Genomic DNA, 232500 nt, shown 5'->3' with positions numbered 1-232500 from the left:
GTTGTCTCATTTTGTCCACCAAAAGTTTTATGCAGTGCGTCAATGCAGAAAGGTGAGCTTTGTTGACGCTATTGACTTGTTGGAGTGCTAATCAGGCATATTTGGTCAGGGCATGACTGCAAGCTAATCGATGCTAACATGCTATTTAGGCTAGCTGTATGTACATATTGCATCATTATGCCTCGTTTGTAGGTATATTTGAGATAATGTAATATCCTTTACTTTTATCCTCTTTGTATATACATTAGTTTTGCATGACACATTATCTGTATGTAATATTGGCTGCATTTCAGATAGTTGTTTGTGTGACATGTTGTTCCAGACCACAGCAAACATTACCTAGCTTGCCAAAGATTGTAATGAACCTATTAAAAGAAGTCAACCTGCCGTTTCAATGATAAATTATCAATTGTTAATTAAGTTGGTGCACTCTTAAGTTGAGGTATTACTGTATTTTCCCAAAAGAAAGGCCATCGTCATGGATGCGATCACGCGTGATATCAGCATTTGTTCAGCGAGCATTCTTTCTGCGTGTTGGGTTTTTTTCTGTGACTTGTTAAGGAATATCAAAAAGGAGAACAAGGGGGTGTTGAGAGACGAAAAGATGAAGAACAAACAGGAAGTTATGTGAAGTCAGAAAGCTGTTGGATGTACGTCGTCGCTCGTTGTCAAAGTTAAGGTATTGCAATTTTACAGGGGTTAGCTTCTTTTTACACTTGTGTGGTGATGCAATAAGGTTCATAACGGAAGAGGAAAAGAAGAGAAACATTCGTGTCACCACTTTTTAACAGGGTGAAGGCAAGAAATGTTTTGTTGTTTTTACAGTGCTTAACTTCTTAACTGTGCCTAACTTCATGTCAAACTTTAATAGGACTAGAAATATTTAATGTGTACTTAATCTTAGGATTTTTCTACAAACCCAAAACCAGTGAAGTTGGCACGTTGTGTAATTCGTAAATAAAAACAGAATACAATAATTAGCAAATTATTTTCAACTTATATTCAATTGAATAAACTGCAAAGACAAGATATTTAATGTTCAAACTGAGAAACATAATTTTTTTTGCAAATAATCATTAACTTAGAATTTAATGGCAGCAACATGTTGCAAAAAAGTTGGCGCAGGGGCATTTTTACGACTGTGTTACATGGCCTTTCCTTTTAACAACACTCAGTAAACGTTTGGGAACTGAGGAGACCAATTTTTGAAGCGTTTCAGGTGGAATTATTTCCCATTCTTGCTTGATGTACAGCTTAAGTTGTTCAACAGTCTGGGGTCTCCGTTGTCTTATTCTAGGCTTCATAATGCGCCACACATTTTCAATGGGAGACAGGTCTGGACTACAGGCAGGCCAGTCTAGTACCTGCACTCTTTTACTACAAAGCCACACTGTTGTAACACGTGACTTGGCATTGTCTTGCTGAAATAAGCAGGGGCGTCCATGATAACGTTGCTTGGATGGCAACATATGTTGCTCCAAAACCTGTATGTACCTTTTAGCATTAATGGTGCCTTCACAGATGTGTAAGTTACCCATGCCTTGTGCACTAATACATCCCCATACCATCACAGATGCTGGCTTTTCAACTTTGCGCCTGTAACAATCCTAATAGTTATTTTCCTCTTTGTTCCGGAGGACACGACGTCCACAGTTTCCAAAAATAATTTGAAATGTGGACTCGTCAGACCACAGAACACTTTTCCACTTTGCATCAGTCCATCTTAGATGAGCGCGGGCCCAGCGAAGCCGGCTGGCGTTTCTGGGTGTTGTTGATAAATGGCTTTTGCTTTGCGTAGTAGAGTTTTAACTTGTACTTACAGATGTAACGACCAACTGTAGTTACTGACAGTGGTTTTCTGAAGTGTTCCTGAGCCCATGTGGTGATATCCTTTACACATTAATGTCGGTTTTTGATGCAGTACCGCCTGAGGGATCGAAGGTCACGGGCTTAGCCGCTTACGTGCAGTGATTTCTCCAGATTCTCTGAACATTTTGATGACATTAAGGACCGTAGATGGTGAAATCCCTAAATTCTTTGCAATAGCTCATTGAGAAATGTTCTTAAACTGTTGGACAATTTGCTCACGCATTTGTTCACAAAGTGGTGACCCTCGCCCCACCCTTGTTTGTGAATGACTGAGCATTTCATGGAAGCTGCTTTTATACCAAATCATGGCACCCACCTGTTCCCAATTAGCCTGTTCACCAATGGGATGTTTCAAATAAGTGTTTGATGAGCATTCCTCTTTTTTTGCCACTCCGTGCCAGCTTTTTTGAAACATGTCGCAGGCATCAAATTCCAAATGAGATAATATTTGCAAAACGTTTTCCAGTTTGAACGTTAAGTATCTTGTCTTTGCAGTCTATTCAATTGAATATAAGTTGAAAAGGATTTGCAAATAATTGTATTCTGTTTTTATTTATCTTTTACACAACGTGCCAATCTTACTGGTTTTGGATTTTGTACAACTGAAGTTGATTTAATTGAATCCTATTTATTGTACGTGTGTTAAAAGTTGGATTGTTAAATTAGTTTGAATCCATTCTTTGTCCTTTTCATTTAGTCCTTGTCTTATAAAAGTACAACATTTCTATTTCCATCATTTCTCCTGGGAAAATAAATTGGGGCTCTGTAAGCATCCTAGAATAGATTGGATTTGACTGTATTTATTTGTTTTTTGGTATATTAATAACTTTTGTCCATATTTGTAATGAGTATTACTTCTGTCATTCATGAGAACAATAAGTACAAATGAGCTTGTGACTCTTTTACAGTGCGCACTTAAGCGGTCTGCCTTTCTCCTAATTAGGCCTGAGTGTTATTAGCCTCTCAACATGGCAGGAATGTTAGACAGACTTCCACTGGTATACATTCCCAGTCCACTTTGGGCTGCACTGCATCAAGCCTCACACCCCATCATCCAAACCCCCCACCCCCCTCGTTACAGGGCGCTTGAGATCCTTGGCATGCGGTGCCCAGGGAACCGAGTCTTCCTGTGGGAGCCCCGGGGAAAGGACCTGTGTGATAACGTGACATGTGAACCGGCGCTGTATGGCCACGATAAGACCCCATCAGATAGCCGAGTCTACCAAACAGACAGGGGAAGTGGTGATAAGAGGTCGGCTTTGTGTTTGATCCACTTACTGGGCCACGCTGGTCATGTGGAGGATTCTCACCATGTCATTAATCCATACAGTTTATACTCTCATACACTCAAAACTTATGTATAAAATTACCTACTCATCCTATATCATGGTTATTTTAAAATGAATGTGCAGCAAAACCACGAGATGGCGCTAATGCACAACCAGAAGGTCTTTATAGTCAACCTGAAATATTCAAGTCCCAATTTGCACTGTAGAAGGCAGGAGTAAGAGTGCACATTTAAAAGGAAACAAGCAATTTTTGGGGAATTTTGCCTTCCTTTCACAATCCTTACGTCAGACAAGCACTCATATGGTTTTTCTTTTTTTATGCATTCTAGTAAATAAATGTGAGCGAAAGTTTGCTTACAATGGAGCCTACGAGAGTCGCCTATAGAGCAATTAAAAAAAAAATACATCCAAACACTTCCACCAAGGTTTTATATACACGCTAAAAATATAGAAGTAATGTAACAACAGGCACATTTATAATACAATGTAATACACTATATTGCCAAAAGAATTGGGCCACCTGCCTTGACTCACATATGAACTTAAACGCCGACTGAAATGATTTTGTTTTATTTAAACGGGGATATCAGATCCATTCTATGTGTCATACTTGATCATTTCGCGATATTGCCATATTTTTGCTGAAAGTATTTAGTAGAGAACGACGACGATAAAGATCGCAACTTTTGGTATCTGATAAAAAAAAAGCCTTGCCCCTACCGGAAGTAGCGTGACGTAGTCAGTTGAAAGGCTCCTCACATGTTCCTATTGTTTTCAATGCAGCTAGAGCGATTCGGACCGAGAAAGCGACGATTACCCCATGAATTTGAGCGAGGATGAAAGATTTGTGGATGAGGAACGTTAGAGTGAAGGACTAGAATGCAGTGCAAGACATATCTTTTTTCGCTCAGACCGTAACTTAGGTACAAGCTGGCTCATTGGATTCCACACTCTCTCCTTTTTCTATTGTGGATCACGGATTTGTATTTTAAACCACCTCGGATACTATATCCTCTTGAAAATGAGAGTCGAGAACGCGAAATGGACATTCACAGTGACTTTTATCCCCACGACAATACATCGACGAAACACTTTAGCTACGGAGCTAACGTGATAGCATCGTGCTTAACTGCATATAGAAACAAAATAAATAAATCCCTGACTGGAAGGATAGACAGAAGATCAACAATACTATTAAACCATGGACCTATAACTACACGGTTAATGCTTTCCAGCCTGGCAAAGGTTAACAATGCTGTTGCTAACGACGCCATTGAAGCTAACTTAGCAACCGGACCTCACAGAGCTATGCTAAAAACATTAGCTATCCACCTACGCCAGCCAGCCCTCATCTGCTCATCAACACCCGTGCTCACCTGCGTTCCAGCGATCGACGGTGCGACAAAGGACTTCACCTGATCACAGATGCGGTCGGCGAGACGGAGGAAGTTAAGGTGAGTTAGGCGGCTAGCGCGTCTGCTATCCATCTCTGTCCTCCTGGCTGTGTTGCTGTAGTCCGCCGCTAATACACCGATCCCACCTACAACTTTCTTCTTTGCAGTCTCCATTGTTCATTAAACAAATTGCAAAAGATTAACCAACACAGATGTCCAGAATACTGTGGAATTTTGAAATGAAAACAGAGCTTTTTTGTATTGTATTCAATGGGGTACCAATACTTCTATCAACCGTTTAAGTCACACGCATACGTCATCATATCTAGACGTTTTCAACCGGAAGTGTGGCGGGAAATTTAAAATTGCACTTTATAAGTTAACCCGGCCGTATTGGCATGTGTTGCAATGTTAAGATTTCATCATTGATATATAAACTATCAGACTGCGTGCTCGGTAGTAGTGGGTTTCAGTAGGCCTTTAAAGTGCCATCCCATTCCTAACCCATAGGGTTCAATATGATGTCGGTCCACCTTTTGCAGCTATTTTAGCTTCAACTCTTCTGGGAAGGCTGTCCACAAGGTTGCGGAGTGTGTTCATAGGAATGTTCCACCATTCTTCCGAAAGCGCATTGGTGAGGTCACACACTGATGTTTGTCGAGAAGGTCTGGCCCTCAATCTCCTTTTTAATTCATCCCAAAGGTGTTCTATCGGGTTCAGGTCAGGACTCTGTGCAGGCCAGTCAAGTTCATCCACACCAGACTCTGTCATCCATGTCTTTATGGACCTTTCTTTGTGCACTGGTGCACAGTCATGTTGGAAGAGGAAGGGGGCCCGCACCAAACTGTTCCCACAAGTTTGGAAGTATGGATTTGTCCAAAATGTTTTGGTATCCTGGAACATTCAAAGTTCCTTTAACTGGAACTAAGAGTTCAAGCCCAACTCCTGAAAAACAACCCCACACCATAATTCCTCCTCCACCACATGTCACACTTGGCACAATGCAGTCCGAAATGTACCATTCTCCTGGCAACCTCCAAACCCAGACTCGTCCATCAGAAATTTCCCGACTGGATTTGTTGCACAGGTGGCATTCTATGACAGTTCCACACTGGAAATCCCTGAGAGCGGCCCATTCTTTCACAAATGTTTGTAGAAACAGTCTCCATGCCTAAGTGCTTGATTTTATACACCTGTGGCCGGGCCAAGTTATTTATTTATTTATTTACATTTATTGATTAGGACACCTGATTCTGATCATTTGGATGGGTGGACAAATACTTTTGGCAATATAGTGTATTTACATATTTTGCTAATTGTCCTTCAAACAACATCACTGATTACGTACTCACTGCAAACTTCATGAGCGCCAACACACATAATAAAACATCACTTACTGTACAATGTCTGCTGTCACTGGGATGTCGACTGATGGGATGTTGATATGTACCCGTTTAGATGAAGAATGACTCATAATCCATGTGGAGAAAGAAAGAAGGGTGGAACCAAGCAACTTTTTGTGTATTTCTCGCCATTTCGGGTCAAATTTTGGCTAGTGTGAACATATGTACATATAGTACAGGCCAAATGTTTGGACACACCTTCACATTCAATGAGTTTTCTTTATTTTCATGACTATTTACATTGTAGATTGTCACTGAAGGCATCAAAACTATGAATGAACACATGTGTAGTTATGTAATTAGCAAAAAAAGGTGAAATAACTTAACATGTTTTATATTCTATTCTATTCAAAATAGCCACCCTTTGCTCTGATTACTGCTTTGCACACTCTTGGCATTCTCTCGATGAGCTTCAAGCACACCCGTGAAGTGAAAACCATTTCAGGTGACTACCTCTTGAAGTTAATCGAGAGAATGCCAAGAGTGTGCGAAAAAGTAATCAGAGCAAAGGGTGGCTATTTTGAAGAAACAAGAATATAAAACATGTTTTAAGTTATTTCACCTTTTTTTTTATTAAGTGCATAACTCCACATGTGTTCATTCATAGTGTTGATGCCTTCAGTGACAATCTACAATGTAAATAGTCATGAAAATAAAGAAAACCCATTGAATGAGGAGAAGGTGTATGTAAACCGACTACGGTGAGTTCAAGGACCGCCAAAATTAGTAGGACAAAACGGCGCTGGCCAAATACTGTCATCAGTGAAGCATAAACACAAACATATTAAACAATGGGCTTTCTAGCAATAAGGAAGGTTTGTGTTATGTTTTTCCTCCTGGAGAAACATTATCAAAACATTTCTGAAAAAGCTCCAGGGAGCCACCAGGGCGGTGCTAAAGAGCCGCATTAGCTCGAGAGCCACGGGTTGCTGACCACCGGGCTAGCTCGATGCTGATTTCATTGATTGCATTGGCAATTTTACGTGGCGATTTGGATTCAGTTAAATAGACTGAATTAGGATGTACGTTCTACTTCAACGGCTGTTAAATTAAAGCATACAATACTTATATAACACTTTCTAAGGATCAACAAGAGACACGTTCAACATCTTACCGGCAGTTGACTTCTCACAAACTTAGTTGATCTTTTTCTATGACAGCAGGTTTCAGAGCATTGTCGCCACCTTCAGGAGTTTTAAAAGAGCATTAAGCAGTCCCTTCCGATAAGAAGTGCAAAATTATATTCTGTAAATCATAGACCTGCAACCCACTAATCACTACAATAGAAGATCTTTGACTAGCAATGACTTATTGCTTCACTTTTTATTATGACTTTATGACTCGATTTCGGACTACAGTATAAACAATATTTAGTTAAGTAACGCTTTTAAAAGGTATGACAGAGACACAAAATAAAAACAATGTAAAAAGAAATCTGGTAAACCCAATCCAGATATTTTAGAAAATAAGGCCCCAGAACAATTGAGTATAGCAAAGCCCTAATATATAGGGCTTGCAATGTCACCATTGGCCACTTGGATGCGCTATAAATCCTCCCTGCACAGATTTGAGGTAGCCTAGGGCATGTTACTGCTGTGAAGCATCACTAACAAGAACCATAAATGACCTCATGGAACACCGTCCATGCAGAAGAGAGTAGAAGTGTTGGGAGATGTTGTGTTCAGGATACATGTTTGACCTTTAAAATATTATCTGTACAACTCAATGAATCATTAGCAGCTCTATGCTTGTTTGGGCCCCTTATTAAGATTTTGTTGGTGGTCCCATTTCAGTCTTTAATGTTAGTATGGCTTGATTGTATACGTTGCTAATCAGATTAAATGGAAGTATGGAATTGTCACTAGTTGTTAAAAGACAAAAGTCTGAATCATCTAAATTTATTTGAACGTGTATGGTTAGGGACAAGCGGTAGAAAATGGATGGATGGATGGTTAGAGCCTTTCTAGTGGCCCGAAACAACTGTATGGAGCAGGGATGGGCAGTTATGTTGTATCAAGGGGCCACATTGGCCAGTAAAATGCATCTTCTGGGGGCCGGAGTGTGCGTGTGTTATATTCACACACATATATATATACATACACATATATACAGACATATATATATATGCATATATATTTATATATATTACATATATATATGCATATACATATTACATATATATATGCATATATATATTATATATATACATATTATATATATATATACATATATATATATATATATATATATATATATATTGCATGGCAGCTCCCGCCATCAGTGTGTGAATGTGTGTGTGAATGGGTGAATGTGGAAATACTGTCAAAGCGCTTTGAGTACCTTGAAGGTAGAAAAGCGCTATACAAGTATAACCCATTTATCATTTATATATATACACACTACAGTTCAAAAGTTTGGGGTCACCCAAACAATTTTGTGGAATAGCCTTCATTTCTAAGAACAAGAATAGACTGTTGAGTTTCAGATGAAAGTTCTCTTTTTCTGGCCATTTTGAGCGTTTAATTGACCCCACAAATGTGATGCTCCAGAAACTCAATCTGCTCAAAGGAAGGTCCGTTTTGTAGCTTCTGTAACGAGCTAAACCATTTTCAGATGTGTGAACATGATTGCAGAAGGGTTTTCTAATCATCAATTAGCCTTCTGAGCCAATGAGCAAACACATTGTACCATTAGAACACTGGAGTGATAGTTGCTGAAAATGGGCCTCTATTCACCTATGTAGATATTGCACCAAAAACCAGACATTTGCAGCTAGAATAGTCATTTACCACATTAGCAATGTATAGAGTGTATTTTTTTAAAGTTAAGACTAGTTTAAAGTTATCTTCATTGAAAAGTACAATGATTTTCCTTCAAAAATAAGGACATTTCAATGTGACCCCAAACTTTTGAACAGTAGTGTATATATATATGTGTATGTGTTACGTTCCCAGATGGCTCAGAGTCTAGGGATCGTAGGGGAATGCAACATAAAAGTGTATAAACCAAATGAGTTGTAAATTAAAGACACAGAAGCCAAGAATTTAAAACAAAAACTAGTGTATTGAAAAGTAACCAAGGGGGTGGGGAGTTACAACAAGACACAACACTAGCCTAGCTTGGGAATACAGGTGCTGTCAAAGAAATGAACAAAACATACCAAAAGACACCTCTGAAAAAGAAAGGTAATCTTACTAACCAAAGCTATTTAATTAGCATAAACCAAAAACCTACCTACCTACTCTAGTCAAAGAGGGGGTCCAAAACATACAAAGGTGACAACCACCACTAAGCCTGGTGTCTCTATACACAAACAAATCCTACGTGTGTAGTGTATAGAGGCCTCTGTCTAACCTTTCCCAAGACTAGGCTGCAGATACTTACAAAAGTCAAAAGGTCAAACAAAAAAGGAAGACAAAAAAACAGGTGGCACAAGTTTAGCAAAGAGCTTAACAAAAATGATTACAAAACAAAATAGCGTCAAAGACAAAGTAGCGTCTCCCAAAGCTCCACACCGCATGTCAGAAAAATAATCCACACGATCCAGTGGTGAGCAGGTAGTTTTAAACAGGCTGGGACAGGGGTCGGCAACCCGCGGCTCTAGAGCCGCATGCGGCTCTTTAGCGCCGCCCTAGTGGCTCTCTGGAGATTTTTCAAAAATGTATGAAGAATGGAAAAAGATGAGGGGGAAAAAAAAATCAATTTTTTTGTTTTAGTATGGTTTCTGTAGGAGGACAAACATGACACAAACCTCCCTAATTGTTATAAATCACAATGTTTATATTAAACATGCTTCACTGATTCGAGTATTTGGCGAGCGCCGTTGTGTCCTACTAATTTTGGCCGTCCTTGAACTCACCGTATAGTTTGTTTACATGTATAACTTACTCCGACTTTCTAGGACGTGTTTTATGCCACTTCTTTTTCTGTCTCATTTTGTCCACCACACTTTTAACGTTGCGCATGAGTGTACAAAGGTGAGTTTTGTTGATGTTATTGACTTGTGTTGAGTGCTAATAGGACATATTTGGTCACTGCATGACTGCAAGCTAATCGATGCTAACATGCTATTTAGGCTAGCGATATGTACATATTGCATCATTATGCCTCATTTGTAGCTATATTTGAGGTAATTTAGTTTCCTTTAAGTCCTCTTAATTAAATGTATATCTCATGACACATGTAATATGGCTTTTAATTTTTTGCGGCTCCAGACAGATTTGTTTTTGTAATTTTGGTCCAATATGGCTCTTTCAACATTTTGGGTTGCCGACCCCTGGGCTGGGAGGATGAATGGTGGACCGGGATTGGCTGGCTGATCAACAGGTGAAATGAGGAGCAGCTGGGAACAGGAACCGGTTGATTGGCAGAAGAAGCAGTGATTGAGCGTGACCTGTACAAACAAAAGAAGAAACACAAAACAAACAAACCACCACTACGTGGAACGTAACAGTATGTGTGGAAAAAAATCACAAGACTACTTCATCTATTTTTTTCCACACATGCATATATTGCGCTCTACCACGGTATCGAGCACTATTTTTTTGGATAATCTAATTAAGACATATATACTGTATATATATATATATATATATATATATATATATATATATATATATATATACATATATATATATATATATATATATATATATATATATATATATATATATATATATATATATATGTTGAATCAGGAGCCACATTGGTCAGTAGAAATGCATTTTCTGGGGGGCCGGAGTGTGTGTGTGTGTTATTATATCTCAAATGAATGTACTGTTTTAATAAATCATAACTGATGGTAATAATTATAACTACAGAAAGAAAAAAACACCAACAACTTGGTTATTGTCCGCTGCCTGCTCTGTCCTCAAGTTGCAGACATTCACTGTGTATGTTTACACTTATAAAGTGTTTCTACATCTTAAACATTTATTTATGAGTCAACATATTTAATCCTTGCACGTTAGGATCATTTGTGAACTATTGAGAGTGATCTATAGAGAAAATGTGCGGCAGAGACAACGAGAGATTATCATCACACTTCAACATCTCTTTGTGTCAGGTCAGCATTGTGAATGATAATCTGTTCTCAATTGTCTGACCTGGGTAAATAAAGGTTATTTACATATATACCATAATTTTCTGACAACAGAACACAGCAGAATATAAAGCCCACCCACTAACTTTTAGAATTTTTTTTTTTCCATATATTAGCCGCACTATAAGCCGCAAATATACAGTACACATTGGGAAATTAGTTATTTATACAGAAAGATATTGAAAATGTTTATTTACACACCTTAATTGTTGTGTTTGTATCATGGCAGTAAAACGGCTGTTCAAACAAAACAAAAATCATGGTCATGGACCCACTAGCTGTGGAAGCTAGCTCTCCAATCAGCTAAACAGACACAATAACTCTACAGTGACGTTTTGGTGACTTTACTGAGGAATTTGTGAAACTGAAACGATACAAAAAGAATGCCATTGTAAGTTAATAATACTAACGCAGACACTCGTAAACGTGTTAGCATTTTAGCTAATTCTAACGACACTCGCTTGATTACATTACGATAGCACGTACAAATATGCATGGAAAACACTCCTACAGACATCACACATGGGATGCTTTAGTAAGTATGAATAGTTTTAGTTATATTTTAAAACGTATAAACGTTGCTTGGAGTGATGCATGAAGAAGCCATATGAGTAGAAACGCTATGGACAACTAGAAGATGGAACAGCACTTATACTTCCGCTTCACACCTTTTCAGTGTCTTTGCTTGTGTTTTTTGAAAATAATTTGCATTATGGCCGTCAGCGAAGTGAAGTGAATTATATTTATGTAGCGCTTTTCTCTAGTGATTTTAAAGCGCTTTACATAGTGAAACCCATTAACTACATTTTCTAACCAGTGAGGGTGGCACTGGGAGCAAGTGGGTGAAGTGTCTTGCCCAAGGACACAACAGCTGTGACTAGGATGGCAGAAGCCTCAGGTTGCTGGCACGGCCGCTCTACCAACCGAGCTACGCTGGCCCGAAGAAAAATGTGAAAATTACCTGCACCCTTTTAAAAGCCGCAGGTTTCAAAACATAGGAAAAAAGTAGCGGCTTATATCCCGATATTTACGGTAAATACAAGTAAATGTTGTAAATGTTGGACTACATTACCCAAAAAGGCTAAGCGCTGTAGTCAGGAACCAGAAGTAGGTGTGAGGTATGCGGGAGGACAACTTTGTGCCGTTTGAACAATAAAAAGCTTCGTGTACACAAGAAACTAACTTTTAATTTTGGATTAGACAGTTGACGTGTGCACTTGAGCGCCACTGAGCGACAAATTTGATTGGCAAAACTGACGTCGATGTCACGGCTCGAGCGCAGGCCACTGCGCATTCCTCAGCGTCTCTGCTCAATCTACAATCAACACACCTGATGCTGATGAGGCTCCACTCTTCTTAAGCCTGCGTTCCAGTGCCAGAACGCAATCTCACTCTCCGTGTTTCCCCTCCTCTGTGCTCATTGTGTCTTGTCCTGTGTCGTCATCCCGCAGTCCCTCCTCGTTCCTTGGATTCGAGCTGTGTGTCTCGTCTCCCCGGATTCCCTCTGGTCTTCTAGCTACTTTCCTGGATCTCGACCTCTCGCCTGGACACGGACTCTGACGCCTCGCTCCTGCCCTTGACCTCTTGCTTGCCCACGGAACCCCGAACCTGCCTTGCCCCTTCTATACTTCCGCACCTCTCACAACACGCACCTTCAACATTGCACGGTAACACTCTCCAGCTAGACGCATCACATAGTCACACCATACGTATTTTGATTGATTACGCACATCATTTTATTACATTAATGAATATTGCCTCAGTGCCGTCTTCTTCTCCCCTGTACCATTACAGTCGATTGGCCAAAATGTGCGGGAAAGTTGCGAACATATGATGAAGTTGCATTTCCGCGCATAATTCGTGGGACGACACCACAACCAGGATCTGGTCAACAGGTTTATTTAAACCTTTGATGAGTGTGTGGGAGGTGTATGCTACTCCAAGTGTTTGGTGCAAAACGATGTGTAGAATTAACAATGTAAATGTTACCAGGGTTCTTTGTAAGTGCGTGTTGGATGAATCCTTCGTCAGTCCAGAGGGGCGAGGCAAAGAGGTAGTTCGTGGGCAAGCAAGCGGTCGGGGGCTGGAGAGAAGCAACGAGGTCCGTGTCCAAGCAGGGGTCGAGGATCGAGGGAGGCAGTCCAAAATCCAGAGAGGAGTCGAGGCACACAGCTCGATCACGGGGAACAGGAAGGACACTGTGGGGGAGCACAAAGGACATGAGACACAGGAACAAGGAAGTAACAAGGAGGGCAAGTACGCGGGAGGGAAGCCAGAGACGGGATGCTTACTACTGAGAGTGAACTACGTTCCGACGTAGGCTCCTCGGGTCCGCTGGTCTCTATACTGCTTGTCATGATTAGTCCCAGGTGCGCTGATTGTAGATTGCTTGCAGCTTTGCCAGTGCGTGGGCGTGATGCGCCCAGCATGAGCAGGGGCGTGTCCTGGCGTGCTGCCAACGGAGGTGCTGGCAGAACTTGCTGCCGATAAAAAGCGGGTTTGAGCCCGCGCCGTGACAGATTGGTTGAATTGGCGTAAATTGATGCAATCGAGACATCGCCAAATCTTGGCGGAACTGATAAGTATGCTGTCCATGAGGAGATAAGGTTGAACACCATCATTGGTCTTTAGCAAACTACAACTCATTGGAAAAATGCTGCTATTTCCCCTTGGTGCTTGCTGTATCTCATCTCCTATATTTGTTAGCACATCATCTCTCCTGTAATGGGGGGAATATGTGGGTAATGGAGGAAGGAAAATGCAATCTAGCTGCCAGACAAACACTTGATTAAACCACTTTTTCAGCGCATCGGTGCAAGTCTGCGCCGTCTTGGATTTCCCCTCAGCCCCAACGCCTCAAACGAGACCGGCCCACGAGGTATTGATTTCTCATTTTTTTCCCCTCCATATCCCCTTGCTGTTGATAAAATTTACACCGGGCCATGTTTCAAGGAGAGGCCTCCGCCCTCCCCTCCCTTTGCAGCGCTGCTTTGATTAAACACACGGAGAGTGGTCGTCTTGTGCTACAGTAGCTGTGGTGGCGAGGGACCAGACATGGATGATGATCACAGAGAGGTAAATGACAAGAGTGGCAGTTCGGAGGACAACCAGGAGAAGACGAGGTAGGTCTGATTTGCACCACTGATATACATTTCTCTGTCAAAATACTGTCACCTTTCCACCTGTTTTTACTCGTATGGAGTGGAATCAAAACTAGGGTGGAACACAACACCACGCTCTGTGTTCCAAGTTCAAAGCCATTTTTACTGTTAAAAAAAGTTTCACCACCGAAGGAATACAAAGAGAGAAGCCTGACAGATACATCATTGGGAACAGATATGTGGTTTCACCTAGTGGTGTTTTAGAGGTATTAGGGTTGTACAATATACCGGTAATAGTATAGTACCGCGATACTAATGAATCATATTCGGTACTATGCCGCTTCTGAAATGCACCCCCGTCGTCGTCACGCCGTGTCATTGCTGGTTTACGAGCAGACGAGCATGTTCGGCAGCGCACAATCACGAAGTACTTACAAACAGACACAGTGTGTAGACAGAAAAGGGAGAACAGACGCATTTTGGCTTGAAAACTAATGATAAAGGTGAAGTTATAACACTAAAACACCCTCAGGAAGAGTCGCTTTAAGACATGGCTAGCTAGCTAGCGGCTAAAGTCCAGCCGCAGTCTGCAGTGTTTTAGCTACTTCTAAATCACTAATCCTCGCCTCCATGGTGACAAATAAAGTAAGTTTCTCACAAGTATCATCCCTGCAGGACGAGGAATAGCTAAACATGCTTCACTACACACCATAGCTCACCGGCGTCAAAATGTAAACAAACGCCATTGGTGGATCTACACCTGACATCCATTGTAATAATACCAAGTACAGGAACGATACTACTATCATTATGTCGATATTTTTTGGCATCACATCTTATTTAGTTTTAAAAAAATGTAAATTATGTTTATAAACTCAGGAAATATGTCCCTGGACACATGAGGACTTTGAATATGACCAATGTATGAACCTGTAACTACTTGGTATCAGATTGATACCCAAATCTGTGGTATCATGCAAAACTAATGCAAAGTATCCAAATACCAGAAGAATAAGTAATTATTACATTTTAACAGAAGTGTAGATAGAACATGTTAAAAGAGAAAGTAAGCAGATATTAACAGTAATTGAACAAGTAGATTAATAATTCATTTTCTACCACTTGTCCTTAACAATGTTGACAAAATAATAGAATGATAAATGACACAATATGTTACTGCGTATGTCAGCAGACTAAATTAGGAGCCTTTGTTTGCTTACTTACTAATTAATTAAAAACAAGTTGTCTTGTATGTTCACTATTTTATTTAAGGACAAACTTGCAGTAAGAAACATATGTTTAATCTACCCTAAGATATTTTGTTAAAATAAAGCCAAAATTGTATTTTTTTGTGGTCCCCTTTATTTAGAAAAGTACCGAAAAGTATCGAAAAAATATTGGTATCGGCACAACACTAATAGGTACTGTATTGCTGGACTTATGTTAGTTTTATGTACATGCAACATACAATACATAAAAAGCACCTTCTTTATAAAGGTAATTTGTTTATTAATATTGAATTACTGTATGAACTCAAATATAAGATGGTCCTGTGTTTTGATGGTTAATTACTTAATGGACTGAAAATATTGTGTATTGATATTTAATTACTGTTCGGACCCAAATGTAAGTATTTAATTTAATGTAATATATAAATACAATACAAACTTGTGTATTAATATTGAATCACTGTATGGATCCAAATTTAAGACAATCTTGTGTATTGATATTTAATTACTGTATGGACCCAAAAATAAGGTAATCTTCTGTATTGATATAGTCACGAAAACGCATCGCTGCGAATGTTGCGACCTCAGGATGTAGGTGAGAGGGGCTTTTTAAAATAATCACCAATAGCAAAAGGACGTGCAGCAGGGAAGTGCACAAAAGCGTACGCAGGCTTGACATAAGCAAAGAAGGCAAATGCAAAGCAGCCTCACAAATACCTTGCCGGTTGGCAATTACAAACAAAACCGGACAGTAACCTTTGTTTTAGCTCGCATAATATGGCGCTCTGATTAACGATCAGAATCAGGTGCGTCTCCTGATCGCTAATCAGAGGCAGGTGAGGGAATCAGCGCTCAGGGAGCCAGGCAATAAGTAGGAACAGAAAGTAAGAGTGCTGGAAAGGAAACAACAGTATACTAAGGAAGAGAATGCAAAGCTAGGAAACACAAGGCAATGTCAGCCCTGCAGTGACAGGTCATGACAGATATTCAATGACTGTATAGACCCAAATATAGCACAACCCTATGTATTGATATTTAAAGGCCTACTGAAACCCACTACTACCTACCACGCAGTCTGATAGTTTATATATCAATGATGAAATCTTAACATTGCAACACATGCCAATACGGCCGGGTTAACTTATAAAGTGCAATTTTAAATTTCCCGCTAAACCTCCGGTTGAAAACGTCTATATATGATGACGTATGCGCGTGACGTCACTAGTTAAACGGAAGTATTGGTAACCCATTGAATCCAATACAAAAAAGCTCTCTTTTCATCTCAAAATTCCACAGTATTCTGGACATCTGTGTTGGTGAATCTTTTGCAATTTGTTTAATGAACAATGAAGACTGCTATGAAGAAAGTTGCAAGTGGGATCGGTGTATTAGCGTCTGGCTGTAGCAACACAACCAGGAGGACTTTGACTTTGGATAGCAGACGCGCTAGCCGACGCTAGCTACCGACCGCACGGATGATCGGGTGAAGTCCTTCGTCCTTCCGTCGATCGCTGGAACGCAGGTGAGCACGGGTGTTGATGAGCAGATGAGGGCTGGCTGGCGTAGGTGAAGCGCTAATGTTTTTAGCATAGCTCTGTCAAGGTTCCGTAGCTAAGTTAGCTTCAATGGCGTCATTAGCAACAGCATTGCTAAGCTTTGCCAAGCTGGAAAGCATTAATCGTGTAGTTACATGTCCAGAGTTTGGTAGTATTGTTGATCTTCTGTGTATCCTTCCAGTCAGGGATTTATTTATTTAGTTTCTATCTGAATTTGAGCCCGATGCTATCACGTTAGCTCAGTAGCTAAAGAGCTTCGCCGATGTATTGTCGTGGAGATAAAAGTCACTGTGAATGTCCATTTCGCGTTCTCGACTCTCATTTTCAAGGGGATATAGTATCCGAGGTGGTTTAAAATACAAATCCGTGATCCACAATAGAAAAAGGAGAAAGTGTGGAATCCAATGAACCCTTGTACCTAAGTTACGGTCAAAGCGAAAAAAGATACGTCCTGCACTGCACTGTAGTCCTTCACTCTCACTTTCCTCATCCACGAATCTTTCATCCTCGCTCAAATTAAGGGGGTAATCGTCGCTTTCTCGGTCCGAATCTCTCTCGCTGCATTGTAAACAATGGGAAAATGTGAGGAGTCCTTCCTCCGGTGACGTCACGCTACTTCCAGTATAGGCAAGGTTTTTTTTTATCAGCGACCAAAAGTTGCGACCTTTATCGTCGTTGTTCTCTACTAAATCCTTTCAGCAAAAATATGGCAATATCGCAAAATGATCAAGTATGACACATAGAATGGATCTGCTATCCCCGTTTAAATAAAAAAATGTCATTTCAGTAGGCCTTTAACTGTATGGACCCTAATATAAGACAATCTCATGCATTGGTGTATGATTACCGTATAGACCTAAATAAAAGACAAATCCAGCATATTGATATGTAATTACTGCATGGACTCAAAAATAAGACAAGGTTCTGATATTGACTTACTGTATGGACTTGAATATGAAACAATCCAGTGTTTTGATGTTTTATTTACTGCATGATAGTGTTGTCCCGATACCAATATTTTAGTACCGCACCGGTACCAAAATGTATTTCGATACATTTCTGTACTTTTCTAAATAAAGGGGACCACAAAAAATTGCAATATTGGCTTTATTTTAACAAAAAATCTTACGGTACATTAAAAATCTGTTTCTTATTGCAATCGAAGAACAATTTTCTCCTTAATTAAAATAGTGAACATACTAGATAACTTGTCTTTTATTAGTAAGTAAACAATCAAAGTCTCCTAATTTGTCTGCCGATGTATGCAGTAACATATTGTGTCATTTGATTTATCATTCAATTTTGTCAAAATTATGAGGGACAAGCTGTAAAAATGTGTTATAAAGCCACTTGTTCATTTACTGTTAATCTCTTTTAACATGTTCTATCTACACTTCTGTTAAAATGTAATAACCACTTATTCTTCTGTTGTTTGGCAACTGATTGGCTCAGCCTCAGACACCTATAACTACATTGGATTTAAAGGGATTAAAATAGTGTAAAAGTGACTATCCATCCATCCATTGATTTTCTACCGCTTGTCCCTTTCGGGGTCACGTGGGGTGCCGGAGCCTATCTCAGCTGCATTAGGGCGGAAGGCGGGGTACACCCTGGACAAGTTATTTCATGTTTAGCGGGGTCTCATAATGGTAAAATTGTATTTAGAAGGTCGTAAATAAGTTGTTTTTTGTATACTCTAGCTATGCAAATATTCAATTTATAATTACTTCCTTCTTTGCAGAAATTAATTCACCACGGTCAGGCCCGAAACCAATTAATTAACAATGATAAACAAGGGTTTACTGTATTGATATGGAATATCTATACGGAATTGAATATAAATTGACCCTGAAAATACAACGACCCCTCTGTCAATACCTGTTTAAAAACATTTTAGGATAAAATCAAGGGCAAAAAATGTATGTTTTCAATATCAGTGATATGACAACCGGTAGATTTGTCTAAGTCAGTGTTTTTCAACCACTGTGCCGCGGCGTGAGATACCGTGGGAGACAATCTAATTTCACCTGTTTGGGTTAAAGATATATTTTGCAAACCAGTAATTGTAATCTGCAAATGATGCGTTGTTGTTGAGTGTCGGTGATGTCTCGAGCTCGGCAGAGTAACCGTGTAATACTCTTCCATATCAGTAGGTGGCAGCTGGTAGAAAATTGCTTTGTAGATGTCGGAAACAGCGGGAGGCAGAGTGCAGGTAAAAAGGTATCTAATGCTTAAATCAAAAATGAACAAAAAGTGAGTGCCCCTAAGAAAAGGCATTGAAGCTTAGAGAAGGCTATGCAGAACAAAACTAAAACTGAACTGGCTACCAGTAAACAAAAACAGAATGCTGGACGACAGCAAAGACTTACTGTGGAGCAAAGATGGCGTCCACAATGTACATTCGAACACGACATGACAATCAACAATGTCCCCACAAAGAAGGATAAAAAAAACTGAAATATTTTTGATTGCTAAAACAAAGTAGATGCGGGAAATATCGATCAAAGGAAGACATGAAACTGCTACAGGAAAATACAAAAAAAAAAGGAGAAAAAGCCACCAAAATAGGAGCGCGTGACAAGAACTAAAACACTACACACAGGAAAACAGCAAAAAAATCTAAATAAGTCACGGCGTGATGTGACAGGTCGTGACAGTACGCCTACTTTGAGACAAGAGCTATAGTGATGCATGGTTGGTTATGGTTTAAAGTCATATCCAACAATTGAGACAACAACTTTTTACTGTTAACTGAGTTTCGTTTTTTTAATGACTTCCGCTGGTGGTGTGCCTCCGGATTTTTTCAATGCAAAAAATTGTGCCTTGGCTCAAAAAAGGTTGAAAAATACTGGTCTAGGTGACACTATCTTAAAATTAGCATCACAACTTTTGTTTCCTAACACCCTTCGGGGCCGGATCTCCTCAGTTCACATTTGTGTGAGTGACAGGAAGAAAAGCTCAGACTTCTTAGGGAGAAGTTGAATCTCTAAAAAAAATATATATATATTATCTATAGGAAAACTGTATTGATTATGTTGTACAGAATGCATTATGTCACAGTTGTATTTGTAGTTGAATGGATTTCGAGCACAACTGCGAAAAAAGAACATAGGTTTATACTGACCCATTTCATATTGATTGATTGGCAACCGTTTCCCCCTTCATCATAGTGTAAAATAAACCCAATTATCCTCCACATCGCCAATAATTATCCCAATCTGTGACGTTTGTGACTGTGAAGCTTGACCGACTCGCAGGGAGCTCAGCCTGAAGCTGATGGGCGCGCCAACATTGGCCCAATGACCTTCGTAAACCTTCCACGGACACATCGATTTTTGTTCTCCCACATTACAGCTAATGGCTGGATGCTGTGAATCCTATCCTCCCATGGTGGCACTGTGGGCGGGTGGGGGGGAGGGGGGGGGGGGAGGGATTGTGCAGCATGTTGATTTGAGGAATGTGATATCCTGTGCTCTCATTGACTGAAAATGACCGACTTCTGTGCACTTCCTGTGCATGGAACGAGCTTAGTTAACAGGCATGGTTTTTTATGCCTTTCGGGCTTAGTCGTTTCCTGTCTGGCACAAAGAAATATTATGATTGATGCGTTTGCGAGAGTGGCTTTTTTAAAATTAGTGCACTGTAAGATGTATTAATTGATTTCTGACTAATTCATGTTGATTAATGACCTATTTAGCATTCTTCTTTGGTTGCAAAACCAACAAAAAAAACAAGAGGATTTCAGTCCGGGAGCTGCAGCCAAACAATGTAAATCACATTACCGGAATGTCTGGAGACAGATTTAAAAAATGCGCCTCCAGCCTTAAGTGGGAGCCAAACAAAAACGCTTACTGCATTAATATGTGTTTTTCCTGCTATGCACGCAGTGACTCTCATCATTTTATGCAAATGGGTGCATCTACTTTTTGTTGCACGTCATTAAGTAATAGGGAAAATAAACACTTTTTGTTGCAGAAATATTTGCTGATAGACTTAAAAAATCAATTTGTATGCCTTTTCTCCGCTTTGTCTCTCCCACATTAGGAATTAATTGCACATTTCGTTTGTTTGCTTTAGCTGCTACGCATTGTTATGCTATAGTTCGGCACAGGGAACTTATATAGATATGTTTCCCATAGAAAATAAATAATCTGTTTCAGTGTCAAACTGTCACCATCATAAAATAAACATTTTAATATCCGGGAATCCTGAAGCTGTACAAGTACAAAAAGAAGTTAAACCATACAAAAATAAAATAAAACCATACAAAACTATAATAGAAGGGGAACTGTTGTGTACAGGGGTGTAGTATTAAGCTTTATTTATTTATTTATATGCTCTATATATACAAATAACAAATAATAATATTAAATAAACTAGAGAATGGCGTGTGACTAAATATCAAGCGTGAGATTACCAATTCGGTGTTAAAATTGGAGTAGTCCCCGGGTCCTTCAGGAGTGGAAAACTTGGGTCCTGAGGTCAAACAGATTAAGAACCCCGACTATGTACAAGGACCCTGCTGATGGAAATTAGCCTTTGGCTACAATCTGGCATATTAACATTTGATATGTTCATTAATGTTCATTAATATACTATAACAAATGGTGACTTCCTATCAGGAGTTGTAATATAGAATAGAATAGAATAGAATGGACTTTATTGTCATTATATTTGCATATAACGAGATTAAGGACTCTAATTTAAGGCGCGATAGTGGGAACAAATATGGGATTAAAATACATTACACAAGATAAAACTAAGAATTGAAATAAACAGACTACTATCCAATAAAAATAGTAAGCAATCCTGTACAATATACAAAACACTACACAAAATAGAAAATACTGTACAATATACAGAACAAGACAAGAGTACCGGAGTAATAAATAACAATCATACAATATATATGAATATACATCTAATAACAAAGTTAAGTTGGCAAAAATGTTTCTGTGTGACCCGGTAGCAAATGCGTCACGGACCGGTGCCGGTCCCCGGACCGGTGGTTGGGGACCACCGATGTAGACCACAAGGAAGTACTTTCAATTTAGAAAAACAATTATAATAATATGACTCCTTTAATGCGCCCTATATATGAAAAAAAGATCAAAAATAGACCATTCATCGGCAGTGCGCCCTATGGTCCGGAAAATACGGTAGGTGAAAAATTACTTGTTCTATGGTTATCATCACACTTTTCAAGCTTGTACATGACTTCACTGAGTTTAAGCAATCAAACTGTGGGGGTCCATTTAAAGTGAACAGCCCATTAAATCAGATAAGTCTCATAACACACTCTGGCCTATTGACCTCGTCGTAAATACACGCTGTTATGACCCCGGGAAAAACAAGCTAAATGCAGTTCTTAGTCATGTACTATTGGCACAAGGGTTAGTGCACAACCGCTGTTTTTACTCCAACTGCTGCGACCCGTGTGTCACACAAAAGCAGGCCACTGATGCAAGTGTGTTGTGGCCAAGGGGCGAGTGCTGCACCGCCACTATGATTGGATGGATTCATATGCAATGTTTTAGCCCAACAGAAAAGGCTTTACACTCATGACAATGTGCTCCTGCTCGGTTCCTGCATGTGAAAAGCAGTATCATACTCTATTCATGTCATATTATGCTCCTTCCAGCGCTGTTTTTAGTTTAGAGTTTGTATCCAATCAGAATACAGCTAGCTTATGTTAAAGGCCTACTGAAATGAATTTTTCAAAATTTAAACGGGGATAGCAGATCTATTCTATGTGTCATACTTGATCATTTCGCGATATTGCCATATTTTTGCTGAAAGGATTTAGTATAGAACAACGACGATAAAGATTGCAACTTTTGGTATCTGATAAAAAAAAGGCTTGCCCCTACCGGAAGTAGCGTGACGTAGTCAGTTGAACATATACGCAAAGTTCCCTATTGTTTACAATGATGGCCGCATGAAGTGAGAGAGATTCGGACCGAGAAAGCGACAATTTCCCCATTAATTTGAGCGAAGATGAAAGATTTGTGGATGAGTAAAGTGCAAGTGAAGGACTAGTGGGGAGTTGAAGCTATTCAGAGAGGGAAGATGCTGTGAGAGCCGGGGGTGACCTGATATTCAGCTGGGAATGACTACAACAGTAAATAAACACAAGACATATATATACTCTATTAGCCACAACACAACCAGGCTTATATTTAACATGCCACAAATTAATCCTGCATAAAAACACCTGCGTGTTTGTTATGCTAGCTCCTAGCTCCTCTGCTAGCTCCTAGCTCCATAGAACACGCCAATACAATTCAAACACCTGATCAACACACACAATCACTCAGCCCAAAAGACCGTTCACCTAACCCAAGGTTCATAAAGCTTATATATTTTTAAAAAGTTACGTACGTGACGCGCACGTACGGTACGTGTTATGCTAGCTCCTATGCTAGCTCCTAGCTCCATAGAACACGTCAATACAATTCAAACACCTGATCAACACACACAATCACTCAGCCCAAAAGACCGTTCACCTAACCCAAGGTTCATAAAGCTTATATATTTTAAAAAAGTTACGTACATACGCAAAAAAAAGTTGCGCACATACGGTCAAGCGTTCAAATGTTTAGAAGCCAAAGCTGCATACTCATAGTAGCACGTCTGCGTCTTTGTCATCCAAATCAAAGTAATCCTGGTAAGAGTCTGTGTTGTCCCAGTTCTCTACAGGCGTCTGTGTATCGAAGTCAAAAGTCCTCCTGGTTAGAGTCTCTGTTATCCGAGTTCTTCCATCTTGACTGCATCTTTCGGGAATGTAAACAAAGAAGCGCCGGCTGTGTACTGTTGTTGCTGACTACGTTCGAAAAATACGTCCATTTCGCACCGACAACTTTCTTCTTTGCTTGCTCAGCTTCCTTCTTCATAATGCAATGAACATGATTGAAACAGATTCACGAACACAGATGTCCAGAATACTGTGGAATTATGAAATGAAAACAGAGCTTTTTCGTATTGGCTTCAATGTGGAAGGCATACCCGTGTTCGCCGGTCTACGTCACGCGCATACGTCATCCTCAGAGGCGTTTCGAACCGGAAGTTTAGCGGCAAATTTAAAATGTCACTTTATAAGTTAACCCGGCCGTATTGGCATGTGTTATAATGTTAAGATTTCATCATTGATATATAAACTATCAGACTGCGTGGTCGGTAGTAGTGGGTTTCAGTAGGCCTTTATGTTGCCATGCTGTACCAAAATTGCCCGGTGCCTTCAGAATCAACAATGAAGGCGTCCGTGCACTGTAAGTGAACGGGCACATACAGTTGATAGACAGTTGTGATAGCCAATCAGATCACGAGTTGTTGTCAGTAAGGCCTTCTAGCTGGCCTAAGGTTGAACGTGACATTTACGCGTCTTTGTCATGTCTTTTGGATCATGTTTTGTTTTGTTTAGTTATGTTTTTGTTTTTGGACTCTTTGGTTTCTGTTTACGCTCCATTGTTTTTGTTTCCATGACAACCCATTAGTTTTCACCTGTCCTCATGTCACGCACCTGTCTCACGCTTTGCACTCGCGCACCTGTCACTAATCATGTCACTGTTATTTAAGCCTGTCTTTTTCTGTTGATCGTCCTGGTGACATTACCCTTACTACCTCTGCTACCTTTCATTCCAAGCCATTGTTCCCTACACGTTTTTTTCATGCCACAGTTAGTGTTGTATATTTCATGTTTATAGTTTTTGCCTTTGAGCAAGTTTTTGTTTCATTAGCCAAGTTTTTGTACTTCCGCCTTGTGCGCGCTTTTCGTTTGTTCTTTTTGTTAGTGCAAAATTAAACATGTCCTTACCTTCACGCCTTGCCCGCGCCAACTTTCCTTTGCATTCCGGGAAAACACAACACCCCATAGTCCACGCATTGACAGAACGTCACCAGCACAATCAACAGAAAAAGACAGGCTTAAATAACAGTGACATGATTAGTGACAGGTGCGCGAGTGCAAAGCGTGAGACAGGTGCGTGACATGAGGACAGGTGAAAACTAATGGGTTGTCATGGAAACAAAAACAATGGAGCGTAAACAGAAACTAAAGAGTCCAAAAACCAAACATAACTAAACAAAACAAAACATAATCCAAAAGACATGACAGTCCTGTGATTGGATACTCATCGGGACCGTTAGCGGGTCAATTTGAGAACACATACAGTTGATAGACAGTTGCGATAGCCAATTAGATCACAAGTTGTTGACAGTAGCCCATACTTGCCAAACTTGAGACCTCCGAATTTGGGAGATGGGGGGAGGGTTGTTTAGGGGTAGCGGGGGGTGTATATATTTTCAAGTATTTATTATATATATATATATATATATATATATATATATATATATATATATATATATATATATATATATATATATATATATATATATAAATAATCAGTTCATGAATGAGTATGATCTACAAAATTTGCAGGCAGCATACCCCTTCCCCGTCGAGCTGTCCTGGATGAACTGAAATTATTTTTTCCAGTCATTTTGGAACTTGCAAGCGTACTTCTTCTTCTTACTCATCGTCGCCATGTCTCTTCTTCATTCTTCTGCTTCGTCTCTGTTATGTTTTTGGACATTACTACTTGCCGTAGTTTTGAAGCAATGCATGATGGGAATCCGGATGTTGTGTGTCAGTGTATTAACGTGCCGGCTGGAATAAACACACGCTGAGAAATAGCTCTGTGCCTGCCTACTTTATTGGTTATAGATAAACCTATAGATAAGTGAGACATATATAATAGTCTCCTTTTCAGGTGAGAGAGGACGCCCCGAATATTGTTGTCCAGGTGGAGATCGGGAGAAGTTCGGGAGAATGGTTGCCCCGGGAGATTTTCGGGAGGGGCACTGAAATTCGGGAGTCTCCCGGGAAAATCGGGAGGGTTGGCAAGTATGCAGTAGCCTATCTAAGTAGCCTGATGTTAACAAGACTGTGATTGGATACTCACTTGTCAGTCCAAAGTGAGTATCCAATCACAAGTTGCAACTTAGCAGGAAGCAGGAAGTGTTTACCCACAAAGAAGGAGAACGCAACGTTGATTAGATGGCAGATATACAGTACAGTTTGCGCACACCTTCTCATTTCAATGCGTTTTAATTTTATTTTCATGACTATTTACATTGTAGATTGTCACTGAAGGCATCAAAACTATGACACCTGTGAAGTGAAATCCATTTCAGGTGACTACCTCTTGAAGCTCAATGAGAGAATGCCAAGAGTGTGCAAAACAATAATCAGAGCAAAGGGTGGCTATTTTGAAGAAACTATGATATAAAACATGTTTTCAATTATTTCACCTTTTTTTGTTAAGTACAAAACTCCACATGTGTTTGTTCATAGTTTTGATGCCTTCAGTGACAATCTACAATGTAAATCATGGGTGTCAAACTCTGGCCCGCGGGCCAAAATTGGCCCGCTGTGTAATTTCACTTGGCTCTTGAGGCGATATCAAATTAACACTAGAGCTGGCCCGCCGATTATATACAGCGGAGGTACCGCATTCACCGCTAATTCTCATACTTGCCAACCCTCCCGGGAGACTCCCAAATTTCAGTGCCCCTCCCGAAAATCGTCACGTCCGAGTACTGGCCCAGTCACAAACCCCTTTCTAAAAAAAAATCACAAAAAAAATGTTTTTAGTTATACTACTTCTTGTTTCTAAATAAGAAAACATTGTATTTTTGTAATAAAATCTGACACAGTTCAAGCAATGTTACAATTATATCCTCAGAAAATTACAACCTTTTTTTTCTCCCAAATCTAGAGTAAAACTTTTTTCAATATTCCAAACTAGTTCTTAGAAAATAATAATTGGGTATATTTGCAAAAGTATGACTATAATTTGAGAAAAGTTTTATTATTGGTACCTTTTTTCAAAAATATTTTTTTTCTTGATACGTTATACACTTTTTTTTCTAAACTGACCACTTCTGAATTTTAATATTCTGATGTAATTATTGTAATAATTTTGTCATTTGTAAAAAAAAATAACTTTTTGTCTTCTGGTGTTCTAAATTATTTGAAAACATTTTCCCGCGAAAAGTTTTTTTGACTAAATGTTTTTTTACTGTCTGACAAATATACAAATATATTCACAGAAAATGACAACATGTTTTCTCCCAAAACTAAACTACTGCTTTTTTCAACATTCCAAACTAGTTCTTAGAAAATAACAATTGTATTCTTGTAGATTATAAGCTAATTGCAAAATTATGACTATATTTTAAGAAAATTGTAATTACTATTTTTCCTTTGTTCTCGAAAATATTTTTTTCTTGATACTCTAAACACTTTTTTCTCAAAAAATTGTCACTTCTGAATGTTAATAATCTGATTTAGTTTATACAATGTAAAACTTTTTTTTTTGAAAAATTCTAACTTTTTTCTTGTTGTATTGCAAATTACTTTGGAAACATTTTCTCACCAAAAATGTTCTGAAAAAAAAAAGTGTTTTCTTTTAAAAAATATATGACATAGTTGAGTTATAATACAAATAGATACACATTTTTTCTCCCAAAACTAGAATATTATTTTTTTCAACATTCCAAACTGGTTCTTAGAAATTAAAAATGTTATTCTTGTAGATTATACAATTTGCAAAAATATCACTATATTTTGAGAACATGTACATTTGTCACAACCCCTGTGTCAGGTCTGACATGTTCTTGTGTTTCCCTATTTTCTGTATTTGTTTCCTTTCCGGTGCTTTTATTTCTGTCCACTTCCGGTGTGGTTTCACCACTCTGGCTTAAGCGCTGTTTCCCCCATCTGTCCCTGATGGGCACACCTGTTCGAGGTTGCCAATCAGGCTGCTTTATAAGCCAGCCTGCCCCACAGTCAGGGCTGGAAGATTGCCTTGGTCATGGACAATGTTACTCGTGCTGCTGCACTCCTTGTGTTAATTAAACAATTAAATACTAGCATTACCTGCACTTTGCCCTCATGTCCCCTGCATCTTAGGGGTTACAACTACCGCAGTAACGCGTGAGCTTGAAACAAATTATTGTTTTTCCAAAAAATGTTTTGTTAACAAGCTGCTTTGTCCTCAAAAATGACCACTTCTAAATCTGATGGAATTCTTGCAATATTTGTAAAAAAACAACAACTATTTTATTGTTAGTGCAAAATAGTTTAAAAAACTTTGCTCAAAAACATTTTCTTGAGATAACATTGTTTTCTTGTAAAAAAAAAATCTGACAGTTTGAGTTATGATTTAATTAAATCCCCAGAAAATTACAACTTTTTTCTGCCAAAATTACAGTATTACTTTTTTTTTAACATTCCAAAGTAAGTCCAAAATTTTCAAAATGATAGCTATATTTTAACAAAATTATTATAATTTTTGTCTCAAATATTTTTTTCCTAATTTGCTTATTTTTTCCTCATAAATAACTGCTTGTGTATCACTATTTTCTGATGTAATTCTTGCAGTATTGCAAAAATGTTTTTAATTTGTGAAAATTATTTTATTGTTATATTCCAAATGATTTTAAAGACATTTTCTCACAAAAAAAAATCTCAAAAAAACATAATACTAGAAAATATAAATTTACAACTTTGTTAAAGCAAAATTATATTTTTTTCATTTTTATATTTCGACCTGATTCTCTCAAGATCAAGACATTAATCCTGTTGTATTATCATTTCTTATCTTCTGTGAAGCCCCAATATCAATCCTTACTATACACTATATTGCCAAAAGTATTTGGCCACCTATCCAAATGATCAGAATCAGGTGTCATAATCACTTGGCCCGGCCACAGGTGTATAAAATCAAGCACTTAGGCTTGGAGACTGTTTCTACAAACATGTGTTAAAGAATGGGCCGCTCTCTGTGATTTCCAGCATGGAACTATCATAGGATGCCACCTGTGCAACAAATCCAGTGGTGAAATTTCCTCGCTCCTAAATATTCCAAAGTCAACAGACGGCTTTTTATATAAGAAAATGGAAGAGTTTGGGAACAACAGCAACTCAGCCACGAAGTAAACTGACAGAGAGGGGTCAGCGAATGCTGAAGCGCATAGTGCAAAGAGGTCGCCTACTTTCTGCACAGTCAGTTGCTACAAGACTGATAATAAGAAAATGGAAGAGTTTGGGAACAACAGCAACTCAGCCACCAAGTGGTAGGCCACGTAAACTGACAGAGAGCTGTCAGCGGATGCTGAAGCGCATAGTGCAAAGACTTTCTGCACAGTCAGTTGCTACAGAGCTCCAAACTTCATGTGACCTTCCAATTAGCCCACGTACAGTACGCAGAGAGCTTCATGGAATGGGTGTCCATTGCCGAGCAGCTGCATCTAAGCCATACATCACCAAGTCCAATGCAAAGCGTCGGATGCAGTGGTGTAGAGCAGTGGTCCCCAACCACCACGGCCCGGTACCGGTCCGTGGCCCGGTACCGGTCCGTGGACCGATTGGTAGCGGGCCGCACAGGAAATAAAAATAAATAAATAAATAAAAATAATAATAATTTTTATTTTTTATTTTTTTATTTTTTTTATTATTAAATCATGAAAAAAAAACACACACCCCTCTCCCCTTACCCCGGTCCGTGGGACACATTTTCAAGCGTTGACCGGTCCGCAGCTACAAAAAGGTTGGGGACCACTGGTGTAGAGCACGTCGCCACTGGACTCTAGAGCAGTGGGGACGTGTTCTCTGGAGTGATGAATCACGAGTCTGGGTTTGGAAGTTGCCAGGAGAACGCTACATTTTGAACTGCATTGTGCCGAGCGTGAAATTTTGCTGGATAAGGAATTATGGTGTGGGGTTGTTTTTCAGGAGTTGGGCTTGGCCCCTTAGTTCCAGTGAAAATAACTTTTGAATGCTCCAGGATACCAAAACATTTTGGACAATTCCATGCTCCCAACCTTGTGGGAACAGTTTGGAACGGGCCTCTTCCTCTTCCAACATGACTGTGCACCAGTGCACAAAGCAAGGTCCATATAGACATGGATGACAGAGTCTGGTGTGGATGAACTTGACTGGCCTGCACAGAGTCCTGGCTTGAACCCGATAGAACATATTTGGGATGAATTAGAACGGGAGACTGAAAGCCAGGCCTTCTCGACCAACATCAGTGTGTGACCTCACCAATGCGCTTTTGGAAGAATGGTCAAAAAATCCTATAAACACACTCCGCAACCTTGTGGACAGCCTTCCCAGAAGAGTTGAAGCTGTAATAGCTGCAAAAGGTGGACCGACATCATATTGAACCCTATGGGTTAGGAATGGGATGGCACTTCAAGTTCATATGCGAGTCAAGCCAGGTGGTCAAATACTTTTGGCAATATAGTGTATATTGATAATATTTCTTCGGAGCTTCAAAAAATGTGTGTCTTAGTGATCTTTGCATGGGAACTTTGAGTGCTGAAAGGCTGCTGCGTGCACAAGCACGGGCAGTGTTATGCAAGCGCCTCCATTTGCTTGCAGAGGCAAAGACACGTGCCTTCGCTCATAACTAATGGAAGACTGTGTATGCCATTCATGCATGGGCGACTCGGCGTGGCATAACACAGCGTGGAGCGTTACAGGAGAATGCCTTTTAAAATGCATAGTTATAAAGCACATCTGATCACGTCTGGCAGGGATCAGTTATTTCCCATTGCTACATTTAGGTCAAGATCTAGTGCCACGGTTTATAAAGGAATTAGGTTTGGCTCGTTTAAGGTTGACAGTTGGCAGGCAAATAAAGATAGAGTTGGATTATGTTGACAGTTTAATGTTAAGCTCTCCTGCCCGAAACACATGCCATCTTTAAAACCTTCATACCGGGGATCAGATTATTATGTCAGCCCGTGCAAATTGGCGTGCGGGAATAATGTAAATATTGCAGTCACTTCGCTGAAACGTGTTGGGCCCCCGGTGGAGCGGAGGTGAGGCGTTCATGGAGGCGGCCTCATTGATCCCTCTGTTTTCTGACGCACTGGCCCGGAATGTGATGTTATTTCATTACTGAGGCAGAAGCGACGAGCTGGTTCTCCACCCCGGAGGGCGCTGCCGACCAGTCAACTCGGACAGACAGACGGGAGACCGGAGACGGGGGTGCGCGCAGTACGTGATCGTGGCCGAGCGGGCTCAGTCTGACGGCTTCACTTGTCGACGGAAAGTCCGAATAAAAGCCAACTTTGCCGAGTCGGGGGCAAGCGGAGTGCATTTCAGTGTAAAAGGGGGGCTCTAAATGCCTTGACGGGAAACGAAGCGCCGCTCCTGAGAACCCGTCAGCCGCGATGAACCCGGACGACAACGAAGTGGGCATCTTTACTGTCATCCAGTGAGTAGCGCTCCGTGGGCTTTGTTGTTGTGCTGTGATGTAACTCAGTCAGAGATGATCACGCTCAGGCGTGACATGCTCGCTGTTGGGGATTCCAACTTTACTGCAGAAGATTTCATTGCAAGTTGATTTTTCCATAGACAAAGTTCCCTTTGATGCAAACATTGCAGGACTCGCCTCATTGGTGGTAATTATTGGCGTGGGATCGAATATTGATGCACCAGATTTAGATATCAAAACTGTTGCTGTCTGCTGTGCAATTTGGCAAAATCATGGCGTGGCGCATCCGTTAATTTTTGGAATCTCATCATCTTTTCTCGCTGAAGGTCCTGATTCGCCTCTTTCAATTCCTGCAATGTTTTTTTCCGGCCGATTAATCAGCTAATCGCAAGTAGTCGCATTTGGATTGGAGTTGACGACTGAATCAATTTTATTGTCATGTGGACAAGAGAACATTTGTGTTTGGTGGTGTAGCTCGGTTCCTGGTTCGATCCCCGCTTCAGCCATCCTAGTCACTGCCGATGTGTCCTTGGGCAAGACTCTTTATCCACCTGCTCCCAGTGCCACCCACACTTGTTTAAAGAAATTAAAAAAAATGAAGTAAAAAAAAATTTCACAATGTAAATGGTAGTGATGGGTTGATGAAGCGTCATGAAGCGTTTTGACACATTGCAAAACTGTATTGATACTGTGTCGATACTGTGTCACTAAATACTGACATCTGCTGGACATTAAAAATCCCTACAGGCAACCTATGGACCGACTCAACTGACACTGATTTTATGACCTAGTATATACAATAATATAAACCAAGTCATTGTATTTCATTTAGGATTATTTCATATCTTCATTTAAATAAAAATATATTTTAATCTTTTTTAGATACAGTCAATAAATAATGTGAACATGTATCATAACATGGAAACCTAAGAGAACGTGTTGTGAATGAGGATGCTTGTGGACTGGGAATTTTTTTTCTTTTTTTTTTTAACACATTTTTATTTTAAAAAAAAAACAGTTTTTCCAACGTATTCAATTTTAGACGATTTCTCTTCTTAGTTATTATTTCTCCGGCTGTAGAAAAGAGCCGCTCACAGGGCACAGAGGAGGCGTCAGTGCGACACAGTTTGCGTATCGGTCATGTGACCGAAACAGCTCATGATCGGTCACGTGACTTTCTAAAAGCGGTACGCGCATCGACTCAGGGTTTTGCTCTACGGGCTCGACGCATGCACCGATGCATCGGTGTTGCCGGACCCATCACTAGTAAATGGTAAATGGTAAATGGTAAATGGTTTTACTTGTATAGCGCTTTTCTACCGTTTTAAGGAACTCAAAGCGCTTTGACGCTATTTCCACATTCACCCATTCACACACACATTCACACACTGATGGCGGGAGCTGCCATGCAGGGCGCTAACCAGGACCCATCAGGAGCAAGGGTGAAGTGTCTTGCTCAAGGACACAAGGGACGTGACTCGGATGGTAGAAGGTGGGGATTGTAAAGTCACAAGTCACAGTCCAAGGCACAGGTGGCATCCTATGACAGTTCCACGCTGGAAATCACTGAGAGCGGCCCATTCTTTCACAAACGTTTGTAGAAACAGTCTCCATGCCTAAGTGCTTGATTGTATACACCTGTGGCCGGGCCAAGTGATCATTACACCTGATTCTGATCATTTGGATGGGTGGCCAAATACTTTTGGCAATATAGTGTATATTAAGGAATAATATTGCGGCTTCACCGAAGATAAGAAATGATAATACAACAGGTTTAATGTCTTGATCTTGAGAGAATTAGGTCGGGATATACAAATGTAAAAAGTAGTAATTTTGCTTTAACAAAGTTGTAAATTTATATTTTCTAGTATAATGGGGGTTTTTTTTCGATTTTTTTGGTGAGAAAATGTCTTTAAAATTATTTGGAATATAACAATAAAATAATTTTCACAAATTAAAAAAATGTTTGCAATACTGCGAGAATTACATCAGAAAATTGTGATGTACTGATGCAAAGTGGAAAAGTAAAATACGACAACGGAGACCCCGGACCGTTGAACAACTTAAAATGTACATCAAGCAAGAATGGGACAGAATTCCACCTAAAAAGCTTCAAAAATTGGACTCCTCAGTTCCCAAATGTTTACTGAGTGAAGTGAATTGAATTGAATTATATTGATATAGCGCTTTTCTCTAGTGACTCAAAGCGCTTTACATAGTGAAACCCATTATCTAAGTTGAATTTAAACCAGTGTGGATGGCACTGGGAGCAGGTGGGTGAAGTGTCTTGCCCAAGGACACGACGGCAGTGAATCGGATGGCGGGAGCGGGGATCGAACCTAGAACCCTCAAGTTGCTGGCACGGCCACTCTACCAACCGAGCTATGCCGCCCCGAGTGTTGTGTTAAAAGGAAAGGCCATGTAACACAGTGGTAAAAATACCCCTGTGCCAACTTTTTCGCTGCCATTAAATTCTAAGTTAACCTCTTAAGGCCAAAGTGTCCTGTCTGTGTGATCATGTTTTGTTTTAGTCATGTTCGGTTTTGTTTTTGGACTCTTTGGGCACTTTTGTTTGTTTTATCACCATAGCAACCCATTAGTTTTCACCTGTCATGTCACGCACCTGTTTTCACTAATCATGTCACTATTATTTCAGAATCAGAATCAGAATCAGAATAGTTTTATTGCCATTGTTTGAGAATGGGTTCACAAACTAGGAATTTTTCTTGGTGCAATCGTGCAACATAAAACACATATAACACATATTTGGTAATAAAAAGAGCTGTAACTGAGCTATCAGATCATGTTATAGACTTAGAAGGAATTCAAGGAATTCAAGGAATTCAAGGAGCTACTGTTAGCTGTTACTGTTACTGTTGTTTAAGCCCATTGTTGCCAGGAAGTCAGCCTGGCGACATCACACTCTCTACACACCCTTATGATCCATGCTGCTCTTTTTCATGCCCTTTTCTCGTCCAAGTAAGTTTTCTTTATTCACGCCATAGTTTGCAAGTTTTGTTTTTTTGTCCATAGTTCTGCCTTTGTGCGCGTTTTTGTTTTTATAGCCAAGTTTTGTACTTCCGCCCTTGTGCGCGCCTTTTGTTTATTCCTTTTTTGAGTGTTAAAATTAAATTTGTATTCACCTGCACGTCATGTCTGGTCCAAATCATTTGCACCACGGGAGAACAAACCACGCCATAGTCCAAGTCTTGACACCAAGCTGTTTGCATACATGTTTTTATTTATTTATCTTTGCTATTTGGGCTTATTGGACCCTAATTAGAACACAAACTAAGAATCATCTTTTTATATGATGTACTTTTAGTCCATAAGTAACAAACGTGTACTTCATGTTAAGTGACATGCCAATTCTTATTTTTACACTTTTTTTTCTCCAAATTCCATTGTATGTTATCCTCTTCTGACACCATTAGACGGCAGTATAAGTGTCCACATAAGGGCCATAAGACCCCAATTCAGTAGTGTACAAGATTTTGGAAATAAGAGCTAAAAGGTGCTGTCCACGCATGTGGCCAACAAAGCCTTTTTATTATTTGCAAAAACAAAACCACGTTTCTCAGTTCAAACATTGAATATCTTGTCTTTTCAGTCTGTTCAATTAAATATAAGTTGAAAAGGATTTGCAAATCATTGTATTCTGTTTTATTGATGATTTACACAAGGTGACAACTTCACTGGTTTTGTGTTTTGTATTATGTTTGACTATAGGTGCCTACAACCGACCTATAATTGGTCACTTTTGGGTCCCGATCCACCGGTTGAGTTTCTCCAGAGTGGCACCAACACACATTTTGTTGAAATTAGTGCAGCTGCAATAAAGTATGAAACATTAAGAAAATGCACGCAGTCCAAGGCTGTGGCTGTTTTCCCAACGCTGCTTTTAAGGCAACATTTATGCCTCTGTGTCGCATGCTTAGCAATTCGAGCAGAATGGCTGCACTCTACTTATTTTCTGCTTTTTAGAGGCGAGCAGCCTTCCAACGGCATGGCTTGCAAAATTTAGGCACTGCTGGGTTTTAAGTGACCATGTGTACCCAAATGAGTGGATTCAGCTGATTCAAAAGGGGCACTGAGGGGAAGGACAGCATGATTGGGTGGTGTAAAGCTTTGACCATATTCTCCTTAGTTCACGCTGCCGTCTGACCTTAATATCTGCTGCCACTCACGTTGGCTTCGGGCCCGCATGCCCGAATGGGCAAACACAACTGTCCAGAATCCGCTGAGTCTCTCAAAAGCTCTCGCCAAAGGACACTGTTGCTATATTTAAAGCAAATCAGTCGGCATCTATTCATCAGTCGGCTTCGTCCTTTTTGTCAAATCTCCTTTCTGCTCTATCAAAGACGGAGCATATTTGCCCTTTTTGTCCCTCGACAATGGTCTGGAACATCAGATAAAAAATTTAAAAAAAAAAAACAGTGGTCTTCATCTTGCTCATCATCATTGAAAAAAGACCTGCGTGTGCCTGACCCTGAGTCAGAGAGACAACATTTTTATTGCTGAGGCAGGTTGAGTCACAATGGAGGAGCTAACACGTTGTGGCGTTATAAAAGAGGATGGTTGCGTCACGACTGTGGCTGGAGCTTGAGAATTGCCCATAATATACACCCCTCACATTTCGCCAAACTATTTTTACGCCAGTATATCTTCTCAAGGGAAATACTATACCTTTAAGTAGTCAGTGTACAGCAGGCGGCCATACCATGAGACACCATACCTTGGGAGAAATGTTTTTTTTGCAGCAAATTCCTAAAAACAATAAAGTGCTGCTAGAGGAACTTGGACCACTGTTAATGCATTAGAAGATTGTTGCATTGGCATTTTAACCTTGCAAGCAAACCTAGAACACAGGGGTGCAAACGAGTGATTTACATGAGTAAGGTGTTCCTCTAGGCATCCCTTTAAGACCCCTCCTTTTTGTCAGTTACAAATGTTTTTTTCATAATGTGATTTACAGCAGGGTTCCTTAACTATTGTTGGGCTGCGAACGCCTCCTATTATTTTGACTAGGGGGGCCAAATTTAGAGAAAAAAAGGTGCCTGGGGGCCGATATATTTCGATCTATCATGTATATATATATATAGTACAGGCCAAAAGTTTGGACACACTTTCTCATTTCAATGCGTTTTCTTTATTTTCATGACTATTTACATTGTAGATTGTCACTGACGGCATCAAAACTATGACACCTGTGAAGTGAAAACCCTTTCAGGTGACTACCTCTTGAAGTTCATCGAGAGAATGCCAAGAGTGTGCAAAACAGTAATCAGAGCAAAGGGTGGCTATTTTGAAGAAACTATAATATAAAACATGTTTTCAGTTATTTCACCTTTTATTGTTAAGTACATAACTTCACATGTGTTCGTTCATAGTTATGATGCCTTCAGTGACAATCTACAATGTAAATAGTCATGAAAATAAAGAAAACACATTGAATGAGGAGAAGGTGTGTCCAAACTTTTGGCCTGTACTGTATATACATACATACATATACACACAAATGTGTATATATATATATATATATATATATATATATATATATATATATATATATATATATATATATATATATATATATATATATATATATATATACACACAGTCACACACACATACATACATGTACACACATATGTATGCACACACACACACGCTCACATCAACCACAACTGTAGTCCAAGAACCATTAAAAAGTAGCAATTAAATAAATCAGAAGTTATACTCACAAGTGACTCAAAACTTCAGTAGTTTTTTCACGGACGACTTACTTCATACTTGCCAACCTTGAGATCTCCGATTCTGGGAGGTGGGGGTGGGGCGGGGCGGGGGTGTGGTTGGGCGTGGGGGGCGTGGTTGGGGGCGTGGTTAAGAGGGGAGGAGTATATTTACAGCTAGAATTCACCAACTCGAGTATTTCATATATATACTGTATATATATATATATATATATATATATATATATATATATATATATATATATATATATATATATATATATATATATGCTGTTTATATCGTGGGAAAGCGGACGTGAAAACAGACTGTTGCCGCTGTCCCCACTCAGGTCCGCATGGAGCTGGAGGGGGCGTGGCCTCCAGCTCCGGGTGAATTCCGGGAGATTTTCGGGAGAACATTTCTTCCGGGAGGTTTTCGGGAGAGGCGCTGAATTCCGGGAGTCTCCCGGAAAATCCGGGAGGGTTGGCAAGTATGACTCTTGGTGATGTTCACGTGGGTCAAAGGACAAAAACTAAGCATCAACACTTCAATTGTGCCTTACGGGAATACAAAAATGTTATGTAAATTAAGTGCAATAACTTGATGCGAAATGCTAATAGTAGTACATACAGTATTGTATGTAATGTAGCATATTCTTTAAAAATGTTTGTACTAGCATTCTTTTGTTGTTGTAAAGTACTTTAAAGGGGAACTGCACTTCTTCTTGGAATTCTTGTTGCCTGAAATGTGAACATTTCCACTGACACAGATGACAGCACATAATATAAATGTTCTTTTTACCAGTTTGAAAGTAATTATTGATGATTTGTCACTTTTTACCATCAGTACGTTTCTATGCACTAAATGAATCTTATTTTTTTCAAATAATTCAGTTTATTCTATTTTTACATCTACATGTGACGTTCTAGTTTCCATGCCCGTATTTCTAATGTTACTGATGACTATTCGCAGTGTGCCTCTCGCGCACTAGGGGGCGATTGTGGTCATTTCAGCTTGTTTAGCTCTGTGGGAATGTAAATACAACAGAAGAGGAGGATGCTACATGCTAATAAGCTAGCGCTAGTAACTTTTAAGCTCCGGATCTAACAGATAGCTACAAATTCCACTCGGCTATTTAGTGTTTTGGTAATGATTTAATGTGTTTAAATGACACTTGTGGTGAGTAGCATCCTCAAAAACATACAAAAAGATCGTCAACTCTTTTTGGAGGTTTCTGTTCACCAATTGTCTCAAACAGCCGGGATGTGCTGGTGTCATGTCACGTAACTAACGTGTCTTCTTTTGGGAACATTCTATAAAGTCACTATTTTAGCCTCTATACAACAGTTGTTACTTGTCTACATACGGAAAAGTTTCTTTGGTAGAAGATATTAGCAATATTCATTAGCTGCTCAAAATGCACTGATGCTGTGGATAGACGATATTTGATGTTAGCGCATTTAAGCAAAGTGCTTCTTTTTCATCCCTGTTGCTTTTATCAAGAGAAGAATTATCGGCCCTGCTTGGCTCACAGACAAAGCTAATTGGCTCTTGGTGGGTTTTGACAGAGGTGTCCTTGTCCGTTGGCTTTGATTCATGAGGGCGAGGGTTTTCCTCTTTTAGATTACACAGGCACTGTGATTCTTCATCTGTCATCGAGGTGTAATGTGCTCGTTTGGTGATTGTGTCTAACAAAAAAGAATAGCATATTTTTGCCTTGAAGAAACCATAGCATCCAGATGACCACATTTTTACTAACAAGTTCTCTTTATGTATGTTTTGCCCCTGAAAATAAATCTGGCAGTCGTTCCCAAAATATCAATTATTTTTTGAGTAATGGGTAAATAACTAACTGTACCCAATATGCCGCCCCCTTTTGGTGTGACGTCTACAGAACTGGAGCCCATTTCCCAGCATAGACAGATCACTTAATTGCATGTTTTTGTCACCTTGGTCCAAGATTACTTAAAAACTGATACGGTAACATAATGAACAAAAAATAAATCTAAAAGAATCTGCATTTCCGGACTTCCCTGCTCTTCCGTGGACACCATAGCCTGTGTTTCCTCATGCTCTTTTAGCATTTCTTCATGCCCATGGTAGGGTTTCCCAAGGCAAACTGGTCCGAGGTGATGGGTCAGACTAAGAGCGGTTCAAAAGACTCTTAAGAAGAAAAGACGACCCAGGAACCGCACCTAGCCCAGGCGAGTGATACCGGGGCTCCACTCTGGAGCCAGGCCCAGAGCAGGGGCTCGCCAGCAAGCACCTGGTGGCTGGGATTTCCTTCTTTCATTTGCTATAGACAGCTCAAAAAGTTACAGGCGGATTTTCATCTAACTTTCCGAAAATGTCTAAAATGGAATAAGGAACAAGTCATTACATTTTAGGGCTGATCCCTACCTTACGTTTATGTTACGGGTTTGACCTTCAGTGTGTGTACTGTATGCTTGCGGTCCTGCCTCCACTCACATAATCAAAGGCAGTGGATGACTAACAAGAGGGTTCGCTTTATTTCTTTCATTTCGCTATATCCATCCATTTTCTACCGCTTGTTCCTTTCGGGGTCGCGGGGGGTGCTGGAGCCTATCTCAGCTGCATTCGGGCGGAAGGCGGGGTACACCCTGGGCAAGTCGCCACTTCATCACAGGGCCAACACAGATAGACAGACCTATCCCCAGGTGCATGTCTTTGGAGGTGGGAAGAAGCCGGAGTACCCTGAGGGAAACCACTCAGTCTCTGGGAGAACATGCAAACTCCACACAAAAAGATCCCGAACCCGGGGGATCGAACCCAGGACCTTCGTACTGTGAGGTAAACGCTATAGATAGCTCAAAATGTTATGGGCTCATTTTAATTAAACTTTCAGAACATTTCAGATATTAGACTAAGAAACAAGTAATTATATTTTGGGACCGATTAATATCGGGAGATAGGGCCTGGCAGCGGTCTGCGCTCTCCGCATAGGCGCCGATCCCGTGGGTGCTCCGGGGCCCGAACCCACGTGGGATAGATGGCAAATTCTTTCTCACCACCAAGCAAAAAACGCGCATGCTCAGGCCCCTTCTACACTAAGCCGGCTAAGGTTATCCAGGGTAAATACCACCTAACCTTATCCTTGTCCCTCCGTCAGCCGGCGCAACGCAACCTAATTTGCATGCGCGGAAAATGCGCACGTCATTGATTTGTGTGCAAGTTCTTAAATTTAACTTATCTAAACAATATCCGGTATTGTGGTATTTCAATTAACTGGAATCCAGTTTGCTGTGGGGCCCTATTGTAGTGAATCACACCTGAGCCATCATAAATTAATCAAATCTTAATTGGACACGTGAAAGTACACAATGTGATAAAGAACCCGGGATGTAGATATCTGGTCAGGACACTCTTTTGCCTTCACCTTCATTGTCCATTCTTTTTTGGTGACTTTATATACTCTGGACCTAGACGTTGAGTCCGCGACATACATGGCGGACAATAACTGATACAGTCTGCTTTGCCAGTTCGCCGTTTTCCGTAGTCTTCCCTCGACGGCCAGGTAATACAAAGCACACGCTACCTTTTTTATCACATCCACGGGAGCTCGCATTCTCGTTGACTCTCCTTCGACAAATGGACAAAGTTTTTCGGTAAGTAAAATCACAGCTGACCCGGACATTCGAAAGTTCTCTTGCCGTCTGAGAAGTGTTGTATCCCAAATAGCTGCAATCGCTTTCTCTTAAGGTATTCATGTGTGATTTCCACAAGCATCTGTACAGACAGAAGGAGAAACACGGGCATATCTGGATGACTTACCTCCTTATTTCCAGTGTTTACCTCCGAGTTACGAAACCATTTTATTATGAAGCTGGCTCTGGCACGTTCTTTCTGACGTCAATTCCTGTGTGGGCGCGGTCTTTCTGGCATCACTTCCTCTCCGAACTCAGTTTGTAAACGATCAATGAGTCCATACAAAGCCAAGAGCCGAAGATTCAAGAAACACATGGCGCACTTACCCGTGTAAAAAAATGTTCGAGGAGGGGGACCTTAAACGATAGTTCAGTGTGGCTGAAACGGGGCTTAGGCTAAATAATTATTCGTTTAAGGGGTTATCCGGCTTAGTGTAGACATAGCCTCAGAAAAGTAGCGTCAGGTTTACCGCCCGTCCGAGCACCCACTGGCAGAAATGTAGATCGGCGCCTATGGCTCTCCGAGTGCTTTTTTGAGTTTTAAGGTATGCAGCAAAGCTTTTTTTTATTTGTACAAAGCTGCCATGTGGGCGCATAATGTACACAGGGTGGATTCATCTACATAGGGACGGTTAGGATGAGAATTTTCCTTCATGCTGTCATGAAAACCCGAAACGTCAAAAGCAAGCGTTTGCCGTCCCTTCTCTCCAAAGTGGAGCAAACAAGATATCGGTCATAAACAGGCTCTAGAAACACATTTTATTGCTAAAACATAATTAAAAACATACATTTTGTATAATCCTGGTTTAATTTTAAACTGCTCAATGACCGGGGTAATTGGTTTCTGGTTCAACTCCGCCAGTCCGCGATAGCATCATCTCCTTTAGAAGCCGGCGACAATTGTGTTTGCTTGGGATGTATATATTTGGAGGCCTCTCGTAGTGATTGGCATCACGGAGAGGAAGCTTTTAACAGTTTCGAAAAGGTCAAAATCATAAATGCATCATTCACTTCTCAATGCGCAGCTGTGAGCTCGACCAGGGGATGAGGAGTGGTAGTGGCACATCAGGTCCTGCTCCACTCTCCACTCTGTTGCGTCCCCCCCCCCCCCCCTCCGACAATATCTTGCACAGCACGCTGCAAGCTCTCCACGGCTGCACAACCTGTCCTGCTCTCTGGCAACAACAGCTGATTGATAACACCCAAGGCGTTAGGGACTTGTAGGTACAACCAGCTGCATTCTTTAGGTGCAGTTCTTCACATTCCCACATCCTTTCCTCCCTCCCTCATATCCATCCATCCTCCTCCCGCTCTCTCTCGCTCTCTCTCTCTCTCTCTCTCTCTCTCTCTCTCCCGTTCTCTCTCTCTCTGTTACCCTGCTTCTGTCCAAAGCTGTTGTTCTTGTGCGACTCCCGCACATAATTCCGCCGCGCTGGAAATTAAATGAAGGTGGCTTAACGCAGCTAACACAGGCATGCTTTGAAGGGTGGAATCAGGCAAGGGGTGGGGGGGGGAGGCTCTTACACCACCAGATCCTTTTCCACGGGCTGTAGTGGATTTGCAAGGCGAGGACACAGCAATCACTCAGCCATGCAGAAGCCCAGACAACAGGAATAATCTCTCCCCCTGACTTGTGGGAGCTACACTTTTTTTTCCCCCGAGTTCATTCCTGAATTATTTATATAGACGGTGTCGGACAATGCAGCCGGAGTGAGACGGCAGGCGAGATTTGTTGCCTTGACTGCGACCTGCAGCGCGCATGGACGTGTTCAGCTTTGTGAAGATGCCAAAGCTGACGGGGTGAGTCCGCTTACGTGTAAAACAACCGGCGTCGGTTTTAACACGGAACGACGACAAAATGGTTGCAAGTTTATGACCTGATGCTCGAGAGTGCGGAAAAAGTGATGTGATGAACTAGGATATGTGCCGTCAGTGTGGGGCGGATGCAGGACCCGATGCAGCGCAGGTGTCTCAAATGTCGGCATGCAAGTTTTACTAAAAGACCTTCAAGGTGACCATGTAGAGTGGGGATCTTACTTCAAACTAGGGTTGTACGGTATACCGGTATTGGTATAGTACCGCGATACTAATGAATCATATTCGTTACTATACCACCTGACATCCACTGTAATTATACCAAGTACAATAGCGTATCTTGTCCATACTACTATGATTACATTGATATTTTTAAGCATCACAAAAACCTTTTTTTTTAATTTGTTGTATTTGTATTATGTTTATAAACTCAGGAAATATGTCCCTGGACACATGAGGACTTTGAATATGACCAATCATTTAACGACTTGGTATCGGATTGATACGTAAATTTGTGGTGTCATCCAAAACTAATGTAAAGCATCCGACTAACAGAATAATAAGTGATTATTACATTTTAACAGAAGTGTAGATAGAGCATGTTAAAAGAGAAAGTAAGCAGATAATATCAGTAAATGAACAAGTATATTAATAATAAATTTTCTACCACATGTCCTTAATAATATTGACAAAATAATAGAATGGAAAATGACACAATATGTTACTGCATATGTCAGCAGACTAAATTAGGAGCCTTTGTTTGTTTACTTACTACTAAAAGACAAGTTGTCTTGTATGTTCACTGTTTTATTTAAGGACATTGCAATAAGAAACATATGTTTAATGTAACCTAAGATTTTTTTGTCAAACTAAAGCCAATAATGAAATTTTTTGTGGTCCACTTTATTTAGAAAAGTACCGAAAAGTATCGAAATACATTTTGGTACCGGTGCCGGCTCCAAAATATTGTTATCGGGACAACACTACTCCAAACCAACACACACTTTCAAACCAGAGAATGCCAGTCAAATGTCAAAGGATGACATATAGGACGTTATATGTGGCACATGGGCTTTAGGTTTCCCATCCTCTGGTTTAGTTTGTGATTAGTGGTGATGGGAAGTATACTGTATGTGATTAATCACAAACAATATCATCCTTGTCATGTATAGACGCAGATTAACCACACTATTTATCCTGAGAGCACATGCTGATTTACCTTAACTGCGGATGGTTACCTGAAAGGCGGCGTGGGTTGTTTTACGGTCGGTGATCAGGTCGATGCCTACGCCAGTGTAAAGATGAGTGAGGAGCGTTTTTAGTCAGTTAATCTCGACCCTTCCTCTTGTTAAGTGCCTTGTGTTATTAGGGCCCGCACGGCCCATGTAAAAGGAATCCCAACGGGAGTCCTTTTGCATTGGGACGAAAGGACCTATTGAAATTGCAAGTTTTTTTTTTCCATTTATTATTTATTACTGTTTTTCCCTTATTGCCTATTTACTACGGTTTCTCAAAATACTCCCCGATGGGACTTTTGTTTGTTTTGTTTAGTCTTTACTTGAAGGGACAATGCACAGCAACATTAAGCTCAAAGACAGATATGTTCTGCACCAGATCATTGCTAAATAGCTAATTTCCATCTGCAGTCCCTGGCTACCTAAATTAAAAAGATACAAAAAACATGAAATACAATTATACTATAGCATGTAATCAAATTGAGAAAAGTCATAAAATGACCTTTCATTGACACATACTTATACATTACAACCACCTCTCATTTACATTATAACACATAGACAATACATGCTCTTGTTCACATCTGTCATAATTTGTAAAATCAACCATAACTTTAACAGACACACCTTACAGTTTGCAACAACATTTTTTCATGCATAAATATAATACACATTAAGTTGTTAAAGGCCTACTGAAATGAATTTTTTTTATTTAAACGGGGATAGCAGATCTATTCTATGTGTCATACTTGATCATTTCGCGATATTGCCATATTTTTGCTGAAAGGATTTAGTATAGAACAACGACGATAAAGATTGCAACTTTTGGTATCTGATAAAAAAAAGGCTTGCCCCTACCGGAAGTAGCGTGACGTAGTCAGTTGAACATATACGCAAAGTTCCCTATTGTTTACAATGATGGCCGCATGAAGTGAGAGAGATTCGGACCGAGAAAGCGACAATTTCCCCATTAATTTGAGCGAGGATGAAAGATTTGTGGATGAGTAAAGTGCAAGTGAAGGACTAGTGGGGAGTTGAAGCTATTCAGATAGGGAAGATGCTGTAAGAGCCGGGGGTGACCTGATATTCAGCTGGGAATGACTACAACAGTAAATAAACACAAGACATATATATACTCTATTAGCCACAACACAACCAGGCTTATATTTAATATGCCACAAATTAATCCTGCATAAAAACACCTGCGTGTTTGTTATGCTAGCTCCTAGCTCCTCTGCTAGCTCCTAGCTCCATAGAACACGCCAATACAATTCAAACACCTGATCAACACACACCATCACTCAGCCCAAAAGACCGTTTCCTTAACCCAAGGTTCATAAAGCTTATATATTTTTAAAAAGTTACGTACGTGACGCGCACATACGGTCAAGTTATCGAATGTTTAGCAGCCAAGGCTGCATACTCACGGTACCTGATATTCAGCTGGGAATGACTACAACAGTAAATAAACACAAGACATATATATACTCTATTAGCCACAACACAACCAGGCTTATATTTAATATGCCACAAATTAATCCTGCATAATAACACCTGCGTGTTTGTTATGCTAGCTCCTAGCTCCTCTGCTAGCTCCTAGCTCCATAGAACACGCCAATACAATTCAAACACCTGATCAACACACACAATCACTCAGCCCAAAAGACCGTTCACCTAACCCAAGGTTCATAAAGCTTATATATTTTTAAAAAGTTACGTACGTGACGCGCACGTAGGTACGGTATGTGTTATGCTAGCTCCTCTGCTAGCTCCTAGCTCCATAGAACACGCCAATACAATTCAAACACATGATCAACACACACAATCACTCAGCCCAAAAGACCGTTCACCTAATCCAAGGTTCATAAAGCTTATATATTTTTAAAAAGTTACGTACGTGACGCGCACGTAGGTACGGTACGTGTTATGCTAGCTCCTCTGCTAGCTCCTAGCTCCATAGAACACGCCAATACAATTCAAACACATGATCAACACACACAATCACTCAGCCCAAAAGACCGTTCACCTAACCCAAGGTTCATAAAGCTTATATATTTTAAAAAAGTTACGTACATACGCAAAAAAAAGCCAAAGCTGCATACTCACAGTAGCACGTCTGCGTCTTTGTCATCCAAATCAAAGTAATCCTGGTAAGAGTCTGTGTTGTCCCAGTTCTCTACAGGCGTCTGTGTATCCAAATCAAAAGTCCTCCTGGTTAGAGTCTCTGTTATCCGAGTTCTTCCATCTTGACTGCATCTTTCGGGAATGTAAACAAAGAAGCGCCGGCTGTGTACTGTTGTGGCTGACTACGTTCGAAAAATACGTCCATTTCGCACCGACAACTTTCTTCTTTGCTTGCTTGGCTTCCTTCTCCATAATGCAATGAACATGATTGAAACAGATTCACGAACACAGATGTCCAGAATACTGTGGAATTATGAAATGAAAACAGAGCTTTTTCGTATCGACTTCAATGTGGAAGGCATACCCGTGTTCGCCGGGCTACGTCACGCGCATACGTCATCCTCAGAGGCGTTTCGAACCGGAAGTTTAGCGGCAAATTTAAAATGTCACTTTATAAGTTAACCCGGCCGTATTGGCATGTGTTATAATGTTAAGATTTCATCATTGATATATAAACTATCAGACTGCGTGGTCGGTAGTAGTGGCTTTCAGTAGGCCTTTAAGTTGTCATGTCAGACATCGTGCCCACCTCAGTGACCGTGTGAGCAGCTTTGATTGCTCCAAAGCCACTGTAGAGGTTGCCCTCTAGTTTGTGGTGGTTCTCCTGACCACCACACACTGGTACGAGAGCCCGGTATTCTGGATTCAATTGTGTTTTATTAAGTCCACTCTGCGGCAAACGCACTCGACTTTTCAGCCTCAGTCTCTCTTGCTGCTCTGTTCTGCTCTCCAGCATGTGTCTCTCTCTCCAACTCCAACCACGTGTCTCGGTCCGGCTGCTGCTAATAAGGGCAACAGGTGATTGGATAGCCAGCCCAAGCTTGGCAATCTACTCACCTGCTGCTGTCTTCCAGGCCGGTCCTTACACATCCCGCTCCGCAGCAGGCCCGCAGACCACACCCCCCGTTCACAGCCACTTTTAACTTCAATTGTGAATGAAGAGTAATCTGTTAGACCTTTCAAGTTTGTTGTGAGGTCGTTCCATTCCTTTATCGCTTTATATGAAAAGGCTAATTGTGCAAAAGAGGTTTTACATCTGGGTATGCTACACTGCCCCCTGGTGGAGGCTCGTGCGTTTCTAGTTGTCACAGCAGATGTGAACAGGACAAAGTGCTTAAGTGGCGCTGGTGCAGGGTTATTTAGGATTCGATGGGCCATTCGTATTGATGCTATCTATGCTTTGAATGTTAGCAACATTTAACAATAAATATTTTTGGAGAACTAAAGAGTGATGGTGGTGTTGTGGTTTTCGGTGAAGGATTTTGAGCTATTGTTTGTGCAAGGTTTCCAATGGCCTCAGTGTCATTTTGCTTGCTCGGGACCAACACGTTGTACAGTAACAAAAACGAGACATAATCATTGCATTAAAATAAGTTTGAGCTGCCTCCAGTGTTAACGAATTCCTGATACATTTGAACATTGTTATGTTGTACTCAAGACACCGGCACATCTGTTTGATATCTTTTTTTAAAACCAAGTGTTGGGTCTAAAATGACACGCAGCTAAAATTGAAAAAAGTTTTGAACAAATAAATGTAGTGCATTTAAGTAATACGTTTAAAAACCTTTGTGGGTGGTATTCTGACAATAAAACTGCATTTGTATTAAAATATTGGTGTCGTTTTTAAAGTTATTTTCATTCATACCAGCAAGTCATTTGTTGCGATTAATCAGAATTTGAGGCATTAATCCAAACAAAAAGCAGAGGAATTCACACAGTGAAAGGGTGGATGCACTCTGTCTGCTCTGAGTGGATATTAATCCTCCTATGGGATTTATCTCCATTAGAAACCCCACTGATGTAATTTGAATGAAGTTACATACTCTGTAATATGCAAATTGAATAACAGTGCAACCTGCTGGTGACTCAATTGTGCTGAAAACGCAGTCCAGATTCTAATATGTCGCTATGTGTTACCGACAGTAAGCACAGAAAAGTACATCCAGTAGCGGCTCATCCCCCTGGACTTTATCCCATCACGCACGTCTGCGGGAGAGGCAAGTGAGCTGACCACCGAGCTAAGCCCGGGCTGGCTAACCCAGCGGCCAGAGTGAGGTTTACTAACGTGGTCCAGCCACACAGGCTGGCCTCCGTTTCATAGAAACACCTCTAATCAGTTAGTCAATAACAATTTTTCAGGGAGGACATTAACCAATTTTGTACTTTAAAACCCCTAAACCAGGCGTGTCAAACTCATTTTAGATCGGGGGCCACATGGAGAAAAATCTACTCCCAAGTAAAATTACGGCACGATAACTTAAAAATAAAGACAACTTCAGATTGTTTTCTTTGTTTAAAAATAGAACAAGCACATTCTGAAATTGTACAAATCTTAATGTTGTTGTTGTTGTTTTTTACACTTATAGTATTATAGTATTTTATCTTTATTTGTCGTTATTTATACTTTCTGAATAAATGATGTGATAATGTTCATCAGTCAACTCATTGGTGTTCATTTTCAATCTATCAAGATAACAAAATATCAAAATCAAATTACAGGATGTTATTTATGTAGTTTACTCATTTTCCTCAACTGGTGCACTAACGTGTGGTTTATTTTATTATTTTTTTTACATATGTAGCATAATCCCCAGCTGAGTGGCCTTGTGGTTAAAGTGTCCGCCCTGAGACTGGGTGGTTGTGAGTTCAAACCCCCGGCCGAGTCATACCAAAGACTACAAAAAATGGGACCGATTGCCTCCCTGCTTGGCACTCAGCATCAAGGGTTGGAATTGGGGGTTAAATCGCCAAATGATTCCCGAGCGTGACGCACGCTGCTACTCACTGCTCCCCTCACCTCCCAGGGGGTGAACATGGGGATGGGTCAAATGCAGAGGACAAATTTCACCACACCCAGTGTGTGTGTGAAAATTGTTGGGACTTTAACTTTAATCTACAAAGATACAAAGAATTGCTATTGCGACATCTAGTGGACACATTTAGAACAGCAGTTTCTTTCATTCCAAAATTTCGGCTCATTTTTTATACTTAGCAAACTCATCCCGCGGGCCGGATCAAACCAAACATTTAACACCCCTGCCCTAAACATACATTTTTTTATTGAGGTGACAAGTCGCCTAATTAATATTGAATCCATTACAGTTTCAGAATATGCCAATAAAAAAAAGCACTTTGGACTTTGGCTAGGTGTCTTTGTTGTCTCTGAACGAAGACAATTACGCGTTCAATTCTGTAGGAACAGTTCGGAAATTATAGTCCAGCTCCTTGGATGAGTGTGATGTAGAAGAATTGAGAGCCCTCATTTTGAGCCTACAATGACCAACTACCTTACAGATGTCCTTCCTCCTGACTTTCATGGCCCGTTGTCCCCATGCTTTTGTCCACCCTGTGCACCAGAAGCTGTAGCGTGCATTGCATGGCGCTTAAGAGGCAGCTCCCACTGGGCCTCTGACATCACTGCATGCTGTCAGCAGCGTTCATAAGAGCCAGGCGGACTCTCTCCCTGCTACACCGGCACATTTGTTTTTGTTTAACCCCCACCCGCTTTTGAGCTGCCAACGCCAATTGAAGTCAGCAGAAAGCGCTTTTGATCAAGTCGATGGAGCATTTTATTGGAGAAACTCTGCATTTACTTCAGACATCTACATCTAAGGAACACAGCATGTTGTTTGTTTTACATGCAATAAATCTAAATGATTCCAAATCTGTTTGTTGGTCTTTGAATGGAATAAAATATGCTCAGCTCATATTTTGTCTATGCAGAAGTGGTAAATAATGTCAGTATAACAAGCTGCAGGAGTCATGGATTTATTGCAATGTATTTTTGCAGCATGAATTCACACTAAATGGGTGCTAATGTTTCTCAGAGGAGGAAGTCGGTAAGTCAAACAATGATCATGTTAAAGAAACAGTTTCAACAACAACAAAGAAGAATCCTAATATACTGAACCGTATTAATAAACTAGATGAGGCAATCCCTGAAGGAATTGCGTGTGAATGCTCCAATGCTGAAGTTGAACGGAAGTCCTGGAATTTGTTTTGGAATTGTTGAAGTAGAGCACACAATTCCCAAACAGGCTGAAAACAGTTTAAATCGGATGAAAAATGTGGGAGTTCTGGAACTTTGAAGAATGTCCCATTGATTTCAATGGGAATTTCCCAAAAATCGGGAATTTCGGGAATAGCGGGATTTATTTTTTTTAAATGGTAAAAAACCTTGAATGGTCTGAATGCGTTGAAATGGTTGGTGTTGGAATTCTTCAAATCGGTTGAGAAATGTTGAAGTAGTAACATGTTGAATTGAGAAATGGTATTATGGAATTCCTGGTATTTCGGGAAAACTGGGAATTTTTCCAGTTCAAAAAACTATTTTGTTTTTTGTCCTAACTAAGATAAATGTTTTGACGGTGGAACGGTTGAAGTGGGTTGAAAAATGTTGGAGGAGTATTTGCCAGGAAAAAGGGTGGGAATAGGACTTTGTAAAACCAAGAATTCTGCAAAATCCTGGAATGTTTTTGAACTTGGAAAAAGAGTAGTACACATTTCGAGGACGGTAGAATGTGTTGAAGGTAAAATGGTATGAATAGGTCGAAAAATGTGGAAATGGTGAAATTTTGAAAAATGGCCAATTCATTTTAAATGGGAAAAATGTCTTGTAAAACCAGGAATTCTGGGAAATCTGGCAATTTTTTAAATTTGTCAAGGGAAAGCCCGTGATTCCGGAATAGGCTGAATAATTTGAAGTTGGAACGGTTTGAATCGGATGAAAAATGTGGAATGTAGAGCCTGCCAAAATCTGGAGAAGAAGAAGAAGAAGTTAAAGAAGAACTAGATGAAGCAATTCCTGAAGGAATTGCGTGTGAATGCTCCAATGCTGAAGTTGAACTAATTTGGGGGGGAATTGTTGAAGCAGAGCACACATTTCCCAAACAGGCTCAATAATTTGAAGTTGGAACAGTTTGAATCGGATGAAAAATGTGGGAGTTGTGGAACTTTAAAGAATGTCCCATTGATTTCAGTGGGAATTTCCCCAGAATTTGGGAATTTCGGGAAAGCAGGAATTTTTTTGAAAATGGTAAAAAACATGAATGGTCTGAATAAGTTGAAATGGTTGGTGTTGTAATTTTTCAAATCGGTCGAAGAAATGTTGAAGTAGTAACATGTTGAATTGAGAAATGGTAATATGGAATTCCTGGAATTTCGGGAAAACCGGGAATTTTTGCAGTTAAAAAAACTATTTTGTTTTTTGTCCTAATTAAGAGAAATGTTTTGACGGTGGAACGGTTGGAAAATGTTGGAGGTGTATTTGCCAGGAAAAAGGGTGGAAATAGGACTTGGTAAAACCAAGAATTCTGCAAAATCCTGGAATGTTTTTGAACTTGGAAAAAGAGTAGTACACATTTTGAGGATGGTAGAATGTGTTGAAGGTAAAATGGTATGAATAGGTTGAAAAATGTGGATATGGTTACAGTTTGAAAAATGGCTAATTCATTTTAAATAGGAAAAATGTCCGGGAAAACCGGGAATTCTGGGAAATCTGGCAATTTTGGGAATTTTTCAAGGGAAAGCCCGCGATTCCCGAATAGGCTGAACAGTGTGAAGTTGGAACGATTTCTGGAGGAGAAGAAGAATAAGCTAAGAAAAATAAATAGGTTAATTTTGGTGTAGAAAACTATATGTGTGAATGCTTTGGAGCATTCACACAATAAGGCTCTTCCTTTGGAGGTTAAAGGGTGAAGGTTTCAGGTGAGAGAGGAGCTAAAGGCAGTGCCTGTAAGGCATGCCCCCAATTTTTTTGTCCGGGTGGAAATCGGGAGAAATTCGAGAGAATGGTTGCCCCGGGAGATTTTCGGGAGGGGCACTGAAATTCGGGAGTCTCCCGGGAAAATCGGAAGGGTTGGCAAGTATGTATTAATGCGATGCAGTATCGGCACAAATTATAGTCTATACTTTTATTATTTTGTAGTGTGGAATGCTAGAAAAAAGGCTTGATCAAGTGAAATTACTCAGAACAATCGTAGGTATGGACAACAAGAACCTTATAAAAGATTTATGTATCAAGTACGGTAGAGTGAAATGTGTTTTTTTGCAACACCTAGCGGTCACAATAATTCATTGAATTAGGCTCATTACACAGTACATTGAATAGTGCAGACACGTTTGTTACTGGATATTTTCTAATACACTTCTCCCTTGGAGACTTTGCACGTGTAAGTATTATGCAACTTTAATTATATGGCACTTATTTTTATTAACAAAAGTCGTGTTTTAGACTGCAATATTGTTCAGTTATGTACAATTATTACGTATGTCTAGGTAGTGTGCTGTTGTGTGCTTAGCTGTTGTGTAGCTGCTAGCTCCCAGTAGCCTACCATGTTTACCCTTGGTAAATGACTTGACTAAAATACAAGAAAAGACAACCCTTGTGTGTTTATTGGAGACATTTAGATGTTAACTGGCTGTCCAGCTTTGCAAGAGTAAACAAGACTGCTTCTACTGGAGCTTATGACGGAGAGTTTACATGCAAGTCGATATCCTTCGATACTTGTATTTTGTTTTTGTTTTTTTTTTACTAAAAGAGGACCAATATCTGACACATCCATGAGTAAAAGTAACCTATGTGAAACAGAGAAGCGTTAGGATTAAATAGGCATTGCGTCTTCCTACTTTTTTTCGAACACATTGAAGTGTGAAAGTGTAAATATAAGTTGTACCACATTTTATCACCGTACGCACGTTTCAAAATAAAAGTCAAACATTACCAGAGTGCACACCACCTTGCAATGCATGCAAGTGTGTGTCTGCCCTGGTATAGAGGCGCTGGTCACAATAGCATAGCATGATGTGATTAAACGTGGAGGGAGGAATGGCTCATATTCGCTACGCCATATTATGCCTTTTATCACACTTATATCAGTATCATCAACTTGTCAGTCATCATTCCATACACTGTCTAATTGCTGTTATATCTGAGCATCATTATTATTGAATCCACCACAAAACACATTATGTATGTCAGCATCTCTGTTAAAGGCAGGGCAGCTGTGGCCACAAATGAATGTGGAGCAAATGAATGATGGGTTCTCCATGTAATCCATTATTATTATTATTATTATCATCATCAACACAAAAAGGCCTATTCCTACCGTCCAAATCACCAATGGAGGCGTAAAGGTTGCCACAATTACAAATACGTGCGTGATCCATTTCTTTTCAACTGTAAAAGCTGTGACGTGGACACAAGCTGATTAGCCTAAATGTTCGTCAGGACTGAACGATCGGCCTGAGCTGTACAAAGTAGAAGACCGGAGGAAGACGAGGAGATGAGAAATTGGTGCCAGCTGGCTGATGGATGAAGTCTCAGGCAACTGTTTAGCTTGTCCTGTGCGTGTGAAGAGCACAGAGATGCAGCCATAAGGAGAAAAGAAAAAATATATATAAATGCTAAGCTGTGTACCAACTTCCTCAGGGAATGGAAATTTAAAAGAAAAAAATAAGCGGGGCTCACTTTTCAGAGTTGCGATGATGCCGCCTTCTACGAGACCCTGTTTGTCGTCAGAGGTGTGTCCATGCATCGATTCATCCATGCATCGCGGTGTGACACGATCAATATCGACTAACAAATGTTCAAAAATAAAGCGACGTAACACAAACACAACCACAACACCTGGAAGTTGGCCTTAGCGGAAAAAAACGCCAGACCGTTTTAAGCAGGGATGTCACAAATTAGTTCAATCCGGCCCGCGAGATGACTTAGACTAAGATTTAGACTTAATTTTATTGTCATTCAAATTTGAACTTTACAGTACAGATAAGAACAAAATGTTGTTGCATTAGCTCGTTGTAGTGCAGGATAAAAGAGCAATAAGGTGCAGATATAATTAAATAGATTACTGTACAGATAAATATATTGCACTTTTGCATATGCATCCACGTTTGTGGATGTATGTTATATTGTCTTTATATTCCAGCGAGTTAATCCGTTTTTGGGGGGAATTGAGGGGATTATTATGATGCGTTCAAGAGTCTGATGGTCTGAGGGAAGAAGCTGTTACAGAACCTGGAGATTCTGCTACGGAGGCTGAGGAACCTCTTTATAGAGTCCAGCAGTGAAAACAGTCCTTGGTGGGGGTGGGAGGAGTCTCTGCAGATTTGAGCCCTGGTCAGGCAGCGGCTTTTTGTGATTTCCTGGATAGGAGGAAGAGGATTCCTGATGATCTTCTCCGCCGTCCTCACCACTCTCTGCAGAGACTTCCAGTCTGAGGCACTGCAGGCTCCAGTCCAGACAGAGATGCAGTTGGTCAGTAGGCTCTCTATAGTGCCTCTGTAGAATGTGGTGACAATGGGGGGAGGGAGCTGTGCTCTTTTCATCCGACGCAAAAAGTGCATGCGCTGCTGAGCTCTTTTTACAAGAGCTCCGGTGTGTAGGGACCAGGTTATATTGTCAGTTATCTGCGCCCCCAGGAACCTGGTGCTGCTTACGATCTCCACTGCTGTGCCGTTGATGAAGAGTGGAGTGTGGCTGGACTGGTCCCTCCTGAAGTCGACGATGATCTCCTTGGTGTTGTTGACGTTCAGGACCAGGTTGTTGGTTCTGCACCAGTCAACCAGATGTTTCACCTCCTCCCTGTAGTCCATGTCCTTGTTGATGATGAGTTTGCTAAGTGTAAAATTGAGCTGCATTTTTAAATTAAAGAAACTGCTGTTCTAAATATGTCCACTGGATGTCACAATAGCAGTTCTGTTAGGCAAGCAGAGAGTTTATACCGGGCCTGCGACTCCTCCTCCTTGACCCAAGGTGAAAGAAACAGGCGTAAACAATTGGTAACCCCACTTAAAATGCTGCATGAGAGACTGCACATTGCCATAGTTCTGTGAAAATGAGTGTCTTCTGTGCAAATTTAAAGAAAGTCAATGACAAATGAGGTAGTTGATTCATAGAAGAGTTTTTATTTATTCTTTATTTTGTTTTTTTGTTTAATCCTAGATGGGCTGTGACTTAAAGTTGAATTGCTTTGTACATAAACTGAAATTAAGTCTAAGTTCATTGTGTTCTTCACGGTGTTTTTGGAACTGCACCAATTTTTTCCTCAGAATTTTCAACTAACTTGAAGTGTTTTGTCAAAAAGGATTATTTGTGATATGTAAATTTTAAAAATGTGTTTTTTCTATTTTTTCTTTAACGGCCTTCTTTCATCTCCGTAATATCGCTAAAATTCGTTCCATTTTGTCCACAAGCGATGCTGAGATCATTATTCATGCGTTCGTTACATCTCGTCTCGATTACTGTAACGTTTTATTTTCGGGCCTCCCTATGTCTAGCATTAAAAGATTACAGATGGTACAAAATGCGGCTGCTAGACTTTTGACAAAAACAAGAAAGTTTGATCATATTACGCCTATACTGGCTCACTTGCACTGGCTTCCTGTGCACTTAAGATGCGACTTTAAGGTTTTACTACTTACGTATAAAATACTACACGGTCAAGCTCCAGCCTATCTTGCCGATTGTATTGTACCATATGTCCCGGCAAGAAATCTGCGTTCAAAGAACTCCGGCTTATTAGTGATTCCCAGAGCCCAAAAAAAGTCTGCGGGCTATAGAGCGTTTTCTATTCGGGCTCCAATACTATGGAATGCCCTCCCGGTAAAAGTTAGAGATGCTACCTCAGTAGAAGCATTTAAGTCTCATCTTAAAACTCATTTGTATACTCTAGCCTTTAAATAGACTCCCTTTTTAGACCAGTTGATCTGCCGTTTCTTTTCTTTTCTTTTCTACTCTGCTCCGGGGTGGACCGCTAGCCTGTCCATCAGATGGGGACATCTCTACGCTCGGGATGGTTCCCGCTGGCCCCACCATGGACTGGACTTTCGCTGATGTGTTGGACTTTCACAATGTTATGTCAGACCCACTCGACACCGAGGATGTCGTTGTGGCTTGTACAGCCCTTTGAGACACTTGTGATTTAGGGCTATATAAATAAACATTGATTGATTGATTGATTGATAATTGTATTTTTAAGTTATCAGGCCATGATTTTATCTGTCCAGCCAAAATGAGTTTGACACCCTTGGTTTTAAGGGACAGACTATTTGTTATCGTCTACCATGTCGTTAATGATGATGAGGGCGTGGAAGATCAACAGTTACTTCATTGCAAAACTGGCTATTGTCGGCGGTATTTACCCCAAAGCAACAACAGCAACAAAAACTATTTTTTCTCTGCACACTCAACCGTCCTCTTTCAATCTCGCCAACACACACACTGTGGTGGCTGAGCTACTGTTGTGTTGAAAGCCGCAGTAATAGTCAGACACTTCCAACACTACACATCCTGTAACTGAAAGGTTGCGACCTTATTAACCCTACACAGTGAAAAATACTGAGGATTTTAGGTAAAATATGTTTTTTGCAAAGGATTTTGTTAAGTCTTTACTGTTTATTTGTTATGTATTGGAGAAGCTTTTTGTCGTGGAAAATTGAATAGTGATGACAGGTTTGAACTGTATTTGTCATGATCCATTGTCCGGATCATGTTTTGTTTAGTCTTTGACTCCCTCTGTTCCAGTTTTGAGCACTCCTGGGTCTGTGTTTTGGTTGCCATAGGTGCAGATTGGTTTCACCTGCTTCTGATTTGTGTTCGGCAAGCTCACCTGCACTAATCAGAGAGCTACTTATAGGGTTGGAATTGGGGGATTAAATCACCAAAAATGATTCCCGGGCGCGGCCACTGCTGCTGCCCACTGCTCCCCTAACCTCCCAGGGGGAAACAAGGGGGGATTGGTCGAATGCAGAGGACAAATTTCACCACACTTAGTGTGTGTGTGACAGTCATTGGTACTTTAACTTTAACTTATTCCTTTTTTTCGCCACACACTGTCTGGCTTTCTTCTGTCACGGCGGGGTCGCATGGTGATGCGTGGATCGTTCTCCCAAGATGCAGACGGAACTCCGGAGGCAAAGTGCAGGTAAGGAAATTATTTGTAGTCCACAAAACGCGCAGGATACAAACAAAAGAGCACCAACGTGCCGATAGCATGGGAAGCTAACGGAATAGAGAACAAGAAACGCTTAGCATGTAAACAGGCAAACAAAAAGGCGAAGCTTAGCTCAGGAATCAAATTAGTAGCCGTCATAACTGTTGCACGGAAGCAAGTAAGAAAGCCAGACAGTGTGTGGCGAAAAACAGGAATAAGTAGCTCTCTGATTAGTGCCCGGCAGCAGGTGAGCGTGTCGAACACTAATCAGAGGCAGGTTAAACCCATCTGCACCCATGGCAACCAAAACACAAACCCAGGGGTGCTCAAAACAGGAACTGAGGGAGTCGAACACTAAACAAAACAGGATCCAGACAACAGATCATGACAGTATTTATGTTCAGTGTTTTGTATTATTTCCTATCCAGCACTCTTAATTTGTTGGCACTTCCTGCCTACATTTGCCACCACTTCTCTAGTCTGATCGCTGGCTCCCGTCCCAGATTGGCAATCAGGACACACCTGTCCCTGGTTGCCAATCTGGATGCTTCTTAAGGATCATTTAGCTTTGTATCTTTTAAGCGTTCCATCGCGTTCCCTGTTCTTCATGTGTCTGTTTTACCTTTTGTGTCCTTCCTTTCTTCACAATTTGTGTTATGTCTTCCCTAATAAAAGGGCTGTTACCTGCACAACGTTTTCAGTCTCTGCATCCTGGGGTCCAGACCAATACGAAACGTAACAAAATGTGTTGGATCGTTCTGTCTGATATTTGTTTACTATATTTAACAAAGACATCTTGTACAACAAAATCCTGTATGGGGAGATGATGATGATGATGGGAAAGACACATCCATAATCACGATAATCCTTTAGAAATCAATCGTATTTAAAGCGAATTGTGATGTTTCCAAGATTGCACTTTCATATTTATCGTGGATACCTTTGAGGTCTCAACAGTAATTTTCTGTGCCTTTTGTGCCTTCCAAACTGATGTTTACAGTGTGGAGGTGTAGATAGAATTATTGGTACATTTCAGTGATTGAAAATCCCACAATAGTCACTGAAATAACTTTGGTTTTCATTCTTTTTACATTTAAACATGCCAGCATATCAAAAAGGCAGGGCCAGCAAGGCCTTCTCTGCTGGCCTAATATAACCAGAAATCATGATCATAATTACAGATAACATTATATTTTAATTTACTTTCCCTAAATATCTAAAAGTATTCATATTCTCTTCATGTCGTATTATGCTCCTTCCAGTGCTGTTGTTTTTAGTTTTAGTTTGTATCCAATCAGAATTCAGCTAGCTTATGTTGCCATGCTGTACGAAATCTGCCCGAGGCCTTCAGAATCAACAATGCAGGCGTCCGTGCACTATAAGTGAACGGGCACATACAGTTGATAGACAGTTGCGATAGCCAATCAGATCACGAGTTGTTGTCAGTAAGGCCTTCTAGCTGGCCTTACGTTGAACGTGACATTTACTCGTCCTGTGATTGGATACTCACCAGGACCATTAGCGGATGAATTTGAGAACATACAGTTGATAGACAGTTGCGATAGCCAATCAGATCATAAATTGTTGACAGCAGCCTATCTACTGTAAGTAGCCTGATGTTAACGAGACTGTGATAGGATACTCACTTGTCATTACAAAGTGAGTATCCAATCACAAGTTTCAATTTAGCAGGAAGCGGGAAGTGTGCACTGTAGCCTAATCACAAAACGTTGATTAGGTGGCAGATATATATTTGCAAGGCCAATTTCAAGAAGGATATTTAAAGAGAAACTATATCTTGTGAGACGGTGTCGGCCAACCCCGGAAGCTAGCTCAGCTGTTCTGGCAATAAAATGGGGAAATGCCCGCCATTTCCACTCAAATAAGCCGACTACGAGGGGTACCACTGGCTTATACGGCGTCAAATAGGTCCTACAAATTGTGAGTTCAAATATGTTATTTTTTTCACTTTTAAGTTTTTTGCAATTTACATTTTGACAGTACCACATAATATATGTTTTACTTGCTCATGCGTTTAATTGATTTTTAAATGCGCCAGAAAATAAATCCTTTTTGTACACTGTTGAGGGGGTTCAATGCACAGAAGGGCGTAAATGTGTTCCTGTATAATATTTATCCAGCAATGGTCATGAGATGACATAAAAAATGGTATTTTGAGAGGTAATCATTGAATTCGGACATTACTGAAGGCCTAGGTGGGAAACGCACGGCCCGCCACTACAAAAAGGATACAAAAGACGTTGACACTTGTTTGATTACTCAATGTATTATTATAACACAGGAGAGCTACAGTATTTGCGGTACAAAGTCACAAATACAAATACAAATACTCAAGAAAATTTACTTTCAAAATACAAATACTTTCTTCACTGTCTACGGTGCCATTGCGTCGCTACCACAGGCTGCTGCAACTGTCCGACTGGTACTGGAGTCACAGGAACACCTTGTGACATCAATAGATAGCAAAATTAACCCCTAGATAAATTAATGCATGTCCTTACACATATTAATATGAATATGAAGCATTAAATTCATTGGCAAAAATTAGAATTTTGTGTCCTTGCCTCGATCTTTTTTACATTGTTTAAATAGAATGTTGGCAAAGCCTTAACGGCCGCCTCTGTGTGTCGCCAAAGTATCCACAGCCTGTGGAAATGTGCGTGCATAAAGCATGAAGTTGGCTTGAGGCACTGCACATTTCCACGTCCCGTACGCTCTTGATACATCTCACGTTTGCCGTGAAAAGAGGCGTAGGGCAGTTTTTTATGCGTGCGTGCGCAAGTTCGATACAAGGGGCCCCAGTCCTCTCATATTCAGGGTGTCCTATAGCCAGGGGTCGGCAACCCAAAACGTTGAAAGAGCCATATTGGACCAAAAATACAAAAAACTAATCTTTCTGGAGCCGCAAAAAATTAAAAGTTATATAATGAAGGCAACACATGACGTAAATGTCTATGTTAACTACAATAGCCTGCTATCAAAATGACTATGTGTCGGAGGCTGATGCAAATCTTCGTTGACAGAAATTTAAAAATGTAATATTTATTATACACATTTTTACAACATTAGAAACCATTAGTAAATCAGAGGCTACACAGAACGTGAGATAACTCCTGGAAATTACTGGCTTTTAATGGCCAAAGGTTGTGTGTGTCCAAGTTAAAGGAAACGGCAGGCTGTCTTCTTTTCATAAATTTATTACAATCTTTGGCAAGCTAGGTAATGTTTGCTGTGGTCTGGAACAACATGGCACACAAAGAACTATCTGAAATGTAGCCAATATTACATACAGATAATGTGTCATGAGACATGCACATATAAATTATATACAAAGAGGATGAAAGTAAAGTAAATTAAATGAGCTCAAATATACCTACAAATCAGGCATAATGATGCAATATGTACATACAGCTAGCCTAAATAGCATGTTAGCATGGATTAGCTTGCAGTCATGCACTGACCAAATATGCCTGATTAGAACTCCAACAAGTCAATACCATCAACAAAGCGCACCTTTGTGCATTCACGCACAGTATGAAACTTTTGGTGGACAAAATGAAACAAAGAAGGAGTGGAAGATTTTATATGTAAACAAACTGTTGCGTCACAATCCACACTATGGTGTGTTCAAGAACCGCCAAAATTAGTAGGACAAAACGATGTTCACCAAATACTCTCATCAGCGAAGCATACACACAAACATATTAAACAGTGGGCTTTCTAACAATTGGGAAGGTTTGTGTCGTGTTTGTCCTCAAACAAAAAACATACTAAAACAAAACAATTATTTTCCTCCCATCTTTTTCCATTTTCAATCCTTTTTTAAAAAATGCTTCAGGGAGCCACTAGGGCGGCACTTAAGAGCCGCATGTGGCTCGAGAGCCGCGGGTTGCTGACCCCCGTCCTATACTATTATTTTCTAATAGGAATTTACAAACGTGTTTAGTAGGAACACCTAAACCTGATGTGTCATTATTATATGACCATGCTGTAATTAATGAGGAGTACAATGTGCAATGTTTTATTCATCATCTTGACATCATCGTCTTAATTTTGAAAGTCATTTTTCTTGACATCGAATGCGTCGACGTTCATTCTCGATACTTTGAAGCGGGAGGATGTTCTCACAGTTAAACATCGTGGTGCTCATAGTGGGTAGGAAGCTTCCTAAATACAGTTTTATTCCCACACAGAGGAGATGAGCTAACAAAAACAACAAAAAAATACAACCTCTGTCTGTACAGAGAGCTGCTGAGGACATCCTGGTTGCCAATAGCAACAATACGAGCACTATTGAAGACAAACACAGAGAAACACTGACACGACTCGCACAGGGTGGGACTTATTGCGGCATGAAAGGTGTTGCTTTTGCTGTAGATAGTCGATACGACGCAGTGATGACTAAAAGAGGTGGTATCGTCACCTGTATCCATGGACTGATTCCTGGTTCAGAGATGAACGTTTCGAAGCTTCAACTGTGACATTGTGGTTGCTGCCATCGTGAAATGAGGTGATCATATTACAGGGAAGAGGGCGGCGCGGCATAGCATCGCAGAGTGACAGGTTTCTGCCATGAAGCCTTGAAGTCAATAACATAATGAATCAAGCGAGAAGACAGCTCATTTTCTCTCTGGCCAAGAATGCTGGGTTTTTTAAAAGCTGAAGCTACAAGTTTACAATGTGTTTTAGTCCCCTGACTGACTGAGTAGAGAATAAACGCAGTCTGAACAAGCCCTGATCCTGACTGAGGGATTACATCCAAGATGGGTACGATGGAAGAAACAAAAAAAAAATGTGTATGTTTTTTTTTTTGCTATTGAAAACCTAAAAGGAGTCATAGAGGAATAAAGCCTTTAATCGTCAGGGTTCCTCTCTGTCTGAGACACTTCTCCACGGGCCTTTTCACGAGAGGTGCTCTTCTTATCTGCCGTCGTCTCGAAGCTTTCACAAGCAAACGGAATCACATTAGAGTCTATTCACTATGTCACTCATACGTACACACTGTATGAAGAGAATGTATACGGAAAACACCTGGAGCCTATCCTATGGCGTCAGAACAGTGGCAACATAATAATAATAATAATAATAATAATTAGCTTTATTGTCTCAGAGGAGAAATTTGTCTTGGACATCAAGACACAGCGTTTTACATACATACATACATACATACATACAGTTCATCCGACAATACAGTGACGACAGTGAACAGTGCGCAGGTACATTAGTTAGTTATGAGATCACACATTACACTCCCCCCGTATTGCACTATCCCAATATTGCACTCCTTGTCATTACTGTAGTTTTCTGTTTTTAAGTGCTTTGATTGCCAGTGGGACAAAGGAAAATCTATACCTGTTGAGTTTGTATATTGCTGTTCTGTACCATTTACCATTTGGCATCAACACAATTTCACTATGAAGTATGTGGTGTGGGTCATGGGTGATTTTAGGACCCCTCTTCCTCACGGTCTTGTCGAATATTTCTTGAAGGGAACACGGGGGCTGCATGCCAATTATTTTAACAGCCCTCTTGATAAGGTTTTGAAGTTGGGTTTTGAGTTTGACAGACAGATTTCCAAACTATGTGGAGATGCTATAACGGATGACAGATTCAATGTTTGCCTTATATAACAGCATCATGATATTGCTTGCCACACCGTAGACCCTGAGCGTCTTTAGAAAGTGCAGGCGCTGGTTAATACGGGAGCAAACAGAGTCAACTTGGTTGGCCCAAGTTAACTAAGAATCAAAACAAATGCCCAAGTACTTATAATAATGGATTATTGTGCATAGTTGATTTATAGCTGTTCCGTGGGGGCTCACGTGTGAATTGCAATTTCCTTCCAAACCACTAAGGGGCAGTGTCTCCGGTAGGAGCGACCACAGCTCTCGTTGACTCGGTAGTTAGCTTTTTTGGGAGGAGTGGTGACAAACACAATATTGACATCTTTGTAGACCGTGGAACTAATCATTCCGAAACATTGTTTTACTTTTAATGGACGTTTTAGTCATTAACTAGAGAAAAATACATTTGTGAAGATTGACTGTGCAACTGATGAACGAGTCGCGGCATATGAAGGGCGATTTTGCAATGCTATTCTATCGTTCAAGACATGGGACAAAAAAAAAATTATGTTGTCGAAAAAAAATAAAACTGTTAAATAACTACTATAATGACATTCTGGTGTTCATGTGTATGGTCATGTATTATTGATGTTCAGAGCTCCCATGTTTGTTTAGCCATATGTATATTTATATATTAGGGTTGTACCGATACCAATATTTTGGTACCGGTAACAAAATATATTTTGATACTTTGATAGTTTTCTAAATAAAGGGTACCACAAAAAATTGCATTATTGGCTTTATTTTAACAAAAAATCTTATGGTACATTAAACATATGTTTTTTTTATTGCAAGTTTGTCCTTAAATAAAATAGTGAACATACAAGACAACTTGTCTTTTAGTTGTAAGTAAGCAAACAAAGGCTCTTAATTTATTCTGCTGACATATGCAGTAACATATTGTGTAACTCTGCACTTACCTGAACACTCACCACTTTATTACCTTGCTTAACTCTGATAGAGATATGCCTGTGCAATATGTTTTTAAAATGTATATTAAGTTTTTAAAATGTGTTATTATTGTTTGTTGTCTTAGAGTATTTTATGTAGTTTGTTTTAAAAGCACTGAGGTGGATTGCTGTTCAATTTCGTTGTTTCCATGCAATGACAATTAAGCTATTCTGATTCTGATTCTGATTCTGATTTAGTATTCTATTATTTTGTCAAAATTATTAAGGACAAGTGGTAGAAAATTAATTATTAATCTACTTGTTCATTTACTGTTAATATCTGCTTACTTTCTGTTTTAACATGTTCTATCTGCACTTCTGTTAAAATTAAAAAATCACTTATTCTTTTGTTGTTTGGATGCGTTACATTAGTTTTGGGTGATACCACAAATTTAGGTATTAATCTGATACCAAGTAGTTACAGGATCATACATTGGTCATATTCAAAGTCCTCATGTGTCCAGGGACATATTTCCTGAGTTTATAAAAATAATATAAATTTTAAAAAAAAATATATATATATATTTTGTGATGGTAAAAAATATCGATGTAATCATAGTAGTATCGACTAGATACGCTCCTGTACTTGGTATCATTACAGTGGATGTTAGGTGTAGATCCACCAATTTCAGTGCCCCTCCCGAAAATCTCCCGGGGGAACCATTCTCCCGAATTTCTCCCGATTTCCACCCGGACAACAATATTGGGGGCGTGCCTTAAAGACACTGCCTTTAACATCCTCTCTCACCTGAAACCTTCACCCCTTAACAGCCGCATGCTGTCCAGGCGTCCGCTTTTCCCCCATATAAACAGCGTACCGGCCCAGTCACTCAATAATGCAGCATTGGACGGGTTTAACAATGGTCTTTACTCGAAGATGTCAAGAAATGCTGACACGTTGTATGATCTTTTAACTGGTTTAATGATAACGCAAGGCATACTTGATCAACAGCCCTACAGGTCACACTGAGGGTGGTCGTATAAACAACTTTAACACTGTTACTAATATGTGCCACACTGTCAACCCACACCAAACAAGAATGACAAACACATTTCGAGAGAACATCTGCACCGTAACACAACATAAACACAACAGATCAAATACCCAGAATCACTTGAAGCACTAACTCTTCCGGGACGCTACAATAACATCTACGGCTTTTGGAGCTCAGTGCACAACTGCACACACAACAAGAAGGAGACGAAGCAGAAGAACGAAGAAGAGACATGGCGACGACGAGTAAGAAGAAGAAATACGCTTGCAAGTTCCAAAATGATTGGAAAAAATAATTTCATTTCATCCAGAAAAGCTCGAAGGGGAAGGGGTGTGCTGCCTGCACCTCAACGCCGCCCCTGCAACCTTTTGTGTGAATCTGGTTGAATCAACAATCGATTCTGAATCAAATTCTCGCCCCAAGAATCGGAATTCAATTGAGCCGTGAGCTGTTTGAAGAGTCACATCTTTACTATTTGCCGTATTTAGACAAATATACGATATATACATTAACTTAAGACAATGCCTCTTCTTTAACAAAAGAAATGTCTTTATTGAAAAAGTGTTTTCAATATTCCTAAAGAAAGCTGTGACCCACTCTGGTTTGTATTTATAAGTCTCCAGTTCACCATTTATAAGAATGCCCGATTTTGTTTTCGAAAGTCAAAAAATACCTTAGTCTTACGGGGGACATTAGATGCATGTTTTGGAGTAATATGAGTGTGCGGCCCGGAATCACAAACAGTAAAGATGTAATTTGCATTCTCATTCCATTAGCGCAAGTCTAAGTTAGTATCATAACTACATTTGAGTGGAGCACGAGACGCCTCCTTTTTATTTGTCTCACTTGTTTGTGATTCATATTCCCGTGTGGGTGCCAATTCAGTCTTACCTTGCATCTGACCGCTGATTGGTCAGTGGCTGCATGCTGTCGATCATTGCCACGTTGGCAGCCCCAGAAAGACAATCAATGACCTTTGTTGGCGGTCTAAAGGGACACACTTCAGCTTGAGCGGGCGTTTTCCACTTGACACTCGTGTTTGACTTGTTTCCATTGAATAGCATACCATTATGTCCGCCCTACACCCCTTAAATTACATCCATGGGTAGGGCACCATCTGCGTCTAAGAGTATTCAGTTGTTAAAACTGGAGACTCGCTTTCCTTGCTCTGTTGTGTTGAAAGCGAATGTCACATGTCTGACAAGTATTGTATGCATCCCATCACAAGCACTTCATTTTCTGATTGTTTTGCTGTGTGAAAGCACAAAGTTCAGGTTATAAAAGGCAGATTTTGCGGGGTGTCTTTCCGCGTTCTTCTCTTAACACAACCTTGCTGAGAATGGTCTGCATTTGGGAGGATAGCTCTATTATGCAAAACACAAATGTCCACTGCAGAGGACGCCGGTTCCCAGGATGATATGCTGACCACTGGTGTGATGACATACAGTACATGACAGTGGTTTGAACTGTCATGTACTGTGTGTGACTTTAGGCCTATTTCATATCTTCCATTGCCTATGACTTATTTTGAAAGACTGTAGCACAGGATCAAACACAGACTAGATTAACGCAGCCCTGGGGCTGTTTCCCAGCCTTCGTTGCAATGCATGCTGGGAAAGCCACACGAGCCAGAGGTAGAGTTCTGACACAGCACATGAAAATATGACAAAGTGGTTCCGCGCAAAAAGGAGTCACAGGGTTACACTTTAAAAACGGTTGCAAAACTAAAATGTACAATTGGGCTGCAGGTGTTTGCTTTGGTTTCATATAACTAATGGACATAATTAGCGTGAATCATTCAAGCCAGCTGGAGAGTGTGTGCGTTGGGATGTGCTTGTCATGGCTGTGGCTAGTCCATAATGCATAGTTACCCTGCACATTAACAGGATTACCACGTTTCATAACACACTGGCAAGCCTTCATCCCGACTTATTCAAAAGAGATGAAAGGGAAAGTGAACTACAGTGATAAAAGCAAGGATCACGTAGTTCATGTATTTTTGATGAACGACTGAAAAGTGATCTGTCCCCGTCTCTCACAAAGTACAATTAAAAGTAATTTCCTCCAAATTGTAGATAACTTTGGACCGGGCTTTGCAGTTTGTCATGCTTATATCTGAGATGTTGTCATTGTGATCTGACGTTCACAATTAATCTTACTTAAGTGTTGTCTTTGGAGGACATGATAGCATTTGTATTTTGTACGAGTCAGCTCTTTTAGTAAGAGTTTTTGTATGGAAAGCAGTTAGTAAAAGATGACGCACGCAGCTTAAACACGTGTTTGAAAGTGCTTATTGATCGCCTTGACGGACCTACTTTGTTTTAATTGTCCACACTGTGACTCTTGGGTAACATGTTCATGAATTGTGCAACGAGGTTTACCCACTTGGCCACTCCATTAGTTAGTCCGATGCGACTGTGCAGCCATCATTTATTGATGCGAGCTGAGGGAAGATCATTTTCACCGTCCACCGGAGGGTGAACCCTCATTTAGCGTCTCTGCAAGCCTCCGGCTCGACGCCATAGCGCTCGGGGAAGCTTGCAGAAACAAGAAATCAAAGATCAACAAATCGATGGCTCATGTGATACTTCACGAAACGAAATATGATGGATCTAAAAAGACAGTTTGTCAATTGGGAGTATAATTTTGAAGGCCGAGCTTCTGAAACTGTAAGTACAGTGTAACATACTTTTTTTTACCTCCGAGACCAGGGATTGTTTAACTAACCAAAAGTAGTCCACAGACACAATGTGAGTGGACAGCTTGTCAAAATATACAAATATTTCACATACAGCTGGTGTGGGACTTAAAATATATTTGTGGTTAGTATATCTTCTCTTATGGTATTCACTAGTTTTGTCAAATTATTATTATTTTTTTCATTCCGATTAATCACTTTTTAGTTTTTATTAATCGCGATTAATCACAGTTGTTTGCATTATTTCAATGAAAGGACCTGTGACTTAGACTTCCTTTTATTGTCATTCAAATTTGAACTTTGCAGTACAGATAAGAACAACATTTCATTGCATTAGCTCATGGTAGTGCAGAATAAAAGCAATAAGGTGCAGATATAAATAAATAGATTACTGTACAGATAAATATATTGCACTTTTTCATAAGCATCCACGTTTATGGATGGATGTTAAATTGTCTTTATATTCCAGCCAGTTAATCCATTTTTGGGGGGAATTGAGGGGATTATTATGATGCGTTCAAGAGTCTTACGGCCTGAATAAGAAGCTGTTACAGAACCTGGAGGTTCTGCTACGGAGGCTGCGGAACCTCTTTCTAGAGTCCAGCAGTGAAAACAGTCCTTGGTGGGGGTGGGCACATTTTATACATGTACTTGTGTGCGTAAAAAATATGTTTTCTGTAGGCTAATCATGAATACAAATTACTTTGATTGTTTTCACTCATACTATATGGGGAAAAGTGAGTATGAGGATCAAACAAGTTGAGAACTCCTGTCCTCCTAATTTTTTTTTTGTTTCCAATAATTGCTGCAAACAGTTTTTATTATTATTATTATATATATATATATATATATATATATATATATATATATATATATACAGTCGCGATCAAAAGTTGCATAATATCATGGCTGTCTTGAGTTTCCAATAATTTCTACAAGTCTTATTTTTTGTGATAGAGTGATTGGAGCACATACTTGTTGGTCACAAAAAACATTCATGAACTTTGGTTCTTTTATGAATTTATTATGGGTCTACTGAAAATGTGAGCAAATCTGCTGGGTCAAAAGTATACATACAGCAATGTTAATATTTGGTTACATGTCCCTTGGCAAGTTTCACTGCAATAAGGCACTTTTGGTAGCCATCCACAAGCTTCTGGCAAGCTTCTGGTTGAATTTTTGACCACTCCTCTTGACAAAATTGGTGCAGTTCAGCTAAATTTAATGGTTTTCTGACATGGACTTGTTTCTTCAGCATTGTCCACACATTGAAGTCAGGACTTTGGGAAGGCCATTCTAAAACCTTAATTTTAGCCTGATTTAGCCATTCCTTTACCACTTTTGACGTGTGTTTGGGGTCATTGTCCTGTTGGAACACCCAACTGCGCCTAAGACCCAACCTCCGGGCTGATGATTTTAGGTTGTCCTAAAGAATTTGGAGGTAATCCTCCTTTGTTCATTATCTCATTTAATCTCTGTTAAGCACCAGTTCCATTGGCAGCAAAACAGACCCAGAGCATAATACTAATAATACATAATACATAATACACCATGCTTGACGGTAGGTTGGTGTTCCTGGGATTAAAGGCCTCATCTTTTCTTCTCCAAACATATTGCCGGGTATTGTGGCCAAACAGCTCATTTTTTGTTTCATCTGACATCACATGGACAAAGATAAGACCTTCTGGAGAAAAGTTCTGTGGTCAGATATTAAAATATTAAATATACTTGTTAAATAAAACCTCTGCCTTGTTTTTAATGAATATTTGGGCCTACTACGCTACTGTATGTAAATGTTGGTCATTATGGTGTTACAAAGTTGTTTTCTGAGGTGGTACTTGGTGAAAAACGTTTGAGAACCACTGATAATAATAATGTAAACTAACTGTATTATAATGCCTTTAATGTTTTAAGATGCGACAACAATGCAACAATATGACGTCATTTTAAAGGAACAATGTTGTTTTTTTGTATGAACAAAAGATAAATAGGACAAGTTCTGTATATTTTGTTGTGTTTTGTTGTGCAATTAAAAATCACCCCCGCGACCCTGAAAGGGACAAGCGGTAGAAAAATGGATGGATGGATGGCTGATTCAAGTATAATTCACAACTAAACCTTTTTATTAGTACTACTACATTAACTCTCATTAATTCTAACGGAAAATGTCCAATTTTGAATATTCCCTGCAAAACTGTGTAAAATTACAAATATCTTGGCATAGTTTATTCATTTGACCGATGCACCTCGTTTTGTGACTCTCCCACAGTGTAAAGGCTGTGTGCTCTCGTGTCAACACACATCATATGAGCTGCAGGAAATGTGTGCTAAATATACACCGTGCAACTTTCTCCTAGCAAATGTGCTGTGTGTCAATTAAATCCACGCATCGGGAAACTCAGACACACTGTTGTTTTGGGAAAAGAAACACACAACCTCACATGTACTACATCAGTGTGCAGTGACGCAAAAAAAAAGCCCTATTTTTAACACGTCACGTATTTTGAGGCCATGCTCTCTTGCTGATGATAGGATGGTGAACTATTATTCACATGTCATGTCGCAGGCACGTGCACACATGAGAGCAGGAGGGCACGCTGGCGGGCGCGGGCCGCATTAACATACGCAGTCATGCGGACGCAGAGTGCACTGCACACAACTTATTATGGCCGCTACAATAACCAAGGAAGTATTTAGAGGGAGAGACAGGGAGGCTTTGAATAATAGATGCCAAGAGCTGGGCTAGTTAGACGGAAGACAAGTCCTTGAAGTGACATAACTTACTGCCATTGCTTTCATAGCGGTGCCCGCCTGTGCACACGCAAAGATGTGGGAAAGACAAGGAGAAAAGGTCACGTGACTGCAGTACTGACACCTCATTGGCTGGTCCTGAGACACCATCGATCGCATAAAATCTGCTTAGTGAGAAGAATGATCTTATCAGACAGAAAATAAGCAAATATCACCCTTATTCGAGATATTCAATCTTACTTAGATTTCAGGTTTTGCAGTGCAGAGACAGAGAGAGCGAGGGAGCGGAGAGACAGACAAGACACCCGGTTTGCTTGTTTTTTTAAATTGTATCAATTATCGCTTTCCGCCAGTGTTTTGTTTTGTTTACATTTGCCGGGTCAAATTTCCGTCCCAGTTTATTGCGTTTTTATTTTGATTCGCCAAAAGTTTTGTCAATGACAAATACTGCCTCAGTTTGCACTCGGACAAGTTTACCGCGAGGGGCTGTCAAAATAAAGACTTCATGGTAAATACTAAGGTGAGTGTAAAGTCAACATGTTTAACTCCAGTAACTGAGTTATTTTAGTCGTTGTGAGTCTATGGAAACTTCACTTTTATCTACCGCTTGATCCACATCGTTCGAGGATGGAAACAGGTTAGCTGTTAGCTTCAAGCTAACCAGCACCCGAGCAGACTCCTCCAACCCAAAAACATACTTTGCAATCGTTTGCCTTTTGAAGTGTTAATGTACGAGGAGTGTTCAAAAGGAGTCTCTTGGAAAAGTGGCTGACAAGTTAGCATCGCTGACAGTGACGTCATCACCGTCATTGTTTACTGAAGCAGAGATGCTGACTGTGAGTTATGATAAACGCGCATGCGTCGCCAGGCTCTGCTTTTTATCGATAGATTTATCAGATTTAATTTTTTATTATCTATAGCAGGGGTGTCAAAAGTGTGCCCCGGAGGCCATTTGTGGCCCACAGCTAATGTTTTAAAGGCCCACGACACATTCTAAAAATACTATTAAAATAAACAAAAACATAACAAAAGTGAAATAAAAAAGCTTAAAGGTGAAATGTAATTCAGAAAAAGTTGCAATGTTGATTAATAAAACAAAGCTGTTTTTTTTCTTTCAAACTGTCATTGCTCAAAACATAATATTGAATCAAAATCAATGTTCTTATGAATTATTGACCTATCCAAGGCTCCGATTACTTCACATCAAATATTCCACTTTGAAAAATATTTTTGGTGGAAGATTTTGCATATTTTGTGTGTTTTCCATTAAAAACACAGTTTTGTTTGACAAAAAAGGGTGGAAAACATCCATCCATCCATCCATCCATTTTCTACCGCTTATTCCCTTCGGGGTCGCGGGAGGCGCTGGAACCTATCTCAGCTACAATCTAGCGGAAGGCGGGGTACACCCTTGACAAGTCGCCACCTCATCACAGGGCCAACACAGATAGACAACATTCACACTCACATTCACACACTAGGGCCAATTTAGTGTTGCCAATCAACCTATCACCAGGTGCATGTTTTTGGAGGTGGGAGGAAGCCAGAGTACCTGGAGGGAACCCACGCAGTCACAGGGAGGACATGCAAACTCCACACAGAAAGATCCCGAGTGCAGGATCGAACACAGGACCTTTGTATTGTGAGGCAGACGCACTAACCCCTCTGCCACCGAAAAACAACAACAAAGAAAACTAAAACATTTTGAAATGAAGTTGATGTAGACTCCAGAGATTTAAGCGTTAAATATAAAATGTATGTATGCCCGGACACACTATTATCATAATTTCATGACCGAAGCAAAACACTTTTTACACTTTTATACTGAAATAAATACACCTACAACTTATTAAATAAAAACAGAGAAAGTTTTTGGTGCTAAAAAAGAAGGTTTAAGGTCATCCAACACCTTCAATCACTGTCCCTGAAAACCTCAAATAAAGCCAGAAATCTTGGGGTTATTTTAGATTCTGATTCGACAGTCACATCAAATCAGTAACAAAATCTGCCTACTATCACCTCAAAAATGTAACAAGACTTAGAGGGCTCATGTCAGCTCAAGACTTAGAAAAACTTGTACATGCCTTTATTACCAGTAGGCTAGACTATTGTAATGGTCTCCTTGCAGGTCTCCCCAAAAAAACTGTCAGGCAGCTACAGCTTGTTCAGAACGCTGCTGCTAGAGTTCTAACAAAGACCAAAAAATGTGAGCACATTACACCAATTCTTAAATCCTTACATTGGCTCCCTGTACATCAGAGAATTGATTTCAAAATCCCCCTGCTCACATATAAATCACTACATGGTCTAGGGCCCAAGTATATCACTGATATGCTCCCACTACTTAAGCCCTCTAGATCACTAAGATCTTCTGAGACCAATCTGTTAGCGGTTCCCGGAGTACACTCAAATCAAGGGAGAGCATCATTCAGTCACTATGCAACAAATAGCTGGAATAAACTTCCTGAAGATGTCAGACTTTCCCCAACTCTGACTACTTTTAAAACTAGACGGAAAACTTTTATGTTCACCTTAGCTTTCAGCTAAATCTTTTAATCTTTTAACTTTTAACGTCCGCACTGTTTTTATTTTTATTGTCTGCATTTAAATTTTGCTTTTATTTTCTTTCATTTCACTTTGTTGTCTGTGAAGCACTTTGAGTCTGCCATGTGTATGAAAAGTGCTATACAAATAAAGTTGCCTTGCCTTGCCTTGCCTTTATTTGTCGCCATAGAGGCGAGGATTAGTGATTTAGAAGTAGCAAAAACACTACGGAGAGAAGTTACTTGCTAGCTAGCAGCTAGCTAGCAGCTAGCTAGCAGCTAGCTATCAGCTAGCTAGCAGCGCCTCAGCGTTTATAACTCTACATTTATCATTAATGTAGTAAAGTGACTTACTCTTTATTGTTCTCAACTGGAACGTCATTGAAGCCCAGCACACAGATACATTATGCACAGCCGCTCATACTTGCCAACCTTGAGACCTCCGATACCGGGAGGTGGGGGGTTGGGGGGGCGCGGTGGGGGTGGGGGGTGGTGGGGCGCGGTCGGGATGGGGCGTGGTTGGGGGCGTGGTTAAGGGCCTGGTTAATAGGGGAGTGTATTTACAGCTAGAATTCAACAACTCAAGTATTTCATATATATATATATATATATATATATATATATATATATATATATATATATATATATATATATATATATATATATATATGTATGTATATATATATATATGTATGAAATACTTGACTTTCAGTGAATTCTAGCTATATAAATAAAATAAATACTTGAATTTCAGTGTTCCGGGGGCTATCCAGTAGATGGCAGTATTGTCCTGTTTAACTTCTCCTCTGTTCATGACTCGGCCACCGTGTTCAATGGAGAAGTCTGTTTTACAAAATGTACAGGCAACATAATTACATACCCCTTCCCCTTCGAACTGTCCTGGCTGAACTGAAATTTTTGTTTCCATTCGTTTTGGAACTTGCAAGCGTATTTCTTCATCTTGCTCGTCGACGGCGTCGCCATGTCTGTAACTTCCTCGTTCTTCTGCTTCGTCTCCTAGTTGTGTGCGCAGTTGTGCACTCTACTCTCTAAAAGCCGTAGATGTTATGATGTTATGACATCATTGGGCAGGCAAGCTGTTTATATTGTGGGAAAGCGGACGTGAGAACAGGCTTTTCCCACTCAGGTCCGCATTGAGCTGGAGGGGGCGTGGCCTCCAGCTCCGGCTGAATACCAGGAGTTTGTCGGGAGAAAATTTCTGCCGGGAGGTTATCGGGAGAGGCGCTGAATACCGGGAGTCTCCCGCTAAAAAACGGGAGGGTTGGCAAGTATGCAGCCGCTAGCTCCACTGCTCTAAACAATGCACTGGCCCAGTTGCCTAGGACCCCGCCTGAACCCCTAGTCACGGTGCTGCCTGTTCAAAAATGGCACAATATAATAACATTACAACATTGAGGCTCACAGCCAAAATACTGTATGTCCGTTCCCACTCTTCGGTCTTCACACTGTTTTTGCTGGCAAGAAGTGCTGCGTGTGTTGATGACTAACATGCGGCCGCGGCTTGTATGCCAGCACTGTCACCACCGCGCACATCATGTCCATCAAAAAAAAATAAAAGTACCGGTATTTTTCAAAAGCAGCATGACACCATTGTTAATTCATTGGTACTGCTGTACCAATGAATGTACTATACCGTACAACCCTACATTGGCCTGATCACTGACCGTAAAGCACCTTTTTACTTTCATGGTAGAGGAGCATGTGCGCAATTAATCTGCATTTATATAAGATTATTGCAATGTTTTGTGACTAATTGCATGAGTTATTGGTTGTTAAAATGTGTTGGGGGAAGCCAGAAATTCATCTTATAAGGCCTTGAATATTGCATTATTTACACAGCCAACATATCCTTCATAAACTCTTATAGGGCTTGTTGTTTTGTGGGAGATAAACTCAAGAATATTCACTTGAGCTTTGCTTTTAAGCAGTGGTGTGCCGTCAAGGCCAGCAAGGCATTCTTTGCTGGCCTACATAACCAGAAATCATGATCATAAATTAAAGATAAAAGTAGTTTTTAATTTACTTTCCCTAAATATCTAAAAGTATTCATATTCTCTTCATGTCATATTATGCTCCTTCCAGTGATGTTGTTTGTATCCAATCAGAATTTGGCTAGCTTATTTTGCCATGCTGTACCAAATCTGCCCGGTACCTTCAGAATTATCATTGCAGGTGTCTGTGCACTGTAAGTGAACGGGCACATACAGTTGATAGACAGTTGCGATAGCCAATCAGATCACGAGTTGTTGTCAGTAAGGCCTTCTACCTGACCTAAGGTTAAACGTAACATTTACGCGTCCTGTGATTGGATACTCACCGGGACCGTTAGCGGATGAATTTGAGAACACATACAGTTGATAGACAGTTGTGATAGCCAATCAGATCACAAGTTGTTGACAACAGCCTATCTATCTATCTATCTTGGTAGCCTGATGTTAACGAGACTGTGATTGGATACTCACTTGTCATTCCAAAGTGAGTATCCATTCACAAGTTTCAATTTAGCAGGAAGCCGGAAGGGTTGACCCACAAAGAAGGAGAACAAAACGTTGATTGGGTGGCAGATATATATTTGCAAGGCCATTTTCAAGAAGGATATTTAAAGAGAAACTACATCTTGTGAGACTATGTCGCAGATGAAATGGGGAAATGCCCGCCATTTCCACTCGAATCAACCGACTACGAGGGGTACCACTGGCTTATACGGCGTCGAATGGGTGCTACAAATTGTGAGTTCAAATATTAATTTTTTTCACGTTTAATATTTTTTTGGCAATTTTTATTTTGACAGTACCACATAAGATATGTTTTCATTGCTGATGGGGGCTTATTGATTTTTAAATGCGCCTGAAAATAACCCGTTTTGTACACTGTTGATGTGTTTCAATACGAGTAGGGTGTAAATGTGTTCCTGTATAGTATTTCTCCAGCAATGATCATGTGGTGACATCAATTATGGTATTTTGAGAGGTAATCATTGAAGTCAGACATCACTGAAGGCCTAGGTGGGAAACACACGGCCCACCACTGCTTTCAGGTGTGTTAAATCGAGAACAGTTTTGTCCCAGGCATCTTTCGTAAGAAATATGCTGAATTTCTAGAAATAAAACCCAATTTCATGCCTGTCCCAACTGGCGCAGTTGTGAGGCATGTGCGTGTCGCTTATGTAATTAATTGGTGTTCTTGTACTCAACTGTGTCTGGTTGATTACACTCATATCTCTTATCATTTGGTCCTCAGCTCCACAGCTCATTTATTTCCATTATGATTCAGCTATGCCAATGTGATGTTTTTTTATTTTGCATTGCCCCCAACTATTTCCATTATGTTAACTGGCTAGAAGAAATAAAAATAGCACCAGCTCTCCCTTTCAGCTCATTTCAGCTCATATCGACTTCAGGCGGATAATCGTAATGATGGCCGTTAGGTCCTCCAGGTCTAAAACATCAAGAGTCCTCCCCCAATATATTTAAAAAAAACCTCATTGTTTCAATTGAACCATTTTATTATTATGAAAGATACAAAATGTCCATTACGTGAGATAAAATACATATACCTGATAGTAGAGCAGGGGTCGGCAACCCAACATGTTGAAAGAGCCATATTGGACTAAAAATACAAAAAACAAATCTGTCTGTAGACGCAAAAAGTTCAAAGCCTTGTATAAGTGTTATAATGAAGACAACACATTAAGTAAGTGTCTCAGAGGGTTAGATAACTCCTGGAAATTACTGGCGTAAAACTGCCAAAGGTATAGATGCGTGTGCCCAAGTTAGAGGAAAGGACAGGCTGTCTTCTTCTAATGGATTTATTACAATCTTTGCAAGCTGGGTAACATTTGCTGTGGTCTGGAACAACATGGTAACGTTTGCTGTGGTCTGGAACAACATGGCACAGAAATGCAGCCAATATTACACACAGCTAACGTGTCATGAAACATGCAAATATAAATTAAATACACAGAGTACATAAGTAAAGAAAATTAAATGATCTCAAATATACCTACAAAAGAGGCAATATGATGCAATATGTACACACAGCTAGCCTAAATAGCATGTTAGCATGGATTATTAGCACTCCACGCAAGTCAATAACATCAACAAAGCTCACCTTTGTGCATTCACGCACAGCATAAAACGTTTGGTGGACAAAATGAGACAAATAAGGAGTGGCATAAAACATGTCTTTCTGTGGCAGCGACAGAGAAAGTTGTACATGTAAACAAACTACGGTGAGTTCAAGGACCGCCAAAATTAGTAGGACAAAACGGCGCTGGCCAAATACTGTCACCAGTGAAGCATGAGAACAAACATATCAAACGGTGGGATTTCTAACAATTAGGCAGATTTCTGTTATGTTTGTCCTCCTACAGAAACATTATTAAAACAAAAAATATATTTTTCCCCCATCTTTTTCCATTTTTGAAAAAGCTCCAGGGAGCCACTAGGGCGATGCTAATGAGCCGCATGCGGCTCGAGAGCCGCGGGTTGCTGACCCCCGTAAAAGACCTACTAACCAGAGAGTTACAACCCAAAAGTGCTAAAATTACCATATTGATGGGATATAAGATGGTATTTTTTTTTACAGGAAAAGACTCTAAAAAACACTACTTTTCTCTAGAGATTTTCATCCAACCATTTTCTATCGTGTATGTCCTAATTTGGGTCAATCACGGGTAAACTGGAGCCTATCCTGGTTAACTTTGTGTCAGCCATTCACACCCACATTCATACTTAAGGACAATGTGGAGTTTCAAGCTCACCCAACATGCATTTTTTGGGATGTGGGAGGAAGCTATAGGACAGGGAAAACGTGAAAACTCCTGGCTGTGAGGCTACCACGCTAACCAGCGTGCACCAGACTGGAGGGTCTAGTGAGTTATTCTGTACATGCAAAACAGCAGGTGGCACCAAATAACAGACCAGATGAGAGAAAAGTGTCTCAAATGTTGTTAGCAAGTTAGCAAACAACAAAGGAGACATTGTTTGAAAAATGTTAAGATATGTTGTAATATTTTTTTTTTCCACAGTAGTTATGTGGAATCTGAAAAGTTTTTTGTTTTTTTTATTTTTTTATTTGTAATCTAACAGTGTAAAACTAATGCATGGAAATAGGTGTTGCTGCCTTCATTAACAAACCTCATGGCATAATAAATACAAATAAGCACATTTTCTTGAAATGTAATTTATGGAAAATATGTTTAGGTTTTTGTAGTAAAAAATATATGTATAAATGCCTAATGTCCTATAAAGCAGGTGTTCTTAACCCTTTTGACCTCAGGGCCCAACTTTTCCCACTACAGAGATGCCTGGGGCCCACTCAAAAAATTAACACAGAATTAATCATCTTACTCTTGATTTTTACTACTTGCAGTTTACAACCTTTTCAAATTATTTGAAATCATGTGTTTAAATCACAACTATTATTTATTTAACACATAAACCTTAGGCTTCGGTCAGGCTGATTAAGAAAAACAAGTACTAACCAAGTACACTGCATTAGAAGGGACTCATAAATAACTGAAGAAAAATACATTTTCAAACCAATATGTTGCGCTTACATAGAGGAAATCATTTAATAATGAATATGTTTCTTACCTAACCTGTCATTAAAATTAAAGTGCAAATGAAAATACAGCTTCAACACTTTAGTCATAATTTTTGTGCTTAAGAAACTTCTCAATTACTTTAGCCTCAGACTTCTTTGTTTCCTTGTTTGTTTGATATTGTCATTGCTGCCACAAATGGTGTAAAAGTATATTACAACTGAGTACCGCTGTTGACCATACGAACACTGCTTTAAAGGATAACAATCCAACTAGAATAATACTTAATATTTGGGGTGTTTAGATCCGATATTGACATCGGATATCCTTCCGATATCAGCAAAAAAACAAGCCGGCTTACATCTAAACTTTTCGATACGAGGCTCAAATACAAGTAGCAATACTCGATGTGTCCTCCAATAAGTACACAAGGTTGAATTTTTTTTCTTGTATTTTTGTGAAGGTAACCTTAAAAATAAGGTAAAAATGTCCAGCTATTGGCTCTTAGGAACTAGCAGCTACACAACAGCTAAGCACAAAATAGCGCACACATTAGACATATGTGACATATGACACACGCACTAGGTGTGGGGAAATTTGTCCTCTGCATTTGACCCATCGGAGATGAGGGGAGCAGTGGGCAGCAGCGGTGCCGCGCCCGGGAATCATTTTGGTGATTTAACCCCCAATTCCAACCCTTAATGCTGAGTGCCAAGCAGGGAGGTAATGGGTCCCGTTTTTATAATCTTTGGTATGACTCGGCTGGGGTTTGAACTCACAACCTACCGATCTCAGGGCGGACACTCTAACCACTAGGCCACTGAGTAGGTGTGTCCGCAATTGAACAATATTGCAGTCTAAACCACCATATGTGTCAATATAAACAAATACCAAATAATTATAGTTACATATTACTTACAAAGTCCCTGAGGCAGAAGCGTATTATAAAGTATCCAGTAACAAACGTGTCTGTATCATTCAACCTACTGTGTCATTCCTTTGCCTAATGAATTATTGGTGCCACTAGGTGTCACCAAAATACTATTACCACTCCACCTTAACTGAAGATAGTTATTGTTCTCTGTTTATATAATTTCACTTGATCAAGCCTTTTCTAACATTCCACACTACAAAATATGCATAGTTAATTCTTGTATTGTATCATATTAATATGAGTATCAGCCAACACTCAAGGCTCCAACATCGCATTAAATTTATTGTCTGATTGCCAAGAATACTGATGTCACCAGACATCACACATGCTTAGACTTAGAAAACGGTATTGATCCACCAGGGAAATTGTTCAAAATGCTGGCATGGTGTATAGAAAATGTTTCTGCAAACATATTGTCGACATGCTTGTGGACAAAAAAACGGTACGGGCCATCTACTAACCCTCCCTCAGTGTCAGGAAAGACGAGCGGCAAGTTTCTGCCTTGGAAAATGTGCAATATCAGCCATTTTTACTTGAGAAAATGTCAAAAAGGATTGGAAAATACACTTGTAATACAATTTAATTGCTAAATATCGTTATTTTATGTTACCATGATAGCCTCACATTCTTTATGTCAGCCCTGTAACTGACAGGTCCAGAGCATCACCAGGCTTCATCCCATCTGACTCAGATGGGATGAGATCTGGATGGATAGAAATATCATGTGAGAAAGTCAAAGTCTGAAGGGAAAAAACGTCATTAAAACCATTACTAGTTATGCCTCAGGACTTCCCTTAAAATCTAGCAATCAATCAATCAAAGTTTATTTATATAGCCTTTAATCACAAGTGTCTCAAAGGGCTGCACAAGCCACAACGACATCCTCGGCTCAGATCCCACATCAGGGCAAGAAAAAACTCAACCCAATGGGATACAATGAGAAACCTTGGAGGGGACCGCAGATGTGGGGGACCCCCCCCACCTGGCAATGGACGTCGAGTGGATTTAGTTAATAGTGTGAGAGTTCAGTCCATATTGGGGCCAGTAGGGGATCATCTTGAGTGGAGACAAGTCAGCAGTGCAGAGACGTCCCCAACTGATGCACAGATGAGTGGTCCACCCCGGGTCCCAACTTTGAACAGCATCTGTGGTCACCTAATAACCTCTCCATGCAGAGCAGAAAAGAGACGACAGATCAACTGGTCTAAAAGGGGGATCTATTTAAAGGCTAGCGCATACAATTTTTTTTTAAGATGGGACTTAAAGGCTTCTGCTGAGGTAGCATCACTAACTGTTAATGGTAGGGCATTCCAGAGTACTGGAGCCCGAATAGAAAACGCTCTATAGCCCGCAGACTGTTTTTGGGCTCTGGGAATCAATAATAAGCCGGAGTTCTTAGAACGCAGATTTCTTGCCGGGACATATGGTACAATACAATCAGCAAGATAGGATGGAGCTAGACCCTTTAGTATACCGTAGGCGTTAGGGCTGTGAATCTTTGGGTGTCCCACGATTCGATTCAATATCGATTCTTGGGGTCACGCTTCGATTCAAAATCGATTTTTTTTTTTCAATTCAACACGATTCTCGATTCAAAAACGATTTTTTTCCCGATTCAAACCGATTCTCTATTCATTCAATACATAGGATTTCAGCAGGATCTACCCCAGTCTGCTGACATGCAAGCAGAATAGTAGATTTTTGTAAAAAGCTTTTATAATTGTAAAGTACAATGTTTTATCAACTGATTGCAATAATATAAATTTGTTTTAACTATTAAATTAACCAAAATATGACTTATTTCATCTTTGTGAAAATATTGGACACAGTGTGTTGTCAAGCTTATGAGATGCGATGCAAGTGTAAGCCACTGTGACACTATTGTTCTTTTTATTATTTTTTATAAATGTCTAATGATAATGTCAATGAGGGATTTTTAATCACTGCTATGTTGAAATTGTAACTAATATTGATACTGTTGTTGATAATAATCATTTTTGTTTTACTACTTTTGGTTTGTTCTGTGTCGTGTTTGTGTCTCCTCTCAATTGCTTTGTTTATTGCAGTTCTGAGTGTTGCTGGGTCGGGTTTCGTTTTGGAATTAGATTGCATTGTTATGGTATTGCTGTGTATTGTTTTGTTGGATTGATTAATAAAAAAATAAATTAAAAAAATAGATTTTTTAAAAATGAGAATCGATTCTGAATCGCACAACGTGAGAATCGCGATTTGAATTCGAATCGATTTTTTCCCACACCCCTAATAGGCGTAATATTATATAATGTTATATAATATAGCGTAATACCTGCTCAGTGGCCTTGTGGTTAGAGTGTCCGCCCTGAGACTGGAAGGTCGTGAGTTCAAACCCCGACCGAGTCATACCAAAGACTATAAAATGCGACCCATTACCTCCCTGCTTGGCACTCAGCATCAAGGGTTGGAATTGGGGGTTAAATCACCAAAATGATTCCCGAGCGCGGCCACCGCTGCTGCTCACTTCTCCCCTCACCTCCCAGGAGGTGAACATGGGGAGGGGTCAAATGCAGAGGATAATTTGCACCACGCCTAGTGTGTGTGTGACTATCGTTTAATATGATCAAACTTTCTTGTGACGCCCCCGGCTACTGCTCTTGTGTTGCCCGATCCCTACTTGATCCCTCTCCACCTTTTCATCCTCTGCAGCCACAGGACCAAATCCTCCGGCTGGCCGCCCCCTTCAGGGACGTGGTCCGCCTCGCAGGGAGCCCCCAATGGATGGGACACGGGCGCCAATAGAGAGGGGCGTGACTGCTACTTCAAGTGAGTGTTTAAAAGGAGCTCCGAGCCCCAGTTGTTTGGAATAAACCACTTGGCGGAGCTATGATTATTCCAGCCGAGTCACCGCCTCCACGTCGTCTCCATCTGTGCGTTCGGAATACTGATTCGCCTTTGCCTACCCTGTTGTGCACGTTCTCTCTCTCTCTCTCTCTCTCTCTCTCTCTCTTTCGCTCTCTCGTTGCCGCTTTCTCTTTTCTCTGTGCCGTGCACTCCACACTCTCGCACAAACCCACCACACTCCTCACGCAGTCCCTCGAATGCAGAAGAGGACTTTTTCCTTACCACAGTCGGGAATTAGCTTTTTGCTCATTTTTCTAAGGACGCCGGCTTAACCCTTGACCCTTTGCAACCGTCAGGTAAAGAGATGCTACGCCTGTGTGTACAGTATGTCCTCTACTGTCATGCAAGTGATGATCTCTACTCTACGGAGCACATTGAAGCTTTCTGATTTACCGCTGCACGTGCACAGTCTGGGCTATTATCGCGATGCACCAAACTGGAGGTGGTGGCTCGTGTAGACCGGCAAGTGCGTGATGTTGTGAGGTGTTACGTAAGAAGCAGCGTGAAAGTCGGGAGAGTGCATCTGCGTCGGTCTGTCAAAAACCTGTTGGAGAGTCATGAATAATCAAATGTCCGTTTGCGTGTCCGTCACTAGAGGCCGATACGACGTGGTGACATTCCTTAAAGGAAGGCGCGCCTGCGTGACAGCGCGGGCACATAAATAAACCACAGGGGGCCTTTCAATATTAACAGTGTGACACACAGCATTGACGAGACGGGATGCGGTCTGGGGAGCGATTCTGGGCGAGTGTTGAACGTCGTCAGGAAAATGGTTTGACAAAGACTCGCTTGTCAGATGGCCTTGATTAAGTACTGTCGAGTACAATGAATGCAAGGATGTCTCGGCTCAATAAGTAATTGAATAAAGATTCAATTCAGTCGGTCTGCACAGCGATATTAGTGAAGTGGCTATACAGTGACACTTAGTAATAAAAAAAAGTATATCCTTATTAATACTGTTTATTACAGGGAAGGTGCGACATTTCTACAAGAATACAGCAGAAGGAGTAGTAGTCGTTAGGAACAGTCGTGATAATTGATTAACAAATGACTCGATCCGTAAGAATGTGTTCAATTTAGGGTTGAACAGTATACCGGTACTGGTATAGTATCGCGGTTAATGTTGTCCCGGTACCAATATTTCTATACTTTTCGGTACTTTTCGATACTTTTCTAAATAAAAGGGACCACAAAAAATTGCATTATTGAATTTATTTTAACAAAAAATCTTAGGGTACTTTAAACATCCATCCATCCATCCATTTTCTACCGCTTGTCCCTTGAACATATGTTTATTATTGCAAGTTTGTCCTTAAATAAAAAAGTGAACTTACTAGACAACTTGTCTTTTATTAGTAAGTAAACAAACAAAGGCTCCTAATTAGTCTGCTGACATATGCAGTAACATATTGTGTCATTTATCATTCTATTATTTTGTCAAAATTATTAAGGACAAGTGGTAGAAAATGAATTATTAATCTACTTGTTCATTAACTGTTAATATCTGCTTAATTTCTCTTTTAACATGTTCTATATACACTTCTGTTAAAATGTAATAATCACTTATTCTTCTGTTGTTTGGATGCTTTACATTAGGTTTGGATGATACCACACATTTGGCTATCAATCCAATACCAAGTCGTTACATGATCATACATTGGTCATATTCAAAGTCCTCCTGTGTCCAGGGTTGTATTTCCTGAGTTTATAAACATAATATATATTTACAAAAAAACGAAAGGAGATGTTGTGATGCCAAAAAATCTCATCGTAATCATAGTAGTATCGACTAGATACACTCCTGCACTTGGTATCATTACAGTGGATGTTAGGCGTAGATCCACCAATGGCGTATATATTTAAATATGTGCTTGAAGCTCATTGAGAGCATGCCTAGAGTGTGCAAAACAGTAATCCGAGCCCAAATGGTGGCTATTTTGAAGAAACTAGAATATAAAACATGTTTTCAGTTTTTTCACCTTTTTTTGTTAAGTACATAACTCCACATGTGTTCATTCATAGTTTTGATGCCTTCAGTGACAATCTACAATGTAAATAGTCATGAAATTAAAGACCGATTGAATGAGAAGGCGTGTCCAAACGTTTGGCCTGTACTGTATATATATATATATATATATATATATATATATATATATATATATATATATATATATATATATATATATATATATATATATATATATATATATATATATTCAAAAGTTTGGGGTCACATTGAAATGTCCTTATTTTTTAAGGAAAAGCACTGTACTTTTCAATGAAGATAACTTTAAACTAGTCTTAACTTTAAAGAAATACACTCTATACATTGCTAATGTGGTAAATGACTATTCTAGCTGCAAATGTCTGGTTTTTGGTGCAATATCTACATAGGTGTATAGAGGCCCATTTCCAGCAACTATCACTCCAGTGTTCTAATGGTACAATGTGTTTGCTCATTGGCTCAGAAGGCTAATTGATGATTAGAACACCCTTGTGCAATCATGTTCACACATCTGAAAACAGTTTAGCTCGTTACAGAAGCTACAAAACTGACCTTCCTTTGAGCAGATTGAGTTTCTGGAGCATCACATTTGTGCGGTCAATTAAACGCTCAAAATGGCCAGAAAAAGAGAACTTTCATCTGAAACTCAACAGTCTATTCTTGTTCTTAGAAATTAAGGCTATTCCACAAAATTGTTTGGGTGACCCCAAACTTTTGAACGGTAGTGTATATATATATATGTACTGTACTGTATGTATGTATATATATATATATATATATATATATATATATATATATATATATATATATATATATATATATATATATATATATATATATATATATATATATATACACACACACACACACACACATATATATATATAACATTTATTTATATATATATATATATATATATATATATATATATATATATATATATATATATACACACACACACACACACACACACACACACACACACACATATATATATAATGTATATACTGTATATACACACACACACACACACACACACACACACATATATATATATAAAATGTATATATATATATATATATATATATATATATATATATATATATATATATATATATATATATATATATATATATATATATATATATTAATGAATTATTCAAATTATTCAATGTTACAAGTGGCCCTCTGAGGGCAGCCATAATTGCGATGTGGCCCCTTTAGAGAAAACGAGTTTGACACCCCAACACAAAGATGTCAAAAAGGAGACTGATTCTTTTGCTTTTAATAAGGCAAATGGAGCCTCAAACTTGTAAGGAAATGCAAATAGACATGACTTAATATTTGTTTACGTGGCAAAAACATTTACAAGCAGTTGTGAGATAAGACTGAAGACAGCTCACTCCTTTTCAAATTGGTAATTGTTCTTAGCCATTTAGCATTTTGTTCATCATTTTGGCATTTTGCTTTTTAGCTACCATCTATTTAAGCTTGAGATGCTCTCATGATGTATAATGCTGTTGTTAGCATACTAGCTGTTAGCATTGTAGCTATCAGCATTATTAGCTATATCTGCCTTTAAAATGCCGAAAGTTGGTCATAAACCCAGGTTTCACAACACAGGGGGTAGCGGGGGGTGTATATTGTAGCGTCCCAGAAGAGTTAGTGCTGCAAAGGGTTCTGGGTATTTGTTCTGTTGTGTTTATGTTGTGTTTCGGTGCGGATGTTCTCCCGAAATGTGTTTGTCATTCTTGTTCGGTGTGGGTTCACAGTGTGGCGCATATTTGTAACAGTGTTAAAGTAGTTTATACGGACACCCTCAGTGTGACCGTATGTCTGTTGACCAAGTATGATTTGCGTTCACTTGTGTGTGAAAAGCCGTAGATATTATGTGATTGGGCCGGCACACAAAGGCAGTGCCTTTAAGGTTTATTGACGCTCTGTACTGCTCCCTACGTCCGTGTACCACTACGTGCAGCGGCGTTTTAAAAAGTCATACATTTTACTTTTTGAAACCGATACCGATAATTTTTAAACCGATACCGATAATTTCCGATATTACATTTTAAAGCATTTATCGGCCGATAATATCGGCAGTCCGATATTATCGGACATCCCTAGTTACAACTATACGCTACCTTTGACTAAAAAAAGACGACATGTGCATGTACGAGCCAGTCTGCCCTACAACAAGAGGATAGAGAAAAATAATATGCTTATTGACTACAATGTGGACTACAATAGTGGACTCGCGCAAAGCACTTTGGGTAAATTCCTACCATATATGGACAATCTGCTGACGTCACATTTGGGGAACAATTCCATACAAAAGTTTGTTACAGTCACTAATCATTTTACAAAAAAGAGCAGTAAGGATCATTCACAAGGTCGGCTATCTGGAACACACCAATCCACTATTTCTACAGTCTAAATTATTAAAATTCACCGACATTGTCTCATATCAAACAGCAATAACTATGTACAGGGCTAGGAACCATTTGTTACCACTGAACATTCAAAACATGTTTAGTGAACGTGAGGGGGGGCATAGTTTGAGGAGAGAACTAAATTTTAAAATTCAGATGAGAAATTCCACCATGAAAAGTTCTCGCATTTCCATCACAGGTGTCAAGTTGTGGAACAATCTGAGCGAAGTACATAAGCAAAGTCCAAGCATCAATGTTTTTAAAAGAATGTACAAAAATATATTGTTCACAGGATATAGTGAACTGCACCAAGAGTCAGTAGGTTTGTATGTGTATGTATATGTATACTATGTATACACGCTGTTGTGTCACATTCATAGTTACTTGTTAAATGTATGTTGTAGATATATATATATATATATATATATATATATATATATATATATATATATATATATATATATATATGTACATACTTATATATGTATATGTATTTATATAACATAACATTTTTATATACTTATACTTATATACTGTTATTATTACTATTATTATTATTATTATTGTTTTTGTTATTCATTCATGAATGGCTTTTTTGTTGTTTTTTGCAAAAATTTTTGTTTTTGTTTTGTCTACATATTCGAAATAAACATGAAAGAAAGAAAGAAAGAAAGAATGAGAAAGTTGAGGAATGCTCATCAAACACCTATTTGGAACATCCCACAGGTGAACAGGCTAATTGGGAACAGGTGGGTGCCATGATTGGGTATAAAAGCAGCTTCCATAAAATGCTCAGTCATTCACAAACAAGGATGGGGCGAGGGTCATCACTTTGTGAACAAATGCGTGAGCAAATTGTCCAACAGTTTAAGAACATTTCTCAACCAGCTTTTGCAAGGAATTTAGGGATTTCACCATCTACGGTCCGTAATATCATCAAAAGGTTCAGAGAATCTGGAGAAATTACTGCACGTAAGCGGTTAAGCCTGTGACCTTCGATCCCTCAGGTGGTACTGCATTAAAAACCGACATCAGTGTGTATAGGATATCACCACATGGGCTCAGGAACCCTTCAGAAAACCACTGTCAGTAACTACAGTTTGTCGCTAAATCTGTAAGTGCAAGTTTAAAACTCTACTATGCAAAGCGAAAGCCATTTATCAACAACACCCACAAAAGCCGCCGGCTTCGCTGGGCCCGAGCTCATCTAAGATGGACTGATGCAAAGTGGAAAAGTGTTCTGTGGTCTGACGAGTCCACAATTCCAAATTGTTTTTGGAAACTGTGGACGTCGGAAAAGAACAATCCGGATTGTTATAGTTCAAAAGCCAGCATCTGTGATGGTATGGGGGTGTATTAGTGCCCAAGGCATAGGAAAATTACACATCTGTGAAGGGGCCAATAATGTTGAAAGGTACATACAGGTTTTGGAGCAACATATGTTGCCATCCAAGCAACGGTATCATGGACGCACCTGTTTATTTCAGCAAGACAATGCCAATCCACGTGTTACAACAGCGTGGCTTCATAGTAAAAGAGTGCGGGTACTAGACTGGCCTGCCTGTAGTCCAGACCTCTCTCCCATTGAAACTGTGTGGCGCAATATGAAGCCTAAAATACCACAACGGAGATCCCGGACTGTTGAACAACTTAAGCTGTACATCAAGAAAGAATGGGAAAGAATTCCACCTGAAAAGCTTCAAAAATTGGTCTCCTCAGTTCCCAAATGTTTACTGAGTGTTGTTAAAAGGAAAGGCCATGTAACACAGTGGTAAAAATGCCCTTGTGCCAACGTTTTTTGCAATGTGTTGCTGCCATTAAATTCTAAGTTAATGATTATTTGCAAAAAAAACCAAGTTTCTCAGTTCGAACATTAAATATCTTGTCTTTGCAGTGTATTCAATTGAATATAAGTTGAAAAGGATTTGCAAATCATTGTATTCTGTTTTTATTTATGATTTACACAACGTGCCAACTTCACTGGTTTTGGGTTTTGTAGATGCTTAAGAAAACTGCTTTTACCAGCATTTATGTCACCGTATGTCGCACATCGGTGTTATTTCGTGCATGCAGAGATTAGATGAAAATAATACTTTATCGGAGATTCTCCCCCTCTGGCTGAGAGCTTTACTTAATGTCTAAATACGTACGTCCACCTCACTCTGACGTCACGACGAAGCCAGATGTTTTATTTATTTATTTATTTTTTGTTTTTTTTTCATAAAGAAATACAATCATGTGTGCTTACAGACTGTATCCCTGCAGACTGTATTGATCTATATTGATATATAATATATATATTGTGTTTTTTATGTTGATTTAATAAAAAAATTTAAAAAAATAAAAATTTAAATCATTATTTTTTTATTTATTTCTTGTGTGGCCCGGTACCCCGGTGGTTGGGGACCACTGATGTACAAGACATATAAGAACTGAAATTACATTTTCGGCACAGTCCCACTAAGAGCAGACATCCGTTACAGGGAGACAAGAACAGGACCGCCAACGGATCAGCCACATACGGTGCTCCTTAAAAAAGGTGGGAAAAAGGTGATATTGGGAAAGGGGGGAAGAGTAAAAAATATCAGTCAAAAGCTGGACCCTCGGGAGGGGGTCCAGACTGAGTCGAAGGGAAAAAAACTAATTTGCCATAGCACACATAAACAAGGTACATATAATCACAACAACTCGCAAGAGGGGGGGGGGGGTTGGGACCCTGGAGGCCGGCCTGCTGCTATAAAGTGCTACTCAGCCGTCCATCACCGAAGGCGTTGGGTGGGGGTGGGGTGTGTGTTTGTGTATATGCCCATTGTCTTTGGGTGTAGTGGTGTTGTGTCCATAGGCCCGGGGCCGTTCTGCATGCAATGCAAGCAAAGTTCGACTTCCAGGTGTCGTTGAGGAGGGAGGGAGGTCAAAAGCGTCCATCTTTGAGAGTCCTCTGGGATGTTTACAGAACAGCCTGCTCCTGTTGTTGCAGCTTCAAGGCCATTCGAGGGAGTCAAATCGTAGATTAGGATTTTTGTTTTTCCGCGAGCAGACATTACAATGGCTTGTCTGTTCTATTCGTCCATGTTGGCTCTTATATTCAATTTTTCCCTTTCAACAAGCTTCTCCATGATGTGATCCATCTTGCGATTTAGTTCAGAAATCGCCCCAGACTGTGATCCCACAGCCCGACCCAATCCTTCCATTGCGGCAAACAGCTTTTGGGCTCCTTGAGTGGCTGCCATCGTCTTACGAATTTACAGGTGCCCCGCGATCATGGTTCCAAATAGGTAGATGTCTTCCACGTCCTCGATGGAAAGGACTGAGAGGCACATGATTCTCCATTTGTCCCAGGAATCACTCACGTACCCCGCAGCAATGGTTCCATCAAGACAGCCAGGCTCCTCCGAACCTCTTTTCCTTGTCGAAAAGATTTTGTCAATTGAGTCGAGAGTCCAGCTGATCAATTCCATGTCTGATGTTTAGATTTGGAGGACAGCGCAAAGAAAGAGGCTTTAAAAAAAGTGTCGACAAGACGAGACAAAGAGAGCAAGCAAGGAGAAGACGGGAGGAGAAAAAATGCGACCGCCCTCAACAATCTGTCCTCATGGCCACATCTTTTCATCCTAGTGTGAATCGTAGACACACGTGTCCTGTCTCAGAAAATGTCACTTTTATGGATGTCACGTGTGCCATTTTGCTTCTGTTGGCGTTCAAAGCCAAAAAAGTCAGCTAAATCTATCATTGACTCCAATGTTAACTGTCGGCTCTAAAAACCCCTAAAACACTACAATTCAAATTTTGTAACTTGAGGCGCTCACGGTGTGTTCGAAAAGTCCATATCTTGAAGCCTTTGGCCACAATCAGACTTCGTTCGGCATGACGTTTTTCAACAAATCATACAGAAAACGCTGTGCCATTGTGTAATGGCCGCTGCATTTAATTACATGAAGTTCTTTGAAGTCACGTGACAGCCCGTCCACTCAGGTGTCTGAGTCTTGTATCTCTACAGTGGCGTAACTAAAAGTTCAATGGGCAGACAACATAGACAGACAACAGGGCCACCTCCAGTAGAAAAATCATAGTTTTTTCAATATGCAGTGGTGTTAGCATACTTAGCATGCTAATGTTGTATGCGAACTGTTAAGCTAATTTTGTATGTTTAAACTTAATCAATCATGGACTTTTCTACTCGCTGCTTTTGACCAAGTGTACTCAGAGTTAACGTGCGTTAGCATGTTAACTGTTAACATAGTTCTGAGAACGCTAGCATGCTAACGTTATTTTGGTAGCTTTTGTGCTACTTTCTATGTTTACACCAACAAATATTGCATTTTGGTATTTCTTCTCACGCAGCAAGCTAACTTTTTCAGCTAATTTTACACTTTGTTCTCATTGTCATATAACTTGGTATATGACACATGCTAGCTGTTAGCATTTTAATGTTAGCATGCCAACATGCTAACGGTATCATGCTAACTTTTTCGGCAAATTTTACACATGGTAAAATTTCATTTAACATGGTATGTGACACATGCTAACTTTTTTTTAGCTGATTTTACACTTTTTTCTCTAATTCCACACCTTAGAGTCATATAACTGGGTATGTGACACATGTTAACTGTTAAAATGTTAGCCATGCTAACTAACTTTTTTAGCTAATTGTACACTTTCTTTCTCTAATTCCACTGCCATATACCTTAGAGCAGTGGTCCCCAACCACCGGGCCGCAAGAAATTTAATTTAAAAAAAATAAAATAAAAAAAAATAAAAATTAAATCAACATAAAAAACACAATATATACATTATATATCAATATAGATCAATACAGTCTGCAGGGATACAGTCCGTAAGCACACATGATTGTATTTCTTTATGAAAAAAAAAATTAAAAAATTTAAAAAAAAAAAAGGTTGGGGACCACTGTAGGGATGGGCGATACGACACTTTTAGGATTCGATACGATACCGATACTCTTTCTTGCATTTTCATCGATACCGATACCGATACCGATACCGATACCAATAATTTCTTATTGGCAATTTTTTGTCAGTCAAAAATATTATTACTATTGTTATTATTTAAGACAAATCACAAGACAAATACAGACCATTTATACCACATTTACTATGGTCAATATATAATAAAAGTAAAATTAAAATAAATAACATAAATATGAAAAATAAATTAAATATTGTATATAATAATAACTATATATTATATATAATAATAATTAAATATTAGGGCTTTCCAATTAAGAGTCAAATCCAAATTGCAAGAAGCTGCAGTTATTTTTTAAAGTTTGTGATATAATTAGCAATTAATGAAATATGAAATAGGCTAATGTTTTCGAAATGTAAGAAATCATGTAACAGATTAAAACCAAAATCACATTCAATCATATATTCAAGATTTTCTTGGAAAAAAATAAAACTGTAATGCAAAGATGAAGAATCTCCAAATTGTATCTCTTTCTTATCTTGTTTTAAATACTCAAGCAATTTTCAACTAACAGTAAATTCCCCTGTGTGGAAATTATTTGAATTTAGGATAATCATTTAAACAAAAATATTCAGTAAACATTACTAAAAAAAAAAAAACAATGCCTGTTTTAAGTCAACAATTGGACAACACTGGATATGCCTGGCTGCATCGCTGTCGGCTGGCTGTGTGTGTGTGTTGCACGTTGACGACGCTCATTCGCTGTCTCCTGTCACGTGACTGGGCCAGCTCTATACTCTGCCAGGTACAGGGGTGTCCCAGCACATAGTAAGTTAAGTAAGTAATCCAAAACATCTGAAAGTGATGCTTGCACCCCCCACACGCCGTTTTTTGGTTTATATCGATACTTTTTTCAGAAAAGTGATGCCAAATGAGTAGCGTGTGAGTATCGATATATCGATACCACAGGATCGATACGCACATCCCTAGACCACTGCCTTAGAGTCATATATCTTGGTATGTGACACATGCTAATTGTTAACATGCTAACGCTAGCATGCTAACATTCCACCAGATGCATGGGCCGTTGTCGATACATAGTATAGTGAAAGGCTGCAGAACCGAACAAGTCAATATGGAAGACACTAAACAATACGTTTGTTCTTGCGATGACAATTTTGAGTCCAAAATGATGGAACAGATGATCACTCTGCACGAAGGAGTTTTCTTTCAACTGAAACACTTCCCTTTTAGACTTAGACTTAGACTTACTTTTTATTGTCATTCAAATTTGAACTTTACAGTATAGATAAGAACAACATTTCATTGCATTAGCTGATGGTAGTGCAGGATAAAAAACAAATAGGTGCATATATAAATCAGTGGCGTGCGGTGAGGTTAATGTCTGGTGAGGCACTGCATCATCACAGTCAGATTTACAAACATATGAACCCTAAATAATATCTTATTCACCATGTGATTGGCAGCAGTTAACGGGTTATGTTTAAAAGCTCATACCAGCATTCTTTACACAACTGTAGCACACAAAAAAGCACATTTAATAAAAAAACATTATTATGGTCTTACTTCTTGCTGGACATCCACACAGCCAGCCTTTGCATGTGTACCACGCCGTTTGAAAACAACGGATCTTCTGTCCCGAAGTCAAAAGCAAACCTTTTAGCTACGGCGTTGGTCTACCTTTAATTATTACCTCCTGCTTCGATTGAAAGTCCAGTTTAGAAAACTGTTTTATTTTACATATGTAATCCTCCATGTTTTTAATAAAAGTCCAGGCGAGAGGAAATAAACAATCGCTTGCAAACTTTTTTTTTTTTTTCTTCTGCGGCCGAGGAATGATCTCTGGGATCACTACCGCCCTCTACCACCAGGAGGCCGGATTACTGCGAGCCTCAACCAGTACGTCTTTTGCAGCAGATTTATGAATGCTTAGCACAAGAAATACGTTACACACATACAGTTGTTGACAAAATACACTGTACATTATATACCTCAGCTAACTAAACTATGCCATAGTTTAGTTAGCTGATATAATTCATATAGCAATACAGTCTCACTGCACAGCAGCTCAGCAGTTAGCCAAGTCATTGTGCACAATCCATGTTGAGGCACAAATCAGTGACGTGCCTCAACTGGCTGCTGATCACCGCACCGTCTCTTCTCAGTATTTGAATGGCAAATGTGAAAATAAAAATAAAAATAATCTAAAACTGGTGAAGTTAAATGGAAAATAAATTTAGTATAATCACTAGATACATATAACAATTTAATTAATTTTTTTTTTCTTTTTACATTTTTTTTCTTTCCATGATGGCAGGTGAGGCCCCGCCTCCCCTGCCTCTAGGGACTGCACGCTACTGATATAAATAAATAAATAGGTTACTGTACAGATAAATATATTGCACTTTTTCATATGCATCCAGGTTTATGGATGTATGTTATATTGTCTTTTTTATTCCAGCGAGTTAATCCATTTTGGGGGGAGTTGAGGGGATAATTATGATGCGTTCAAGAGTCTTACAGCCTGAGGGAAGAAGCTGTTACAGAACCTGGAGGTTCTGCATCGGAGGCTGCAGAACCTCTTTCTAGAGTCCAGCAGTGAAAACAGTCCTTGGTGGGGGTGGGAGGAGTCTTTGCAGATTTTCTGAGCCCTGGTCAGGCAGTGGCTTTTTGCGATCTCCTGGATAGGAGGAAGAGGAGTCCTGATGATCTTTTCTGCCGTCCTCACCACTCTCTGCAGAGACTTCCAGTCTGAGGCACTGCAGGCTCCAGTCCAGACAGAGATGCAGTTGGTCAGTAGGTTCTCTATAGTGCCTCTGTAAAATGTGGTGAGAATGGGGGGACGGAGCTGTGCTCTTTTCATCCCACGCAAAAATAGCTATTAAGAACACAAAAGTGTGGACAAATGTTTGTTTTTAAAAATGTGTTTATTACATGACCATGGTGTTAACAATAATAAACATGTTACGTGCATGAATATTTCCTTCTTCTTTTATTGCTCATGCTAATTGAGCCATTAATATACATTAAAAATGAATGACATTTAATCACGATTTATCGGAATTAATCCAAATCATTTGACAGCACAGAAGCAATGTTCTCTAAAATGTTTTTTTTCCTCCTGGTGTGCAGCTCTAAGAACGAAATTAAGTGTTGACAGGCGCAAAGCTTTTCTGAAATCCCCCCTCTGTTTTTCGTTGGCGAGTGGCAGATTTTCCTGCGCCTTTGTGCCGTGACCGGTTAATTGTTAGTATTTAGTGTTGAACAGCACATGTGTCAAGAATAACTGTGAATTAAACACCGTCTGCCTCGACTCAGGGCTTCAATTAACCAGCATGGCGGGCACCATCTGATTGTGCACTGAAAAACTGAAAAATTACTGCCGGTTGGAACTAAATAATAAAAAGGTTTCAGTGAAGAATGCAGTGATTGTCATGGAGTGAGCAAGAACATACTGTTTTTAATAGCGAGCAAAGGATGGTGCACCACTGAAAATACAGATTCTACTTACTGAAGCTTGCAAAGTGAGAGGAAAACATTGGACACTGATTAACCACATCGCATATGTCTTTTTTTTAGCAGCACTGTGCTAGTTTCCTTAAAAACTCTACTGCCATAAAACATTTCAGTAATCAACAGTTTCTGAACATGTAATTGTAATCATTTGTATTCACTCATTTTGTACTGTTTATCCTATTCATGGTCACGTGTGAGCTCAAGACTAAATCAGCCGACTTTTGGCCAGAGACATTAAACAAAGTAATAATGGAGGAAAGACTAAAGATGTACAACAACCAAAACCAGTTAAGTTGGCCCGTTGTGTAATTCGTAAATAAAAACCGAATACAATGATTTACAAATCCTTTTCAACTAATATTCAATTGAATAGACTGCAAAGACAAGATATTTAATGTTCGATCTGAGAAACAAAATTTTTCGGGGCAAATAATCATTAACTTAGAATTTAAAGGCAGCAACACATTGCAAAAAAGTTGGCACAGGGGCATTTTTACCACTGTGTTACATGGCCTTTCCTTTTAACAACACTCTGTAAATGTTTGGGAACTGAGGAGACTAATTTTTGAAGCTTTTCAGGTGGAATTATTTCCCATTCTTGCTTGAGTTGTTCAACAGTCCGGGTTCTCCGTTGTGGTATTTTAGGCTTCATAATGCGCCACACATTTTCAGTGGAAGACAAGTCTGGACTACAGGCAGGCCAGTCTAGTACCCGCACTCTTTTACTACGAAGCCATGCTGTTGTAAAACGTAGCTTGGCATTGTCTTGCTGAAATAAGCAGGGGCGTCCATGATAACGTTGCTTGGATGGCAACATATGTTGCTCCAAAACCTGTATGTACCATTCAGCATTAATGGTGCCTTCACAGATGTGTAAGTTACCCATGCTTTGGGCACTAATACACCCCCATACCATCACAGATGCTGGCTTTTGAACTTTGCGCCTATAACAATCCGGATGGTTCTTTTCCTATTTGTACCGGAAGACACAACGTCCACAATTTCCAAAAACAATTTGAAATGTGGACTCGTCAGACCACAGAACACTTTTCCAATTTGCATCAGTCCATCTTAGATGAGCTCAGGCCCAGCGAAGCCAGCAGCGTTTCTGGGTGTTGTTGATAAATGTCTTTCGCTTTGCATAGTAGTTTTAACTTGCACTCACAGATATAGCGACAAACTGTACTTACTGACAGTGGTTTTCTGAAGTGTTCCTGAGCCCAAATGGTGATATCCTTTACACACTGAAGTCGCTTTTTGATGCAGTACCGCCTGAGGGATCGAAGGTCCGTAATATCATCGCTTACATGCAGTGATTTCTCCAGATTCTCTGAACCTTTTGATGATATTACAGACTGTAGATGGTGAAATCTCTAAATTCTTTGCAATAGCTCGTTGAGAAATGTTGTTCTTAAACTGTTGGACAATTTGCCCACGCATTTGTTCACAAAGTGGTGACCCTCGCCCCATCCTTGTTTGTGAATGACTGAGCAATTCATGGAAGCTTCTTTTATACCCAATCATGGCACCCACCTGTTCCCAATTAGCCTGTTCACCTGTGGGATGTTCCAAATAAGTGTTGGATGAGCATTCCTCAACTTTCTCAGTCTTTTTTGCCACTCGTGCCAGCTTTTTTGAAACATGTTGCAGGCATCAAATTCCAAATGAGCTAATATTTGCAAAAATGTTAAGTTTTCCAGTTCAAATGTCTTTGCCGTCTATTCAATTGAATATAGGTTGAAAAGGATTTGCATATTGTTGTGTTCTGTTTTTATTTACCATTTACACAACGTGCCAAATTCACTGGTTTTGGGTTTTGTCATTTCACATACAGACAAACTGACTTTTCATAATAGTGCAGTCGCAGTGCTGGATTTCAGAACATTTAAAAATACTTTCAGTAAACCCTTCTGGAAACACGCCATTTTGTGTGTTTGTAGCTTTAATGCTAATGAGCTGTGTTGTCACTGGCCAATTTACTGAGCTGCATAATCAGTTTGTTTACGCGTCACATTTGTAACATGCTTGTTGAACATAACAACTGCGACGGCGTGGCGAAGTTGGAGTGGCCGTGCCAGCAATCGGAGTGTTGCTGGTTACTGGGGTTCAATCCCCACCTTCTACCATCCTAGTCACGTCTGTTGTGTCCTTGGGTAAGATACTTCACCCTTGCTCCTGATGGCTGCTGGTTAGCGCCTTGCACGGCAGCTCCTGCCATCAGTGTGTGAATGTGTGTGTGAATGGGTGAATGTGGAAATACTGTCAAAGCGCTTTGAGTACCTTAAATGTAGAAAAGCGCTATACAAGTATAACCCATTTATCATTTATTTATAACTTCCTGCCCTGCTACTACAACAGTTTTACAACTCTGGGCCTGATTAACTAAGATCCAAATACCTGGGGCTAAACAGCGCGTGCAATCTATAAAATAGCATGTACTATTAGTGGGTGTGTTGCATGCAATCTACTAAGAGTGTGTGTGCTATTGAAAAGTGGTGCAGGCCGCTTAATTTAAATGAGGATTGTGCGTGTACTACACGGGGGGCATCACTATGGAGACTTTCTCATTTACTGCATATTCATTTGATCATATTCCTACCTGTGGAGCTACGTTTTCAAAAAAGCAGGAGACAGCCACCACTTTTTATGGGCATTTTAGAAGCAGTCGTGCAGTGCATCGACATTGACACCACTTGTTTGTGCGTAAACTGTTTCAGTTTTTTCAAACATGCTAAATAAATCGCAAAATAGAGCTCCCAAAGCGGTGATTAGTGTTGATAGATTACATTGGACGCATTGTACAATATATTTGCATTTTCTCCTCTCAGCATGGTGGATGTTTTGATGAACAGCATATATTCTCCATATTAACAAATACAGAGACACAAAATGGATGGCACGCCTTATTCTGCTCACTTAACAGATGCAATCCACTTTGCACACGTTTAGTAGATCAGCATTACGTGTGCTATCAAGTTTGCACACGTTTAAGTGAATGCAAACCTTTAGTAAATCCACAAACTGCTACAAAAGTACACAAAATTGCCAAAAGTATTTGGCCACCTGCCTTTACTCACATATGAACTTGAAGTGCCATCCCATAGGATTCAATATGATGTCGGTCCGCCTCTTGCAGCTATTATAGCTTCAACTCTTCTGGGAAGGCTGTCCACAAGGTTGTGGAGTGTGTTTATAGGAATTTTCGACCATTCTTCCAAAAGCGCATTGGTGAGGTCACACACTGATGTTGGTCGAGAAGGCCTGGCTCTCAGTCTCCGTTCTAATTCATCCCAAAGGTGTTCTAATCGGGTTCAGGTCAGGACTCTGTGCAGGTCAGTCAAGTTCATCCACACCAGACTTTGCCATCCATGTCTTTATGGACCTTGCTTTGTGCACTGGTGCACAGTCATGTTTGAAGACGAAGGGGCCCGCTCCAAACTGTTCCCACAAAGTTGGGAGCATGGAATTGTCCAAAATGTTTTGGTATCCTGGAGCATTCAAAGTTCCTGTCACTGGAACTAAGGGGCCAAGCCCAACTCCTGAAAAACAACCCCACATCATAATTCCTCCTCCACCAAATTTCACACTCGGCACAATGCAGCCCGAAATGTAGCGTTCTCCTGGCAATCTCCAAACCCAGACTCGTCCATCAGATTGCCAAATGGAAAAGCGTGATTCATCACTCCAGAGAAGGCGTCTCCACTGCTCTAGAGTCCAGTGGCGACATGCTTTACACCACTGCATCCAACGCTTTGCATCGGACTTGGTGATGTATGGCTTAGATGCAGCTGCTCGGCCATGGAAACCCATTCCATGAAGCTCTCTGCGTACTGTACGTGGGCTAATTGGAAGGTCACATGAAGTTTGGTGCGATGTAACAACTGACTGTGCAGGAAATCTTTGCACTATGCGCTTCAGCATCCGCTGACCCCTCTCTGTCAGTTTACGTGGCCTACCACTTCGTGGCTGAGTTGCTGTCGTTCCCAAACTCTTCCATTTTCTTATAATAACGCCGACAGTTGACTTTGGAATATTTAGGAGCGAGGAAATTTCACGACAGGATTTGTTGCACAGGTGGCATCCTATGACAGTTCCACGCTGGAAATCACTGAGAGTGGCCCATTCTTTCACAAATGTTTGTAGAAACAGTCTCCATGCTTAAGTGCTTGATTTTATACACCTGTGGCCGGGCCAAGTGATTAGGACACCTGATTCTGATCATTTGGAGAGGTGGCCAAATACTTTTGTCAATATAGTGTATGTTAGAGTGGATAGCGTTGTGGTTAGTGGCATGCTCTTGTGACGAAAAGGACATACAGTGCATCCGCACGTTACTCTAAGAAATGGCCACTCTACCATTTAGGTCTGATTGGTGGTATGAAGGTTCTCCTGAGGAATGATGTAGCTCTGAAAAAATGACCATCGGGTTCTTGGTCACCTCCCTGACTAGACTAAGATGAATGCAGCAATGTATAGAGACAATCTGGATGAAAACCAACACTTCCCATTCAACCTGATGGAGCTTGAGAGGTTCTACAAAGACGAATGGATGAAAACTGCCCAAAGATAGGTGTGCCAAGCTTGTGGCATCGTATTCAAAAAGACTTGAGGCCGAAATTGCTGCCAAAAGTGCATCAACAGAGTACTGGTATTTCACAAATGCTTATGTACACGTGATTTCTTAGTTTTAAATTTTTAATACATTTGGTAAATTTAAAAAAGAAAACTTTTCACATTGCCATTATAGGGTATTACATGTAGAATGTTAAGGACACAACTTTATTTAATCCATTTTGGAATAAGGCTTTAACACAGGGGTGTCAAACGTATGGCCTGAGGGTCGGAACAAGCCCGCGAACAGGTTTTACCGGGCCCGCGGGATGAGTTTGCTAAGTACAAAAATGTACCTGAATTTTTTGAATGAAAGAAACAGCTGTTCTAAATGTGTCCACTGGATGTCGCAATAGCAATTATTTGTATCTTTGTAGATGATGCTACATATGTACAAAATAAACCACATGATGTTAGTACATCAGTCGAGGAAAATGATCAAACTACATAAATAACAAACTGTAAATTGATTTTGATAAAACATTTGTATCCTGATAGATTGAAGATGACTACCAATGAGTTGACTGATGAACATTATCACATAATTTACTCAGAAAATATAAACAACGACAAATAAAGATAGAATACTATTAACCGCAACATGTAAACGTAAAAAAAAAAAACAACAACATTATGATTCGTACATTTTCAGAATGCTATTTTTAAACAAAGAAAACAATCTGAAGTTGTCTTTAGTTTTAAGTTATCGTGGCATGATTTTTACCAGTCCAGCTCACTCGGGAGTAGATTTTTCTCCATGTAGCCCCCGATCTAAAATGAGTTTGACACCCCTGCTTTTAACGTAACAAAATGTGGAAAAAGTGACCCGCTGTGAATACTTTTCGGATGTAGTGGAGGTTTAAGTATAGGCCATTTTTTATTGTTTTAACAGCATTTTTGTTAAAGAAAATACCTTAATTTTACCCACATTCCTGGGAGATTTCACATATTCTGAATTCCAAATGTGTGGAAATGCAAATGCATTAGTCATGCCAACGTAACGACCAATAGGTCACCCAGACTCAAAGCTAAAATGAAAAGAACAGCTTCAAATTAGACGAATTAACAAACAAAATGTACTTCATGACATCATGAAAACCTGGAAAATATAAAAAAAATCTATATAATATTAAACAGTGAAGGGGGCACATTTTAAATGTCAGCTTTTACAGACGATGTAATAAGCGTTGTTTCATTTTCTACAGCCAATTCAGTCAGAGCATCTCCCTGGAAGAGGTCCGCCTAGATGGAGACAAGTTTGTGCCGCCAGCACCCCGGAAGGTGGAGATGAGACGAGACCCAGTGCTCGGCTTTGGCTTTGTGGCGGGCAGTGAGAAACCTGTGGTGGTCCGCTCAGTCACACCAGGTAAAGTGACTCATCGGCTATTTGGCTGTTATCAGCGACGATACAGTACAGCCTAAAAGCAGGCTAATACACTGTTAGATGTTAACGAAACGGGAAATCCACTGCTATGGTTTGAACGGATGAATCATCGATTTTAACAAGACCAGATGAGTAAGCAAGCGCTCATTAAAGTTGGCACACAGGAAGTGTGTGAGGAAAAGATAGCTGCCTAGTTTGTACAATTAAATGTAGTTGGTGTGTGTGTGTGTGTGTGTGTGTGTGTGTGTGTGTGTGTGTGTGTGTGTGTGTGTGTGTGTGTGTGCGTGCGTGCGTGCGTGCGTGCGTGCCTGCGTGTGTGTGTGTGTGTGTGTGTGAAGTGAAGTGAAGTATATTTATATAGCGCTTTTCTCTAGTGACTCAAAGCGCTTTTACATAGTGAAACCCAATATCTGAGTAACATTTAAACCAGTGTGGGTGGCACTGGGAGCAGGTGGGTAAAGTGTCTTGCCCAAGGACACAACGGCAGTGACTACGATGGCGGAAGCGGGGATCGAACCTGGAACCCTCAAGTTGCTGGCACGGCCACTCTACCAACCGTGCTATACGTGTGTGTGTGTGTGTGTGTGTGTGTGTGTGTGTGTGTGTGTGTGTGTGTGTGTGTGTGTGTGTGTGTGTGTGTGTGTGTGTGTGTGTGTGTGTGTGTGTGTGTGTGTGTGTGTGTGTTCTGGCAATGCTTACTTAATGGGGACATCGCTCTGTTTACACAGTCACCTTTAGGGGACCTCTGACGGTATGGGGACAAAAAAACAGGTCCCCTAAAAGGAAAGCTTTATAAATGATAGTCAGATCCATTCTGAAGATGCCTAAGTGATTTTTAAGCTTTGGCCCATAAAACATGTTTACTGGTTAGTTTGAGTGTGCTTCAGTAATGTCACAGAAGATGCAGGATTTGCTTTAACATTTAAGTGGTGAAACTCCCTATAAGAGGACAGCTGCAGTGCTGTATTCTGAGGATCATGTCATATTTAATTTGAACTTTTTTTTTTTTTAAATGGTCCTCAGTAGTCACGTACAAATTTGTGTGAATTATGCTAAAATTATTTAAATTTGGTCGCCATGAACCATATTAACTCTTTTTCCCCAGGCTCCCCAGTAAGAATGATAAGCACAATCCAGAGATTTAAAGACGTGTATGAGCTAACTGGGAAGTGGCCATTTTACTTTTTTTTTGTATACCTCCAAAACCTGTAGAAAGAGTGGTCCCCACAAGTGATGATCAAAAACTTGGTCCCCATTCGAAATGATAACCAGTATGTGTGTGTGTGTGTGTGTGTTAACAGGGGGCCCATCAGAAGGCAAGTTAATCCCAGGGGACGAGATCATCATGATCAATGATGAGCCTGTCAGTTCTGCACCCAGGGAGAGGGTTATTGACCTCGTCAGGTATAGTAGGACTATGACATCATAAGGCCTTTTAAGGACATGTTTACTGTTCACTGTCAGTAGAAGTGTGGCATTTTTCAGTCAACCTAACAAGTAGTGATGTCAATACAACAACAACGCACGATTCGATTCCCATTCTTGGGGCGACGATTTAATTCAAAATCGATTCTCGATTTAAACCGATTTGCACAATAGTTTATTTGGTTAAAAAAAAAAAAAAGATAATAAAACCTTTTCAAAACAGGTTACAGCAGGGGTGTCAAACGTACGGCCCGGGATCAGTTTGCTAAGTAAAAAAAAGAGCAGATATTTTTGAATGAAAGAAACTGCTGTTCTAAATGTGTCCACTAGATGTCGCAATAGCAATTCTTTGTATTTTTGTAGATCAGGGGTCCCCAAACTACGGCCCGCCAGCGTCCAAAATCAGGCCCGCGGGAAGTCCCAAGTATAAAAAAAATAAATAAAAAAAATTATGTCTTTTCTTAACCACTTTGTACCGCTTGCTACTCACGGTGTCTCCTAGCCTCTCAGGCAAATCATATTGTCTAAAAATGCATTTTCTCATCGATAACGTGACATCATCGCGTGTGTGGAAAGTGCGTCATATATATCTAATATATACATGATAAATGATAAATGGGTTATACTTGTATTGCGCTTTTCTACCTTCAAGGTACTCAAAGCGCTTTGACAGTATTTCCACATTCACCCATTCACACACACATTCACACACTGATGGCGGGAGCTGCCATGCAAGGCGCTAACCAGCAGCCATCAGGAGCAAGGGTGAAGTGTCTTGCCCAAGGACACAACGGACGTGACTAGGATGGTAGAAGGTGGGGATATATGTATATATCTATATATATATCTATATATCTATATATCTATATATATATATATATATATATATATATATATATATATATATATAGATATATATTAATATAGATATATATACATATAATATATATATAGATATATATATATATTAATTAATATATATATACATTAATATAGATATATATATATATATATATATATATATATATATATATATATATATATATATATATATATATATATATATATATATATATATATATATATATATATATAGATATATATATATATATATCTAATGGCGACTTGTCCAGGGTGTACCCCGCCTTCCGCCCGATTGTAGCTGAGATAGGCTCCAGCGCCCCCCGCGACCCCGAAGGGAATAAGCAGTAGAAAATGGATGGATAATATCATTTAATATATATATATATATATATATATATATATATATATATATATATATATATATATATATATATATATATATATATATATATATATATATATATATATATATGTCTTAATTAGATTATCCAAAAAATAGTGCTCGATACCGTGGTAGAGCGTAATATGTATGTGTGGGAAAAAATCACAAGACTATTTCATCTCTACAGGCCTGTTTCATGAGGGATTTCCTCAATCCTCAGGAGATTTTAAAGATGCAACCTATGCTTAAAAGAGAAACTGTTTATCATATACCGCCCAGAGTTGTCATCCCTCAACAAGCGCAGCGAAATTGTATCAGCATGCCGTCACAGAAGGAAACACCTCCTAGGTAACACATGAGTCAATCACCACGCCCCCACGCCTGCCTGTACCCACCCGCTCTGTGCCCTATATAAACCATGGTATGTGAATGCTTCCATTAAAATCTCCTGAGGATTGAGGAAATCCCTCATGAAAGAGGCCTGTAGAGATGAAATAGTCTTGTGATTTTTTCCCACACATACATATATATATATATATATATATATATATATATATATATATATATATATATATATATATATATATATATATATATATATATATATATATATATATATATATATATATATCAAATATATATATATATCTAATATATATAGATATATATCTAATATATATATCAAATATATATCTAATATATATATATATCAAATATATATATATATACAGCCCGGCCCCCGGCCAAATTGTTTTAACCTAATGTGGCCCCCGAGTCCAAAATTTTGGGGACCCCTCTTGTAGATGATGCTACATGTGTAAAAAAAATAACCACATGATGTTAGTGCACCAGTTGAGGAAAATGAGCAAACTACATAAATAACATCCTGTAATTTGATTTTGATATTATTTTTGTATCTTGATAGATTGAAAATTAACACCAATGAGTTGACTGATGAACATTATCACATAATTTATTCAGAAAGTACAAATAACGACAAATAAAGATAGAATACTATTAACCGCAAGATGTAAGTGTAAAAAAAATCCAACAACATTATGATGTGTACATTTTCAGAATGTGCTTGTTCTATTTATAAACAAAGAAAACAATCTGAAGTTGTCTTTATTTTTCAGTTATCGTGCCGTGATTTTACCAGTCCGGCCCGCTTGGGAGTACATTTTTCTCCATGTAGCCCTCGATCTAAAATGAGTTTGACACCCCTCGGTTACAGCTTACAAAAGCTTGTCTTGGCTGCTGAGTTATACGTTCAGCAAGTAACGGTGAGATGGCCTGAAATTTTTTTTTTTTTTTTTTTCCCGCATCGATTCTTGAAAACTATAAATCGATTTAGAATCACTATAAATAAGAATCACGATTTGGATGTGAATCAATTTTTTTTAGCACCTACTAACAGTAATACCTGGGTCATCAAGAACATATTCACCAGAAGAGTACAATACTACCTTAATTTACAGGCTTAATTGGGTCTGTTTCGGAGTCTGGCCCCTTAGTTCCAGTGAAAGGAACTTTGAATGCTCCAGGATAGCAAAACATTTTGGACAATTCCATGCTCCCAACCTTGTGGGAACAGTTTGGAGCGGGCCCCTTTCTCTTCCAACATGACTGTGCACCAGTGCACAAAGCAAGGTCCATAAATGGATGAAGTTGAACCCGCACAGAGTCCTGACCTGAACACGATAGAACACCTTTGGGGTGAATTAGAACAGAGACTGAGAGCCAGGTCTTCTCGACCAACATCAGTGTGTGACCTCACCAATGCGCTTTTGGAAGAATGGTCGAAAATTCCTATGAACACACTCCGCAACCTTATGGACAGCCTTCCCAGAAGAGTTGAAGCTGTAATAGCTGCAAAAGGTGGACCGACATCATATTGAACCCTATGGGTTAGGAATGGGATGGCACTTCAAGTTCATATGTGAGTCAAGGCAGGTGGCCAAATACTTTTGGCAATATAGTGTATATTATTAGATATTACACTAATTTGCGTGATAACGTATAACACAAAGCTAAGTTGCAATATTTCATTCCGATAGATATACCTAGACACCCTTGAAGGAGGCTACAATTCCCTACAAAGTTCACACTGCACCCAAGGAGCAAACTAGGTGTTACTGGCAACACAATAGGGAGTACTGTGGTGAAGTAACAGCATACACCATGAGACATCAGCGTGCATCACTAGATGACAAATTAGAAGATCATTGGGAGATTCTGTAGTGCGAGCATGTGGTATCTGTACAACAATTCAAGGAACATTGCCCAGAATGGCTGCTCCTTCGCAGCTTCTGTTGTCTTCAATGACCACCACAGAGAACTGCCAAGAGCCTAACCGCTGCCAAAAAAAACCCACATTTGCTTGTGTTGGTCAGTCCACGTCAAGAGTATTACAATCTAATGTAGTTCTTGTGCTTGATTTTTACAGGAGCTGCAAAGAGTCCATTTTGTTGACCGTCGTTCAGCCGTACCCAGTAAGTGTCTTCCAATTCCTCACCCATATAACCAAAAGCCCTACCTCTGAAACCAAAATGTAGAATGTGTAATTAGTGCCAATGCTTGGCTGTCATGGATTGGTTCACCAAGCGTCTGCAAGTGTCAACAGTAGGGCTATCTTCAAATAGTCGGATATTCAACGATTCGATTCGGAGGAGTCTGATTCAACTATCAACCTCACAGTCAAATTTTCTGGAATTAATAGAGGGTGAGTTAATACCTTCTGGTGCTGTTCATGCAGCAAGTGTGTTGGGAGGCTAAATTGATTGCGTTCATTACTGTTACGTGCAGTGGAGAAGGAGACGGCACTAGCCTTAAGCGTGTTCATTAAAATAATAGAATGACGTGTGCAGGTAATCCAAATACGTGTGGTGTGACTACGTGAAGCGATTATATGTTGAGTCTTACCGGGAGGTGTTGAAGGGGTGTTTTGAGGTAGGTGCGGAAGTCCAGAAGGAGCAAGGCAGGTTCGGAGGTCCGTGGGTGTTGCAGGTCCCAGGTAGCCAGGACAAGCAGTCAGATAATAATGTCCTGTTAAACAGGAGGAAAAAGCACACAGAACGTTTCAGATGTTTACAGACTGGTCGCTCTCATCAGAATTTATTAACATAAATTACAAATCCACAATTTACTTCATTTCCCATATATTTTGTCACTTTGTGTTATCATGTCAATGTATTTTACTTTATCTTCACCTCTATTTTCATCAAAACACTCAATAAACTATCATTAAACCGTTACTGTATCACTGGAGTTATAATTACCATAACAATACTGTATGCCTTTGCCACATATTTTCACACAACCCACATCATCACTCCAAAACATACAATATAGTGCCCAATTAGACATTATTTCACTGTCTTGTCTTTCTCAGGAATATTCACCTTTAACTTAATGCACAATTTAGCAACATTCATTTAAATACTTTACTTTTCTCCATATTCTTCTTCTTATAATAGCAGCTTTAAGTTACTGTACTTGAAATGTTCATTGGCCATTCCTGAGAGCTTAACTTATACAACCATGTCCAAACACAATAAAATAGCATGTAAAACCTATTTCAGAACACACACATTATACAAATATACATTATAAAATCAATAAGAAAACGGGAGATCTAATTTGGGAGTCTGAATTAGGATCAGAAGTTCCTATATAAACATTGCACACTCACTTCGCCATTTTGTATTGATTACTGCAGCTGTGCACTGGATTCATTCACAAATACAAACTACAACTCACAAACACTTTAGAGTTAGGCACCACCATCAGAATGTGTACTTAAACTTATAAAGATCACATGGATATTATTCAGTGAGTTGATTCACCAAAACCAACCTGTTAAACAGGAGGAAAAAGCACACAGAACGTTTCAGATGTTTACAGACTGGTCTCTCATCAGAAGACGAGAAGCTTCCGGTCTGCAGGTGATCGCATTCAATTGGGAAGAAACGCCCTACTGCCCCCTACTGACCAATGTGAATACTGATAAATGTGGAATGACAGCTCCAAAAACGAATTCAAACCATAAAATAAAATAAATAAATCAACACAAAAATGTGACACATTATGGGTGGGTCACATGGGCAAGCAAGAGGCCAAGGGCAGGAGCGAGGCGTCAGAGTCCGTGTCTAGGCGAGAGGTCGAGATCCAGGAAGGCAGCAAGAAGACAGGAGGGAATCCGGGGAGACGAGACACACGGCTCGAATCCAGGGAACGAAGAGGAGATGCATGGTGACGACACAGGACAGGACACAATGAGCACCAAGGAGGGGAAACACAGAGAGCAAGGAAGCACGTAGGCGAGGAGAGCTAGATACGTGTAGGGCTTACTGTATGAGACAAGTAGCTGCGTTCTGGCACTGGAACGCAGGATCCGCTGGCTTTTGAAGGACGTGGAGCTCTCATCAGCGAGAAGAACGCCCGTGGGCTTGTCCAGAGGCGCGCTCAGAGGAGCGCACAGCAGGCTGTGGCGGCAGGAGTTTGAGCTGTAACAATTACGTTTTCTTTAAATATTAGTCAAATAATATTGTGTGTAGACAAATACTTTTCAGAGAGTAACTGTCATGACCTGTTGTCTGGTTGTGTCTGACTTTATGTTTAGTATTACTCCTCCTTTAATTAAGTCTAGTTTTGTTCCTAGCTCTTTTTTGTTTACATTCCAATGATAGGAGCCTTAAGCTCACACCTGTCCCTCATCCTGATTAGCCTCCCCACTTGCTGATGCCAATTATCGTTTCACTTTATATTCCGTGTCATCCAACCTACATTTGACAGGTACGTTAAGTGTCGAGCTATGCAAAGATAGCGCTCCCTTGTTTGCTTTTTAATTTGTGTCAATGGTATGTGCTACTTAGACTTAGACTTAGACAAACTTTATTGATCCACAAGGGAAATTGTTCCACACAGTAGCTCAGTTTCAAAGGATTGAAAGGGTAAGGATAATGCAGGTATTAAGTAGACTAAAAATGTACCATTGTAGCAATATGCCAAATGTGATAAACAAACCTCGAGCTTCAAGTGCTCCTTCCTAGCAGCACAACATATTTTGTATTTTTGCCTTTGTCATTGGAAATAAAACATCATTTGTAACCGCACGTTGCTTCCTGCAGTCTTTTGCATCCTAGGAGACACGACAGTCGCAACAATGCGCCCACAACGTAACAGTAAAAAATAAATCTTAGTTTGGCTATCAATTTAGCAATCCTTTAGAGAGGCAGTTGCTTCCCAGTGTAACGTCTCCGGAATCAGTTGCCGTGTTTTGGCCTCCTGCATCTGTTATTATAAAACATCTATTTGTCTGTACTAGGGTTGTACGGTACACCGGTATTAGTATAGTACCACGATACTAATGAATCATATTCGGTACTATACCGCCTCTAAAAAACACCGGTCTCCCACCCCCCGCCGTCGTCACATCGTGTCATTGCTGGTTTACGAGCAGACGAGCATGTTCGACAGCGCACAATCTCGGAGTACTTACAAACAGACAATGGGTGTAGACAGAAAATGGAGAACGGACGCATTTTGGCTTAAAAACTAACGATAAAGGTGAAGTTATAACACTGAATCGCCCACAGGAAGAGGTGCTTTAAGAAATGGCTAGCTAGCTAGTGGCTAAAGTCCATTCGGGGTCGGCAGTGTTTTAGCTACTTCTAAATCACTAATCCTCGCCTTTATGGTGACAAATAAAGTACGTTTCTTACAAGTATCATCCCTGCAGGACGAGGAATAGCTAAACATGCTTCACTACACACCGGGGCTCACCGGCGTCAAAATGTAAACAAACACCATTGGTAGATCGACACCTGACATCCACTGTAATGATACCAAGTACAGGAGCGTATCTAGTCGATACTACTATGATAACGTCAATATTTTTTGGCATCACAACATCTTCTTTCGTTTTTAAAAATGTATATCATGTTTATAAACTCAGGAAATACGACCCTTGACACATGAGGACTTTGAATATGACCAATGTATGATCCAGTAACGACTTGGTATCGGATTGATACCCAAATTTGTGGTATCATCCAAAACTAATGTAAAGTATCAAACCCCAGAAGAATAAATGATTATTTCATTTTAACAGAAGTGTAGATAGAACATGTTAAAAGAGAAAGTAACCAGATAATTACAGTAAATGAACAAGTAGATTAATAATTAATTTTCTACCACTTGTCCTTAATAATTTTGACAAAATAATAGAACGGAAAATGACACAATATGTTACTGCATACGTCAGCAGACTAAATTAGGAGCCTTTGTTTGCTTACTTACTACTAAAAGACAAGTTGTCTTGTATGTTAACTATTTTATTTAAGGACAAACTTGCAATAAGAAACATGTTCAATGTACCCTAAGATTTTTTTGTTAAAATAAAGCCATAATGCAAATTTTTGTGGTCACCTTTTTTTAGAAAAGTATCGAAATAATATTGTTATCGGGACAACAATAGTCTGTACACAAGAATATTTTACAAATAGTGTTGTGAGGATGTTTCTACATTGGGAACATGATTAAGGCTCATCAGGACGCTACGCTGTCACACATGGAGCTCGCCGCCCAATTGCGTGCCTCTGGCCGGCAGAATCCCGCAGTCGGTGCCAGAGGTGTAACTTCCCTCTCTAAAAAGATAACAATCCTTGCGGAGGTTCACATATGAAAACTTTGTTACGACTTATACTTGCTCTATTTAGTCAAGTTTGATGTCCTCTTGGCGCTGTGTGCCAGAGCAGACCAGATCTTTATTTTGTTCGCTTTAACGAAAGTCTATATTTGTTTCATAGGCAGTGTTGGGTTAGTTACTGAAAACCAGTAACTACTTACAATTACTAGTTACTTTATTTCAAAAGTAACTCAGTTACTAACTCAGTTACTTACACCAAAAAGTAATGCGTTACTGTGAAAAGTAACTATTTAGTTACTTCTTTTTTTCCCCCTTTTTTTAAGGCTCCTATTAATGCCCTTTTAGCCTTCATTTCAGTACTGTTATTGCACTGGAGAATAATACAATCTGTTGATCAACTTGACATGCATTTGCATCACTGAACTCAGAAAGCAATGTGGTCTACATACAACACACAAAGACAAAGATATGTTTCAAAGGGCCAATTTATTTCAGGCCAGAAAAAATTGACAAAACTATTTTAAATAGCTGCATTATAATGGAACTTTAACTTTAACTCTAAGTAGATAGGATCTTTGATCCAAGACACAACTTACATTTAACTAAAATGTTATTTTCTTTGTGCTCGACAAAAGAAAAGTATTGAGAATGTGTCCATGTTAAAAAACTTGACTTCTGGCTTCGCCATGATGTCTTGTTAGTTGTTATGAGAGTAGCGTATGTGTGTGTGTGTGTGTGGCCCTTTAAGATATGACAGCATGAGAGGTGAGTGACGTCAGTGAGTGAGTGGGCGAGAGAGGTGAGGGAGCGGCGACAGTGATTGCGTGTAGGTGCTCTAGCTTGGTGGATGGCTGCGGGGAGGCGTGCTTTCTGTGGGTGGGGGAAAGCACGCCTCTTCTTTTCCACCGGAGCGCTCCAATAAAACACACTCAGATCTTCAGTTTCTAGCCGATACTACATACAAATAACGTAAAATAACGCAGTAACGCATCATGCAGTAACGGTAACTGAGTTACTGTATATAAAAAAATAACGCGTTAGATTACTAGTTACCGCCGAAACTAACGGCGTTACAGTAACGCGTTACTTAGTAACGCGTTAGTCCCAACACTGTTCATAGGTACCTTTAATTATCTTTGAAAAATGTGTGTAATGTGCAGAAGCACATCCATGTAACGTTACTGAGATCTTGTGACCAGTCAGTATAAACTACTACATATAACCATCTGTTTATTTCTCTCCAAAAAAATCATAAATTCAACTGATCCTCGCCGATGGGCAAAATCTAACATATCAGATTTCCATCCATCCATCCATTTTCTAACGCTTATTCCCTTTTGGGGTCGCGGGGGGCGCTGGAGCCTATCTCAGCTACAATCGGGCGGAAGGCGGGGTACACCCTGGACAAGTCGCCACCTCATCGCAGGGCCAACACAGATAGACAGACAACATTCACACTCACATCCACACACTAGGGCCAATTTAGTGTTGCCAATCAACCTATCCCCAGGTGCATGTCTTTGGAAGTGGGAGGAAGCCGGAGTACCCGGAGGGAACCCACGCAGTCGCGGGGAGGACGTATCAGATTTGACTATGAAAATTGCTTAATCGAAGACAGCCCTAATCAACACTATCGTCTAAAACCTGGTGCTCTGTACCAAACATGCCAAATGTCAATGCATCCAAGGCATTGGGACATGATTACACAAAAATCTGTTGTGCTGGACCAGTCTTCTCATGTATTGAAACTGACCTCAGATAAACCCGCCACAAGTGAACATTTCCCAACCACTGAGCGCCAGATGGCGACCATAACTGAGCCAAGTGCATAGTCACTCGCTGTTTTTAGGTCACACGACCAGTCGATTGAATCGTGGGTTGACTTTACAATAATTACAGCACAGCCGGGCTGAAATATTGCAATACTCTCCAATCAGTTGACATTGATCAGAGGTGTGTTGTACCATGAACCATTTTGTTGGCTTTAGAAAGCAAATAAACTTGAATAAAGATTTTATTTGCAGAAAAAAATGTGTAGTGTTCATAATACTAAGAAGGACTAATCAGTTCTTCTGTAACAACGCCCATTTCCAGACTTTTCTTTTCAGTCTTACTTTAAAAAAATGTGTTTGATTGATGGACCGAAAGAACTGAATGTCCTTTAAAATGTCTCATGTCGCTTTCTTCTTCTCTCTCCCAAAGTCACCCAAGTCGGCATTCATCAGTGCAGCCAAGAAGGCCAAGTTAAAGACCAACCCTGTTAAAGTCCGCTTTGCCGAAGAGGTCATCATCAATGGCCAGCTCCCTGTAAGTCGCACCGAGCAGCGCTTTTGTCTCGTCAAAGCTGACACACTGGGGCAGTGAAGCCGATATTTCTTCCGCACGTTAACTAAGGGAGCTGATTTTTAAAAGGATAATCACAAAAGCTTGAAAGAACATATAATGGGTAAGTCACAAAGAGTCTGCTAGTGTGAAGTCAGCAGATGGTACAGTGAAGAGAAAAAGGGGACTGCTATAGACTATGTACAGAATGGGAACTTGCACAAACCAGTGATTAATTTCGTTTTCATCGGTGATTTGGTGGCGTTAGTAGAAAATGGATGGATGGGTTTTGTAATATTTATTATACAAATTTTTACAACATTCAAAATCATAAGTAAAATGGATTATTCTCAGAGGGTGAGATAACTCCTGGAAATTACTGGTTTAGAAATGCCAAAGTGTGTTCAAGTTAAAGGAAACGGCAGGCTGTCTTCTTCTAATGGATTTATTACAATCTTTGCAAGCTGGGTAATGTTTGCTGTGGTCTGCAACAACATGGCACACAAACAACTATCAGAAATGCAGCCAATATTACATACAGCTAATGCATCATGAGAAATGCAAATATAAATTGAATTAAGAGGATTTAAAGGAAATTAAATAAGCTCAAATATACCTATACATGAGGCATAATGATGCAATATGTACATACGGCTAGCCTAAATAGCATGTTAGCATCGATTAGCTTGCAGTCATGCAGTGACCAAATATGCCTGATTAGCACTCCACACAAGTCAATACCATCAACAAAACTTCACGCACAACATTAAAAGTTTGATGGACAAAATGACACATGGCATAAAACACGTCTGAGAAAGTCAGAGAAAGTTGTACATGTAAACAAACTATGGCGAGTTCAAGGACCACCAAAATTAGTAGGACAAAACGGCTTGAGTATTGTAAGAGGTTAGCTGTTTCCTGTCTCGAGTTCTCCTGTATCCTGTTCCTGTTAACCTGGTACCTGAGTCCTGTTTTCCTGTCTGATTCCTCTGTTTTTCTCCATCACGCCTGCCGTCTCTGCATCTTGGTGTTCGCCACCTGCAAATCCTGACAGAATACTCAAGCCGTGACTTGAGGACGAGGCAGGCATAAATAGTAGCCGGCTGATAGACACCAGGTGTGCCCTGGCTGCCAATCAGCAGCAGGTGAGGGGAAACAGTGCTCAGACAAAGATGTGTGAAGCGGTCACGAAAAAACACTAACACAACAGGAAGAGTCACCAAAATAAAAGTACAGGACAGGAATTAACCCAAAACACCGTAGGACATCAACAAAAGGGCACGGCTTGGTATTACCAGCCGTGACAAAAACATGATTTTAATGTCCAAAAAAATGAACCAGGAACCAGGCAAACTGGAGACAGCAAACAGGAACCAGCAAACAGGAAACAGGATACAAAATACGAGGAACCAGGAGACAGCAAACCGCATACAGCAAACAGGAACCAGGAAACAGCTAACAATACTCCAGCCCTGACTGGAGGGCGAGGCAGATATAAATAGTAGCCTGATTGGCAATTGCCACCAGGTGTGTCAGACTGCCAATCAGGGACAGGTGAGGGAAACAAGCGCTCAGGGAGATGTGCAGGAAAAGGAACCAAAACAAGAGCGCTGGCAGGAAATAAAACACAAACACAGAAAAACCCGAACATAACCAAACTGTCAGGGACAAGCCTGACAGGAAAGCATTCCTCTAAAAAAAAATTACGGATCGGTTTTCACAAATTTTAGGGCCAAGCTGGCACCTTATAGGTTGTTTTTGAAAAAAAATAATGTTTGTGTTACGGCTTTTGCTGCAAAATTTGTACAAAATTATCAAAATGCCATGTTTGCATTAAATGTGTGACGATCTGTCACTTCATTTCTGGTTGTGTGTCCTTGTTTTTAAGTTTATATCCTGTCAGCGCTCTTATTTTTGTTGCATTTCCTGCACGTCTCCCTGAGCGCTCGTTTCCCCTCACCTGTCCCTGATTGGCAGCCAGGCTCACCTGATTGCAGTTGCCAATCAGGCTGCTATTTAAGCCTGCCTCACCTGCTGTGCTCAAAGATTGTGATTATGTTTGAGAACCTTTGTATGCATGATTGCTTCTCCTCTGTTTAAGTATGTTAAAATCCTGTTTCCTGCATCTTGGGGTCACAACCGCCGCAGCCATGCGGGTTCCCGACAAAATGTGCATTTTTTCAAATTGGGAGTTTTAATTTTGGTTGTTCAAAACCATGCAGTTGCAACCCACATTCAACATTGATTTACTCTTCATATGCTGATTATAAGAACGCTCACAATAGTAAGATGTGGAGATGCAAATATAATCACTTAGCACTCGCAATGTAATTCATCAAGCCGGAACCTGTTGTACCGCCACTATATTCGTCTTCTATTATATTCTTTGTAGCACGTCTGGAATGTGTGGCTTTGCTGCGGTCAGAAGGAGGCGATTGCTGCAATATGACAGACGATGGAGAGAAAGTATATTCCTTGTATTCTTGTCGACAATCATACAAAACCCAAAACCAGTGAAGTTGGCACGTTGTGTTATATTCAATTTAATAAACTGCAAAGACAAGATATTTAATGTTCGAACTGAGAAACTTCTTTTTTTTTTTGCAAAAAATCATTAACTTTTAATTAATGGCAGCAACACATTGCAAAAACGTTAGCACAGGGGCATTTTTTACCACTGTGTTACATGGCCTTTCCTTTTAACAACACTCAGTAAACGTTTGGGAAGTGAGGAGACACATTTTTGAAGCTTTTCAGGTGGGATTCTTTCCCATTCTTGCTTGATGTATAGCTTAAGTTGTTCAACAGACCGGGGGTCTCTGGTGTGGTATTTTAGGCTTCATAATGCGCCACACATTTTCAATGGGAGAGATTCTGGACTACAGGCAGGCCAGTCTAGTACCCACACTCTTTTACTATGAAGCCACACTGTAACACGTGGCTTGGCATTTTCTTGCTGAAATAAGCAGGGGCGTCCATGATAACATTGGTTGGATGGCAACATATGTTGCTCCAAAATCTGTATGTACCATTCAGCATTAATGTTGCCTTCACAGATGTGTAAGTTACCCATGCCATGGGCACTAATACAGCCCCATACCATCACAGATGCTGGCCTTGCCGCTTACGTGCAGTGATTTCTCCAGATTCTCTGAAACTTTTGGCGATATTACAGGCCGTAGATGGTGAAATCCCTAAATTTCTTGCAATAGCTCGTTGAGAAATGTTGTTCTTAAACTGTTGGACAATTTGCTCATGCATTTATTCACAAAGTGGTGACCCTCGCCCCATCCTCGTTTGTGAATGACTGAGCATTTCATGGAAGCTGCTTTTATACCCAATTATGGCACCCACCTGTTCCCAATTAGCCTGTTCACCTGTGGGATGTTCCAAATAAGTGTTTGATGAGCATTCCTCAACTTTCTCAGTCTTTTTTGCCACTCGTGCCAGCTTTTTTGAAACATGTTGCAGGCATCAAATTCCAAATGAGCTAATATTTGCAAAAAATAACAAAGTTTACCAGTTCGAACGTTAAGTATCTTGTCTTTGCAGTCTATTCAATTGAATATAGGTTGACAAAGATTTGCTAATCATTGTATTCTGTTTTTATTTACGATTTACACAACGTGCCAACTACACTGGTTTTTGGTTTTGTATTGTATTTCTGTCAGAAATAAAGATTATTTGACATATTGTCTATCCAGCAACTCCATATTTGAGCTGATGCATGACTTATGTCTGCTGGTGTTTTTTTAGTGGTGTTTGTTTTTATATATGCTGTTAGTATATCTCCTATTTGGAAAAAAAATTCCTGTTTCAGCGCATCACTGCAGTTATTGCTGGTGTTGTGCCAAAAACACCGGTCGTCTCCCAGAACGCACCCTCGACCTGTTAAAAATAGGTTATGTTATAGCAGCAATCATGGAGAGGAAATGTAAAAAATCATAGTATATTTTGGCCCTGTGAAGAGGTGGCGACTTGTCCAGGGTGTACTCCGCCTTCCGCCCGAATGCAGCTGGGATAGCCTCCAGCAACCCACATGACCCCAAGAAGGACAAGCAGTAAAAATTGGATGGATGGATGGATGGATTGATAAATGGTGACACTGTAGCATACAGTCTCCTTTTGGAGCAGTTTCATGATATTGTTCATGTCAAAAATATATTTCTACAACTCTTATTTTTTTGTGATAGAGTGATTGGAGCACATACTTGTTGGCCACAAAAAAACATTCACGAAGATTGGTTCTTTTATTAATTTATTATGGGTCTACTGAAAATGTGACCAAATCTGCTGGGTCAAAAGTATACATACAGCAATGTTGGCCGAACAGTTCAATTTGTGTTTCATCTGACATCACATGGACAAAGATAAGACCTTCTGGAGGAAAGTTCTGTGGTCAGATGAAACAAAAATTGAGCTGTTTGGCCAAAATACCCAGCAATATGTTTGGAGGAGAAAAGGTGAGGCCTTTAATCCCAGGAACACCACCCCTACCGTCAAGCATGGTGGTGGTAGTATTATGCTCTGGGCCTGTTTTGTCAGAATCCCATTATGGAAATATGTGATTTGATGTCCCTTATATAGATATTGTGATGTATCGTCGATTATTTTTTTCCAATATGTCGATCATATGGTTGTGATACTATGATTGGAAAACTGTTCGCAAATTACTCTGCAATTCCCCTCCCGATTCCCTGCACCATGCAATAAGAATATGTGATATACTGAAGCTATCGATTATTCTTGGATTAATCGAGTGATCTATTGATTAGTTTGTTCGATTAATCGAGTAATCGGATAAAAGCCTCAATGTGGAGTTTACTATTGGAAAAATTGTTGAAGCAAACAAAAATATTTCTGCTTACGTTAACCTTCATTCTTTTTTGTAAAAAAATACACATCATCAACATTGATTCAGCACTTTAACATGTGTGCATTGATAAAAATAAAACCGCTCCGTTTTTTTTCTGTCACACAGATCACGGCACCCACACCACCGCTCTCATGTGCGCTCTATTATAGTGCAAAATATATTGCGTATTCAAAATTCCGGTAACTCCATGCTATCCGGTGTTTATTAATTTTTATTCGTACACTCATTAAATGATTAATCGAAGCAACATAATATATATCAAAGCTTTTTCGTAATCAAATTAATCGATTTAATCATTGCAGCCCTAATAATTACAATATTAAGATATCTTATTAGAAATCAAAGCATGTTTTCTTGATATGTAAAAGCGTATCTTGTTTAGGAGCACTATTGTCAGGTTCAAACACTGATGACATTTATTAAACAAGACAAGAAGCAAGGAATCAGAGACAGAATTAAATTTGGCTCAATTGAGGATAGACGTCATGACTGTACTCTTTGCACAGTCTCACCACGCTCTGACGAAAGATTGTACGCCTCCTCTTTTATTTGGACTTTCCCTGATTACATGGCAACAGCTGTTTCTAAGGGAGGGGGTCGTAAACATTCACCGCCTTTGGTTACAGAACAGTTGAAAGAAAAGGTCGTAAACAGTTCACAGAAAAGGTCGTACAACACTTCAAAGAAGAGGTCCCTGGAGGGGAGTCAGGTCCTGCTTCCTCTTCGCTCTGTAGATCTCAGGTCAAGACAATATATTTCTGTTGATTACAATACATTAAAAAGAAACATAACACCTTCATGTTGCTTCCCATCCTACACAGTGGAGTTTTACAAGCCTTCTTGGTAGTATCAAAGACAGCTTTTGTCTTCTCACGGGGAACTCATGGCAACACAAAGTTTTGTGATAACTTAGATACAATTATTCTAACAACTATGTTCAAGAACTACAGGGACATTATATTTTGCATAATGAGCTCTACTGACGCTCAGAGGTGAAAAAGGTCATGAGTCAAAGTAAGACAAACCAACTAAATTAAACATCTTTTTAAATGCATATGCAATAAAACAGTTCCTCTTTTTTTTCTTTTGAATGTTTTCCCCTGAGGATTCTTTTGTTCATTTGTTTTATTTTCATTCCACTCTCAGGAAACTGTGAAGGACAACTCTCTTCTTTTTATGCCAAATGTTCTGAAGGTCTACCTGGAGAACGGTCAGACTAAATCGTTTAAATTTGACAGCAACACTTCTATTAAGGTAGGTGACAAACGTCTAAAGTAGCGTTCACTCTATAGCAGGGGTGTCAAACTCCTTTTCATTAGGGGCCACATCACAGTTATGGCTGCCCTCAGAGGGCCGCTTGTAACAGTGACTAATATGTGAATATAAAGGATTTGCTTCATGGTATTAATACTATGCACTTCATTGTCATATATATATATTTTTGACACACAACGTAAAAACAACATACATACAGAAAAAAACGCTAAAAAACCTTAAAATTTACAATGGTTTTTACTGTAAATAGAAAGCTGTTTTTTTACAGTGAAATCTGGCAACTGAGCTGCCTCTTTTTTTTTTTTTTACCAAAAATGTTACTGTCATTTTCACAGTTCATAAGTTAAGCAGATACACTATATTGCCAAAAGTATTTGGCCACCTGCCTTTACTCACATATGAACTTGAAGTGCCATCCCATGGACTTATCCAAAATGTTTTGGTATCCTCAAGCATTCAAAATTAATTTCACTGGAACTAGAGGACCAAAAAAAACCAACCCCACACCATAATTCCTCCTGCACCAAATTTCACACTCAGCACAATGCAGTCCCAAATGTAGCGTTCTCCTGGCAACCTCCAAACCCAGACTCGTCCATCAGATTGCCAGATAGAAAAGCGTGATTCATCAGTCCAGAGAAGGCGTCTCCATTGCTCTACAGTCCAGTGGCGACGTGCTTTACACCACTGCATCCCACGCTTTGCACTGGACTTGGTGATGTATGGCTTAGATGCAGCTGTTCGGCCATGGAAACACATTCCATGAAGCTCTCTGCATACTGTACGTGGGCTAATTGGAAGGTCACATGAAGTTTGGAGTTCTGTAGCAACTGACTGTGCAGAAAGTGTTTGCACTATGCGCTTCAGCATCCGCTGACCCCTCTCTGTCAGTTTAGGTGGCCTACCACTTGGTGGTTGACTTGCTGTTGTTCCCAAACTCTTCAACTTTCTTATAATAAAGTTGACTTATATTGACTTAATATTTAGGAGCGAGGAAATTTCACGACTGGATTTGTTGCACAGGTGGCATCCTATGACAGTTCCACGCTGGAAATCACTGAGAGCGGCCCATTCTTTCACAAATGTTTGTAGAAACAGTCTCCATGCCTAAGTGCTTGATTTTATACAGCTGTGACCGGGCCAAGTGATTAGGACACCGGATTCTCATCATTTGGATGGGTGGCCAAATACTTTTGGCAATATAGTGTATTTAAGTATTTATTTATAATGTAATTTGTATGTGTTGTGTTATTAGGTAATAATAAGGTTTAAAATATACGCAATTGCTTTTCTTCTGCCAAAATGGAAAGAACTAATACATTCAAAAAAAAAGATAAAGTACTTTATTAATGCATATTATTTCTAGGCTTTTGCGGGCCACATGCCAGATCTGGCCGTCGGGCCTTGAGTTTGACACCTGTGCTCTATAGGCTGAACTTTAGTAACCACTTGACCTTGGGGCTCTTATTTAAAGTCAAATTATCAGTTAAACTTTGAAAAAAAAGTTACTGTATTGAGAGCATTCTTTGCTGTGGCGTTTGACCTTCCCACCTTTTTTTGAAGTGTTTTTTTTGTCTCTTCGAAAGGATGTCATCTTGACCCTGCAAGAGAAGCTTTCCATTAAGAGCATTGAACACTTCTCTCTGATTCTGGAGCAGCGAGCCGAAGGATCAGCCAGCAGGCTCATGCTCCTGCATGAGCAAGAGATGCTAACTCAGGTGGGATATTGTAGCACACAGATACTGTACATATACCATTTTTATTACTGTATGTCTTCTTACCCGACAGTAGTATAGGAAGTACAGCTGGAAATATTTTAGTCACTGAAGATCTTGAATACAGAATATATATACTATCCACTCAAAATAAGTCAACACAATTTCAAATAGTTGCTAACACAGGTGGGTACACCTCACAGTGGACATGCCAAAATAGTGTCTAATGTGTGAATATTGCGAGCATTATTGTTGGAAATCCAGCATAGCTCTAATATTGTGGCCAAACAGCTCAATTTTTCTTTCAGCTGACATCACATGGACAAAGATAAGACCTTCCGGAGGAAAGTTCTGTGGTCAGATTAAACTAAAATTGAGCTGTTTGGCCACAATACCTAGCAATATGTTTGGAGGAGAGAAAGTGAGGCCTTTAATCCCAGGAACACCAAACCTACCGTCAAGCATTGTGGTGTTAGTATTATGCTCTGGGCCTGTCTTGCTGCCAATGGAACTGGTGCTTTACAGAGAGTAAATGGGACAATGAAAAAGGAGGATTACCTCCAAATTCTTCAGGACAACCTAAAATCATCAGCCCGGAGGTTGGGTCTTGGGCGCAGTTGGGTGTTCCAACAGGACAATGACCCCAAACACACGTCAAAAGTGGTAAAGGAATGGCTAAATCAGGCTAGAATTAAGGTTTTGGAATGGCCTTCCCAAAGTCCTGACTTAAATGTGTGAACAATGCTGAAGAAACAAGTCCATGTCAGAAAACCAACACATTTAGCTGAACTGCACCAAGAGGAGTGGTCAAAAATTCAACCAGAAGCTTGTGGATGGCTACCAAAAGCGCCGTATTGCAGTGAAACTTGCCAAGAGACATGTAACCAAATATTAACATTGCTGTATGTATACTTTTGACCCAGCAGATTTGGTCACATTTTCAGTAGACCCATAACAAATTCATAAAAGAACCAAACTTCATGAATTTTTTTTGGGACCAACAAGTATATGCTCCAATCACTCTATCACAAATAAATAAAAGTTGTAGAAATGATTGGAAACTCAAGACAGCCATGACATTATGTTCTTCACAAGTGTATGTTAACTTTTGACCACGACTGTATATAATACTTCCCTTTCCTCTGTAAATGAAAGAGTTTCAGACACCAGGCATAGGTATAGGGTACAAATTGACCCACGAGGTCAACAAGATGCTAAGTTGCAACACACTCTTCCAATTCAGAATGTTTAGCTTTTTCTGATTTAATGACACACTCCTTATCTTGGACGGATGCTCTAGGTGACAAAGAGGCCAGGGTCAAACAAGATGAAGTGTTTTTTTCGCATCACTTTTGTCCCAAAGGACCCCCTCGAGCTGCTTAGAAGAGATGCAATAGCATTTGAGTACCTCTATGTCCAGGTGAGTAACGATGCTTAAATGTTACAGCTACTTCATGGTTGACATGTTTAGTTACAGTAATCCGTGCTTGTAATCAGAATGTAGACTTTGGTAAGGTGTCACTGAAATGTAACCTTTTATCCTCTCCCGCTCCCTCTCTCTCTCTGACTTCTCCAGAGCTGTAATGATGTTGTACTGGAGAGATTCGGGTCGGAGCTAAAATATGACACTGCTCTCCGTCTCGCTGCACTGCAAATGTATATTCTAACCATCAGTACCAAGCAGTCGCAAAAAGTGTCCCTCAAGTACATCGAGTAAGTACAATTGGTTTTACATACAGTACTGTAGCAGTTCTCACAGCCTTCTATCGCTAAAATCCTTTGGAATACCTAGAGCAGGGGTTGGCAACCCAAAATGTTGAAAGAGCCATATTGGACCAAAAATACAAAAAAATAATCTGTCTGGAGCCGCAAAAAATGAAAAGCCGTATATAAGTCTTATAATGAAGGCAACACATGATGTAAGTGTCTATATTAACTATGCTAGCCTACTATCAAAATGACTATGTGTCGCAGGCTGAAGCAAATCTTCGTTGACAGAAATGTTGAAATGTAATATTTAGTCTACACATTTTTACAACATTAGAAAACATTAGTACATCAGAGGCTACTCAGAACGTGAAATAACTCCTGGAAATGACTGGCTTTTAATGGCCAAAGGTATAGATGTGTGTGTACAAGCTAAAGGAAACGGCAGGCTGTCTTCTTCTAATGGATTTATTACAATCTTTGGCAGGATAGGTAATGTTTGCTGTGGTCTGGAACAACATGGCACACAAACGAAATACAGCCAATATTACATAGAGATAATGTGTCATGAGACATGCAAAACTAAATGAGGATGAAACAACAAAGAGGATGAAAGTGAAGGATACCATCATTTATGTCCCCACATCACCATTGCTGGAGAAATACTATACAGAAACACATTTACGCACTACTGGGCATTGTACAAAATGGGTTATTTTCTGGCGCATTTAAATATCAATAAACCCGCATCAGCAATTAAAACATATCTTATGTGGTACTGTCAAGATTAAAATTGCAAAAAACATGATAAACGTGAAAAAAAATAAAAATAAAATATCTGAACTCACATTTCCTCTCCGGGATAGCTGAGCTGGCTTCCGGGGTTGGCCGACATCGTCTCACAAGTTGTAGTTTCTCTTTAAATATCCTTCTTGAAAATGACCTTGCAAATATATGTGTTGTCTTGTCTAATCATAAAAGATGCAGACGAGGCGTGTTGGGTGAGTTCTTAAAGTTTACTCCACAGAGTGCTCATCAAAAACATCCAGCCTGCCGGCATGTCTACATTCAACAACCTAAATGGGGCTACTGCGCATGCTCTTCACTACGGTGGCATGCTGGGTAATGTAGTTCTTATGTTACCTCGATCATAACATCACAATATATATCTGCCTTAGGCCAGCTAAAAGGCCTTACTGACAACTCGTGATCTGATTGGCTAACGCAACTGTCTGTCAAATGTTTGCGTCCGTTCACTTAGAGCCTCCGGCAGATTTCGTACAGCATGGCAACATAAGCTAGCAGAATTCTGATTGGATAAAAACTCTATAACCTAAAAACAACAGCGCTGGAAGGAGCGTAATATAACATGAAGAGAATATGAATACTTTCAGATATTTAGGGAAAGTAAATTTAAAAATATTTTTATCTTTAATTATGATCATGATTTCTGGTTATGTTAGAGCAGCGGAGAAGGCATTGCTGGCCCTGACGGCACACCACTGTGTTCTAGTAATACCATCCATAATTTCTCCCTGAAAAAATCAGTCACCTTGTAAATATTGTGGGATTTCCACTGTTTTCCACAATACTAATTTGAAGTAATAAAAATGAGAACCAAGTTGTTACTGTACAGTGGAAAAGCAACATGAGCTGCTGGTGGGTAACCCAGATATCGAGCTGTTAGGGCAACATCCACTGATCCAACATGAGGAGTATTTTGCCATTAGGATTGATTGACCTTCTGTAATGTTCATGAATTGTTTGTCCCTCAGGAAGGAATGGGGTCTAGGCTTGTTTCTGCCCCCTGCAGTGCTGTCAAGCATGAAAGAGAAGAACATCAAAAAAGCCCTTACTCACATCCTCAAAACCAACCAGAACCTGGTTCCGCCTGGTAAAAAGGTAACTGCTCTCTGTTATTGCCATGAAAAATATTGCTTTCACTTACTGTAACATTTCAAAACTATTCTGTGTGATTGTTATTAACAAGACATTGTATTGTTTTAAAAAAAAAGAAATATGAGAAATATTTGCGTCAATCATTGCTGACTATATCTAATGTTGTGCATTGTAGCTAACTGCCTTGCAGGCTAAGGTCCATTATCTGAAGTATCTCAGTGACTTGAGGCTCTATGGAGGCCGAGTGTTTAAGTCCACACTTATTGTGAGTGAAACCATCAGTTATATTTCATTCATTTTAGGAACAGGCATGCAGCATAATCAGATAAACGTGTCAGTTCATTTCGCATGTGGAAGTGATAGCAGTGATGACTTGGTCTTTCTTTTCACAGCAAGGCGAGAAGCACACAGATGTGACTTTGCTGGTCGGGCCCAGATATGGCATTAGCCATGTGATTAATACCAAAACCAATCTGGTGGCACTTCTGGCTGATTTCAGCCATGTCAATCGCATTGAGATGTATGCAGAAGATGAAAACAAAGTCCGAGTGGAGCTCCATGTTCTGGACGTTAAGGTTGGACTCTGTTCTATTGTCTTAACCCAAAGCATTTTTTTTTAGCTTAATGTCACTTCCTTATCTGCCACTCACACAGCCCATTACTCTGTTAATGGAATCTACTGACGCAATGAATCTGGCCTGCCTGACTGCTGGCTACTACAGATTACTGGTGGACTCTCGGCGTTCTATCTTCAATGTGGCCAAGAACACTGACAGTATGGGAACATATGTAATAAAAGACAAATAGGTTAATTCCTTTCAATTTTTTTGACTTGTATTCCTCTTTGCAGATCATGCAGCCAGGATAAAGCAGAACTACCAGCCCATTGAATGCACGTACAGCATGCCACAAAAGGGATATGAAGACAGGAACAACCAGAGGTGCAGCCAAGACTTTTCAGACCCGGAGTTTGAATACTTGGAACGTGGCAAATGTGAAGGCCCACCAGCCTACATGGCAGAGCTCCACCAGGCTCAGCACTCAATACATATGGCAGAAAGAGCAGAGTTCTGCCGGTTACCATGCTCCCAAACATACCTTAATGTCCCAAGAACCAAAGACCAAGAACCCTCTAGGAGTGCAAAAGTATCTTTCATATTTGGAGATCCTCCCTTAGACACTGTTAACCCCCAAAATCTCGGCTACCAGAGACTGATGGACGAAAGTTCAGAAATAATAGACAATCACAGCCCCGTGTACAGGCGTCTTGATGAGGACTACAAGATGATGGACGCCCTTGAAGACGGCGATGGGTATCAATATTCAACCAAAATGTTCGAGGAGCCGTTGCTGCACGATATCTGCTATGCAGAAACAACAGATGATGCTGAAGACGAGGATGACATCAGCTGCGAAGAGGACATTATGATGAGTGACATTGACAAACCTGCATTGCTCTCCCTCTCAGAGTCCAGTGATGACATCATTGACTTGACCTCCCTTCCACCGCCACCAGAGGGCAACGATGAGGAGGATAATGACGTACTGCTGCACTCTCTTAATCTGGCCATCGCTGCTCCTCCTCCTGGCTTCAGGGACAGCTCAGATGAGGAGGAGCACCAGGAGGCTGGGAATCAGGCCCAGGGGGGCCGCAATGATATCCCAGTGTCCCTCATAGATTCAGTGCCCGTCCGTAGAGCACAGAACCAGGGGGAGCCCTTCGACGATGCTGTTGTGTCTACTTTGCAGGCACTTGAAGCCCTTGCTGCATCTGAGGACCCCGCACAATCTGAGAACAACACAGGTTCCCCTTTCACTATTGTAACATTCATTCATTAACACACACCTCAGCATTTCACTTCACTTGTTTATTGCTGTTCTTTTTTCCAATAAAACCCATTTTGTTCTATATTTCCATTTGTGTGAGTTTCTTCATTCATTTGTGCATCCTCATTAATGTTCATTACTGTAGTATTAATTTGTGCATATTTGTTGATTTTTCTTCCTTTGAACCTAAACCTAAAATGTTAGTGATCATACCAAAATGATTGTTGTCACAAAGAGTTCAACTACCATCTTTCCCATTCACTCATCCCATGTTATAAATATTTTCTTGATTCCTAAAATGAATTTGTTAATGAGGTATTTGTCTTTCTCTGGCACACAGGTGTACAAATGTTACGAGCGTTTAGTCCCGAGTCATCAGATTCTGGCAATGAGACCAACTCGTCTGAGATGACGGAAAGCTCCGAGTTGGCCATCGCACAGAGGCACTCGGACAACCACCTGAGGATGCATGTAGGTGTGACGGATGTTTACCACACCACCAATGATGAAAAGACAGAGGCACTTGGCGATGGCGGAGCCGGGACTGTGCAGGAGCATCAGGTTGAGGAGCTCAAATCTGCTGCCACGGCTTCCTCCCAGCTTTTCCACTCAGATGGTGGTGAGATGGAGCCAGAGACAATGGAAAACAAATCGGTCAGTGACTACTTCACTAAGATGCACATTGGCTCACTTATGAGCAGGCACGGAGGGAAACAGCGGGAGCCAGAGAACCGAATCCAAAGAGAGATGTGTAATTCCTCTGAAAGATGTCAGGTGACCTCCCAAGAGCTAGCTAAAGAAGAGGAGATGCATCTTGTTGGAAAGTACAACACGTTCACTGTGAGAGATTCCTATTATGTGAATCAGCTCGATCTGGGACGAACTCCACTCCAAGACCAGCATCGAAAATGGCTGCACAGAGCGCCCGGAAAAAAAATGGACGAGACTCTCTCTCCAGAATATGTGAATGAGTCAGAGGCCTCCCACACAGACAGGTTGACAGTGAAGGGAGGGAAACAGGATTCGGATGAAAGAAGCCAACCGTCAAATGCCCAACTTCGCTCTCCCTCTAAAGAACCGGAGGTGGCTGATACTTCACGGGACGGTGAGCAGCAGATTAAGAATACGCCGTCGGATCAAGATGTCACAAGACTATACGAATACCACTTGAGCAAGCGCATGTCATCCTTGCAGAGTGAGGGGGCTCATTCTCTTCAAAGTTCACAATGTTCCTCCATAGACGCCGGCTGTAGCACGGGCAGCAGCAGTTGTGTCACTCCAATGGATTCCCCTCTCTGTGCTACAGACAACACACACATACTGTCCGAGTCCTCGCTAAAGGGGCTGAGTTATGTAACCTCTGCTGAGGAAAAGGCCTATGTTCCCATAGGCCAAAATAAGGAGCACACGCCACTGAGGAAGAACCATGTACCCAACAGTGCAGAGGCCGGGTTTGGAAATAGCCGGGACAGCGGTCACAGATTGTCTAAGATCAAGGAAACCACAGGTAAACCTAAGCAATATGTTGTGTACAAAATACAATTAATTTCGGATGCGACCCCGAAAGGGACAAGCGGTAGAAAATGCATAGATGGATGGATGAATTATATAATAGGATAAACTCTAAAAGTATGACAGATTTCATTATTTGCAAGTTTCTCAATCCTCTGTATACATGTTAGTTCCTCCCACAAGACAATCATTTAAGACAGTGGTCCCCAACCACTGGTCCAGGGACCGGCACCGGTTCCGTGACGCATTTGCTAAGGGGCCGCACAGAGACCGGGCCGCATTTTCTCCTACTTAACTTTTGCCAGTCCCACCAGACACAACCTTAAGCTTGTTCATAGATGTATTGTAAACTCCTGATAGGAAGTCGCCATGTGCTATATCTGTTACATCTTTGTTACATGGTACAATGCATATTAATAAATATATAAAAGGTGCCGAATTGTAGCCAAAAGCTAGGTTCCATCTGCAGTCCGCGGCAGGTTGATAACCTAAGATCAGGGCAGATCAGGAACAAAGTGACCATAGTAGTAAAGTGCATAAGGCAGATGGAGAAGTGCTAAATTGTTGCATATAATAATTGTGCTGAAGGTAAAACATTAATATCTCCTTAAGTTAAAGTGCTGGTATTATTGCCCGTCGTCCTATTACATAAGGAGTTAGCAAATAACAGATGTATTTACGCATGGAAAATTGGACCTTAAAAAGCTGACATTAGTGTAACTACGTATGAAATATTGCACAAAATATGAATAAAGAACTTTTAGAATGGAAATAGAAATCCACAGAAATCTATTGGATCTAATGGCAAGTATTTCTAGCTTTCTTATATATCCATGCTCTTGTCCCTGAATGTGATGTATCACCTATAACCCATCAGATACTAAAGCCAAAAAAACTACTACTACTAGCAAAAATTAGTCAAAACAAAAGTCTATGGAGAGCTTTTTTGCAAAGGGAAAAGGCCAGGGGCTCCCACTAATTGAATGTTATGGTTAGTTTTTTCATGTATTCATTTTTCATGCACTTATTTGCTATACTTATCTGGCATCTATGGAAGGCCGGTCCGTGAAAATAATGCCTACATTAAACCGGTCCTTGGTGCAAAAAAGGTTGGGGACCCCTGATTTAAGGGATTAAGTAAATCCTACCAAGTTGTAAGCAAAGGGCAATACTTTTGAAATATAATCTACTTAATAGTAGTCAGTGTACAGCTCGTATAGCAGTATAGACAGGCTGACGGTGACAGGGATAATGGCAGGGTGCAAAGTCATTTTCAGTGGATAGTACATCTATTCTATAATGCTGTACTACTCTGTTTACTTTTCTATAGTAGTTTCCCTTATGGAAATATTCTGTAATGAAATTTTTTGCTGAAATGTAGGGTGTGTACTCAGTTTCGTGAGATACTGTACACCAGAGGTGCCCACACTTTATATATATATATATATATATATATATATATATATATATATATATATATATATATATATATATATATATATATATATATATATATATATATATATACCTGTGTATATATATATATATATATATATATATATATATATATATATATATATATATATATATATATATATATACCTGTATATATATAGTCAAGGTTTCTGTGGTTTATCCGTCATACAGTGCTCAAAACCGGGGTAGAGCGGAATATACTGTACGTTAGGTCAGGAAAAAACACAGAGGCTATATCATCCCTACAAGCCTGTTTCGCAGGTTTTCCTGCTCGTCTGGGGATTTTATTAAAATCCACACATTTTTCAGCTGTTTCTACGGGTGCATGCAATCACTTTTTGCATGTTTGGAATGTGTTTTTCTAAAATTATAATCACCACCAAAATGTAAACATATTTCTGTTTCTACAGTATTAATTGTACAATGGAAACGTAGCCTTTGTCTTAACATTGACCATAATTACCACATATGCGGTCCTCCAAGGTTTCTCATAGTCATTCACATTGACGTCCCACTGGGGTGAGTTTTCCTTGCCCGTATGTGGGCTCTGTACCGAGGATGTCGTTGTGGCTTGTACAGCCCTTTGAGACACTTGTGATTTAGGGCTATATAAATAAACATTGATTGATTGATTGATTAATTGATTGATATATATATATATATATATATATATATATATATATATATATATATATATATATATATATATATACACACATACATCCCCTTGTACACACCCTGGGAGGTGAGGGGAGCAGTGAGCAGCAGCGGTGGCTGCGCTCGGGATTCATTTTTGGTGATGTAACCCCCAATTCCAACCTTAATGGATAATGGGTCCCATTTTTATAGTCTTTGGTATGACTCGGCCGGAGTTTGAACTCACGACCTACCGATCCCAGGGTGGACACTCTAACCACAAGGCCACTGAGCAGGCTTTAGCCTACTTACTTAGGGGTGGACTTTTTTGAGGCACCTTACAGGGACTAAGATTAAAATAAAAGTTGCTTATAGATTACTATTGACTATTGCACAAAGCACTGACTATTTTGTTGTTTCACCACTTTACATTCAACCCAGCTTATGTGTATAGCTTCATTCAACATACTTAATAGTGCATAATTAATGTTTAGACTGTCCATCGATTCAGAACCGTGCATATTGGAATCGCCATACATCCTTTCTTTTTTTTCTTTTTTTTTTTAATGTCCTGTCCATCTTCTCAGGCAAATCATATAGTTCAGGGGTCGGCAACCCACGGCTCCGGAGCCGCATGCGGCTCTTTGACCACTCTGATGCGGCTCAGCTACATACATGGATGGATGGATGGATGGATGGAAATTTCACCACCCCTAGTGTGTGTGTGTGACAATCATTGGTACTTTAAAGGCCTACTGAAATGAATTTTTTTTATTTAAACGGGGATAGCAGATCTATTCTATGTGTCATACTTGATCATTTCGCGATATTGCCATATTTTTGCTGAAAGGATTTAGTATAGAACAACGACGATAAAGATTGCAACTTTTGGTATCTGATAAAAAAAAGGCTTGCACCTACCGGAAGTAGCGTGACGTAGTCAGTTGAACATATACGCAAAGTTCCCTATTGTTTACAATGATGGCCGCATGAAGTGAGAGAGATTCGGACCGAGAAAGCGACAATTTCCCCATTAATTTGAGCGAGGATGAAAGATTTGTGGATGAGTAAAGTGCAAGTGAAGGACTAGTGGGGAGTTGAAGCTATTCAGATAGGGAAGATGCTGTGAGAGCCGGGGGTGACCTGATATTCAGCTGGGAATGACTACAACAGTAAATAAACACAAGACATATATATACTCTATTAGCCACAACACAACCAGGCTTATATTTAATATGCCACAAATTAATCCTGCATAAAAACACCTGCGTGTTTGTTATGCTAGCTCCTAGCTCCTCTGCTAGCTCCTAGCTCCATAGAACACGCCAATACAATTCAAACACCTGATCAACACACACAATCACTCAGCCCAAAAGACCGTTTACCTAACCCAAGGTTCATAAAGCTTATATATTTTTTAAAAGTTACGTACGTGACGCGCACATACGGTCAAGTTATCGAATGTTTAGCAGCCAAGGCTGCATACTCACGGTACCTGATATTCAGCTGGGAATGACTACAACAGTAAATAAACACAAGACATATATATACTCTATTAGCCACAACACAACCAGGCTTATATTTAATATGCCACAAATTAATCCTGCATAATAACACCTGCGTGTTTGTTATGCTAGCTCCTAGCTCCTCTGCTAGCTCCTAGCTCCGTAGAACACGCCAATACAATTCAAACACCCGATCAACACACACAATCACTCAGCCCAAAAGACCGTTCACCTAACCCAAGGTTCATAAAGCTTATATATTTTAAAAAAGTTACGTACGTGACGCGCACGTACGGTACGGTACGTGTTATGCTAGCTCCTAGCTCCTCTGCTAGCTCCTAGCTCCATAGAACACGCCAATACAATTCAAACACATGATCAACACACACAATCACTCAGCCCAAAAGACCGTTCACCTAACCCAAGGTTCATAAAGCTTATATATTTAAAAAAAGTTACGTACATACGCAAAAAAAAGCCAAAGCTGCATACTCACAGTAGCACGTCTGCGTCTTTGTCATCCAAATCAAAGTAATCCTGGTAAGAGTCTGTGTTGTCCCAGTTCTCTACAGGCGTCTGTGTATCCAAATCAAAAGTCCTCCTGGTTAGAGTCTCTGTTATCCGAGTTCTTCCATCTTGACTGCATCTTTCGGGAATGTAAACAAAGAAGCGCCGGCTGTGTACTGTTGTGGCTGACTACGTTCGAAAAATACGTCCATTTCGCACCGACAACTTTCTTCTTTGCTTGCTCGGCTTCCTTCTCCATAATGCAATGAACATGATTGAAACAGATTCACGAACACAGATGTCCAGAATACTGTGGAATTATGAAATGAAAACAGAGCTTTTTCGTATCGGCTTCAATGTGGAAGGCATACCCGTGTTCGTCGGGCTACGTCACACGCATACGTCATCCTCAGAGGCGTTTCGAACCGGAAGTTTAGCGGCAAATTTAAAATGTCACTTTATAAGTTAACCCGGCCGTATTGGCATGTGTTATAATGTTAAGATTTCATCATTGATATATAAACTATCAGACTGCGTGGTCGGTAGTAGTGGGTTTCAGTAGGCCTTTAACTTTAACTTTAAGACGCGATTACTCACCCCCTTACTTCTGGTGCAGCATGCATACACCACATTTTTCAGCTGTTTCTACGGGTACATGCAAACACGTTTTGCCTGTATGGAATGTGTTTTTCCAAAATTCTAATCACCACCAAAAGGTACAAATATTTCTGTTTCTATTAATTGTGCAATGGAAACGTACCCTTTGACATTGACCGGAATTGCCTCAAATTTCAGGTGGCTGCTTAACGGTTCTTTTTGTTCTCCTCCTCCCCCTAGTGTAGCCTGCGCACAGCAGTGGACGGGTGGAGAAGAGTCATCTTTAAGTCTCTGTCACGAGAGCAGCAACACCACTACAGCCATGTCACCATCGTTATTACAAAGCTGCACACAGCACAGTGGGCTAGTTTGCGCCCGACCAGAGTCCGACCCACATGCCTTGCTTTACCCCTCGAGCGCATCCTCCTGTGACATTCTCAAAGGCAGCCTCAGGAAGCCACGCAAGGTTCACATGCACAGGAGAAGCTGGAGCACCCTAATGCAAGGCTCCAGGAGCTTTGAGGCATTGTTGGAGAGGACCAAAGCCACGTTTACGGGGAAGAGTGGTGGCCAGAGTCCAGAGTCCCAACATGGAGCAAAAGTCCAGCGCGTATCGTATGCCAAAACCGTCCCCAAAAGTTTCTCTCATGGTTCAGTTGCCTCTAATTCAGCATGTGGAAGACTGCCACGGTCGCCGACAACGCGGCTGGATGCAGGTGCACTGAGATGCCACGGGCCGGTCACTTGCTGCTTCATTCGTAGACCGAAGAACACAGAGCATGCTGACAGGGAGCCCTCTCAGCTCGTGTTCTCTGACAAGAGCGTCGCAGTGAAAGGCATGAATCTGGACGCGAGGTTGGCTCGTGTAAATTCAATGAAGGGCAAGACCTATAGCCTTCGCACAGGGTTTGCACTCGCACGGACGGACGCCTTGGAGATTGTTGGCTTGCTGCGTTCCAGCCACACATCTAGGGGCGGCAACGCGCCGGCCGGCAACGCTGACATGGCGACATTCTCCCAACTGCTCGTCACGCAGGCCAAAGTGCTGAGCGGTGCCTGCGGTCAGATGGCTGCGGAGTACGGCAGCCCGGAAGAGCTGTTGCTCACTCTGACCCACAGCTTTCACACACTCTGCTGCCTAACGCAGGCCTGCATGTCCTTAGCGGAAGGCCTACGTGGCGACATGGAGCGGCGCGAAGTGGTAGCCAAGGTGGACGAAGTTGTCATCAACTACGTGTGTCTGCTAAAAACCGCAGAGGCGGCTATGGCGAGCGCCCTCGGCGATCCAAGCGTGGAAGCGTTGACGTATCAGTCTGCCAACATGTCGGCTATCATAAACACACTAATTCATTTCATGACCACACTGAGCAACAAATAACCTATTGATTTTAAAGCCATACAAACGTACGGAGCCCCTAAAGGGACATGGAGGGAAAAAAATGTTTTGCGAGATCTCGCAAAAAAGGTTTTTTCCTATGAACCGGAAGTAAAACAGACACAGCGATGGTGAACCGGAAGTGAAACAGACACAGCGATGGAGGAGCCTACCCATCATCCGTGGGAGAAGTTTATTGATTTCTATTTTGTCTGTCTGTTTCACTTCCGGTTCACTGACATAGGAAAAAAAGTATTGCGAGATCTCGCAAAAAGTATTGCGAGATCTCGCCAAACATTTCCTTCCCTCCATGTCCCTTTAGGGGCTCCGTACAAACGAGACATGGGTGTGACCACAATGTGAAGTGCTGTGTCAAAAGAAATATATTGCCTTGTGTACACACTATTTTATTTTAAAACATTTAGAAATTAAATGTATGATTCACATAATTTTAAAAAGATTTAAGCCTTCTAAGATGCATATACACCCAAGTATTTAAGAGTATATACTAATAATTATTACAATTATTTATAGATTTCATTACAGACTTCTAGATCATAAAAAATCATCATAATATTCTGTTTATAAAATGGAAAAATATATATTATGTTGGAGAAATACTGTGTACAGCTCTTGACAAATCATTGCACAGGACATCATCAAATTAAAAGAATGCACTTTTTCATGTTCTGGGTACTTACTTACAAGGACACTGTGTACACTTTCCTGTTATTTTTTTGACGCATTAAAGAGATAGCAAAATTATAAAACCTCAAACGAGTCTACTTTCTTATGTTCATCCTATTGCACTTTTGTGTGTTTGCAAACCACATTATTAAATTTGTGTTGGTAAATGTGCATTATTCACAGACAAAGTTGCTGTGTGATTTCATAACTGTGCCCATTCTGCGTTTACCTATTACTCCGGCCTGAGTGGCGGTGACGCCTTCTGGAATTACTTATGCTGATGGGCTCCTTTAGCATAAGTGTGCAGAGTTAAGTGTCAGAGCAGACAAGCACATTATGTAATGATAATGGTTCTGGATGGGGGGAGGGGAGGGGCAGCTGGGTGGATTTTTTTATTGTAATTGTACGGTGGTACCCCAATTTACGAGTAATTTGAGATGAGAGCTTACTCACAGCTTTTTGTTATGCTTTAAACTGCAAACATACCTTGAATTATGAATATTTTCTCTCTTGGTTGAAGTAATACTTGTAACAGGATGTGCCCTTACAGCAATAAAGAGTTAATATATTGGCACACGTTGTTGTTTCTGCTTAATCTACGCAAGAAACAAGCATAAGTATTGATTAGGCAGTTGATGTGCGCCTTTGAGTGCCACTCAGAGATTGACATTCTGCCCTTTGTGGAGAATGCATATATTTTTAAGAGTGCTTTCTTTATTCATAGTCATGTTTAAAGCAGCTAATATTTTCCCATGTGTACACTTTGTGCTTTTTCCTTTTGTTCGCTAGTTTCACCTTGAAGGCGCTGAAATGTATATTGGGAGTATAATGTACTCCCTTTTTACCTTATCAGTTTAGAACAATAAAGCTGTATTTCTTGCTGGGCGAGAGGGGGCTGTTTTCGTACTAAATAAGCCGACTCTTTCTGTTTGATTTTTAGACCGCTTCTTGATGCTGCTATTACCGCATTGTAAGGGCTGGTCTCCTAAAGCTTTAGTAAAACTTGGTATTGTTGCTATTCTATCTTGGTGGTCCTTCTTACTCAACATATATGTCATCCGAAAGAATTTGGGATTGACCAGTGTCTTTTATTCCCTGAGAGGAAGACTGGTCCGACGCAACACCTTCAACCCTTGGAACTAAGAAAGTTAGTGTGAAGGGGGATAAGCGGACATCCAAACCAGAGAGAGAAACTATTAAATCTATGTCCTACCTGTTAGCAGCCCTACCTGGCGGCACAAGCCCCGCTGCAGTCAGTCCGCGTCACACAAGCTGCAACAAGCCTGCGCACACCGCAAATGACAAACATGTATCCATTAAAGTATTAAGAAGCTGGTGAAGCTGTATGTCAATTTGCTGTGTCTAGTCCTTACTCAACAAGCTTAGGTTGACAGACAAACACCTCGTTTGTTGTAGTGTCACCTAGAAGCAGTGTTGGGACTAACGCGTCACTTAGTAACGCCGTTAGTTTCGGTGGTAACTAGTAATCTAACGCGTTATTTTTTTATATACAGTAACTCAGTTACCGTTACTGCATGATACGTTACTGCGTTATTTTACGTTATTTGTATGTAGTATCGTCTAGAAACTGAAGATCTGAGTGTGTTTTATTGGAGCGCTCCGGTAGAAAATAAGAGGCGTGCTTTTCCCCACCCACAGAAAGCACGCCTCCCCGCAGGGGAGACGTTCCTCCAGAGCCGTACTTCGGGTCTAACAACCTTCACTTTACCCGGAAGAGTGTCTTTACAGCTGAGGGTGAATGACGAGCCCGGCGGTTTGTTGCAACTTTGTGACTTTATTGCACGCAGCCATCCACCAAGCTAGAGCACCTACACACACTCACTGTCGCCGCTCCCTCACCTCTCTCGCCCACTCACTCACTGACGTCACTCACCTCTCATGCTGTCATATCTTAAAGGGCCACACACACACACATACGCTACTCTCATAACAACTAACAAGACATCATGGCGAAGCCAGAAGTCAAGTTTTTTAACATGGAGACATTCTCAATACTTTTCTTTTGTCGAGCACAAAGAAAATAACATTTTAGTTAAATGTAAGTTGTGTCTTGGATCAAAGATCCTATCTACTTAGAGTTAAAGTTAAAGTGCCATTATGTTGCAGCTATTTAAAATAGTTTTGTCAATTTTTTTCTGGCCTGAAATAAATTGGCCCTTTGAAACATATCTTTGTCTTTGTGTGTTGTATGTAGACCACATTGCTTTCTGAGTTCAGTGATGCAAATGTATGTCAAGTTGATCAACAGATTGTATTATTCTCCAGTGCAATAACAGTACTGAAATGAAGGCTAAAAGGGCATTAAAGGGAGCCTTTAAAAAAGGGGGGGGGGGAAAGAAGTAACTAAATAGTTACTTTTCACAGTAACGCATTACTTTTTGGTGTAAGTAACTGAGTTAGTAACTGAGTTACTTTTTAAATAAAGTAACTAGTAATTGTAACTAGTTACTGGTTTTCAGTAACTAACCCAACACTGCCTAGAAGTGACTTCAATGGTCCGTCTTTCAAAGATGTGGAAAATAGTATTGCCAGATGCCACGGGAGAAACACAAAACCAGCCCTATGAAAAAAAGTAACTCATGATACGGAGATAATGCGCGGATTTGGCAACACTGGACTGAGCAAAGGAGACACTGCACATTAGTCCGCTCCTCAAAGTAAATACTGTCCAATATTAATACAATATTACATAAAACTACTGTGGTTGTTTGTCATATATGCAATAGTAATTATTCTCTAACAGTTGTTATTGTGTAAAAGTTAGTTTCCTAATTAAAAGTAATTGTACATGTTGAAAATATGGTGTTTTAGGAGGACCAAGCACGGACTATATGGATTTCAATTCAATTCAACGGGATACGAGTTATGAGCTTGGTTGATGAATGACATTTGCTCGTACATACTGATGTACTTATTTTGCTGCGGTGTTGCGCTGTGGTAGACGATCTCTTTTTTCTTTTCTTTACCCCAGCAGAAGGCTCCGCCGGGGCAATTGCTGGATGTTCCCTCTCCATCGTGGGGATCCCTGCAAGGGTGGGGCGGGTGGTTCCCCTGGCCCAGTCAGTGCTGGGCCGTGCTCTCCTGGAGGGTTTGGGCTCATGGAGCCCCAGTTGCTTGTGAGGCGGGGATGGTTTTGGAGTCTCTGGCCCCCTCGGGTTGGGTAGCCTTGTCTTTCTGCCCACGTGAGGTGTGGTGTCTCGCTGGCTTGGGGAATGGTTGTCTCCTGCTTCTCTTGTGCCTTGTCCTCGGCTGGGCGCGTCTGTGTACAGCCTGCCGCTGGCCTGCCCGGCAGCACGGCAGGCCCAGTTCTGGGGGTCCTGCCGCTGGCCGGCCTGCCTGCGTGGGGCCGGTGGTCCCTTGTTTCCTGGGTACTGCACCTGCTGTTTTGCGTTGGGCTTTCTGGGTGACTGGAACCGTATTTTGGCTCCCACATATACTGGGAGACAATAATATTGTACATGCAAACATACATACACACTTTTATACATACACCCATACATAGGTACATACGAGCACGCATAGGTACTGTTACGGTACAGCGGGGGAAGAAGACGGCACAGAGGCAAGGACGTCGTTTAGCTCTATTTATTTATCAATACAATATGAAATTAGGCGTGTAACTAAACCAAAATGAGTATGGTGTGCGACTATGTGACGTGAATGTATGTTGTGTTACCGGGAGGTGTTGAAGGTGCGTGTAAAGGAAGTCCAGGAAGAGCAAGGCAAGCTCGGAGGACATAGAGCTAGAGACACATAGGCTTACTGCACAGCACAGGTACCTATGTTCTGGCCCAGAACGCAGTTTTGTGCTGGCTTAAGAAGCGCAGGGGACTCATCAGTGTCAGGTGTGTTGATTGCTGATGGAATGCAGCTGCGCACTGCAGGAGTGGCGCACACAGGAGCGCACACAGGAGCACACAGATGAATGCACATTGGAATGTGCCCGGGCCGTGACAGGTACATATGCATGCACATAAATACACAAATACATACATCCACACACACATTTACTGTACAAAGATACATACTGTACACACACATGCACATATACATACATACATCCATGTATATAATCACCTTTCATCAAACATATATTAACGATGTCCTCACCAGGGGAAACTGAGTAGAAACACGGCACACTGCTAAAGCTAAACCTACTGTATGTTTACTATAACAATCTACAAGGTTAATAAAGCCCACCCTTATCTGCTTTTTTGTAATTCAAGTATTCATTACATTTATGTATAGTTGAATTTGAAGCAATTATAATGTTGATGATAAATATATATTATTATTATTATTCATTATCAATAGTGTTATTTCTATTAGTATTTGTAGTGTAATAATGTTCATTGTCATTTCTGTGTTATTACTAACTACTTAACTAAATGGTTCTCTGCTAAAATGTCCGGTATCATGTTTTTACATATTGTATTTGCTGCTATTGTTGTTGTTGTTGTCTCTCCATCTTATCCTCCTCTTATCCCCACAATTTCCCCTTTTGTCTACGTTAGCGCTTTTAATAACAATATTTAGTAATATTGAAGTCACGAAATGTAAATGGAGTATTGTTGGCCGTTTTTGAATGGTTATTTATTGGATTTTATGGGCGAAATAGTGGAGCTCCCATTGGCTCATCTGTAAGCGGACTTTTACTTACGATTATTTAATATTTAGAATGTGTTATGTACGTGAGGGTTGGAGGGAGACGGCACCACAAAGAGCTTAAGGTTACCAGGTTTATTGTAACCTTTTGATGATTGTGTGGGATGTGTATGCTACTCTAAGTGTTGGATGCAGGATTAAGTGTAGAATTAACCATGTAAATTATTCAAGAGGATGTTGTACATGCGTGATGGATGAAAAACTTCGTCTGACCAAGAAGAGAGGCACAAGGGAGATCCGGGGACAGGCAGGTGGTCGAGGGCAGGCGGCAAGCAACAATGTCCAAGTCCAAACGAGTGATCGAGGATTTAGGGAGGCAGTCCAATTTCCAGGTGGAGGTCGAGGTACAGCGCTCGAGCACACAGAACAAGGTGGGCACTGCAAGGAGAACAGGGGACATCAGTCAACAAGGCAAAAAGGGGCAAAAGACAAAAGACAGGCGAGGACAACGAGAGGGAAGCCAGAGACGTAATGCTTACTACAAGAGTTAACGACGTTCCGGCGTAGGTTCCAAGGAGTGACTGATCTTTATGCTGTCCTCCTGATTGCTGCCAGGTGCGTTGATTGATGAAAGCCGGCAGCTGCGGCGAAGTGTGGGTGTGAAGCGCACGGCGCGTGCGGGGGCGTGTCCTGGCATGCTGCCAGACAGAGTGTTGGATCTTGCAATGGGAGGGTTGTGGGTTCGAGACTGAGCTGTGACAGTACCCCCCTCCTTAGGCGAGGCACCCGACGAGCGCCTGAGGGCCCCCGGGTTCGCACGGTAGAAGTCCTCCAGAAGAGAGGGGTCTGCAAGGTAGGAGGCCGGCACCCAAGACCTGTCCTCCGGTCCGTATCCCTCCCAGTCGACCAAGTATACCAGCCCCCTACCCTGCCGACGGACCCTGAGGATTTTCTTTACCGTCCAAACCGGGTCGCCGTCTTCAAGGAACCTAGGAGGGGGCGGGGTAGGGGTAGAGGGGGATAGAGCGCTCTCCGCCACCGGTTTGATCTGGGACACGTGGACTACCGGATGTCACTTGACTGAGGGTGGGAGAGCCAATTTAACAGATGCCGGGTTGATTATGGAAATTATGGGATAAGGACCAACAAAACGGGGAGCTAATTTCTTGGAGGGTACCTGGAGGCTAAGATCCTTGGCGAGCAACATGACACGTTGTCCCGGCTGATAGGAAGGGGCAGGGATGCGATGTTTATTTGCACTGCGACACATCCTCTCGGACGCCCTCAACAGGGCCGAACGGGCGGCTCTCCACACCCTCTGACATCTCTTAATGTGGGCCCTCGTAGAGGGGACTGCAATCTCGAGCTCCTGTTGTGGAAACATGGGAGGTTGGTAGCCCAAAGAACATTCAAAAGGAGACATACCGGTGGCGGAGCTCTTCATGGCGTTGTAGGAATACTCCACCCACGGGATGAACTTGCTCCAGGACGTGGGCTGATGTTGGGCAACACAGCGAAGCATGGTCTCCAAGCTCTGGTTGGCTCTCTCGGCTTGTCCATTGCTTTGGGGGTGATATCCCGAAGTGAGGCTGACCGAAGCCCCAATCCCTTTGCAGAACGCCTTCCATACCTTGGAGGTAAACTGAGGGCCCCGGTCAGAAACAATGTCCATGGGGATTCCGTGCTGCTTGACGACGTGCAAGGTAAGGAGGTCCGCTGTCTCGGAGGAAGAGGGCAGCTTGCGGAGAGGAACGAAGTGGGCTGCTTTGGAAAAACGATCAACAATGGTGAGGATGGTGTTGTTACCTCTAGATACGGGAAAGCCCGTGACGAAGTCCAACGCTATGTGCGACCATGGACGAGCAGGAATCGGCAGAGGGTGTAGGAGGCCAGCCGGAGGTCGGTGTGACGGTTTTCTGCGAACACAAGCAGTACAAGCAGCGATAAATTCCCGTGTGTCGGCGGCCATGGATGGCCACCAAAAACGTCTTCGGATGAAGGACAGGGTTCGTTGGAACCCCGGATGGCAAGAAAAAAGACTGGAATGTGCCCAATCCAGGACCTGGGGCCGAAGTTCGCGGTGGACGAACAGCTTGCCTGGTGGTCCGCTCCCAGGACCTGGACGAGCCTGAAGAGCCTTTTTCACCTGGTCCTCCACTCTCCAGGATACCATTCCCACAATACGGGTTGATGGTAGAATGGTTTCGGGGGTAGTAGGGCAAGTGTTCTCCGCTATGTGCACTCTAGATAGTGCGTCCGCCTTCTGGTTCTTGGATCCTGGTCTGTAAGACAGTATGTAGTCAAACCGGGAAAAAAACTGTTGCCATCTCGCCTGACGGTTGTTGATCCTTCGGGCTGATCGGATGGCGAGAAGGTTGCTATGGTCCGTCAGAATTTGAAACTGGTGCTTTGCCGCCTCCAACCAGTGTCTCCACTCCACTAACGCCTCGTGGATGGCCAACAGCCCTCTGTTCCCAGCATCATAGTTAAGCTCTGCCGGAGAGAGTCGCCTGGAAAAAAATGCACATGGGTGAAGCAGGTTGTCAATTTTAGACCGCTGGGAAAGTATGGCCCCTATCCCTGAATCAGAGGCGTCCACCTCTACCAAAAATGGACAGTCCCAGTCAGGATGGATGAGAACAGGTGCAGAGACAAAGCTGGTCTTGAGCCCACTGAAAGCACGGTCGGCCTTGGGTGACCACAAAAAATTTACCTTGGACGAGGTGAGAGCATTGAGGGGTGCAGCGATGCGGCTGAAATTACGTATGAATCGCCTGTAAAATCCAGCGAAGCCCAAGAATCTCCTGAGTTCTGTTCTGGAAGCGGGTTGTGGCCAGGCTACCACTGCCTTGACCTTCCCGGGGTCAGCCCTGACGTGACCCCTCTCAACGATGAAGCCAAGGAAGTCCACCGATGAGGCATGAAAACAGCACTTCTCCGCCTTGACAAAGAGTCGGTTCTCCAGAAGTCGCTGAAGAACCAGACGAACATGCTGCTGATGTTCCTGCAGGTTGCGAGAAAAAATAAGGATGTCATCCAAGTAAACTACAACAAACTGGTCCAGCATGTCACGAAGGATGTCGTTGACCAGCGTCTGGAAAACTGCGGGAGCATTAGTGAGACCAAAAGGCATGACCTTGTACTCATAGTGGCCGAGGTGAGTATTGAACGCCGTCTTCCATTCGTCACCCTTCTTGATCCGGACCAGGTGGTATGCATTGCGAAGGTCGAGCTTAGTGAAGATGGTGGCTGGTGCCAGGGGTTCAAAAGATGCGTTCAGAAGGGGCAGTGGGTACTTATTCTTGATAGTTATGTTGTTGAGGTGCCGGTAGTCAATGCAAGGTCGCAAAGACCCGTCCTTCTTGGTCACGAAGAAAAACCCTGCCGCCACAGGGGATTTGGACGGGGTAATGATTCCGGAAGCCAGTGATTCAGAAATGTAAGTCTTCATGGTCTCTCTTTCGGGAAGGGACAAGTTGTAAAGATGGCTGGAAGGTAGGGGAGCCCCGGGAAGTAGCTCGATAGCACAGTCGTAAAGTCTATGCGGCGGAAGGGATTGAGCACGTTCCTAACTGAAAACCTCAGCGAGGTCATGATAGCACTCTGGGATGGTAGTGAGGTCGACCAGGGTTTTATGGTTCTGAATGGTCCTGCTGGGGGCCGAGGCTGCCTTCAAGAAATTAGCGTGGCAGCGGGTGCTCCATGCCAAGATCTCTCCGGAGGTCCAAGAGATGTGCGGGTCGTGCTGCTTCAGCCATGATCTCCCTAAAACCACAGGCGCGACAGGAGCCTCCAGCACCCAGAAACGGATGGTCTCTGAATGGTTCCCGGATAAAGTGAGTAGCAGGGACTCCGTGCGGTACCTGATGGGACCCAATGGGCGTCCGTCCAGAGCTTGGGCTGGAAGGTCCTTGTCCAAGGATACTAAGGGAATCCCGTTCTGTTGGGCGAACCCGTAGTCCATCAGGCTATCGTCCGCCCCAGAGTCCAGAAAAACCTGAACTTCCACTCTCTTGTTGTTCCACGTCAAGGAGGCGGAAAATAGGATGCCCGAGTTCCCTTGTTCCTGGGGAAGTGTCGAATGACTCACCAGGATCCCCCTTGCTGGTGAGCCTGGTCTTTTGGTTGGGACGGACAGTAGCGGACCATGTGTCCCGCACCCCTGCAGTAGAGGCAAAGGCGCTGCCTCAATCTTCTCTCCCTCCCCCCCGCCCCCAAACGGGTTCTTCCCACTTGCATGGGTTCATGTGCTGCCACTGCAACCGGTAATGGGGCAGGTTGTCCTCCGGAAGATTGGAGGGCAGGAAGAGCTAGCATAGCCGGGGATCTCCTAGCGCCACTACGGGCTCTCTCGGTTGCTCGCTCAACAAGTCTCTGGTCGTACTGGAGTGCTAAGTCGATGAGGGCTCTACAAGAGGTTGGTCTGTCTCTCAGCAGACCGTCCTTGATTTCTTCAGAGAGTCCTTGACGAAAAGCACTCTGTAGAGCCTTGTCGTTCCAGCCGCTGTCTGCAGCTATGGTCCGGAACTCGAGGGTGTAAGCTGCCACTGAGCGAGTTCCTTGCTGGATGGTGTGCAGACGTCCTGCGGCATCCCCCCCATCCTTGGGGTGGTCAAAAACGGCCAGGAACTCAGACCGGAAGGCTGCGTAGTCGGTGCCTAGGCCCAGTGACTTGTCCAAGGCTGCTGTAGCCCACTTGAGGGCAGGTCCGGCAAGTAGCGAAAAAATAAAAGCAATTTTAGCTCCATCAGAAGTGTAGCGTGATGGTTGGTGCAAAAAAATAAATTCACACTGCACCAAAAAGCCTCTACAGAGCTCAAAATCACCTTCAAAAGGTCTAGGACTCGCAATCTTGGGTTCCCGGGCAAAGGGAACGCTTCCAGGGCTAGGGGCAGGTGTGGCAGGCTGACCCGTTACCTGGTCTTGCACTGGGCTGGGACCAAGCTGGTCTAGCTTGGTGTACAGCTAGGTAAATGCCTTCTCTAAATTGTCCTCTAATGCCTCAAAACGAGTCTGGTGCATCTTCAGGACTGAGCACATTACCTCCAAGTCCGGATTCCTGGGGGTCCGAGACTGGGGAGCGAGACTAGGCTTGTTCCGACATGGTTGGCCGGAACGTACTGTTATGTACGTGAGGGTTGGAAGGAGACGGCACCACGAAGAGCTTAAGGTTACCAGGTTTATTGTAACCTTTTGATGATTGTGTGGGATGTGTATGCTACTCTAAGTGTTGGATTCAGGATTAAGTGTAGAATTAACCATGTAAATTATTCAAGAGGATGTTGTACATGCGTGATTGATGAAAAACTTCGTCTGACCAAGAGGAGAGGCACAAGGGAGATCCGGGGACAGGCAGGTGGTCGAGGGCAGGCGGCAAGCAACAATGTCCAAGTCCAAACGAGTGATCGAGGATTTAGGGAGGCAGTCCAATTTCCAGGTGGAGGTCGAGGTACAGCGCTCGAGCACACAGAACAAGGTGGGCACTGCAAGGAGAACAGGGGACATCAGTCAACAAGGCAAAAGACAAAAGACAGGCGAGGACAACGAGAGGGAAGCCAGAGACGTAATGCTTACTACAAGAGTTAACGACGTTCCGGCGTAGGTTCCAAGGAGTGACTGATCTTTATGCTGTCCTCCTGATTGCTGCCAGGTGCGTTGATTGATGAAAGCCGGCAGCTGAGGCGAAGTGTGGGTGTGAAGCGCACGGCGCGTGCGAGGGCGTGTCCTGGCATGCTGCCAGACAGAGTGTTGGATCTTGCAATGGGAGGGTTGTGGGTTCGAGACTGAGCTGACAGAATGCATAAAATAAAAATCTACCTGTCGTCATGTTTCTGATAATGATTGTGAATAATACACAAAATTTTTAAAAAAATGTGTAGTTCCACTGTAACATTTGAGTGGGACCTGGGCCCTTCTGTAGTGGAAAAGTTTAAGAACCCCTGATGTTCATGTTATGTAAAAAAAAAAAAAAAAAACAGCTTCAAGATGAAATGGTGAGAATGTTTGTGCATGTGCTAGATAAAAGTGAAGTGATACTAGGAAAATGTAGACCCAACTCGCGCACCTGTGACTTTCATCTATTCACCAAAATACGTTCAGCTATTGCAGTGCTCAGTCAGTTTATGGTGTGAGCTGAACTAACTGCAAATTGCAACTCCAGAAAATCTCTTGTGGGAATTATGTTGTTTCATCTGGTGAGTAACAACTATTCTTCTCGCTGAACTGAAAAAAACAAAACCTAGTGGGTCAGCAGTATGAAAAATGTTAAATATATGTGATGACTAGGGATGATGTTTGATAAGAAATTATCGAGTTCGAGTCTATTATCGAATCCTCTTATCGAACCGATTCCTTATCGATTCTCTTATCGAGTCCAGATAGGTTGTTGTATATGGAAAAAAACACACAATATTTGGTTTAACAAAAGCTCACTTTTATTATATAATAAAAAAATAAAATCTAATAAATAAATAAATATTGACTGTTACCCACCTAAAAAAATAAAATAAAATAAATAAATATTGACTGTTGTTACCCAAAGAATATTAAGTGGGATTTTTCAGAGAAACAAATATATACAGTAACACAAAAACAAGCTGTCTCTGTGATCACTATAGGTGTATAAATAATAATATAGTGTTAAATAAAATCAGTCCCTTGGGCACAAAACTGAAAATAATACAGCTCTCCAAAAAGTGCACTTCTGCTGCTATTTGACATAACTGTTTGTTATGATGCTTTGACATTTTTGCACTTTATTTCTTTATTGAAAGAAAATTCTAAGAACAGAAAAGTTGTTTGCAAATGTGGTTACAATGCTAAAAAATGAAAAGTTAAAGCTAAAAAAAGAAATACACTTTATTGAGTTAACATTATTTCTTTATGGGGGAAAGATGTTATGAGCTAGAGAATATAACAACTACACTACCCAACATGCAACGGGAGTTACGAGCATGCGCGGTCACCCCGAAAAGTGTTGCATGTTGCCACGCTGTGAAAGTAAACGTCAAGAACTCAGCCAACACGCCTCGTCTGCATTATTTATAATTAGACAGACAACACATATACAGTGTGATTTTGTTTTGTTTACAAGGAAAGAAAAACAAAAGTTAAAAAAGGGATATATGTTGTATATATATGTATGTGCTGCGGTTGCATTAAGAACGTTGCGACAGCTGCCGTAAAGGAGTTGCGTTGCTAGCCTGGTTGCTATGTTTCCGGTTGGTCGTAAAAGTGTTCGTCATGTGTTTTTACCCTGCTAAAATTTCTCAGTAAAGTTATTAGTTGGATTATACCTTTTGTTTCGAACTTTATTACACCTTGGAGCGCTTTTTCCCGTCCATTGTTTTCCTGCTTTCGCTATCTGCGCCTAATGACTGAGCTACATGACGTCATTTCTTGTGATGTCCCACGGAGCATTTCTGGTCGGGACGGGATTCCACTCTTTTTCTTTACTATAGTGGTCTCGATAACGGGTACCGGTTCTCAAAAAGGGATTCGAGTCCGAGGACTCGGTTCGTTTTTTATCAAACAACCGGGAAAACCGGTTTCGAGTATCATCCCTAGTGATGACTGATGTTCATGTTATGTAAAAAAAACAACAAAAAAAACAGCTTCAAGATGAAATGGTGAGAATGTTTGTGCATGTGCTAGATAAAAGTGAAGTGATACTAGGAAAATGTAGACCCAACTCGCGCACCTGTGACTTTCATCTATTCACCAAAATACGTTCAGCTATTGCAGTGCTCAGTCAGTTTATGGTGTGAGCTGAACTAACTGTTACATGACATTAAATACATTCGCATTACAAAATGAGATTTGTTACAGGAGTGACATTAACAAATCTGCATCTGCAAGAATTGATGTGATTGATTTAATAACGCAACAGCTGTTGTGGCTACTAGGGCTGCTCAATTAGTTGATTTTTAATCACGATTTTGGCTGCCATGTTTATTTATTTATTTGTTTTCATTTAATTTGTATTGATATCCAGCATCAGACATTCCTATCCATTACATCATATTTACATACATCATATATCTTATCTGCCCTGAATGTCAACATATTTTTTGTTTATATCCCAACCACCCCACCACCGCCCTATGGGAAACTGACATGTTTTACATGACATAATTAATAGTTGTGATTGATACACTATATTGCCAAAAGTATTTGTCCACCTGCCTTTACTCACATATGAACTTGAAGTGCCATTCCATGGACTTATCCAACATATTTTGGTATCCTAGAGCATTCAAAGTTCCTTTCACTGGAACTAAGGGGCCAAGCCCAACTCCTGAAAAACAACCCCACACCATAATTCCTCCTCCTCCAAATTTCACACTCGGCACAATGCAGTCCGAAATGTAGCGCTCTCCTGGCAACCTCCAAACCCAGACGTCTCCACTGCTCTAGAGTCCAGTGGTGACGTGCTTTACACCACTGCATCCCACGCTTTGCATTGGACTTGGTGATGTATGGCTTAGATGCAGCTGCTCGGCCATGGAAACCCATTCCATGAAGCTCTCTGCGTGCTGTAAGTGGGCTAATTGGAAGGTCACATGAAGTTTGGTGCTCTGTAGCAACTGACTGTGCAGAAAGTCTTTGCACTATGCGCTTCAGCATCCACTGACCCCTCTCTGTCAGTTTACGTGGCCTACCACTTGGTGGCTGAGTTGCTGTTGTTCCCAAACTCTTCACTTTTCTTATAATAAAGTTGACTTTGGAATATTTAGGAGCGAGGACATTTCACAACTGGATTTGTTGCACAGGGAGCGCCCTATGACAGTTCCATGCTGGAAATCACTGAGAACAGCCCATTCTTTCACAAATGTTTGTAGAAACAAACTCCATGCCTAAGTGTTTGATTTTATACACCGGGCCTAGTGATTAGGGCACCTGATTCTCATCATTTGGATGGGTGGCCAAATACTTTTGGCAATATAGTGTAATTGGGATTTCAATATTGATGAAAACATGTGATTAATTTTTTGGTCACAATTCTGCAGCCCTGGTTGTAGCTATAGTTTCATTCCTTTTTCAGTAACAATAGAGCACAGCCATCTCTCACCACATCTTGCTTGAAATATTGTGGCTGCACTACATCGCATATTTTCTTTTTTTAAAGCATATACTACCGGTGCATATTTTTGGCCTAAAATATTATTAGTCTTATATGCATTACAACAGTGGTCATGCATCACGGGGATCGGACCGGTCCGTGATGCATTTGCTACCGGGCCGCAAAGAAATATTAATTAATTTATAAACTACCACATTTTCTCCGCCTTAACTTTCGCCTGTCCCATAAGCTTATGCACATTAATGGACATATAAAATGTTAATGTGCCAGATTGTAGCCAAAGGTTAATTTCCATCTGCAGTGGTCATTGTATATAGCAGGGTTCTTGACGCTTTTGACTTCGGGACCCAACTTTTCCACTACAGATGAGCCCGGGGACCACTCCAATATTAACACTGAATTAGTATTCTTATTCTTGTTTTTGATCATATTCAATAATTATATCCAAACTACTTACAGTTTACTACCTTGTCAAATGATATAATAGCATGTGTTAATCAAAAAAATGATATTACTAATTTAGCAAATAAACCTTAGGCTCAGGTCAGGCTGATTAGAAGAATAAATACTAACCAAATAAACAATACATTGACAAGAATATGTATTACGTTGTGCTAAAATAAATATACAAAATTAATAATAAATATGTTTCTTAACTAAACTGTCAATAAAATAAAGTGCAAATGAAAATACAGCTTCACCACTTTAGTCATAATTTCTGCGCTTAAGAAATTTCTCTATGACATTAGCGCCAGACTTATTTTGTTTGTTTTATATTGTCATTGTTGCCACAAGTGTTGGAAACATGTATTACGACTGTGTACCGCTGCTGCCTATGCACCCCACAGCTGAAAAACACATACATTCTAGGGGGCGCTCGCGGCCCAACACTGGTAGAAACAAGAAACACTGGTATATAATATAAACGTGCCGGGGACCATCTCTTCGCAGAGTGGAGATGATGTTATCTTCAGTAATTGTCCAGTTTCTTGATGCCTTTGAAAAGTACTTTGGCTTCTTCCGGTCCCCGACTTGACTTGTAGATTTTACGGTTGCCGCTACCGGTGCCTTGAATCTTCCACTGCCTCAAAAACTCACATGTTTTTTGGCGATGTCAGCATTGCGTTTTGTCAGATGTCCATAGCTGTGTAGCTGTCCTCCGTATACTAACCTAACCTGCTGGTATCGGGCAAGGACAAGTCACAGGTGGAGAAAATCCTCAGTGCTGAACTCGAACTTGCACCTGGCTTGCTGACAACAAGCTATCCATACAATTGGGTAAAACGGAATCCATCCTGTTTGGGTCCCACATCAACTTTAAGAAAGTCAATGATTTCACTATAAAAGTGGGTGACATTGTTATCACCAGGAAAGATTCTAGAGGCTAATCTTCCCTGTGATAAAATGGCAACCAAGGTAATCAAAAAGGTCAACCAACGAACGAGATTTCTCTCTAGAATCTCCTCTCTGGTCAACAAAAACACCACAAGGATTCTGGCGGGAACTCTCGTTCAACCCTTTTTCGATTACGCATGCACATCCTGGTACCCTAGCACCTCCAAAACCCTCAAATTTAAACTCCAAACATCCCAGAACAAGCTAGTCAGATTACTTTTAGACCTCCACCCCAGATCACACCTCTCTCCTACCCACTTCTCCAACGTGGGCTGGCTCAGGGTGGAGGACAGAGTAAAACAACTCGCACTGAGCCTAGTCTATAAAATCAGCTACACCTCCCTGATACCGAAGTACATGTCAAACTACTTCCTTAACGTAAATGAACGCCATAACCACAACACCAGGGGGAGTTCCACTAACCACGTTAAACCCAGATTCCGATCTAACAAAACTCATTCTCTTTCTATGCCACATCAATGTGAAATGCGCTCCCAACAGGTATAAAAGAAAGGGCATCTCTATCCTCCTTCAAAACCGCAATAAAAGTACACCTCCGGGCAACTTTAACTTTAACTTTAACTTTAACTTCAACCCCAAACTAACACCCTACCCGGATTGTTAATAATCAAATGTTTTTCTTATGCTTTCTGATATCTCTCTCTCTATGTCTACTACTTGCTGTACATATCCTACCAAGTCAGACCTACACTGTTTCAATGTCCATTTCTCTGATGATGCAATTGTTGATGCTGATTGTTGATGACAGAAGTGTTGATACCAACCAAAACTAACCCCCCCCCCCCCCCCCCCCCTCCATATCCCACACCCCGGATTGTGTGTGATGACTGTATTATGATGTTAGTATATATTTGATAGTATATATCTGTATCATGAATCAATTTAAGTGGACCCCGACTTAAACAAGTTGAAAAACTTATTTGGGTGTTACCATTTAGTGGTCAATTGTACGGAATATGTATTTCACTGTGCAATCTACTAATAAAAGTTTCAATCAATCTAGTAACCGGTCAGCATATCTCCTAATCCACAAATGGGTCATAGTTGACAATGGTCTGATCGCGACTACAGACACTGACTGTTGGGATTATCTTCATAAAACGTCCCAAGGTGCATTCACGGAACATCAACACAAAACCGGCGTTTACAGGGCAAAAGTACAGGCACTAGTTCAACGTCATAGCTAGAACATAGAACATAGATGTGAGGCATACATTGTGTCCCATGTCCACGTCCATAATGAGCAACTCTAATCTCATTCAACATCTCTCAACGGCATATTTAAAGGTGACACTATAGTTACTTTTTCTGGTACATAATTACTTTTATGACGGAGTAATTATGTAACTAATTCAACTACTTTTTGGGGGAAAGTAACTTGGGTAACGCTTTAGTATGGAGAAAGTATTCACCATTAATTAGTTGCTTACTAACATGCAAATTAATATTATAATTAGTCATTATTAAGTACTTAATAATGCCCTTTTCTGCATGGCCTTATTATACAACAACTCTGACCCCAACCCCAACCCTAACCCTCTAACCCTGACCCTAACCCTGTAACCCTAACACTAACCAAATAACTCTAAATTAAGTATTTGTTACTTACAATAATTTCCCCTAGTGTCCAAATAACTCTTAATTAAGTCTTTGTTACTAAGAATATGTTCCCCATACTTAAAGGCCTACTGAAATGATTTTTTTTTTTATTTAAATGGGAATAGCAGATCCATTCTATGTGTCATACTTGATCATTTCGCGATATTGCCATATTTTTGCTGAAAGGATTTAGTAGAGAAAATAGACGATAAAGTTCGCAACTTTTGCTCGCTGATAAAAAAAAGCCTTGCCTGTACCGGAAGTAGCGTGACGCCACAGGAGCTAGTATTCTTCACAATTCCCCATTGTTTACAATGGAGCGAGAGAGATTCGGACCGAGAAAGTGACGATTACCCCATTAATTTGAGCGAGGATGAAAGATTCGTAGATGAGGAACGTTACAGTGAAGGACTTGAGAGGCAGTGATGGACGTATCTTTTTTCGCTCTGACCGTAACTTAGGTACAAGCTGGCTCATTGGATTCCACACTCTCCTTTTTCTATTGTGGATCACGGATTTGTATTTTAAACTACCTCGGATACTATATCCTCTTGAAAATTAGAGTCGAGAACGCGAAATGGACATTCAGTGCCTTTTATCTCCACGACAATACATCGGCGAAATGCTTTAGCTACGAGCTAACGTGATAGCATTGTGCTTTAACTGCATATAGAAACAAAAAAAATAAACCCCTGACTGGAAGGATAGATAGAAAATCAACAATACTATTAAACCGTGGACATGTAAATACACGGTTAATGCTTTCCAGGCTGGCGAAGGTTAACAATGCTGTGTTAACGACGCCATTGAAGCTAACTTAGCAACCAGACCTCACAGAACTATGTACTCTCTCCTTTTTCTATTGTGAATCACGGATTTGTATTTTAAACCACCTCGGATACTATATCCTCTTGAAAATGAGAGTCGAGCACGCGAAATGGACATTTAAAGTGACTTATCTCCAAGACAATACATCGGTGACACACTTAGCTACTGAGCTAGCGCGATAGCATCGTTCTCAAATGAAGATAGAAACAAAATAAATAAACCCCTGACTGGAAGGATAGATAGAAAATGAACAATACTATTAAACCGTGTACATGTAAATACACGGTTAATGCTTTCCAGGCTGGCGAAGGTTAACAATGCTGTGCTAACGACGCCATTGAAGCTAACTTAGCAACTTAGCAACCAGACCTCACAGAACTATGTACTCTCTCCTTTTTCTATTGTGAATCACGGATTTGTATTTTAAACCACCTCGGATACTATATCCTCTTGAAAATGAGAGTCGAGCACGCGAAATGGACATTTAAAGTGACTTATCTCCAAGACAATACATCGGTGACACACTTAGCTACTGAGCTAGCGCGATAGCATCGTTCTCAAATGAAGATAGAAACAAAATAAATAAACCCCTGACTGGAAGGATAGATAGAAAATGAACAATACTATTAAACCGTGTACATGTAAATACACGGTTAATGCTTTCCAGGCTGGCGAAGGTTAACAATGCTGTGCTAACGACGCCATTGAAGCTAACTTAGCAACTTAGCAACCAGACCTCACAGAACTATGTACTCTCTCCTTTTTCTATTGTGAATCACGGATTTGTATTTTAAACCACCTCGGATACTATATCCTCTTGAAAATGAGAGTCGAGCACGCGAAATGGACATTTAAAGTGACTTATCTCCAAGACAATACATCGGTGACACACTTAGCTACTGAGCTAGCGCGTAGCATCGTTCTCAAATGAAGATAGAAACCCATCAACAGCCGTGCTCACCTGCATTCCAGCGATCAACGGCACGACGAAGGACTTCATCCGTGGGTTTGGCGGCAAGCATCGGCTAGGCGTAGTAAGTAGTCCTTGTTGTGTTGCTGTAAGTATTGTAATGCCCCGCAGTGGAGAAGGAGTCACACAGACGAGGAAGCGCTGCTCAATCGCTTTATTAAATAGCGGTAACTGGTTGTAGTTCAAAAAGTAACGCACACACATACACGAGCTGCTGTTAGCCAAAACTCACGCTCACACACACTCAAGTTCTCCGCCAACTCACTCGCGCATGCGCGTTCCCCAAACCCTTAAAGACACAGTACACTAATGCAAATATCACAGATATTACAGTATTGTACTTAGCCGCTAAGACACCGATCGATCCCACCTACAACGTTCTTCTTTGCAGTCTCCATTGTTCATTAAACAAATTGCAAAAGATTCACCAACACAGATGTCCAGAATACTGTGGAATTTTGTCGAAGAAAACAAGAGGCTTTTCTATCGGGTCCGATGGGGTCCAACCACTTCCGTTGCTTTTGTGACGTCACGCGCATAAATCATATCCAAAGGAGTTTTTCAACCGGAAGTGTGGCGGGAATTTTAAAATTGCACTTTATAAGTTAACCTGGCCGTATTGGCATGTGTTGCAATGTTAAGATTTCATCATTGATATACAGTGGGGCAAAAAAGTATTTAGTCAGCCACCCATTGACAATCAATGGGTGGCTGACTAAATACTTTTTTGCCCCACTGTATAAACTATCAGACTGCGTGGTTGGTAGTAGTGGGTTTCAGTAGGCCTTTAAGTGTTACCGTAACTTGTAACTACAACTATTTACATTGTAAAGTGGTTTTCACAACAATGGTAGAGTAAACATACACAACATGCACTGTAGTGTGACAGCTCCTCACAGCAACGTCAGTTTTTCCTGTCACGTAAAGTATTTTTCTGACAACATCCTATGCCTTTTCTTTACAGGTGTTTGTGGCACTGCTAGACCTTTGGTGGTGTTCCTTCGAATCGTCAGCTATCATTTTATACCCCAAAACTTTGCCTTGTGATGTGAGCGAGGCCGACAATGGGAGTATGGTGATGGTGGACTGCACTGACAGACGCCTCATAGACATCCCTCGCGGCATTCCGAGAGACACCACTAATCTGACGCTTACCATCAACCACATTTCAAAGTTAAACTCCTCCTCTTTTGGCAGTTTGGAGAACCTGACTGAGCTTGATTTTCGGTGCAACTGCCTCCCCATTAAAATCGGCCCGAAAGACCACATTTGCACTGGGAGTGTGATGATTGATGACGATACCTTTGTCAGCTTAATGAAACTGCAAGCACTGTATTTAGACGGAAACCAACTCAGTGATATACCCAAAGGACTGCCTCCTGATCTTCTCTTGTTGAGCTTAGAAGTGAATCACATCTATGAAATTTCTCATGCAAAACTATCCACAATCAAAAATGTTGAGAAGCTCTATCTTGGTCAAAATTGCTACTATCGAAATCCATGCAACTTCTCTTACCAAATTGAGGATGGGGCCTTTTTACTGCTCACCAATTTAACACTTTTATCTTTGAAGTCAAATAACTTGTCTTTCATTCCACATCAACTACCTACAAGCCTGAAGGAGTTGTATCTCTACAATAACAACATTGAGCAGGTCACAGAGAATGATTTCAAAAACCTAACAAACCTGGAGATACTGGACATAAGCGGAAACTGTCCCCGGTGTTACAATTCTCCTTTCCCATGCACACCTTGCCGAAACGATTCCCCTCTTCAAATCAGCAAATCAGCTTTTAAAACGCTGGCGAAACTGAAGACACTCCGTCTGCACAGTAACTCTTTAAAACATGTGCTACCTGAATGGTTCAACGGTACAACAGAGCTGAGAATCCTTGATCTATCATCAAACTTTTTAGCTTTGGATATAGTATATACCAGCTTCCCACAATTTCTGAGTAAACTGGAAGAACTGGACCTATCATTTAACTTTGAGCTAATGCGGTACCCCAAAACTCTAAAGTTGAGCAAACATTTTTCCCAACTCAAGTCCCTTAAAATCCTCAGAATACAAGGCTATGTCTTTCAACAGCTAAAACAAGACAGCATTGATCCTTTAAAAGCACTGCCAAACTTAGAAGTCATAGACCTGGGTACGAACTTCATAAAAATTACAAACCTTAGTATTCTGATGGACTTGCCAAGTTTTAAAATTATCAGTCTCTCTGAAAACAAAATATCGTCCCCATCTGACAAGGAGAATGCTGCTGGTTTCTCTGAAGGAGAGGAAGATCCCTTACTCTGGTCGCCCATGTTGGCTGACAACAAAAATACGGAAGTACGAGAGACGCGCTACTTCCGATATGATGAATATGCGCGTAGCTGCAAACACAAGGATAAAGAACTTGAAGTTAAAAAGACATTTGCCAAAAAGGAATGCACACAATTCGGCAAAACCCTGGATGTAAGCAGGAATAACATTTTCTTTCTGCATTCACGGTTTTTAAATCTCTCTGAGCTGTGTTGCCTTAATCTGTCTGGCAATGCAATGAGCCAAAGTCTAAATGGCTCTGAATTTACCTACCTGACTAATTTAAAATATCTAGACTTCTCAGTGAATCGTCTGGACCTGCGCTACGCTACTGCCTTTCAAGGGCTGAAAAATCTGGTGATCCTTGATATTAGTCAAAACAACCATTATTTTGAATCCGAGGGCATTACTCACATGCTTAATTTCACAAAAAGCCTGAAAAAACTCAAGACGCTGCGGATGAACCACAACAAGATCTCAACTTCGACAAACACTGAGATGGAAAGTGATTCTTTGGAGAGGCTTGAGTTCAAAGATAACCGACTGGATATGTTGTGGCGAGACGGTGACACCAGATTTGTCAATTACTTCAAGAAACTACTTAATCTGAAGATACTCGACATTTCTCATAACAACCTCAATTTTATCCCGCATCAAGTGTTCTCTGGCCTGCCAAAGAAGCTGTCTGAGCTCTACATAAAGAAAAACAGATTGAAATCATTTGCATGGGAAGAACTACAACTTCTACAATCACTGCAGGTCTTAGATCTCAGTCACAACAGCTTATCGACTGTTCCAAGCATACTCTCAAACTGCACCAAAACTCTCAAGAAGCTCATCTTAAAAGGAAACCAAATCAGAACCCTCACACCCAATTTTCTCAGGTATGCACATAACTTTACATATTTAGACATCAGTTTTAATCGCATACAACACATTGGGGAATCGAGCTTCCCCAATGACGTCGTCAGTCAGATGGAAATGCTGCTTTTGCACAACAACGATTTTGTGTGCTCGTGCAACGTCACTTCTTTTGTCACATGGCTCAACAGTACCACAGTGCTTATCCCCAAACTGGCCACGGATGTGACCTGTGCCACTCCAGAGGCACAAAGAGGTATACCCGTGATCTCGGTTGACCTGTTGGCCTGTCAACACAATGATATGGCAATCATTCTCTACATGCTCAACGCTTCCCTCGTTCTTTGCTTCCTCATCCTGTTCATCTCCAGCCATCTCTTCCTATGGGACGTCTGGTACATCTACCATTTCTGCCTGGCCAAGTTCAAGGGCTATAGGCGCTTATACTCCCAGAGTGCCCTCTATGACGCCTTTGTGATTTATGACAAAGAAGACCCGGCCGTATTGGAATGGGTGACAAAGGAAATGTGCATCCACTTGGAGGAACGAGGAGACCGTCGACTGACTTTGTGTCTGGAGGAGCGAGACTGGATTCCTGGCTGTCCACTGATCGACAATCTCTTACAGAGCATTCACAAGAGCAAGAGGACGGTGTTTGTTCTCACCAATAGATACATCAAAAGCGGAAACTTCAAGACAGCTTTCTACATGGCCCAGCAAAGGTTAATGGACGAGAAAAATGACGTTATCGTCATTATCCTTTTGGAGGAAGTGCCATGCAATTCCAAGTACTTAAGATTGAGGAAAAGGCTGTACAAACGCTCGGTTCTCAAGTGGCCGACAAACCCTCGAGCTCAGCTGTACTTCTGGTTCAACTTGAGAAGCGTTTTAGCCAACGAAAGCCACAAGCAATACAACAACCTCTTCAAGGAGACACTGTAAAACAGACCAATATGGCCAGTAAAGTTCTGCATGTTGTATATCTATTATAAGGTGCGAGCACTGTGTAAATAATTTCACTCCATTATTGTGACACCATCCTGGTAAAAAAAAAAAAATTGTATGTCACCAAACTGTCATCTTTAAATGACTCTTTGTCTGCTTAGATTAAAAAGGGAAAAGCTAAGTTGTAAATACTATGCGCACAGCTCAAATGAACATTTGTTTAACATTGTATGAAACATGGAAGTAGTGCACTTCTGCAATTCTACTTCTATTTCTGTGCCACAACCTAATACAGGAAGCGATACTGCCTTGGCCTGCCTCTGTGGGGGTTTTATAGACATAATATATTAAAGACATTGAAGATGGAGATAAGTTGAGCAGTTGTTTGTATGTAGTTTGTCCTTTTGTTTAACTTGTGGTTATTTCAAAGCATTGACGAATCCCAAGGAATGAATAAAACCTTCAGAATGGTGAGTGTCACAAATGCAAATTTTTTTTTTATATGCCTTTAAAATTGTAACTAATTTGCTAGAAGAATTGTTTGTCATTTCTTTTGTTCATAATATCATTTTTTTAATTGTTGCTTAAGCTTTAAGGCGTACTTTTGACTCTGCGATGACAACCGTGGCCTAATTTAACTTGAGTTATTATGCGATCCCAACCATACCAAACACCATTTGCACAAACTGCAAAATGTGGAAGGGGTTAATAGAGGGAGACAGACAGAGAGGGGGGTGTAAAACAATGTTTTAATGCAGAATTTTTCATAGTAGTTTTTGGTAACACTTTAGTATGGGGAACACATATTCACCATTAATTAGTTGCTTATTAACATGCAAATTAGTAACATATTGGCTCTTACTTAGTCATTATTAATTACTTATCAATGCCTTATTCTGCATGACCTTATTATACAACCAGTAAGCCATTAACTAAGAGTCTTCCCTCAATAACCTCAGAATGATTGCTTATTAGTAACCCTAACCCTAACACTTATATGTTCCCCTAGTGTCCAAATAACTCTAAATCAAGTCTTTGTTATTTTAATAAGCATCTAATTAATGATGAATATGTTCCCCATACAAAATTGTGACCTAGTTTTTGACTGGATCCCATTACTTTGTGTACTAAATGATGTGATAGTGCAGATCACTTCGCAATACAACAAACACAACATAAATACTGTACTCCTGTCATTTGCTGGACATAGGTGGCACTATTGAAACATTAAATTATGACTGGAAACTCTTAAAGGGGACCTATGATGATGTTCCTCCTTTCTGACTTATAAATGTTGTTACAAAGTTAGATAGTCCTTAAACAATGATAAAACGTCAACTCATTAGGTTTGTGCAATTGGGAATTGTTTTGCTTTTTTTCTTTATACCAGTGGAAAACTTTTTCCCTCTCTACTGTTCCAAGATTGCTCCCGTGTTATACATTCTCCTCTCATGCCCCCCCCCCCCCCCCCCCCCCCACTCTAATGTCTATGAAATTAATACTTCCGTGTTTATTTGTCCACGACATTTTACACAGGACTGTTTTGTCAACATTGGATGAGCCGCTAAATTACTTTGAAAAAGACCGCGCCATTGGGACATCACTACATGGTTTGTGGAAAACAAGATAAGGTATAGGATCAGAGCCAGCCCTCGGCCCTCATTTTGGTATTTAATTAACATATGTTTTATCATTATTAGACCCTTGAAGTGCTCTCACCTAACATTGCCCCACATACACACACTCAGTATGTTTACAAGCACTATTATTATATACTTAATTGGCTTGAAAATAGCTTTTTAAAAACACATGTAAAAACTTTACATGCAGCCGGCAAATTTCCCTTTGCTTCATTCTGTAAAATAGAGATTACGCAGGTTGGGTTATCCTCAGTGGATAAAAATAACAATAATCATTATATTGATTATGATTCAATTTATTGGTGCATGATTGGCAGCACTAAATTGGCCCTTGAGAATGAATGTGAGTGTGAATGTTGTCTATTTGTGTTGGCCCTGTGATGAGGTAGCAACTTGTCAAGGGTGTACCCCTCCTTCCGCCCGAATGCAGCTGAGATAGGCCCCAGCACCCCCCGCGACCCCGAAAGGGACAAGCGGTACAAAATGTATATATGTGTATACTCTCTCTCTCTATATATATATATATATATATATATATATATATATATATATATACACACACATATATATATGGGTTGATAGGCAACGGTGTGACTGTGAATGTTGTCTGTCTATCTGTGTTGGCCCTGCGATGAGGTCGCGACTTGTCTAGGGAAGAGTGGTAAAAAATGGATGGATGAATGCCATGATCATGGGGCCCCCTAGTGGTTGAGACCCTAAACAACTGCATAGAGTGTTTATGTGATGGGACGACCCTAGAATAAAGTAATATTTTCATCTAATTAAGGCATGCGCACAATAACACCGACATGTGACGTGCACTGAGATAAATGCTGATAAAAGCAGCTTTCTTTGATATCTAATGTTATGACCGGTGAATCTATATTCTGTTTACGAAGTTTATTATTGACAGTATCTGAAAAAAAAAAAAAATATTAATGTTGTTTGGCTTCAAAAAAATAATTATGATACTTTCGTAAATGTTGGGGTGTGTAGGGGTTTATTTGCAAGCCGGGAACACCTCGACACACATACACGGAAAGCCGGTTAGAAATGTGACTGTGAAGCAAAATTTACGCCAAATTTACACCAAAGCATAGCCAATACATACAGTAATATTAAGACCTAAAGGAAGTGTGTTAAATGTAGATTAGAATCATCATAGGTGCCTTTTAGGTCCGATGTCTTTCAAGTTACAAGTTTATTCACAATACCATATTACGATTACAACAGTAGTGAATATCCATTTGAGGATGGTGGTAAGTGAAAGGGTCCCCCAGATAAGCTAGAAGAAGCTTTTGGCAGGGGGTCCAGAGGTCAGTATATGCATGGAATGCTGAAACATGGTGGCAAGCACAAAAGCGCGATATGATAAATACAAAATAGGAGCACAAAAGCAAGCATACACATACATACATTCAACCATGCGCAACCCAACAGTAGTCTACCCCGAAGCCACATGTGACAATGCTAATCCTCTAAAGGAGCACTAGCCATTCACATGAGGCATTAGAGATAGGTGGTTAATAGGTATGATTTCAGTTTCTTTTTGAAGTTGGAGAATGAATACAGCATCCTGAGGCTCTCATTAGACTTAGACTTACTTTTTATTGTCATTCAAATTTGAACTTTACAGTACAGATAGGAACGCAATTTTGTTGCATTAGCTCATGGTAGTGCAGGATAAAAAAATCAATAAGGTGCAGATATAAATAAATAGATTACTGTACTGATAAATATATTGCACTTTTGCCTATGCATCCACGTTTATGGATGTATGTTATATTGTCTTTATATTCAGTAAATTAATCCATTTTGGGGGGGAATTGAGGGGATTATTATGATAATGCATTCAAGAGTCGTACGGCCTGAGGGAAGAAGCTGTTACGGAACCTGGAGGTTCTGCTAGGGAGGCTCCGGAACCTCTTTCTAGAGTCCAGCAGTGAAAACAGTCCTTGGTGGGGGTGGGAGGAGTCTGCAGATTTTCTGAGCCCTGGTCAGGCAGCGGCTTTTTGCGATCTCCTAGATAGGAGGAAGAGGAGTCCTGATGATCTTTTCCGCCGTCCTCACCACTCTCTGCAGAGACTTCCAGTCTGAGGCACTGCAGGCTCCAGTCCAGACCGAGATGCTGTTGGTCAGTAGGTTCTCTATAGTGCCTCTGTAGAATGTGGTGACAATCAAGCCGGTTCCAGATCTTTGGTCCCCTGCATACAACACTTCGAGCAGTACAAGCCAGTAGACGATGTCTACCTGACATCAGGTCACAAAGTTGAGTGTTGTGGGCATGCAGGGGACGATAGATAGGAACCAAGCTACAGAGCCTGAGATTCAGCCTGTGGATGACTTGATAGGTTAGACAAGCATTGTGATAAATATTGAACTATGTCAGTCTTAAGAGATGATAATTATGGAATAGATGTCGAGTGAGGGCCCGTATGATTTTCTTTTGCATGGATTCTAATTTGTGAAGGTAGCTAGGGAAGGTGTTACACCAGATGACATTACAGTAGTTTAGATGTGGTTCAAAGAGAGTTTTGTATAGAGCAAGTAGAGCATAAAGAGGAAGATAATGACGAAGGTGAAAGAACAGGCCAACATTTGGATAATTTGTTTAACAGATGGCTAATGTGACATTTGAAATTGAGGTCTTAAAGGTGGTAAAATCTAATATACAAAACTCAAAACCAGTGAAGTTGGCACATTGTGTAATTTGTAAATAAAAACAGAATACAATGATTTGCCAATCCTTTTCAACTTATATTCAATTGAATAGACTGCAAAGACAAGAAATTTAATGTTCGAACTGAGAAACTTTTTTTTTTTTTTTTGCAAATAATCATTACTTTAGGATTTAATGGCAGCAACACATTGCAAAAAAGTTGGCACAGGGGCATTTTTACCACTGTGTTACATGGCCTTTCCTTTTAACAACACTCAGTTAACGTTTGGGAACTGAGGAGACCAATTTTTTCAGCTTTTCAGGTATAATTATTTCCCATTCTTGCTTGATGTACAACTGTGTGACAATAATTGGTACTTTAACTTTTTTTTAACTTTAAGTTGTTCAACAGTCCGTTGTCATATTTTAGGCTTCATAATGCGCCACACATTTTCAATGGGAGACAGGTCTGTACTACAGACAAGCCAGTCTAGTACCCGCACTCTTTTACTATGAAGCCACACTGTTGTAACACGTGGCTTGGCATTGTCTCGCTGAAATAAGCAGGGGTGTCCATGATAACGTTGCTTGGATGGCAACATATGTTGCTCCAAAACCTGTATGTACCTTTCAGCAATAATGGTGCCTTCACAGTGTCAAGAGGGGAAGGTCGCAGCTTGCTGCGGGGTTGTTCTTCCAGTGCAAAGACGGCTCCGGACGACAGCGTGAAGGTAGGCTTGGATTTATTTAACATAAATAACTCAAACTACCACAAACGCAAACAATAAAGCAAAAAAGGCAAGCGTGCCTAAAACACAAGTGAAGCTGCTAGTTAGCAGAAGCTATGGAATGGACTAGGAAACTTACTTGGTCAGAATGATACATGAACCGGTGTGACATAAAGACAATGCAGGCAGAACGAGTGATGAACAAAGGTGGGCTAATATCACAGTGACATGATTGGTGACAGGTGTGTGTGAGTCTAAACGGGAAACAGGTGCGTGACATGACAGGTGAAAACTAATGGGTGACCATGGAAACCAAACAAAACAAGGAAGTGAAACCAGGAACTAAAAAGAGTCCAAAAAACAAACACATGGCCAAAACAAAAACATGAACAGACATGACACACAGATGTGTAAGTTACCCATGCCTTGGGCACTAATACACCCCCATACGATCACAGATGCTGGCTTTTGAACTTTGCGCCTATAACAATCCGGATGGTTCTATTCCTCTTTGGTCCGGAAGACACGACGTCCACAGTTTCCAAAAACAGTTTGAAATGTGGACTCGACAGAACACTTTTCCACTTTGCATCAGTCCATCTTAGATGAGCTTGGGCCCAGCGGAGCCGGCGGCGTTTCTGGGTGTTGTTGATAAATGGCTTTCGCTTTGCATAGTAGAGTTTTAACTTGCACTTACAGAAGTAGCGACGAACTGTAGTTACTGACAGTGGTTTTCTGAAGTGTTCCTGAGCCCATGTGGTGATATCCTTTACACACTGATGTCTGTTTTTGATGCGGTACCGTCTGAGGGATCCAAGGTCACGGACAGTCAATGTTACGTGAAGTAATTTCTCCAGATTCTCCTAACTTTTTGATAGCATTACAGACCTTAGATAGTGAAATATCTAAATTCCTTGCAATAGCTCATTGAGAAATGCTGTTCTTAAACTGTTTGACAATTTTGTCATGCATTTGTTCACAAAGTGGTGACCCTCGCCCCATCCTTGTTTGTGAATGACTGAGCATTTCATGGAAGCTGCTTTTATACCCAATCATGGCACCCACCTGTTCCCAATTAGCCTGTTCACCTGTGGGATTTTCCAAATAAGTGTTTGATGAGCATTCCTCAACTTTCTTAGTCTTTGTTGCCACTTGTGCCATCTTTTTTGAAACATGTTGCAGGCATCAAATTCCAAATGAGCTAATAGTTGCTAAAAATGACAAAGTTTTCCAGTTTGAACGTTAAGTATCTTGTCTTTGCTGTCTATTCAATTGAATATAGGTTGAACAGGATTTGCAAATCATTGTATTCTGTTTTTATTTACAATTTACACAACATGCTAACTTCACTGGTTTTGGGGTTTGTATATCATATAGAGTGTGTGTGTGCGTGTGTGTGTGTGTGTGTGTGTGCTTGTTGTTTAAAAAAATTGCAGGACATGCTGATGCAAATGCCCTAAAGACACAGTTAAGTAAAGACATAGTTTAAAGTGTGCTAAAAAAAAAATGTAAATGGTACATTTCCGATACAGTTTTACAGAAAGTCTTTAAGATGGTAACAGTCTGAGCTTTGAATAAATTCCCAAGTTTTCCAAAGTTATACCTAGCTGACTTATTTTTTGTTCATCTACAGACTCCTATTTGTTGGATGCAATTGCTGCTGCTTTGCATGTGTTGCTGGCCTGCTGCGACTAAACCCAAATGGATGCGACCCCAGTTTCCTTGTGATGTCACAGCCAAGAATATCTCACAGGTTATATTTGACTGCAAAGAACGTAAACTGAAAGATATACCAGAAGGGATAACGAGTAATGCAACAGAGCTGAACTTATCGAGAAATAACATCAGTAATATCCGTCTTAATTCTTTTTCGAACCTAATGAATCTCACCCTACTCGACCTGAGCTTTGCAAACTACACAAAGCCAGTGAATATTGACCACAATACTTTCAGACAACTGACCAAGCTGCAAACATTGAACCTGAGCTTCAACCACCTGAATGCAATACCTGCCAAGCTCCCACCTAGTTTGAAAGTCCTTGTGATACGCAACAACAAGATTATATCCCTGAATAGGAGCAGCTTTAATGGATTGATGAACATGACAGACCTGTTGCTAGCCAGAAACTGCTTCTACTGGAACCCCTGTGGGACGTATATGAACATTGCAAAAGGCAGTTTAGCAGTGATGACCCAACTTCAGGTTTTGGACTTGTCCTTTAACAACCTAACAGAAGTCCCCAAAGGATTGCCCTTGTCGTTGCACGAGCTAATGCTGGCGGCCAATCAAATCGAGTACATATCGGAGAAGGATTTCCTTGACATGAACCAACTGGAACTCCTGGAAATCCAAGGGAATTGTCCAAGATGTCAAAATGCTCCTTATCCCTGTGTTCCCTGCAAAAACGGCTTACTTGCCATCCACCAAGACGCATTCAATAATTTAACAGATCTTAAAACACTCCACTTGGGAGGAAACTCAATGACATACATGAATCCACAATGGTTCTCAAACCTAAAGAAACTCAAAGAACTGTTTGTCGCATTTAACTTCTTACATGCCACAATATCTGGGGAGGCTAAATTTCTGTCACGCCTTCCAAAACTTGAAAAAATTGATCTGTCATTCAACTTTGACTTGAAGTCCTACCCCTCAAAACTGAATCTATCCAAGGATTTTGCAAGTCTAGAGGCGCTTAGAACTTTGCATTTGGAGGGGTTGGTCTTCCAGGAAATAGGAGCTGACACACTCAGACCTCTATACGAGCTCAAAAACTTGTCGACACTGAACTTAGGAACAAACTTTGTTTTGCAGTTAGACTGTGCCATATTAAGCAAACTATCACACTTGAGGCTGATATACCTTGCAGAAAACCGTCTCTATCCAAATTCGGTGAAAACTCTGGTGTATTCAAGTGATGGATACAACGAGAGGCAGGACTTTACGGTTTCAACATTAGCAATACGTCATCCACAGGAGTTTGAGATCACACATGGCTTAGTGAAACAGGAGTGTTTCGACTCCGGGCCAGTGCTAAGCCTCGCCTCAAATAATCTGTTCTTCATTTCACCACAGCAGTTCATTGGTTACATCAATATCACATGTCTCAACCTCTCGAATAACGGATTTTCAGCAGCGCTGAATGGCACAGAGTTCTCCTCCATCCCTACGCTGACATATCTAGACCTGTCCTTCAATAAGATTGATTTAGTCTACGACTACGCCTTCAGTGAACTAAAGAACCTCCAAGTACTGGACATCAGTCACAATTCTCATTACTTCCAGGCCTTTGGCATCACACACAACTTACACTTCATAAAAAACCTGCCTGTCCTGAGGGTGCTGAATATGAGTCATAACTCTATTTCCACATTGACAACAAAACATATGCACAGCAAATCATTAACAGAGCTACAATTCAGACAAAACAATTTAGGGACTCTTTGGAAAGAAGGAGAAAACTCATATTTTAAACTTTTCACCAATCTCACTAATTTGACCATATTAGACATTTCCGAAAACAACATCAACAAACTACCCAACCAAGTTTATCAGTTCTTGCCACGAAACCTTACAATACTACGTATTAGTAACAACTTTCTCAAGCATTTCCAATGGGACCGGCTAAGTTATTTCCCTAAACTTCAAACTCTGGACCTGAGCCACAATTCCATATCTGATGTGATAGGCATAGACTCCAATGCCACCAACAATTTGACAAGCCTTGACTTGAGTAACAATGACATTTTCCATTTGGATGACGGGTTTTTGAGAGGCGCAAAAAGCCTTAGGACTCTTTCACTTAGCCACAACAAACTAAACCTAATCAATCAATCAACATTCCAGTACAGACCTGAAATATTGTTACTGGAGGGTAACCCGTTTCAGTGTACCTGTGACATGCTAGATTTTATTCTGTGGATTGAAAACAGTGGTGTGCACATCCCAGGACTGATTACTGTTGTGACATGTGAAGGACCACAAAAACAGAAGGATCATCCACTCATCCTCTTCGATATTAACCAGTGTGTAAATGACAATCTGGCGTTCTTGCTCTACACAGTCACTTTTTCCTTCATTATTGTTTTTATGGTTGTGGTGACGGTTGCCCACTTATTTTACTGGGACGCTTCCTATGTCCTACACTATTTGAAAGCAAAAATGATAGGGTACCACTCTTTGAACTCGTGCTGTGGCATTTATGAAGTCTTTGTGATTTACGACACCAAAGATCCACACGTTTCCGAGTGGGTGATGAAGAATCTGCGTGTGAAGCTGGAGGAGGAGGGGGAAACACATCTCCCTCTGTGTCTTGAGCAGAGGGACTGGATTCCTGGAGTCCCCCTAATGGACAACCTAATTCAGAGCATCCGAGACAGCCGCAAGACAATGTTTGTTCTCACAGAGGGGTATGTCAAGACAGGCATTTTCAGGCTGGCCATGTACCTAGCACATCAACGATTGCTCGATGAAAACATAGACGTTATTGTGCTGCTCATGCTGGAGCCCGTGCTCCAGCACTCCTACTTCCTGCGTCTCCGTCAGAGACTGTGCGGGAAAAGTGTGGTGGAGTGGCCCAAAACGGCGGCCGCCGAGCCTTGGTTTTGGCAAAACCTGCGGAATGTCATCCGAGTAGACAATCAGGTCATGTACAACAAGACCTACTCCATGTACTTTAACAATAGGTGATGACCGTCAATATTTTGTTTGAGATGACAGCGAAGGAATGATATTTGGCCATTGTCACACATGTTTAGCATTTGTATTGTTTTTGTTTTGTTTTACAATGACAACTAAATACAAGAATTGTAGAAAAACATATGTAAAATGTGTGCTTTTGTCTACATGACTGCATACCATCTAAGGTCGTAAAACCAACTGATTAGATTTTTGCTGATGATAGTCCTGTTTTTCACCCAATCTTGCTCAGATTTTACAAACATGTGAAGTTCCCTAAATGTGTGTGCCAAATATTGTGGAGACTCGGCTAAATGCCTAAAAGTTACAGTCTGTGTTTTGTAAAGTGCATTGAGCTCTTGTTTTCATGTGGGGTTTTTTGCCTTTTGGTTCGGGACCCATTGGGATGTCTGACAAGGGGTGGCACTTTCGTGACTTATGCAGTGCTTTTTTGGTGAACTTCTGGATCTGCCTCCTGGGAGCCTTTTGGCCAAGGAGACCAGCTGCTGGGTCTCTGCCACACCAGAGTCCGTTTGGAGAGACTGGAGGAGATGCAGATGAAGAGACAGGGCTGCGGAGCTGGCGCTGAGCGTCGGGACGGACAAGTTCACATTGTCTTGGCTGAATGAGCAGGTGTCGGACACCTCGGTCTCCTTGGACGCATCCTCGCTCATCCATGCGGACTGGACACTGGCTGAGAGTTGGTGGGCGGCCGAGGGTGGAGTCAGCTCTCTTTGGTTGCTTTGTTGGGTCTGCTCCTGTCTCTGGCCATGCTCCCCCCACCCCAGCAGACGATGGCGTGGAACACCACAGACGCCACCACAGTGGATTTCTTTTTTTAAATTTTTTTTTATTGTTTTACTTTTGTGACTGTGTGTAGAAGTGGCTGGTTGCATCAGCTCTGCTCTTTTAATGTATTTAATGTCCTTTGTGTTCTTTGATGTTTCCCTCTTATACACATGTTTATGTGTGCTATGGCTATGAGTTTTTATTTTTCCTTGGCTTCAGTCTGGACCCCCTCTCCAGGGGCCAAGGCTTAGACTGAATTGTCCCCCCCCCCTTTTCCCAACGTTTACCTGTTCCTCACCTTTTTTGTAAGGGCCGTCGGAAGTTATCAGACCCGTCAGCGATACTGTTCTGTGTTCGTCTGCTCTTGAATGGGATTGTGCTGAAAATCTTAATTTCCCCTCGGGATTATTAAAGTATTTCTGATTCTAATTCTGATATCAAGTCATATAATCCACAAAGGTTGAATGGAGTCAACTCTGAAACATCTTCAACAAGGAAAAAAGTTGCCTTCATTCAACCCCGTGTGGATAATATAAAACTAATTTCACACATATAAAAAAACAAAAAAATAAGGTGTAAGGACCATTGATTGATTGATTGAAACTTTTATTAGTAGATTGCACAGTACAGTACTTATTCCGTACAATTGACCACTAAATGGTAACACCCGAATAAGTTTTTCAACTTATTTAAGTCAGGATCCACGTAAATCAATTCATGGTAATCACCAGCCCTGCAAGGTGTCGTTTTTTTTTTGTTTTTTTTTTTGGGGGGGGGGGGGGGGGGGTTTCAGGAAGTTGCCAACTATGTGTCATAAGAACAAAATTTACAGCATATATACTTTAAACCTCAGACGTAAAAGGCACAGAGAGTGTATATAAATAAATCTAAATATTTTAATAACAAGACAGCAGAAAATAAAAATAAAACTAACCTTGAAAGCCAAACGGTCTTTGATGTTGAAAACGCTGGCATTACTTTATTTGTCCGCATAGTGTCACTACCATAGGCGCCAATCCCAATACCGAGCACCCACATGGGATTGATGGCAACTTTAAAATATTTTTTAATAATTCAATTTAGTTGTTGTTAATTTTGTGGTGAGTTTGGTCAGTTTTACATAATTAGAAAGTCACAATTCATATCTAGAGATGTCCGATAATATCGGCAATCCGATATTATCGGCCGATAAATGCTTTAAAATGTGATATCGGAAATTATCGGTATCGGTTTCGCAAAAAGCAAAATGTATGACTTTTTAAAACACCGCTGTACGGAGTGGTACACGGATGTAGGGAGAAGTACAGAGCGCCAATAAACCTTAAAGGCACTAGCTTTGCGTGCCGGCCCAATCACATAATATCTACGACTTTTCACACACACAAGTGAATGCAAACATACTTGGTCAACAGCCATACAGGTCACACTGAGGGTGACCGTATAAACAACTTTAACATTGTTACAAATATGCGCCACACTGTGAACCCACACCAAACAAGAATGACAAACACATTCCGCACCGTAACACAACATAAACACAACAGAACAAATACCCAGAAACCCTTGCAGCACTAACTCTTCCGGGACGCTACAATATACACCCCACTCTACCCCCTACCTACCCCCCCCCCCACCTCAACCCCGCCCACCTCAACCTCCTCATGCTCTCTCAGGGAGACCATGTCCCAAATTCCAAGCTGCTGTTTTGAGGCATGTTAAAAAAAATAATGCACTTTGTGACTTCAATAATAAATATGGCAGTGCCATGTTGGCAGTTTTTTTTCATAAATTTAGTTGATTTATTTTGAAAAACCTTGTTACATTGTTTAATGCATCCAGCGGGGCATCACAACAAAATTAGGCATAATAATGTGTTAATTCCACGACTGTATATATCGGTATCGGTTGATATCGGAATCGGTAATTAAAAGTTGGACAATATCGGAATTTTGGATATCGGCAAAAAAAGCCATTATCGGACATCTCTAATACAATCTATAATTAATAAAGCCTAACCAAGATTTCACTATGCCCGATAGTAAACTAATGACACAATTATCTTGCCTTTGAACACACTACACAACGAAGGGCATACTCACTCAACAGCCATACATGTCACACTAAGGGTGGCAGTATGAACAACACCATCACTGTCATAAACACGTGCCATATAGTGGAACCACAATAAACAACAACGGCAAACACATGTTGGAAGAATATTTGCACCGCAACACAACATAAACACTACAGAACAAATTCCCAGAATTCCCTGCAGCACCAACTCTTCCGGGACGCTACAATGTAAACAAACGCCATTGGTGGATCTACACCTGACATCCACTGTAATGATACCACGCACAATAGCGTATCTACTCAACTACTATGATTACATCGATATTTTTTTAACATCACAAAATCCATTCATCTATCCATTTTCTCCCGCTTGTCCCTTATGGAGTCGCGGGGGGTGCTGGAGCTGTCACGCCAAATGTCTTCCCCCTACAAACCCCCCCCATTTACTTCCGGGTCTGCGTCCAATAAAATCACAAAGTTGCCGGGGGTCCTTAACCGGCATGCGACTGTCCTGTTTCGCGCCTGTACAAAAAAAAACAATAATCGATTTCTTCAGATTCCAGCAGCTGTCAAAGACGAAGTATCCTTCCAGCGACGGGCAGTCAAAGCTGAAGTGCTATCGATCGCTGTCAATGACGTAAGAGGAAACATGATCACGGAAGTAAATGAGGGGGGAAGGTTTTTGTAGGGGGAAGAAATTTGGTGTGACACCGCCTATCCGAGCTGCACATGGGCGAAAACTTCTTTCATTTTGTATTTATTTATATCATGTTTATAAACTCAGGAAATATGTCCCTGGACACATGAGGACTTTGGAATATGACCAATGTATGATCCTGTAACTACTTGGTATCTGATTGATACCCAAATTTGTGATATCATCCAGAACTAATGTAATGTATCAAACAACAGAAGAATAAGTGATTATTATATTTTAACAGAAGTGTAGATAGAACATGTTAAAACAGAAAATAACCAGATATCAACAGTAAATGAACAATGAGATTAATAATTCATGTTTTACCACTTGAATTTAATAATTTTGACAAAATAATAGAATGATAAATGACACAATATGTTACTGCATATGTCAGCAGACTAAATTAAGAGCCTTTGTTTGTTTACTTACTACTAAAAGACAAGTTGTCTTGTATGTTCACTATTTTATTTAAGGACAAAATTGCAATAAGAAACATATGTTCACTACTGATGTATTTGGTTTTCCACTGGGACGCTTCAAGCTAGTGTGAGAAAAGGTAACCAGCAGTCGTGCTAGTCACACTACAATAAAATAAAATAAACCACATTAAACCAATTAAACTATCACTGTATCAAAATGATGTTTTGTGCCATAAGTTACCTATCCTCGCCAAACTTGCGCTGAGTTTTCTTCTTCTATTGTTTATTGACGATTGGCAAGCAACTTTTTTGGGTGTGCATTACCGCCATCTTCTGGAATGGAGTGTGGCTACAGACGCCACCCTGATCTAAATTATTCCCTTTAACCCTGTGTTTCCTAAAAGATGTATCTAATGCTCGTTGTGATAACATAATATCCTCTATTGCAATACCAATCTTCTCTGCCTCTAATGTCTTTTCCATTTCTATCTATTGTCGTCCATCAACAGGAGTCAAATTAACTTCCGGTACGAGTCGGAAAAATCTCATACTTATTATTTAACAGGGGTTGAACTTTTTTTTTTCTAGCTTATTAAAAAGGTTAAAATGGTTTGAAATATAAAATATATTGACTTAAGTTCAATAAAAATAAGCGGTTTTTTTTAAAGGTTAGTCGTGGCGTCTATTGTTTATTGACGGTTGGCCAGCAACTTTTTTTGGTGTGCATTACCGCCATCTTCTGGAATGGAGTGTGGCTACAGACGCCACCCTGGTCTAAATTATTCCATTCAACCATGTCTTTCCTAAAAATGTATCTAATGCTTGTTGTGATAACAAAATATCCTCTATTGCAATACCAATCTTCTCTGCCTCTAATGTCTTTTTCATTTATGTCTAATGTCGTCCATCAATAGGAGTCAAATTAACTTCCGGTACGAGTCGGAAAAATCTTATACCTATTATTTAACGGGGGTTTAATTTTTTTTTGCCCAGGTCATTAAAAAGGTTAAAATGGTTTGAAATATAAAATATATTGACTTAAGTTAAATAAAAATAAGCGTTTTTTAAAAAAAAAAAAAAAAAAGGTTAGTCATGACGTCTATTGTTTATTGACGATTGGCCAACAACTTTTTTTTGGTGCGCATTACCGCCATCTTCTGGAATGGAGTGTGGCTACAGACGCCACCCTGGTCTAAATTATTCCATTTAACCATGTCTTTCCTAAAAATGTATCTAATGCTTTTTGTGATAACAAAATATCCTCTATTGCAATACCAATCTTCTCTGCCTCTAATGTCTTTTTCATTTATGTCTAATGTCGTCCATCAATAGGAGTCAAATTAACTTCCGGTACGAGTCGGAAAAATCTTATACCTATTATTTAACGGGGGTTGAATTTTTTTTTGCCCAGGTCATTAAAAAGGTTAAAATGGTTTGAAATATAAAATATATTGACTTAAGTTAAATAAAAATAAGCGTTTTTAAAAAAAAAAAAAAAAAAAAAAAAGGTTAGTCATGACGTCTATTGTTTATTGACGATTGGCCAAAAACTTTTTTTTGGTGTGCATTACCGCCATCTTCTGGAATGGAGTGTGGCTCCAGACGCCACCCTGGTCTAAATTATTCCATTAAACCCCGTGTTTCCTAAAAATGTATCTAATGCTTGTTGTGATAACAAAATATCATCTATTGCGATACCAATCTACTCTGCCTCTAATGTCTTTTTCATTTCTGTCTAATGTCGTCCATCAACTGGAGTCAAATTAACTTCCGGTACGAGTCGGAAATATCACATACCTAGTATTTAACGGGGGTTGCATTTTTTTTCCAGGTCATTAAAAAGGTCAAAATGGTTAGAATTATAAAACATATTGACCTAAGTTAAAATAAAAAAAACACGTTTTTTAAAAGGTTAGTCGTGACGTCACTGCTCATTTACATACCAAGCCTTATTTAAACGGGACTCGCGGAAGTACACGTCACTCTGCTTCCCACTACGCCTAGTGTCCTACATCGCTGCTTTACTTCAACCTGGTAAGTTTTGTTTTCGGTATCAATCTGTAAAAAAAAAATTTAAAAAATGTGCTGAGTTGGCTTCTTTTTGTTTGCTCTCGCTTTAAAATTGTTGCAGCGATTGTTAATGTTAACCCCCCAAACCCCTAAAAAAAATGAGGGCTTTCTGATAGCTACATGCTTGACGGGGTCCTTGTAATAGTCATTGGCGTTTTATCTGTTTTACTATCGGACTGTGAAGGTGTTGCTTTAATGCTCCGCATCAAAGGGCGTTGGTCCTGCATGCATGCACATCTTCAACTCTGCCATCATGCTGTGTGCTTTCTGCACGCCTTCCTTTTTGTTGCAACGCATTGTTAGTTAGCTACATGTTGCTAAACTGCTATGTTGCAGTCCTTTTTTTTTTTTTTAAACCAAATGCTTCATTTTTAATTTTTTTTTTAATTTTTTTTTTTTAAGTCTCTGCAATCATGTCTGACAAACCCGACATCACAGAAGTCACAACCTTTGACAAGTCCAAGCTGAAGAAGACTGAGACCGCTGAGAAAAACCCACTGCCCACCAAAGAAAGTAAGATTTTCACTCTCATTGGCTTTCTTTTGAAGTGCATCTCCTTTAAAAACACAAATGTCTTTTCTTGCAGTCATCGAGCAGGAAAAAGCAGAGTCTTCATGAAAACTGACCCACAATGTGCTGCAAGCCTCCTTTTTTTTTGTCAACTGAATATCACTGCATTTACCTTTTTTTTTTTGGGAGGGTGTAGTAAAGAATGGCTTGCACACGGCAGGTTCATTGGGTTTCTTGGGCGTTTCATCTCCAGTGAGAGGAGTGGGTGAGGCCACGCTTCGTGATATGCAGCCCCCCACACTAGTCTACCTGCAACATCCTCAGTTTGTCTTTGTAAATCTGGAATGCACATGGTTGTTTAATATGCAAAATAATAAAAACCTGTAAATGGCTTTTTGCTGAATTCTCTAACGCAGTGGTTCAACAGTGTGTGAGCTACAATCTGAGATTATGTAATTTCACCTAACTGGGTTAAAATTTTCCAAAACCAGTAATTGTAATCCGCAAATGTGCTGTCTAGAGCTCGGCAGAGTAACCATGTTATACTCTTCCATATCAGTAGGTGGACGCCGGTAGATATTGGGAACAGGTTGTGTGAGACGACGGTTTGTCGTGATCACAATATGCAGATCGCAGGTAAAAATGTATCTAATGCTTAAACCAAAAATAAAAGGTGTGTGCCCCTAAGAAAAGGCATTGAAGCTTAGGGATGGCTATGTAGAACAAAACAAACTGAACTTGCTAGAAAATAAACAAAACCAGAATGCTGGACGACGGCAAAGACTTGCAGAGACTGCATCCACAAAGTACATCCGAACATGACAGTGTCCACACAAAAAGATAGCAACTTAACTATTCTTGATTGCTTAAACAAAAGCAGATGCGGGGACTATCGCTCAAAGTAAGACATGCAACTGCAACAGGAAAACACCAACAAAACAGAAGCCACCAAAATAGTAGCACAAGAACTAAAACACTACACACATAAACACCAAAAAACTCAAAATAAGTCGGGGTGTGATGTGACAGGTCGTGACGAAGACCTACTTTGAGACAAGAGCTATAGTGATGCGTGGTTGGTTATGGTTTAAATTCATATCCAACAATTGCGACTTTGTCTACTGAGTTTCATTTTTTAATGATTTCTGTTGATGTGTCTCTGGAGTTTTTCAATGGAAAAAAATGCGCCTTGGCTCAAAAAAGGTTGAAATACTGCTCTTAACGATCACACCCAACTAATTTGTACTCAGGTCTCACGGGTAGAGAAAACTCGCTCGGTCCTGCAAAGTGATCGCATGCATCATGTGCATGCATAGGATTACGTAACTTCCTAGGCCTGACACATGAGTTCATCCCTGGGATTGACAACATCCCATTCACCCTTGATCCCATGAGCGCTGAATGTCTCAAATCTGCAAGACTTGGTGGTATAGGAAGTGACAAATTGGACAATTATACTCTTTATGGCTTGAGCAAACTGCATGATTAAAATGTACATGTGATAACATTCCCAACTCATGTGTTGCATGTAGAAATATGCCCAAGATCACAAATCGCAACATGCCTAATCTTTTTAAAGCAACCAATTTCTCTTTACAAGGGAAACGATACTACAGGAAAAACATGTAACTTGTACAGCCTTGGCGGTGAAACCCAAATTCAGTATTTTCATAAGTCACCGACCAAAGTGTCTACCTTGTATCAAGCCACGTAAAATCAATAAGGGCCGTTGGAGACGGCTCAAACACTTGACGAGGTAACAAGCACTCAGGGTGGACTCGGACTGCCTCAAAATAATGGTGCAATTTTGAATGCCAAAGCATGCATTGTGGGAAAATATTTGGATGCACAGTAAGGCTCCACTTTCAAAAATGGGCATGCTTGATCCAATTTTACTTTGGATAGACCATATACATGCTACTGATTAGCATTAGCGATTTTACACGGCCATTTCAACCCCTCCAAATTTGGTTATGAAAACTACAACTAAGGTACACTTTCAAACCGCTGGTGTGTAAAAAGTGCAATATTTACAGTATAAACACTTTGTATGACTGAAAAGACGAGATTCAGATTATGGCAAAGACTACTTCCTCGCTAGGCAGATTTAGACTTAGACAAACTTTATTGATCCACAAGGGAAATTGTTCCACACAGTAGCTCAGTTTCAAAGGATGGAAAGGATAATGCAGGTATTAAGTAGACACAAATGTACCATAGTAGCAATATAAAATATAACATATGTAATATTTACATATTATATATACAATATATAATATATACTGATATATATATATATATATATATATATATATATATATATATATATATATATATATATATATATATATATATATATATATATATATATATATATATTTTTTTTTTTTTTTTTTTTTTTTTTATTATTGATATATATATGTACAATATCTAACAAATCCCAATTACCATCCATCCATCCATCCATCCATCCATCTTCCGCTTATCTAAGGTCGGGTCACGGGGGCAGCAGCCTAAGCAGGGAAGCCCAGACTTTCCTCTCCCCAGCCACTTCGTCCAGCTCCTCCCGGGGGGATCCCGAGGCGTTCCCAGGCCAGCCGGGAGACATAGTCTTCCCAACGTGTCCTGGGTCTTCCCCGTGGCCTCCTACCGGTTAAACGTGCCCGAAACACCTCCCTAGGGAGGCGTTCGGGTGGCATCCTGACCAGATGCCCGAACCACCTCATCTGGCTCCTCTCGATGTGGAGGAACAGTGGCTTTACTTTGAGCTCCCCCCGGATGGCAGAGCTTCTCACCCTATCTCTAAAGGAGAGCCCCGCCACCCGGCGGAGGAAACTCATTTCGGCCGCCTGTACCCGTGATCTTGTCCTTTCGGTCATAACCCAAAGCTCATGACCATAGGTGAGGATGGGAACGTAGATCGACCGGTAAATTGAGAGCTTTGCCTTCCGGCTCAGCTCCTTCTTCACCACAACGGATCGATACAGCGTCCGCATTACTGAAGATGCCGCACCGAACCACCTGTCGATCTCACGATCCACTTTTCCCTCACTCGTGAACAAGACTCCTAGGTACTTGAACTCCTCCACTTGGGGCAGGGTCTCCTCCCCAACCCGGAGATGGCACTCCACCCTTTTCCGGGCGAGAACCATGGACTTGGACTTGGAGGTGCTGATTCTCATCCCAGTCGCTTCACACTCGGCTGTGAACCGATCCAGTGAGAGCTGAAGACCCTGGCCAGATGAAGCCATCAGGACCACATCATCTGCAAAAAGCAGAGACCTAATCCTGCAGCCACCAAACCGGATCCCCTCAACGCCTTGACTGCGCCTAGAAATTCTGTCCATAAAAGTTATGAACAGAATCTGTGACAAAGGGCAGCCTTGGCGGAGTCCAACCCTCACTGGAAACGTGTCCGACTTACTGCTGGCAATGCGGACCAAGCTCTGACACTGATCGTACAGGGAGCGGACATCCACAATCAGACAGTCCGATACCCCATACTCTCTGAGCACTCCCCACAGGACCTCCCGAAGGACACGGTCGAATGCCTTCTCCAAGTCCACAAAGCACATGTAGACTGGTTGGGCAAACTCCCATGCACCCTCAAGGACCCTGCCGAGAGTATAGAGCTGGTCCACAGTTCCACGACCAGGACGAAAACCACACTGTTCCTCCTGAATCCGAGGTTCGACTATCTGGCGTAGCCTCCTCTCCAGTACACCTGAATAGACCTTCCCGGGAAGGCTGAGGAGTGTGATCCCACGATAGTTGGAACACACCCTCCGGTTCCCCTTCTTAAAGAGAGGAATCACCACCCCGGTCTGCCAATCCAGAGGTACCGCCCCCGATGTCCACGCAATGCTGCAGCATCTTGTCAACCAAGACAGCCCCACAGCATCCAGAGCCTTAAGGAACTCCGGGCGGATCTCATCCACCCCCGGGGCCTTGCCACCGAGGAGCTTTTTAACTACCTCAGCAACCTCAGCCCCAGAAATAGGAGAGCCCACCACAGATTCCCCAGGCACTGCTTCCTCATAGGAAGACGTGTTGGTGGGATTGAGGAGGTCTTCAAAGTATTCCCTCCACCGATCCTCAACATCCGCAGTCGAGGTAAGCAGAACACCATCCGCACCATACACGGTGTTGACAGTGCACTGCTTCCCCTTCCTGAGGCGGCGGATGGTGGTCCAGAATCGCTTCGAAGCCGACCGGAAGTCGTTTTCCATGGCCTCGCCGAACTCCTCCCATGTCCGAGTTTTTGCCTCTGCGACCGCTGAAGCCGCACACCGCTTGACCTGTCGGTACCTGTCCGCTGCCTCCGGAGTCCTATGAGCCAAAAGAACCTGATAGGACTCCTTCGTCAGTTTGACGGCATCCCTCACCGCCGGTGTCCAGAATCAGAATCAGAATCAGAATAGTTTTATTGCCATTGTTTGAGAACGGGTTCACAAACTAGGAATTTTTCTTGGTGCAAACGTGCGACATAAAACACACATAACACATATTTGGTATAAAAAGAGCTGTGACTGAGCTATCAGATAGACTTAGAAGGGATTCAAGGAATTCAAGGAGCTGCTGTTAGGACTTATTGTTCATTTGCCTGATGGCCGAGGGGAACAAACTGTTCAGGTGGCGGGAGGTGTGGGTCTGGATGGAGCGTAGTCTCCTGCCTGAGGGGAGAGGGGAGAATAGTGTGTGTCCAGGGTGAGAAGAGTCAGCTGTGATCCGACCCACACGCCTCCTGGTCCTGGAGGAGAACAAGTCCTGGAGGGATGGGAGCTTGCAGCCAATCACCTTCTCCGCAGCACGTACGATGCGTTGCAGTCTATTCTTATCCTGGACTGTGGCGCCGGGGAACCACACTGTGATGGAGGAGGTCAGGATGGACTCTATGATGGCTGAGTAAAACTGCACCAGCATCTCGGTCGGCACCTTAAGTTTCCTCAGCTGCCGCAGGAAGTACATCCTCTGCTGGGCCTTCTTGATGAGGGAGCTGATGGTCAGCTCCCACTTGAGGTCCTGGGTGATGGTGGTGCCCAAGAAACGGAAGGAGTCCACAATGGGGACGGGGGTGGGAGAGTCAATCAGGGTGAGGGGGGATGGTGGGGCTGTGACTTTCCTGAAGTCCATGATCATCTCCACTGTTTTCTGGGCGTTCAGCTCCAGGTTGTTGAGGCTGCACCAGGACGTCAGCCGGTCTACCTCTCTCCTGTAGGCGGACTCATCGCCATTCGAGATGAACCCGATGAGGGTGGTGTCATCCGCAAACTTGAGCAGTTTTACGGATTGGTGACTGGAGGTGCAGCAGTTTGTATACAGGGAGAAGAGCCAGGGGGAGAGTACACAGCCCTGAGGAGTACCAGTGTTTGTGGTTCGACTGTCCGAGACAATCTTCCCCAGGCTTACGTGCTGTCTTCGGTCTGTCAGGAATCCAACTGCAGAGGGAGTCGGGCACGCTGAGCTGGTAGAGCTTGTCTCGTAGCAGTCCAGGGAGGACGGTGTTGAAGGCAGAGCTGAAGTCCACAAACAGGATCCTAGCGTAGGTTCCTGGGGAGTCCAGATGCTCCAGGATGAAGTGGAGGGCCAGGTTCACTGCATCATCCACAGACCTGTTGGCTCTGTAGGCGAACTGCAGTGGGTCCAGGAGGGGGGCGGTGATGTCCTTGAGGTGGGGCAGGACCAAGCGCTCAAAGGACTTCATGACCACAGACGTCAGCGCGACCGGCCTGTAGTCATTTAGTCCTGTGATCCGTGCTTTCTTGGGGACAGGGACAATGGTAGAGGTCTTAAAGCAGGACGGCACGCGGCATAGCTCCAGAGAGGTGTTAAAAATGTCAGTGAAGACAGGAGCCAGCTGGTCCGCACAGTGTCTGAGAGTGGAGGGGGAGACACCATCCGGCCCGGGGGCCTTCCGCGTATTCAGCTTCAAGAACTGCCGGCGTACATCCTCTTCTTTAATGGAGAGGGTCTTTACAGTCTTATTGTGTTTTTGGAGTCCTGTGATGTCATTGGAGTCCTTTGAGTCCTTTAACTCCTTTAATGATGTGCTGGCATTGGTGGGGAGGGTGATGGTGGGGGGAGCATGGCTTTGATGAGCTGAAGGCCGTTCATGACGACAGTAATGTGTGTTGAGGCCCTGAGCGAGAGTCATTCAGGGCCTGGGGGGTTTTGGGCTTATAGTTCGTAAGGGCCCTTAGACCTCTCCAAACTGCCGCAGAATCATTGGAGCGGAACTGTTCCTGTAGACGGTTAGAGTACACAGATTTAGCTTTCTCCACTTCCCTGGTGAAGTGGTACTTCGCTTCTCTGTATGTACTTCGGTCCCCGCTTCTCCACGCAGCCTCCTTCTCCTTGCGCAGCTGTCGGAGCTTGGGTGTGAACCAGGGCTTGTCGTTGTTATAAAAAACCCTGGTGCGCGTTGGAATGATGCGGGCCTCATTGAACTGTATGTATGAGGTCACAGTGTCCGTATACTCGTCCAGATTGTTCGTGGCCGCTCCAATTGCCTCCCAGTCTGTCGTTTCCCAACAAGCACGCAACTCGTCCACAGACTCGGCGGTGAAACACTTAATGTTCCTCATAACAGGTTTAGCCAGTTTCAGTCTCTGTCTGTATGAAGGGATTAAGTGCACCATCACGTGATCTGATAGTCCAAGAGCAGCGCGCGGGACTGCATGAAAAGCCTTGCTCAATGTAGTGTAGCAGTGATCCAGCGTGTTCTCCTCTCTGGTTGGGCATTTAATAAACTGTCTATACTTTGGTAATTCCTGGCTCAAATTTCCCTTGTTAAAGTCACCAAGCACGATAACAAGAGAGTCAGGAAAAGACCGTTCCACATGTAAGATCTGTCCTGCGAGCGCGCGCTGAGCGTCACGCACGTCCGCGCCGGGCGGGATGTAAACAGCCACGAGAATGCCAACGGGTTCTAGGATTACCGCCACGACAGGCACCAACTACCTTGCGGCAACAGCTCCAATCAGCCGCCTCGACAATAGAGGCGCGGAACATGGTCCACTCGGACTCAATGTCCAGCACCTCCCTCGTGACATGTTCAAAGTTCTTCCGGAGGTGGGAATTGAAACTCTCTCTGACAGGAGACTCTGCCAGACGTTCCCGGCAGACCCTCACAATGCGTTTGGGCCTGCCAGGTCTGTCCGGCATCCTCCCCCACCACCGCAGCCAACTCACCACCAGGTGGTGATCGGTAGAAAGCTCCGCCCCTCTCTTCACCCGAGTGTCCAAAACATGAGGCCGCAAATCCGATGACACAACTACAAAGTCGATCATGGAACTGCGGCCTAGGGTGTCCTGGTGCCAAGTGCACATATGGACACCCTTATGCTTGAACATGGTGTTTGTTATGGACAATCTGTGACGAGCACAAAAGTTCAATAACAAAACACCACTCGGGTTCAGATCCGGGCGGCCATTCTTCCCAATCACGCCTCTCCAGGTTTCACTGTCGTTGCCAACATGAGCGTTGAAGTCCCCCAGTAGGACAAGGGAATCACCTGGGGGAGCACTTTCCAGTACTCCCTCGAGTGTATCCAAAAAGGGTGGGTACTCTGAACTGCTGTTTGGTGCGTAAGCACAAACAACAGTCAGGACCCGTCCCCCCACCCGAAGGCGGAGGGAGGCTACCCTCTCGTCCACCGGGTTGAACTCCAACGTGCAGGCTTTGAGCCGGGGGGCAACAAGAATTGCCACCCCAGCTCGTCGCCTCTCACTGCTTTCAACGCCAGAGTGGAAGAGAGTCCAGCCCCTCTCGAGAGAACTGGTTCCAGAGCCCTTGCTATGCGTCGAGGTGAGTCCGACTATATCCAGCCGGAACTTCTCTACCTCTCGCACAAGCTCAGGCTCCTTCCCCCCCAACGAGGTGACGTTCCACGTCCCAAGAGCTAGCTTATGTAACCGAGGATCGGACCGCCAAGTGCCCTGCCTTCGGCTGCCGCCCAGCTCACAATGCACCCGACCTCTATGGCCCCTCCCATGAGTGGTGAGCCCATTGGAGGGGGGACCCACGTTGCCTCTTCGGGCTGTGCCCGGCCGGGCCCCATGGGGACAGGCCCGGCCACCAAGCGCTTGCTATCGTGCCCCAACTCCGGGCCTGGCTCCAGAAGGGGGCCCCGGTGACCCGCGTCCGGGCGAGGGAAATCTGAATCCTTGTTGTTTCATTCCCATAGAAGTCTTCGAGCTGCTCTTTGTCTGATCCCTCACCTAGGACCTGTTTGTCTTGGGAGACCCTACCATGGGGCATGAAAGCCCCCGGACAACATAGCTCCTAGGATCAATGGGACAGGCAAACTCCTCTACCACTGTAAGGTGGCAGCTCAGAGAGGAGCCCAATTACCATGTACAATATTACAGTATATGTAACCGCTGCAGCAAAAAAAAAAAAAAGAAAAGGGCAGTATAACCATCGTAGTTTATACTCTACTGCCATCTAACATCTTGGAATTGCAACGGCATGCAAAGTCTATTAATTAGTAATTAATACTTGCAAATGGGACTCAGAAGTGTACAAAATCAAGATTTAACAACTGGATAGCAGAGTTATAAAAAGGAAAAATATAAATATAGAATAAAAATATATATTTTATTGATAGAAAAATTTACATTTATTAACACAAAAGTAAAAAAAAAAATGGTACCGTTGAGCAAATCTCAGCAACTGCAAATTGGTACTGTATTGGTTCAAATGTGAAGGGTAACCATCCCTATTTAGTATAAATTTACTACACACTAAAAATGACTTAACACGCCTGTAATAATTCTGCTGCGTTTTTGTTTCTTGCAATGAACAAAGAGAGCACGGTTTACCAAGTCAAATTCCTTGTGTGTTAAACATACTTGGCCAATAAAACTGATTCTGATTGTGATTCACTTTTGGTGTTGTTTTTCTTATTAAAACTAGTATTATATTGGATATATTGGCAACACTAAATTGGCCCAAGTATGTAAATGGTTGTCTGTCTATCTGTGTGGGCCCTGCGATGAGGTGGCGACTTGTCCAGGTTGTACCCCACCTTCCCCCAGGCTTTTAGGGATGATATAGCCTCTTGTGTTTTTTCCTGACCTAACGTGTGTATATATATATATATATATATATATATATATATATATATATATATATATATATATATATATATATATATATATATATATATATACTCCAGCCACCTCCGCGACCCAGAGAGGGGCAAGCAGTAGAAAATGTGTATATATATATATATATATATATATATATATATATATATATATATATATATATATATATATATATATATATAGTATTCAACAGTATATACCTGTGTATATATATAGTATTCAGTAGTACATATATGTATATATATATATACATATATATATATATGTATATATATATATATATATATATATATATATATATATATATATATATATATATATATATATATATATATATATATATATATGTATATATAAACAGTAGAAACCACATGGCCATGGCTAAATCGTGATGGCAAGCAGCGGTACAAAAAAAACAATGGTACCTGCAAACGATACATTTTTAAGTATATTGTGGGAAATGTAATCAACTCTGCAGGGCTCTCTGCAATATTGGGGCTGAGAAGTCAACAGTATTCAGTAGTTTTTTGGTGTGCAGGTCAGCTGATGATAAACTATCCCTTTGGGGGCAGGGGGATGACAGCTAAAGAATGCTTTTCGTGTTCAGGCACGGTTTTGACTCTTGGTGGGCGCGCTCCACTGCACAAGTAGGAACAATATGCATGTCTGTGTCGTGTCCCTCAAGGCTCAGGTATTAAAGGTGTGGACCTCGTTTTTTTTAAATCACAAACTGTGGGTAAGTATGTTAAATATATAATAGACAATAGAAATATCTGATAGTCATTATGAAATTGGAATAAAATGGTAGTTTTATACCTATACGTTTTTTTGCCCTGCTCACATCACATGTTTGCATGGCCACTTGTTAGTGGGCAGGATGCATAGAGCTTCATTGTAAATGCCCCATGGGCCAAAAAAATGGCTTGAAAATGCAGTTTACATATGATAGCCAAATTCTGGGCCCCCATCCCACCCTGAACTCTACAGAGCTGAAAATATTTTGTGACGTATCCCAGGGATCAGTGGCGTGCAGTCACTAGAGGCAGGGGAGGCACGGCCTCACCTGCCATCATGGAAAGAAAAAAAAAAGTAAAAATAAAAAAAAATTAATTAAATTGTTATATGTATCCAGTGATTATACTAAACTTATTTTCCATTTAACTTCACCAGTTTTAGATTATTTTTATTTTTATTTTCACATTTGCCGTTCAAATACTGAGAAGAGACGGTGTGGTGATCGGCAGCCAGTTGAGGCACGTCACTGCGTTGTGCCTCGCCCTCAACATGGATTGTGCGCAATGACTCGGCTAACTGCTGGCCTGCTGTGCAGTGAGACCCTATTGCTATATGAATTATATTATACATTTCCATAGTTTAGTTAGCTGAGGTATATAATGTACAGTGTATTTTGTCAACAACTGTATGTATAACATATTTTTAGTGCTGAGCGATCATACATCTGCTGCCAAGACACACTGTGTGAGGCTCGTCTCATAACCCCGCCTCCTGGTGCCGGTTAACACAACCGCCGCAGAATGCACCGCCCGACGGGAGCGCCACACCAACCAAAGCCCACACCCAAACCCTCCACGTGCAAGACCGAATCCACCCAAAAAAAGTCACTTAACAAGAAGCCAAAAAGTGCAAAAACTACAATGCTCGCGCTGCAGGAGCCGCGAACGACCGCAGGGACACAACATTAGGTACACCTGCACTGCAGGTTCATATGTTTGTAAATCTGACTGTGATGATGCAGTCGTGCCTCACCAGACATTAACCTCACCGCACGCCACTGCCAGGGATCAATACTTGGACCAAAATTGTTCAATCTCTATACAAACGACATTTGTAAAGTTACAAAGGTCTTAAAGTTAGTACTATTTGCAGATGATACAACTGTGTTTTGTTCAGGAGAGAACACACAGAAGCTAATACAAATAATAACAGAAGAAATGAACAAATTAAAAAGATGGTTTGACAAAAACAGACTATCTTTGAATCTCAGTAAAACTAAAATAATGCTATTTGGTAACAGTAGATGAGAAAGTCAAACACAAATTACAAATAGACGGAGTTGACATTGAAAGGGTAAAAGAAAACACATTATTGGGTATAACAATAGACGATAAAAATGACTTGGAAATCTCATGTAAAAAATATTCAACATAAAGTAGCAAGAAACACGTCAATAATGAATAAAGCAAAACATGTTCTAGACCAAAAATCATTACATATTCTTTACTGCTCACTAGTGTTACCATATCTGAGCTATTGTGCAGAAATAATGAGGAAACAACTACAAATGTGAGCTTCATTCACTACACCACATGGGCTCAGGAACACTTCAGAAAACCACTGTCAGTAACTACAGTTTGTCGCTACATCTGTAAGTGCAAGTTAAAACTCTACTATGCAAAGCAAAAGACATTTATCAACAACACCCAGAAACACCACCGGCTTCGCTGGGCCCGAGTTTATCTAAGATGGACTGATGCAAAGTGTTCTGTGAAGTGAAATGAAGTGAATTATATTTATATGAAGTGAAGTGAATTATATTTATATAGCGCTTTTCTCTAGTGACTCAAAGCGCTTTACATTGTGAAACCCTATATCTAAGTTACATTTTTAAACCAGTGTGGGTGGAACTGGGAGCAGGTGGGTAAAGTGTCTTGCCCAAGGACACAACGGCAGTGACTAGGATGGCAGAAGCGGGTATCGAACCTGGAACCCTCAAGTTGCTGGCACGGCCACTCTACCAACCGAGCTATACCGCCCCATATAGCGCTTTTCTCTAGTGACTCAAAGCGCTTTACATTGTGAAACCCTATATCTAAGTTACATTTTTAAACCAGTGTGGGTGGAACTGGGAGCAGGTGGGTAAAGTGTCTTGCCCAAGGACACAACGGCAGTGACTAGGATGGCAGAGGCGGGGATCGAACCTGGAACCCTCAATTTGCTGGCACGGCCACTCTACCAACTGAGCTATACCGTCCCTTCGGTTCTGTCCACATTTCAAATTGTTTTGTAAACTGTAGACGTCATGTCCTCTGGAACAAAGAGGAAAATAACCATCCGGATTGTTGTTGGCGCAAAGTTTAAAATCCAGCACCTGTGATGGTATGGGGGTGTATTAGTGCCCAAAGCATGGTTAACTTGCAAATATGTGAAGGCACCATTAAAGGCCTACTGAAAGCCACTACTACCGACCACGCAGTCTGATAGTTTATATATCAATGATGAAATCTTAACATTGCAACACATGCCATTACGGCCGGGTTAACTTATAAAGTGACATTTAAAACTTCCCGGGAAATATCCGGCTGAAACATCGCGGTATGATGACGTATGCGCGTGACGAAGTCCGAGTAACGGAAGTTATGGTACCCCGTAGAATCCTATACAAAAAGCTCTGTTTTCAGTTCATAATTCCACAGTATTCTGGAAATCTTTTGCAATTTTTTTAATGAACAATGAAGGCTGCAAAGAAGACAGTTGTAGGTGGGATGTAGGGTGTATTAGCAGCGGACTACAGCAACACAACCAGGAGGACTTTGTTGGAGCGCTAGCCGCGCTAGTCGCGCTAGCCGCGCTAGCCGCGCTAGCCGCGCTAGCCGTGCTAGCCGCCGACCTCACCTTGACTTCCTACGTCTCCGGGCCGCCAAACGCATTGGGTGAAGTCCTTCGTCCTTCTGCCGATCGCTGGAACGCAGGTGAGCACGGGTGTTGATGAGCAAATGAGGGCTGGCCGGCGTAGGTGGAGAGCTAATGTTTTTAGCATAGCTCTGTGCAGTCCGGTTGCTAAGTTAGCTTCAATGGCATCGTTAGCACAGCATTGTTAACCTTCGCCAGCCTGGAAAGCATTAACCGTGTATTTACATGTCCACGGTTTAATAGTATTGTTGATTTTCTATCTATCCTTCCAGTCAGGGGTTTATTTCTTTTGTTTCTATATGCAGTTAAAGCAAGATGCTATCACGTTAGCTCGTAGCTAAAGCATTTCGCCGATGTATTGTCGTGGAGATAAAAGGCACTGAATGTCCATTTCGCGTTCTCGACTCTCATTTTCAGGAGGATATAGTATCCGAGGTGGTTTAAAATACAAATCTGTGATCTACAATAGAAAAAGGAGAGTGTGGAATCCAATGAGCCAGCTTGTACCTAAGTTACGGTCAGAGCGAAAAAAGATACGTCCATCGCTGCCTCTCAAGTCATTCACTGTAACGTTCCTCATCTACGAATCTTTCATCCTCGCTCAAATTAATGGGGTAATCATCACTTTCTCGGTCCGAATCTCTCTCGCTCCATTGTAAACAACGGGGAATTGTGAGGAATCCTAGCTCCTGTGACGTCACGCTACTTCCGGTACAGGCAAGGCTTTTTTTTACCAGCGAGCAAAAGTTGCGAACTTTATCGTCGATTTTCTCTACTAAATCCTTTCAGCAAAAATATGGCAATATCGCGAAATGATCAAGTATGACACATAGAATGGATCTGCTATTCCTGTTTAAATTTTAAAAAATCCTTTCAGTAGGCCTTTAATGCTGAAAGGTACATACAGGTTTTGGAGCAACATATGTTGTCATCCAAGCAATGTCTTTTTCATGGACGCCCCTGCTTATTTCAGCAAGCCAATGCCAAACCAAGGTATTAAAGGTGTGGATGTCATCATTTTAAAATCACAAACTATGGGTAAGTATGTTAAATATATAATAGACAATAGAAATATCTGATAGTCATTATGAAATTGGAATAAAATGGTAATTTTATACCGATACGTTTTTTTGCCCTGCTCACATCCCATAGTTGCATGGCCACTTGTTAGTGGGCAGGATGCATAGAGCTTCATCGTAAGCTAAAGATAAGATAAATGTAAAGGTATAAACACTGAAGCACCACCCTACAAGAGGCGCTTTAAAACATAGCTAGCTCGCTAGCGGCTAACATCCATTCACAGCCGGCAATACTTTAGCTACTTCTAAATCACTAATCTTGCCTCTGTGGCAACAAATAAAGTAAGTATCATCCCTGCAGGACAAGGAATAGCTAAACATGCTTCACTACACAGCGTAGGAGGATACTATAGCTAACCGCTAACAAGCTATAGTGCTCCTGAATGTAAACGAATGGGTGGATCTACCAAAATGTGTAATATCACATAAAACTAATATAAATGAGTGCTTACTGCAGTTTAACAGTGTAGATAGAACATGTTAAAAGAGAAAGTAAGCAGATATTAACAGTAAATGAACAAGTAGATTAATAATTCATTTTCTACTGCTTGTCATATATACATATTAGGGTTGTACGGTATACCGGTATTAGTATAGTACCACGATACTAATGAATCATATTCGGTACTATACCGCCTCTGAAAAGCACCCCCAGTCGTCGTCGTCACGTCGTGTCATTGCTGGTTTACGAGCAGACGAGCATGTTCGGCAGCGCACAATCACGGAGTACTTACAAGCAGACAGTGTGTAGACAGAAAAGGGAAACGGACACATTTTGGCTTAAAAACTAACGATAAAGGTGAAGTTATAACACTGAAACACCCACCAGAAGAGGTGCTTTAAGACATAGTTAGCTAGCTAGCGGCTAAAATCCAGCCCCAGTCAGCAGTGTTTTAGCTACTTCTAAATCACTAATCCTCACCTCCATGGCAACAAATAAAGTACTTTTCTTACAAGTATCATCCCTGCAGGACGAGGAATAGCTAAACATGCTTCACTACACACCGTAGCTCACCGGCATCAAAATGTAAACAAACACCATTGGTGGATCTACACCTAACATCCATTGTAATGATACCAAGTACAGGAGCGTATCTCATCGATACTACTATGATTACGTCTATATTTTTTGGCATTACAACATCTTATTTTGTTTTTTATTTATTTATATTATGTATGAATATGACCAATGTATGATCCTGTAACTACTTGGTATCGAATTGATACCCAAAATTGTGGTATCATCCAAAACGAATGTAAAGCATCCAAACAACAGAAGAATAAGTGATTATTACATTTTAACAGAGGATAGATAGAACATGTTAAAAGATAAAGTAAGCAGATATTAACAGTAAATGAACAAGTAGATTAATAATTCATTTCCTACCACTTGTGCTTAAAGGCCTACTGAAACCCACTACTACCGACCACGCAGTCTGATAGTTTATATATCAATGATGAAATCTTAACATTGCAACACATGCCAATACGGCCGGGTAAACTTATAAAGTGCAATTTTAAATTTTCCGCTAAACTTCCGGTTGAAAACGTCTTTGGATGATGACGTATGCGCGTGACGTAGCCAGTGAAACAGAATTATCGGTAACCCATTGAATACAATACAAAATAGCTCTGTTTTCATCTCATAATTCCACAGTATTCTTGACATCTGTGTTGGTGAATCTTTTGAAATTTGTTTAATGAACAATGAAGACTGCAAAGAAGAAAGTTTTTGGTGGGATCGGTGTATTAGCGGCGGACTACAGCAACACAACCAGGAAGACTTTGACCTGGATAGCAGACGCGCTAGCCGACGCTAGCCACCGACCGCACGGATGATCGTGGTGAAGTCCTTAATCCTTCCGTTGATCGCTGGAACGCAGGTGAGCACGGGTGTTGATGAGCAGATGAGGGCTGGCTGGCGTAGGTGGAACGCTAATGTTTTTATCATAGCTCTGTGAGGTCCCGTTACTAAGTTAGCTTCAATGGCGTCGTTAGCAACAGCATTGTTAAGCTTTGCCAGGCTGAGAATTATTAACCGTGTATTTACATGTCCATGGTTTAATAGTATTGTTGATCTTCTGTCTATCCTTCTAGTCAGGGATTTATTTATTTTGTTTCTATATGCAGTTAAGCACAATGCTATCACAGACGCGCTAGCCGCCGAACTCACCTCAACTTCCTCCATCTCCGGGCCGCCAACCGCATCTGTGATCGGGTGAAGTCCTTCGTCGCACCGTCGATCGCTGGAACACAGGTGAGCACGGGTGTTGATGAGCAGATGAGGGCTGGCTGGCGTAGGTGGAGAGCTAATGTTTTTAGCATAGCTCTGTGAGGTCCGGTTGCTAAGTTAGCTTCAATGGTGTCGTTAGCAACAGCATTGTTAACCTTCGCCAGCCTGGAAAGCATTAACCGTGTAGTTACCCGTCCATGGTTTAATAGTATTGTTGATTTTCTATCTATCCTTCCAGTCAGTGGTTTATTTCTTTTGTTTCTATATGCAGTTAAGCACGATGCTATCACGTTAGCTCGTAGCTAAAGTGCTTCACTGATGTATTGTCGTGGAGATAAAAGTCACTGTGAATGTCCGTTTCGCGTTCTCGACTCTCATTTTCAAGAGGATATAGTATCCGAGGTGGTATAAAATACAAATCCGTGATCCACAATAGAAAAAGGAGAGAGTGTGGAATCCAATGAGCCAGCTTGTACCTAAGTCACGGTCAGAGCGAAAAAAGATATGTCTTGCACTGCATTCTAGTCCGTCACTCTAACGTTCCTCATCCACGAATCTTTCATCCTCGCTCAAATTAATGGGGTAACCCTCGCTTTCTCGGTCCGAATCGCTCTAGCTGCATTGAAAACAATAGGAAAATATGAGGAGGTGAACAACTGACTACGTCACGCTACTTCCGGTAGGGGCAAGGTTTTTTTTTATCAGATACCAAAAGTTGCAATCTTTGTCGTTGTTGTTCTCTACTAAATCCTTTCAGCAAAAATATGGCAATATCGCGAAATGATCAAGTATGACACATAGAATGGATCTACTATCCCCGTTTAAATAAAAAAAAATCATTTCAGTAGGCCTTTAATAATTTTGACAAAATAATAGAATGGAAAATGACAATATTTTACTGCATATGTCAGCAGACTAATTATGAGCCTTAGTTTGTTTACTTACTAATAAAAGACAAGTTGTCTTGTATGTTCACTATTTTATTTAAAGACAAACTTGCAATAAGAAGCATATGTTTAATGTACCATTAGATTTTTTGTTAAAATAAAGCCAATAATGCAATTTTTTGTGGTCCCCTTTATTTAGAAAAGTATCAAAGTACAGGTACCAAAATATTGGTATCGGGACAAAACTAATACATATACATATATACATATAAATAATGTTGACAAAACAATAGAATGGAAAATTACACAATATGTTACTGCATACGTCAGCAGACTAGGAGCCTTTGTTTGTTTACTTACTACTAAAAGAGTGGTTGTCTAGAATGTTTACTATCTTATTTTATGACAAAATTCTAATTCTAAGAAATAATCGAAAAACATTATTTGCCCACTTGGCAAATTAGTGAGAGCGTAGAACTGTTCAACTTGCACCATACTGACACCGTTATAGTCGATAATGTCATGACTCGGTCTTGATTTATGTTTAGTAGCTTTTTTTCCTATGGTTAAGTCTGTTTCTGTCTACCCTATTTGCTTGTGTTTACTTTCGGTTGTTAGGGACACTAATTGTTTGCACTTGCCTTCGGTTTATTGATTAGCTTCCTCCTGTTTCTGTCCCTAATCACTCTCCTTTATATTCTGCTGTCTACCAGCCTTTACTTGCTGCATCAATCTTCACTCTATGCGGCAATTGCGTTTTTCTTGTTTTCGCCACTCTTGACTGTTTTTTCATCGTCTAAGACACAGGTGTCAAACTCAAGGACCGGGGGCCAGATGTGGCCCGCCACTTCATTTTATTTGGCCCTCGAAAGCCTGGAAATAATACGTATCAATAAAGTACTGTAACTTTTCTTACTAAATATATTATTTATTTCTATTTTAGGAGAAAAATAAATAAATGTACTCCATGTAATCGCAAATTATGTTAACTTAAATATTGTGTAATTATGCAAAAATATACTATCAAGCATTCAAACCATTTTTTACATAGAAATAAATACTAATAATAATGATTTCAATATAAGTTATCCATCAAATTGTGCAATGTAAAAGTAGCAATAAATTATATGGTAAAATTGTGAAATTGATTGTGGTTTTTACAGCATTTTTGTCTAAATGAAAACAATTTTTTTACTTTTTTTACTGTAATAAACTGTGGTGCCGTTTTGGCATTCACAGTAATACACCGAAAAATGTACGGTTGTTGATTTGCGGTAAAAAAAAAACAACTAAAAAAATCGGCAGCGCACGTGCCAAAATTTTACTGTAAAATTGCAGTTTTTTATTTATAGTAATAAAACAAACAAATTCTGGCAACTGAGCTGCCTTTTTTTTACCATACTAACAGCAATACTGTTTTTCCGTTTACAGTAATATACACTAAATTTTGAGGTGAAATTTTTGCAACTTACCATATTTTTTTTATCTAGTAATAAAATGCATACAAAAATTGTGTAATAATAGTATTCACTGTTCGAAGTGGCCCTCTGGGGCCAAACATAACTGCGATGTGGCCCTCAGTGAAAATGACTTAGACAACTCTGGTCTAAGACTTTTACGCTGTTGCCCCTTGCCAATGTTTTGGTTTATGGGCTCCACGCTCTACTTGTTCCTGATTGATTGTATGTTTTGCCCTGCCTGAAAGAATTAAAATGGACTCTGCTTCTGACGCTTTACTGCTTGTCCTTCTGCATCCGTGAGGACACAACTGTCGCAGCAATGCGACCCGAACGTAATAGATAAAAGGCTATCGTAACCCTCAGGAGGGCTAAACGATTTTTATACTATCCATACATCCATCCATCCATTTTCTACCGCTTGTCCCTTTCGGGGGGTCGCGGGGGTTGCTGGAGCCTATCTCTGCTGCATTCGGGCGGAAGGCGGGTACACCTTGGACAAGTCGCCACCGCATCGCAGGGCCAACACAGATAGACAGACATTCACACTCACATTCACACACTAGGGCCAATTTAGTGTTGCCAATCAACCTATCCCCAGGTACATGTTTTTTTATACTATTCGACTCAAAATTTAATTTAATTGGAAAGATGTCTTTTGTACCTACTTGCAAAATAATCAATTTAACATACAGTAATTCAAAGGGTCATATTTTAAGGGGGTTTACGCAAAGGTACTGGAAAGGAGGGTACGGCCGATTGTCGAACCTCAGATTCAAGAGGAGCAACGTGGATTCCGTCCTGGTCGTGGAACAACTGACCAGCTCTTTACTCTTGCAGGCCTGGGAGTATGCCTATCTAGTCTACATGTGCTTTGTGGATTTGGAGGAGGCGTGTGATCGGGTCCCCCGGGAGATCCTGTGGGAGGTGATGAGGGAATACGGGGTGAGAGGGACCCTGCTGAAGGCCATCCAATCTCTGTACAACCAAAGCGAGAATTGTGTCCGTGTGCTTGGTCGGGTCCGTTTTCAATCGGGGTTGGTCTCCCCTAGGGCTGCGCTTTGTCACCTATTAGTTTTGTGATTTTCATGGACAGGATTTCTAGGCAGAGTCGTGACCATGGCGGAGAGGGTATACGTCTCATCTGCATCACTGCTTTTTGCAAATGATGTGGTCCTGATGGCACCATCGGTTCGTGACCTTCAGCTCTCACTGGATCGGTTTGCAGCCGAGTGTTCAGCAGCTGGAATGAGGATCAGCATCTCCAAATCTGAGGCCATGCTTTTCAGCAGGAAACTGATGTTTTTTACAGTCCAGGTAGAGAACAAGACTCTGTCCCAGGTGGAGGGGTTTAAGTATCTCGGGGTCTTGTTCACGAGTGAGGGAAACTTGGACTACACACTCAGGAAGGCCATCGATGGACATGAGCAGGAGCTTGGCCTTACAATTACACCAAGTAGGTCAAGAAGACACCCTGCAGTAGTCCTGACAGACCTAGACTACGTGGACGATATCAGCCTGCTCTCCAACCACATGGAAGCAAGCACAGGAGCTATTGAGCAGAGTGGAGTCAGAGTGCGCCAAGGTTGGCCTTCGGCTGAATGCGAAGAAAACTGAGGTGATCACTTATAATATACAAGCGGAACACCCACCTCTCACAACAGGAGGCACTGCTCTGAAGGAAGTCAATGACTTCAAGTACCTGGGCTCATGGGTCAACTTAACAGAGCAGGATCTAAAATTGAGGAAGGCACTTACATGGAGAGCTCTGAACGGCATGGCCTGTGTGTGGAACTACAATCTCCCACGACAAATCAAACTCAGCTTCTTCTACGCGACTGTGGAATCTGTTCTCCTATATGGCAGTGAATGCTGGACCCTGAAGCCAACCCTGCAGAAGTCTCTAGACGGGTGCTACACCAGAATGCTACGTGTAGTGCTCAACATCAGCAAGAGTACACATGTTACTAACGAGAATCTGTATGCTGGAATACATAGGGTGAGTGACAAAATAACAGCCAGAAGAATGAGACTAGCAGGACACTGCCATAGACACCAGGAGCTGCCACCCAGAAAACTGGTACTGTGGGAACCAACACATGGACACCGGTCACGAGGACGTCCCACTGTAACATATGTGGATGTACTCAGGGGTGCCGCTAGGGATTTTGGGCCCCACGAAAAGAATACAGGTCCCCTGTATTATAATTTCATCATCATTAGGGGCCTCTTTGGGCCCCCCTCCATCATGGGCCCCTAGAATCCGTCTCCTTTACCCCCCCCCTTTTCGGCGCCCCTGGATGTACTCAAGAATGATGCGGGAGCACAAAGCACCAACGAGCTGGCCAGATGTTTGGAGAACCGGGATGACTAGAGACAAAGATGGAAGGCTCGTCTGAGGACGACCTAGAGAGAGAGGGAATGATGGAGAAGGAAATCAGCCAGTATTGCAGTCTCTCTGCCGCACTGTTGTGACAAAACGAGAGCTGAGCTAGCAGGCAAAGCTCTCGGTCTACCCAGCTATCTTCATTCCTACTCTCACCTATACGGTATACGGTCATGAAGTGTGGGTCATGACCAAAAGAATAAGATTGCAGATAAGAGCGGCCGAAATGAGTTTCCTCAGAAGGGTGGCTGGCATCTCCCTTAGAGTTAGGGTGAGAAGTTCAGTCACCCGAGAGAGACTTGGAGTAGAGCCGCTGCTGCTTCGCTTGGAAAGGAGCCAGCTTAGGTGGTTCGGACATCTCGTGCGGACAAGCGTCTCCCTAGGGAGGTCCTCATTGCACGTCCCACTGGAAGGAGACCCCGGGGCAGGCCAAGGACCAAAGGGGGGATTACATCTCCTCTCTGGCCTGGGAACGCTTCGGGATCCCCCAGGAGGAAGTTGCTAATGTTGCTCTGGAGAGGGAAGTCTGGGGGTCTCTGCTGGAGCTGTTGTCCCCGTGACCCAATTCCGGATAAGCGGTTGAAGATGGATGGTTGGATATTATGATTTTTATTTTTTTTACAAATAAAACACTTCTTTTGTGGTCTCAATCATTGGTTCTCAAACTGTAGAACGTGTACCCCTCGAGAGAGTCGTGTCGTGAGTCGTGAGGTGCCATGTTTGATACCAAGAACATGTGCGGCTGTTCCTGGAAGCATACAATTGAGTTGTTCTGTCGTTAGTTTTCCTGACAAAATAAACCAAAATAATAAGTTTAGTGGTATGCCAAAGAATCCCTTGATTAAAGTACAGTGTTTTATTTTCCTATATTCCAACACAGTGTTACTGTTCAAACTGTGTGTAATGTTACAGTGGCCAAAAATATTAAATATACTTGTTAAATAAAGCCTCTACCTTGTTTTTAATGATTTGTTTAGGCCTACTACGCTACTGTGTTTTAATGTTGGAGAGTCATCTCTTTTTCAAATGGCACTGGGTGAAAAAAGTTTAAGAATCCCTGCTCTATATACCACGTAATGGTGGTGTTTTGGTCACAATTTTACATAGATCCTGTTTGACAGACCGTCTTTAAGCTACTTTCTGACTGTTTCTTCAGAATGCGCCGTTTTGTGGGTGGTCCTATTTGCGTGCCAAAGTCCAACACCAGGCCAAGTTGCATTTTTTTAGCGCTTAATCTATTGACGGATATAAGTTAGAACTATGTGCTACTTTTTATGAAAAATGGCAACAGCGGCGGATTTTAGCCTGCATGTGCATTTTCAAGCCAGTCTGCCCCACAACAAGAGGACAGCGATTATTTGACTACAATTTCGGACTACACCCGGATAAAAATGGCGGACTCACTGAAAGCTCTTTGGGTAAACCTCTGGCATATATGGCGCAATCCACTGATGTAACAAAGGTAAAATGGGTCACTAGAGTCTCAGGCTCGTTTGAAGCAAGTTTGGAAGAAGGCAAGATTTGATTTAGTTTGGTTTGGTAGACGGGGTCGAGGATCAAGGAAGGCAGTCAGAGTCCGGGGGGAAGATCAGCAGCAGGAGCGCACGGCTAATGCTGAGACACGGAGGACTGTGGGGACAGGAAATGACAAGGACAAATCAGGACAAGGCACGAGGGAGACAAGCGAGCGAGAGAGAGGGAGAGAGAGAGAGACACAGGAGAGAAGCCAGAGACGTGAAGCTTACTGTAAACAGGGCTACATTCCGACAAGGTGTAGTCAGCGGAGAGACTCTTTATACTGTCGCCTATCGTCAGGTCCAGGTGAGTAGTTTGCAGATTGCCTCCGGCTGCGGCGGCGCAGGGACGTGTGTTGCGAAGCTCACAGCGGAGCTTCTAGGTGCTCCTGTCAATGAGGGAGAAGCAGACTGCGCGTGCGCCGTAACAGTGCACCCCCTCTTATGCGAGGCTCCCGACAAGCTCCGGAGAGCTCCCGGGTTGGCCCGATTGAAGTCCTCCAGAAGGGAGGGGTCAGCAAGGTAGGAGGCCGGCACCCAGGACCTATCCTCTGGCCCATACCCCTCCCAATCAACCAAGTACACCAGACCCCTACCTTGCCGACGGACCCTGAAGATCTCTTTGACAGTCCAGACTGGGTCACCGTTGTCCAAAATCTGGGGCGGGGGGAGAGTGGAGAGCTCGAGACAGGTTTAATTTGTGAGACATGGACCACCAGGTGTCGCTTCACTGAGGGGGGTAGAGACAGTCTCACTGCCGCCGGGTTGACAATGGTTTCTACCGAATAGGGTCCTACAAAACGGGCTTACGGGATGGTACCTGTAGGTGGAGATCCTTGGCCCGTAGTAGCACTTGTTGTCCCGGGGAGTAGGATGGGGCCGGGATGCGTCGCCGGTTGGCACTGCGGCACATCCTCTCGGAAGCCTTCAGCAGGCCAGCACGGGCGGCCTTCCAGACTTGGCGGCATCTTTTGATGTGCTTGCGAGAGGATGATACAGCTGTTTCGATCTCCTGTTGGGGGAACATTGGGGGCTGACAGCCAAGGGAGCACTCAAATGGCGACAACCCAGTAGCCGATCTCTTAATAGAGTTGAAAGCAAACTCGACCCAGGGCGAAACTTGCTCCAAGATGACGGTTGGTGGGCGGAAATACAGTGCAGCATGGTCTCCACACTCTGGTTCGCTCTTTCCGCTTGACCGTTGCTCTGAGGCTTTGTTGAGAAGAGTTGATGTACATTCTTGGTTAGCAGGTTATAATTTGCATACTTTTGGGCTTATTTCTCCATAGTTCTGTTACGTTTCGACGAGGAGTTGTTAGCGTGGATCCCATGATGCAGAGACGACAGGCAAAGTGCAGGTAAAATGTATTTACTAGCAAAAGTAAAGAAATTGTGCAGCAGGGACGTGCACATGAATCATGGGGGAAGCTATGCAGAACAGAAGCCACCAGCGCTCAGACAAGGGAAGTGGTGGAGGCAAACAGGAAGTGGAAAACAAAAACAAGAGCCCTAGACAGGAAATGATAGTGAAACTATTTACAGAGTGCAAAGTGTCAAGTGAAATCATTTTGACACAATAATTGAGATATGTTATTAAAGTACACCATGCCACCTTATCTTGTATATTTTTGTGCATGAAATTTGTGCATGCTTGCAAACAGTGAGACTACAGCCCTGTCAAAGTATAAGAAGTGCATTGTAAGGCAAGCTGAGGCCCTTCTGCACATGTGTGTGGCCCTAAGGAGTCTTTATGCTCTTCTCCCGGGGTGCACCCAGAAAAGAACAATCCCTCTTTGTCTTCCTTATTATACCCGTGGTGGGAAAAAGCTGCGCCGCTATTGTGTGATAGACGGACACAAAAGCCGAGGGTGTGAAGCCGTCCGGCGACCGAAACTTTCCCAGTTCTTCGTTTTTTTGTGTCACATTCGTCAAGATAGCCCACTAAGTTTAAAGAAAGTAGTTGATAAGAAGTAACTACCTCATTGGGAAGACACAAGGCAGAGTAAATAGAAAGAAGAAGTTGCCTAACCAGTTTGTAACTAACAGTAATGGACAATAAACTCATAATTATCAGAGGCTTTTTCTTTCATTTGTGGCTTTTGTAGACCATAATTATCCAGCAAGACTATTTGCCAAAAGGCTTTGTGTGTAATTATGTGAAACATAAGAACTGCCCATGTAAGGGAGGGAGAGAATGTGGAAAAACCGGACCCTAAATTGTATCAACTCGTAAAACAAAAACCTACAAAAGTGTTATTTTTTCTGAATGTAAACAAATTCCAAATAACAAGTGGAGGTTATTTTAAACCGAGGGCCAATCCTAACCCACCCCCCAAAAAAATGCTAGGGCCTATCTTGTGTTTTCTTGTCTTAACAGGTTTTATGATTATGTTTAGTTATTTTCCCTCAAGATTCTGAACCTCCCCTGAAGTCTTCTGGCACCGCCTACACTTTTAAAAACCCCTGCTCCAGTTACACACACACACACACACACACACACACACACACACACACACACACACACACACACACACACACACACACACTTTCTTGTATTTGTTACCTTCTTGGGTAACACTTTAGTATGGGGAACATTGTGAAAATGCTTAAACGAAAATTCAAAAAGTATGTTGGAGTTCAGGTGTTGGTGGAGGGAACAGTGATAAAGTCATCTAAAATAATTTGTGTTTAAAAGGGGGGCAAATAAATATAAGAATATTATTGTTCCATCTGCTCCTTTATGATCATGCAAATGTATAAGAAACAAAAAACAATGAAAGTGTCAACTGTACGTGGCTTGTATATATGCATTCTCATGAAAGGAATAAAAATAAATGATGATGATGATGAGGGTTAGACCCTAACCCTAACCCCTAACCCTTAATAAGTAATTAATAATGACTAATTAAGAGCCAATATGTCACTCATTTGCATGTTAATAAGCAACTAATTAATGGTGAATATGTTCCCCATACTTAAGTGTTACCCCTTCTTGAGACCACCGAAAAATGCCTATGTATTATAATAAGAGTCATAATTTTACTCAACGCAAGTCCAAATTTTACAAGAAAAACTGAATATTTGTTGCAACATTATGATAAAAGTTGGAATTTTACTCAGCAACAGTCGCAATTTTACAAGAAAAGTCAATTTAATGAAAAGAGTTGTCATTTCACTCGGACAAAAAAGTTGCAATTTTATAAGAAAACTTTAACATTTTGGCGATGTTATAATAATAATTTGAATTTTACTAAAAAAATGTCACTATTTTACAAGAACAACACAAAAATTGGCAATGGTGTGATAAAAGTCAGAATTTTATATGACTAATGTCACCATTTTGCTTTAAAAAGTAATAATTTTACATAAAAAAGTGTCACGAGGGGGTTTGCGGCTCACTGCGGGGTCGTTCTCCCGGGAATGCAGAACGGACAACTCCGGGCGACAGCGTGAGGTAGGAGATGATTTTAATCTTCGCAAGAAATCTTGGCAGGACATGAGGTAAACAAACATCAACTATGGCGTGGAACAAACACGAAACTGTGGCATGAAACAAACAGCATAAACTATGGCTTGGAACAAACACAAAACTGTGGCATGAAACAAACAGCATAAACTATGGCTTGGAACCAACACGAAACTGTGGCATGAAACAAACAGCATAAACTATGGCTTGGAACCAACACGAAACTGTGGCATGAAACAAACACGACTTACGTGGACACGGCATGAATCAAACAATGACGCCAGGCCGACTGACTGGCAAAGGCAAGCTTAAATAATGCCTCTGATTAGTGCTCGCGAAGCAGGTGAGCGGGCGAACACTAATCAGAGCCAGGTGGAAATAATAAGTAACCATGGTAACCAAACCAAACTCAGAGATGTCACAAACAGGAACTAAAAGAGTCCAAAGCTAACAGAAAATAACAAAAACATGATCCAGACCACGGATCATGACAAAAAGTAATAATTTTACATAAAAAATGAATGATTTTACGAGAAAATATTGCTATATTACAGAAACAGAAAGATTATGAGAAATTGTTCCCAATTTTATAAGAAAAAAGTCAAAAAAGACTGGTTTTATTTTTTTTATTTTTTTTTAATATTTTGCTTGTAATCACTTTTTAATCTTCATTATTTACTTTGTTATGTATGTCTCGTTATGTATGTCAAGTATGTCTCTATATAATTTTTTTATTTTTTTTATTTTTTTAAATTAATTTCATTCATTTCATTTCAATTTCTTACACACACTTGTTATTTCATATGTTGACCAGAGGGGAAGCACTTCAAATTTTCACACGCACTTGTTATTTCATATGTTGACCAGAGGGGGAGCACTTTTAAAAACCGACACACAGTCAATTTGAAAAATCCCTCCTTTTTGGGACCACCATAATTTTGATAGATTTCACCACCAGGGGTGCAAATGAGACATTCTCTATTAGATGCGATGGTTTTCCGTATTGGGACCATGATTTTGGTCCTAAATTGTTCACCGGTCCTCACATGGAAGGTACTTTTCCTTGTTGATGTCTCAAGAAGGGTACAAATACAAGAACACACACACACACACACACACACACACACACACACACACACACAGTATGTACAGTGGATCTTCAAGTTAAAACAGCCCTTCAAAGAAATTCCAATAGTATCAATCACCAATAGTAGTACCAAATTGGTGCTTCAATTTCAAATGGTGTCAGTGTTTAAACCAGGGGTGTCCAACGTAAAGCCCGCGGGCCGGATTAGGCCCGCGAACAGGTTTTATCCAGCCCGCGGGATGAGTTTGCGAAGTATAAAAATGAGCCAACATTTTTGAATGAAAGGAACTGCTGTTGTAAATGTGTCCACTAGATGTCACAATAGCAATTCTTTGTATCTATGTAGATTATACTATATGTGTAACAAAAATAAATAAACCACATGATGTTAATACATCAGTACATCCTGTAATTTGATTTAGATTGTATTTGTTTATCTTGATAGATTGAAAATTAACACCAATGAGTTGACTGATGAACATTATCACATAATTTGTTCAGAAAGTATAAATAACGACAAATAAAGGTAGAATACTATCAACCACAACACGTAAGTGTAAAAAAACCAACAACAACATTATGATTTGTACATTTTTAGAATGTGCTTGTTCTATTTTTAAACAAAGAAAACAATCCGAAGATGTCTTTATTTTTAAGTTATCGTGCCGTGATTTTACCAGTCCGGCCCACTTAGGACTAGATTTTTCTCCCATGTGGCCCCCGATCTAAAATGGGTTTGAAAAACGTCAATGCTATAAATAAAACTAGATAAGTACTATTTCCTTTCCAAAGAATCTTGAATCCAGACAGTGATATGGATCCCTCCCAAAATCTTATCACTTTGTTCTTTTATCTTATTTCAGACATATCCTAAAACTTTCATCAAAATCTGCCCTTAACTTTTTGAGCTATGTTGCTAAAATAAAAGGAGTGAACCCTCTTATCTGTCATTTATTGACTTTGTCTCACACGCAGCAAAGTTCTGCCTTGTAACGTGAACATAAGGTAACGGTAGAAATTATAGATATCACCTAATTTACTCTGTAGCAACTGACTGTGCAGAAAGTCTTTGCACTATGCGCTTCAGCATCCACTGACCCCTCTCTGTCAGTTTACGTGGCCTACCACTTGGTGACTGAGTTGCTGTTGTTCCCAAACTCTTCCATTTTCTTATAATAAAGTTGACTTTGGAATATTTAGGAGCGAGGAAATTTCACGACTGGATTTGTTGCACTGTTTGGATCCTATGACAGTTCCACGCTGGAAATCACTGAGAGCGGCCTATTCTTTCACAAATGTTTGTAGAAACAGTCTCCATGCCTAAGTACTTGATTTTATACACTGGGCCAAGTTATTAGGGCACCTGATTCTCATCATTTGGATGGGTGACCAAATACTTTTGGCAATATGGTGTATATATATATATATATATATATATATAACTATATATAACTATATATAACTATATATATAGTTATATATATATAACTATATATATAGTTATATATAGTTATATATGTATATATATAGTTATATATATATAACTATATATAACTATATATCTATATATATATATATATATATATATATATATATAGATATACATATATATATATATATATATATATATATATATATATATATATATATATATATATATGTAACTATATAGTTATATATATATAACTATATAGTTATATATATATATATAACTATATATATATATAACTATATAGTTATATATATATCTATCTATATAGTTATATATATATATAGTTATATGTATATATATATATATATATATATATATATATATATATATAACTATATATATATATATATATATATATATAGTTATATATATATATATATATATATATATATATATATATATATATATAGTTATATATATATATATATATATATATATATATATATATATATATATATATATATATATATATATATATATAGTTATATTTATATATATATATATATATATATATATATATATGTTTTGAAAGACTTCCAGGGTTCAGACCAAGGTTGATTTGTGTTAGCCCCGCCCCCTGACTTTGTGGGTGAGTTTGACAGATAAGATTAATTAATGAAGCGCTGCCCTGCAGGTTCATTCAATAATTGAATCATGAACTAAATTATTAAGTATTGAAATGAATAATTAATTCAATCATGAGAATAATGACGTTTAGAAATAATGAAAAGATTGAATGTACTTTTACATTAAAAAAAATAATTACAAAAAATAATACATTTGTGTATTTAATTTAAATGTAAATTTAAATTATAATTTAAATTATAATTTTAATTATAATTTAAATTATAATTTAAATTATCTGAGGTCCGAGAGCCAGTTCCAGCTCGTGGTGCCTAAGACGAGACTTAAAATCAGGGGACACAGGGCCTTCTCTGTGGCGCTAAGCTCTGGAACACTCTGCCCCTCCATGTTCCAACTGCTCCCACAGTGGAGTGTTTTAAGTCTGGTCTAAAGACCCACTTTTATTTTCTGGCTTTTAACACTACGTGAGTTGTGTGGTCCTCTGTGTTTTTAAATTTCTATTTCTATTTATTGTTTTAATTGGTTTTACCCTTTAAAATCGTTTTTAATCATAATTATTTTTATGTTGTTTTTATATTGGTTTTATATGTATTTATTTTTTTTGGTTTTTTTCAGTCATTGGTGGAGCTAAGGATAATATCTGAATACTGTTTTTAACATTGTTGTGCAGCACTTTGGAATCATTTTTGTTGTTTAAATGTGCTATACAAATAAAGTGGATTGATTGGATTGGATTGACTAAATTATAATTAATTAATGACACATGAATGAATGCAATAATTACCCAGCAATATGTTTGGAGGAGAAAAGGTGAGGCCTTTAATCCCAGGAACACCAAGCCTACCGTCAATGTATTTAATTAATTTTGTTCCATTTGACCCCCTATATACTGTGTGCCTCCGTCAGGAAGCTACATGACTCACTGCACATGACCATACTTGCACAATATCACATTCGAGCAGAGTCTGCATTCATGAAGCAGATAGCTACGACTTTTTGCAGTTTGGTTACTACCGTTTAGGTCGGTGCTGCTGCCATTTCGGTACCCATGCCGTTGCTTAGTTTTTAATATGACAGTGGTCAACTTTTATTGTGTCAATGTAAACACCACATGTACAGTTTAAATATCATATGAGGGCCACAGTTGATTGATTCTTTCTATGTCCATTATGTCCTGTGAGACACATTTGCTGTAGTTTGATCTTCACCTGCCCAAAAAACAGAATACAACTTTTTTTTCAATTTTAGTTCAGTTTCAGTTTCGGTTTATTTGGAACATGCATACGGTACAATGTAATGCATCACACAGTTCCAGTTGTTTCATTACAGCACGTCCAAAAAGGAGCTGAGCTTATTTAATCTTACCCCTTTTCATACCGTGGCAATTTGTATCCCATTTCCTTGTTCTCTGTAACAGAACAGTGAGCAAACAAATAATGAATAAATAATATACCGTAGTAAGCAAACACATATTAAATACATAAATAATCTTTGTCTCAATAAAAAAAAGAAAAGGAAAAAAAAGTGTTCAAGATGTTCGTCATAATTCTTGTTCTGTGTACTTTGTGAACACTTGTGGTTTGAACAGTCTCTTAAACTGAATCATATTGGTGCTTTGTTTGATTTCTTTGGTTAATTTAATTCCACATACAGATATACTAAAGGTTTTAAGTGTTGTACGAGCATACAAATGTTTTAATTTTGATTTTCCTCTAAAGTTATGTTTTGTTGAGAAGAATTGTTTTACGTTCTTGGCTAGCAGGTTATAATTTGCTTTGTGCATCATTTTAGTTGTTTGCAAATGCACCAAATCGTTCAATTTCAATCATTGCGATTTAATAAATAAAGGGTTTGTATGTTCTCTATATCCAACATTATGTATTATTCTAATTGATCTTTTTTTGTAGCACAGTTAGTGAATGAAGCGCACATTTGTAGTTGTTTCCCCATATTTCTGCACAATACCTCAGATATGGTAACACTAGCGAGCAGTAGAGAACATGAAGGGATTTTTGGTCTTGAACATGTTTTGCTTTATTCATTATTGACGTGTTTCTTGCTACTTTATGTTGTATATTTTTTTACCTGAGGTTTCCAATTCATTTTATCATCTATTATTACACCCAAAAAAAAATTTTTATTTACCCTTTCAATGTCTACTCCGTCTATTTGTATATTTGTGTTTGACTTTCTCTTGTTGGAACTAAAACTTCTTCTGCTTATGAACATATTACAGCAACAGCATGTGCACACTCTTACACTTTTTTAATTCATCCGCTAAAGAAGAGGGGTGGGGGGGGGCATTATTTTTGCAAGACATCTTGAAACACACACGGCGAGGAGGAAGCCTCTCTTTTTGAGTTGCTTGAGAAAGTGTTTTGCCAATCCAAGACGTAGGAATTAGACAGAGGTTGATTCAAAGTGACATGTGCATGCAAATGCAACCTCTCAGCCCGGAGAGAGATGGGAGTCACGCTGGCGTGCACACAGTGGCTCCACAGCTGTGGATTCGGCAACTCGCTTACGTCAGAGTGTCCGCCTTGAGATCGGTAGGTCGTGAGTTCAAACCCCGACCGAGTCATACCAAAGACTATTAAAAATGGGACCCATTACCTCCCTGCTTGGCACTCAGCATCAAGGGTTGGAATTGGGGGTTAAATCACCAAAAATGATTCCCGGGCGCGGCCACCTCTGCTGCTCACTGCTCCCCTCACTTCCGAGGGGGTGATCAAGGGTGATGGGTCAATTGCAGAGGATAATTTGTGTGTGTGACAATCAGTGGTACTTTAACTTTGAACTTTAAATATAGGATGCACAGTGCCTTGTCATTACTGGAAACACTGACCATGTGTGAAAGCTCGCCAGGAAGTGAGTGAAATACGGTACAACTCTCCTTTGTGCAAAAAGGGGAAGATGGAGATTGTGTGACAGTTGTAATCATGTGATGGAAGTGTGTGTCTAAGACAGAGCTCGCGAGTACATTTATGCTTAATATTGCAGCTGCCGTTCCAGCCAAAGGTTTTTGTACCGCGCATTTTTTCGTATGATGTTCTGATGTACAGCACTGAATTTAATTTGATGCCTGTTTTGTAGATCTTAAGGGAAATAAATGGTTTAGTAATTATTTATTTTTTTGTGAAAATAATTTTAATTTGTTTGTGTATGGCCCTGCGATGAGGTGGCGACTTGTCCAGGGTGTACCCCGCCTTCCGCCAGATTGTAGCTGAGATAGGCTCCAGCACCCCCCGCGACCCCGAAGGGAATAAGCGGTAGAACATGGATGGATGGATGTTTGTGTATGGCAGTGTTTTTCAACCTTTTTTGAGCCAAGGCACATTTTTTGCGTTGAAAAAAAATCAGAAGGCACACCACCAGCAGAAATCATTAAAAAACAAAACTCAGTTGACAGTAAAAAGTTGTTGTCGCAATTGTTGGATATGACTTTAAACCATAACCAAGCATGCATCACTATAGCTCTTGTCTCAAAGTAGGTGTACTGTCACCACCTGTCACATCACACCCTGACTTATTTTGAGTTTTTTGCTGTTTTCCTGTGTGTAGTGTTTTAGTTCTTGTCTTGTGCTCCTATTTTGGTGGCTTTTTCTCTTTTTTTGGCATTTTTCTGTAGCAGTTTCATGTCTTCCTTTGAGGGATATTTCCCGCATCGACTTTGTTTTAGCAATCAAGAATATTTCAGTTGTTTTTATCCTTCTTTGTGGGGACATTGTTGATTGTCATGTCATGTTCGGATGTACATTGTGGACGCCGTCTTTCCTCCACAGTAAGTCTTTGCTGTCGTCCAGCATTCTGTTTTTGTTTACTTGGTAGCCAGTTCAGTTTTAGTTTCATTCTGCATAGCCTTCCCTAAGCTTCAATGCCTTTTCTTAGGGGCACTCACCTTTTGTTTATTTTTGGTTTAAGCATTAGACACCTTTTTACCTGCGCACTGCCTCCCGCTGTTTCCGACGTCTACAAAGCAATTAGCTACCGGCTGCCACCTACTGATATGAAAGAGTATTACACGGTTACTCTGCCGAGCTCTAGACAGCACCGACACTCAACAACAACACATCATTTGCAGACTATAATTACTGGTCTGCAAAAAATATATTTAACCCAAATAGGTGAAATTAGATCATCTCCCATGGCACACCAGACTGTATCTCACGGCACACTAGTGTGCCGCGGCACAGTGGTTGAAAAATACTGGTGTATGTAGTTAAAACATGAATTTGCGTATCTTCCTGACACATATCGACACATCAGGATTAGGTCCCAGGAAAATGTGCCATTATATTCTTATCAGTGACAGAGCAGGAAGGGGCTAGGAATACCCTTGTGGTAAAATGTTATATTAAAAGTTAAAGTTAAAGTACCAATGATTGTCACACACACACACTAGGTGTGGCGAAGTTATTCTCTGCATTTGACCCATCACCCTTGATCACCCCCTGGGAGGTGAGGGGAGCAGTGAGCAGCAGCGGTGGCCGCGCCAGGGAATCATTTTTGGTGATTCAACCCCCAATTCCAACCCTTGATGTTGAGTGCCAAGCAGGGAGGTAATGGGTCCCATTTTTATAGTCTTTGGTATGACTTGGCCGGGGTATGACTCGGCCGGGGTTTGAACTCACAACCTACCGATCTCAGGGCGGACACTCTAACCAAGCGCCCTGACATTCATTAATTGACATAATACATGCGCTTAATCATGCAAAATGTTGTTATTTTTTGTGTGTGTACTGTTCTAATCCGTGATGTATTCATTGTGTCTTAAGAATGGCTGATAAAAAATGATCTGCAAGTCATAATTAATTCACATACATCTTTTAAAAAGAGGTGTTGAAGGTTTGAGAAGGTCTTAACTTGACAATGCCAAGCCCTAAAAGCTGCAGCTGAATGCATAGTCAAAGAATGCATTTGATGCACCGATACAAAGGGAAAGTCCAAGGTTTGCAAAGAAAAAGGTTAATTTCACCTTGTAGAGTTGCCATCCTGCCATGTGGAGTAAAAGTAAGCTGGTTTTTGCAATAGACACAACTCAGTTATCGGAAGTTGCGTAACAGGAAGTGGTTTCAAAGCCGCACTGGCGCACTGAATGTAGAACTCAGCTGATGAATTGACAGTAGTGGTGGCTTTGCGAACAATGCCGTGGTGTCATATCAAAATGACAATGTTATGACATTTCCGGGTATTGTTTTAAAAGCTTGTTTGGTGTGTGTGGAGAGAGTCCGAAGAATGTGTCTTGTTGGCGAACAACATGTTGGAACTAAAAGTGCACGTAATAGGAACATGCATGTGTTTTATGATGTTTAGAAATGTTAACCGTGTGTGTGTGTGTGTGTGTGTGTGTGTGTGTGTGTGTGTGTGTGTGTGTGTGTGTGTGTGTGTGTGTGTGTGTGTGTGTGTGTGTGTGTGTGTGTGTGTGTGTGTGTTCTTGTATTTCTACCCTTCTTGAGACATCAACAAGGAAAAGTACCTTCCATATGAGGGCCGGTGAACAAGTTAGCACCGAAATCACGGTTCCAATACGGAGAATCATTGCGTCTAATAGAGAGTCAAATACTAGAGTCTGTGAACATTGCTCCAAAGTCAGGATTTTTTTGTGGATTTCATGTACATACAAAAGTAAACATTGACAGGTGCAAAGGCAGCAATATATGATAAAACGAGACGGCAGCTAAAAAAGGACTTCCCTATTCATCCCCGAAAAAAACAACCAGGTGAAGAGTTGATTTTACGACTTCCGGTGCTGACGTAAGACAACCCGCGTCCCATATGTGACCATAGGATGAACAAATACACTACGGTACTAAGACTACAGTGGCCATTAACAGTTAACTTGTACAGCTAGGTTGCCCAAAAAATACAGATCTCATTTGCACCCCTGGTGGTGAAATCTATCAAAATGAGGGTGGTCCCAAAAAGGAGGGATTTTTCAAATTGACTGTGTGTCGGTTTTAAAAGTGCTCCCCCTCTGGTCAACATATGAAATAACAAGTATGTGTAAAAATTTGAAGTGCTCCCCCTCCAGTCAACATATGTAATAACAAGAGTGTGTAAGAAATTGAAATGTGCCCCCGTTGGCCAAAATGTATTTAAAACATGTAAAATAATGTTTATATAGTGACATACTGTAATTACTTTAAAGGCCTACTGAAAGCCACTAGTACCGACCACGCAGTCTGATAGTTTATATATCAATGATGACATCTTAACATTGAAACACATGCCAATACGGCCGGGTTAACTTATAAAGTGCAATTTTAAAATTCCCGCCACACTTCCGGTTGAAAAACTCCTTTGGATATGATTTATGCGCGTGACGTCACAAAATCCACGGAAGTGGTTGGACCCCATTGGACCCGATACAAAAACCTCTTGTTTTCTTCGACAAAATTCCACAGTATTCTGGACATCTGTGTTGGTGAATCTTTTGCAATTTGTTTAATGAACAATGGAGGCTGCAAAGAAGAACGTTGTAGGTGGGATCGATCGGTGTATTAGCGGCTAAGTACAATACTTACAGCAACACAACAAGGACTACTTACTACGCCTAGCCGATGCTGGCCGCCAAACCCACAGATGAAGTCCTTCGTCGCGCCGTCGATCGCTGGAACGCAGGTGAGCACGGCTGTTGATGGGAAGATGAGGGCTGGCTGGCGTAGGTGGAGCGCTAATGTTTTTATCATAGTTCTGTGAGGTCCGGTTGCTAAGTTGCTAAATTAGCCTTAGCGTCGTTAGCAACAGCATTGTTAAGCCTTACCAGGCTGAGAATTTTTAACCGTGTAGTTACATGTACATGGTTTAATAGTATTGTTGATCTTTTGTCTATCCTTCCAGTCAGGGGTTTATTTCTTTTGTTTCTATCTTCATTTGAGAACGATGCTATCACGTTAGCTCAGTAGCTAAGTGTGTCACCGATGTATTGTCGTGGAGATAAAAGTCACTTTAAATGTCCATTTCGCGTGGTCGACTCTCATTTTCAAGAGGATATAGTATCCGAGGTGGTTTAAAATACAAATCCGTGATCCACAATAGAAAAAGGAGAGAGTGTGGAATCCAATGAGCCAGCTTGTACCTAAGTTACGGTCAGAACGAAAAAAGATACGTCCGTCACTGCCTCTCTAGTCCTTCACTGTAACGTTCCTCATCTACGAATCTTTCATCCTCGCTCAAATTAATGGGGTAATCGTCGCTTTGTCGCTCCGAATCTCTCTCGCTCCATTGTAAACAAAGGAAAATTGTGAGGAATATTACCTCCTGTGACGTCACGCTACTTCCGGTACAGGCAAGGCTTTTTTTATCAGTGAGCAAAAGTTGCGAACTTTATCGTCGATTTTCTCTAGCAAATCCTTTCAGCAAAAATATGGCAAATATCGCGAAATGATAAAGTATGACACATAGAATGGATCTGCTATTCCCGTTTAAATAAAAAAAAATCATTTCAGTAGGCCTTTAAGGAAATGATGAAGGATGGATGGATGGATAGATGGAACCAATTACAAAAAATAAAAAAAATATTTTAAAAATACTAAAAGCTTACATTTTTTATATTTGCATAGTATGTATATATTATTAATGTTGTAAATACAAATCTTTGTATATCTAGAAAGGGTGGTCCTAGAGAGGTAGGCATTTTTCAGAGGTCTCAAGAAGGTAACAATACAAGAATGTGTGTGTATGTGTGTGTAGGTGTGTGTGTGTGTGTGTGTGTGTGTGTGTGTGTGCGTGCGTGCGTGTGTGTGTGTGTGTGTGTGTGTGTGTGTGTGTGTGTGTGTGTGTGTGTGTGTGTGTGTGTGTGTGTGTGTGTGTGTGTGTGTGTGTGTGTGTGTGTGTGTGTGAGAGAGAGAGTTCTTGTATTTCTAACCTTCTTGAGACATCAACAAGGAAAAGTGCCTACCATATGAGGACCATTGAACAAGTTAGGACATAAATCATGGTCCCAATACGGAAAACCATTGCATTTAATAGAGAATGTCTCATTTGCACCCCTGGTGGTGAAATCTATCAAAATTAGGGTGGTCCCAAAAAGGAGGGATTTTTCAAATTGACTGTGTGTCGGTTTTAAAAGTGCTCCCCCTCTGGTCAACATATGAAATAACAAGTGTGTATAAAAAATGTACCTCCGTAAAGTTCATACAGCACATATATTTCCCCAAAGTTACGTACGTGACATGCACATAGCGGCACGCACGTTCGGGCAAGCTATCAAATGTTTGGAAGCCAAACTCTACTCACGGTAGCGCGTCTGCTATCCAACTCAAAGTCCTCCTGGTTGTGTTGCTGCAGCCAGCCGCTAATACACCGATCCCACCTACAGCTTTCTTCTTTGCTGTCTTCATTGTTCATTAAACAAATTGCAAAAGATGTCCACAATACTGTGGAATTTTGCGATGAAAACAGACGACTTAATAGCTGGCCACAATGGTGTCCCAATATGTCCGCACAATCCGTGACGTCACGCGCAAACGTCATCATACCGAGACGTTTTCACCAGAATATTTCGTGTGAAATTTAAAATTGCACTTTACTAATCTAACCCAGCCGTATTGGCATGTGTTGCAATGTTAAGATTTCATCATTGATATATAAACTATCAGACTGCGTGGTCGGTAGTAGTGGGTTTCAGTAGGCCTTTAATGTTGTAAATACAAATCTTTATATATCTAAAAAGGGTGGTCCTGAAGAGGTATGCATTTTTCAGAATGTGTGTGTGTGTGTGTGTGTGTGTGTGTGTGTGTGTGTGTGTGTGTGTGTGTGTGTGTGTGTGTGTGTGTGTGTGTGTGTGTGTGTGTGTGTGTGTGTGTGTGTGTGTGTGTGTGTGTGTGTGTGTGTGTGTGTGTGTGTGTGTGTGAGGGAGAGCCCCGCCACTTGACGGAGGAAACTCATTTCGGCCGCTTGTACCCGTGATCTTGTCCTTTCGGTCATAACCCAAAATTCATGACCATAGGTGAGGATAAAGATGTTGATCGACTGTTATAATGAAAGCCTTTTTCACCACGACGGACCGATACAGGGTCCGCATCACTGCAGACTATACTAGCATAATTTTCATTATTAAAACAATTTATTTAAAAAATTTTATGAAGGGATTCTTGAAACAGTATATTTTAATGTAGTTGCTATTTACTGTACATTTGATTTACACTGCTTTATAAATGATTACACGAACACACTTGCATAAGTATTGCACCATAATGTCATTGAAAGTGGATTGCTTCACAGCACAGTAATAGTGTAGTAGGTACACTAGCACACACAGTGGAATAAAATCCAATGCAAAAAATAAACAAGACTTTATAAGGAAAACAATGCTTGTAACAGCAAACTCAAACCTACCTCAAAACAGGAAATTGAAATGTGGTTATTTTTATTTTCACAAGGCTATACAGATGAGCACAAAAATGAAATAAAAACAAGCAGCCCATAATTCCGTAAATAAAGGCACATTAAAACCATGACTTGGTCAACGTTAAACCTAATACTGGAGCATGTTTTATCCTGTTAGACTTGCAGGTTAAAGTCTCTTATGCCGAGTAAATGGTTTGGTAATTCTATCCAGCGTGAACCTTCCTTAAAGGCCTACTGAAATGAAATTTTTTTATTTAAACGGGGATAGCAGATCTATTCTATGTGTCATACTTGATCATTTCGCGATATTGCCATATTTTTGCTGAAAGGATTTAGAATAGAAAAACGACGATAAAGATAGCAACTTTTGGTATCTGACAAAAAAAAGCCTTGCCCCTACCGGAAGTAGCGTGACGTGGACAATTGAACATATCCGCAAAGCTCCCTATTGTTTGCAATGATGGCCGCCAGATCTGAGAGCGATTCTGACCGAGATAGCGACGATTTCTCCATTAATTTGAGCGAGGATGAAAGATTTGTGGATGAGGAAAGTGCAAGTGAAGGACTAGTGGGGAGTGGAAGCGATTCAGATAGGGAAGAAGCTGTGAGAGGGATAGAGCCATATCGCTTTGAACCCGACGCTGATGAAGACGGTCAGGAGGACGCTGCTGCTATTGATGCTGGAGGAGCACACGACATAGATCGCCTTGAGAATACAGAATGGTAATATGTTATTTATTTATAGACTAGTTTTAGTTTGTGGCCTAGTCTTGCACTGTTACTGTTAGTGTTACAACTTACACCCCAGGCCTATCTATACACTAAGTATCTATCATTGACACAATGTGTTACTGTTAGTGTTACAACTTACACCCCAGGCCTATCTATACACTAAGTATCTATCATTGACACAATGTCAAACCTAATTAATTACCCATTATTTCTATGGGCCACAGCTCCATATACCGGCAATACTAAAAATATGCATGCAGATTAATAAGATCCACAACAAGACAATGATAATATTAATTATTCCACATGTTTGCAGATTGCAGGTGTCAATAATATGAATTGATTTACAAATATTATGAACATTTCTATTTCCAGGTGTACATGTCAAAACTGTGTGAACATGGAGACAGTGGCTGAGTGTGTCTGCTGTAGTGAAATAGAGGCAGTGACCAGAACGATGGAGGAGGAGGGGGTGAAGACGTGCATCATAGACCACCATGGCTTTCCATCTGTGTGTCTGGATGAATGGGTGCTGCAGACAGCGTATAACGCCTACAAACAGCAATATGGCATGCTGCAGCAACAGCAAAATGAGTGAGGCACTAATAAGTTTAAATAATTCTTTATTCTATCAACCTTTGGAAGATAAGTCAGAATGAGCACTTTCTTATCTTATTCTTATTCTGTGAAATGTACTGTGCTACAATGCACATGACATTATATATCATAGAAGTATTACATAGATGGACCGTAGATGTCAACAATATTTACAATTTACTGCAACAGTAAATGACAAATGAATAGAATGCATGACAATGTCTTTTGAATCTCAGAGAACAGTGAGTCACTGTGTATCCATGTCCGGATAATAACAGCTGCCATCATTTGCTACTTGCAGGCGGAGACGACACACAGCCTATCGACAGTTTGTCCGCTTCTGCTGGGGATATCTGGGAAAGGACATAAGGGTGGTACTACCAGCTTGTGTAGTACATAAGATTAGGACAACATTCCCATCGATGGACTACACGGGGTTCCAAGACGTGCAGTGACTGCAACAGAATCTACATGGCCACTGTACTTAATCAATAAAATCAATCAATCAATCAATCAGTCAATCAATCAATGTTTATTTATATAGCACTAAATCACAAATGTCTCAAAGGGCTGTACAAGCCACAACGACATCCTCGGTACAGAGCCCACACACGGGCAAGGAAAACTCACCCCAGTAGGACGTCGATGTGAATGACTATGAGAAACCTTGGAGAGGACCGCATATGTGGGTAACCCCCCCCCTCTAGGGGAGACCGAAAGCAATGGATGTCGAGTGGGTCTAACATATTAGTGAGGGTCCAGTGGAGCCAGCAGGAGGCCACCCCGAGCGGAGACGGGTCAGCAGCGCAGATGTCCCCAACCGATGCACAGGCGAGCGGTATACCCCGGGTCCCAACTCTGGACAGCCAGCACTTTATCCATGGTCACCGGAATAACCCCTCCACGTGGGGGGGGGGCAGAGGAGAAAAGAAAAGAAACGGCAGATCAACTGGTCTAAAAAGGGGGTCTATTTAAAGGCTAGAGTATACAAATGAGTTTTAAGATGGGACTTAAATGCTTCTACTGAGGTAGCATCTCTAACTGTTACCGGGAGGGCATTTCACACTTACCGAAGCGACTCCTGTGCTTGGCGATGGCTTCCTCCTTGTCTGGCTTCTCCAGTTCATCGCAGAGGAAGGGAGGCACATCCACAGTGACGCTGAGTGGTGTTCTCTCGTCAGGGGTCTGTCTGCAGCCAGCAACAACCTCCCTGATCAAGTCATCTACGTAGCCTGCAAAATACAATTGTACATGTTCCTGCTCACAACATAATATACTCATGGAGAGTGAAACTTGACAGTATTATTATCATGATACAAAGTGTCAAGTGTTTACATGTTTTGTGTCCTCTACACTTACGGTATGTTGGCTCTGTCGCGATTTTCTTGACCACATGGCCCCCTGCTTTATACTTCGGGTAGCGTACTGCATAGCGCTCAGCACCCGCTTGTGTAGTGGCTATAGGGCGGCTCGAATTTTCGTTCCAGTGCAGCCCAGCAAGCAGGTTCCTAGGTGTGGTAACAGAATAATGTAATAATTAGTACTAAAGTATGGCACACACTAGTGACACTTAGATTAGTGTGGAAACATACCTGCACAGCATTCCGATGTATGAGAAGACATACATTTTCGGTGCGAACTGTATAAGATAAAAGACACTTTATTCAGTCATGCGTCCATACAATGTGTGTGTAAATTTATAAATTGTTTGTAAATTTGAATACAAATGTTTGTGTATTAAACTGTTAATAGTCAGCTATTAAAGCTTGATCTCCTGCAGTAATGAAGCTGTTTTGTTTTCAATGTTAACACCACGCCAGAATTGTTTGCAATCTTTCTCACCAAGATGCCAGCCACTATGTTGGACCTCCAACATTCTCTTGCTTACACTGACTGTATCAAGGCTTCATTTAGTATGCTCTAGTATTTTGCTCCCTGGCCACCAAAGTCCTAGTGGCAGGTGGTAACCACCGACACCACCTACAGGCGATCAGTCTAATTCTCACCTGTATGACAAGGCTATGGAACGCCTCCACCTTGGAAGTCTGGTGTTCACCCGACAGCATGGCGATATCTTTTAGCAGGGACTTGTTGTTGACCACCTCCTCCAGTTTCACTGCTGAGCGTGAACCTAAACATAAATTTAAAATAGAACAACGTTTCTACAAAAATGTTCCAGTCAACTTAAACTGGTTATTTACTTACAAGTTTATCTGAATTTTTTGACTTTCAAAAGATGTGCAGGAAAATACTGCTAGTCCCTCACTGCTTTCGGGCAACTTATTTGCCTACTCACTTTGTTTGAGCCATTTCTTTTGCCGTTGCAGTTGTCCATGAGTACAAATTGGGAAGAGGTCGCCATGGTCCTTGTGGATGTTCTGAATGTGTCGCTCCACAGACTTCCACTTGGCAACCAGAAGTTCCCCCTCTCCAGGCGGTGTAGACACTGCTGCCCAGTAGAGGTGGTTGATTATACTTTGCACCCAGGGCTTCAGGTCTTCACAGTCCTTATGCTTGGCGATGGCCTTCAGTTTCTTTCCGATGGCTACAAACAGAAAAAAACAGAAATTTGTGGATTAAATACAATATCGCATTCATCTGATCACTGATATGTACACACTACTTCACAACTTGTCATGCATACAAATAATCCAACTAACATTTTGCAACATGCCAGATGTCATAGCAGTGCCGTGTATTGGGCATGTTTTCACGAATCCATTTAGCGATCTGTCTGTGTCGGTCTGTCACCAGCACCCCGACATCCAGGTCCCAGCTGATCAGCAGTTCCACCATCCTCTTCAGTCCTTCCATCTCCATATGGTAGCTGCCAAGACATTCGTTGCTCTGAAATATATATAACAGAAAAGGAATGAGCAAAGAAAAAAATGAAAAAGGGGCTTAGTATACATTGAAATGGTTAATGTTATTAGACAAATTTACTAGGATAATTCTGGAAAATCCCTTATCTGCTTATTGTGTTACTAGTGTTTTAGTGAGATTATATGGTCGTACCTGTACAACCTGAAGGTCGAGAACCACATTGGCCACAAGCTCCATTGTGGTGTAGGTACCGAACTTGGCGCTGTGTCCCGGACTGTCTGCTCGCCCATCACCACCAAGGACGAGGGGTCGGCCTTCCACCTGCAGCATGGTGAGGTGCGTCCGTTGCTGTTCCTCCCACACCTTTTTGATGGCTGGCTGCAGGATGAGCTCCTGGTGGTTGAAAAATGTCCTCTTCACATACGTGACCACTCCGATGCTGTTCAGCACTTGCAACACCTTGCCAGAAGATGCCCCAGCGAAGAGGATGCCAGCAGACAGCAGGATGTTGCCCGCGGCATAAGGGCCAATGTTTGGCTGGCTGCTCCAACTACTCCTCTGGTCACATGATGCACATTGAAGAGTCATGGTCAGCTGTGTACCGTTCGAATCCCAAGAAGGGCTTATGTCCTGGCTGCCACAGACTGGACAGTGACACCACTTGACGAGACTCTGGAGGCACGACTCAAAGATGATGTACTTCGGTTCCTTGTGGCAGCCCTCTTCATGCATCTGGTGAGTACATGGGCGATCTGGCGACCCGTCAGATTGACACGGATCCGATGTCGTTGACTCACTCGGCACATAGCTGTCATCGGAAGAACCACCAACAAAAGGCGCAGTGGGACTTGATGCTGGTCCTTCATCAAACAATGCAGGAGGTGGTCGTAGCTTGGCTTGCATTCCAGACACACCTGGAGCTGCTATGTTAGTCTGCATCTCGGGGCTGTCAGATGGAGCTGCTACACTTGACAATGGGACTTCACTAACCCTGGCCGGCCGAGCTCTAACCCTCTCGAGGATATCTGGGGTCACCTGGTGTCCTAGCAATAAAATCAAGCACAAGTTGTTTTATATAATCTGTTAAAATTAAACTAGAATCACATAATAATTATTGTCTTTGAATCACCTAATTTATCTGTCTACTCTACTCTGCACAGGCAGCGTGCAATGTGTACTGTGATGTGCAGAATCATGTTCGTCACCGAAATAGACATACCCTTTGATCTATGATGTATTTTCCCTGTTTGGGTGCTCTTGCTACTGGTCATTGCTGTTGGTGCTGTCCCAATCGGTACCCAGTCCGTCTGGCATCCTTGTTCTCTTGTATTTCCCTGGAAATGGAGAAACAGCTACATGTAATATGGATACCTCATTTACATTAATTATGAATACTTTTGGATTGGGCTTGAACTGTAATCCATTTGAACATTGATTAGGAAAACAAATCGAACCTGATCTTGATCGCCCTCCTCATCAGGCAAATCTAGTGCCATTGCCATTGGTTCATCCACCGCATCCGCCACTGATGCCGTAGTCGTACTGTCCATGATCTGATCTATTGTCTGTAAATGTACAAATGTACAATACTTTATATTATTGTCTATTGTAATCTATTGACAGTATTGACACTATTGACAGTAATGTCAGTAAATGTACGATACTTTATACTGCAGAAGAACTTGACTAGAACTTGAAGCAATAATTATATGTAGACTATTTTATTGTTAATTTATTTCATTGTTCATGGAGTAGTCCAGTGGTTCTCAAATGGGGGTACGCATACCCTTGGGGATACTTGAAGGTATGCCAAGGGGTACGAGAGATTTTTTTTTAAATATTATAAAAATAGCAACAATTCAAAAATCCTTTATAAATATATTTATTGAATAATACTTCAACAAAATAAATGTTTAGAATTAAGTTCATGAATCCAGATGGATCTCTATTACAATCCCCAAAGAGGGCACTTTAAGTTGATGATTACTTCTATGTGTACAAAATATTATTTATAATTGAATCACTTGTTTATTTTTCAACAAGTTTTTAGTTATTTTTATATCTTTTTTTCCAAATAGTTCAAGAAAGACCACTACAAATTAGCAATATCTTGCACTGTTATACAATTTAATAAATCAGAAACTGATGACATAGTGCTGTATTTTTTTTCTTTTTTTCAACCAAAAATGCTTTGCTCTGATTAGGGGGTACTTGAATTAAAAAAATGTTCACAGGGGAAAATCACTGAAAAAAGGTTGAGAACCACTGGAGTAGTCTATGACTGTGTGTGTTAGTTTTGGTTGATTGATTGAGACTTTTATTAGTAGGTTGCACAGTGAAGTACATATTCCGTACAATTGACCACTAAATGGTACCACCCCAATAAGTTTTTCAACTTGTTTAAGTCGGGGTCCACTTAAATTGATTCATGATACAGATATATACTATCATATATATACTATCATCATAATACAGTCATCACACAAGATAATCACATTGAATTATTTACATTATTTACAATCCGGGGTGTGGAGGTGGGGGGGTTTCAACAATTGAGAACAAAGAAATGGATATTGGAACAGTGTAGTCTGACTATGAAAACTGGATATCAAGATTCTTACCCTCTTCCTTTCCCTTTTGGCAAATGCAGACCTCATGTGCCCAGTCTGTCCGCTTGTGGAGGGGGTCGGGTGCTCCGGACTTGTCCGTGGTCTATCGAAAATAGTTGGCTTCGCACCTTTCTTCAGCACGAGTCGACGAGTGCTGATTCCCATTTCTGCCATTCGCAAGGGACCCTCTTCGAAACATGATCTTTCGAAATGTTCGCTGCATAATACACTGTACTTCGTATGTGTCGTCCAATCCAACCGTGTTCGCTTGACTTCTTTGTTCCATAGTAAAGCTTGGCCGCCATCTTTTGGGAAAAGAAACAATGAAACACCGGTTGTGTTTTGGTTTGTGTTGCTACATCCAGCAGCAACACACCGCTTCCCTACAACTCTCTTTTTTGCAGTCTCCATTGTTAATTGAACAAATTTCCAAAAGATTCACCAACACAGATGTCCTGAATACTGTGGAAATTAGCGATTAAAACAGAGCTGTTTAAATTGGGAGGGACCTATTCCAAGATGACGCGTTCAACTGCCTTCGTCACGCGCATACGTCATCATACCGCGACGTTTCAGCCGGATATTTCCCGGGAAATTTTAAATGTCACTTTATAAGTTAACCCGGCCGTATTGGCATGTGTTGCAATGTTAAGATTTCATCATTGATATATAAACTATCAGACTGCGTGGTCGGTAGTAGTGGGTTTCAGTAGGCCTTTAATTACAAAGAATAAAGTAGGCCTGAGACCTCTTAGGGTCTGACTCTTGAACACTAAAAAATACTGGGTTATTTTGAAAACCCAATTTATGAGTTGCTGGTGTTGGGTTACATTTTGGAGTTATTTTTATGAATAGCAATCCATTTTTTGGAGTTATAAGGGTATTATTTTAACTCAATTTCTGGGTTTTCAAAGTTATTAACCATTTTTGGGTTGTTTTTCAACGAGTAACGCATTTTTGGGTAAAAGGTTTTTTTAAAAAATAAAAAGTAACTTTTTTCTTGAAGGGCATTTTATTGTGGATTTAGCTCTGTGGAGGGGGGCGTGGCCTGCGGGCCTGCCGCGGAACGGGGTGTGCCAGGACCGGCCTCGAAGACAGCGACAGATGAGTAGATGGCCCAGGTGGGCCTTGTTATCTACAAACGTAATCACCTGTCGTCTTTATTAGCAGCAGCCGGAATGAGACGCGGTTGGAGTTGGAGTGGGAGCCAGAGAGAGAGAGACACACAAACTCAGAAAAATAAATTTTGCTGGAAAGCAAAAGCCTTGCACGATTGATGAAAATAAAACAGTGTTGTACCCTGAATTCCGGGCTCTCCTGGCAGTGTGTGGTGGTCCCTAGAGGGCAACCTCTACAATCTCATTAACATTATAGACTTAGACTTAGACAAACTTTAAAGGCCTACTGAAACCCACTACTACTGACCACGCAGTCTGATAGTTTATATATCAATGATGAAATCTTAACATTGCAACACATGCCAATACGGCCGGGTTAACTTATAAAGTGCAATTTTAAATTTCCCGCCACACTTCCGGTTGAAAACGTCTAGATATGATGACGTATGCGCGTGACGTCAACAATTGATACGGAAGTATTGGTACCCCAGTGAATACAATACAAAAAAGCTCTGTTTTCATTTCAAAATTCCACAGTATTCTGGACATCTGTGTTGGTGAACCTTTTGCAATTTGTTTAATGAACAATGAAGACTGCAAAGAAGAAAGTTGTAGGTGGGATCGGTGTATTAGCGGCTGGCTGTAGCAACACAACCAGGAGGACTTACTTGGATGGCAGACGCGCTAGCCGACGCTAGCCGACGCTAGCCGACGCTAGCCGACGCTAGCCGCCAACCGCACGGATGATCGAGTGAAGTCCTTCGTCCTTCCGTCGATCGCTGGAACGCAGGTGAGCACGGGTGTTGATGAGCAGATGAGGGCTGGCTGGCGTAGGTGGAGAGATAATGTTTTTATCATAACTCTGTGAGGTCTCGTTGCTAAGTTAGCTTCAATGGTGTCGTTAGCAACAGCATTGTTAAGCTTTGCCAGGCTGGGAATTATTAACCGTGTCTTTACATGTAGATGGTTTAATAGTATTGTTGATCTTCTGTCTATCCTTCCAGTCAGGGATTTATTTATTTTTTTCTATCTGCATTTGAGCCCGATGCTATCACGTTAGCTCAGTAGCTAAAGAGCTTCGCCGATGTATTGTCGTGGAGATAAAAGTCAATGTCAATGTCAATGTCCATTTCGCGTTCTCGACTCTCATTTTCAAGAGGATATAGTATCCGATGTGGTTTAAAATACAAATCCGTGATCCACAATAGAAAAAGGAGAGAGTGTGGAATCCAATGAGCCAGCTTGTACCTAAGTTACGGTCAGAGCGAAAAAAGATATGTCTTGCACAGCATTCTAGTCCTTCACTCTAACGTTCCTCATCCATGAATCTTTCATCCTCGCTCAAATTAATGGGGTAATCGTCGCTTTCTCGGTCCGAATCGCTCTAGCTGCATTGAAAACAATGGGAAATTTTGAGGAGTCCTTCCTCTGTTGACGTCACGCTACTTCCGGTACAGGCAAGGCTTTTTTTATCAGCGACCAAAAGTTGCAACTTTATCGTCGATGTTCTCTACTAAATCCTTTCAGCAAAAACATGGCAATATCGCGAAATGATCAAGTATGACATAGAATGGATCTGCTATCCCTGTTTAAATTTAAAAAATTCATTTCAGTAGGCCTTTAATGATCCACAAGGGAAATTTTTCCACGCAGTAGCTCAGTTACAAAGGATGGAAAGTGTAAGCATGGAAAGCATATTACAGGTATTAAGTAGACTAACAATGTACCGTATTATTTACAATCACCCGACATTGAGTTAGCATAACTCAACTTTTGGATTAAATAACTCAACCCTATAGTTTGGTTGGGAATAACCCAACATTATGTTGTCATAACTCAACTTGTTGGTTAAATAATTCAACGCAAAAGTTGGGTTGAAAAAATTTACCCAAAATGTTGAGTTAAAATAACTTAAATAAGGGGTTCGTCCTTTTCTGAACCAGCAGTTGGGTTAAAGTTGGGTTCTTTTTAACCCAACATTTTTTTAGTGTGTGACACATGTTAAAATAGCAATTTGAGCTCTTGCAGGCAAAACACATAAATAGACGCACACACTGAGTTTAAATTCTCATGACACAGAATGACATTTGCATACAACAGAAGCATTCCAGTCAAAGGTAACATGTTGTAACAAAAGGGTGTGTGACACTTCAAGTACCTCTACAGTATGCAAGTATCAATCAATCAATCAAAGTTTATTTGTATGGGCCTTAATCACAGGTGCCTCCAAGGGCTGGACAAACCTCGATGACATCACTGGTCTGAACCCACATCCGAGAAAATATCCAAATCAAATCAAATCAAACTTTATTTATTTTGCACTTTTCATGCACAGGCAAGTGACAAACACAAAGTGCTGTACAAATAAAACAAAAAAATAATAGTGACTGAGGATGAGAGGTGAATGTCGTGGCCGGAGAAGGTGATGCTGGTGATGGTGGAAGACACCACTAATACTATGGATCCTGAACAGGCTATATCCCACCTAACCTTATCCTTGTCCACACAAACACAGTGCCACCGTTTAAGACCCCCTACCCCCTCCGTCCGCCGGCACAACGTGACCTAGTACACATGAGCGGGAAAAAAAAGCCTGGAAGTGTATTCTTACCCTGTGTTTCAATGTAGACTATTGCCACATTTCTTTTAACGGTAAACCTTGCTTGCCTCACCATCAGCAGCTGTTAGACTATTGTAGTGAATCACACCTGAGCCATCATACATGAATCATATCTTTAATGAACGTGTGAAAGTAAACAATGTGATAAAGAACATTTTACAACGATCAATCTAGGGATCGAGATATCTGGTCAGAACACTTTGCTTGTAAGCTGAAATTGGCGGTCGTACTTGACGGCCGCAACCACTTCACGGCTTCTCAACAGTTATGGAGTACAAAACTAGACGTTGAGTAATCGCTCTACATATAATAACTGATGGTCTGCTTTGCCAGTCCAAATGCATTTGCTGTTTTCCGTAGTACTCCCTCGTCCACGGCAGCTCGCATTCTCGTTGTCTCCCCTTCGACAAATGGACAAAGTTTTTTGCTAAGTAAAATCACAGCTGACCTGGACATTCAAAAGTTCTCTTGCCATTCCTGTGACACAACACACTCGTTGACAAACATCCCACCAGGCTGCCGTTCTTCCAGGTCTTATCCATAACCGTCGCTCAACATTGCTATGTTGCCGTCTGAGATGTGTTGTATCTCGAATAGCTGCAATCGTGTGTTTCCTTCTCTTAATTAAGGTATTAACGTGTGATTTCCACAAGCGTCTGTTATGAAGCTGGCTGTGGCGCGTTCTTTCCGGCGTCACTTCCTGTGTGAGGCGCGGTCTTTCTGGCGTCACTTCCTGGCGTCACTTCCTGTGTGAGGCGCGGTCTTTCTGGCGTCACTTCCTCTCCGAACTCAGTTTGCAAACGATCGATGAGTCCATACAAAGCTAAGAGCCGGAGATTCAACAAATACACGGCGCACTTACCCGTGTAAGAAATTATCTATGGAGGGGAACCTTAAACGATGGGTTAGTGTGGCTGAAACGGGGCTTAGGCTAAATAATTATTTGTTATCCGGCTTAATGTAGACAGGGCCTAAGTCTGAACTAATGAAGCCTGCTCGGATTGGAGGCGAAACGTCTTCTAAAACAATCTGAACGGTCCAGTTAGGATCGGTTCAATGCCCTGAGGATACAACAACCTGGATGAATGAGAATATTCACAGGCTTTTTTTGGGGAGGTGGGAGTTAAAGTTAAAGTTAAAGTACCACTGATAGTCACACACACACTAGGTGTGGTGAAATTACTCTCTGCATTTGACCCATCCCCTTGTTCCACCCCCTGGGAGGTGAGGGGAGTAGTGAGCAGAACGCGCTCGGGAACCTTTTTGGTGATTTAACCCCCAATTCCAACCCTTGATGCTGAGTGCCAAGCAGGGAGGTAATGGGTCCCATTTTTATAGTCTTTGGTATGACTCGGGGTTTGAACTCACGACCTACTAATCTCAGGACAGACCCTCTAACCACAAGACCCAGGTTTTTGGGGGTCCTGCGGCAGGAATTGTGTTGTTGTTTTCAGACTCACATCTCTGAAACAATAAAACAGTGTTTCTCAAACTGTGGTACGTGTACCACCGGTGGTATGGGGGCTCCATCGAGTGGGACGAACAAAGAATTAGTTAATTAAATATTCATACACAGTGTTACTGTTCAAACGTGTCCTGGGCATGACGTTAAAGTGCATCCGGCAGTGGAGGCTCCTCTATGGGGTCTTGGGGCACTAGGAGGTTAACCCCTTTATTACTGTTACCCCAGGTGGCCCTTGGCAAAGGCCTACTACCTGACTGCCCCCTAGCCAGGGATACGGTGAAGACTTCAACAGCGGAGCAGGCGGAAGATGGTAGATGTAAGAACTACCATAACGGCTGCGATGGCGGAAGAAGGCTGCAGCAGAAAAGGGTACCCAGTCATCTTGGACTCCATGCCACTGGACCCTGACCCGATTCTGCCAAGGATCGTGTGGTGACTCTCTGTGCACCAGTCTCCCCACGTAAAACAAAGTCACGCACAGGCATCCTCCATAAAGGGATACACCCCTACCAGGAAGATCGTTATACTCGTTCGAGTGACCGCCGATGATGATGACTGTTCAAACTTTGTGTAATGTGGCCGATAATTTTAAATATGTTTGTTGAATGAAACCTTGTTTTTTTCATGAATACTTAGGCTCACTATGCAACTATATTTTAATGTCGGTCATTATGGTGGTACTTGTCAAACTAAATGTTGTTTGAGGTGGTGCTTGATGAAAAAAGTTCGAGAACCACTGGCATAACAGCTTTGTTGCAGACCATTTTCAATAAGCCACTATCATGCGAGTGACCCGGCAAGCTCATTAAAAAAATAATATCGTGAGTCACTACTTATCAAGCCCCAGAAGGAAATGAGGACTTCCCCCACCCAGCCTTCCTCGCCCCTGTGATGCAGACTGCATTTAAATTCTGCTGTCATTTTTATTGAAGGAGCAGCAGGCGTCTAGTTAAGGCCAAAGTCTAGCAGAGTGCACTTACCCCGTCACAGTTGTCACCCTTAGGGTAGTGTGTGACCAAACAAAACCCTTAAGTGGGCCTCACTGTTGTTGTTTTTTTTGTCAAGGCTACTTCAAAAGGCACTCTGTCATTGTGTAAGCTGTGTGATGCAGATGTTCCAAGAGGAGCTGCTGTGCTGGAGATATAAGTTAAAGTAAAAGTTAAAGTACCAATGATTGTCACACACACACACAGTAGGTGTGGCGAAATTATTCTCTGCATTTGTCCCATCACCCTTAAGAAGTCCCTGGAAAAACTGGTAGGGTGGGTTCCGAGGTCCTATGCCCTGAAGTTACACACCAGGAGTGGCCAAATAATGAAGTTAATAAAATGCAAATAACATGAGGCCAATTTCCAGCAAAAGTTCAGAAACTCTGGTTCCTGGATCTCTAGGTTCCTATTAGGGTTGTACGGTATACCGATATAATGAATCATATCCGGTACTATAGCGCCTGTAAAAAGTACTGGTCCCCCAACACCCCCGAACCCCCCCCCAAGGACCCCCCCCCCCCCACCCTTTATCGTCACGTCGTGTCATTGCTGGTTTACTAGCAGAGGAGCATGTTCGGCAGCGCACAATCACGGAGTACTTACAAGCAGACAGTGTGTAGACAGAAAAGGGAGAACGGATGCATTTTGGCTGAAAAACTAACTATAAAGGTGAAGTTATAACACTGAAACACCCTCAGGAAGAGGTGCTTTAAGACATGGCTAGCTAGCTAGCGGCTAAAGTCCATCCCCAGTCTGCAGTGTTTTAGCTACTTCTAAATCACTAATTCTCGCCTCCATCTTAACAAATAAAGTAAGTTTCTTACAAGTATCATCCCTGCAATACGAGGAATAGCTAAACATGCTTTACTACACACCATAGCTCACCGGCGTCAAAATGTAAACAAACGCCATTGGTGGATCTACAGCTGACATCCACTGTAATGATATCAAATACAGGCACGTATCTAGTCAATACTACTATGATTACGTCGATATTTTTTGGCATCACAACATCTTCTTCCGTTTTGTTAAAATGTATAATATGTTTATAAACTCAGGAAATATGTCCCTGGACACATGAAGACTTTGAATATGACCAATGTATGATCCTGTAACTACTTGGTATCGGATTGATACCCAAATGTGTGTTATCATCCAAAACTTATGTAAAGTATCAAACACCAGAAGAATAAGTGATTATTACATTTTAACAGAAGTGTAGATAGAACATGTTAAAAGAGAAAGTAAGCAGATATTAACAGTAAATGAACAAGTGGATTAATAATTCATTTTCTACCACTTGTCCTTAATAATGTTGACAAAATAATAGAATGGAAAATGACACAATATGTTACTGCATATGTCAGCAGACAAATTAGAAGCCTTTCTTTGCTTACTTACTAATAAAAGAAAAGTTGTCTTGTATGTTCACTATTGTATTTAAGGACAAACTTGCAATAAAAAGCATGTGTTTAATGTACAGCAACATTTTTTGTTAAAATAAAGCCAATAATGCAATTTTTTTTGTGGTCCCCTTTATTTAGAAAAGTATCAAAAAGTACAGAAAAGTATCAAAATTATTTTGGTACCGGTACCAAAATATTGGTATCGGGACAACACTAGTTCCTGTAGAAGTGTGCGGTTTGTGTTTCCACCGCATCTCACAGTTCCGGGTGGTTCATGCAATTCCGGCTGATGACGTATGGAGGAGTGGTTTCCCATATGTCTATACTGATACCATGTAAATAAACAGACAATATTAGGTCACAGTTCTTTCACTAAAAAGTAAGTCATCAAAAAGCGAGTATCCATCAATGTGTACGCAAAAAAAAATAATAAAATGCATAGGGACTTGTGTAATGATATCATCAAAATTCATACACATTCACTGTAAGGATCAGCCATCAGAGAGCAGCCACGCCTGCAATGTGGCCCTCAATGAAAACGAGTATGACACCCCAGCTCAACTGTGTTTGCACCTTTATCCCGATCTGCACCAAAATAATGTCTATTGCTCCGTTGAGCAGTCGGAAAAATAACATCGCAGTATATCTGACCCGTTTGTTGCAATGTCATCTCCCGCTGAGAACAGGATGTGGTGGCGCATTACAAACTTACCCATCAACTGTCATGCCTCTCCTTTTATAGTAATGGCTTTGCTTCTTGAGGGCCACAAGGAGTTTGGTAATGCCAACATGATCCAATTATAAATACATGTCTGAAAGCTTAAGTGAGAGCAAGGAAGTGGGGGGTTTAGCAATGAAGACACTCAAGTTATGTGCAATCAATAGATGTCCCATATGATGCAAATAATGTATAGCAAACAATAGATTAATCAATATAAAATATGTTTAATTAAAAAAAAAAAAAGTAACATTTGGCTCTCTGGTACAGAACATGCTTCGGTTAATAGGGATATGGGGACCCCTAGTGACCAAAGGGAGATAAAGCATAGCATAATAAAAATAAATAAATGGATAAAAACTTCACTTGAGACCTTACACCCACTAAGATTATTTGGAAATAAATGTGGCAAACAACAGTAGAAGTGAAAGTCAAACACATGAGATGTAATAACTGATGAAGAAATGAACTAGAAATCTCATATAAATATATGCAACATAAAGTGGCAAGAAATATTTTTAACAATGAATAAAGCAAAATATGTTCTAGAGCAAAAATCACTTCATATTCTTTACTGCTCGCTCGTGTTACCATATCTGAGTTGTTGTGCGGAAATATGGGGAAATCACCACAAAAGTACACTTCACGTATTAACCTTGTTGCAAATAGTTAGTTAATTAGTTAGAATACGACATGCGTCACTTCCTGTCAATGGGAGAGGACGCAAAGAAAAAAGGCTCCGCTTCTGACCAAAAATCACTGCATGTTCTCTACTGCTCGCTAGTGTTACCATATCTGAGTTGTTGTGCAGAAATATGGGGAAATCACCACAAAAGTACACTTCACGTATTAACCTTGTTGCAAATAGTTAGTTAATTAGTTACAATACGACATGCGTCACTTCCTGTCAATGGGAGAGGACGCAAAGAAAAAAGGCTCCGCTTCTGACCAAAAATCACTGCATGTTCTCTACTGCTCGCTAGTGTTGCCATATCTGAGTTATTGTGTAGAAATATGGGGGAAAAAACGACAAAAGTACACTTCATTAATTAACGGCGTTACAAAAAAGTTCAGTTAGAATAATACTAAATGTTGGATATGGAGAACATACAAACCCTTCATTTATTAAATCGAAAATACTGAAATTCCACGACATAGTGAATTTGCAAACAGCTAAAATTTATACACAAAGCAAACTATATGTCACGGCACGGGCTCGAACCCGCTTTTCTCCGGCAGCTGGGTCTGCCAGTGCGCCGAGACACGCCCACATGCCAGCAAGGCTGTGGGCGGTCAGCAATCTGCACACCTGGGACTGATAAGGGCGAGCTGTATAAAGACCAGTGGACCCAAGGATCCTGGCCGGAATGTAATCTTCTGTTGGTACCGTAAGCGATGTCCTAGCTCTAAGCAACCGCTCTCTTTGTGTTTTTTTCCCCTCCGAGTTTCATTGTGCGTTGTCCTATGTCCTGTCGTTCCTCCAGTAAATCCCCGTTCTTGTGTGGCGAGCTGTGTATCTCGTCTTCCTCGTTAGTCCTCTCTGGTTCTCTGGCTGCCCCCTTGGATCTCGACCTCTCACATGGACACGGACCTTCTTCGCCCCGTTTAGCCCCCGACACTCCGCCTGCCCAAAGACTGCCTTCCTGCTTTGTCCCTCCTCTCGCCCAACACATCACGGTAATACACAACAATTAATTACACATACACACATAGTCACACACACACCTTGGATGTAGTCACACTCAATTTCCCCCTGTTTAATTTATAGTATTGTTTGGTAATATTATTTATGGTTTATTATATATATATATATATATATATATATATATATATATATATATATATATATATATAATTAGAGCTTTACTGCCCCCTTGTGGTTATGTGCTGTCACCTCCTCCTGCTAAACATAACACTATAATCTGCTACACAAGAATATACAACAATTCTTCTCAACAAAGGAGGAGAAATAGAGAAAAGCGTAATTTAAAACATTTGTACGCACGTACAACACTTAAATAAATAAATGATAAATGGGTTATACTTGTATAGCGCTTTTCTACCTTCAAGGTACTCAAAGCGCTTTGACAGTATTTCCACATTCACCCATTCACACACACATTCACACACTGATGGCGGGAGCTGCCATGCAAGGCGCTAACCAGCACCCATCAGGAGCAAGGGTGAAGTGTCTTGCCCAAGGACACAACGGACGTGACTAGGATGGTAGAAGGTGGGGATTGAACCCCAGCAACCCTCCTGTTGCTGACACGGCCACTCTACCAACTTCGCCACACCGTCCCCAGACCTTGAGTAAAACCTTCAGTATGTGGGATTAAATAATGGAATGGATTAAGCAAAGAAATCAATGTACTAAGATCCACTTCAAGAAACTCCATCCATCCATCTTCAACCGCTTATCCGGAATCGGGTCGCGGGGACAGCAGCTCCAGCAAAGACCCCCAGACTTCCCTCTCCAGAGCAACATTTGCGACTTCCTCCTGGGGAATCCCGAAGCGTTCCCAGGCCAGAGAGGAGATGTAATCCCCCCATCTGGTCCTTGGTCTGCCGCGGGGCCTCCTCCCAGTGGGACGTGCAACGAGGACCTCCCTAGGGAGACGCTCGTGAGGCATCCGCACGAGATGCCCGAACCACCTAAGCTGGCTCCTTTCCAAGCGAAGGAGCAGCGGCTCTACTCCGAGTCTCTCTCGGGTGACTGCACTTCTCACCCTATCTCTAAGGGAGATGCCAGCCACCCTTCTGAGGAAACTCATTTCGGCCGCTTGTATCCGCGATCTTATTCTTTCGGTCATTACCCACACTTCATGACCATAGGTGAGAGTAGGAATGTAGATAGCTCGGTAGACCGAGAGCTTTGCCTTCTGGCTCAGCTCCCGTTTCGTCACAACAGTGCGGCAGAGAGACTGCAATACTGCCCCAGCTGCTCCGATTCTCCGGCTGATTTCCTTCTCCATCTTTCCCTCACTCGTGAACAAGACCCCGAGATACTTAAACTCCTCTACCTGGGACAGAGTCCTGTCCCCTACCCGGACTGTACAAACCATCGGTTTCCTGCTGAGAACCATGGCCTCAGATTTGGAGATGCTGATCCTCATTCCAGCCGCTGAACACTCGGCTGCGAACCGATCCAGTGAGAGCTGAAGGTCACGAACCGAAGGTGCCATCAGGACCACATCATCTGCAAACAGCAGTGACGCAACCTTTAGCCCCCCGAGACGTATACCCTCTCCGCCATGGCCACGACTCCGCCTAGAAATCCTGTCCATGAAAATCACAAACAGGATAGGTGACAGAGCGCAGCCCTGGCGGAGACCAACCCCCACTGGAAACGGATCCGACTTACATCCAAGCACCCGGACACAACTCTCGCTTTGGTTGTACAGAGATTGGATGGCCCTCAACAGGGTTCCCCTCACTCCGTACTCCCTCAGCACCTCCCACAAGATCTCCCGAGGGACGCGGTCATACGCCTTCTCCAAATCCACAAAACACATGTAGACTGGATAGGCATACTCCCAGGCCCTCTCCAGGATTCCCGCAAGCGTAAAGAGTTGGTCAGTTGTTCCACGACCAGGACGGAATCCACATTGCTCCTCTTGAATCTGAGGTTCGACTATCGGCCGGACCCTCCTTTCCAGTACCTTGGCGTAAACTTTCCCAGGGAGGCTGAGTAGTGTGATACCCCTGTAATTAGCACACACCCTCTGGTCCCCCTTTTTGAAAAGGGGAACCACCACCCCAGTCTGCCACTCCCTCGGCACTGTCCCAGACTTCCACGCAATGTTGAAAAGGCGTATCAACCAAGACAGCCCATCAACACCCAGAGCCTTCAGCATTTCTGGACGGATCTCGTCAACCCCCGGAGCTTTGCCACTGTGGAGTTGTCTAACTACCTCAGTGACTTCACTCCGAGAGATCAACGTCGATCCCCCATCATCCTCAGGCCCTGCTCCTATCAGGGAGGGTGTGTCTGATGTATTTGGGTTCAGGAGTTCCTCAAAGTGCTCTTTCCAACGCCCCACGACTTCCTCACTTGAAGTCAGCAAAGTCCCATCCTTGCCGTACACAGCTTGGATGGTTCCCTGCTTCCCCCTCCTGAGGTGCCGTATGGTCTTCCAGAACAGCTTTGGTGCCGCCCGATAGTCCTTCTCCATGGATTCCCCGAACTGCTCCCACACCCTCTGCTTAGCCTCGTCCACAGCCACGGCCGCTGCCCTTCGGGCCCGCCGGTACCTTGCAACTGCCTCCGGAGTCCCCTGGGATAACATACCCCGGTAGGACTCCTTCTTCAGTCGGACGGCTTCCCTGACCACCACTGTCCACCAGGGTGTTCGAGGGTTACCGCCCCTTGAGGCACCTAAGACCTTCTGGCCACAGCTCGCATCTGCAGCTTTAGCAATAGAGGCTTTGAACATTGCCCATTCCTGTTCAATGTCCCCAACCTCCACAGGGATGGCAGAGAAGTCCCGCCGGAGGTGTGAGTTGAAGTCCTTCCGGACAGAGGACTCCTCCAAACGTTCCCAGTTCACCCGCACTACACGCTTGGGTTTGCCAGGTCTGTCCAGAGGTTTCCCCCGCCATCTAACCCAACTCACCACCAGATGGTGATCAGTTGACAGTTCAGCCCCTCTCTTCACCCGAGTGTCCAAAACATACGGCCTCAGATCAGCTGATACGATTACAAAATCGATCATTGATCTTTGGCCTAGGGTGCTCTGGTACCAGGTACACCTATGAGCATCCTTATGCTTGAACATGGTGTTTGTTATCGCAAGTCCGTGACTAGCACAGAAGTCCAATAACAATCCACCACTCAGGTTCAGATCAGGGAGACCGTTCCTCCCAATCACGCCAGTCCAAGTATCACTGTCATTGCCCACGTGCGCGTTGAAGTCCCCCAGCAAGACTATGGAATCCCCTGCCGGCGCCCCATACAGGACCCCATGCAAGGTATCCAAGAAGGCTGAATACTCTGAACTCCTGTTTGGTGCGTATGCACAAACAACAGTCAGAGTTTTCCCCCCTCCAACCCTAAGGCGAAGGGAGGCGACCCTCTTGTCCACTGGGGTGAACTCCAACGTACAGGCACTCAGCCGGGGACTCGTGAGTATCCCCACACCCGCCTGTGCCCTCACACCCTGAGCAACTCCAGAAGTGAACAAGGTCCATCCCTTGTCCAGGAGTGTGGTTTCAGAGCCCTTGCTATGCGTAGAGGTAAGCCCCACCAGATCCAACCGGTAGCGCTCCACCTCTCGCACCAGCTCAGGCTCCTTCCCCACCAGCGTAGAGACGTTCCACGTCCCGAAAGTCAGCCTCTGCTGCCCCGAATTGGTCCGTCCGGAGCCTCCACTTTCACCGCCATCCACTTGGCAGCGCACCCGACCCCACTGGTTCCGACCGCGGGTGGTGGGCCCACGTGGCAGAGAAGATGGCGTGTCCACGTAGCTTCTTCGGGCTGTGCCCGGCCGGGCTCCGTGGCAAGCCCGGCCACCAGGCGCTCGCTGACGAGCCCTACCTCCGGGCCTAGCTCCGGAGGAGGGCCCCGGGCTTCCTCCGGGCCGGGTAACGCATCCTCTTTTAGTGTAGTTCATGGGGGGTATCGTAACCCTGATGGGGGGGGCATTCGGGTGCTACACCTTGCCCAAGGGTGACCCGGAACTATGTAAGGCAGGGGCGTTCAACTCCCTGAGGCTTAATACAAGCCCACATACCCACATACCCATTCAAGAAACTCTTCAAACGTAAAATGTTTACAAAGTACAAAGAAGAACCATGATAAACATTCTGAATTTATTTTAACCATCCATTCATTTTCTAGATTATCTAACTCATCTCGCCATATGAAATATAATTTACTTCAGTAATTATTTATTTTATTTTTAACGTTATTAGTTATGGAGTATTGTGAATAAATTGAGAACAAGAAGTGAACAAAAGTTTTAGCAACTGCTATGTAAAGGAAAAGGTGTAGGATTAAATAAGGTATGCTTCTTCCTACTCCTTTTCGAGCATATCTAATAGGGAAACTGTAAATTGTGATGTATCATGTTGTGTGCATGCATGTTCCAAATAAACTCAAACTCAACTCAACTCAACATAATGTTGGATATAAAGAACACAAAAAGCATTTATTGAATCTAAAATATTGAAATTCAATGATTTGATGCATTTGCAAATTGCTTAAAATGATGTACAAAGCAAACTAGAATCTGCTACCCAAGAATGTACAACAATTCTTCTCAACAAAATATAACCTTCGAGGAAAATGTAATTTAAAACATGTGTATGCTCGTACAACACTTAAAACCTTTAGCATATC

At 41.1% G+C, this 232500-nt stretch overlaps 5 protein-coding genes across 8 annotated transcripts in view; 4 read left to right on the top strand and 1 right to left on the bottom strand.

Annotated features, from left to right (window-relative positions):
• The first annotated feature begins 30927 nt into the window (after positions 1 to 30927).
• frmpd4 (FERM and PDZ domain containing 4) lies at positions 30928 to 134192 on the top strand. 2 transcript variants are annotated; one of them, XM_062069145.1, is made up of 17 exons: positions 30928 to 31230; positions 81564 to 81680; positions 100469 to 100629; positions 101949 to 102051; positions 105765 to 105810; positions 112170 to 112274; positions 118312 to 118419; positions 120027 to 120158; positions 121456 to 121575; positions 121732 to 121868; positions 123638 to 123764; positions 123937 to 124026; positions 124154 to 124336; positions 124416 to 124536; positions 124612 to 125565; positions 125929 to 127095; positions 132067 to 134192. In XM_062069145.1, the coding sequence occupies exons 1-17, from the start codon at positions 31187 to 31189 to the stop codon at positions 133197 to 133199; spliced, it is 4848 nt and encodes a 1615-aa protein (XP_061925129.1). In that variant the 5' UTR covers positions 30928 to 31186; the 3' UTR covers positions 133200 to 134192. The 2 variants fall into 2 exon arrangements, with proteins under 2 accessions (XP_061925129.1, XP_061925130.1); XM_062069146.1 differs by lacking the exons at positions 30928 to 31230; positions 81564 to 81680 and adding an exon at positions 81915 to 82054.
• Positions 134193 to 144049: 9857 nt separating this feature from the next.
• tlr7 (toll-like receptor 7) lies at positions 144050 to 156693 on the top strand. 2 transcript variants are annotated; one of them, XM_062069136.1, is made up of 2 exons: positions 144050 to 144703; positions 153369 to 156693. In XM_062069136.1, exons 1-2 carry the CDS (start codon positions 144689 to 144691, stop codon positions 156513 to 156515), a joined length of 3162 nt encoding a protein of 1053 aa, XP_061925120.1. In that variant the 5' UTR covers positions 144050 to 144688; the 3' UTR covers positions 156516 to 156693. The 2 variants fall into 2 exon arrangements, with proteins under 2 accessions (XP_061925120.1, XP_061925121.1); XM_062069137.1 differs by lacking the exon at positions 144050 to 144703 and adding an exon at positions 152224 to 152468.
• A 190-nt stretch (positions 156694 to 156883) lies between these two features.
• Positions 156884 to 173176, top strand: LOC133665366 (toll-like receptor 8). The gene is made up of 6 exons (XM_062070652.1): positions 156884 to 156988; positions 163179 to 166231; positions 167472 to 167533; positions 172152 to 172238; positions 172677 to 172787; positions 172861 to 173176. The coding sequence occupies exons 1-6, from the start codon at positions 156968 to 156970 to the stop codon at positions 172890 to 172892; spliced, it is 3366 nt and encodes a 1121-aa protein (XP_061926636.1). The 5' UTR covers positions 156884 to 156967; the 3' UTR covers positions 172893 to 173176.
• Positions 173177 to 212924: 39748 nt separating this feature from the next.
• On the bottom strand, positions 212925 to 218110 carry LOC133664482 (uncharacterized). The gene is made up of 10 exons (XM_062069135.1): positions 217857 to 218110; positions 216690 to 216800; positions 216455 to 216569; positions 215428 to 216278; positions 215073 to 215259; positions 214709 to 214957; positions 214419 to 214543; positions 214005 to 214051; positions 213772 to 213920; positions 212925 to 213644 (listed from the first exon to the last, which is right to left on the bottom strand). Exons 1-10 carry the CDS (start codon positions 218016 to 218018, stop codon positions 213457 to 213459), a joined length of 2184 nt encoding a protein of 727 aa, XP_061925119.1. The 5' UTR covers positions 218019 to 218110; the 3' UTR covers positions 212925 to 213456.
• A 9414-nt stretch (positions 218111 to 227524) lies between these two features.
• Positions 227525 to 232500, top strand: part of egfl6 (EGF-like-domain, multiple 6) — a 38502-nt gene continuing 33526 nt past the window's right edge. For both annotated transcript variants that reach the window (XM_062069143.1, XM_062069142.1), the window contains exons 1-2: positions 227525 to 227548; positions 227645 to 227837. The gene's annotated coding sequence lies outside the window, so the exon portion shown is untranslated. The remainder of the gene's footprint in view (positions 227549 to 227644; positions 227838 to 232500) is intronic.

This window comes from Entelurus aequoreus, linkage group LG14, assembly GCF_033978785.1.
Source record: "Entelurus aequoreus isolate RoL-2023_Sb linkage group LG14, RoL_Eaeq_v1.1, whole genome shotgun sequence".
Taxonomy (NCBI): domain Eukaryota; kingdom Metazoa; phylum Chordata; class Actinopteri; order Syngnathiformes; family Syngnathidae; genus Entelurus; species Entelurus aequoreus.
The sequence above is the reverse complement of the archived record's forward strand: the minus strand, read 5'-3'. Positions and strand labels throughout refer to the sequence as shown.

Bases quoted from the DNA above. Each gene is read 5' to 3' on its own strand.
- LOC133665366 (XM_062070652.1), top strand. From the start codon at position 156,968: ATGAATAAAACCTTCAGAATG. The intron at 166,232-167,471 runs GTGATGACCGTC...TAATCCACAAAG, and splicing joins TCCATGTACTTTAACAATAG to GTTGAATGGAGTCAACTCTG. The intron at 172,788-172,860 runs GTAAGATTTTCA...CTTTTCTTGCAG, and splicing joins CCCACTGCCCACCAAAGAAA to TCATCGAGCAGGAAAAAGCA.
- frmpd4 (XM_062069145.1), top strand. From the start codon at position 31,187: ATGAACCCGGACGACAACGAAGTGGGCATCTTTACTGTCATCCA. The intron at 31,231-81,563 runs GTGAGTAGCGCT...CATCCTCTGCAG, and splicing joins GGCATCTTTACTGTCATCCA to CCACAGGACCAAATCCTCCG. The intron at 124,537-124,611 runs GTATGGGAACAT...TCCTCTTTGCAG, and splicing joins TGTGGCCAAGAACACTGACA to ATCATGCAGCCAGGATAAAG.
- LOC133664482 (XM_062069135.1), bottom strand. From the start codon at position 218,018: ATGGCAGAAATGGGAATCAGCACTCGTCGACTCGTGCTGAAGAAAGGT. The intron at 216,801-217,856 runs GTAAGAATCTTG...GTACATTTACAG, and splicing joins CCAAAAGGGAAAGGAAGAGG to ACAATAGATCAGATCATGGA. The intron at 214,052-214,418 runs GTGAGAATTAGA...TATCTTATACAG, and splicing joins TCCATAGCCTTGTCATACAG to TTCGCACCGAAAATGTATGT.